Source organism: Staurois parvus, unplaced genomic scaffold (genome assembly GCF_062004578.1).
Source record: "Staurois parvus isolate SC_StPar_1 unplaced genomic scaffold, SC_StPar_1.0 ptg000525l, whole genome shotgun sequence".
Taxonomy (NCBI): Eukaryota; Metazoa; Chordata; class Amphibia; order Anura; family Ranidae; genus Staurois; species Staurois parvus.
Window position 1 is genome coordinate 4485103 of NW_028318321.1, and position 288358 is coordinate 4773460.

Consider the following 288358-nt stretch of genomic DNA (forward strand, 5'->3'; position numbering starts at 1 on the left):
TATCATGCTTGATGAAAATGTTACTAGACAATTGTACACTGCTGTATCCTCTGCAGCATCCTGATTCTTTTAGTAAAACTCCAGCCTGTGTTCTTTGTTGCTAATATATTTGGGCCTAGCCTTTTTCATTAAAATGTTCCATCTGCTGGACAATTTTAAACTGTTTTGTCATTTGTGGTTTTTTAATTTGAGTAGCAAAAACACCTGCCTGTATTCTTAGTCTCTAGTCTAGTACATTTCAGCCAATTCTTTTTCATTAAAAATGTTCTACTGCTGGCCAATTTACATTGCTGTATCATCTGTATCATTGTATCAAGTGAGTTTGATACAAATTGGCCAATGGCAGAACAGTTTGGCATCAGTGAGAACAGGGACAGCCTTTGTGAATTACTGGCCAATTTCTATCTACTGGTCAAAGTGGGCTTATTACTGTTTAATAAAAAAGCATGTGTTGCTTCTAAAATTACTGCAATGAATTAGATTTGTATGCTGCTGTTGTATGTCAGCAAAAGAAATTCTAAAAGAAAAAAATTTAATTCTGCAGCCAAATATGTATTGTCAGTTTATACTGTTGCTGAGACCGTAATGTTCTGTAACACCATGTACAGCTTTAAGGTATCAGGTACCTTAGACAGTTTAAGATGAGAAAAGGTATTTTTCAGTTCACATTTTCTAAAAGACTCGCATTACCATGTTCTGTGTACTGTGGGAGACCAGATAGAGTGAATGCTGGGTCCTGGGTTTAGTAACACTTTAAAATGTCTTGTAATGCACTTGTCAACACTCAAGTATGCCTAGAAATCATTATTTTATCACTTCTGGTCCTTTTGTGAACTTCTAGACAAGCAATTGTCACCAAATTGCTATTTGAAGCTTCCTACAGCTGTGAGGGACCTTGATAATTGTAAGGGAATTCCTGTAAGACGGCTGGCGAATAGAAATGTGCATGCGCACAGAAATATCCAGAGAAGAGTGACCAGACGTGCGCACAGAAATGCGCAATCGCGCACGCATGGCGAAGATTGGCACCAGACTGACTATTTAAAGGGTGCCTCTGCCTGTGCTTAGTGCTTACTGGTCTTCAGCTGTCCCTGTGTCCTGCTTGTTCCTGTGTGATTCCCTTGTTGCTGATCTGGATTATTGCTGACTTGACTCTTGTTTCCTCTCCTGCTTGATACTCGTTCCTGACCTCGGCTCTGCTCCTGACTTTGGCTTGCTTATGATTTGGTACCTTGCTGTCTGCCCATTGATGACCCTGGCTATTCCTTTGACATTGCTCCTGTCTCCCATTCCAGCTTCCTGCCTTGCTCTGGTACACGCCTGGCAATCTACCATCCCAGCTCTGCATATCATTACTGTGCCTGAATCGGAGGTTCATCAGTCTTTTAAGGACTCCAGCTGCAAGAGCTGCAAACAACATCTGCTGGCACTCTTGTCCCCCTGGTCCCTAGACACCCTCTGTTCCACTTCCAGTGGGGTCAGAGGTAGTGACACAAGTGAGGCCGACCTCGTCATTTCAGTCTCCAATCAGGTACATGACAATAATGCACATAAAAAAGGAGTACAGAGGGGTGAGTGGCTTTTTCAAACTGTATGATTTGTTGACAGGCTTCAACTTTGATAGTGTGGATTAGGCCCACTTTCATAATACAGTATGTGTCCTAAACAACAAGCACAGTATGTACTATACATGTCACCATGTGCAAAGGTGATTTTTTGGAAAGTGGTTCTAAAGGCATTCTATGCATGAAGGTAACAACAAACCTTCTGTGTGTTGCTCCCCCCACAGGCCCTCCTAATACTTACCTGAGCCCCCTCTCAATCCAGGGCTGTGCATGGGAGCCTCCATTTCTTCACGTCTCTCTCTCTCCTCATTGGCTGATACACAGCAGCGGGAGCCATTTGCTCCCACTGCTGTCATTCACAGCCTGCCAGGAGAGCACGGGGGCCGAGATGCGCTCTGTGTGTCTCATAGATAAACAAAGCTAGTTTGGGAGTGGGCATGTACCAGTGCCCCCAAAGCAAGCAGCTTGCTATGGGGGCACTGCACAGGGGGGAGGGGCCAGAAGTACTGTTGGGGAACCCAATAAGAGGCAGATTAGGGCAAGTATAACTTTTTTGTTATTTTTATTATCAAATGTGAGCCTTTAATATCACTTTAATCTACCACAAAAGACATTTAATACAGTTTATGGCAAGTTTATAGTTAGTGTCATGCACCATTCTGAAGGAGTGCTTGCTGCCAAAAAGTCTCTTGACTCTTTGCTGAGTGCTATTGTTAAACTGAAAATGACCATACAGCTTCTGCAGAGCATGGACAACAGTAAAAATGAACCTGTATATGAGGTAACACTCTGCTGAGAGTCACTGACTGCTGCTGGCCCCTGAATTTTACTAAGGGTAGGTGCTCTTAGACCACCTGAAAGTATCTGGATTCACTCAGCAAAACCTACAGTATATGGGAGCTGGAGGATTCCTCCAACCAACTGCCTTTAGGGCCCACTGTGCCATAAAGTAGCACTGCCAGGGTGTGTACTCGTGCTAGCTTATTTTGCCAAGCTCGGTGCAAAGAAACACACTGATTAGGCACACTATCCAGGAAAATCTGGGCTCAGAATGGCTATACCAAAGATGGGAATCAACAAGCTGATTTATAACTGAAGTGACAAAAAACTTGACCTGTTAAACCTTAAAGTGGAACTTTAGTCAGAAAATTAAGTCTTGCTAGATTACTTCAGGCTGGCCGCTTTTCAAGGTATAGCTATGTAAATCATTAAAAATAAGTGCCTATACAGTTCAAAATCCAGTAATACACTGTATCACCCTACTCTGCACATGCTCAGTTACTCTCCATTTTTAGGCACTGTGCCGAAATTGTAGAGGCTGATCTGCTGACAGTCTAAAGATTATAGCAGAACTAAACTTCTCGATTTAACAGTTTCAAAAGACAGCTACATTCCCAGGAAAGCTAACTGTCACATTTGCTCATGTTCTCAACCAAATTGTCAAACCATAAAATAAGGGCAGTTGCAGATCGCACAGATTGCATCTTCCTTGGCTGAAAAGGATAGGAGGCTTTAGTTCTACTTTAACTGCTGCTCTGGTCTTCAACAAAATGGCAGCCTCCTACAAGAAGAAACAGAAATAATGCTGGAGGCAATTTACAGCACCCACTAATTTTGGTTGCATGCTTATGGAACATGGAGCATACTTTGCTAGAGAACATTATTTTTTATCAATTGTTATGAGTAAAGTTCCACTTTAAGGACAGAGAAAATACTGAAAAGGTTTCCTATTTCAATGACTCCTTTTTCCTCAAGGCAACATTTGTAGTTAAGTATCCACGTGCACTTAGTAGTAGAGCATTGCGATCCTTCTTGTGTTACAAAACGTTCAAGTGCTATTGAGTTTACAGCCCAGGGGAAAACAATATGCTAATATAATATTCCATAACAGGCAGGGGTAAAGGAGGTTGTTAAGCTGCCTATAGATGTACAGAGCAGCCTTTCTCAACCTTTTTAACACAGTTGGAACCCTTGATATGACTTTCGGGTCTTAGGAAATCACTGGCAATAATTACTATATCTGCAGTTTAGGGCGTTGGTGAAGACCATTGTGAAGACGGTCCTTCAAGATAGCTGAACAGGTTACTGGTGTCAGTGATAACTTACATGAGAGGCAAAATTGATTGGTTCTCAACAAACCCCTAGTAAGCTCTGGAGGAACCTCAGGTTTCCATGTAACTTTGGATAAGAAAGGCTGTATTAGAGGCTGTTCAGAAGTGCAGGTATGATCCAACCACTAAAAAATACTGCATAAATGTCTAGCCAAAACAGATAGGACTGGGGAAAGATTACTAAACCCATTGATTTAACAGTTTCAGAAAACAGTTAAATTCCTGGCATGCTGGGAATGCTGTCACATCTGCTTGTGCTCTCAAACTGTCACACCATCAAATGGCTGGTGTCATAACTGATCACGTGTGCAAATTAAGTAGAGGCTAAGATGGCAGCTTCCATGAAAAGGATAGGAAGGTTTACTTCAGCTTTAATTTGTATTAAATTTCATCTCACCAAATCTTAGATGTGGTGGCTGCATTAAGTTTTCTTTTTAAGGATTTTTCCTTCATTTTTATGGGGAAGAAAGGAAATTTAAGTGACTTTGAATGTGGCATGGTTGTTGGCTGGTCTGAGTATTTCAAAAACTGCTGATCTATTGGGATTTTCATGCACAACCATCTCTAGGGTTTACAGAAAATGGTCCGAAGAAGAGCAAATATCCAGTAAGTGGGAGTTGTGTGGATGAAAATGCCTTGTTGATGTCAGAGGTTAGGGGAGAATGGGCATTTGATTTCAGCTGCAACATTCAGATGATAGAGTCAGAATTTTGGCATAAAAACATAAAAGCATGGATCCACCCTGCCTTGTATCAACAGTTCAGGCTGGTGGTGTAATAGTGTGGGGGATATTTTCTTGGCTCTAGCTAGGTGTACCTGTCATGTACCTGGTCGAGGCCAAGCTGATGGGAGGGCTGCCCTTACACTTCTTGTCCTGTTTCCCCTGGGAATGCTAACAGGGTATAACAGGGCTCAGAGTGGCACGGGTGCCTGAAGGGGATCTGGTTTAGGATGTCTTGATAGCAGATGCGGAGCTGAGGAAGACCAGCTGGCAGCAGACAGGTACAGGATCTCGGATGCTTGGTCAGATAGGCAGAGGTCAGCAACAACCAGACAGCAGGAGTACCAAAGTGGAAACCCGGAGCAGATTCAGAGCCAGGCCAAGATCAGTATCAGATGAGCAGAGAGGGTACCAGAACAGCAGGAATAAAACAAGGTTGGATCACAAGCCAAAGTCAGCAACAGGAGTTCAGAAACAAGCAGGATTCATCAAGCTGGGTCAGAATACAGGAGTACACAGGATCAGGTCACAAGCAAAGGGAGCTGACAACCACTCAGCAATGATCCTAACTCCAGTAGGGCTTTAAATAGGCCACTGGGCACCAGAACAAACACGCTCACGCTAATGCGCACGTGTATGCATACTTGCTTGTGTAGATACGCACAGGGTCCTAATTATTATTATTATTATACAGTATTTATAAAGCGCCAATAGTTCGCTCAGCGCTGTACATTACAGAGGGGGACAGAACATGTGACAGAACAATACCAATACAATGCAAAACATGAGGGGATTGAGGGCCCTACTCTTTCGAGCTTACAATCTAGGAGGGAGGGGATGGTGATTCTATGCACAGTTCTTGCACATACATTTCTTTGAGCGTTGTGCTTTGTGAATGGTCCTGCAGTCTTCTGGGGCCTATAAAATGTCCCAGAAGGCTGTTAGGAAAGGAGCCGGGGCCCGAACTTCCGGCTCAGATTGCCATGACGCATCTGACTGGAAGTGGGTACCTATCAAAACCAGGTATCTGCTCTCCCTTCCCCCCCAAAAAAGTGCCAAATGTGGCAGTGGGGGGGGGAGCAAACAAGTGGAGCTTCCCCTTTTGGGTGAAGTTCTGCTTTAAAAAACAAAGTTCCAGCAAATCACTTGGATTTCCCTAGCAGGAGATTTCCAGCATTTCTATGGCACAAAACTAAATGTACATTAGCCTTCTGGCTCACACTTGCAGGGCTGCTCTTGCCTTACACTCTCCTCCAGACAATCTTCTCATACAAAATCACAGAGTGTTGTGTATATAACAAACCAGAGACGTAGCTTGAAACTTGTGATCCCCGACACAAAAGTTGACCCGCCCCACCCCACCCCACTATCAGCTTTCCAAGACATTGCCCGACCAGGGGCAGACTGAAAACTCATGGGGCCCCCAGGCAATAGGGGATCATGGGGCCCCTGTGTCCTTGCCCAAGCTCAAAAAAGCCTATGAAAAAAGTACCAGGGGCATCTCCTGGGGCCCCCTACTGACCCCAGGCCCTCGTGCAGTGCCCGAGTTTCCAAATGGTCAGTCCGCCCCTGTGCCCGACACTATCTGCTGCCCATGAGCATTATCAGGGGATGGAGCTCTCCATTTTTTGGAATTTGTTTTTCATTTATTCTAAATAGTTTTTTTTACTAAGTTGCATTTACAAGTATTGATGTGTATTCATGTGCATTTGTGGTGCATTTGCGTACAATTGCAATTGCGTAGTAAATCTACCTAAATGTGCTAGTCCATTCAACACTAGCCTCTCCAGTGACTGACAGCATTAGTGTTCACTTTCTCTGAAAAGTGATCCGTGGTGGACCCCATTTCAAAAGAATTTGACTTCTGGCTCTGAGGTGATATGTCACCTCCTGAATATCTGTGTTAAGCAATGAAAGGCTTGGGCACTGCACCGCAGCCGTGTGCATTACATGTTACAGATAAGTGTGCATAGCCTATTGTATTAGAGTGTGCAACCTAAAGCTCAAACACCCCTGTGTCTGTCTACATATATTTGACCCCGGCCCATTGATCACTTCACTTCTGGCACAGCCAGTACAAGTTATCTTCCCACTTCATCTTCCCGCCACCACACAAAGCAGTCATGCTAATGCACATGGGGTGATTAGAGTGTGCCCAGGCACATCTGGCACACCCTGTGCGCACGCCTATGATTACTGTTGAAAAGCAGTTCCCTGCACATGAACAGGTCTTGTTTGGCGGAGACTCTGCATGTTTTTACTGATCCTTGATATAAATATATATAATAGTCAAAAATGCAGATTTTTATATGTGTACAAAAAAGGAAAACTGCTGAAGTGGTAAATGATAACAATGAATAACAATGAGCATCAGTCAGTAGCACACTGTGGGACTCTACATATCAAACATTGTGGCACAGTCCTATGGCCAGCAGGGGGCGCCGAGGTCAGTCTCCGGCTCCCGTTGAAGCTGGCAGCCACTGACGTCACGTTACCAGGTGACGGGAGAGACGCTGAGATTAGGGGAAATGCGGAAGAAGACGAGCACGGCGCATGCGCAGCGAGGACTGCTCCGAACATTTTCAAAGCGGCTGTAATAACCGCGGAGCTGGCCGGGCTGCCGGGCTCGTACCGGTGCTTGTGGCGTGTGCGGGAATGGAGGAGGCCGAGGTGCCTGAATATTACAGAGAAGAAGAAGAAGGAGAGGAGGAGGAGGGGGGAGAGGAAGATGGAGGAGGAGGAGGGAAAGAGTTCTATGAATTCCAGCCTCTGCCAACCCTTCTGGAGGATGAGGTGAGCAATGTACATACCTGATGGTGACCACTTCTCCGCCCTAAGCCCCGGGTACCCAACCCCCCCCCCCCAACCTCTACACCAGCCACAGCCAACCTGTGGCTCCCCAACACAGGCCCAGCCAATCAGAGGCTGACGGGTCATGCTGGGGTCTGTAGTTCCCCCAAAGCACAGGATGGGGCTGTAGGGTGACAGCCTGTCCCAGTGCAGAGGGGGGCCTATACGTGCCCCCCTAGATGATGTACCAAATTGGGTGACCATCGCAGAGTCTGGACACCTCCACACCACCACCATTCTTCATAATCGGGGGGATACCAAGCGGCCTAGCCAGATTGTCCCAGCCGGCAGGTAATTGGATCTCTCCATAGAGGAGAAGAGATGTCTGAACATTCATTTCTGGGTATGAAAAAGGGGGGTGCTTTGGATCATAAATGCAAAGTACCAGCCCAGGTGGACCTCGGTAGTTAGAAGCTGACCGGTCAGGCTGGGACCAGTGATCTAGAGGCTGGGCCAATAATATAGAGCAGGGGTCTCCAAATATTCTAGGCAATGGCCAGTTTACTTTCCTTCAGGCTTTAGGGAGGCCAAACTGTGGCCAGTGGGAGTGGAAAATGCACTAGCATTAGTGGAAGTAAATATCGCCTCATCATTGGTTGGTTTTATTGGGAGGAATAGTGCCCCATCATTGGTGTCAGCAGGAGGAATAGTGCCCCATCATTGGTGTGGGCGGGAGGAATAGTGCCCCATCATTGGTGTGGGCGGGAGGAATAGTGCCCCACCATTGGTGTGGGCGGGAGGAATAGTGCCCCACCATTGGTGTGGGCGGGAGGAATAGTGCCCCACCATTGGTGTGGGCGGGAGGAATAGTGCCCCACCATTGGTGTGGGCGGGAGGAATAGTGCCCCACCTTTGGTGTGGGCGGGAGGAATAGTGCCCCACCATTGGTGTGGGCGGGAGGAATAGTGCCCCACCATTGGTGTGGGCGGGAGGAATAGTGCCCCACCATTGGTGTGGGGGCGGGAGGAATAGTGCCCCACCATTGGTGTGGGGGCGGGAGGAATAGTGCCCCACCATTGGTGTGGGCGGGAGGAATAGTGCCATTGAAAGTTTCAGACATGTTCCTCTTTTCTTTCCCCATACACATTAAGCTCCTGAAGTCTCTCTTGATATGCTTTATACCTCAGACCTTTCACTATTTTTGTTTTCTGTCTCTGAACCTGTTCTATCTTATCAATATCTTTTTGTAAGCAAGGTCCTCAGAACTGGACAGTATTCTAAATCAGTGTTTCTCAACCTTTTTTCAGTCAAGGCACCCTTTAAAATTATGGACAGTCCTGAGACACCCTTTATAATTATGGATAGTCTTGAGGCACCCCATTCTAAAATTCTAAAATGGGGTGCCTCTAGATTGTCCATAATTTTAAAGGAGCACCCCTTTTTAAAATGTGAAAAGCTATTCTAATTGTTGTACATAATGCAGCAACATCTACACATGTAGGACACCCAACATTGGAGGTGATTTATTCTTCCAAAGCACATACATGTTTGCACACTGGTACTGAGTAGTATTCCAGTGTTTCTCTACTCCCTCAGTTTTTCTCCATCACTGAGCTAATGTGACCCCAGCACTGATGGAAAGGGACATAGGAGGGTCAAACTAGGATACTGTGCAGGCAGCTAACATCCTCCTGATCAACTGGTAATGTCATTGGTTGTCAGGACACCGGCAGCTAGAAGGTCGTAATCAGGGGCGGACTCACAACCCATGGGGCCCTCGGCCAATAGGGGATCATGGGCCCCCTGTGTCCTTGCCCAAACTCAAAGCCTATGAAAAAGGTTCCAGGGGCATCTCGTGGGGCCCGCTACTGACCCTGGGCCCTCAGGCAGTGCCTGAGTTTCCAAATGGTCAGTCTGCCCCTGGTCATAATGGTGCACAATAAAAACCTGTGGCTTTGTGTAACTAAAAGGCAGGCTTGTTCCACCTGCAGGCTTGTATACAAGTTTTTATACATTTTGCCAAAGGACCCCTGAAGAAACCTCAAGACACCCCAGGGTGCCTGGGCACCCTGGTTGAGACATCTAATGAAAGCTCTATTTAGTGGAATCAGGACTTCCTCCTGGTCATCCCTCTTTTGATGAATAAAAAGCTATATAGAGGAATCAGGACCTCCTTCCTCCTGCTGGTGATCCTTATAGTCATAACAAAAATTGTATATTGATGAATCAGGACCCCCCTTCCTCCTACTTTGAATCCCTCTAGGGATAACTAAAGTTCTATATAGAGGAATTCGTACCTCCTTCCTCCTACTGGGCATCCTTGTAGTGATACCTTAGGATCAATATATATAGGAATCGGGACCTCCTTCCCCCTGCTGGTAACCCCTCTAGCGATAACCGAAGGTCTGTTTGACGAAATTGGCACTACTTAATTCCTGCTGGTGATCCCTTTGTTGATAGCTAAAGATCTATATAGGGGATCAGGACCTCCCTCCTGCTGGAGAACGTATATTAGCACATTTTGAAAGACTTACCTGAAAATGAAGCCCTCCAGTGGAGTGCTCTCATGGCTCCCTGAGACTTCTGTCTTCCTTCTGGGTTTCTGGGCTGCGAGCATTTGACTTGCCGAGCTGCGGTGACGTCATGTGTGTGGGCGCTGAGGCCATGGCACAGCACTGTCAATGGATGGCACATCATGCGTCGGTGATACTGCTGAAGTAAATATGTACTAAATGGTGCAGGTTTAGGAGGTGTTTACAGTAGCAACAGGTATGCCTTATTAAAGGCTTACCTGTAGATGCAATGACTTTACTTCCACTTTAACCAAATATTTATGTAAGGGAAAGAAAATTGGACTACCTTCCTCCTGATGATTACTGTAGTGATAAGTAAAGATCTATAGAGGGTAATCAGGACCTCCTTACTTCTGCTAATGATACCTCTAGAGATAATGAAAAATCTGTATAGTGGAATCAGGACCCTCTTCCTCCTACCGGTAGTCCCTTTACTGAAAAGTAAACATTTATATAGGAGCATTACGACCTCCTTCCTCCTGTTGGGGATCCCTCTAATGATAACTAAATATCTATATAGAGGAATCAGGGTCTCCTTCTTCCAGCTTGTATTCTCTAATGATAATTGAAGATTTATATAGAGGAATCTGTACTCCCTTCCTCCTGCTCAGGATCTCTCTGATAACTCAATATCTGTATGGTGGAATTGGGGTCCCCTTCCTCCTGCTGGTAATCCCTCTAGTCATAACATTTTATATAGTTGAATGACAACCTCCCTTCTTCCTGTTCTTCACGGGCGGAAGACACAGCTGCAGGAATCAGCAGATTTCTACTGCTGTCATTTGCATCAAGGCTAGTTATCCGCACGAATGTAGCCTAATACTGAATAATGTTATATCTGACACTTCTAATACTGATCAATGTTATATCTGACACTTCTAATACTGATCGATGTTATATCTCACACTTCTAATACTGATCGATGTTATATCTCACACTTCTAATACTGATCGATGTTATATCTCACACTTCTAATGCTCATCAGTGTTATGTCTCACACTTCTAATGCTGATCAATGTTATATCTCACACTTCTAATACTGAATAATGTTATATCTCACACTTCTAATACTGATCGATGTTATATCTCACACTTCTAATGCTCATCAATGTTATATTTCACACTTCTAATGCTCATCAGTGTTATGTCTCACACTTCTAATGCTGATCAGTGTTATATCTCACACTTCTAATGCTCATCAGTGTTATGTCTCACACTTCTAATGCTGATCAATGTTATGTCTCACACTTCTAATGCTGATCAATGTTAAATATCTCACACTTCCAATGCTCATCAGTGTTATGTCTCACACTTCTAATGCTGATCAATGTTATATCTCACACTTCTAATGCTGATCAACGTTCTATCTCACACTTCTAATGCTGATCAATGTTATGTCTCACACTTCTAATGCTGATCAATGTTATGTCTCACACTTCTAATGCTGATCAATGTTATATCTCACACTTCTAATGCTGATCAATGTTATATCTCACACTTCTAAGGCTGATCAATGTTATATCTCACACTTCTAAGGCTGATCAATGTTATATTTCACACTTCTAATGCTGATCAGTGTTATGTCTCACACTTCTAATGCTGATCAATGTTATATCACACACGTCTAATGCTGATCAGTGTTATGTCTCACACTTCTAATGCCGATCAATGTTATATCTCACACTTCTAATGCTGATCAATGTTATATCTCACACTTCTAATGCCGATCAATGTTATGTCTCACACTTCTAATGCTGATCAATGTTATATCACACACTTCTAATGCTGATCAGTGTTATGTCTCACACTTCTAATGCTGATCAGTGTTATGTCTCACACTTCTAATGCTGATCAGTGTTATGTCTCACACTTCTAATGCTGATCAGTGTTATGTCTCACACTTCTAATGCTGATCAGTGTTATGTCTCACACTTCTAAGGCTGATCAATGTTATGTCTCACACTACTAATGCTGATCAATGTTATATCTCACACTACTAAGGCTGATCAATGTTATGTCTCACACTACTAATGCTGATCAATGTTATGTCTCACACTTCTAATGCTGATCAACGTTATATCTCACACTTCTAATGCTGATCAATGTTATGTCTCACACTTCTAATGCTGATCAATGTTATATTTCACACTTCTAAGGCTGATCAATGTTATATCTCACACTTCTAATGCTGATCAATGTTATATCTCACACACATGGAATGCTGATCAATGTTACATTTTCACACACATGAAACACATTGGAGTGATTTTTGACCATGTCACTTATAAGGTCATGCCAGTGATTTTTTTTTTTTTGGTGAGGATTTTGGGAATCATAAAAACTTGAAAGTTGGCAGACACAGAATCATTGGCAGGGATCCCTTTTATATTACATGGCCCTTTTATAGCTTTACAGTAGACATATCTATTGCATGAGACGGGTGGACGTATGGAATTCTAATAAAATCCATACGCATGGTTTCCTGTTTCATATTAGGTCTCCTTACAACTATATCAGAACAACATATTCATTGCAATGGATGGTGTTCTCACTTCTGCATTGTTTGAGCAGAACATAGGTTATGCTGAAATTGTGAACATCTGAACAACAATCTGTTCTCATGGCACTGATTTCCAGGAATAGTTGGGAAAACTCTGACAGTCCAGTTTGGAGAATGGATGACAGCTGTTTGGGTTGGGGCTGCAGTGCAGCTGACCACTGAAGGTTTTGTCCCCACTAGTGGCACATATTGAGCGCTTGCAAATGCACTTCATGTTTTCTAAGAGTCTGTGTGCAGTTTTTCAACGTGTGCTTACAATTAGGTTAGAATGTTCCACCCATTGCTATTCTTGAGCTTTTTTTTTTTCCTCTTTAAACTCCACAACACTTGAACTTCCACCTGTACTGTGCCATTCTGTAGCATTGCCACAGTTCTTGGAGGTGATTCAAGGGCAGAAAGAACATACAAAACCTGCCCTGATTGCCACCAATGTGGACATGCCCTTAGCGAATAGATAGATGTTGCATCTTTCAGGGCAGATGTTGCATATTTTGGGGTAGTATAGGTCAAGCCTTATACAAGTCTGCTAATTTAAAGTAGAATTGCAGGCTAACCACAACTTCTGTGTTCTGACCATGATGGCTAACCTGTGTAAGAAAGATGTACAGTACACTCATCTGCCACTTTATTAGGTACACCTGCTCAATTGCTTGGTAACACACATTGTTAATCAGCCAATCACATGGCAGCAACTCAATGCATTTAGGCATGTAGACTTGGTGAAGATGACTTGCTGAAGTTCAAACCGAGCATTAGAATGGGGAAGAAAAGGAATGTAAGTGGCTTTGAATGTGGCATGGTTGTTGGTGCCAGACAGGCTGGTCTGAGTATTTCAAAAACTGCTAATCCACTGGGATTTTCATGCACAACCATCTCTAGTGTTTACAGAGAATGGTCCGAAAAAGAGAAAATATCCAGTGCGTGGCAGTTGTGTGGACGAAAAATGCCTTGTTGATGTCAGAGGAGAATGGACAGACTGGTTGCTGCGACATTCAGATGGTAGGATCAGAATTTGGCATAAACAACATGAAAGCATGGATCCATCCTGTCTTGTATCAACGGTTCAGGCTGGTGGTGGTGTAATGGTGTGGGGGATATTTTCTTGGCACTAGCAAGGTGTGCCTAATAAAGTGGCCTGTGAGTGTATATACTTACCTTTTTTCACCCAGCTCTGGTCCAGTCCGGCTGCCTTGTGGCAGTCCGTAGCAGTTCTAAGGGAGAGGAGGAAGAGCCAACAATGGATTGGTCATAGGAGCCTATAGGTGACACCACCACTTGTTGTGCGCTCTCTTCTCTTCCCTGCAACCACTACTGGCTGATGAAGGGGATTGGGTGACCAGACCGGAGCTGGCTGAAAAAAGGTAAGTATATACATCTTTCTTACACCAGTTACTCAGCATAGGTGTAAGCAGGGAGCATTTTTAAGACTAGTTGGGTTTAACCTGGAATTCTAGTTCAATTCTTCCCCTTTACTTGGCTCACACAACTTGTGACATCACAGCAAAAATAGGTCTAATGTTTAATAAGTCTAAAAGGTCTCTCCGATTGATTTTCACTACTATGTCAATTTCCTTAGACTAGTTTTGCATGATTACAGCTGAACTCAAGGGAAACAGACGGTGAAGGAAAAGCAGCAGACTGAAGAGATTATCCCTCTATCACTCTGCTTTCTCCCCCTATTAGCATGTTCCTTGTTAGTACTTAGGAATTTCGACATGCAAGCAGTTTCATGATGTCTTAAAGTATAACTAAAGGTAAAACTTTTTTTTTTCTTCGTTTTGGATAGAGTGGTCATGTTTACCATTATCATTGAAAGTGAAAGAAAATCCCAAATTTTGGGTTGTCCCCAGAAAAGTAATAGAGGGGAAATCTTCCAATGGAGACCCTGGTTCTGGTGACTGGGGGATTCTCTGAATTTGCTGAGATTTCCTCTCACTTCCTGTTTGGCTATAGGACAGGAAGTGAAGAGAAAGAGAAATCTCCGCAATGGGACACGGATGACAAAAAAAAATAATCTGACAGGGGTTATAACCCTCCCTTGCTCTATCTAAAATGAAAAAAAAAGTTTTGCATATAGTTATACTTTAAAGGATAAGTTCACTTTTTGACCTAAAATAATAAAAAAGGCACTTTTTTTTTAGCAGGTACAAAAATGTGCATTTGTTATTTTGTGTCACTTTTGGTTGCAGGAGTCTGTAAGGCATTGCAGCCAATCGCTGGTGCCATGCAGGTCTCTTATGGGATGTATGGGGAAGCAGATACACGGATAGGAAGACTCCATAAACTACCACAGCATCATGGTAGTTCGCTGAGAACCACAAGCCGACAGCCACTAAGGCTGTCGGGGCTTGTAGTTCATTCATTCACAGAATACTTTGAATGAATGATGCAGCCGTGCTGTTTTTAAAAAGTGGCAGCTAGTACAGGGAACTTCTCCCCGTACTTCTTTCATGGAGGAGGTGGGGGGAGAAATCGGACAGCGGCTGCAGCATTGGAAACATGTTACATGTTCCCAAAGGTGAACTTACCATTTAATGAATACAGACCTGCATTATTTTTGTCTCTTATCTGTCCGGAGTTTTAAATCAAAGTAGTTGAATAGTTGGGAATTTTCAGTAGTCTTCAACCTAGGCGCATAGGGGTTGATTTACTAGAACTGAAGAGTGCAAAATCTGGGGCAGCTGTGCATGGTAGCCAACCAACTTCTAACGTCAGCCTTTCATTTGTGCTGCCTAATGCACCAAAAAAGTGCCTGTACTTGTTTTTGCAATGCAACCCTCTGCATAGTACATCTTTTGGCAAGATTAAGAATGAATGGCACCACAGTGCACCAAGGCTTGCATTACTGCAGTACTACAGTGTGAACTTGGCCTAAAGTACCATTATTCTCCAGTCTGTAGAGCGTTAAGAACAGCTGATAGTGAGCTGTTGGCTAACATTCTGCAAGTTTCAATGCTGCTTGAAGAATACTTAAAAAAAATGCTTTGTGTGTTGTTCCTGGAAGCTGCTCGCTCTCCCTCATGTTTGTATAATGAGAAGATTGACTCCAATCAATGTGTTATCAGTGCTGATGCAGCTTTGCAGGTATATAAAGTAGAATTACCACTTCATCCCTTTAAAATCTGACACCTATGAGAAACACAGGTTCTGTAGCTGATTAATTACAGGTAAAGCATTGCATGAATCTAAATATGTCTAGTGTTCTATATTTTGTATGTCATTTCTAGTATTATATAATTTATATATCTGTGTTGTGGCCAGAGGGCGATAAAATCAGGCAGTTGATCTGCAATTTTACTGCCCCCAGCTGCCTATCTAAGTGCCAGTTCACATATAAGCTCTTGGAATGCGGTTTGATCTATACAGCCAGGGGTGGCTGTTCTTCAGTTGCAGCTGTAATGCTAGGTGTTACATGCAGCTTGTAGAGTTAACAGGTTGTATCACCTATCAGACTTGCCCAGGGGCGGACTGACCATTTGGGCACTCAGGCACTGCCTGAGGACCAAGGGTCAGTAGGGGGCCCCATGAGATGCCCCTAGTAACTTTCAAATGCTTTTTTTTTGGTGTGGTTTGAGTGTGGGTGAGGACACAGGGGCCCCATGATCCCCTATAGCCCGGGGGCCCCATGAATTGGCTGTCCGCCCCTGGACTTGCCCCTTCAAGCCAATGGTGCCGCATCACAATCATGAGCCAAATGCTTGGCTCAATGGTAATGGCACATCTGTTGTATTAAAAATTGTAGTTTGGCAAAGAAAAAAGCATAAAAAAACCTGGCATTTAGGAGACGGCAGGATTGTCTTTCAAACGCCTAGAAGCTGCTGCTTAGCTACTGTCTTTTAAAGTGATTAAGGCAGATCACTTTTCAGAGACAACAAAAGTGTGAACATAGCCTAAGTGCTGCTTATAGAATTTTCCAAATGATATACAGAAACTCTGTTAAGGTTAATGTGCATTTGTTTTGTTTGTTTTTTTTTTGCGTCAGGTTGAATTGTAACACCTCTTTAAATACTTCTCTTGTCAGTACACACAGAAAAAAGAAACCTTGGATCTATAGCTGAATGGTCAGTTCAGGTAATAAAACTGAACTCAAAAGAATGGCATTGTCCATGTAAACATGAAGCTAAAACCAAGATCATGGGGAGGGGCCCTAGTAAAAGAAAAGACTAAAGTTTTAACCACTTCCAGACCGGACACTTTTACCCCCTTCCTGACCAGGGCAATTTTCAGCTTTTAACGCTATCACACTTTGAATGACAATTGCGCGGTCATGCAACACTGTACCCAAATGAATTTTTTACCATTTTTTTTAGATAGATAAAGCTTTATTTTGGTGGTATTTATTCACCGCTGGGATTTGTATTTTTTTTGCTATGTAAATGAAATGTCCAAAAATTTTTTTAAAAAAGTGTTTTTTTTTATAAAATTTTGCAAATAAATAATATTTCATCATAAATCTTAGCCAAAATTTATTCCGTTATCTTTTTAGTAAAAAAAAAAAAAATCCAAATTAGTTTATAAGCAAAAATTATAATTTTTAACATTTTTTTTACATTTTTATTTTATTTTTTTATATTATTATTTTTTATTTATTTTTTTTACATACTGTCACCCTAGCAGTACAGTGTCACCATGGTGACACTGTACTACTTGTGAGGGGTGATAAAGATTTTTTTTTTTTTTACACTGATTGCTTTTACACCCATATAGGATGTAAAAGCAATCATTTCTCTTTCTCTCTGTGTGCATTCCTGCACTCATTGAGAAATACAGAGTGAGCTGTGATTGGTCACAGCTTGTCACATGGTACAAGGCTTTTGTGAATAGCCTTGTACCATGTGACCTCTGTGATCATTCACAGATTTCACACATAGTAAGCAATGATGTCACAAGTGACATCTTGCTTACTACTTTGCATGTGATGACTGATTGGCCAATCAGTGATCACATGATCGGGACCTCGTACAGAGGTCCCGTCCGACGATCGGTGTTTCACTGTGTCCGGAGGACACAGCGGGCACCGGATCGCGGTGCTGCGCGCTCCCAGGGAGCGCGCACAAGCAGGGTGCGGGGAGGCCGTTTATAGACGGCCACCCGACCCTGCAGTGCCACCGTCCGGCCGTTTATATACAACGGCCGGTCGGGAAGTGGTTAAAGAAAAAAAAAGCCTTTAAAGAAAATATATATAAATAAAAGGAATGGATGAACCACTTAGCCCTTTCCAGCCATCGCTCTGTTTTATTTTTTTTAAATGAAGCTTGTAAAATAAGTGCTAAAGCCAGATCATTTCTGTACATTTCATACTTCTAATAATCAGAAGCTGTGCTGATAAGCTTTCTTCCAACTGCTTGACCTGTGTGGAGCTGGTGCTCCAGCTGCAGTGTTTTGGGTAGTCGGTGTGGAGGATAATGGGATGGCGGGGTGTATCCTGAACTGTAGTCCTTTGTGGTGGTCAATGTGGAGGAGGATGGGGTGGCGGGTTCTCTGTCAGACTGCTGACACTTGGGGCAGAGAGTGTGGAGGATGATGGAATGGTGGGGTGTCTTTCAGGCTTGTCTTTTGTGGTGGTCAATGTGGAGGATAATGGTGTGGCGGGCTCTCTGTCAGACTGCTGACACTTGGGGCAGGGAGTGTGGAGGATGATGGAATGGTGGGGTATCTTTCAGGCTTGTCTTATGGTGTAGTCAGTGTGGAGGACATGGGGTGGCGGGGTGTATCCTGAACTGTAGTCCTTTGTGGTGGTCAATGTGGAGGAGGATGGGGTGGCGGGTTCTCTGTCAGACTGCTGACACTTGGGGCAGAGAGTGTGGAGGATGATGGAATGGTGGGGTGTCTTTCAGGCTTGTCTTTTGTGGTGGTCAATGTGGAGGATAATGGTGTGGCGGGCTCTCTGTCAGACTGCTGACACTTGGGGCAGGGAGTGTGGAGGATGATGGAATGGTGGGGTGTCTTTCAGGCTTGTCTTATGGTGTAGTCAGTGTGGAGGACATGGGGTGGCGGGGTGTATCCTGAACTGTAGTCCTTTGTGGTGGTCAATGTGGAGGAGGATGGGGTGGTGGGTTCTCTGTCAGACTGCAGTCACGTTGGTGGGGTGGCTATCCAGTTGGAGTCTCTTGGAGTGGGTGGTGATGAGGAAAATGGGTTGACAATGGGCTACAATCTCTTGAGGCCTAACCTAAGTACTCTAAGAACATTTTAATTGTTAAGTAGGTTAATATCTTTTGTTAGAAGTCATCTCTTTTTAACATTTTTAAATACAGTCTATCACAAACCCAAGCAATTCAAACTGAGAAAATGCTTGTAAAATCAAAAGCAGGGTTTGGCCTTAGTGAAAATTGCATGTTACAATAATCAATAAACTCAGAAATACAGTAAGCTGATTTATATGCAATTCCACTTTTCTGTACAAGTCAATATTGGGCACTTCCTAACCCTTTGTGTGTTTGTGTTCTCTTTTATGAGATTGGTGGCCTAGGAAGATGCTTTAGAAGTGGGCACAAATTTCACTTTCCCAGGAAAAGTTAAGGTCTGTTTACAACAGTGGTTGTCAACTTTATGAGCTAAAGCGGGCATCAAACCTAGCCCCCGACATCAACGAGTCGCACAATAATGTTCCTTATATGTAATGCTTGAGAGGGTTGTCAAAAACTGCAGACTTGTTAGAGGAAATGAGGGTCAGAAAGCATGGACATGCTGCATTTTTGGCTGGAGATATGCTGCAGAAGACAATTCAAAACCGGGAACATGTTACATGAGGCTAATACAGATCAATGCTATTATCCTCTTCAATGTTCCCACTACAGACTGCTGAGGGTCGCACATCGTGTACCAAAGGGCCGCAAGTTGGGCACCAGGGGTTTGAAATTTCAGAAGCCGATACATCTGTATCTAATGGTTGTTTTGACTTGCATTTTGCATTTGTGCCACATTGTGTAATGACATGATATACAGGTGAAACTCGAAAAATTAGAATATCGTGCAAAAGTTCATTTATTTCAGTAATGCAACTTAAAAAGTGAAACTAATATATGAGATAAACTCATTACATGCAAAGCAAGATAGTTCAAGTTGTGATTTGTCATAGTTGTGATGATTATGGCTTACAGCTCATGAAAACCCCAAATCCACCATCTCAGAAAATTAGAATATTACATGCAATCAATAAAACAAGGATTGTACGTAGAACAATATCAGACCGCTGAAAAGTATAAGCATGCATATGTACCCAGTACTTGGTTTGGGCCCCTTTTGCAGCAATTACTGCCTCAATGCGGCGTGGCATGGAAGCTATCAGCCTGTGGCACTGCTGAGGTGTTATGGAAGACCAGGATGCTTCAATGGTGGCCTTCAGCTCTTCTGCATTGTTCGGTCTCATGTCTCTCATCTTTCTCTTAGCAATGCCCCATAGATTCTCTATGGGGTTCAGGTCAGGAGAGTTTGCTGGCCAATCAAGCACAGTAATCCCACAGTCATTGAACCAGGTTTTGGTGCTTTTGGCAGTGTGGGCAGGTGCCAAGTCCTGCTGGAAAATGAAGTCCGCATCCCCATAAAGCTCATCTGCGGAATGAAGCATGAAGTGCTCCAAAATCTTCTGGTAGACGGCTGCGTTGACCCTGGACTTAATGAATCACAGTAAACCAACACCAGCAGATGACATGGCTCCTTTAATCAACACAGACTGTGGAAACTTCAAAGTGGACTTCAAGCATCTTGTAGTGTGTGCCTCTCCATTCTTCCTCCATACTCTGGGTCCTTGGTTTCCAAATGAGATGTAAAAGTTGCTCTCATCAGAAAAGAGGACTTTGGACCACTGAGCAACAGACAAGGTCTGTTTTTCTTTAGCCCAGGTAAGACCCTTTTGACGTTGTTTTTTGTTCAGGAGCGGCTTGACAGGAGGAATACGACATTTGAAGCCCATGTCCAGGATCCGTCTGTGTGTGGTGGCTCTTGATGCACTGACTCCAGCCTCAGTCCACTCCTTGTGAAAGTCCCCAACACTTTTGAATGGCCTTTTCCTGACAATCCTCTCCAGGCTGCAGTCATCCCTGCTGCTTGTGCACCTTTTCCCTTCCACATAACTTTCTATTAATGTGCTTTGATACAGCACTTTTGGAACATCCAACTTCTTTTTCAATTACCTTTTGAGGATTTCCCTCCTTATGGAGGGTGTCAATGATGGTATTCTGCACAACTGTCAGGTCAGCAGTCTTTCCCATGATTGTGATTCCTACTGAACCAGACTGAGAGACCATTTAAAGGCTCAGGAACCCTTTGCAGGTGTTATAGCTTAATTATCTGATTAGAGTGGGACACTTTGAGCCAAGAATATTGCACCTTTTCACAATATTCTAATTTTCTGAGATTGTGGATTTGGGGTTTTCATGAGCTGTAAGCCATAATCATCACAGTTATGACAAATCATGGCTTGAACTATCTCATATATTAGTTTCACCTTTTAAGTTGCATTACTGAAATAAATGAACTTTTGCACGATATTCTAATTTTTCGAGTTTCACCTGTATATGCATTGTGTTGCAGTGCTATTGATTAACCGCTTCCCAACCGCCCTATAGCAGAACTACTGTGGCTGTGCAAAATCATATGATTTTGTATTTTAAGGTAGGGGGTCCGCACGTGCTCTGCCCACACTGCCATTGGTGGCTACAACTGTTGATCACCGGGTCCCTGCCAGAGATTCCCTGCCTGCACCCGGCGATCGCCGAGTATCACTGATGGGGGAGAGGTCTGTATGTAAACAATACAGATCTCTCCCCTGTCAGCTCCAGGATTGCTCTGCATAGCATTTTTGACGTTTTCTGTGTAATTCAGTCCATTTTTTTTTTTATTTTGACAGTTGAAAAATCTTTTTTTTTCATTGGGACAATGTGCATTCCGGTGCAGTTACATGCATTTTAGCATCATTGTATTCAGGTGATTGCACTGGTCTGTGACTTAACTGGACCAATTTAAAGCCTTGGAAGCAGAAAATGATGATACAAGTGAGGCACGTTAGTGGAGTTTTCAAAAAAAAAAAAAAGGCCATGATGATGTCATCAGTTTTGGTGGATTTGGAGTGTGTGTTATGTACACTATTTTTTGACTGGACACAACGCAGAAGCCAGGAGGTAACCTAAGCTAATATAAAGCTGCCTTCGATTCTTACATACTTTGAGTGTTTTATTACTGTTGTCCAAGTATTTCTGCTTACTGGCACTTCTCCAAAGAAGAGTGAATGGTCAGAGGTCACTTGGATGGGGATTTCAAACAAATTGGAAACTATTCTTGTGCAATAAGAAGCACCTTTGCCTGCTCTAACACACGACATTATATTTAGTGGTGCCCATTCACACCTGAGTGCTGTTTTGCTTTCAGATTGTCACTCACAAAAAGGGCATGAGCTTCTTTGGGCTATAGTTGCACATTTTGTCCCCAGTAGACTTCAATAGAAGCTCCTGAAAGATGCGTGTGTTTTTATTTTTATTTTTTTATTCTTGCCAAATGACTATAAGAAATGACAAAAAAAAAATCACTCAAGCCTGAAATGCATGCAGAAATGCCTGTGCAAACTTTAAAAAGTGACCACTCAGGTTTAAAAATGTTTACATAGAAAGCTGATTTCACTGCTGTATTCATCAAGTGAAACCAGCATCAGTCATTACTGCATGTTCCATGAATGGAAATCTCTGTGTTCTGATTTATGATCATGCCTTTGCATAACAATAGTTCATGTTGCTGAAGACGTCACAGCTCTGATCAGAGACTTGTGTGCTTGGGGAGTGGGTCGCTATGGGGCTATTTGTGCGTTTGGTATTCTAGCTTGGCCATTCAGCTGGAGGGATTGCTATAGGTCCAAATACAATGTGCTGATTATAGAGCCAGAGTCACTGATGCTTTCATTTCACTGGCCATCGCGCTGAAGGCTCTCAAGGACTTCTCATCTAACTTTCACCAAGGAATTCATAAACCAGACCATACATGTATACTCTATAGTCATCTATTGTTATAGTGCAAAAAATGGAAGAATGTATCAGTAAGGTATGTATGAATCTGTCACAAGTCTGATAGAACTGTCACAATCATCTCTTCTGGAGTGGCCGACAAAGCCCAACTCCAGGAATTGGACAAAATCTACCTCCTGCAATTCAAGGGGTAAATGCTCATTAACCAATAGGCCTACTGGGCACTTTTACCCCCTTCCTGGCCGGGCCAATTTTCAGCTTTCAGCGCTGTCGCACTTTGACAATTGCGTGGTCATGCAATACTGTACCCATACAAAATTTTTATCATTTTTTTCACACAAATAGAGCTTTCTTTTGGTGGTATTTCTTCATCACTGTTTTTTTTTTGCACTATGAACAAAAAAAAAGAGCAAACGGTTTGAAAAAAAAAAAAGTTTTTTCTTTGTTTCTGTTATAAAATTTAGCAAACAGGTAATTTTTCTCCTTCACTGATGTGCATTGATGGGGCGGCACGGATAGGCAGTAATGATGGGCACTAATAGGCTGCACTAATGAGATGGCACTGGTGGGCATTGATGAGGAGACACTGATGCTGCTGCACTGATAGTCGGCACTGATGGGAACTGATAGTCGGCACTGATGGACACTAATAGGTAGCACTGAAATGCGCTGACTACGTCACTGACGGGCTCAGATTGTTAGCACTGCTGGGCCGCACTGGTCTGCACTTTTAAGGCTGCACTGATAATCAGTGCCCTGATAATCATTGCAGATGTCTCCTTAGACCGTTGCCGGTTATCGGCAGTAATTTCCTCACGCTGTGACAGTGTGAGGAAAGTACTGCCAATAACCGGCAAGTGTATATACATGGTGGTTGGCTGTGATTGGACACAGCTGATCACGTGGTAAAAGATTGCTGTGGTTGGCCTTTTACCATGTTATATGATCAGCTGTGTCCAAAGCGTGGTAGAGAAGAGGTTAATTAAAGCTGGCCATACACTAGTAGAATTTTGGCCGTAAATCTTTATTTTTTTTTTCTTTAGAAAGCTTGTTTTAATTTTCTAATCATTAGTGGGGTCAAAATAACATTAGTTTTTGACTGCAGTGATGAGAAAATTTGAAGGAGTAGGATGGAAAATTTTTCTTGAACAAACACATTTTTACTCGTATATTTTATTTTCAGTCTGAAAAGTCCATTCTCTCCAAGGTCTGAAATTAAAAGCAAACAAAATTTGTAAATACTTTGGAACACCATGCATCAAGTTATTGGCTGTACTACTAACCTCTGTGTGCATTTTCATATGAATATATGTACATAAATCTACTGGCCAGCTTAAAGTAGTTGTAAACCTCAGGCTTGAATTCTGAACAAAGCATATCCTTCTATAGTGTGTACTTGTCTCAGTTAAAGTGTTACTGAACCCAGGACCCTGCATTCTCTATATCTGCCACAGTACACAGAACATGGAAATATTTTAGCAAATCTAAACTGCTAAATACGTTCTCTTATCAGCAGTAAGAGAGGTCTGTTATCGACTGTGTCCACTGGACACAACTGATGACTGATCACTACACTAGCCTGCTGCCCGTGTCATGTGATTGCTGTGACCAATCACAGCAGATCACATGACAATTGTATACAATGGATGGCTTCCTTTCATGCCATCCATTGTATACAATTGTGTTGTTAGCTGTGATTGGTCAAATAGTACAGACAGGGCCAATCACAGCCCATCTGTACCATATGATAAGCTTTGATCAACCACAGCTAATCACAACAAAAGACACTGAATTAATCAGTTTTATTCAGTAAAAAATGTTGCTAATAATTGGTATTGCATTGGTATAAAATTGGTATAAGCAATCATAATGTGTAATAACAAAATAAAACCTGATCCATTGCCCAGAGCAGTACAATCTTACTATTTATTTATTTCAGGTACTTATATAGCACTGTCAATTTTACGCAGCGCTTTGCATATATATTGTACATTCACATCAGTCCATAACCCTCAAGGGGCGTACAATCTAAGGTCCCTAACTCACATTCGTACATACACATACTAGGGCCAATTTAGACAGCTACCAGGTAACCTACCAGCATGTCTTTGGAGTGTGAGAGGAAACTGGGGTACCAGGAGGAAACCCACGCAGGCACAGGAAGAACATACAAACTCCAGGCAGGAGGTGGTGTGGCCGGGATTCGAACCAACGACCCTAGTACTGCCAGGTGGAAGTGCTAACCATTTAGCCACTGTGCTGCCCATACTATGATAACTTGGTATTGCTCTGGTCACGGTGAAAACATTTAAAAAAAAAAAAAATTATTTATTTTTTTACATACTGTCACCAGTCAGTGTCCCTGATCACCACCACACCAGTTATGACAACTCTGTACTGGACTAGTGACAATATGTTTTAAAAAAAATAATTTTTTTTTCTTTCTCTTTTTTTTTTAATTCATTTTCCAAAAAATTGTGGCAAAAAATTACAACTTCAAAAAACTTTGCCATGACTCTTACTAAATACCTTGGACTTTCTGTTTTCCAAAAATGGGTCTTTTTGTGGATATTTGTACTATCCTAGCATTTTTGGGCCTCAAAAACTGAAACTGGCTACCAGGACTGATCGATTGTCAGATATATATATACCATAGTTTTTGGACTCTATACCTTTCCTACAGACTAAATAATATACTCTAATTTTGGTATTTTACCCAAAGAAATGTAGCAGAATTTATTTTGACATAAATTTATGAAGAAAGGTTATTTATTTATTTTCAAATGTTTGTTTTATTTTGTTTAGCAACGAGTTTATGACCCCATCTGTGACTGTTGTCCCAGTCCACCCCCCCCCCCCCCCCACAGTCTTTGCTTTTGCTCTGTCTTGTCTCTACTGTCTAATCCTAGTTTTATAACCATTGCTGTGTTCATTTGTTTTGTTTTGTTTTTTTTTTTCCCCTCAGAGATTGTTTCTTTTAACATTCTGCTAAAACATTGTGAAGTAGTACTGCTTGGACCTTGAAGAAGGGGACATACCCTGAAAGCTTGTCCTGAAAATTGTATGTTAGTGCAAATTAAAAAAGTATCACGGACAGTACTCATTTTGTTTATCAAAAAATAAAAAACTCGGTGATTAACCTCCCTAGCGGTATTCCCGAGTGTAGCTCGGGGTAGAGTTTCAGTACCAAAAGCGGTAACCCCGAGCTACACTCGGGCTTAGCATGCGGTGTTGCTCAGGGATTCACTGCAGCGCTTACCTTGTCCTTCGCTCCCACGATGTCCCCCCTGCAGCGTCCCCGGCCATCTCCTCCGGCCGATGCCGGCATCCGGCTTCCGTGTTCTGGTCCCTGTGACGTCGGCGGCAAATTTGAAAATTTTAAAAAATTTTATTTTTTTAAAAACGATTATTACATAGTAAAACATTGCTGTTTCAAAGCATTTCACATACATTTTGTCCCAAGTGCTTTGTCCTGTGCCCTGTCTGCATTTTTACTGTTCTTTCTGCCTGGAAACTTAGAAATGTCCATGGCGTCCAAAAAGCGTCCCTTTAGGTCAAAAGCGGTTTTAGACCAGGTAGGGAACAGTGATTGTAAATCAGAATCACTTGCAGAATTGAGTGATAATGATTTGTGGGGAAATTCGTCATCAGACACTGAAAACTATTTTGCGACTTTGCTCAGCGATGTGCGAACTTGGCGCTATATTTCAAATGTCAGTGTTTTTGGTTTGATTATATTATTGAATTAAATTTATTATTATTATGTTGTTAATTTTTATGATTATTTATTAAATTATAATTTATAATTTCATGTTTCAAGTTTTATCCTACCCGGAATGTTTACTAGACTCTTGTTCGGACAGATTTCAGTGCGTTATTCCTAAAAATTACAGGCCTACAATAAAAAAAATACATATTTCCATGCAAAATAATGGTACCGCTTTCAGCACCGAAAATATGAAATAATCATACCGCCAGGGAGGTTAAATACCACCAAAAGAAAGCCCTATTTGTGTGAACAAATTGCTAAACGTTTTTTTATGGGTGCAGTGTTGCATGATCGCGCAATTGTCATTCAAAGTGTGACAATGCTGAAAGAAAAAAATTGGCCTGAGCAGGAAGGGGGTAAAAGTGCCCGGTATTGATGTGGGTAAAGCAGACCTTCAGTCCCACTCTGGCCAGGCTCTGCCCCCTCCCCCGGCACCGCCATTTTTGTGCAGGTGCTCCCATGGGGCTCTGATCAGCCTTTGGGTCCTGGCAGGGATCTTTTGTGCATCTACACGTACACAGGAGGTTTCCACAAAAAGACATGGTATGTTTCAGACTTCCCTGTTGCCTGGTTTGCCTGTACATGGCCAGGAAAACTTACACCTGTGAATATGTGCCATGTGGCTCTCTTCAGACCCGAGCCCTGCCGCACATCTGCATGCATGCACATCTCACCTAGGTGAGAAAGACAGATGTGCTGTTTTGCAGCACAAATAAAATGTATTCTAAAAAAAAAATTAAAAACAAAAAAATGCCCATTGGTAAGAGAGGGAAGGGGAGGAGGCAAGGCAGCACAAAAAAGGGTGAAAGTATTGTTTTAGTCTAGGGCAGTGTTTCTCAACTCCAGTCCTCATGGACCCCCAACAGGTCATGTTTTCAGGATTTCCATTATTTTGCACAGGTGATTTGATCAGTTTCACTGCCTTAGTAATTACCACAGCTGTTTCATCTGAGGGAAATCCTGAAAACATGACCTGTTGGGGGTCCATGAGGACTGGAGTTGAGAAACACTGGTCTAGGGAGACATGAAAAAGCTGTTCCACTTATCCTTCGAGTACTTTCACAATGCTCCATAGCAAAATCACAGTAAAAATGCATTTTGGGTTTTTGCCACGATTGTGCTGTGTTTCGAATGCATTTTCTGTGCATTTGTAGTGTGATTTTTGGTTACCCGCCCCTGTGAAAAATGGACATGTGACTCAAAAACTCAAAACACTGTGCGCTTTTGATGCATTTTGCAGTGTTTTCCATCCATTTTAATGGGGAGCTGTTTCTTTGTGGTTTTGAAAAACCATGCAGGATGTTTCAAAATGCACCACATCCGCAGCACAATGGTGTGAAGAGTCAAATAGGATTTAAAGGGCAACCTTTTTCTTGCAAGGTAAAAATGCAGGAAAAACGTATCAGTTTGATAGGCCCTAATTCCTGCTCCAGCACTTTGTTCCTCTTCCTCTGGAGCTCAGGGCTGTGAGCGGTCCCTCAGCATCATCACATACAGTGCAGGGCTATAAACCTGGCAATGTACGTGGAGGACATAGGAGTACAGCCACAGCTGGAAGGTGAGATGAGACATAGTAATTACATGTGCAACACAATCAACAATTTCCTGCAGTATGGAAGAGGTTTTATTTACCTGTAGTTTTCTTATCAACCATATTGTCAGTCATACAGTAAACCATTGCAAATAACAGCTACTTGACTTTGTTACATACATTGGTTCTAAATATGGGCTTTCATGAATTTGGTGCAAGGCTTCCGACAACATCCATACTGCCAGAGAATGTCACAAATGTCTTATTAAATGGCCTCCATAATGTTTTAAATGTAGAGCTCTTGAAAATCACTTGACATCAAGTAATGCTGTGTCCTCTTTTCTTTTGAATGAGAAAACCGTAAATATGTTGTCATAAGTCTCTGCCAACTCCTTCCACTACGTCATGGTGATTGACAGCACAGCTTGCATGAGGTGTAAAAGAGGGACACCCTGTTGCATCATGGTAGCTGAGATTTTTATTTCAGGTTGAGACCTGCTGACCTAAGGATTAGGAGTGGCCACATGCAGGAACAGTAATTTGGATTCATCATACTATTGGATTACATTGACATTATGCTGTGCTTTAACTTGCATTGTGTTAGGTGAAGCCCATTAATTTAAATGGGTTTTCTAATGCACCAAAACCCACCCAAAAATGGTGCACCTCAACATATATTGCCAAAAGTATTGGGACACCCCTCCAAATCATTGGATTCAGGCGTTCCAATCACCACCATGGCCGCAGGTGTATAAAATCAAGTACCTAGGCATGCAGACTGCTTCTACAAACATTTGTGAAAGAATGGGTCGCTCTCAGGAACTCACTGCATTCAAACGTGGTACTGTGATAGGTTTCCACCTGTGCAATAAGTCCATCCGTGAAATTTCCTTGCTACTAAATATTCCACGGTAAACTGTTAGTGGTATTATAACAAAGTGGAAGCAATTGGGAACAACAGCAACTAGGCCACATAAAATGACAGAGTGGGGTCAGGGCATGCTGAAGCGCACAGTGTGCAGAAGTTGCCAAATCTAAGTGCAGTATTAACAATTTATTAGTAGACAATGGAAAATTTGCACTTAGAAGATAAACGGTTAAAAAGACTCATTGTGTGGTAATTGGATCCAGGTGGGACATCCAGCCGTCCAGCAGCAAGCTATGCCTATAGGATCAGATAGTAGAGTCCAGGATGTGCCTGTGCATCAAAAATGAAGCTTGGAGAGCAGAGTCAGATGTAGCAGGTGAAAGGGGTGGTAATGCATTTCGGAGCATACTCTGGTCTGAAGAAGGAGCCTATTGAGCATGCTCCGAAATGCATTACCGAAATGCATGCACTTAGAGGCGCCTTCCTCTCTTTTTCTTGTTACTGCATTAGAGCCTTGCTTCTACTCTAAGAAGAGCTGCCTCAGTGTTACTGCTTCCATCCATCCATCCCTGATATCCATCTGGCACCTTTATATTACAGCTACAGAGGTTGGGCTCCAACAAGAGCGCCCTATATAATATACATTTTCTAGAAGTTGCCAACTGTCTGCAGAACCCATAGCTAAAGACCTCCAAACTTCATGTGGCCTACAGATTAGCACAACAACCGTGTGTAGAAAGCTTCATGGAGTGGGTTTCAATGTCTGAGTAGCTGCTTCCAAACCTTACTTCATCAAGTGCAGTGCAAAGCATTGGATGCAGTGGTGTAAAGCACGCTGCCACTGGACTTTAGAGAAGTAGAGACATGTTCTCTTGAGTGACCAATCATGCTTCTCTGTTTGGCAATCTGATGGATGTGTCTGGGTTTGGCGGGTTGCCGGGAGACCGGTACTTGCCTGACTGCATTGTGGCAGGTGTAAAGTTTGGTGAAGGGGGCATTCTGGTGTAGGGTTGTTTTTAAGGGTTTGAGATTGGCCCCTTAGTTCCAATAAAGGGAAGTCTTAAGGCGTTAGCATTCCAAGACATTTTGGACAATTTTATGCTCCCAACTTTGTGGGAACAGTTTGAGGATGGCCCCTTTTTTTCCAATATGACTGAGCACCAGTGCACAAAGCAAGGTCCATAAAGACATGGATGAGCGAGTTTGGGGTGGAGGAACTTGACTGTCCTGCACAGAGTCCTGACCTCAACCCAATAGAACACCTTTGGGATGAATTAGAGTGGAGACTGCGAGTCAGGCCTTCTCGTCCTACCTTTGTACCTGACCTTGCAAATGCATTTCTGGAAGAATGGTCAAACATTCCCATAGACTCACTCCTAAACCTTGTGGACAGCCTTCCCAGAAGAGTTGAAGCTGTTATAGCTGCAAAGGGTGGGCCAACTCAATATTGAACCCTATGGACTAGGAGTGGGATGCCATTAAAGTTCATGTGTGTGTAAAGACAGAAGTCCCAATACTTTTGACAATTTAGTGTATGTCCGTGTATTGTGATGCTTAGTGGTGAAAACGTCCGTTGGCACAGTGTGTTATGGTGTCATTCATTCTGAATGGCACTCCATTGTACTAAACCATAATGTGCATGGCTGTGTTGTGCTAATACGTGCATTACTGCAATGCAATAATGTGAATGGGCCCTGATTCGAAAATCTGCCTCTGGCAGAAGCACCAGTATACTGTAAAAGTTTTTGGGTTTTTTGTTTGTTTTTTTGAAAGACAGGGTTGCTATGTCTCTAAAACCATAATGTGGTCATTTTGCTGGGCTATTTCAGATATACATGATATGAGTAATGAAAATGTATGTGGCACCTGATGTATCATTGTCCTCAAATCTTTAGCGCTATATCCAACTAGTGATTCTGGTGTTGGCAATAACTGGCCAGTGGCAGGATGGCTATTCAAGGCCCAGGCAGCAAAATACTCACTTGCATACATTGCTCTGTTGCTAGATGGATGAGCTTGGTGTCACTCTTGCTGGCTAGTGACATTCTGCAGCATATTCATCAGCGCGGGAGCAATACTTCGCTCATCAAGCCAGCAAAGAAGGGACTCATGCAAGCAGGAGAGGGTTTTCAATGCACATTATAGCTATAAAGTTGTCAAGTTGGGGCTTTTAAAACTGTTTAATTTTTTTTTTTTTTTTGGTGGTGAACCCCTGTCAGATTTGTAATGCTGTCTGTTCCCATTTTCACTCTTTGTATTTGTCCCAGTGATCTTCATCACCTGGACTGAAAGTGAGGAAATATCCAAAACTTTGAGTTGTCACCAAAACAGAAACCGAGGTGAAATTGTCCAATGTGGATACTTGTTCTGGAGATAACTGTATGAGGGCATTTCTACACATAGGGAAACCTCTCTAAGGCCTGGTTCACAGCTCTGCAGTTTGCTTTTGATAATTTCTGCAGTGCTTTTTGCAGTGTGTTTTTGCACACATGTTTTTGATGTGTTTTTCATTTATTAAGCTTTTTTTTTTTTCTTGGACAATTTGTTGTTGACCAGATTAAAAACGCAGCTCCATTGAAGTCTATTGAACCAAAAATGCACAGTTATGCATTTAAAAAAAGTCCCTGGCCCCTTCCAAAAATAGCTAAAATCGTGGTTTTTAGGGCAGGGAGGCAGGATTCCGCGTGTGAACATGAGAAGTAAATTCAGAAGACAAGGGCTCTGATTTGTGGGGTTCCTAAGAAAATGATCCATGTGGTTCAGATGGCAATATATATATATATATATATCTATATATATCTATATATATATATATATATATATATATATATATATATATATATATATATATATATATATATATATATATATATATATATATATATATATCTGTCGTGGTGCAGGGCTACTGGTTCTTTCAAGTACAGCAGGACATCTTCTCCTGCCATTGTAGGAGAAGATCTTGATTTCCAATACCCATGGCTTTAGATGCTGCACACTTAAATGTCATTGGGGAATTTCATAAAGAGTGTCATGGACACCATTTAGATTTCCATTAGGCCGCTGCACTGAAATTGTCTGGTTGTACTATTAATGTACTCTGTTGTCAATCAAAAGTAAGGCAGACTTGATGGGCAACTAGAGTTGAAATTGTAGAGCCACACCACTGCTAAGAGGTCTAGATACAACTTTATTCCATTAATGGTCAGTGGTATCATTCAAAAAGTAGCCATTGCGTTTGGGGGGTCAGAGTGCTCCCTTCATCAGGGCTAGAAAGACTTAGACCCCCAAAACATGACGTGGGCTGTTAGACCTCCAAAATGCGTTGGCTACTTTTTAAACTTGACGGAATAAAGTTGTATCTGGACCTCTTGGCAGTGGTGTGGTGCTTCAATTTGAACTTTTGTTACATTACACTACAAGCAAAGGAGACTGTGTAGATCCTCTGGGGTGTAGAAGTCCCCTGTCCAGGAACCAGACTATTTGCACCAACATTGATACTGTAAAGCAGAGTTCCACCTGGAAAAAAAAGCCAGCAGCTACAAAAACTGTAGCTGCTGACTTTTAAAATACAGACCCTTACCTGTCCCTCAGTCCAGTGGTGTCTTAACCACGGCTGGTTTCACCGGCCGTTTTCTCTCCATGGCGTCGGCATCTACAATGTGGGCACCCGGCTGTGATAGCTTATGGCTTCACAGCTGGGTGCCCACTGCGCATGTTTGAAAAGTGCTGCGCTTTGTGAATTACACCATAGTCTTCTGGGACCAGTCACGTGTCCCAGAAGACTACGGGGATGGAGGAGGGGGGGAAAACTTCCGCTTCCGATCGCCTAGGCAATCGCAGCAAAAGTGGGAGCGGGTACCTGTCAAATTTGGGTACCCGCTCCCTCCCCCTAGTCTTAGTTCCCCATCAGGCTCTGCCCACCCACAGGCACTGTGGCTGTGGAGACTAGTTCCCCATTAGGTCCACCCCTGTAACTCATGTAATTTGCAAAATATTGGCACTGTCATATTTCGGCAATAACCTCTCCAGTATTGCCAGCTGGCAAATGAATAGGGCTGAGGATACAGTACTGTGCTGAAAGCTGTTGCATTAATGACAACTACATGCCCCACTCTGAGCACTAGCATACCTCTGTGAGCCAGCTCAGAGTTGGTCTTAATTGCCACCAGTTTCCTAAACTGTGAACTGGTGGTAATTCTTTAACCCCTTCATACTGCTTCCTGGTGGCCTTTTACGTAATCTTTAATGCAGGGAGGCAGAGCAGCTTCCCGATCACGTGACTCTTGTGATTGGTTCTCACAGTGGTCACAAGATCACACTGGCTCTATATCAGAAGCTGTGTTTTGCTTTAAGCGTCGTGACGTCAGAGCTCTGACGTCACAATGCTTAAAGCAACGTACAGCAAGTATTCAGCAATATTGGAAAACCTTACTGTGGATTTAAATTTTAACTTTTAAATGCGGTTTTAACTTGTAATACATGTGAGTGCACTACTTTATTTGAATAAATTAACTTTTAAAGAGGATAAGGCACTATATCTTTTATTACATTTCATGGCCAATAAACCAATGGAGAAAAATCCCTAAGGAAGCAAGGCGACCCCCTAGTAAGAAGAGGGATACTCCTGTCCATCCATTTGGCTCCAGGAAAATCCATAAGGAAGCGAGGGGACCCCCTGCTGGGAAAAGGGGAACACTCCGTCCATCCATCCCAGGGAAAGAAGGATAATCCTATCCATTTACCACTAAGTCCAAAAAAAGGGACACAAGCTTTTTATGACCTCATTTAACAGTTTGGTCATATACAGTGAAGGAAATAAGTATTTGATCCCCTGTTGATTTTGAGTTTGGTATCTGATTGTTTGATTGCTCCTGTGGAAAGGTGTCTTTTATACAGGTAACAAAATAAGATTAGCAGCACTCCCTTTAAGATACTGCTTCTAATCTCAGCTTGCTATCTGTATGAAAGATACCTGGTAGCCAGAAATCCTGCTGAATGAAAGGGGATCAAATACTTATTTCCCTCATGAACATGCAAATCAGTCCATAATTTGTTAGACGTGCATTTCTTTTGAATTTTTTGTTGCTATTCTGTCTCTCAGTGTTACAATACAACTACCATTCGATTTTTAGACTGTTCATTTCTTTGTGAGTGGCAAAACATTCAAAATCAGCAAGGGATCAAATACTTATTTCAATCAGCAAGGGATCAAATACTTTTTTTCCTTTACTGAATATCAGGTGAGAGCACAACTGGTGAAGGTGCACAATATATTTTTTAAGCTTTGTGAACTGCACGGTTATTATTTCGCATCACAGCAATAGAAGAAGTACCAAAGGCACTGACTCATTAAGGACAAGCTTGTAGTAGCAATATAATTGCAGTGATATTGTTACATATGCTTTTGATGCAGGACTTTTATTTATTTAACACTTATTCACTCATAATCTTTGCAATTGTCAGTGGAGCGCGACATTATTTTTGATTTTATGCTTTATGACACAATGGTATGAATATGTTTAGAGAGTAAGCGAACCACAGTTTCATACATTATGTAATTGAATTTCATTTGTATATCACAATTTTAGGATATTTTATTATTTATTAGCACTTTACATACACCATAGTAGCTCACAAGACCCCACACTTTGGTGCAAATGCTTGCCTGGATTAGGGGCAGGCAGTTCTAAGGGAAACTCCCCCCAGAAAACACTTGAAGGGCTGGTTATGTCTCTGCTGAAGGAGACGTACAGCACATAGAAAGTACTTCTGATTGTTTTATTTTGTGTTGCAATCAATTTTTGTGGTTCTAAAGCTGTTATTCACTGTAAGCAAACAGAAGATTAGTTCTGCAATAAAATATACCTACCTGCCTGCTCACAGCATTTCCTGGTATATAAACTGCACTTGTGCAGCTCGGCTTACAGCGGCTGCCACCGACCCCTGTGTGCCTGGACGACTAGCTCCTTTGCATGCACAGATGTGAGTTCAGCCTGCACCAGTCAATGAATATGGCTGAAGAAGATGCTGGTGAGGGAAAGGAAGGGTGAGTATTCTTCCCTTTAGTTCCACTTTAAGTGGTTTTGCAATAAGCACAGGTAGATCACATATACATAGGGATGGAGCGATTCAGTATGATAGTGCAACAAGTACTAATGATCTAGAGCAGCCTTTCTCAACCAGGGTGCCCAGTTGAGAAAAATTGCCCAAGACTTGTATACAAATCAGCAGGTGGAACAAGTTTGCCTTTTAGTTGCACAAAGCCACAGGTTTTCATTGTGCACCATTACGACCTTCCAGCCGCCGGCATTCTAACAACCAATGATATCATCAGTTGATAAGGAGGATGTCAGCTGCCTGGACAGCATCCTAGTTTGACCCTCCCCTGCCCCTCTCCATCAGTGCTGGGGTCACATTAGCTCAGTGATGGAGAAAAACTGAGGGAGAAGAGAAACACTGGAATACTAGTCAGCACCAGTGTGCAAAAGTGCATTTGCTTTGGAAGAATAAATCCCCTCTAATGTTGGGTGTCCTGCATGTGTGGATTTTGCTGCATTATATAAAACTATTAGAATAGTTTTTCACATTTTAGAATGGGGTGCCCTTTTAAATTATGGCCATAAAATGGGGTGCCTCGGGACTGTCCATAATTTTAAAGGGTGCCTTGACTGAAAAAAGATTGAGAAACACTGATCTAGAGAACATGATATGAATGGGACTTCCTGCACAGGGATGTATGGACAACCTGCACATCCCCATGCAGGTAAATGCTGCCCCCACATGAGTGTATGCTGTACTACACCCATATGAACAAGGCCTAAAGGTAGATCAATAGGGGTGGATTATCTGGATTTACCTGAATATTGCTTTTCATCAGAAACCACAGGTCCCTATCTACTGTTAATTTCCCATATTTTTGTTTACACTAGTACAGGCTTTTTTAAATCCATATTTTGCACAATGCCTTGGAGTTCTCTTTACCGCTGTGTGCACCTCATACACAGCTGACTATGGAATGTTCGCACAGACACATTGTTCCATTGTACTTACAATTTCTGCATGACAACGAGCAAGGTCTGAATGTTCCCCACTGAGCACAAAGCCTAGTTTACTGCATAAAGGAAAAACACTAAATATTGTAAATACTGCTTACAAAGATGACAGTATTGGTACTGATTTTTACTTTTGTATTATTTTACTAAACATTTGCCTCCCAATTATGCTCTACTTGTGCTTTATTAGTGAAGTGTGATTTTAAAAGCCAGGAAAATGTTTGCCACTAAATTTTAAAATGTAGAAGAAATAAATATTTCATCTTAATGTATGTGCAGTCAGCGCTTTGAATTGGTATGAAGGCGACTGTTTCCATTACAGTTCAGTACATGTGCGTTTCTTTCATTCATGCCAATTGATGTCTTGTTCATTACTATAATTATGACTTCCTTCATTTTGTGAATAGTTACTTTCTTCATCTTGCCAGTTTTTAAAAAGTGCCAGTGGCTTTGTGTAGAAAGAGGAGTTGTGCCAAGGTCAGTAACCCCTGCCATATGAAAAGTTCATGTCCTTTTTGCTTTCAATGAAGCCTGAGATTAATTGTCTTAAGAGATGTCTGTTAGATGGTGTTGGATGGAGCTGGGTGAGGCGATCCTGCTGTGATGTCTCAATTTTGTAATTTCATTGTGTAAGTTTAATAGACAACAGTACTAGACCAAGCACTTCTAGGTTGGTACCATTATCCTTCACTTTCCTATAGCTGGCCATCTGTGACCTCTTGTGTAGGAGGTCTAAAATGTGAAAGTGTTTGCCTTAGCAGCCTAGAAGACTAGAAAGTCAACTTTTTTTAATGCAGAGTCAAAATAATCGCAAGGAGCTGGTTTCTATTGGCAATCCAACCATTTTTCTTGAACCCAACCACTTTACTTGAACTCAAGTAATCATTTGAAAATTACATAGCGTATAATTTTGGAATAAAAAATGAAAATGGCAGTTTTACCCTCACTAATGTTTTATTTGCCATTGTCCAGCTCATATAAAAAAAATATATAACCAACCTTAGGCTGGGCTTTAGTTGAATTGATATATAAACCAAATATTTCCTAAGGGATTTGTGACTGCTCTTCTTTAAAGTGGAACTTCACTCTCTTAATCAACATGGACTATTTTTAATCCTTCTGCTGATAACATTTGTAAATAGATAGGAAAATATACCATATTTACTTTTTAAGTTTAACTAAGTTTTAAACTTTTTTTCTATCCATTTCTTCATTTACTTCCTGGTTTCTGTGCTTTTGGCAAATTATGTCATACATCCCAGAAATCTTCAGGAGGGGAGGAGGGGCTTTCTCAGCTAATTACACCATCCTGTCTGCATGCCTGAGCTAAGGTTAAATGGATTCCAGGAAGTAAATGCTACATGAATCATCTGCCCTTACTCAAGGGCCAGAAATGCTAGGGGATGTTGTTCTCTGAAAAATAAAGCATGGAGACATGGATGGATGGGGGAGTTTTCTTTGAATATAAACCACTTGGCAACTGCGCTATAGCTGAATGATGGCTGCAGCGCAGTTGTCCAGTCCTGGGAGGGCGTCAGATGACGTCCTCCCAGAACACACCCTCCCGCGTGCCCCCGGTGATCTCCACGATAGCTGTGTCCTACGGACACAGTTGATCACGTGATGTGATAAAAGGCCAATCACCGCGGCCTTTTACCACGTGATCAGCTGTGTCCAATGACACAGCAGATCACCGGGTAAATACAGTTGCCGTTTTGTTGGCTGCACTTTCCTCATGCTCTCACAGCGTGAGGTAAGTACTGCCGATAACCAGCAATTGTCAGAGAAGAGATTGCCTCTCAGTACCCAGCAGTGCCACCCACCTGTGCCTTGCAGTGCTGCCCAGCAGTGTCACCCACTTTTTCCCATCAGTGCCTAGCAGTGCTACCCATCAATGCCCTTCAGTGCTGTCAATCAGTGACACCTATCAGTGCTGCCTATCCCTGCCACCTCGTCAGTACCCATCGGTGCTGCAAAATTTTATAATAGAAACAAAGAAAAACTTTTTTTGCTTCTTTTTTTTTTATAGAGCAAAAAATAAGACACCTAGCAGCAATTAAATACCACCAAAAGAAAGCTCTATTTGTGTGAAAAAAAAAAAATGATAAAAACTTCATATGGGTACAGTGTTGCATGATCACGCAATCGTCATTCAAAGTGCGATGGCGCGAAAAGCTGAATATTGGCCTGGGCACGAAGGGAGTATAAGTGCCTGGTAGGCAAGTGGTTAAAAAAAATGAACTGAATAGTGTTTTTTGGTGCGCAGGTACAGTGTATTTCTGCTTTTAACTTTTAAACAGTGCCTATTAGCTACTTGCCAACTGCAGATAGCCGAATGACGGCTACACTGTGGCCTGCCAGTTCTGGGAGGGCATCATATGACATCCTCCCAGAACGCGCTCCCAGGGGCGCGCACCCGGCGATCTCCATGATCACAGTGTCCTATGGACACAGCTGATCACGTGATGTAGTAAAAGGCCAATCACCTCGGCCTTTTACCACGTGATCATACGTGTCCAATGACACGCTGATCACCGGGAAATGCAATTAACGGTTCTCGGCTGCACTTGCCTCACGCTGTCACAGCGTGTGGAAAGTACTGCCGAGAACCGGCAGTTGTCAGAGCAGGAATCGGCACCGATCATCAGGGCACTGATCATCAGTGCCCTGATGATCGGTGCCCAGCAGCGCCACCCACCAGTTCCTCCCACCTGTGCCCAGCAGTGCCCACCAGTGCTACCCAGCAGTGCTATTTACCTGTGTCCAGAAGTGCCACCTACCTGTGCCCAGCAGTGCCACCCACCAGTGCCCATCAATGCAGCCCAAGAGTGCTGCCAGTCAGTGCCCAACAGTTGCGCCAGTCAATGTCTAGCAGTCTTGCTAGTCAGTGCCACCTATCAATGCTGTCTATCAGTACCCATCAGTGCTGCCTATCAGTGCCCATCAGTGCTGCCTCATCAAGTCACATCAGTGAAGGAGAAAAATTACCTGTTTTGAAAAATTTTATAATAGAAATAAAGAAACGTTTTTTTTTTTCAAATTTTTTGTTTATAGTGCAAAAAAGTAAAGCGCACAGTGGCTATTAAATACCACCAAAAGAAAGCTCTATTTGTGAGGAAAAAAAATGATAAAAATTTCATATGGGTACAATCTTGCATGACCGCGCAATTGTCATTCAAAGTGCGAGAGCGCTGAAAGCTGAAAATTAGCCTGGTAAAGAAGGGGATATAAGTGCCCGGTAGGCAAGTGGTTAAAGTGCAATCAAATCCATTTGTAACATAGAGTGCATAATGCTGTAAATAGTCCAACCTTGTGAATTGACTGCAAAATTTGGTAAGTGAGCCTCCTCCACACCCACAGAGCACACACTCATCGGAACTTGCTGACCTCCTTGTTGCAAGAAGTAAAAAAAAACGCTTAACACAATGGCCACCAATGTAAGTGTCAGTCTTTCCATTCACCACCAGTGTAAGTAGCACGCTTACCACTGACTGCTAATTCAAGGATTGTTCTCCCTGATCTTTAATATAAGTAGCATCTTTTCCACTGACCATCAATGTGAGGAGCATTTTTACCACTGACTTACCAACGTAAGGATCATTCTTTTCATTGGCTACCAATGTAAAGAGCTTTCATCCCAATGATCTCCAATGTAGGCAGCATTTTTTCCACTGACCAATATAAGGAGCATCCTTACCACTGACTATCAATGTAAGTAGTTGTGACGAAAGTGGTGCTCGACCCCTGCCCTTCTCACCAACTTGTGACAAAAGACCAGCCAATCTCACACCGTGCTGTCACTTGCGTAACAATGCCACTCTCAGTTGGACCCTGCACAAAGATTTTCCAGCTTGTGGGACCACAATCTATGTGCCAGCAGCCTGAGAGCGATTGTCACTGGGTTAATTTAATTAAGCAATTAACTCTTTAAACTGCCACTACCTCCTTTTTACTGAGCAGGGGGGCTACATTTAGCAATAGCAACTATGAAAAATAACACACTGTCACCACAGATAGATATACTCAGAGATTTGTCCCATACAGTAGCACTCTTCAAGAGATGGGCATTCTTCAGTTTGCATTAAAAGCCTTAGAGATAGTTTGATCATTTTTCAAAATAGGATTTAATACTGAAAAGGTCAAAATGGTGCAAATAAAATATTTACAAGACATTACAATGAAATAAAGAGAACAATAATGCAACAGAGAAATTAAGAGGATGTGAAAATGGAGAAAACTTGCAAAGTTCTGGTTTTAGCTGAGTCCAGTTGTTCAAGCAAAAATGTTGCCATGGCTCTCTTGGGTGTTCCTTGGTTGATGTAAAATGAGAGGTTCCTGAACAGGTCCTGTCAGTCCTTTTTCTGAGATATCAAAGGGGTGTTGACAGTTTTATTAGGGTTTACAGACTGGAATGGGGGATTGAGCTAATGGAGAAGTCTGTGTGTCTGAACATAGGATTGATAAAGTCTTGGCATCAGTTAATAGTCGTTTATTGTGCCACATGGCTTCCTGTAGAATGTAAGAAGAAAACTAATGTTGCTATTCACCACCATGTGTGACAAACTGTTCTGGCTGCAATCTGACATTTATTTAAGGTCCTTTTATAGTGCTGTCAATTTGCGCAGCGCTTTTACATGTATATTGTACATTCACATCAGTCCCTAACCCTCAAGGGGCGTACGATCTAGGGTCCCTAACTCACATTCATACATACACAAACTAGGGCCAATTTAGACAGCATCCAATTCACCTACTAGCATGTCTTTGGAGTGTGGGAGGAAAATGGAGTACCCGGAGGAAACCCATGCAGGCAAAGGGAGAACATGCAAACTCCAGGCAGGTGGTACTGTGGCTGGGATGACATGACGTCCTTTCCGTTTCACCCAGCTTTGTGAGTACTTGGTTTGCATTACCATTACAGTAGTATTCCCACTGACCACAAGTGCAATGGAGACCTTCTCCAACTGACCACCAGCTTAAGGAGGTCTCACTTCCATTGATTACCAATGGAAAAGTAGTAAGTCTTGCACTGACCACCAATGTAAGGGGGTCTTTCTTTACAGACACCAGTATAAGGGAGTTCTTCAATGATCACCAATATTGGGGACATTTTGCCGAAGTCCACCAATGTAACACTACAGTTTTTTCGCAACATGTCTTTTCTGAAATGTCCATTAATATTATTTGTTGTGTTTCATTATTATTACTGAAAATAACAGTGTTCTATAGATAAGCCATGAGTGTTAAATACTAAATATGCCAGATTCGGTATTATTTTATCTCTGCTTACAATGTACCATGGGCTGTAAATATAGTATTTATTAGCAGGGGTTCACTAAGATCCAAAAGTTATTTCAAAGGTTCTTCCATGTTTAAAAAGTTGAGAGAATCGGTATTTAAAGGGTTGAAAGTAGATGATGCCAAGCCCAGTCAGGCTGTGGAATCGAGATCTCAAGAAGATCTTTTTTGAAAGAGGAGGAAGAAATGGAGTAGGTTATGAGGATTTTAAAGCTATCTCAAGCTGTTCTCAAGCTATTATTTACAGCTGGAAGAGCATGGTAAGAAGAGGAGAGAGCAAAATAACAGAGAAGAGCTCCATCAGTCTGTTGTTTCTACTTCATTGTCCTATCACAGGCTGGAGGCAGGCAAGTCCTATTTGTATCACTTAATTGTAGTAGAGAGAAGTTGGATCTCTAGGCTGGCTGTGCTGTTTAGCAGAGCTGTGCAAATCTCAGGAATGATTGAACAGGAATACAAATCCTTTGGTTGGTAAAACAGCTCTTATATATGTATATGATTTGTGTATTTAGCAGAATAGTGGTTTAAATGGAATGCTGTTAATATACTCAGAATGTGTATGTGTGTTCATTTGGTAATGACCTATTGTGCAGGCCAGCACATAGCATCCTGAAAAATCGTATGCGTATTTCTCGATCTCATCATCATGCTGACATCAAAGCTTTTATATGGTTTAAAGCTGAACTCCAGGCTGCATTTTAAACTGCAAAGGTATCTTTTTTCATATTTTAAAAATATTTTAAATGTATGTTTAGTATGCACTGTAATGCCCAATGTGGTCTCCGGACTAGGAGCGTGCTTAGGTGCACCTTCTTAGTTCTGATATGGAATGTAAGTTAACCTTTTCTACAGTGTTTCCGCATAGAACATTCGTCTACAGATTGCAATGATGAAGAGGTTAAACCCGTTTTCCGCACTGCTGTTAATTCAATTATAGACCTGTTAAATAGGAGATTGGCTAGATCTGTGGTTAAACGAGCATTCCCCTATGTGTATATTTTGTCTTTTACATTAATGCATTTCTTGCTCAGTGACAGATCAGTCGTCTTTGAAGCTTATTTGGAAATTATCATAAATGTTTTTATGTATGTACATCTGCAATGGCAGAAATGAACAATATGGAGAATATCTTTTCTTCGCACGTTTGAAATAATTTGTAGGTCAGCATAGAATGGGTTGTATGAGGATACATTACATTGAGGTTAATCCAGTATATTAATACAAAGCTCAGTGACTGCGTTTGACTTCTTTCTATAATAGCATATTAACACTCAGGAAAGAGAGGTCATTGTTAGCCATGGTAACCAAAGACACATTTTTGTTATTTCTTTATTTATTGATTTAAACCCAGGGTCCCATGTCTTCACATTCTCTGCCAGTCATCTGAATGGTGTGCATTCGTTCTCAGTTGTATGCAATTATTGCCTGCCCCAGTGCAATGGCTCTGCAGTTGCACCCTAATGACTACACCACAAGTCATACATATCACTGCTTACGTATAGCAGTCTTAGTCAAAAAGTTGGAGGGTTGTACTTTAACCACTTGCCCTCCTGAGGATTTACTCCCCCCCCCCCCTTCCTAATCGGGCCATTTTTTGCGTTATGGCGCTGCGTTGCTTTAACTGACAATTGCGCGGTCATGCAACACTGCACCCAAATGATATATACATCCTTTTTTTCCCACAAATTGAGCTTTCTTTCGGTGGTATTTGATCGCCTGTGCGTTTAAAAATGTAAAAAATATCATTTATAAATTTAGGCCAAAATGTATTCTGCTACATGTCTTTGCTAAAAAAAAAAAAATCCCAATACATGTAAATTTAATTGGTTAACATGAAAGTTATAGTGTTTACAAATGGTGGTATATATTCTGGGATATTTTTTTAAATTTTTACTAGTAATGGTGGCGATCAGCGTCTTATAGCGGGACTGCGGCATTGACACTGGAGGGAACTGACTTGCTGTCACTAACATCCCCAGTGACGCCAATACAGTAATCGGTGCTAAAAAAAAAAAGCACTGACACTGTACTAATGGCACTGGGCAGGAAAGGGTTAACATGAGGGGCGATCAAAGGATTAACTGTGTGCTGGGAGTGTAAGCACACTGATTTGGATGGTTGTGCCCGAGCTGACAGGGAGTAAACAAAACAGTTCTCCTTCCTGTCGGAGATCCTCGGAGATCACCGGGCGCCAACGAGTAATTCCCGGCTAGGATCCATGCAGAAGTTAAAATCCCCTGCTACAATAAATTTACCTTTCCTAAAATCCATCAATTTTCTTAAAGTCTCTGCTAGAAACATGATTGGGTTTTTACTTGTGCTATAAAAGTCGCCCATCTGGATCCACCAATCTATCTTCTATATTGAATTTCACATTTTTTTTGCCATTCCAATAGCTACCCCCTTCGCTCTTCTTATTGGTGAGTCAGCATAATACCAAACCCGGGTAGTTTTTAGATTGTAACCTAATTCTTGTATCGTGAGATAGATGTATCTCTTGTAGAAACACTACGTCCATTAAACGCTGATATATTACCCTTTTTAAGATCTCATGTCTTTTTACTGGGGAGTTGAATACCTTTACATTATAAGTTTTAAAATGAACTACCTTCCCATCCTCCATCCTTTTTTTATTTCTTCTTTTCTTCCATTCCACCTAAGTGTAAGTCTTAACATGGCACCTTTAACCCAGCAAGACACTACTAGACCAATTATTCTACCTTCTCCCCCTTTCCCTCCCATTCCTCATCCCATCTCCCACCCCCACATCCCATCTCCAGAGTCCTGCCCCCTTTGAACTATAGGCTGCAAGAATGAACTGACTGTATTTTGATTAGTCTATGGGCAGGCTGCTTGTACTGAAGTGAATCGATCAATCAACTTCAGTACAACCAGCCTGAAGGACTTCTTTTTTTTTTTTTTGTACAATTACTGCTGCTGGCTATAGACACCAGCAGTGATCATTGACGGCAGGGAAACCTCCTGCTGTCAGAATAGAATAAAGCATTGGGAGGGATTCCCCCATCCACACTGAATGTGTGGATGAGGGAACTGAGCAATTTTCTTTCTTTTCACTTGTAGTTGAAGGAAAGAAAATTATTTAATGTATGGTCAGCCTAAAGCTGGGTACACATGGGCCAAAGATTGGCCAAAAATGGTCGGTTGGGCAGGAACTGGCTGACTTTCAGCCTGTGTGCACAGCTCATCGTCCAACAAAAGCCAGTCTCCCGATTGCCTTCTGTTGAACGGGCATGCTGGAAAACAACCAATCGCCATCCGATCAGCGATCTGTAGGTTTTTAGTTTTTTTTCAGCTTGCTGTGTTGAACTTCCTGTGTGTACCCAGCATTACCCTAAGAATAGCCAAGCAAACAAATGAACAGAACTAAAGGGTTAAATCAAAGCAAACCTTACCACCTGATAACAGAACTTTCACTGCACACAGCTTTATATACTACCAGGCTGATTGTGAATTTCTAGTCTTTGCTAGAAGGTCCAACAAGCAGGCACGAATGATCACTGCAAACCCCAGCTCAGCTTGATTTACTGCCGGGCTGATAGTGTGCAGTGATTGTTCAGCAAGAGTGCACATCAGCCCGGCAGTAAACAAGGCTGTTTGCAGTGAAAATTCTCTTATCGGGAGGAGATTTACATCAATTCAACACTTTCTTGCTGTGCATTTGTTGTATTCTGACAGGAAGGGAGCTGTTGGAGCTCTCAGTGCTCCCCTATCCAGTGCACTGGCTCCAAAAGAAGAAATTCAGCAGCCGGGCACAGAGTCACAAGATGAAGGGGGCTGTTGGCTTTGGGGGGTGCAACTGGAATCTGGAGGGGGGGGCGTAGCCGTCCCCAGCACCCCTCTAGATCTGGCCATTCTCAATGCCTGTGTCTGATGATCTTCTCACTGCTGCACAGCTACTATTGCCTGATAAATATTTTGCATGTGACACTTCCAGGAGTGTCGGATGCCTAGTCTTCCCTGCATATTCTACTTTCTTTCACTGACTCTTTTGTTGCTATTGGACACAGTAGCGATGTAGGGTACAGATGTAAGGAACTACAGTGCTCAGGGAACGTGGTATCCAAAACTACAAGAAACAGTAGTGATGTGGAGGTTGTCAGGAGGAATGAGTACAACAGAGGACACAGGAGATTGACGTTCTTGTAAGTGTTGATTGTTCAGTGCATTTCAGAGGAAGATCTCTCCCTGGAATATCTTGGTTGTTTGACAGCTCATCTTAGCTCTCTTTGTCTGCCAAAAAATCTGGCATGTTGAATTATTCTTGGAAATTCTTTAGAAATGACAGTGTCACCTTAAAGTATATTATTATTATTATTATTATACAGTGTTTGTTTATATAGCGCCAAAAGGTTTGCTCAGCGCTGTACATTAAAGTGGGGGGACAGTACGAGACAATACAGTAACAATACAATACACGAGGGGTACGAGGGCCCTGCTCTTTCGAGCTTATAATCTAGAAGGGAGGGGGTAGAGGTACAGGAGGAAGTGGCTGTAGGGGATGGAGTGGTAGGAGGAGTGGAAGAGAACGGCTGTTAGGTGAGGGTGGGATAGGCTTCCCTGAAGAGATGGGTTTTCAGGGTGCGCCTGAAGGGGAGGAGGGTAGGTGACAGTCTGATGGATTGGGGTAGGGAGCTCCAGAGGATGGGGGAAGTCCTGGAGAAGTCCTGCAGTCAGGTGTGGGAGGAGGAGACCAGGGAGCTAGAGAGTAGGAGGTCTTGTGAGGAGCGAAGGGCACGGGTAGGGTGGTATTTGGGTATCAGATCAGTGAGGTAGTTTGGGGCAGCGTTATGAATGGCTTTGTATGTCAGAGTTAGTATTTTGAATTTAATGCGTTGGGCAATTGGGAGCCAGTGAAGGGATTGGCAGAGGGGGGTGGCAGAAGTGGAGCGGTTGGTGAGGTGGATGAGTCTAGCTGAGTTCAGGATAGACTGGAGCGGGGATAGTGTTTGTCGGGGTAGGCCGGTGAAAAGGGAGTTGCAGTAGGCTAGGCGTGAGATAATAAGGGAGTGTACGAGTTGTTTAGTGGTGTCTGGGGTGAGGAACTTGCGTATCTTGGAGATGTTGCGGAGGTGGAGCCTGCATGAATTTGATAGTGATTGGACATGAGGTTAGAAGGAAAGGTTTGAGTCCAGGGTGACACCTAGGACTTTGGCGTGTGGGGTGGGATTGATGGTGGCGTTGTTAGTCGTGATGGAGAGGATGGGGGGGGGGGCACGGGCTGGAGGGAAAACTAGGAGCTCGGTTTTGGAAAGGTTTAACTTGAGGAAATGGAGCGACATCCAGTCTGATATGTCGTTTAGGAGGTGGGTGATGCGGGCGGAGAGTGAGGGGGTGAGGGGAGGGGTGGAGAGGTAAATTTGTGTGTCATCGGCATAGAGGTAATAGTTGAAGCCGTGGGAGTGTATCAGTTTGCCAAGGGAGGAGGTGTAGATGGAGAAGAGAAGGGGTCCGAGGACAGAGCCTTGGGGGACCCCAACAGAGAGGGGGAGAGAGGGGGAGGTGGCAGCGTTATAGGTACCGCTGAAAGAGCGTTGGGATAGGTAAGAGGAGAACCAGGAGAGAGCAGAGTCCCTGATGCTAAGGGAGTGTAGTTTAGTAAGGAGGAGGGGGTGGTCGACTGTGTCGAAGGCCGCAGAGAGGTCGATGAGTAGGAGGACTGAGTAGTGGCCATTAGCTTTGTCAGTTAGCAGGTCGTTAGTGATTTTAAGTAGGGCGGTTTTGGTGGAGTGTAGGGGACGGAAGCCAGACTGTAGGGGATCAAGGAGGTTGTTGTCAGTGAGGTGGGCGCTTAGGCGATTGTAAACTAAGCGCTCAAGGAGCTTTGAAGTGAGTGGCAGCAGGGAGATGGTCTAAGGTTGTTCAGGTCAGTGGGGTCCAGGGAGGGTGTTTTGAGTAAGGGGGTGATGTGCGCGTGCTTTAGGGGGGAGGGGAATGCGCCAGTAGAGAGGAAGATGGGGGGGGGAGAGCAGGGAGTTGAAAGTGGAGAAGAGCCGGCGAGGACAGGTGGAAAGGGTGATAATGAGGGTTACGAAGTAGGCTTGCTTGGCGGCGTGGAGGGAGGAGGTGTAGGTGAGGAAGGCAGATTTGTAGAGGGAGAACGCTCGAGGGGATCTGGTTTTGTGCCATAATCGCTCCAGCGCGTGACTGCGTTGTTTGAGACGTTTTTTATGGTCATTCTGCCACGGTTGAAGCGGTCGGGGTCTGATGTTACGTGTGGTTAGGGGTGCCAGAGACTCTAGGGCAGCTGACAGTGAGTCGTTGTACGCAGTACTGGCCAGGTCAGGGCATGACAGTGGAAGGATACTGTCGTAGAAACGGTCAGCTGCTGAGTGGAGAGGGGCAGAGGTGGGAGAAAACGATGTCCAGGGTGTTCCCATCGGTGTGGGTGGAAGACTGTGTGCGCTGTGTGAGCGTGAAAGAGGAGGTTAGGAGGAGGAGTTGGGAAGTATCCGGATTGTTGAAGTTGAAGGGGATATTGAAGTCCCCAAAGATGATGGTCGGTAGCTCAGAGGAGAGGAAGAAGGGAAGCCAGGCGGCAAAGTCGTCCAGGAAGCGGGATACGGGTCCAGGAGGCTGATAGATTACTGCAATCCTCAGAGGGGTGGGAGAGAAGAGTCGAATGCAGTGGGCCTCGAGGGAGGAGAAGGATAGGGAGGGGGGTTAGGGAGAACCTGGAAGGTGCTCAGCGGTGACAGGAACATGCCGACCTCACCACCTCTGCGACCACTCGGTCTGGGTGAGTGGGTCCAGACCAGGCCTCCATAGGTGAGTGCTGCAGGGGAGGTGGAGTCAGTGGCTTTGATCCAGGTTTCGGTGACCGCTAGGAGGTTGAGGGAGTGGGAGAGAAAGAGGTCATGGATGGTGGTGAGCTTGTTGCAAACCGAACGGGCGTTCAGGAGTGCAACCGAGAGAGGAGGGGTAGATGCAGGGAGAAAGGGGACGGGTATAAGATTGAGGGGGTTGCAGCGGCTGGCGGGAGGAGGAGGGTGCCTAGAGGGGGAGTAAGGAGGTGGGGGGCCAGGGTTCGGGGAGATGTCCCCGGCGGTTAGGAGAAGAAGGGTGAGGAAGATGGCATGGGAACGGGATGTGCAGGAGCGTGTGGATCTGTTAGTGGTGGCGTGTGGGTCGGCGGGAGAGTGGAGTATCAGGAGGAGGTGGTGAGAGCCGTAGTGGGGAGAAGGAAGAAGTGAAGGAGCAATGTAGAGCTGTTTTGGGGGAGTAGGGGGGTAGAGGGAGGCGATTTTGGGAATGGAGGAGAGGAATACGAGGAGGAGGAGTGCAGGTAACATGTTAGGGTGAGCGGAGTGCTGGTCAAATCGGGGGAGGTGAAAGGTTTCACATCAGGGCGTGATGATGCGGAGAGTCTGTCACGCCGTGGCGGAGTTCATCTGTAGGAGGACATGTATATGTAAAAGCTAAAATGTTTTCATAGTTATAGATGGAAGATGGGGGTAGGGTTGATTACAACTCCTATCTAAACAGATTTTTTTGCCATCTGTGTATCATCAAGGAAAGTTCCCTTCAGTTCCTGTACGTGGTTGTAAACTGGAAGTTAGTAGAAATCTCCCAAAGGGAGGGGAAATCCCTCTATTAAACTGATGTCTGCGCAACAAGGGTTCCTCATTGGAAGATTTTCCCCTCCTGCTAGTTCTGGGGACATTTTGTGTTTCTCTTCACTTTTTCTTGATAATGATTAGTAGTAAAAAAAGAGCAGTGACTCCCCAATGGGGATGCAGATAGCAATACGAACTTGGCAGAGGTCCTTACCCAGTTTTTCTCAACCAGGGAATGTTCCATGGAACCTTAGATTCCATAAAAGGTTTTTAGAGATTCCTTGAACAGTTAACAATGTGTGCCTCTCGGATAAGTAACCATTGACACCATTCATCTTTTCAGCCATGTGTAAGAGCGACATTCTCACTGACCACAAATATAACAGAGCCGTTCTTCCATTTACCACCAATGTAAGAGGACCCTCTTTCCTCTTACCACCATTGTCAGAGGGTTCTTTTCCTATATACCACCAATGCAAGAGGGTTTTTCTCCTACCAACCTCCAGTATAACTAGGCAATCTTTCAGTGACCACCTATGTGAGGAAACACTAACTTTTTCACTGTCTCTGTCTATTTTCTAAGCATTATCATTTGTTCTTTTTTTTCATTTTAGAGTAAGGGAGGGGTATAATTCATGTCAGAATTTTTTTCTCCTGCCATTTGTGTCTCATTGGGCAGATTTACATTCGCTTCCTGTCCCATATCTACAACAGGAAGTGAGAGGAAATTCTTCCAAAGTGAGGGAATCCTTAGGTGTCACCAGTGTCAGCAAAACTAGTGATGCCATTGGAAGATATCCAGAGGAACATCTGGACACGCCACCAGTTGCTAGGCAATCTCTCACAGGTAGCCTGCAAAGGGAGAAGAAGCTGGACAAGATGGCAATGTTTCAGGCCATGCACCTTCTTCAGGACTCTGAAAAAGGGGCATGACCCTGCAACTTGACAGTGCTTAGTGGAGCTGTCACCAAGTTTACAACTTGCCCCCCCCCCCCCTTTCATACCAACTTGGGACGTCTTTGTATCCTGCTTCATTTTGGTTCTCCCAGGGACCACATCACCATTACTATCTTGCCTAGTGTCCTCCCTATTTGCTAGCTAACTAGTGAGGGATTTCCAGAATTGGTGGTGTATCTGGGTGTTCCAGGTGATATGCACTGATCAAGTAATTTCACCAATAGTGAAGTTTTATCTTTTTTATACTTGTTAAAATGGTTTAATCTGTACCAGTGTTCTCTGTTTTTATTTTTACCTCCCATACTCTATCCAAAATGAAAAAGAGCTTTTACCTAAAAGATAGACTTTGGTCTATATTTGGTTTCAATACAGAGAGGCATAATAATCTGCAAACAGTAGTAATCAAGCAAGAGTCCTCTTTGGTCAGTCTAGAGCATGGATCTCCAAACTTTTTAAACAAAAGGCCAGTTTACTGTCCTTCAGACTTTAGGAGGGCCAGACTGGCCAGTGGAAGTAGAAAATGTCCCAGCGCCAGTGGGAGTAAACTGTGCCCCAGGCTTTGTGGTTAGCGGAAAGATTAGTGCCCCATCATTGGTGTCGGTGAAATTGTGCCTCAGCATTGTTGTCAGTGGGAAGAATAGTGCCCCATCGTTGGTGTCAGTGGTAGGAATAGTACCCCATCGTTTTAATCAGTGAGGAGGAATCGTGCGCCATCGTTGGCATCAGTGATAGGAATAGTGCTCCATCAGTGGGTGTCCTTGGGAAGAATTATGTCCCACTGTTGGGGTCCATGGGAGGAAAAGTGACTCAAGGGTCGGATAAGCACAAGCAAAGGGTTGCAGTTCGGAGACCTCTGCCCTAAAGTACTAAGGCAGTGAAATCTTATTGTTTGTTTGTTATAGGTTACTATACTTCTGTATAATAAGCCACATTATACCTAAATGGAGAATAGCGATTGGCAGAGTTGTGTATTGTACACATTAATTTTAATTTGCATTGTTCCTTTGTAATAGAGTTTGGTAACAAATGAAGATGTGGTGTAGCACTTTGTTTATACCCTCACTGAATTACTGTGAAATCTCTTGGCAGGAAAACGTCTCCTTGGCTGATATTTTGTCACTACGGGATAACTGTCTCACTGAGCAGGACATTTGGGCAATCTGCCTGGAATGCTGCTATTCCATGAAGGACATCTCTCACGCAGCCATCTTCCAGACTCTGTGTATAACACCAGACACACTGGCCTTTAACACCAGCGGCAATGTCTGTTTTATGGAGCAGCTTAGTGGTAAGTCTCTCTCGCTGGGTCTATCCAAGTCCCACAGCAGTTTTTTCAATGACAAAAGTGCATCATTTATGAAATTTCTCATGAAATAAACACAATGCAATGGTGTTACCCTGTAAACTACACCGCTGCAAGCTGCATAACAACACGTCAAAGCAGTATATTAAATAAATGAAACTTGTCTTTTGAAATATTGAAAAATACAATGACGTGACAGTGTTTTCTTTCAGGGACCAGTAAAGATCAGTTTCCTTCATGTAAACAAGCTACTAATATGACAGCGTTGGCATATGTAAGAAGGGCCAGAGATGTGAGGTGTTCTTTTCCTGTGTGCATATTTTAGGCACAGATGTAAAGTGGCTCTAAAGCCAGTTCTTTAAATGAATGCATATAATACATTAAAGTGATTGTAAAGCTTGTGTGTGTTGTTTTGTTTTTAATTAATATGCATTAAGGTAAAAAACCTTCGGAGTGCAGCTCCTTATGCTTACCTGAGGTCCCATCTCAATCCAGCGACATGCATAAGAACCACAGCTCTCCAGGTCTCTCTCTCCTCTCTCTCTCCTCATTGGCTCATACAGCAGTCGGAGCAATTGCCTCCTGCTGCAGTCAATCACAGCCAGTGAACCAATGAGGAAAGAGCGGGAGTGAGTGTACAGTCACAGTGAGTGAACAATTTCCATTCACAGGAGTGCAGCTCGGAAGCGAGCTTGAGATATGATGTGTTCTTTACCTCCTGTGTGTATATTTAGGCTGCAGAGACGTGAAATGGTTCTTTACCTTAATGCATTCTAGTAACAGAATCAATCTTTCAGGCCTCATGTACACAGGGCATTTTCTTTTCCTTTCCTGGGTGCCTTCACTCCAGGGGAGGAAAAAGCAGCATTAAAAAGCTCTAAAGCCATATTTTGCAGACACAATTAGGCAGGTCAAGCGTCTAGGCGTTCATTGATTCCATTGGCCAGTTTGTTAATTTATTGTGGCCATTGGAATGAATGAATGCTCAAGCATATTTGTGGACATGTTTAGGCACGTCAAGCACAATGCTCCTCTCCTGAATGTGCCAGCGATGGGTTTTCTTTCTGCCTGTAAATGCCTGTGTGCTAGGACACATAAGCTAACGTAGAGGGTCGTATAGAGGCCTTAAAAGTGATGTTTTTATGCCCAGTGTGCATGAGGCCTGAAGATTAAAGTGATGCTAAAGTTTTGTTTTTTTTCTCGTAGCCTTCCTAGCGGTCTGATTATGTCAGTATTTCTGTGCTCAAAGCAGTACATTTTTTTGCATGGAAATATGTATTTTTTTTATTGTAGGCCTGTAATTTTTAGGAATAACTCACTGCAATCTGTCCGAACAAGAGTCTAGTAAACATCCCGAGTATGGTAAAATTTGAAACACGAAATCATAAATTATAATTTAATAATCATAAAAAATAATATAATAATAAATTTAATTCAACAATGTAATCAAACCAAAAACACTGAAATTTGAAATATAGCGCAAAATTCGCACATTGCTGAGCAAAGTCGCAAAATCGTTTTCAGTGTCTGATGACAAATTTCCCCACGAATCATTATCACTCAATTCTGCAAGTAGTTCTAATTTACTATCGCTGTTCTCTAGCTGGTCTAAAATCGCTTTTGACCGAAAGGGGCGCTTTTTGGACGCCATGGACATTTTTCAGTTTCCAGGCAGAAAGAGCGGTAAAAATGCAGGCAGGGCACAGGACAAAGCACTAGGGACAAAATGTATATGAAATGGTTTGATACAGTAATGTTTTACTATGTGATTTTAGTGTATTTAGTGAATGTCACTTTTTCACATGTTTTTAATTTCCTGCCTGTTCCGTCCGCGTACGTCCTGACGTCGCATGAAACGGAACCCAGAAGATAGATGCCGGCCTTGGCTGGAGGACGTTGCCGGGGACACTGCAGGAGGGACATCGCAGGAGCGCAGGACAAGGTAAGTGCAGAAGACATCCCGGAGCAACGCTGCAAGGTATTCCCGAGTGTAGCTCGGGGTTACCGCTTGTGCTGAAACTTTACCCCGAGCTACACTGAGGAATACCTCCAGGAAGGTTAAAAATAACAAACCTGTCATACTTACCTGCGCTGTGCAGTGGTTTTACACAAAGCAGTCCAGATTCTCCTCTTCTCGGGTCCCCCTCCAGCGCTCCAGGTCCCTCCTATTGGGTGTCCCTATAGCAAACAGCTTGTTATGGGGGCACTCAAGCAGGCACGCTCCCCAGCTGTGGCTCTGCATGTCCATTCACACACAGAGCTACAGCTTGGCCCCGCCTCTCCTGATTAGCTCACTGGCTCCAGCTGATGCCTAAGCCAATCAGGAACGAGTGTCCCCAGAGAACCGATGCTTTCGTGGACATCGCTAGATCAAGAGGGGACTCAGGCAAGTGTTAAGGAGGGCTGAGGGTGTTGCTACACACAGAAGGTTTTTTTACCTTCATGCATGAAAGTAAAAAACCTCAAGACTTTGGAACCACTGTAACTAAAGGCAAAACATTTTTTTTTTTTTAGGATAGAATTTTTAGAGGTATTAAAACACATAAGGTTTTTATTGCTGTCTGTGCCCCAATAGAGAGATCCACCCTCTCTATTTGTCATGTTTACTGTTATCATCAAAAGTGGAAGTAAAAGAAAATCCCAAATTTTGGGTTGTCCCCAGAACATTGAAAGAAGGGAATTCTTCCAATGGAGACACTATCTCTGGTACCCTGGAGACAACCAGGGATTGCCTCACCTTGAAGGGATTTCCACTCATTTCCTGTTTTAGCTATGGGACAGGACGCAAATTGAAATCTCCCCAATGGAACACAGATGGCAAAAAAACTGACAGTGGTTATAACACTCCTTTACTTTATCCAAAATTAGAAAAAAAAGTTTAGCTTTAGGCCTTCAGTGACCTCTGTATTTGCAAGCACTTTGGAGCTATTCATCCTCTTCAGAAGCACTGAATACATTGCTTTCTTCTCCTTCCCAGCACTAACGTGACAACTTTTCAGCCTCATCTTCAATGCAGCCATTCTCAGTCAGGTTTCTGTAAAAGCCCAGGGTATCTCCAGATATTGCCAGAGGTTTTCTTGAGCAGTAACTAAGTGATCTCACAGCTGCATAACACCAGTGATACTTTTAGCTGCCTGTAAAGATGGTTCAGACTACCACTGCAGGGGAGGCATTCTTTTCAGTGGCCACCAGTGTAAGGGGTATTCTCCCTGATCTCCAAAAAGTCGGTTTTAGCAGGGATTCCTGGAGGCCTGTACATATTTTCAAGAGTTCCTCTGGGGTAAAAGGTTGAGAAAGGCTGCTCTAATGAAAACACAGTGCAGGGGAGCTCAGCTGCTGAGAAAATTACTTGAACAGCTTATGTTTCTGCTGAAATTATGAGGATGAATTGCTCCACAGTGCCTGTGACTATAGAAGATGGTATGAAACTGTTTTGAAGCTCCTTTAGTACCATGTAAATGACTTGATTGTCCATTGTTCCACTTTACAGCAAACCAGACACAGCAGGACTTTGCAAGAATCTAAATGTTTTGTCTTTCTTTTCATTGCTGTATGGTCTGTAGTGTCAGATCTCACAGGCCAGTTGAAGTTTGACAGTTGCTTTTCTTTTACATTTTTCATATTTCCATGAGAATATTTCATGGACCAATTTGTGGATACAGTGGGGGAGATTTACTACAGCTGTGCATAATAACCAATTTGCTTCTAACATCAGCTTGTACAATTAAGCTTTGAAAAAAAAAAAAAACTAGAAGCTGATTGGTTACTATGCACAACTGCACTAGATTCTGTGTGCACCAGTTTTAATAAATCTCCCCCAGTATGTCATATATTATCTTTGGTGAGATAAAAAAAAAAACAATTGCAACATAGGCCATCCAGTGAGTTTGTTGTTCTCAGATAGTCTAAGTAGGTAGATGGACTTGCGTGGTAAAGCACAATAACTTGCACATATTGTATAGAAAAGAAAGTGCTTTTTAAGGGTTACAGGTTAATTTTATAGGCAAAAACAAATTGTAGCGGTCAAAGCAGATTATGCACTCTACTGCTGATATTTCATACTGTAGAGCTTTCACGTAACACATCCTATTGCACTGGAATGAGCCATGTTTACTAAACTTAAAGCAGCCTGTTGAGCAATGTCTATCAGGCCTGTTGCTGTCTGCACAAGACTTGAAATATTTGCCTTTGTATTTACTTTCCTTGTTAAGCCAAGTGTTGCCCACTGTTCCAAAGATGCTTAGCAGGAGGCCTGAAGAGCATACTCCCATTTAGTACTAACTTGGCAGCACTGCTGTCTAGAGAAGCAAGGGTTTTTTTTGTTTTTGTTTTTCGTTTAAAGTGGAAGACTCATCCTAGAACGACTTTATGAATATTAAAGAGACCTATATAGCACATACTGTATGCCTAAATGGCATATGTGTTACACAGTATGTGCACCATGTTTGACTGTCCGCCCTCCAGTTGTCCAGTAATCAGCATTAGAAACTGGCAGCCATCTACCAGCAACACCATGAAAATCATAGTTTTGCTCAGCTGTCTAATACTTTTACAGGGCTATGAGGAAGCGTTTCCCAGACAGGCTTTGCAATCACAAGACATGGGTAACATGGGGGAGGTGGATGGCTAAGCGACACCAAAAGTTGCATAGTGTCATTGGTAATTTCTGGCAGTTTCCGATGCTGATTGCTTGGCAACTAAAGCATGAACAGTCAAATATGCTGCTATGCATTTATTAGGATGCATGTATTATATTTCTGTTTAATGTTCATTGGGTAATTCTAGGATGAACTTCCACTGCTAGCACATATTTGGCATTACTTTAGAGGAGATTCACCATGGTTTCAGCTATATATAGGGTCTTATTATGTATCTTAGAAACCAATATCATTAATCCAGTGCAGGTTAATTGGTAATGAAGCTGAATGTTCTACTTCCTTATATGTTTTGTTAATACTGTGATTTAGAAGTAATAATGCATGGCTCTATAGTGGAACTGTTGGCTACATGCAAATATCCACACAGCCTAACTCATTAGCTATGATTCTGCTATTCTGTGTTGTAACAGCAGTTTTAGGCTTAAAGCTGAACTCCAGGAAGAAAAACTTTCATTTAACTATATCTCTGCATAGTCACAAAAGCTATTGTTTCCAAACCAAGATTTTGCCTTGTAAATGTTTCATCTTTAGGCTGCTTTCACGCTGATCCTCTGTGGTTTCTCCCGCAGCGTGGGTGCTGTGCAGTGGATCTGTAGTTTTCATGGTGGTTACCCGCACTTTACCATAGACTTCCATTAGATTGTGAGGTTCTGGAACATTTTCCGTAAGCACAGTAAAACCTCCCAATCCGATGGAAGTCTTTGGCAAAGCATGGTTAGCCCGCATGAAAACTGCATGCACACTGTGCTATGGAGTGAAGCAGTCTTACTGTTCCAGTGACAGTAGTCACCAGGACAATTAGCTTTTCTTACTCTATGCAAAAAATATGTACTTTGGCTTTAAATACAATTTAGGCCCCTTGTAACATAAATGTCATGCTTGTTCTGTGCAGGAGTTTTGCACAGAGCAGCCCCAATCATCATCTTCTTGGGTCACCCACTGGCACTCCTGGCTCCTCCCTGCTACAGGGACATCCAAGCAGACTCGCTTGTGTCCATTCACACACAGACCAGTAGCTCAGCCGCGCCCCACCCCCCTCTCTCCTCATTGGCTCACTGGCTGTGATTGACAGCATAGGGGGCCAATTATCAAAGTACAGGTAAAAATACAAATATAAGGCCCATGTAACTTAAAGTACAGAAAGGAAAGAAAGAAAGAAAGAGACTTTATCCCTCTAAATCAGAATCTTCAAGCTGGGAGGTACAGGTTGATTCAGTAGAGGACAGCCATGGAGACCACATTTTATGAAATTTCTAGGGACAACCCTTATGTTTATAAGTCATTTCTTCCCTTTTGAGATTGAAATTGACTGCATCCCACCATTGGGAAATGGAAGGGGGTGTGGGCAAGAGCCATTTCTATAGTATTACTTTATGGGCTGGAAACTAGGCCCTAGTCCAAAGCAAACTGACTTCGGCTGGAAGTGTATCTTCCAGGGAAATACCTAAAATAGCCAACTTTGGGTCTAGCAGTACCTGCATAGCGCAGATACTGTTAAGTATATAAAAAATGGATGTCTAATAACAGTGAAGTTTAGGGCATTGTTACAGCATATGAATAAGAGTACTTGTGATGTTCGTACATCTAGGGCAGTTAGGAGATGGAGCTTGCCCCAAATGTTTGTACCTTCTGTGGCATATAGTGCACCCTGTGGAGGATAAATAATTGAGTCAGTTTTTGTGAGGGAGACAGTGAGACCTGAGTAACAACTTCCAGAGCCTGGGTCCACTGATCATCATCTATAGACTCTAAATCCTACCGCCACAATTGACTACTGTTTACTTGTAATCGAGCTCTAGCTGCTGTCTGGAGTGTAAAGTACAGATTGCCTGTCAACCCCCGCTTGGAGCAAGTTGTAGATACAGCCATATTAAGAATCGAGTAAGGGTTATATTTAAAGGGAAAGATGCAGATTGATTCTGCAGGGCATGACGTAATTGAATGTATTGAAAAAATAATTTTTTTAGGAACCTGGTAGTGCTTTGCCAAAGTACTAAAAGGAATCAACATGTCTTTATCATACATCTGGTGAAGTAATAATATACCAGCTCATTTTCAATACTCAAACCCTTCAAGTTTTGCGAGTTTCAAGTGCCTGTGAATTATTCCAAATAGGCATGAATTGGGTATATCAAATGTAATGTCCCCAGTGGAGTCTCGTAATTTGTGAATTAATAAGAATGTAGGAAATTCACTTTTTTAAAATGGAAATGATTAGCCTCCACTAATGTTACTGGCGCAGCTGGGGAAAATTGAGATAGTATAATACAATGTATGGGGTCTTGAAGATATACATTATGCCAGCCATATAAGTACTGCAAATGGGAGGCCAGATAATACAGTCTAGCATCGGGTATTGCTAAGCCTCCTCCATTCTTGGGAAGCTGGAGTGTGGTAAGTCATATTCTAGGACGGCTGTTCCTCCATATGAGGTCTCTAAAGAGGGAATCAATTTTCCTACTGATACATTGAGGAAGCCATATGGGACAGTTGTGTAAGAGATATAATAGCTGTGGCATCCATGTCATTTTCACTAGGTTAGCTCTACCCATAACCACCAAGGGCAGTTTGCTCCATGTCTTACCAGTTTGTCTCAGCTTAGTAAGTAAGGGTTCCAGGTTTCTATCTAGATAATAAGACACCCGTAGTGTTACAGTGACCCCTAGATATATGAATGAGGAGACTATGGAGATTTGAGATGCAATGGAAGGCAGAGCTGCAGACAATGGGTCAAGCGGCATGAGAACTGATATGTCCCAGTTTATGGTAAAACCGGAGACGGAGCCATAAAATGTTATAAGGGACATTTCAGCCATCAACGAGGACGTCCCAGAAATAATAGGGTGTTGTCAGCATACAATGCTTATTGTCCTCCCATGTTTAACTATAGAAGCCAACTATGTTGGGGGACTGTCATACCTCTATAGCCAAGGGTTCTAGAGTTAAGGTAAAAAGAAGGGGGGACAGTGGGCACCCCTGCCTTGTTCCTCTGTGAAGTTTGCTATAGACTTTGACAGCCTACAGGCAGCTGAGCTGGGTGATGTACCTGTCCCTCCCAGGCTCACTAAAATGCCAGAAGGGATTCATCGCAGCTAGATGCACCTGTATGCAAAGGGACTTAAGCCTAGTACACACGATCAGAAAATTGTACGAAAAATACCGCTTTCGAATCGATAGCACACTAATCTGATCGTAAGAACACAGCTTTTCTCTGAAATTGATTGAAGGGACAAGCACAAAATTGTATGATTTTTGTTTAGTCAGTACAGTTTTCATCAGAAAATACAATACAAATACATTACATCACTTCCGAATTTTCTTTCAGTTATACAAGAATTTTCGTAACTTTAGTAACCTCTTCACTTACAATATGAAACTAGCATGCAATAAAAAACAAAAAACGGACGATTGTCCAATATTCTCATCATGTGTACGGGGCTTTAGATTTTACACCAAAACTAATACATTTGCAAATGTATAAAGGGAAATAAAAGACAGCGGTCTACTTTGTACCAAAATATAGGTGGTAGAGATGAAAACCCACATGTGAAGTGATGTGGTAGAGATGAAAACCCACATGTGAAGTGATGTGGTAGAGATGAAAACCCACATGTGAAGTGATGTCTTAATATCAGTTATTAAATTAAATATTCACTGTGATGTGTTTTATGCATATTTTAAATGTTATTTCCTCTGATCTGGTTTATGAATGGCATGCTTGCTGTCAGTTTGACACAAACTACAAAGTATTCAGTGATCTAGTTAATAAAACTGGGTTACATTTTCATTTTCAGATGATCCCGAAGGTGCTTTTGTACCTCCAGAATTTGATCTGACTGGTAACACTTTAGAGGTAAGTCACTTTGGAACAGTTTCTTATATAAAAAACAAAAATGAAAACAGTAACTCATAAAGCAACTATTCACATTCTAAATAGGTCTTTTATATTTTAATTGTAGGAAACATTAACACACTGTACGTAGGTACAAAGCTAATGGAAAAGAGAAAGTTCACCCAACAAATCTATTTCAGTTTTTCAAAGTGTGAACTAACTCACTAGGTCCTGTTGATGTCTTCCTATGGAGCAGGCTATACAAGTTGTATGTAGTCGCATCTTGTAGCAATCAATAAATATATAATATATATGTATATATAACAAATATATGAATGAGGCATTGTGTGATTATGTACTCTTGATTGCTACTAGATGCTACTCTTGTGTAGCCTGCTCTATAGGAAGCCATTTGTTTACTGATCATTTGCTACACCTAGAAATGCAAACATTTACATTGCAGCTTACCATTTCTTAGATGTGGTATATGAATTTGTTTTCTTTTTTTACGCTTTCTTTCCTTTATTTTCATCTGGTGGGCGTGCTAGTAAGTCTGTTGTTTTTCAACAGTACAAGCTGTCCTGCCAATGTAGCAGTTAGAGTGTTGAGACAAATCATTTGCCACTATGAGGAATGCTTACAATGATCAGCTTTTATTCATGTAAAAATAGATCCCAAAAGAAATAACAGCAGCTGTGTCTGCTTGTGTAACTGCAGTGTGAGCTGGGGTTTGGCTTTAATTTTCTAGCAAATCTAAATCTGCTGGTACATCTAACACTCCCCTCCCCCCAGGCTGAGAATGCTGCTGTACAAAGGTGCCCCCTGTAATCCTTTAGAGTGGAAGCATTCTAATACAGGAGTTGTGTTACTGGCCAAATCACCAGGTATAAACAGAGGGGAAAGCCTAATAAAAGGAAACTAATGCAGCCACCACATCTAATGATTGTTAAACTACGATATATTAAATTTTTTAGGTTTGGGTTTAATACCGCTTTAGCTCATTAGCAATTTTAGTAATAGGATTAAGCTACTAAAAATTGTATTAGCCTATTCAGTTGACTGCCAGCGAATGGTTAAAGTGACACTAAACGTTATACTTATTCTACAAACATAATCCATACACATCCGAAATTTGATCAGTGGGTGACCTTGTCGGCACACCCAACATTCTTCATTTGAAAATTGAAGGAGCTGTTGGAAAATGTTGGCCGAACAGTGCCTAGTTCCAATCAGATGTAGGAACTATTAGTTTATTCTGACAGGCGGCTGTTCCAACTGTTACAACACAAAAAAACCACAGTGGGAGATTCATCCATTCACGCTGTTTAGTGTGTTCAGCAGAAACCATCCGTCTATTAGCCTGTGTGTTTAGGGCTCTGTTTGACAGAAGGCGGCCTTATGCCCGTCTTCTATTGGATGGTCATGCTGGAAAACCAGCATCCGATCAATGCTCGCAGCCATTGGCTACAAGCGTTGATCTGTGTATTCTGTCGGGGGTGGGGGAGGGAGGAAACTGTTAGTGTTTACCCAGCTTTAGTCTCCCTCCTTCTGCTACTAAATGGATGTTCTTATTCTCCCAGTTGCATGGTAGGTGTGCTAGTATGGGAACTTTAGCCTGATGTCTCGTCAACAGACTTTGAGATACACAAAGAACTGTTAGACAATGGAAGTTTAAATCATCTATCAGAATAGAAAGTTTTATGCAGACTTACCCTTTAAAGGACCCTTGTGAGAAAAGCATGGTGGCTGCCATTTCGGACCTCTCTTTGGCTGTTGTACTGGCCCTCTTACCTCCGTACTTCCAGAGTTTCTGAATTTGATAAAGTGTATGGTATGCTACACCTATAGGAGCCGCTGGATAGGATGGATCTTCTGTTCTTTGCCTCATCCTTCTCAAGAACCTCAGCCCCTCCGACACACCAGGCTGAGTGTACAAACGTATCATGTTCCAGGAAATTACTGCAAGTAATACTTAGTACCCAGTAGTAGCGCTATGTAAAAGAACATAGGCATCAAACCTGGTAGTAAAGGAAAACTTAATATATTGATTCACAAAGTATGGTTGGTAACTAGGCAAGCAGAACATTTGAGATACAAAGTGATTAACAGTAGCAACTGGGAATAAGATGACACAGCGTCTAGATCAGCTTGAACAGTAGCAAGACCACCTCAAGTGTAGCAGTGAGTAGTCAGTTTACTGTGGAATGTTTATTTTATTGTGTTCAGTGTATAAACTAAAACACCCAAGGGCTTAATACTACTTTAATGTAATAACGGAAGGTTCATGTAAAGCAGTAAATCTAAGGCAGGCCATAGATGATGTGATTTTCTTTTCTGCAACCACAGGTTGCAGGAAATAAAATTGTTTGATTCCCCCATCAACACAGTGTTGTTGGGGGAATCTCTCCTGCGGTGCTATTGTGTTCTTCCAGCAGGGGGTGGCTTGATGCAGGGAGAACACAGTGAATACTTCTAGCAGCTGTAGCCCCTGGCAATATTTGCATGCTAAAAATTTGACATGCTGGTTGTACCCAAGTGGATCAGTAGATCCACTTGGGTACAATCAGCCTGCTTCTAGATGGATCGAATCTCAGACGGTCCCTGCTTAACTAGAATTATCTATGGCCAGGTTAAGAGTGGTCAACCAGCTAACAGGAAGATAGGTGCCAGTGCCGCACATGAGATTTAAGACCATTTTACACGAATGATGGCCTTTCAGCCAAACCCCCACCCACCATTGGTACCGATTGAGGCATCATATGACATCAGATTTTTAACTTGTTTTGATTTTGATGTGTCACCCTTCAGCTTTTTTTACATTGTTTCTTCATGCTAATTTAAAGGCTAAGTTTACCTTTTCAGGTAGAATTCCACCTTTTGTAATAAATAGAAGCATTTTCTAATGTAATTCCTGGCCCAGGCATCCCAAAGTGCTGATCTCTCACCTCATCTATAGCAGCTTTGGAATTTCATCTGTTTCAGTGTTTGAAAAATGCTTTTTGATTCCATCACTTCCTGTAGATTGTATCCCAGCATGCACTTCCTAGTTGCATCACAAGTGGATGTGTTAGGTCATGTTCACCACTCCTGACCCCACCTCCCTTATTACTATACCCACTTTTGTTTTATTGCCTCACATTTTCTGTGCAATCTGATTGTCCTTTAGATGTACCATCAGCTATCCTTTAGATTGTAAGCTCTACGAGTAGGGCTCTCCTATTCCTTCTGTACTGAAATGTATTGTAATTGTACTGTGTATAAAGGTGTATAAAGTCAGCTATATACTATACAGTCTAATTGTGCAATCTCTATACGATCTCCTTTAGATTAACCAAAACTATATAATAAAAGGACACAAAATCTATCCAATCATTCCTGTATCCAGTAAGGCAAGCCCTTTCGCTACATAGTTGATGATAGATCTAAAGGAGATTGTGTAATCACATTGTATAGTGCGTTTATGTGACTTCTGTTTTCAATACTAAAGCTTTGCTGCACATAGGCTGTGATTGCTCAGCTCCTGCACACTGTGCCAAATCAATGAGCTATGCAAGATGAGGTAAGGAAAAAAATTATGGATGTATATTTAGTGAGAAGAGTAATTACCTATTGCTTTGGAATGCATGAACTTGCAGAGGTGGGTGGGAGCCATCTCCTGAAGGAGGAGGGCAGGTGCAGGGTGTGTGTTAATGAGGTCAACTGCTGAACTAATTCCTTCTATTGGTTCTCCTGTCCTGAATACCAAATTCAGGACAGCTAATGGAGGAGTTTTCAAAAGGACACTGCTCTGTATCTGAAAATCCAATTTTCTTTATGCAGGCACATATATACTCTCTGGGTGCAACACTGAAAGCAGCAATAGAATATGTGGTGGACCCGGACTCGCAAACAGAATTCTTTCAGGACTTAAACTTATTGCTGGATTCTATGCAACAGGAAAACCCAGCAAACAGACCGGACATTGAGGTAAATGTGAGCGTTCTTTATTCCCATAGTTGAGTGAGTGCATATATTTGCCCAGATCTTGGTTGTTTATCTGGTAAACTTTCATGTATATTACTTTTGTACTTGTTTCAGTTTAAGCTAAGTTTAATCCTGCTTTTATTTTGCCTTTCCTGGTTCTTATTTCTCCTCCGATCAACATACTAATGGAATTCAAATTTTAAAAAAATGTCCATTTCATTGCATACCTTATTTTGGACCCAAAGATGTCATCACTGGTTCCCTGTTCTTATCTATGCAATGCAGACAGGTTATGGGTGGTGAGAGGGCTGGCAGAGTGCTGTACTTAGTTTCCTGAAAACATTACAGCATCCTGCCTTTGTACTCCTCTAAAGAGACCTTAGCTCTAATGCAATTGTTGGTACTTAAAAGAAGTTTCAGAAATATCAAAATGCCTTGAAGTAGGACTTCCCCCAGCCATGAAGTGAGGCGGGCTCTATCTGATTGGCTCTGGCTTCTAATGCACACTGAGGAGCCCATTGTATGCTGTGAAATCGGAATAAGCTATATCAGTATAGGAAGCCTGAAGAACTGTGCAATGCTAAATAGAAGGCACTTACCTTAAGTACATTAAAGCGATTCTAAAGGAAAGAATTACAAAAAAACTAAACAAAAAGGTTCTACTTTAGCAATGGTTTTGCACGGAGCAGTCCTGATCCTCCTCTTCTTGGGTCCCCTGCCGGCAGTCCTGGCTCCTCCCTCCCTTTTGCTACAGGGGCACTTGAGCAGGCTCGTTCCCGAGCTGCGCTCTGTGTATCTATTCATACACTGAGTGCGGCTTGGCCCCTTCCCCTGCTCTCTCCTTATTGGCTCACTGGCTGCATTTGACAGCAGTGGAAGCCAACGGCTCCCCCTGCTGTGTGAGCCAATGAGGAGAGAGACCCAGGAGAGCCGCTACTCTCATGCATATTGCTGGATTGAGATTGGGCTAAGGTAAGTATAGGGGGGCACTGGGGGGAGGGGAGCTGCACCCATGTTTATTTTTTACCTTTAATGCAAAGAATGCATTAAGTTAAAAAAAAATCATTGAGCCTTTAGAACCACTTTAAGGTAATGCTTGCTTTATGATTAATGTAAGCATCAAAACATAATCCTAAAGTGACTCTTTCAAAAGGGGAGAACAACTGCAAGGCAAGCAATTAATGTTCCCATATCCCGTTACTTGCCCTAGCAAACTCTCTCTTGTAGATCTTCAGCTGCTTGCCTTGGTTCCTTCTGCTGGTTCCTATGTCAATACTGCAAGCTATAGTGATGTGTGCCTGGTGGATGAAACCACAAAGCACTGTGGGGGATGCTAACATCTGACACTCACAAAGTTTTGAATGTAAAAGGTCTTTCCGCAAGAGTATTTCTTCAATGCAGTGAAGTTCGCCCTCAGTGATGTCTGATTTTAATGCTTATTCACTGCTTTTTAAAGGCTAAGTACACTTTTTATACTATGTTACATCCATATTTAGGGTGTAATACATAACATGACCCCAAACTTCCACTTACGGGGTCTGTTGGTTTTTCTCCACAGTGGCTCCTATCACTTTTTAACTTTGCATGGCTCAGACATGTCATTCCTTCCCAGCATTCTATGAATGAATAAACTACAAGTCTTGTCTGCCACTGCAGCAGACAAACTTGTAATTATCAGTGGAACATAAGTACAGTGATGACCCCAGCTCCATAGCTGAAAATAAGATCTGAAGCTGGACAAGGAGCCTGCAGGTGCCCATGCATTGCACTTGTTGCAGTTACAATGCTGTGCAAGCTTATATGCAAAAAATAAAAAATGCATAAAGGTGGACTTTTAAGAATATGTAAACTTCTAAGGAATAAGTTCACCTTTTCATGAAAAATAAGAAACCAGAACCAACTCCAGCTATCCTGGCCACCCCCTGGACCCCGCTAAACAGAGCAACCGTAATGCACTGTACACTGCTATACACAGCCCCGAAGTGAGTATCCATCATAATGCACTCATTGGCCAGTGCAGCCATGTGGACCAGGCTGACCAACAAGAAGTCGCTTCTTTGGGTAAAGTGTCCCAGAAGAAAGAAGCGCTTCTCTGTGGTCAGCTCAGTCACATAGACCAATGAGTGTTTTGATAGATACTCACTTCTGTATTGCAGTATATGGTGTACGGACTGATACACCAGCGGCACGGGGCATTATGGCTGCTACGTGCAGCAGGGTCTGGAGGAGTGGTCAGGGTATTTGGACGAAAAAGGTGAATTTACCCTTTAAATGTGCTACAGTTGCACATAATCTGCACCTCATTGAAATAAAACAGTGGTGTGAATGTAACCTTAAAGCAGTTCTTCAGTCAAACTAATGTGGGGGAGTAGGGAGATTATTTTATTCTGGGGAATTAATCTCATATACATTCCTTAAAGAGGAGCTCGAGTTTTCCCCAGAAAAATGAAAATTCAGTTGCAAAAACTGTAGCTGCCGACTTTTAATAATAGGACACCCACCTGTCCCAGGAACCAGCGGTGTCCTCACTCGGCCAGCTTCTTCACTGGGCTTCAGTCCACAGCGCCACCTACGTAACCGTAGACAGCCGGCTCTGACTGCTTGCAAATTTACAGCCGACTGCTCACTGTGCATGCGCAAGCCCCACCTCGCTATCTGGTCCCATAGCTTTCTGGGACCTGTGACATGTTCCAGAAGGCCATGGGGGAAGGAGGAGGGGGCTGAACTTCTGCTCAGATCGCTTCAACGATCTGACCGAAAGTGGGGGAGCAGGTTCGTGCCAAAACTAGGTACCTGCTCGGGGGGAGCAGGTACCTAGTTGCAGGTACCCCCCCCCCCAAAAAAAAAAAAAAAATAAAAAAATCAAGTGGCAGATGTGAAGGAGGAGGGAGGAAGAAGAAGAGTAGAACTTCCCCTTTTGGTTGACGTTCTGCTTTAAGGATACTGGTAAAAATTATTTATCTATTGTGGATGACTCTGGTACAGTTTAACAAGTTTAGTTAGAAATGTAAATATGTTTTTTCCTCTCTTGGGTGTGACATTTCTAGCAAAGTGCTGTCTTTGTATCTGTGCTTGTTATGGTAGAATTAAAAAAGAAAAATAAAGCTTTATTGATCTATAGATGTATGTGTGAAGCATGCAAAATTATCTTTATGGATCTCATATGAAATAAATCTTCTGTGCGTACAGAGCATTATATCCCAGTGTGAAGAAAAGCTTAACTGTTCCTCAGCTTCTGTATGTCGAAGCCTTTCATCCATCGGAAGAAGGGTCCTCTCCATAGAATCAGTCAGCGCTGTACAAGGTAAATCTTCTGTGCTGATGTATCTTGATCAATAGCTGCAGAAATAAAAATCTATGTAGTGATGTAAGAACTCTGGCGTAGTCAGATAATCTATGAATGTCTGTTCCTATGCTCCTCTCTAATTTAAAGATCTCATACCCCCACCACCATTCTCATGTATTGTTGTATTTGGAAAGTATAATGCGTATGGGATAACATAAACTCCTTTTTTTATAGAATTGTTCTTCTTTTTACCATGATTTAAAAATACCCAGAGACATTGGAAAAGGCATAACTGATGCTATTGACCTGCATTGTTAAACTGCTTAAGATAACTCCATTTTGTCGTAGACTTGTTCTATAGAAGGCTGTTCTTAATATTAAAGTGGGACTATAACAAGTAATTGGGTAAACAAGGTAACGTGTTTTTTTTTTTTTTTTTTTTTTTAAAGCAGTTAACAGAGCAGTAGGTGTTAGGCCTCAGGTCCCCTCTGACTCTCAAACTGAAGCGTAAGAATCAAAAGTAAATATAAATCATTAAGGGTAACAACATAAGTATTTGGCAAGCAATCTTGCACAATTATAATACCTTTTGCACTCAAACCAAATCTTACATTTTACTGTGTTTACAGAAACCCCTGCCAAATATGAACTTGGCAGTATTAAGACTCTTGCACAAGGCCCATAGTACGTTGCCGGGTACACATCTGGACACTGCAACATTTTATTCTGTTCAGCTATATGCCCTAATGTACATCTGTGTGCAAGAGCCCTTTATACACAACACTTGCCAGTTTATAAATGGTGAACAAAAACTCATCTCCAGTCTGGACCCACCAGAGACCCAGTTATTTCATCACAAGGTGCCACCATCTTGACTCACTTATATCCTAGCGAAGGAGAGGCTAAGCTGTGAGTTACAGCCCACTCATCAAAAACATTTCTGCTGCTCTTGTGGTAGCCACGTGTCATTGATTTCTGCAGAGTAGTAGGCATATATCAACAACCAAGGGGAGTAGAAAGAGGTGGGGGTGAAGGTCTAGATGCTGACATGTCAAAAAACTTAGAATGTCCATATCCGTTACAATGCTGTTTAGTCTGCCTAGACTGTCCATTTAAAAACAAAGAAAGAGAGAGGCAAACCGTTGTTTCAAGAGTCCGCGATTCTCAATTTTTAATTAAAGTGTTAAAGTCAATTAAAAAAGAAAAATAAACATGTCATACCGGCTCTGTGCAGTGGCACCCAAGCAGGCTCTCTCCCAAGTTGCTGCTCTGCATGTCCATTCACACACAGCCGTGGCTTGGCCCCCCCCCCCTCTCCTCATTGACTCACTGGCTGTGATTGACAGCCAATGTCTCAGCCAATGAGGAGGGAGAATCCCTGGAGAGTTCAGGCTCTTGTGCACAGAATGCATAAAGGTAAAAAATCTTGAGTCTTTACAACACCTTTAAACAGCAGGGCAAAAGAGACCCTTGCCTTTCAGGGGCCAAAGTCTTGTTCATCAGGGTTCTGACAAGGCAAAGAATTGAGGTGCAATTGTGCCCAACTACGACCAAGTGGTAGGGAGTGAATAGTCATAACTGGCCCACAGAGGCAGGCGCAATTTCACATTAATTCTTTCTCTTGTCAGAGTCCCAATGAAGGGGAATTTGTGTACCCCATAATGCATTTGCTATCTTTTACCATCCTGTTTACATGTGAAATCAACAATAAAGAGACTTTGAGAAATTTGTATGGGACCCCCCTTTTTTTTTTTTTTTTTTTAATTTTGGTTTTATGTACACTTCTCAGTTTGGGTGACCCCTATTTTTTTTTTGGGGGGGGGAGATGCTTTGCTGAGAGCTCTTGAATTCAAGGCATTGGGCATTACTAATTCCTTGTTATGAGTTGTGAATCCGCGTCCAGCACCTCATCCCCATTTTTCTTTTGTTCGCTTGATCTGTTTGTTTTTATGAATTATGAGGATCAGAATCTGTTTGCATGCTTAAAACGGAGTTCCACCTGAAAAAAAAAAATAAAAGTCCGCAGCTACAAAAACTGTAGCTGCCGACTTTAAAAATACAGACACTTACCTGTCCCTCGGTGCAGCGGTGTCCTCACCACCACTGGTTTCACCGGCCGTCTTCTCTCCCTGGTGCCGGCATCTTCAGTGTGGGCACCCAGCTGTGACAGCTTGTGGCTTCACAGCTGGGTGCCCACTGCACATGTCCGAGAAGCGCTGCGCTTTGTGAATGGCCCCGTAGTCTTCTGGGACTTGTCTTGTGTCCCAGAAGACTACGGGGAGGGAGGGGAGAGAGGACAACTTCCGCTTCCGATTGCCTAGGCGATCGCAGCAGAAGTGGGAGTGGGTACCTGCCAAATTCGGGTACCCGCTCCCCAAAGGTGCCAATTCTTAATGGGGAGCTGGGGACAAAGGCTTAAAACGGAACTTCCCTTTTTGGGTGGAGCACCACTTTAAGGTTCACGTAAATATTCATAATCTTGCATAGGCTTAATGGTTACTGGTTCCCTTATTGTCAGACCTTGCAGCATGGTGACATTTCAAAGAAAGATGCTAATTTGTCCATACAATTGCAGTTTCAGTTTATGGTGATTCATCCAAACACTAGGCAGAGCTACTTGTTGGCTCCTGTACTCTTTCTAACAACCTGCATCACTGGCCTATATAACCGGAATCTAGCCATGGGGATTCTGGGTCTTCGACTGGAAAAGCGGGTGAAAAGAATATTAATGAAGATAGCCCAGGAAATACAGGAAACTGATGTCACAAGCTAAAACAAGTACCCAGCATTCAGCCCTATTGGAAGGCACGGAGATATAATTATAACCTGCTTCTAACATTTTAATGAAAACAGATGTCTCTGTTGCATACACTTGGATGTATATGTGGAAGCCACATACCACATTAAGGTGTCTCTGCAAATTGTGGTCCGTACACTAATGTATGAGGATGCCAAGACTAGAACATATATAGAAATGATTAAATAGAGAACAGGTTACCCCAGACTTGTTTAAAGGCACAGGGTAAGTGTGTGTGTGTGTGTGTGTTTGTTTAAAACACATGCTGTAAAAAAAAAAAGAAAAGGAAAATTTACATGTGTTCCGAGTCTGAGTATGATCAAATAAAGCAGGCCTGGCCTGCACAGTTATGTTGATTAGGGACATATTATGTAATGGTGACAGGTTGTCTTAAAGTGGTTGTAAACCTCAGACCTGAAATATGAACAAAGCTTATCCCTCTATTGTGTGTACTTGTCTCAATTAAGAGCACTTAGTGTCATTTCTGTCTGCAGCTTCGTTTCTCTGCTATCAGCATGAGTCACTTCTGACAAGTTTTCCTGACACTAGGAGAAAATTGGTGACAGGGGAGGGACCTCCAGCTGATTGACAGCCTCAGCTCTGTTCCTGTGAGCTGTGTGAAGGGGGGGGGGTCCCTCCCCTCCCCTCCCCTCCCTTCCCTTCCCTACCCTCCCCTCCCTTCCCTAACCTCCAGTTAGCTCTCATAGCTCTTCTCACTGATCACTGTATAGTGTAACTCCAGCTTTCTACCCTCCTTTTTTCCTGATGGCTCTGACAAGCTTTATAAATTCTTGCCTTTGAACAGATGTAAAGAAGAGAAGACTGCAAATAAACAGGTACAACTTATGTAGGAGGATATGTTTAATCTCTGTGTATCACTTCAGGCCAGTCACTTTACTGGGTATATGTAAGGGTTTACAGCCACTTTAAGAGTGCACTACAGCTTATCATGATGTATAATTCAGTTGCAGTGTGGATCATTTACCCAATATTTTTCACATTTCTGCCCTGAACATCAATGCATGTTTTTAAGGTTTCAGAATCTTGATAGTAGTAGCAAGGTACTATGGTCTGTGGAAAAAAAAATGTGTGTCATCAGGAATAGGGGGTGGCTAAAATGTATGTGCTCTTAATATGCCAAAGTATAGAGCAAATCAATAAGACAAGCTAGCCACAATCCATGAATGTGCCTATAAACTATAGCAGGATAATGAAAACTATGAATGCCTTTAAGACATCAACCAGCAGTAGATACAATTACCAAGATATATTTCTAAAGTATATTTATTTCTTCCGGTACAGATGGCTGGGACAGTCTCTGGAAGGAGATCAACAAAAAGGACAATAGTTCTAAAGAACTTCCCAATGCAAAGGGAATGCCAAACCATATCTCTGTTAACGAAAGCTGCTTGTCTAACAGCTGCATAAATCATAATTCTACCTCATCACATGAAGGAGAAATTCAGAATGGATGGCGGGAAGTGGAATTAAAAATGGATAAGCCATGTTCCTCTCTAAATTCATTTGGCTACCACCTTAAGAAAAACAAACGGGAAAAGACAAAATTACCCTCATTTGAAAAGTTTGAAAACTTTGACAGGGTAAAGTTTGAAGATGAAATGGCAAAACTTTCTTTAAAAAGACAGCGCAAAAATAAAAACTCCACTGTGACTATCCAGGTTGACAAACATGCTTTGTCCCTGTCTCCACCAAGTGGAGAAATGGTCACCTTAAAAAGCTGGCCATCGGTTCCTAATTGTTTGTCTCCAATCGAAAGTATGGATGACCAAGAAATGTCTAGCAATGGCCAAGCAAATCAGTCAAAACATGTCACTTTTGATAATTCCTGCCTCCCTTTGCCATGCAATGCAAACTGTTTATCCCCTCTCGGACAATCTAAATGCCATTCTCAAGTTTCCTATGAAAATTTAGTTATGGCTCTTGAACAAGAAAACCAGCAAATGCTATGTATGGAAAATAAAAGCAGATCTCTAGAAAAATATGCAGATCCTGAGGAAATGGATTCAGAATTTGCACTGTTAAATAGAACACAACACAAAGTACATCAAACACTGATATCTCCACCACTTTATCGAGATGATGCTGGCTCTCTTTCAAGACATGTCAACAGTCCTGAGCTGGATGTAGACATCGATGGACATGAGTCAGATGCTTTACAAGATGAGCAGCAGGTAAAATTAAATTTTCCTCTAAAGTAAATCTATTTCTCATGCATATTTTAAAATGTTTACGGAGTTGTGTCTGACGTTTGACGTGTTCACTTAACTTATAAAATACCATTCTAAGAAGAAGTACATTGGTGTCTATGTTTTGTGTATGAAGATGGTTTTTTGTTGTATTTTATTTGCTTATAGTTCATTAGTCTGGTTTGGAGCATTCTGTGCTCTTAGTAAATGTTCACTGATAATCGTTCATTGATCATTATATAGTTTGTGTTGTTTCCTTCTCCCTTCTGTTCTGTGCTCATGAACTGACGCTTTACAAGCTTAGTAGGTTCAGTGAGCGTACTGATGTGCATTACTTTTATGTGGTTCTAGGTGTTAAGTTCCAGTGGGCTTCATTTGAGATCCAATTGCTGTAAAGTCAGGGCCTGCATGTCTTTTTGTTTTTTGTTTTTTTTCCGAATTGCCAGTTAACCCTGGCTAATGTTTACTAAACCTGGGATTAAGATTGATAATCGTCAACTTGATCAATGAGATACACTTGGCAAACTCACTGAAACATGAATGGTAGCTAACATAGCAAGAAATTAATCCTGATCAGAAATAACTTTTATTAAAGTAAATTAAAGTTGGGTACATGCAGATCAGTGCAGACACTCCAATCTGTAACATATTTGGCCACTCATGGGCAATAGCCAAATCTGCCTTACCTGGACAGTCCACATTTTGTGCACTGTCCCAAATTGTGTCATCTTTTCATATGCATTCCTCATCTTTTTTAATAACCTACTAAAGCTCCAGATTGAAGTGGGAGTTTAGTGAGACACTAATTATACTTATCTCTACTTCTAGCCCCATTGTATTCCTATTCTATCTGCCCTGTGAAATTAAAGATACTTACATAAAAGTTGCTCTGGTCTCCTCACATGATGAGGTCCCATTGTTGCCTTCAGTGTAGAGGAGGGACAGCCGACAACGGATGCTCCGTAGTAAGTCTATGGATGATGTCATTGTCCAGGCTCTACTCTAGAGCTCTCCTCTACACTGGAACTCTTGACTTCACTAGCTCCTGATCTCTGTAATACTGTATCCACCCCTGGCCACAGCTTTATGGGGAGTGATTATCATGAATCTGTATGTAGCACACATGTAATAATCAGAGTTGTGTTTGGGTGCTTCGTATTTTACAGTGGATTCCTCTCAAAGACATATTAATAAATTATGGCAAGCCTTTACAAGAAGATGAACTGTGGGCATTGTGTCATGAGTGTCTGTGTACACTGAAGACGTACATTGACTATCCAGGTAAAGTGTTACATTCTGCTCTTTTTCCAAAATGTTAAACTGTTTGATGTTCTTTGACTGCATTGTGGGCGATCACAACACACAGTACTGTATTATGCATGACATTAATTCTGAATGGCACCCCAATGCACTAAATTAATGCACCTGCACTACAGCATGTGATAGTAAATTGGGATCCTGAAAAAGGGTAAGATGGGGATTGTCACCCCCTTTGTGGTAGTAATATAGTTAAAGTGGAACTGCACTGCATCTGAGCACCACAAACCAAAAATGCTATTTGATTAATTGTTTATATTCAAAGTATTAAAAGAAAATCACCGATCCATCCATGTCTCCAAACTTTATTCTGCTGAGAATTCATTTTAATCCCCCCCCCCCATCCCTGGTATTTCTGGCAGTGGCCATCTTGAGTAAAGGTGGATGATTCATGTAACGTTTACTTCCTGTAATCCATCTGTCTTCAGATGGATTACCAAAAAACATAAAAAGCAAATGCTTGTGTCAGGTGCACTTGTATTTGAAAGTGATGATTGCATCACACATTATGTATCGCTGCACATACAGGAGTAAGAGCAATATTGCTAAGGATATCATTCACTGTTAACTCTAAAATGATGAGCTGTAAAGGCTTTTAAAGTGTCGCCTATGGACAGTTTTTGGTATTGTAGTTTTTTGTCATTTCATTGGTGTGCACAATTTTTGGGTTTAAAACATTTTGTATATATTTACTTGATGCAACCTCATCTTTTTAGTCCTCATGCACACTGGACATTTTTATAGCGGCTGGTTTTGGCTTTTGACATTTTTTTTTTTCTACAGCCAGTAAACCCCCCAGCATGTTATCCTATGTGTCCTGCACACAGACTGTAATCAGCGTTGTTTGGCAGGGGCGTTTTTTGGCTGGAAAAAACCCCCATAACTAGTGGGTTTATAGAGGAATTTTTTTAGCTGTAAAATCACTCTACTGCGTGGAAGATCACAGTAAATCGTGACAAACCAGTGTTTTTGGACTTTTTTTTTTGAGAAAAAAAAAAGCACAAAATGCAAACGCAGTAAAAACATTAAAAACTCAAGTTTTTTTTTTAACGTGACTTTACACAGCTAGCGTTACCAGCATTATTAAAACACCCAGTGGGCATGGAGCCTCATATTTGACCAAAAACAGTGCATTATATTGTGTTTGTGTCCACTAAAATTATTTTACATTTACTTTTTTTTTTCTACTGAAAATACAGATTTGATAATCAGCTGAATTATGTAAAAAATTGCACCTACCATCATTTTACTCTGGTCACTTAAATATACTGTATGTTTATTGCCTTGCTAATGAGTAATGATATACTTAACACTGTTAGCTGCATATGCTGTGTATTTATCTGAGCTATAAGTTTTATAGTGAGCTGACCATCAGCAACAATTTAATGTGTAGAATGGAAAACCTGCTTGTGTGTCTGCCGTCCTCCCAGCTTGAGAAGGGGGACCCTTATTATTTATGTCTCTGGCCAACACACTGACAGAAGGCATTTGTGCCACTTGGACAAAAGACTTTTATTGCTGGCAGATGATCAACTCATCTTGACGTAATGGCACTCATCGAAACCCAGGCCTGGTACTGGGTTGTGTGAAAGGATTGTATACTGCCTGGCGGATCCATTATACTGTATTGTGAGGCTGTGACCTCCTCTTTAGAAGCCCTGTCATTACTATCCTTTTAAATACTCAAGAAAAGCTTCTGCTCTTTCTTCTAAGGTAGCATACTTCCAAGAGTTGTCTTACTTTAAAAAAAATCTGTAGATAATCTGTGATCTGAGCGATTACGTCCGATCCTCCCTTATATGTTTTTTTTTTCGAAAACTCTGCTCCCAGCTGAAATTTCAGATTAGGCTAACTTGAGGTGACTTCTAAAATCAGAAAGAAGGGGAAGGTCAAGAATAAAGAAGGGAAAGGTCAAGAATAAGTGACACAGCCTCACAACTAAACTAAATGACACCTGACCTATGCTGACAAAAACGTGCATACCCCTCATGTGTTTCAAGCAAAGATCATTTCGACACAACAATTTGCATTTTTTTTTTTTTGGTGGCAATAGTTTGGGGAAGGTCCTTTTCTGTTCCAGCTTGAATGATGACTTTTCTCCTGTTCACAAAGCAAGCTCCATGAAGGCATGGTGTGGAGGAACTCCAATGACCTGCAGAGCCATCGCTTCAGCCCTGCTTAGACACCTTTTGGGATGAATTGGATCACTGACTGTGAGCCAAGTCTTTTCATCCAACATCAGTACCTGACCCCACAAATACTCTCTTGGCTGAACGTCCTTCCCAAAAGACTGGATGCTTTTGGGAATGCTCAGCCTTGAAATTTGGTCATGAGTCATGAGTTGGGTGGGCTGCATTTGCATGCCAAGCAGATCAAAGTAAGCAGCTCTAGTAAGGCCTTTATGTCTGTATGAACATAGCTGATTGGTTGCTATGGTTTACTGAACTTATCAAAGGAAGTACTGTGTTTAAAGATTGCTTTTAGTGATGTAGTAAAATAGAAAACAAGCTGATTTGTATCTCTTATTACTGATTTGCAGCCATTTTATGTCTGGAGTCAGTGCTGCTGAGTAACAGCGGAGAGGTCCTCTTTGTTACACATGAAAATGAAGGTAAATCATTAAGTCTGGTGGCTGTGGAATTCTTATTGCTGTCTTAGAAACCTAAAGCTTATGAGCAAAATTTTATAAGACCGTCAACCCCCTGTAATTAAATGCATTGTTATACACTGTTTTGAAATAGTTTTTTTGCAGCTTAAAGTTTTAAAGTATACCTGTGTGAGATATATGAACTACATTTACTAGCCACCTGCTGAAAATGCTAGTTGCCTTGCTTTTATGCAGATCATCTGGATTTTGAGTCACTCATTAAGATCAAGTATGCAGATCAAGAAAATTGGAGAAAAACCAGAAACCCTAATCTGCATGTTTGTTCCAGGAGATTGACTCAAAGTATTGAAGCTGGAAAATCATCATGACAGCCCAGCAGCTAACATTTTCAAAACACAAGGACAATAAAGACATTTTCTATGATTTTGCATGGTTGATTTTCTTTAACGGTCTTCAATGTTAAGCAGCTTGGGTGTTGAAGTGTATCTAAACCTGTTGGGCAAATAACAGCGTGTCTACCTGTGTAGGACTTTCTGTGCTGTTCTGGACCAGCTGAATAGCAGCTTTCAAAAAAAAGAAAAAAAAATAGCTGATGACATAATTGATAATAGACTATCATCAGAGCCTTCTCAGAGAGGTCGCTTTTAAGTGTTAAAGGAAGGCACTCCTGCACTGTACGGGACATCTTTTGTGAGATGTGAAATACTCTGCGTTCCCAGGATCTTGCTGGAAGGATCATAACATCTCCCTCCCCAGTGCAGAAGATAGGTTAAAGTAAGTATATTTTCTAACCTTTTCCACAGTTTTTTTTAATCTTTACAGCTGTAATGTTGGAATTTCTAAGGTCTGCTGTAATACGCAGACCTTACCTTTTTAGTGCAAAGTCCCTTTTTAAATAGAAACCAGAGAGGGAAATGGACAAGCAATACAAACCAGGCTTTGCTAACTGTGAGGGCAATCATTTTGAAATACAAACTGGCAATATAACGTCCTTCTTTTATAGTATACTAACTTATAATGAACATCCTTCTGAGAGATGATAAAATTAAGAAGTTCATTATCATGCTGTATAATCATTAAGCCTGCTACAGGCATGCTGTGGAAGGCCTGAGAAAATTTAAGGATGATGGAATGTGTACTTCTATTTTCAGATATGGAACTACTGAATTGATGATCTTATCCTCTCCGCAGAGCCTTCCGTTAAACTCTCTTTTTAAAAAATAAAAATCAGCCCATAGGAAGAGGGCATTCATATTTTCTGAACTGAAGCAGATAGAAATCTGCAATAACGTTTAGTAAAATTTTAGCAACGTAGCAGAACTGGGGATGCTGGTTTTATTTTGAATTAAAACGTCCTCTACATATATTCAGTTCAGTCTTGATTTTTATTACACAGCAAGTTTGTTCTGCCTTCCTTAAGGTGGTGTTTTTGCCCTTGAATATGACAGTTGTTGTCTGGGTGCAGCAGAGCAGAGAGCCCGGCAGAGCTTAGCTGTATCCCAGGGCCAAAAAATGAACATCTATCCCTGGTGTACATAAGAATTTATGTTTAAATCTACAGCAGGAAGGTAACATTCAGTAGAAAAACAAATCATAAATTGGAGCTATGCCCATGCAGCAATATATGTTTTTATGATTTTTGCTTGTTTGTGTGAGGGGTTCCACTGTACTTATTTTTCGCCTTATCCAAAATCATATGGGTGGGTTAACTGGAGTTGTACTCCTTTTTCCTTAGTTGTCTACACATTGAATGTTGTGTCTGGTTTTATTTTCAGAGCCATATGATGCATTTTGCGTTCCGCCGGAGTATGAACATGATTGCGATGAAACTGGAACAGAAAAGGTAGAACAAAATTCTTATGTGCTTAGTTTTAAGCTTAATTTAAAGCTGAATTTCAGGCAGTTAAAGGATAACTTCACCTTTTGGCAAAAAATAAAAAATGCACATTTTGTTGCAGGTAAAAATATATGCATTTATTATTTTTTGTTTTGGGAGCCTGTAAAGCATTGCACCAGCGATCAGCAGGTCACTGGTGCCATGCAGGTCTCCTGCTGACCTGTCTGTATATCTGCTTTCCCAGGTAAGCAGATATACTGACTGGAAGAATCAATGAACTACCACAGCACTCACAGCGCTGTGGTAGTTCACTGAGAACTACAAGCCGACGGCTGCTAAGGCTGCCAGGACATGTAGTTTTCTCATTCCCAGAGGGCTGTGAATGAGCGATGCGGTCAGGCAGGCGGAGCCCCGCATGGCCACTTTTTAAAAACATTTTAACAGCTAGCGGGGAGGGAAGATCCCCCGCTAGCTGTCAAAAACGTGGTAGCGGGGGGCCAGTCCATTCATAACATATTACACCATGAATATGGGTGTAACATGTTATGAAAGCTGAACGTATCCTTTACTCCACTTTTTTTTTTTTTTTTTTGGACAATATTTTAAGTTACACCTATATTTGGTCTACAGTCCGCCACCCCCAAACTGCCCCCCATTTACAGAATTAAGGGGTTCTCAGCCTGTCAAATTTAAATTAGCTACGGCTGTGTGTGGCTATACCTGCATTGCTGTGCCATTCATTCACAGAGTTGTGAATGAAAAAACTACAAGTCCCATTTATCACTGCAGTAGAAAGACTGTAGCTCTCAGTAAAGCACAGGTGTGGTGATGTCACTGTACTTGTAGTCCATTGATACTTCCTCCAGCTCTATAAATAATGCCTGTACCCCATTACGGACCTGAGCTGCAAGGAGTGTATGCATGAGCTTAGAGCACTGCACCTATGATCCACTGATTGCAATGCTTTGCAGGTGCAAATTCAAACAAATAATAAATACACATTTTTTTATTTTTGCAATATAAGTGCATTTATTTTGCAAAAGGTGGAATTCTCCTTCAAAATTCACTGTCTTACTTGCCAAAAGATTTTTATTCTTCTTCATCCCGTTCTGAGATTTACACAGTCTTATCACACAACCGAGCCAGTTTGGTGACAGCTTGCCCTCAGCTTGTGACTGGTCAGTAAAGGAACCGCAGTAGACTTGTTAGGTCAGCTTGATGTTCATTTCTTCTATCAGCATGTTCCCTGCCAGCACAAGTGAATGCTGCACACCTTTTTGTCCCAAAGTACTGTCCTTCCCTTTCCCGAGTGCTGCCGTACATTAGATAAAGGAATGCTGAAATCATATTCAATTCAGGTATTTTTACTATCTCCATATACAATAAATTAACAATTTTTTAAAATAAGTGCATATTTGCATTCCTTTTTGTAACTGTCTGGAATTTGACTTTAAATGCAATTTGTTTATCTCTATATATGTTTTATTATATATAGAAGTAAAAACATAATCCCTTTAAAATCATGAAAATAGTTCTGATTCTCCTGATGACATCCATGTCATTAATGAGTCTTGAAGTGGCATTGAGGTTAGCAGGAGGAACCAGCAAGAGCTATGGGGGGACCCAGGAGATTGGCACTCCTGGAAGTATTGGTTCCCAGAGGGCTTCATTGGACAATTCTCCAGATTGTAGCAATGTTTGATGGCATGGGCAGCTGGGAACGATATTCTTCTATTCTATTTATAATTCTCTTTTATAATCTTCTATTACAGATAAAAATGGCTTTAGCTTTTTATTTTTCGTGACAGGGTAATTTTAACGAAACTGAGCATATACTGTATATAGACTGTTCTGAAAGAAAATCGTTAGATATTGTATAATTGCTTATCAGAATGTTGCTGGGTTTCCTGGCTCTGATACTATGCAAATTAGCAGCACTTTTGCTCCACACATGCTGACAGATTAAGGCTTCATTAGCATCAGGCAGGGAGCTGTGTTTCCAGAGGCTGGTTATAACTCTGACCTCTTACTGCAGATAAAGGGGCTATAAAGCAGTAAAAAAGATATGACAGTCTCCATTGATTTCTATGGCTGAGCAGACTTGTCATTCATATATTTCAGAGGTTAATGTAGGCACAGATATCAGTAGTTGGAAAATACAAAGAAATGCATCTTGGTGTCTGTGCCTGCATGAACCCCTGAGGCGTCTAAAAGACTTTTCATTTCAACTATAAAGATTTTCTACCAGTTGTTGCCTCCCATGGGACTTTATGTGGCAAACAGACAAAATATGTAAAACACAATGTATTTTATTATATGCAATTTAAAATGAGTTCATATAAAAACCACAATCTTGGCAGAGTGACACATCTTTCATATAGTCACAATACCCATATACAACTGGTGGGGATTGATAAAATAAATATTACAATACACCCCATTTATTCACAGTATGCTCCCCAGCCAAGGAAATCCAGTGTGTTCCAGTTTGTTTTACAAATCAGCCAAAATTTAAACACAAATGCTTCAGCCTTGGACCAATGTACTCTCAACAGCCATCAAGGACAATGTGTGCACACACAAGGGACTGCCAATATGCTCAAAAGCAGTCCAATCAGACAAAATAAACAGTGCAGCGCTCCAAAGAATTAAATAAATAAATATAAATAATCAGTGATCACATGATATAATAAATCAGACTCAATATACTCTTATATAAAATAATCGTGTCATGCATATATGCCCTTAAAGGGAATAATTGGTGCAAAAAAGTGACAAATCAAGTCATAAACCATAAAGTGACAGAACACATACAGTGCCCAAAAAATAATAAATAAACCAATCTTCAATAATAAATAAAGTCCATATATTATATATAATGAAAATGATAGTGATGTAATGCTTAATGATGATCTTCACACTCCACTCCACTCGTCATGCGAAATAATGTGCAGTGTGCAGGATTCACGCGTCATAATCCTTACGGCCAAAGTGCCCCCTCACCTCCTTGATTAGACCCCAAAGGGCCAGCACGCTTTAAGGATCACACGATCCTAATAAACTGGATTCCTCTCTGGGGTATCGCCTTCCACCTCCAGCATCCACCAGATTTAGCAGCCAGCTCTATGGTCACCACGGCAACCACCTCCAGCGCCCATCCACAAGGGACCACAATCACCCAGCACTATCACCGGCAGCCGTAAGCTAGTAGGATGTTAGCCTACGGCTGCCGGTGATAGTGCTGGGTGATTGTGGTCCCTTGTGGATGGGTGCTGGAGGTGGTTGCCGTGGTGACCATAGAGCTGGCTGCTAAATCTGGTGGATGCTGGAGGTGGAAGGCGATACCCCAGAGAGGAATCCAGTTTATTAGGATCGTGTGATCCTTAAAACGTGCTTGCCCTTTGGGGTCTAATCAAGGAGGTGAGGGGGCACTTTGGCCATTAAGGATTATGATGCGTGAATCCTGCACACTATTTCGCATGACGAGTGGAGTGTGAAGATCATCATTAAGCATTACATCACTATCATTTTCATTATATATAATATATGGACTTTATTTATTATTGAAGATTGGTTTATTTATTATTTTTTGGGCACTGTATGTGTTCTGTCACTTTATGGTTTATGACTTGATTTGTCACTTTTTTGCACCAATTATTCCCTTTAAAGGCATATATGCATGACACGATTATTTTATATAAGAGTATATTGAGTCTGATTTATTATATCATGTGATCACTGATTATTTATATTTATTTATTTAATTCTTTGGAGCGCTGCACTGTTTATTTTATTCTGATTTTTCACTTATTTTGGGTATAAGTTTAGTGTCAGCAGCTTTCTTTCTTAGAGTAGGATTCCATATAAGCGCAGGAGGTTTTTTGAATTATTATTGTGGTCCAATCAGACAGACGTCTGAACAGCATCTGAAAGGCACCATCGGGTGAGAGGTCAATCAGCCAGAGCTTAAAGTGGTTCTAAAGGCTCAAGGTTTTTTACCTTCATGTATTTTATACATAGAGGTAAAAAACCTTCTGTGTGCAGCACCCCTCAATCTTTACCTGAGCCCCCTTCGATTCAAGGGACATTCTCCTCAGCCTCTGCTGTCTGGGGACTCTTGCTTCTCATTGGCTGAGACAGTTGTAGGAGCCCCTTTGCTGTCAATCACAGCCAGTGAGCCAATGAGGAGAGAGCGAGGGGGTGGGGTCGATCCGCAACTCTGTGTCTTATGGACGCATAGAGCAGCGGCTTGGGGACAAGCATGCAGCGGTGTCCCTAGGGCAAGCAGCTTTCCCTGCCGGCACTGCTCGAGGGGGAGGAGATGGGAACGCCGACCGGGACCCAAAAAGAGGAGGATCAGGGCTGCTCTGTGCAAAATCACTGCACATAGCAGGTACGTATACACATATTTGTTATTTAAAAAAAAACAAAGATTTAGTGTCTCTTTAAAGCAGTAGTAAAGTCTATGAACAAAACAAAAGGAACGTCCATCTGAAAATTAATGTTGTAATGTGCTAGTATGCACTGCATACTAGCACATTATGGCAAACTTACCTTAAAACAAAGCCCTCCAGCAGTGCGCTGTTCTCGCTGACAGGGCTTCCATCTTCACCTGGTCTTCCTTCCGGGTTTGCGGGCTCTGGCTGTATGAATGGCCGAGCCATGATTACGTCATGGCCATGGCACGGAGCTCTGAAGGGGTAGCATGAGTATGCTGTCCCTTCAGAGCGCATGCGCCAGTGACATCACTGGCTGCATCCCTTGTGAATATCTCCTGAACACTGCAAGTTTAGGAGGTATTCTCTGTACCTACAGGTAAGCCTTATTTTAGGCTTATCTGTAGGTACAAGTTAAACTGCGGACTTTACTACCACTTTAAGGACCTCCTAGCAACCATTGAAGGAACCCTAGGGTTACCCGGAACCCTGTTTGAGAATGCCTTAAAATGCATCTAAACCCAAAAATAAAAATATAAACTGTTGAAGCTCACTAGTCCTTAGATGTGGGTATTGTATTAGTTTTCTCACCTCTGTTATTGTGACAACACTCACTTCTCTACTGTTTCTATGGAAGGAACCATGATTGTCACACAGGCTGGACTTCAAACATTTCTGCCCTTGTTCATCTCCATTACATGTGGGGTTGGCAGGATTTGTAAGTACATGGAACTGACAGGAATACTCCTAGCACAGAAAATGCTGGACTTTATTGGCACATACATGAGACACTACATGTAGAGTGTAAATCAAATATTTTATTACAGAAATTTAAAATAGTATACAAGGCTTAAAATCAGTAAGGCAGTATCCTTATTAGAGAGGCCTAACTTGCATGGTACTCCATAGAGGATTAGAAACAGAAACACCATAGACAGATTTTTGCATACTTATACCAGTCAATAACACAATAAAGGTGTGCTTGTCCAAATCCAAAGGTCAACACATTTCACCTAGGGCATTGCTTATTCAAAACCATAGGGTGTCACCAGGGGTGTATTTACCACAAGGCAAACAAGGCATTTGCCTAGGGTGGCATTTTTCAGGGGGGTAGCAGCATTTTTCAGAGGGGCAGCGTGCCGTCCCACAAAAGAAGGGATGGAAGAAGGGACACAAGCAGCATGGGAACCAGGTGGGATCTGAGAGAGGCCGCGGGCTGCTTGATGGTGTATGCAGAGCCTGACTCTTGTTCCCAGGGATGGGCGGAGCTGTGAAGGTCAGCGTCTTCTCTCTCACTGGAGGTGGGTTGCCAGTGTATGGGGGGCGGTGGTAGTGGAAGGCTCTCTCGGGTGGGGGTGGTGGCTGGGGTGTTGTTGGTCAATGTCAGGCTCTCTTCATGGGGGAGGGGGGTGTCAGTCTGTGTCAGAGTCTCTCCGTGGGGGGGGTGCCAATTTTTGTGTTGCCTAGGGCAGCACGAAACCTAAATACACCACTGGGTGTCACTATATAGTGAACAAATGAAGAGCATTTAATTACCTATATTTCATCATATTAATAATATCACATATCCTATCAAACAAATAGATTGTGTGTGCTCACAACAAAATGGCTGAACAGCATGTTCAGTTTAGTTACAAGTTTTATTTACCCACCTCCCTATCAGTACATAAAATTATATTGTGGTTCCCTGTTTGTTTATTTTAAGGCATTGTGCCATTACCCCTTCATATATGTATGCCTCATCGGGGACTTCGGTTTGTCTGGGACCCCTGTGTCCCCCCCAAAATTTGTAAGTGCATGGCACATATTGATGTGAGCAAACAATCTATTTGATATGATATGTGATATTAATATGATGAAATATAGGTAATTTAACGTTCTTCATTTGTTCACTATATAGTGATACTCCACATCCTATGGTCCCTAGTAAGTTACTCTCTATGTGAAACACATTGTCCTTTGGATTTGGACAAGCTTATCTTGTCTGGTTATGTAAAAATATGTCTAAGGCTTCTCTCTTTCTAATTCTCTATGGGGTTCCATAGAAGATAGGTCTCTCTCCATTAAGGATACTGGCCTTTTGATTGTAAGTTTTGCATACTCTACATGTAGTGTCTCATGTATATGCCAATACAGGCCAGCATTTTCTGTACTAGGAGTATTCCTGTTGGTTCCATGTTTCTAAATGTATTTTGAAAGTGGCACAGTGGAAGTCTTGGAATATAAACAGGGCTTGTAAGTAGTTTCTTGCATAAGAAAGATGAGGATGTTTGTGCTTCTTTTCTAGTTCACATGAAGTAACAAGGATGCTGCATTTCTGGCAAGACCAATAGGTATTTTCTGTACTTGCTGAAAATGTTCAGAGCTTTAGAACACTATTGCAGCCACCACATTTAAGGTGATTAGTAGGCTGCAAGGTGATACATTTTTTATTTTGGGATTTTGATGTGCTTTAGTTAATGTATTAGTGCAAAAAGCAAAGTAAACTATAGAAACCAATACAAATTCTCTTTATTGGAGTCTAGCCACAACAATATGAATTCTGATTGGTTGCTAGGAGTACCGTAATATGCACAGAGCTCCTCACACAGTTTTCATTTCCTTCGTACTCCTTGTTGCTCTGCATTTATGATGAATTCTAAAATATAAAGGGAACCTGTACTTAGAAAAATACAGAGGCTGCACTGTAGACCGCCTCTTAAAAATTATTGTTGCATAGCTGTCTCTGGCTTCAATACTTTTAGACACTGACCTTGAACCAGCATTCAGATTAAAAAGTCAGCATAAAGCCATAATTTATGAGCTGCACCATTGCTTTTGGTCAGGTATTGAAGCAAGAACAGCAATGCTAGCCTTTACATATTTGCTTAGTGATCGTTTTCTTTAAATTATGCAGCCAGATGCAAATTATATTTGGTAGAGGCCTTTAAAGCCAGAATTTATGAGCTGCACCAATGTTCCTGGTCAGGTATTGAAGTAAGAACAGCAATGTCAGCCTTTACATATTCGCTTAGTGCTCCTTTTCTTTAAGTTATGCAGCCAGATGCAAATTCTATTTGGTAGAGGTCTTCTTTAATCCCTAATGGCATATAAAAGGTAGGTATCCTCCGTAGTAGCATTGTGCAGTGAAATATTAAATGGGGATAGTCTTATTCGTTTGCTAATTGGTCATTGAGCTTTTCAGTTTAGCTTTAGTTAATTCTGCATCTTGTGTGGTATCCTTTAAATCTTCTTGGCTTCTTGCTTTTTCTTTATTTTTCCACCCTCGTAATGTTTATTTTTTCATTTTTATCTCTTCTCTGTTTCAGCCCTCCACAGATTTAATATGTGCGCATTTTACTTTTACAGGCTTGTGTTTACGGGATAGCAGCTATTTTATGGTCAGCGGCGAAGTTCAATTTCCCTGCTAATCACAAGCTAGCGCTACCGAAAAAACTCAAACGGTTTCTACTGCAGATGGCAAAGAAAGACTCTGAAGAGAGACCAGGTTTAGATGAAGCCTTGCAGGTAATTGCACAAAGATATGTGTGCAGTCAATTACACGTTACAAAGGCTTGAAGGAGTAGATGCGGCATCCGCAGGGCAACTCGTGTCAAGTAAAGAAAACTGCTTTCCAGATGAAGATATAGAAAATCACAGTTTATTACCCTTGTTCTTGGAGTTTGAGGAAGTTATATGTTGGTCTGTTTTAAGGAGGACATGCTTTGCATTTCTCCAGCAGAATGCTTTTGCTTCCTTATGGCCAAGCTTCCTCCCTTACCCCTTTCTATTTCACCAACAGATTTCTTTGATCCCTCCTTTACGCTTGTAAATATAAATGTACCAATTGTTCTAGTGTTTAGGTTTTTGGGCCTTCCCTCAAAATAATTGTTTTTGTGTTTCTCTGCATATGGGGCATCTTAACGTAATTGTAAAGGCTTGTGTTTTTTTTTTTTTTTATAATTAACAAACATGTTATACTTGCCTTTTCCGTACAGTGGTTTTGCACATAGAGGCCCAGAACCTTCTCTTCTGGTGTCCCCCACCAGCAATCTTGGTTTCTCTTCTGTTTTTTTTTCCCCCATTGCAAGCACTTGCACTTGCTATGGGGACAGACATGCGGGCTTGATTCCGGGTTGGGCTGTGTGGGTCTGTTAACACAGACAATGCAGCTTGGCTCTACCCCCTGCTGCCTTGTCACAGAATTTGATTGACAGCAACAGAAGCCAGTGGCCTATGGGGAGAGGGACAGCAGCACTGCTGCTCTCGAGCACAGAGCTGGACCAATATTGAGCTTAGGTAAATATTTAGGGTGGGGCTGGGGGAAGCTGAATAACTATTTTAAGGATGAATTTACACATACTGCGGCTCTCTTAATCTGTTCTGAGAATGCAGTAGTACTTTTGCTCAAAGTTCTGGTCTGCATTCTTTCTACTTCAGCACCCACAATTTTTTTTCAGAATTAGTTGCACCAGTGGTCTATTGGGGTGCTGTTTGTACCAATCAACTTCATTTAAAGCTGAAGTGTGGTCAAAATAAAAAACACAAAATTCAGCACAGAGGACATGACTTGCTATTAATGCTCTGTGTCATTTGTGCTGATGGCTCTTGGTTTCCTTGAAATCCTCCTCAATTGCAACTCCCCCCTATGCTGTAATCTTCTGGTGCAGCAGGGGTTAATAGAGCTGAGGGAACTGAGAGAGCTTCCAGTTGCATTCATTAAGAGTGCTCAACTTTCTTCCCAGCTCCTTCATTGATAGAAGCCGTACTACAGTTTATATGAATGAAACCCAATCATATGAATGAAGGGGCAGGACTATTCAATCAGCCATCTGTCCTCCGTTCAGAGATCATATTTGATTCATAGGTAGTAAGTCATGTTCCTTTTGCTGATTTTTGCGTTTTTATTTTGATAAGCTTAGGCTTTAAAAATAGCAGGGAGCAAAAGTGCAAGGCACACACGTGGAAGTATTGAACTAAAGTTATTGCTCTGTTCCTAGCACAGATTTCTGGGAGCTTTTTCTTGGCAGGGAAGGCACAAAGTAAATGTAGTTGCTTTACACTTATCCATTTCTGAAGATATTTCTTGAAGCGCTTTTTTAATAGTGTCTTCTATTTTGGGGGTTTAGAAATATATTTTCTTTTTTAGGCTGCAGACTGTCAGAAACATATTACATATTTGCTTCCATTAGTTACTGGTCTGTGAACGTTCACAGACTGGCTATTAATTCATGGGAGTGATTTCTTATACAAAGTAACACGAGGCATGTGGACTTTATGCTTCAGGTTACCGGTATTGAGTAAGCTCAAGGATTCCAGGATTGCCAGCTTCAAAAATTTCGAAGAGCTTGAAAATTTGGATTTTTTTCTCCATACTTACCTGTAAAATCCGTTTCTTGGAGTACATCACGGACACAGAGCAGGCCATAATAATGACTGTGGGTTATATGTCACCTATAGGTGAATGGACACTGGAAACAGGAAGTCCTCCCCCATATAACACCTCCTACAATGAAAGTTTTTGTAGCAAGCAAGGAAAATCCCGAAGAGGGTAGGTACCTCTGTGTCCCATGATGTACTCCAAGAAATGGATTTTACAGGTAAGTATGTAGAAAAAAATCCAATTTTCTTTATCGTACATCACGGGACACAGAGCAGGCCAAAATAATGACCATGTGGGACATCCCAAAACAATAACCTTGAGGGGTGGGTGACATCACAATAACCACCACCAACATCCCAAAATGAGCTATTCAGCTGTTCGTAAAACACTGCAGCCAAAGACAGAATCCTCCATGGCTGTTGCGTCCACCTGGTAAAAGCTTGTGAATGTATGAATCAAAGACCATGTATCAGCCTCGGAAACATGAGCAACAGATGCCTGATGGCGGATAGCCCAAGATGCTCTCACACTCCTAGCAGAGTGTGCTTTCCCCGGAAAGGGTGGAACCTTGCTCTTCACACCTTAGGCTTGAATGATTAACTGATGAATCCACTTAGAAATAGTTGATTTGGATGCCGCCTGTCCTTTCCTGGGTCCTTCTGGCAAAATAAACGAGGAATCTGCCTTTAAAATTTGTGCCGTCATTCTCAAAAAGACCCTTATTACCCGAACCACATCCAGGGCATGGAAAGATCTTTCTTTAGCTGACTGAGGCCTAGGAAAGAATGAAGACAGAACAATGTCCTGATTGAGATGAAAACTAGAAACCCCATTTGGCAAAAAGGACAGATGAGGCCACAACACCACCTTATCCTGATGTAAAACCAAAAATGGTTCCCTACAAGAAATTGCTGCCAACTCCGATGCCCTTCTTGCAGAAGTGATTGCCACCAAAAACAGAACCTTTCGAGTTAGCAGAACTAACAGAATTTCCCTGATAGGTTTAAATGGTTGTTTCTGTAAAACTGCCAAGACCAATTTCAAGTGCTAAGGGGCTGTCTGACAGGAGGAACAGTACGCATCACTCCCTGTGGAAAAAAAAAAGGATGAACCAAAGAGTGAGAAGCAATAGGTCTTTGGAAGAAAACGGCCAAGGCTGAAACCTGAGCCTTAATAGTTCCAACATCCAATTTATTTTCTACTCTTGACTGGAGAAAAGACAAAATTCTCCCAATCAAATATTTTTGGGGGTGCCAATTTCGATCCTCACACCAAGAAATATATGCCTTCCAAGTTCTACAATAAATGTTCCTAGAAACCAGCTTCCTAGCATTCAACATTTTGTGTATAACTGAGCCTGACACTCCCCTGTCTTTCAAGATTTGGGTCTCAACAGCCATGCTATCAAATTCTGCGACCATAAAGCTTGGTACAGTATAAGTCCCTGATGCAGCAGGTCTGACCGATCTGGCAGAGGCTATGGATTGCCTACTGCTAGCCTGACAATGTCCACGTACCAACACCTGTAACAGGCTGGTGCCACTAATATCACCAGTATCACCTAGTCTCAAATCCTGCGTAATAGCCACGAGAGTAGCTGAATCGGGGTGAAAGGCATAGATTAGGGAAAACTGATCCCACTGTATCACCAAGGCATCTACCCCTATTGCAAGAGGGTCCTGCATTCTGGGCACAAACCTGTCCACCTTTCTGTTGAACCTGGATGCCAATAGATCTACGTCACAGCACCCCCAATGTTGGTAGATTGCCCAGACTTCCTCAGGATGCAGAGCCCATTCTCCTGGAAACAACCTCTGACGACTGAGGTAGTCCGCCTGTCAATTCTTTATCCCTGGAATTAATACTGCTAACAGAACTAGAACATGCCCATCTGCCCAATCCCGAGCGTGATTTACCTCCTCCTGAGCCCTCTAGCTCTTGGTACCACCTTGGTGATCGATGTATGCCACTGCTGTAGCAATGTCGGACTGGACCCTGACTGGCCAACCTTGAAGCCTGCCAGTCCAATATCGCAGGGCAAGCCGCACCGCGTAAAGCTCCAGAGATAGGATATTGACAGGAAGGATCTTTTCCTGTGGCGACCACATCCCCTGGACTGTGGTCCCTTTTAGAACAACCCCCAACCCGAGACATTGGCATTGCTGCTACTAGCTTCCAGTTCACTGTTAGCAAAGATCTTCCCTCTTCCAAATTCCGAGCTTCCACCCACCAATTAAAGCTTTGAAACACCCGGGGGGACAAAGAAATGCGGTAATCCAGCGCTGAAACCTTGTTGTTCCATGCCGAAAGAATATTCCTCTGCAAAGGCCTTGAATGGAACTGCGCATAGGGCACCATCTTCCCTATTAACCTCATGCAGAGACTAATGGAAGGATACTTCCTTTTCCTCAAACTCTGAACCTCAGGCCTTCTTGGAGGCAGAAACACCTTTGCCTGACCAATGTCTAGGACCAACCCCAAATACTCTAGACTCTGTACTGTCTCCAGGGCCAACTAATCAAAATTGAGCACCCAGCTCAAGTGTTCCAGAGTATGAATCGCAAGGGCCACATTTTTTCTCAGGCTTGGACCAGACTGACCCCTGAGCAGTAGTTCGCCAGATAGCCCAAAATCGCTATTCCTCAAAGTCTGAACAGTCCTAGAAATGGAGCCAGAATCTTTGTAAACACTTGAGGAGACGTGGCTAGCCCAAAAGGTAGTTCCACGAACTGAAAATGTTGAGTTTCTATCGCAAACCACAGAAACTTTGATGAGCTGTAAATATTGACACATGCAGGTGTGCGAAATTGATGTCTATGGATGGTAGAAAATCTCCCTCTTGTAAATATGCGACTACTGACCGGACTGACTCCATCCAAAATGGAAGAATCCTTAGGAACCGGTTCAGCCCCTTTAAGTCTAGAATAGGCCTTACATCCCCATTCGGTTTTGGAACTGCAAATAGGTTTGAATAAAATCCCTGGAACCGTTTGTCCACTGAAACCTCCACAATCATGCCCTGGGACAACAGCTGGTTGAGTGCCTGAAACAAAGATTTCCTTCTCAATAGATTCATGGATACGTTGGACCTTAACAACAGGGAGGAGGAATTCCCTGAAACTCCAGTCTGTACCCCTGAGCAACTGTATAAGTGACCCACTTGTCCGGGATTAGCTCTTTTCAGATCTCCAAAAAAAATAAGTCTTCCCCCTCCCACGAGTGGGGGCACCCCTTCATAATGAAGCGGACTTAGAATCTGACCTGGCGGGCTTCTGCACCCAGGGTTTCCTCTTGCCCTGGCCCTGAAATTTTCGCCTAGTTGCAGAGCTCTGTGTACTTTGAAATGCTTACCTAATGGAAGAAGCACCAACCACTGAAGTGCCTGGCCCCTTAAAGGTCAGGCATTTGGACCTTCTCTTAAAGGGTAAAAGCGTACTTTTTTCCCCCTGAGATCTTCTGGATATACTTGTCTAGGTCCTCCCCAAACAGATGCTCTCCTTGAAAGGAAAAACCCGCCAATAATCTTTTGCATGGTAGTTTTGCTGCCCAACTCTTTAACCGCTTCCCCGCCGCCCTATAGCAGAAATACTGCTACAGGGCGGCAGGGGTGTGCAAAATCACGCATATATACGTGATTTCGCATTTTCGGGTAGGGGTAGCGCGCCCTACCTGTGCCGCCATTTCCGGCCTCGGCTGTCAATCATTGGGTCTGGGCTAGTGATTACTCGCCGGCACCCGGTGATCACCGAGTATTACCGACAGGGGAGAGAACTATATGGAAACCATACAGTTCTCTCCCCTGTCAGCTCCTACACACTGCTTTGTGTGGCTCTGCATAGCAGAGCCTTACAAAGCAGTGTGCTTACAGTAGAAAGCACACACAAACCGCCTCATAATAAAACACACACACAGCAGATCCTTTGTTCGCCCCAGAGGTTAACCCCTTCCTACCCAGTGCCATTAGTACAGTGTCATTGCTTTTTATTAACACTGATCACTGTATATGTGTCACTGGGGATGTCAGTGACACCAAGTTAGTTCCCCCCAGTGTCAGAATGTCTGCCTCAGTCCCTCTATAAGTCGTTGATCACCGCCATTACTAGTAAAAATTTAAAAAAAAAATACCAGTATATATACCGCCACGTAAACCAATTAATAGACACATATTGGGATTTTTTTTTTTTTTCGCAAAGACATGTAGCAAAATACATTTTGCCCTAAATTTATGATATGATTTTTTTTTTCATTGTTTAATAGCCAAAAGTCAAAAATATTGTTTTTTTTTTTTCAAAATTGTTGGTCTTTATTTATAGTGCAAAAAATAAAAAACACACAGACGATCAAATACCACCAAAAGAAAGCTCTATCTGTGGGAAAAAAGACGTAAATTTCATTTGGGTGCAGCATTGCATGGCCATGCAATTGTCAGTTAAAGTTACGCAGTGCTGTAACGCAAAAAATGGCCTGGTAAGGAAGGGGGGTAAATCCTCTGGAGGGCAAGTGGTTAACCACAAGATCCTGTGCATGTGTACTGACAGAAGGGCCGTGCTAGAGATCTGCTGAATCGAATCCTTAAGGGCAGGGCTCAAAATTTCAAGTCTTGCTCTACTAGCCTGGCCTTAAGAGTTACTCGCCACCAGTTACTCCCCCCTGCCCCGCCCTGCCCCTAAATACGCCCTTGTAAATTATCTTATGAAATTACACTGTTAAATGTTACCCACATTACATCAGGGTCCCCAGAGTCCCCCCACATTGCATCAGGGCCTCCAATGTCCCCCTAAACACTCCATCATACTTAAACCATGCACTGCATTCAACCATAACCCCCCATATTCTTTCACTCACCTAACCATAACTCTACCAAGCATATTCCAACCCAGCAGTACCTTAAATGCCCCATACTCCACCACCTATAATAACCACATAATCCTTAACCTGACCAAACCACCCATACATGTATGTTTACACACAGACATATGTACATACACACACAGAGACACATGTACAGACACTCACACACACAGAAACGTACACACATGCGCACACACACATAGGCACATACACATGTACATACACACAGACATAGATACATGTACACAGACACATGTACATACACACACCCCTATAAAAAAGTTGCAGTACTTCGTTACCTTCACTCACAGAGCTGGGTACTGCACTCTAGGGGGAGGCAGAGAGCACAGCATGCACTTCCCCTTCCTTTGCTTTCACTTTGCTCAAATATTGAGCAGTCTGACGGCTTCCAGTTCGAGTGCCAGAGCTGGCACTGAGTTCTGAGCGTGCTCAGCAAGACGGCCCTGGGAGACACCCTCGCCCCACACCTTATTTCCACTCACCAATTCGAGCAGGCGAGTGGAAATTTCGATGCCTGCTTAAGGGAATCAACTGCAAAACACAAGGCCTGTGGTAAATCTGCCAAATCGACAGTCGTATCCTCCTCCAAAATAGATGGTCTTTTAACTACCCATTTACCATGGTCATTCAGACTCTGACAGATGCCGATAGCACCAACCGCTGGTTGTGCAGCAGCCCTGCCAGGGAAAAAGAAGCCTTGAGGAGAGATTCTAATTTTTTATCCGTCAGATCCCTAAACACCTGAGCATTATCCACAGGGCAAGTTAAATGCTTATTCAGGGAAGACACAGCTGCATCAACCCCTAGCATGTCCCACTTTCTAACAAATTTCTCCTCCATAGGATACAGAAGGGAGAATCTTTTAGGTGGAACAAAAACTGAGTGCTCCCAGTCTGCATACATAACTTGCAACAAAAGAGGGTGCACTGGAAACACCTGAGTTCTTTGAGGCAGCTTTAATGAGCCCAAAGAGGAATAAGAGACCTCAGATACCTCCACCGGGGGTAACTTGAAACCTGACTGGACCATATCAGTAAGGGTTTTAACTAAAAACCTCTGTGATTGGGAAGCAGAAACCCCCTTCTCATCAGTCTGTGACTCCGCTGACAGATATATCTCTGTCTAGAGGAACACTTGCCAATCCCACCACAGGTCCCTGAAATTTCAGTCAGGGACCAACCTTCACCCATTACATCGGGCCTTGTCCTAAAGACCTTCAAGGACTCAGTCCCCCTTTTTAAATGGGGGCCACTGCCTTGGACTTGTATAGCACCCTGCCGGAAGCGCCTTGGTCAGACCAAACGGCACAGTGTTTCCGAAAATGCAGGGTCCAGCTCCGTAAAGCCGCATTACAGGCAAAACCCAGAGGATTCTTCTCCTTATCCAGTGAGGCATTGACACCATCCATTTTGGCTAACAGTTTTTCGAATGGATACGATTGAGGTCCTTGACTTTCAGTAGAACTGTTCCAGACCTCCCTGTATGCTCACAGAGCACATGCAGCACATGTTCAGTGACCATCCATCTTACAGACACTGGCAAAAAAAACTGAGTACTTCCTGTGTAGGAGGGGTTATATGGGGGAGGCAAGTGTCCATTCACCTGTAGGTGGCATATAACCTGCATAGTCATTATTATGGCCTGCTCTGTGTTCCGTGATGTACAGTAAAGAAATATGTCTAATATGGTAGGTCAGCTGCAGGAAAAAAAGAAAAAGTTGACGAAAAAATAAAACAATTGCTGTTATTTTTGAAGAATAAACTTGGGGAAGAAACCAAATGATATATAAAGAAATAATAATGTTTTTTGAGTTGCCCTACCAGTGCTTTTCTGTTTTTAACATGTGCTTGGACTGTACAGCTAAGATTTCTATATGTGATACTAATCTCTATATGTGCTACTAACCTCAGCCTATTTCTCTTTCTATATGTGATACTAATCTCTTACAATCAATATAACCATAACTGCAACAGAAAAACACTGGTTAGGACATCTGAAAAAATATAATTTGGTTTCTTCCCCCAAGTTTGTCCTTCAAAAAAACCCAACACTCTTCCCTTATGGGATACATCCAATGCAGTACAGAATTCCAACTTTCAAGATGTTTTTTGGGTTCACAAAGCAATTCTATTTTGCGTGTAAACTTTCTTTGCTGGGTCCAGCAGCCCTTCCTCCAACATACTAAGAGCCTCACCTTTTATTTCCTGTGCAAAAGCCCAAAGTGGAGTGGTGGCCAGGCCAGTGAACTCTTTCCCTAGCCAGACTACAGAGCTTTAATGAGATAGAATCCCCTTTTCTACCTTAGACTGGTCATAGACGGCCTTTTTTTATCTGTTTGCTGCTGAATCAGCTACAATGTGAGCTTCATATGGCCCTGCAAGCACCACACATATTGACACTGGTCAATCTAAAAGTTGACTGAGCTGAGTGGAAAATAATTGGCCGAACAGTTACTACATCTTCTCAAATGCAGTCACTGTTCAGCAGTGCTGTCATGCTCCACAGCCGCAGCACCCACATCTACCTGAATACAGTAGAGCTACTGTACAGTGACTGCATCTGATTACTGTTCGGCTAATTGTTTTCCGCTCGACTTTTGTTGAGCTGGGTGATGCTTGCTTGTGCCATTCTCGGCTCAAATTTTGGCTGATTCAGCAGGAAACATGTGAAAGACTATATAGCTGCTAACAGTGAACATTCTGTTTTGCCTCCGGGGAAAGCTCCCCGCCGGCAGAACACAATTGCACTACGGGAGGTATTCCTGCATCAACACTGACTGTGGAATCATGCGATTTTCTTTCCTGCAAACTGTGGTTGCAGGAACGAAAAGTGAATTGGCTGTGACTTGCCTAAAGCAGGAAAGGAGATTCTATCCCATTAGAGCTCTGTAGTCTAAGCAGGGAAAGAGTGGGTGGGTTCTCTGGCCTCTACTCCAATTCGGGCTTTTGCACAGGTATCTGAATAAAGGTGCTTAAAGCAGAACTGTACCCATAACAACTTGGCAAATAATGATGTTCTTTAGAAAGGAACATACATTCCACATTAATAATCATGCTACCAAAATTGGTGTGTGCTGTAAATTGCCTCCAGCATTGTTCCTGGTTCTTCTTGCTGGAGGCTGCCATTTTGCTGATGCACTACAATTTTCACTAGCTGAAGTTGTGCTAATACCCAGGATAGTCTGTGTATGTGAATCCACAATCTCGGGATATAGTTTCTAAAAATTAATAATAACTGAAGGAATCTGAGTCCCAAAGAACTTTGCTGCTCTCACAAAGACTAGTGGGTACTGGAAGCTGAAAACAAGACAAAAGGAAAAGAGAGAGCACACAAGCTCATAGTGCAGTTACCTTTAATAAAGCATTAATAAAAACAAACATAAAAAGATTGCACTCACAAATAGAGGCTTGTAGTTGGCGTGATATTCATAATAATTGCTTGATAGCAGCTGTCTGAGCTAAAAACTTGAATGATCCAGCCCTCGGTGAACACTGCATGTGCACTTGTGCCAGCACAGAGCTCCCAGATGACCAGCGGGATGGATGGATCCTCACAGCCTCTGACAGGGCTGACATAGGGCTCAGTGTGATACACCTGTCCACAGCCAAAGGAGCAACAGCAAGATGGCACTTTGTGAGGGCTAGGTGCAGTTACCTTTTAATGTTCTATTAAAGGTAACTGCACTATGAGCTTCTCTGCTCTCTCTTCCTTTTGTTTTTTTTTTCCTTTGTGATTTTGCAGCAGCCCAGAGCCCCTGAGCAGCAGTAAATCTTCAGGCTGGCAGCAGACTGACCTATACATTTTCAGCACAGTACCAAACAATAGAGTGCAACTGAGCATGTGCAGAGTAGGGTGAGACAGTATATTATTGGATTTTAAACAGTATAAGCACATATTTATAATGTTTTGCATAGATATACCTTCAAAATGGGCCAGCCTGAAGTAATTTAGCAGGACTTAATTTCTAACTAAAGTTCCACTTTAAAACAAAGTTCCACCCAAAAGTGCAAAAGTGGAAGCTCCACTTATCTGCCTACTTGCTACCTTATTCCCCCCTCCTATCCCCGCTACCTTTCTGGTTTGGACAGCGGCCGCGGCAAACTGAGCCAGAAGTTCGCCCCTTCCCCCTGCAGCTCTCTGTGACATTTCACAAGTCCCAGGCTTCACTGCTGGCCTCCCTTAGTCAAGATGGTGCGAACAGCCAACTGAAGAATCGGCTCGGGGTGAGGACATCGCTGGATTCCTGGACAGGCAAGTGCCCTACTATTAAAAGTCAGCAGTTACAGTATTTGTAGCTGCTGACTTTTAATTTTTGGGAGAGGGGGCCGGAACTCCTCTTTAAAGAATATCTCTACTTTTGTTTCACCAGACCGATCGCATACTTATTCTGGATAGAATGGTCTGTTTCGTTATTAATCAGCTGATGCACTTTCTGTGTTCTAATGAGGAAAGCTGCAGTTTCAGCATACCTTTAGAAGGGATATTAACCATTGGAGATTATGTCACCAAATGTACATTTCTACTGCAAGGAGTGCCTAAATTCTGACTTTTATCTTAGGGTAGACTTCTATTAAAATCAGTGAGCCAGAAGTCAGAGTAAGAAATTATATTTTTGGAGGTTTAAAAAAAAAAAAAGATAATTTGTAAAAATTATTAAATTATGACATGGCTTGTGTAGCAAATGTATATGCTGTATTTTGATTTTTTTGTATTATCTATTTTTTTCATAGAAGTGGAGTTACTCTTTAAGTGTCTGTCTCCCTCTGGAGCCTTTTATCTGAAACACCACCACAGTCTGGGTGCAACATACACCTCATCCATGACTGCAGTTTGGGCCATCCAAGGCCATTTGACATGTAATATACGTGATGTACATTTAAAGTGTAACCTTAAGCAGTAGCCTTCTAATTTAAAAAAAAAAAAAATATTATATATATATATATATATATATATATATTCATGTGTCTAATAATGTAATTCACTCACACCCACATTTTGATAAAAAAAATTGTCTTGTTACTACTGCAGGTGATATACTGTACATAAAACTGTTACTGTTTTTATTTCACTTGAATTTAGTTTATGGACAGCTTTTTAAAAATTAAAAAATTTATGTTGGCTTTCAGATTTGCAGAAAATATCTACTCCACAAGAATATGGATAGTAAAGCAATGTGGTCACACTTACTTAGCCTTACAGAACAGGTAAGCGGTTCAGTGTAGATAAGCAAAGGTTTCCCCTACATGGTTGTCTGCCTGAACCATTTCATATCTTTGCAGCATTAAATGATCATAACCTTACTGCCTCTGAACAAGTGTACCACCCCTGGTGGTGTTTTGATATATTTAAGATAATTGTGTCTCTTGTAAGGATACCCAGGCATTGTCCTGCTCTCTCTTCTCATTTCCTTACACCCCCCCCCCCCTTTTTTTTTTCTTTACCTGCTTGAATGAAAACACTTTTTTCTGTTTTTTTGTCTTACATTTCCTATGGGCTACAGTACCTTTTTTGGCATGCTATCACAAGTCAGATCTTAGATTTCCCTCCACTAAGCCAAGGACTGCTCTCATTATAGTATACCACAAGATCTCAAAGATTTTCACTCCATATATATATATATCTGGTGGACTGGTTGCTTCCAGTTGACCATGTACATTATTTGGTCATTTTGTGTGTGAAAGCCAAAGAACTAGAGCTCTATTGTATTGAGCCTCTGAAAGTTTTGTGATTTAAAGCGGTATTAGATCCAGAACCAAAAATGTAATACAGTGGGGAAAGTTATTATCCCCTGCAGAGTTTGTAAATTTGCCCACTTACAAAGAAATGAATGGTCTATAATTTTTAAAATGTATTTTAAATGTATTTTAAATGATAGAGACAGAATATCAACCAAAAATCCAGAAAAAAACACGATACAAATGTGAGTAAAATAAGTATTTGATTCCCTACCAATCAACAATAATTCTGGCTCCCACAGACTGGCCATGTGCTCGTGTGGTACACAGATTAGTGCTGTCAATTTAAGAAGGTCCTCCAAACGACAATTTGTATAAAAGACACCTGTCCACAGAATATCTTTCTTCCATTCAAACGTCACCATGGGAAAGACAAAATAGCTGTCTAAGGACATCAGGGACAAGATTGTAGACCTGCACAAGGCTGGAATGGGCTACAAGGCTACCAGTAAGAAGCTTGGTGAGAATGAGACAACTGTTGGACCAATTATTTGAAAATGGAAGAAATACAAAACAACCATCAATTGCCCTTGGTCTGGAGCTTCATGCAAGATTTTGCCTCATGTGATAAGGATGATCATGAGAAAGGTGAGGGATCATGCCAGAACTACACGGGAGGAGCTTGTGAATGATCTCAAGGCAGTTGGGACCACAGTCGTCAAACAAACCATTGGTGACACAATATGCTACCATGGATTGAAATTCTGCAGCGCCCACAAGGTCCCCCTACTCAAAAAGGCACATGTACAGGCCCGCCTGAAGTTTGCCAGTGAACATCTAAATGATTCAGAGAAAGATTGGGAGGAATTGCTGTGGTCAGATGAGACCAAAATTGAGCTGTTTGGCATTAACTCGACTTACCGTGTTTGGAGGAAGAAAAATGCTGACTATGACCCCAAGAACACCATCCCTACAGTCAAGCACAGAGGTGGAAACATTGTGCTTTGGGGCTGTTCCTCTGCTAAAGTTACATGCTAACTTTGCTGCAGTGATGGGCCAATGGACAGGGCCATGTATTGTAGAATCTTTTATGAGAACCTTCTTCCCTCAGCCAGAACACTGAAGATGGGTCGTGGATGGGTCAGCATGACAATGACCAAAAACATACCACCAAGTCAACAAAGGAGTGGCTCAAGAAGAAGAGCATTCAGGTTATGGAGTGGCCTAGCCAGCTTCCAGACCTTAAACCTAATAAAAAATTTATAGAGGGAACTGAAACTTTGAGTTGCCAAGTGACAGCCAAGAAACCTTAAAGGTTTAGAGAAGATCTGTAAAGAAGAGTGGATCAAAATCCTTTCTGAGATGTGTGCAAACCTGGTAACCAACTACAAGAACCGTAACTGACTGTATGAATGTAACTGACGCTGATATCCAAGTTATTGGTATGTGAGGGACAGAAGTATTACACACAATTGCTTATTTGAAAATTCTTTCCTACCGTATAATCCATAGAAAAGCAAATGCTTGGACTGATACAATGTTTGTAGGAACTGCCAGCTGAATAACTTTCCACTTTTAAAATAAATTCTTATTTTGATCATTTGCAGGAAGCTGTTTAGAACTGTGAATACTTTAAAAATCTGTATTTGTTGAATACTGTGCAGATGACAAGTGACAAGATGAAAGTATCTAAAGAGTATCCAAACATCTGTACAAGATTTAGGGCTCTGTGGGACAAAATTTGTTTTGCGAATGTGTCAAACGTTCACATAATCAGGGCGAAAATGTCCATTTTTTTCTCTATTATGTTTGATTCCTATATTTTTAGCACCATCTAGTTGTCACAATACTTTTTTTTCCTAATTGAGGTATTTCTAGGAAAAAACACATTATGGCCACTAGGTGGTTTTGACAATGTAACATGTTCACTTTATGTCTATGACCTAACTTACTTAGTGTGCCAAATGCCTATTTATATATGGTACGTATATAGCGCCATTAATTTACGCAGCGCTTTACATATGTATTATACATTCGCTTCAGTCCCTGCCCTCAAGGAGCTTACACAATCTAAGGTCCCTAACTCACAGTCATATAGTCAGAGCCAAAAATATTGGCAGCCCTGCATTTCTGTCAGATAATGCACCACTTCACCCAGAATTCTCATGTTTATTTCTTTTGTTTGTATTGGTATGACACAAAACAGTGGAGAAATAAAAAGCCGAATCTGACACATTCCATGCAAAAGTCCAAAAATGGACTGGAAAAAATTATTGGCACCCTCAATGTAATATTTTGTAGCACACCACTTGGAAAAAATAAGTGAAATCAGTCGCTTCCTGTAACCATCAATGAGTTTCTTACACATCTTTACTGGAATTTTGAACCACTCTTCTTTCGCCAACTTCTCCAGGTCTCTCAGATTGGAAGGGTTCATTTTCCCAACTGTTGTTTTGAGATCTCTCCACAGGTGCTCTATAGGATTGAGATCTGGACTCATTGCAGGTCAGTTCAGTACTCTACAGCGATTTGTCTGAAACCATTTCTTGGTGCTTTTTGATGCTTGGGTCATTGTCCTGCTGTAAGACCCATGACCTCTGAAGGAGACCCAACTTTCTGACACTGGGCCCTACATTGCACCCCAGAATTCTTTGGTAGTCTTCAGATTTCGTAATGCCATGAACATGGTCAAGACATCCAGTGCCTGAAGCCTCAAAGCAACCCCAAAACATCGGTGAACCTCCACCAGGTTTGACTGTAGAGACTGTATTCTTTTATTTAAAGGCCTCATTTCTTTTTCTGAAAACAGTAGAATGATGGGCTCTACCAAAAAGCTGTAATTTTGTTTCGTCTGTCCACAGCACATTCTCCCAAAAGGATTTTGGCTTCTTCAGATAAGTTTTGGATAACTCCAATCTGTTTTCTGATGTTTCTGTGTCAGCAGTAGGGTCCTCTTGAGTCTCCTACCATAGTGTCCCTTTTTATTCAGATGGTGATTTATAGTCCAAACAGACACAGTTGTACCCTGTGCCTGAAGGTCAGCTGGAAATTGTCTGGAAGTTGATTGAAGTTCTTTAGCCACCATTTGAACAATCCTTTGTTGCAATCTTCGACCAATTTTTCTCTTTCGTCCTCATCCAGGGAGATTAGCTACAGTGCCATGGGCTGTAAACTTCTTGACAATGTTGCGCACAGTGGATACAGGAACATTAAGATTTCTGGAGATGGACTTGTAACCTTGAGATTGTTCATGCTTTTTGACAATTTTTGTTCTCAAATCCTCAGGCAATTATTTGCTGCTCCTACTCTTCTCTATGTGGCACCCAGAGAAACACAACAGAAAGGTTGAGTCAATATTTCACCATTTTAACTGGTTGCTGGTGTGGTTGCTGTATTGTAAGCACCTGCTAATTGATACAGGGGAGTTTAATGACAAATTATAGGAGCATCACAAACTTGGAATGCAATTATATCTTACAATTTTGAGAAGGTGCCAATTATTTTGTCCAGTCCATTTTTGGGGTTTTGCGTGGTGTGTGTGTTAGATTTGGCTTTTTGTTTCTTCACTTTTTTGCGTCATACCAATACAAACAAAAGAAATAAACATGAGTATACCTAGATATCTGTAATTGCAACAGTTTTCTGGGCAAAGTGGTGCATTATCTGACAGAAATGCAGGGGTGCCAATATTTGTCGCCATGGCTGTACATACACATACTAGAGCCAATTTAGACATGAGCCAGTTAGCTGACCAGAATGTCTTTGGAGTGTGAGAGGAAACTGGAATACCCAGAGGAAACCCATGGAGGCACAGGGAAAACATGCAAACTCCAGGCAGGTAGTGCCGTGGTTTGGATTTGAACCAACAATCCTATTGCTGCCAGGTGGAAATAATAATAAAGACATAAAGAAGAAAAAAAAAAGGAATGAACATATCCAAAAGTTGATAATTCAAAAATAACACTTCACAGTTTACACTATGTGTAAATCTCAAAATGGGTTCTTTTTATTATAAGCTGCTATAACCATGAGAATTAGGCCAAACGGCATATTTGAAAGTAATGAATGTGACATTCACCAAACGTTCACAGGTGTTAATCAGTCCTAGTAAATGAAAACATGAACCAGGATGATTCACCTGCAGTGAATGTCACACTAAGGGTTCTGTTTATAAAACAGTTGCTGGACAAATGACACAAGCATTTGTTCATGCAACATGAATTTTCCCTGTATTTTCTCTAATATTATGACTTTCTATGATCGTTGGTTTCCTCTAATGGCTAAAGTGTGGTATGTTTTTCTCATGCACCTCAGTCAGAAAATATATTGAATTTTGGGCACTAGATGGAGATGACAATCATAGGGAACAATAGTATTAGAGAAATACAATGAAAATTTGTGAAGCGTGCTTCTGACCTTCACCCAACAATTGTTTTATAAATAGACCCCTAAGTGGTATATGCTAATAAAGGTTGTATAAGTGAAACATAATAAAATGCATTATAGCTCAAATAATTGAATTGAGGAGTGAAATGAACTAAGGAAAATATAATAAGAGGTAAAGAAAAACTGAATAAAGCCTCATACACACAGGACGTTTTAAAAATGCTCTATCTCTTGGCAGCCACGTTTTGGCAGAAAAAGTGTTTAGGAGTGTTTAGAGGGTGCAAGCGCTTGGGCGTTAATGCATGTCATTGGCCAGAATAAGAATTTATTCTATCCATTGAAATGAATTAACGCTTAAGCACTAAACACAACTAAAAGCTTCTAAATGTCTGTATGCATTGACACATAGAATAATATGGAGGGGAATTGGGAAGCTGTATTTAAAAAAAAAACCCCAAAAAACACCTGACACCCCTAAAATGGCTGCAAAAATGCCCTGTGTGCATGAGCCTTAAAACTGAGGCCAGGAGCAGAGGACAACTCTTTGGCAGGAACCAGAGAGCAAAATAGGTTGCAATTGGAAAGTGGGGATCTGAAGGGGAGATGGCAGTGCCAGCCTCTGTGGGTTTATGTTAGGGCCAGTTCACACCACAGTTTCTGTGTTCCAGATGCATTTCTGTATGTGCATTTTGGTTTTATGTTCCGCTCTTTTTTTTTTTTTTTCTTCATCTCAATTCAGGACATTCCGATGCAAGTTTGATTCATTTTGCCATGCTCCAGATGCTTTCCATATATAAAAAATGCAGCATGCTCTACTTTTGTTGACTGTACTGAAACACACTGCTCTGGTATGAGCATGGACAATTAGAATACATGGAAAGCACTATTCAAGCGTTTTTGATGCAAATTAAAAATGCACTGGACTTCATCTGGTGTGAACCAGCCCTTACACTGGATACACTTGTTATAGCCTGATTTTGCCATAGGCCTCATGTATATAGGCCTCATATATATATATATATATATATATATATATATATAATATATATATATATATATATATATATAGCGTCTGTTTAGCCCCCCTGAATGCCTTTTCTCCTGGCTTAAAAAACGCAGTAAAAGCCGCGCATTGCACACATGTTTAGGTGCTTCATGCATGCATGTGAGCATTAATGGACTCCATTGGCCAGTATATGCAGCATAATGCATCCATTGGAATGCATTAACACCTAAATGTCAGAAATGTTAGCGCTTAGGTGCGTTTACATCCGTATAGGCATGCATTTGGTGAGGGTTTTTTGTTCCAGGCTGTAAATGCTCCCTTTCAATATACCTGTAAACCACTGTGTGTGCATGGACATATAGGGGTTGATTAAAGATAAATAGACTGTGCACTTTGCAAGTGCAGTTGCACTCATTTTCCTTAGTAAATGTAAATTTGATAAAGCTACACTTTGTAAAGAATACCCAATCAGGTGCAAGGAAATTTGAAATAAATAACAGCATTTTCTTGCACACGATTAGATGATGGAAATCAGCAGAGCTTTATCTCATGTACTAAGGTCTTTGGGAAAATGAGTGAAACTGCACTTGCAGAGCGCACAGTCTATTTGTCTTTAGTAAATGAACCCCATAAGCTTACATAGAGGTGATTTGACAGGCTGGAAAAAAATACCTGTAAAAGCTGCGTTTTTGTTTTTTTTTAAGCCCAATGCGTATGTGTCATCTTTTTTAAATTAAGTAGGTTATTATTATACAGGATGTATATAGCGCCAACAGTTTGCTCAGCGCTTTACAATATAATGGGAGACAATACAGCAACAATGCAGTTCAATACAAAAGGGTTAGGAGGGCCCTGCTCCTCGGAGCTTACAATCTAAGAGGGAGGGGCTAGTGGTGCAAAAGGTAATAACTGTGGGGGATAGACTGGTAGGAGGAATAGAAGATTCCAGTATTAGCTGAAGGCAGGATAGGCTTCCCTGAAGAGAGAGGTTTTCAGAGATCACCTAAAAGTAAGTAGAGTCGGCGATAGTCTGATAAATTGGGGTAGAGAGTTCCAGAGGATGGGGGAGGCTCTGGAGAAGTCTTGGAGATGATCATGGGAGGAGGAGACAAGGGAGCTAGAGAGCAGGAGGTCGTGCGAGAAGTGGAGAGTACGGTTTGGGTGATATTTGCAGACAAGATTGGTGATGTAATTTGGGGCAGAGTTATAAATGGCTTTATATGTTATTGTTAATGTTTTGAACTTTATCCGTTGGGCAATGGGAAGCCAGTGGAGGGATTGGCAGAGAGGGGTGGCAGATATGGAATGGTTAGTAAGGTAGATGAGTCTGGCAGCAGCATTCAAAATAGACTGAAGAGGGGATTGCCTGCGATGAGGTGGGCCAATGAGGAGGGAGTTAAAATAGTCAAGGCGAGAGATAACAAGGGAGTGAATAAGTTGCTTAGTGGTTTCCAAGGTTAAGAACGAGCGTATCTTGGAGATGTTGCGGAGGTGAAGTCTACAAGGTTTGGACAGTGATTGGATTTGGGGCTGGAAGGACAGATGGGAGTCTAGGGTTACACCTAGTACCCTGGCATGAGGGGAGGAACTGATGGTCGTATTATTGATCTTGATGGAGAAGTCAGGGGAGGGGACACGGGCTGGAGGGAATAGTATGAGCTCAGTTTTGCAAATATTGAGTTTGAGGAAGTGGAGTGACATCCATGCCAATATGTCACTTCGTAGGTTATTTATGTAGACTTTCAAATCTACAAGGTTGTTGGTAAATCTAGAGGAGATCAGTGCAATCAGATGTGTGCCCAAATTATGTATTTTTTTTCTAGACCAGGGGTGTCTAACTGGTGGCCCTCCAGCTGTTGCGGAACTACAAGTCCCATGAGGCATTGCAATGCTGACAGTTACAAAAATGACTCCCAAAGGCAGAGGCATGATGGGACTTGTACTTCCCCCAACAGCTGCAGGGCCTCAAGTTTGACACCCCTGTTCAGTCTAGAACACACTAAAACTGTCCATACATGGATTGTACAGTCATGTTTAATCTAACAGCCTTGTTTTGCAAAGGAATGCCTGATGAGATAAAAAGTGAATGTTTTTTTTTTTCTGGTAGACCTTGAAAATTACACATTTTTAGGAAACCTAAAGTGCTTTTTACATTTACGTTGTATAATTGCATTTTACCATGCATGATGAGTTCAAGGCTGTCTATAGATGGGTAGACCTCTCAGGGAGCAGCGAGAGATCCTTCCATTGTTTTTCTAAGGACAGAACAAGCTGCAGTATTCACCAGTCTTTGCTAATCAATAAAACTTTCTCTTCAATTCAAAAAATCAAAGATGCAGACCTAAAATGCCGGAGGTTATAACTCTGTTTTTGCTTTTAGATCATACAAGCTCGTCCAGTTTCTGAGATATCTGCCTCTCATGTGTCAGAGTCTTCATCATCAGGTATTGTGCAAAAAAGTATTTGTTGTTCATATTTTAAAGAGACCACAACTCAAGACAAGTCACCAGTAAACCTAATATCAGGTTGTATTTGTATTTCATATTTAAAGCCTAATTGAACTTTCAGTTCTAATCTGCAAAATACATTCCAGGTGCATCAAACCAGCCAGGAGGAAAGCCTTTTTCTGTCAGCATGCTGTGAAGAAGGATCTTTGCCCTCCTTGAGGTAGCAGTCGTTACTCTGCAGCAGTTCAGCAGGCCCTGTTTTGCTGAATCAGATGTATAGTTCTGTGATCAACAAGACTGTAGCTCTGATACAGCAAGGAGTGCATTGAACCTTTGCAGAGACCACTGCTTCTGCTGGCAGATGACAGGCTTTTCTACCACAGCAATTACTTCTTTCTAAAGCACATAAACACTAAGGGGTCCATTTATAAAAATAAAAAACAATAGGCTGTATGAATGTCTCAGCATTTACACAGCCTTCAATGTGTGAGATGTCATTTTCTGTTTTTACCTATGATCGTGGGCTCTATCTAGTAGCCATAATGCGTTATTTGATTGATATTTGAGGAACGGTAGCACTAATATCATGTGGCATAAAAAATTGCAGCTATGGCCATTTTATACTCCAGGGTCCCTACTTTCAGAAAATATACAAATGCTTTAGGGCAGGGGTGGGCAAACTGCGGCTCTCCAGCTGTTGCAGGACTACAAGTCCCATCATGCCTCTGCAAGTCATAGCTGTAACTGTCAGTTTTGTAATATCGCAATGCCTCATGGGAAATGTAGTTCCACAACAGCTGGAGAGCCGCAGTTTGCCCACCCCTGCTTTAGGGGTTATAACTAATCTTCCAGCCTAAAACGTGCATTTTAACATAGGCAGAAATGGCTCTGCCAGCAAAAGGGTTAAAATTGAAATGTAAACCCCAGAAACCCATATGCTGAAATGTACAATTTAACGTTTAGCAGTTGCAATTTCACTTTTGGCCTCGATCACACAGTCAGCAACAGTTTGTGTGGTCCTGAGTATACACAAAACCTTTGTTTAATGAGTCTCCATCTTTTCTACCATGCAGTGTTTTTGTTTTTCTTACAATGGTGCTCATTTCTTTCGTGAAAATCAAGGTTGTGTTCAATATTAAATTGTGTCCGAAATCCTTTGTCATAGGTTTTGTACCAGTTGCAACGAATAGTAAATTGATGGCGGTGAAAGGTCCGGTTCCACTGACTGATCTGCCAGCTGCCTTTACATCTCCAGCTACATACTTTAAACCTATTGTCCTCATGCAGAATACAGACGTCAACAGGTATTCATTTATTTTCTTGCCTCTGCTTGGTGCATACAGCCAGTTGCAGTACTGTGTCAACATAGCATAGTAGTGTACAGAAAAAGTCCTAAGCTGGCAATAAATGGTTTGTTTTTTTCGTTCAGCCAGTAGCCTGGACGAAAAAAAAACCAAACTGGTTCCTCTGTCCACAAAAACAAGGTAGATAAAGGAATCTCCCATGTGGGGAGGTTGTATTCTGACAGATGTACCCCACAGCTGTCAGAATACACTGATCTGCAGCTGATTGGCTGCATTCGCTGATCAGGTAACAATTTCCAACTTATTCCTTTGACAGAAGTCAATCAAATGATCACAGTGCTGAACTGAAACAAAGTTGAAACACAGTTTGTCTGAAATACTTTATTTTAATAATTCTCTCTGTGTTTAGTTCTAACGTCTCCAACATGCATTCCAGCAATGAAGATGCAAGTCAGAAATCATCCCCTAAGGAAAGCATTATAGTAAAAGATCCAGTAATTACAGAAAAGGATATTTATGTGCCTGACATGGATAACCATATGGAAGAGGATAAAGAAGGTCAAACTAGCAAATCTTCCAGCCGTGCTTCAAGGACTTCTCATAATCGGAATTCCAGTCTGACAGAGTACCCCTCCGATCGCAAAGAAAAGATTCCCTCTGCAGCTTCTTCTATCTCTTCCAACTCTTCAACCCTGACCAGCAGTCCGATTGTAAACAATTATCTCCTAAAACAAGACCCCAAAACTGGTAATCTCACCTTAGTACGAGTACATCTTAGTATTCCAGATCATATACCAAGTGTGTCTCTGGAGACTGACCCTGTATCCCAGAGCATTAAGACACATAATTCTCCTGCATCAGAACCTAACAAGAACGATAGCGAGGAGTATGAAAAATATGACAATGCTGTGTATACATTACCAACCTCTAATAGAACATTTAATGGAAATGACCAAGAAAATAAACAGGATAACCAGCCAACTAAATCATTGACTGTTGTAAATGGGGAGACCAGAAAAGCCACATCTACTCCACTGCAGAAGGTGATCCAACTCTTACATGATGAATTTGCATTTGATGGCTACTTAGAAAATGGCATTGAAGACACTGCAATGGGTATGTCATATAAATAATTCTGAATAAATTCTTAAATAAACTTTGGTGTTGGTCCACTTCACCATATACCCCTTTATACATTGTGAGAAAATAACATGGTAAATATACGTTGGAGTCTCAATGTGATAACGTCTTGGGTTAGTTGGCATTAAACTATCTCAGCACTGCTGATCTGCAGCCTCTTTGCAGCCACTTCCTGTTTACATTTTTGATTGAGTTTGCATATTCTTTAAGATAAAGAATATTTAATAAAGAATTCAGCTTCAGTACTAGGGCATTATTGTTTAAATACCAGTTCTGTTCCAGCAACATACCCATACGTCACTGGAGTTTGAGCCATTATACTGGAATGATGCCTGCAGCTGCATCCCGGTACCATTTTTTGGAGCCAATGATCTGCTCTCTTGTAATAGCAATCAGAACAGCTAACTAGCTGCACGATTGCTATTAGAAGCAAAGGGAGGGGATGTCCTTCTGTGGCTTTTCGAGGATCTTCCATCACACTGGGAGTACCAAACAGCCGGCTCTTCAGCCGGCTAATCATAGAGCCAAGCGAAGACCGGATCGGCTTTGCTCGGCTCCATGATTTAGTAATGTGGAAGCAATGACCTTACATTATTTCCGATTTACTCAGAAATAACCAGCGCCATTTTAAAAAAGAAAAGCATTTAATCACATCGATCTTGGTGTGATGAAATTCTTTTATGGGTAGAGGAGGGATTTGGGGTCTTATTGATCCCTGATCTCTCCATAAAGAGTTCCTGTCACATGCCTATTGCTGTCACAAGGGATGTTTACATTCCTTATGACAGCAATAAAATAAACTTTTAAAGTGACAGTGTAAGAAAACCAAAAAAAAAATAAAGTCCCTCCGTGCTTGCATTCAAAGGCGAACACATGCGTCAGTCCCACATGCATGCAAACAGCGAAAGTCCCACACATGTGAGGTATTGACACAAACGTCAGATCATGGGTAGTAATTCTAACACCAGGCCTCCTCTGTAAATCTAAAGTGATAACCTGTAAAGGCTTTTAAAGCGTTGTCTATGGATAGTAAAATGTACATAGTTTATCACCATTGCACATGCGTGCACAATTGTAGGGCATGACTTGTTTGGGATCTATTTACTTGGCATAACATCATCTTTTATTTTTTACAAAAAATTGGATTATGTATTGTGATTTTGCATCAAAATTCAAAAACGTGTATTTTCCCCAAAACATTTTAAAACCTGCTGTGCAAATACCATGTGAGATAAAAAAAATTGCAAAACCCACCAGTTTATTTATTCTCTATGGCCTCTGCTTAAAAAAATGTTTATACTTTTTGGGAGTTCGAAGAAATTGTTTGGCAAAAAATACTAATTGTTACATGTAAAAAAGAAGTGCCGGAAAAAGCTTGCTCTTCAAGTGGTTAAAGTATAATGTGCAAGTCTGATCAACACTGAACTATTCTTAAACCTACTCCCATACCCATTCTAAGCCCTATGCTAACTATCCTGTAAAGGAAAGCTGTGTATACTTACATAATCTAAGGGCACTCCGGTCTTGTCACATGTTCTCCCCAGCAGCCAGCTTCAGGGGAGAGGAGAGAGAGCAGTAACAATGGGCTGCAGAGCCTGGGCAGTGACAGAATCCATAGACTTACGATGTGACATCCACTGTCCCTCCTCTACACTGCAGCTGATGCTGGGACCGGATTACGTGACCAGGCCAGAGCACCTTTACATTAGAAAAGTATACACATTTTTCCATAGGTTAGTTGGCATGTGGCTTAGCATGTTTGTGGGAATGGGTTTAAACTTAGTTAGGTTTTGACTGGACTTCTACTTTTAAGCAGAGCATAGTAGCCATGGAAAAGGGGGGCAAACAAAAGCTGGGCATTCACTGTAAGATTTCTCTCTTGTTCAGCCCATGAACACCTTGGATTCCAGCAATGAACACCTTGGATGCGTAAACTGTTGGCGCTATATAAATCCTGTATAATAATCTCCCCTACTGGCTATTGTATTCTGACAACTGTGGGTACTGGCTGAACTTTCGGCTGACATTTTTCCACCCTGCATATTTGATTTTTAGATCAAAAGATGCCAGGTGGAGGGGTGCTGACAGGGTCAGTCATGGCTCAAACTTTGTCCTGTTCCTGATTAATTTGTACCAGGAGTGGCTAGCTTAAGGAACAGTAGTGGAAGACTACCATATTGTTGTCCCAGAAAGACGCACGAGCTGGTAGCTTGATAGTGCTGAGGTGAAATGACTGGTAAGTCTTGTGGGTGGTTGTCCAAATATGCCAAATCCAGGCCTGGTAGGTCAATGATAACCACAACATGTGGTTGCTGGAGTCAGGGTTATAGACTAAAAATGGGAACCCTTGCATTGAAAGTTGCAATATTTGCAGGATTTTTATGTATCTCTCTCTGGAGCTTTTATATACCAATATTGAAGAGGCTTTCTTAAATATATTCTTCTGAAGGGTTTGTGTTAAAGGATGAGAGCATCACAAATCAAGGATCTGTCCAGTAAAAGTTAATTGATCACAATATATCTTCTGACCTTTTGGATGCGATCAATATACTTTTCCCAGATTCATCCTTGATTTGTGGCCCTTTTATCATCTATACACTTCAGACTGCTCCAGGGATCCCCAGGAACATAACACATAACACATAACACAAGGGCGCACTAGTGCATTAACATAACTCCATTTTTATTGAAAGACTATAATAAGTGGATACTTACAAATGCATGTAAAGGTCTTCCTATGTATGGTGAATTTGAAGGCGGTCTCATGTGTATCTTTAAATATGCTTGTGCATTACATGCGTTTGTGAGTATCCACTTGTTATATATGTTTTTAATAAAAATTGAGTTATGGTAATCCACTAGGTCAGTGCGCCCTGCCTTATTGTTTTATAGTTTGCATAAGGATACCCACAGTCCTAAGAGGATAACAAGACGGGAGTCCATTCTTTCCTTAAGCACCACACCTAAGCGCAGGAGCTTATGTTCTGAAATACCCAGGAACACCCCAGTTGACAGAGGGCAGCCTTCAAAAATGAAACCTGTGCTGTTGAACATCTGGGTATTAATTGTCAAATAGATGTTTCTGACATGTTTATAAGATCTTGCTCCTGCTATAAAAAATATTATTTTTACCAAATTTTTTCCTAGATTATCCACTGACAAGTCCATGTTTTGTTGTCTCCCATCCAGGGGAATATATTTTTGCCTTGAAAGGTCTTCAGCATGCAACGTTCTGCAGTGCAGTATGTGAGAAGTTCTGTGACCTCTATTGGGAAGATCGTCTTCTGGAAAACCTGTACAGGATTATCAATGGGAAATCCCCCCCTCCTAACAGGTGCATGTTTGTATGCTTCCATATTGAACAGCAGACTCAGTCAAAACTCGTTATTTTGAGAACTTTCAGATTACAATCCAATTAGCGTAGACAGTAGAAGAATCGATCATTTAAATGAGTTGAAACTGTGTTTGGCAAAAAAAAAAAAAAAAACTACAAAGGCAGCTAATATAGGGTCACAAAGACCTGAGGAATAGAAAAGTTTAAACCTGTTTTACAAAATACTTATGCATAGAATGGGGCCATATGCTTCTTTCATTAGGCAAAGAAAATGAGAGGGAGTAGAAAACAAACCACTGAAAAGGAAATATTGCCTCTTCACTCATATAACATTCAGGAGAATTATGACCGTTGCTATTTGAGGAACTGAAAAAAAATATCCTGAATGTCCTTTTAGATGTGTACATCATCTGCAAATTGTTTAGAAAGTAGAGCTTCAAGAGCTGTGTAATTTTTTTGTTATTCTTTGCCTCTCTTTATTTATATCTGGTGCATTGACTGCTAATTGTCACTGCCGCTTAAGCAGTCCACAGAGGAGTTACTTTTTTTTTTTTTAGTCAGCCAGCAGGTTAAACAAAAAACCTCTCAATTCCCCAATCCGCACACTTGATGTGGATGGTGGATCCCTCCCTGTTGAGCCATTGTATTCTGTCAGTGGGGTGACTTCACCGCCGTCAGAATATAGTGACCAACGTTGCCGGCTATGGCCCGGCAGGGCTGATCAAACGACAAAAATCCAATAGGGTTGTTATATAAAAGTAGATTGGTAGATTGACTTCTATAAAACCAGCCTGTCCATACATGGATCAAAATTTTCCCTTCCAGTTCCTGCTGATCTGGCTGAATTTTGATCCCTGCTGGCTTTACTCAGTGCTGTTATTGTTTAGATTGGAATTGCAATGCTGCCATGTTTAAGAAGAAAAAAAAACGCTTCTTTCACCATGCACAAAATTGAATCTGATGAAAATCTATAAGGAGAGCGCTGTTTTTTTTTTGTTTTTTGGGGGTTTTTTTTCACGTGCAATTGACTTTTTGGCAGCAATGGACACTAACTTTTTAATTCCCTGTTTGTATAGGTGTCCTCCATTCATTATCCTTTGGGATTATGTGTGCACGATAATTGGACATTATCATTTTTTTTATTATTTCCTTTTATTTGGTTTAGCTTTAAATATTTACAGATTTAAAAAAAACGGGCAATAAACACATTTTTGTTGTGCAATTCCCAAAGCATGACAATGCTCAGATAAAAATTCCCATTATGCTCAATGGGCCAGGTCAAACCTGGGCATTGTGTATTTCTTGTCATGTGAAGCTCAAAAAAGCGCATTAGGTTCTTTTGGGCTGCATTGTGTGTTTTTGCCCCCATAGACTTAAACATGAGTGCCTGAAAAACGCTGTTTATGCGTTTTTTCAGGTGCTTCCATTTAAAAGTCTCTGGGATCAAAAACATGCCATTTTGCCCCTGTACTACAAGGCATGGGAAAAATGCATGTACAAATTGCCAAAAACAAAATCTCCAAATCGCCTGACTACACTCACGCTAATGGTAAATGGGGGCTTAGAGTAGCGAGAAATTAAATGGTTTACCATGTTCTGCATACAGTAAATAGACTTCTCTTGTTTCAAGTTCAGTTCTGTTAATATCAGACTTCTTTTAATGTTCTGTTCACAGTTCACTGTCTCTTTATCATTTCACAGAAAAGCCGTGATCGATTCTTCTCAGGACAATAGCCCCTCGCAACTTCTAAAAAGGATCCAGAAAAAAGGCAGAAAACACAGAAGACATGAAAAGTTGCCCACAAATGAGCAGAGCAACATATCAGATGGGGATGAAGACAAAACTAGAGCTACGCCAATGATTTTAGAACAAGAGGCCAAGCCACCACAGTCACTTCCTACAACAGATGAAAGGACTCCTATGATGAACAACTTGACAGGTAGGGAAAAATAAAATAGCATGGTATATTTAGCTGTAAAGCTGGCCATATACAGATCAAATTTAAGCTGGTTCATCAAGAATCTATGGGTAGTTCTATTAGCACCACTTCACTCGACATCTTGCAATTTAAAAGTTGGGAGGCAGACAGAAATTTGTTGGCCGAACAGTTACTGCAGCCAGTCAGACAGTGGGCATATCAAACCACTGGAGACTCTGACTGCTCTGTGTTCAGCATTGTGTCTGACCTCCAGGGTCAGACAATTGAAAAACAAACTGAAATCTTTTTGGGGGGGGGGGGGGGGAGTAAACATAAAAAACTAAAATAATGTGGTTGCATAAGTGTGCACACCCTGTTATAACTGGGACTGTAGCCGTTTTCAGAATTAAGCTATCACATTCAAAATCATGTTATCACATTCAAAATCATGTTAATAGGAGTCAGAACACACCTGCCATCATTTAAAGTGCCTCTGATTAACTCCAAAGTTCAACTGTTCTAGTAGGTCTTTCCTGACCGCAAAAGCCATGGTTCGCAGAGAGCTTCTAAAGCATCGGGAGAGATCGCATTGTTAAAAGGTATCACTCAGGAGAAGGGTACAAAAGATTTTCCAAGTCATTAGATATACCATCGAACACAGTGAAGACAGTCATCATCAAGTGGAGAAAATATGGCGTAACAGTGACATTATTATTATTATTATGCAGGATTTATATAGCGCCAACAGTTTGCTCAGCGCTTTACAATATAAGGGAGACAGTACAATTACAATACATTTCAGCACAGAAGAAATGTGAGGGCCTGCTCGTGGAGCTTACAATCTAAAGGAAGGGGGAGGTGATACAAAAGGTGATAGCTGGGGGGGATGATCTGGTGGAGGTGATTCAAGTACAGTTTTTAGGTGGAGGTGGGTAGGCTCCCTAAAGAAGTGAGTTTTCAAAGATCGCCTAAAGGCAGACAGGGTGGGGGCTGACCGGACATGCTGTGATAGGGAGTTCCAGAGGATTGGAGAGGCTTTGGTGAAGTCCTGGAGGCGAGCGTGGAAGGAGGTGATGAGGGAGCTAGAGAGGAAGATATCATGGGAGGAGTGGAGTGGGCGATTTGGGCGGTATCTGTGGATGAGGTTGGCGATGTAGCTAGGTGCAGTGTTGTGGATGGCTTTGTAAGCTGTGGTTAGTATTTTGAATTTTATACGTTTTAGTGGAAGCCAGTGAAGGGCTTGGCAGAGAGGGGCAGCAGTCGCTGATTGGTTGGTAAGGTGTACGTGTCATTCATAATAAACTGAAGGGGGGATAGCCTGTATAACAGTAGACCAGTGAGGAGGGAGTTGCAGTAATCAAGGCGGGATATAACCAAGGCGTGGATAAGTTGTTTTGTGGTGTCATTGGTCAGAAAGGGGCGAATTTTGGAAATGTTCTGGAGGTTGAGGTGGCAGGATTTAGCCAGTGAGTGGATGTAGGGCCCAAAGGAGAGGTCAGAGTCTAGGATTACGCCTAGCATCCTGGCATGAGGGGAAGGACCAATGGTTGTGCTGTTGATCTTAATGGTAAAGTCATGAGTGGGGGATCGGGGAGGAGGAAATATTACAAGCTTAGTTTTTGAAAGATTGAGTTTAAGGTAGTGACATCCATGCTGATATGTCGCTTAGTAGATTTGTGATACGTGAGGAGATTGAGGGGGTGAGCTGGGGAGTGAAGAGATAGATCTGGGTGTCATCAGCATAGAGGTGGTATTGGAAGCCATGGGAGGTTATCAGTTGGCCCAGGGAGGAGGTATAGAGCGAGAAAAGGAGGGGCACAAGGACAGAACCTTGGGGTACCCCAACAGAAAGAGGAAGAGGAGCGGAGGAGGAGGAGTTGTATGTGACACTGAAAGTGCGCTGAGAAAGGTAAGAGGAGAACCAGGAGAGAGCAGAGTCACGGAGGCCGATGGAGTGGAGTTTACTGAGGAGGAGCGGGTGGTTTACTGTGTCAAAGGCAGCAGAAAGGTCAATTAGTATGAGTATGGAATAATGGTCATTGGTTTTAGCAGTTAGTAGGTCATTAGTGAGTTTTAGTAGGGCAGTTTCTGTGGAATGTTGTGGGCGGAAGCCAGACTGTCGGGGATCAAGAAGGTTATTGTCGGTGAGGTAGCTGTTCATACAGTTGTGAACAAGGCGCTCGAGAAGCTTGGAGGCAAACAGGAGCAGGAAGATGGGTCTTAAGTTATTCAAACAGGTGGGGTCCAGTGAGGGTTTTTTGAGAATGGGGGTAACCAGTGCATGTTTGAATGGGGAGGGAAAGGTGCCCATTGAGAGTGAGCAGTTGAAGATGTGGGTTAGAGAGTTTAGGATAGATCAGGAAGGAGGCTGCAGCAGTCGTGAGGGGACAGGATCCAGGGGACAGGTGGTGAAGTGGGCCTTAGGAAGGAGTTTGGTAACTTCCTTGGTGATAACAGGGTCGAAGGAGGAGAGTGTTGAGTTTGGTGTTGGGCCTGGTATGTTGGTTAGAGGAGGAAGCTTGACACTGGAGATCTCATCACGAATTGTGTCGATCTTCTTCTTGAAGTGACTGGAAATCTCCTGTGCAGTAAGTAAGTTGGGTGGAGGCAGTGTGGGGTGGAGTAAGGAATTAAGGGTAGAGAAGAGTTGACGAGGATTGGATGAGAGGGTCTTGATGAAAGTGTTGTAGTAGGTTTGCTTAGCAGCGTGGAGGCTGGAGTTGTATTTGAGAAGAGCGGATTTGTAGAGGGTAAAGTCTTTCAGGGATTTAGTTTTACGCCATGCTCGCACAAGAGTGCGGCTGCGTCTCTTGAGACTTCTGGTGTCATCCGTTTGCCAGGGTTGTGACAGGCAAGGCCTGGTTCTGCGTGTAGAAAGAGGAGCAAGAGTGTCCAGGGAGGATGATAGATGGTTGTTGTAGACAGATGTGGCCAGCTCTGGGCAGGACAGGGGTGCAATTTCATCATAGAGGCGCTCAGTAGCGGAGTGAAGAAGGTCAGGGCTGAGGTGATGGAGGTTTCTACAGGTATCGGTTTGCTGGTTGGAGGCATGGGAGGTAGGAGGCAGGGAGAGTGTGAAGCTGATAAAGTTGTGATCAAAGAGAGGAAAAGGGGTGTTAGAGAGATTACAGGGAGTGCATAGGTGGGTGAATACAAGGTGAAGGGTGTTGTCATTGGAGTGGGTGGTGGATTGTGACTATTGTAAGGTTAAAAGCGGAAGTTAGGTTGAGTAGTTGAGAGGTGGCAGGGGTGTGAACATTGACTGGGATGTTAAAGTCACCGAAGATGATTTCAGGCACCTTCGGGGAGATTACCAAGAACCGGACGTCCCTCCAAAATTGATGAAACTGCCAGAAGAAAACTGGTCTGGGAAGCTGCCAAGAGGCCTACAGAAACATTAAAGGAGATGCAGGAATATCTGGCAAGTACTGGCTGTGTGGTACATGTGACAACAATCTCCCGTATTCTTCATATGGCTGGGTTATGGGGTAGAGTGGCAAGACGGAAGCCTTTTCTTACGAAGAAAAACACCCCAGCCCAGCTAAATTTTGCAAAAACACATCTGAAGTCTCCCAAAATCATGTGGGAAAATGTGTTATGGTTGAGCTTTTTGGCCATAATTCCAAGAGATATGTTTGGCGCAAAAACAACACTGCAGATCACCAAAAGAAAACCATACCCACAGTGAAGCATGGTGGTGGTAGCATCATGCTTTTGGGGCTGTTTTTCTTCAGCTGGAACTGGGGCCTTAGTAACGGTAGAGGGAATTATGAACAGTTCCAAATACCAGTCAATATTGGCACAAAACCTTCAGGCTTCTGCTAGAAATCGGAACATGAAGAGGAACTTCATCTTTCAGCATGACAACGACCCAAAGCATACATTCAAATCAATAAAGGAATGTCTTCACCAGACGATTAACCACTTGCCCTCCTGAGTATTTACCTCCCTTCCTGACCAGGCCATTTTTTGCGTTACGGCGCTGCATTACTTTAATTATTGCGCGTTCATGCAACACTACACCCAAATTAAATTTACGTCCTTTTTTCCCACGAATTGAGCTTTCTTTCAGTGGTATTTGATCGCTTGTGCATTTTTTAATATTTTACGCTATAAATAAAAAAACCAACAATTTTGAGAAAGAAAACAGTATTTTTTACTTTTTGCTATTAAACGTGGCCAGTAAAAAAATTTTAAAAAATCTAATTTCGTCATAAATTTAGGCCAAAATGTATTCTGCTACATGTCTTTTGCTAAAATAAAAATCCCAATATGTGTAAATTAATTGGTTTACGTGAAAGTTATAGCATTTACTAATGGTGGTGTAGATACTGGACTTTGTTTGTTTTTTTTTATACAAGTAATGGCGGCAGCGATCAGCAACCTATAGCGGGACTGCGGCGGACATTCTGACACTGGGGGGAACTGACTTGGTTCACTGACATCCCCAGTGACACCGACACAGTGATCAGTGCTAACAAAAAGCACTGACACTGTATTAATGGCACTGGGCAGGAAGGGGTTAACATGAGGAGCGATCAAAGGGTTAACTGTTTGCAAGGAGTGTTTTACTTCACTGTAAGCACACTGCTTTAGATGGTTGTGCTGTGCGGCTCGCATGCGCCCCCTACCCGGAAATGCAAAATCATGTGTATATATACATGATTTTGCGCACCCCTGCTGCCCTGTAGCAGTATATCTGCTATAGGGCGGCAGGAAAGTAGTTAAGTTTTGGAATGGCCCAGACCTGAATCCGATCAAAAATCTGTGGGGTGATCTGAAGAGGGCTGTGCACAGGAGATGCCCTCGCAATCTGACAGATATGGAGTGTTTTTGCAAGGAAGAGTGGGCAAATATTGCCAAGACAAGATGTGCCATGCTGATAGACTCATACCCAAAAAGGCTGATTGCTGTAATAAAATCAAAAGGTGCTTCAACAAAGTAGTTTAAAGGTGTGCACACTTATGCAACCATATTATTTTAGTTTTTTATTTTTACTTCCCTCCACCTAAAAGATTTCAGTTTGTTGTACAGTTTATAGGTCACATTAAAGGTGGAAAAAGTTCTTAAATTATTTATCTTTGTCTCATTTTTACATCACAGAAACCTGACATTTTAACAGGGGTGTGTAGACTTTTTATATCTACTGTACTTATTAATCATACATAGGTACAAAAGACTTTTTATATCCACTGCACTTATAAATCATACATAGGAACAAAAATTAAAGCAGGATGTTACTCTTCCTATCAGCTATAATTCTCACTAAATCCTTTTTTTTTGAGATAGGGGGATTTTTTTAACATAGAAACATAAAGTGATGGCAGAAAAAGACCGAGTGGTCCATCAAGTCTACCCGGTTTTGTGTGTGTGTGTGTTTTGTGGGGTTTTTTTGTTGTATGGGTTTTTTTTTTTTTTTTTATATGGTATGATCCCTTTATGCACTTCCTTTTTGCTGGCCTAGGCCAAAATGATGTGTATTATGTCCACAGCCTCCTGAGATATCCATCTCATCAGTCCCAGGAGGCTTCAGGGTACTCTAAGGCACATGAGTTGCAATGCATCTCCAGACTTGTGAGTAACAACTTAGCTTTACAAGTAAAAGAGAAGGGGAGGTTAAGTTCCTCTTTAACACATATTTACCAGATTTTTTACATAAAGGTGATCTTTTCCATTTATATCTAAAAACAATAAAACTATGCTTTCCCTTTTAAAAAGCTTGTTTCATATTCTGACATGTTGAGAATCTCAGTGACAAGTGTTTAATGTGTCATTTAGTGGCATTTTAGGCCTTTTAAGAATACGTAGTATGAAATCTCCTACACATGACCTTTCCGTCTTGCCCTCAAAGGTTCTGAGACGCAGGTGGCAGCTGGCACAGAGACTCACACTTCATTTGATGAGACAGATATGACTGATTTCCAACCACAGACCACTGAAAAGGATCAACAACCACAGAGCCTGCGGGCGGCAGCAGAGAATGAAGAGGAATTTATGTACAGAGTGTTCTCTGATTGTAACAGTTTGTGTGTGAGTCCTGATTTCACTGAGAACGAAGATGCCAATGAGTCGTCGTCGGTGAATCAGCGGGAGAACATGTCCATCTCTCCGTCCGAGGTGTACAAGTGTGGCTCAGGCTGGTCCATTGCTTTTTATGGGTCCGAGTTGTTTGATCCTGATGTCCAACACTATGTCAGCATACTTGGGAGGCAGAAAGATAAAAGTCCCAAGAGCATAGAACCCAAACGGCTGGTAAGAGATTGCAAATGCCAGATGTGTTCTTTATAATGCTAACAGTGCTGTTCATGCTTATATCATGCTTTGGCGTAAAAATAATAAATACTGTATTACGCCGTTTATCCAGTGAGGCTTATGAATCTTATTGCATTTTATAATTATTGCACTTTGTAGTATTTTAATTAATATTTTGTTCATGGCTTGGTCAATTTACCCATGGACATTTCATATTTCTGGGAAATACATTAAAACAATCTCTCTGTGGGAGCACTGCAAGGGTGTCTCACTCCTCCAGTTAATTCTTCTTGAATTGTATGTATGGGGATAGAACCCCTCTCAGATTCTTATTGCTGTCGGCATCTCCATTAGGGGGTTTCACCTCTCTTTTTTGTCTTGGTGACCATTGTACCAAGTTCTGAAAATGAAGGTAAATCTAAAATGATTAGATTTGGCACTAGAGAAAAAGGTGAAAGTGAATTCTTCAATGGGGGCACCTGTTCCTATGACAACTCTCTAAGATAATTTATAAATCAATTTATAGTGCCGCGCTCCTATTTGCAAAATCCTTAACTATAAATAATCTCACACTTATAAATACACTAAAAGTGCTTAAGTTGATACATAAATAATATTATATCAAATAAATATCTGTGACTTATAAATAAATAAAAATAAATTAGATAATATTATAAATTAATCAAAATCATAATCTGTGGGGATACATATCACGTGTGATCAATTAATCAATATTGTGCAAATTCATAAGTGGATGTACATAAATTAATAAAGTGCATAAATAAAGTCTTTTATAAATATGTGCAAATGTGCAGGTGAATTCCTTTTTCCTCCCTCCAGGTGCCGTGTGATCTCAATATGCGCTCACCTTAATATTTGCCCAAATATATTTAGGCAAATAGACTTTTAATCCTTCCAGGATTGATGGAATAGTGCTCATAAGCAAGATGTTCCAGGGATAATATAGATCTATTGGAATCCTCCTGTGCTCCCCTCTTTCTCCATATGCAGCTGCTCATGCATGAGTATTAACAAGCTCTATGAGTATCTCCCATTTCCCCTCCTGGGGACACCTCTTCCTCGTATGCTCCTTTCACCAGTATGGGGAATATATATCAAATAAAACAAACAAGAAAGACCATGGTGCCTTATCCTTGTATGAAAAAGTGATTTATTGCTACCAGGTGCGGTGATACACAGCAGTATATGGCACTATTGTGGTACAGGTCAGCAGTGGATACAAAATCAGCAGTAGATATATATTACTCTGCCTTTGCCTCTCTGTCTGCCTCTGCTTCTGCTGGAATCGCCGAACCTCTCCGATGCAACGTCGTGACGTCAGAGCCCCTCCCCTACGCGTATTGTCACAGGGTCACGTGACTTCATCAGAGAGAAAATGATGAGGAAAATGATCATTTTCCCCCTGATGAAGTCACGTGACCCTGTGACGATACGCGTAGGGGAGGGGCTCTGACGTCACGACGTTGCATCGGAGAGGTTCAGCGATTCCAGCAGAGGCAGACAGAAAGGCAAAGGCAGAGTAATATATATCTACTGCTGTTTTTGTATCCACTGCTGACCTGTACCACAATAGTGCCATATACTGTTGTGTATCACCGCACCTGGCAGCAATAAATCACTTTTTCATACAAGGATAAGGCACCATGGTCTTTCTTGTTTGTTTTATTTGATATATATTCCCCATACTGGTGAAAGGAGCATTCGAGGAAGAGGTGTCCCCAGGAGGGGAAATGGGAGATACTCATAGAGCTTGTTAATACTCATGCATGAGCAGCTGCATATGGAGAAAGAGGAGAGCACAGGAGGATTCCAATAGATCTATATTATCCCTGGAACATCTTGCTTATGAGCACTATTCCATCAATCCTGGAAGGATTAAAAGTCTATTTGCCTAAATATATTTGGGCAAATATTAAGGTGAGTGCATATTGAGGTCACACGGCACCTGGAGGGAGGAAAAAGGAATTCACCTGCACATTTGCACATATTTATAAAAGACTTTATTTATGCACTTTATTAATTTATGTACATCCACTTATGAATTTGCACAATATTGATTAATTGATCACACGTGATATATATCCCCACAGATTATGATTTTGATTAATTTATAATATTATCTAATTTATTTTTATTTATTTATAAGTCACAGATATTTATTTGATATAATATTATTTATGTATCAACTTAAGCACTTTTAGTGTATTTATAAGTGTGAGATTATTTATAGTTAAGGATTTTGCAAATAGGAGCGCGGCACTATAAATTGATTTATAAATTAATTTATACAATTGAACAATAGCAACACAATTAAGTGGGTTTGTGTAAGTGCCAGCGAACCTTAGTACACCATACTAGTAGACAAGAATTAATAGCTTACTGAATACCTCATTCATAATAGCTCACAAGTAGTCACTCTTTATAGTAACTCTCTAAGATAGTAATCTCCCTTTTTGGGATTTTGGGGAGATTTCCTCTCATTTTCTGTTGTGTCTCAAGGACAGGAAGTGAAGGGAATTCCCCACAACAGATAAGTCCGCAAAAAAGCTGAACTCCAGGAAAAACAAAATAATTTCCTTTGTAGAGGCGACTCTCCAGCACTGCAAGGGTTCAATGTAAATTTGTGATTAAGGTACCAGTTAATTGGACTTTTACTTGGCTAATCCCTCGTTCTCACAGGCCACATGTATGTTATAAGACAAGCTGTTGCAGCCTCTTTGCTAAAAGTTGCAGGTACTCTGACATCATCAAGTGCAATGCAAGGCCAATAGCCCTGCATTGTATGGGAGGACACAGAAGGACTGCCTATAATCTGGAGCATCAGGGAGTAAAGTTGAACATCAGCTGCCAGAAATGTAGGGATTAGTTAAGTAAAAATCCTTTCCTTCCTTTCCTGGTACTCTAGGCCTAAATGACCAATTAACCCTTGCAGTGCAAGAGTATTTTTTTGGATGTTTTTGCTTTTGGAGAAAACACACACACACACACACACACACACACACACACACACACACACACACACACACACACACACACACACACACACACACACACACACATATAGAACTAAGGTCAAAATATGGGGGAGCTGTGCCTTTGGTCTAGCCAATTTGATAAAGATAATTCTTATGCCCTAGTTGCTTTATTTACTTCATAATACCCCTATGGTTATAGCCCTTTTCCGCACGGTCAATTAGATTTATAGATCTCTACTTTGGAGGGACAGGTCACCTAGAATCAGTTACAAAAGCCTAAAGAGAATGGAGGCATTGCTTTACCTAACCTGTGGGTGTATTACCTCGCTGCCCAATTGCAGCACCTACGCATTGGTCTTCAGACCATTGCGGCGGACCCCTCTCCAGGTTAGGATCCGCCCTAGATATAGCCCTATTTTTTACTAAAGCCCGGGACTTACCAGAAGGACTGGAATCTTTATGCTTCCGCAAGTCTAACAGGCTATACCAACCTATGTGCTGATGCATAAAATTTGGAATAAAGTCAAACAGCTAGAAAGGGTTCAGGGCTTTGCAAGTTATGTGCCCATCGGGCACAATGAAACTGTCCCAGAGCTAGCCAAGCTCCAGTACACCCCTTTGTGGCAAGCACGGGGCCTTACGCACCTACACCATATTTTCCTTAATGGGGCCTTACTTTCTTTTCAGGAACTACAGTCTAGAGTTCACCTTTCCGAACTCTATGTTCTTTTATTATATGCAACTTAAACATGCTGTTTTATTCTGGGTTCTTCTTGAAATTGGCATATGTCCCCCACCCCTGTCTTTCATTTAATCCAGAACTCATCCTCTACGAAAGGCCTTGTATCTCAGTAATATAGGACACTCCTCCTAGGGTTCCTGGAGGGCTACCATTGTAATGCCTTGGAAAAATGGGAGAAAGACATATGTGCCTTTTGAGGAGCCCCAATGGGATAGTGTCCTTGAGTCTATCCATCTTAGCTCCTTGAATACGTCTCAAAGGCTCTCACAATTATACATTATTCTTCGGGCCCACTATACTCCTAGTAAATTACATGTTATGGGCTTGCTGGACTCGCCTACTCGTTGCAGAGACCGTGGCACTCTCATGCACATGCTATGGCGCTGTCAGAAATTACATAGGTACTGAGTCCAGGTAATGGAAACCATTAACAAGGTATTCCAAACTGCCTTACCCTTAGACCCCAAAGTATGCCTGTTGGGTGTCTTGGTTGACCCCCAGCTGACTGACCATTCTAGAGCTGCTTGTAACTGGGCTCTGTTCCAAGCCAGGAATCCATTGCTACAACACTGGAAGGCTGAACAACCACCTACACATAGAGAATGGATAGACCGCATGGGTTATACTCTGTGGTTGGAGAAACTTATCTATCAACATTGGGGATGTCCTGGTAAATTCAGTAAGTTGTGGGATGACAAGCAGGGCGCCACATCAGCGTGGGTTAAAACATAGAAACTTTATTACAAGAGCACTTACATGTAAAACTCCCTCGGTCAGCATCTGGGATGCATGCAATAGGCAGGAATAGTAGAGCCACAGGACACTGGGATAGTGGAGCCGATGATCCCTGCATAGCCTGGACTCCACGGCGTCTCTCCGTGCCTTCCCACCGAGTGATAGGGAAATGTGCAGGTGCAGTGAATGGTTAGTGGGTGGATCGCAACGCGTTTCAGAAGCCCCGCCTCCTTTGTCAAGCAGGCCCGCCCCTGGAGCAGAAGGGTATATAAGAGCTGTCAAGCCGTGGGAAGCCAGTGGGGAGAGGAGGGGGGGGGGGGGGGGGGAGTATGGAAGGGGAGAACACCTCAATGAAAGTGTATGGGATCTCTAGAAGTCATCAGAGGGCATGGACGGAACATTTATGACACACCAGATAAACATATCATAACGGTCCTTCCGACCGTGAAAGACATGGGTCAATGAACAGAGGGGGCGGGGGGTTTTAACCGGGGAGGGAAATGGGGGAGAGAAGACAAAAGATTAAAAACGGAGTAGATCGAGAGGCCATGCAGCTGGATGATCGGATCCACCTAACATAAAAATAACTACATAAGAGATAACAACAACATCTTTAAAAGCATGGATATAAGAAGAATGAGGAATGGTGATAAAACTATTAACATATTAAACAATAATGAGAACTTTTAATGTCAATGAGAACATGCACAAAAACATGAATGAATAAAAACATGAATGAATAAAAACATGAATGAATAAACATGGGGGGAGGGGAGGGGAGAGGAAACCATACATGGTATAATAATTATTGATTAAATGCACAGTATATCAAGTGAATGAATTCTGAGTTAAAGGGTTAACGCTGGAACCATGTTAGGCACTCCAGTGAAAGATAAATGAGTTAAAGGGTTAACACTGGAACCATGATAGGCATCTTGGTGATAACTATAATTAGATGGTGGTGTTAATTTCCAACTCTTCCTTAAGCCCTTTCAGTGACAGTGTATTGAGGGTGAAGATCCAAAATGTCTCTCTGATACATGGTCTGTGAAACCTGTCAGCCTGAGAATCACAAGGGGAATTGTTTCGACTACCCAAACCTTAAGACCATTGATGGACTTGTTATGCTGAGTAAGAAAGTGTCAAGGGACACTGTGGTCTTCGTTGCCATCCTCTATGACCCTCCTGTGTTCACCAAAACATGCCCTAGTCGTTGTAATGGTGCGGCCTACGTAAAGGAGTCCACAGCGGCAGGATAGGCAGTAGACAACACACTCAGTAGAACAAGTATAAATGTTTCTGATGGTGTGTTTCTTTCCTGTCGAATCATAGAAGTGTTTTTGCTATTGTGTAACAAACTTACACATTAAGCACCTCAAGTTTTTTACACTGATACATGCCAGTGAGGTAACAGAAAGTGTCCAGTGGGTGTGTTGTGGAAGGTGCAGGAGTGCCAGTTGTGCTGGAGGCAACTATGTTCTTGACAGTGTGTGCTTTTCTATAGATGATCCTATCTGCCAGTGTTTGATCTAGTTTAGGGTCCTGGAGTAAAATGCCCCAATGGCGTTTAATAATAATCTCCATTTGCCTGTGTTTGTAATGAAACTGAGTGATGAATTTGACATCTCTAGAACTATCAGTGGGTGTTTGGTCCTGGAGGATGGAAAACGGCATGCTTGATATGCCTTAGTCACCAGGCCTTAATCATAACCCTTATCCAGGAACCTGTCTGTTAAGACTAACCCCTGTTAAATGTAGTCCGTGTTCTGGGTGCAAGTCTTGTGTAATCTGCAAAATTGGCCCTTGGGGATATTTTCTATCCATTTAGGGTGATGGCAACTTTTAAAATGTAGATACGAATTTGTATTTTCGTAACGTAGAGCCGACATATTCAATGTCTTGTTATCTCCAAGTATATGTAAGTGTACTTTTTGTTTCTTTTATACTTGTATGTACTGGTTGTGCGCTATGGATGACTTGTTACTTAAACTTAAAGTTCTTCTTTGATTAAAAAATAAATAAATATATATATATATATACACATACATACGCGCTTTAATGTAAAACATTGGGTTCAGTTGTGAGTGTGAGATCTCAGCAAAATTTCCTTAAGAGGTGGGCAGGGCTGGGAACTCTTGCTGCACTGCTTTACGTTTAAAACTGAGCATATTTTATTTCTGTCTCTCCCCAGGAACTTGAACAGCAGCTTATGATTGAAACAAAGAATTACAGGAAAACTATTAAGCTCTACCAGAATCTGATGCAGAAGGGAAGGAGAAATAAAGGTAAAGGGGATATGTTGACTGTGGTAGTTCCTGGTATCTGCCAAGAAGGAAACTGAGAACTGAAGGTTACCCAGAACTAATATAGTTTTGTGCTTTACATTTTTATAGTTTCTGCTGCGTGTCACAGGGGAGGAGAGGGGGCTGGGCATGTGGTATACACAAGAATTTATAGGTATATGCTTGATGGTGACATGCAAGTGATGTGACAATCGGCTAATGTAGGAGTAAATTAAAGTGGGCCTGAATGTCAAATAGTGAATATTTACTATGTTCTAGGGAACATCTAGAAATCTGTCAAACTTCTTCTGTCAAACAGGGAAGGTACACATTCAGTGGGTATAGAAAAATAATCAAATTGTATTGCTTTGCAGTCTCAAATGAAGACAGACACAGTTTTTGTTTTCTCCAGCTGTATTTACTCAGTGCAATTTATAACAACCAAGTGAAAGATATAACAACAACATGTCAAAATTGACATGATCACTGAGTTGGAAAAAGGATCACCCCCTCCTAAAAATGAATTGAAAACTCTATCAGTTGAAGTTAATCACCATCTCAGTGGCACACAAAACTATTTGACTTTCAACTGTGATTAGCAGTGGTCGTTTTGATTAGCTCAGCATGAAAATAGCTCTCCTGGAGCATTTCAGTCCCTGATAGTGCAACTTAGCAAACAATCAATTATGGGTGGCAAGGCACTGTCAAAAGATCTCTGGGATAAAGTTGCGGACTGGCACAAGTCAGTATATGGATACATAAAAAATTCAAAGGGTTTATCAGGTCCTAGAAAAACAGTGAAGTCTATTATTAAGAAGTGGAAGGTATTTGGTATGACACAAACCCTCCCTGGATTTTGATGTTGCTCCAAACTTGATGAAAGCACCAGGAGGAAACGGGTCAAAGAGGCTACCAAGAGGCCTTCAGCAGTTGCAGGGATTTATGACAAAGAGTGGCCATTGTGTTTATGTGACAACAATATCACAAATTCTCCACAAATGTGGCTTGTATGGGAGGGGTGCAAGAAAAAAGCCACTCCTCAAGAAAGGTCACATGACTGAGCTTTGTCAAAAACCCACTTTGAAGATTCTGAGGCCAGATGGAAAAAGGTGTTATGATCAGATGAGACTAAAATTTAATTATTTGACCCCAACACTAAACAATATGTCCGACGGAAATCCAATACATCCACATAACACCACTCCTACAGTAAAGCATAGAGGTTGTAATATCCTGTTATGGGGATGTTTCTCTGCCGCAGGGACAGGAGCACTTGTCAGGATAGAAGGAAAAATGGATGGGGAAAAATACCCGCAAATTCTTGAGGAAAATCTGCTGCCCTCTGCCAGAAAGTTGTCAATGGGAAGAAGGTTTACCTTCCAACATGACAATGACCCAAAGCACACAGCAAGAATGACCACACAGTGGTTGAATGAGAAAAAGGTGAATGTCCTTGCATGGCATAGTCAAAGCCCAGACTTAACCCCCATTGAAAATCTCTGTAATGACTTGAAGACGCAGTCCACAAACGGTGACCATCACATTTAATTGAACGTAAGCAGTTCTGCAAAGAAGAGTGGACAAATATTGCGAAGTACTAGATGTGAAAAGTTTGTAGAAACCTATCCCAACAGACTAAAGGCTGAAATTAAAAGCAAAAGGTTCCAACAGAATACTGACACAAGGGGGTGATCCTTTTTTCCAACTCATTGATTCTGTTTTTAATTTTTTTTTTTCTCTGACATGTTGGTGTTATAACTTTCACTTGGATGTTATAAGCTGCACTGTGTAAACACAGCTGGATAAAACAAAAACTGTGTCTGTCTTCATTTCAGGCCGCAAAGCAGCAAAATGTGATTATTTTAAAGGGGGTGGTTCTTTTCTATACATACTGTAGATCAAATTTTGTTCTTTCCCTCCTGAAATTTTAATACCGTTTGTACTCAGCTTTACCCCAGCATTTGCAGTTTACAGCCTTTCAAAGCTGACAGCCCCTGCTCTCGCAGAGATACTTCCCCAACACCTGGTTTTCATAGGAAAGAGGTAACTGTGGATAATGTAGTCTCAAGCCTGTCTGTTGGCTTGAAGAAGGGAAAATCCAAGGAAGTGCCTTGTCATCCTATGCTATGGGGCTCTGTGGTTTGGTTAATGGACACAGTGTAGGAAGACACAACTCTAGTCTCTGCATGAAAGGGTAACTCCAAATGATGTTGTAGAAAAAGCAGCCACCCTGTAACAGAAAACCTGGGGCATGCAGCAACTTAAGCTAGGATATAAATTTAAAAGACAAAGAAACTGCATACTCCATACGTGAATGAATCAGTTAACAAAAATGCTTTAAAACATGAGGGCTTAATATCTTTTAAAGGCACTGCTAAAAAACTGGGGTAGGATGAAGTGATGTCACCTCATCACTTTGGTGCTCACTGTCTGTTTGCTGGAGATTCTGACATGAGGGAGCAAAGTCCTGCCTCTACGAAGATGGCCTCCTCCATACATGGGAAAGCAGGAAGATTGGCACTGGAACGTTAGGGTTATCCCATTGATATGGGAATTTAGAGTGATAGTTGGATACAGTGTTTGGATTCTTGGCTGACAGCCTTTCCTTACCAAAGGATTTCCACAGAATCCTTTGCTTGTGCCTGAATGGATCTGGAATCAAAGCACCACACAATGTAAATAATTGTCCAGTTATATATTGATCCAATATGAATTAGGACAAAGGATGGAGCCAACATGTTTTGGGGACTCAAAAATGGCCTACATGATAGCTCATAGGTAGAGAACGATGTACAGTTGTGTTCAAAATAATAGCAGTGTGTTGAAAAAAGTGAATAAAGCTCAAAATCCTTCTAATAGATTTTATTTCCATACACACCAATGCATTGGGAACACTACACATTCTATTCCAAATCAAAACATGAAGAAAAATATATCAGATTTGTGCTGTTCCTCTAAAAACAATTGAAGAAAAGTGAATATTAGACTGTTCAAAAAAATAGCAGTGTTTGTATTCTTTACAAACTCAAACATTCACTATATAAACTGAAAAATGAACCAGCAAACACAAATGCTCCTGCGCTTGGGGATGGACTCGATGCAGGCTACAACCACATTAAGAATGTCCTGGAACATGCACACCTTGCTGCCCTCAAATGGACCGGGGGAATCCAAATATACTGAATGGGGAAAGAACAAAAAGAGGGCGCACAGGCCTAGTGCATTACCATAAAAAATGTTTAATAAAAAATAAAGTAGGTGTTGTACTCACAAACGACAATATAGTCAAGGCACATCATAAAAGAACAGCTGGATCAACACCGCGCTGAGTAACAGTCCGCAATAGGGAGTTTAGACATCCAGAGCCCTAGGGCTCTGAGGAAGAGGCAAGTCCTCGAAACGCGTCAGCCTTTTGGATGTCTAAACTCCCTATTGCGGACTGTTACTCAGCGCGGTGTTGATCCAGCTGTTCTTTTATGATGTGCCTTGACTATATTGTTGTTTGTGAGTACAACACCTACTTTATTTTTTATTAAACATTTTTTATGGTAATAAACTGAAAAATGTTTGAAGATTTTGCTTTCCTTTGAATCATTTAATTAATATTTAGTTGTATAACCACTGTTTCTGAGAACTGCTGTACATCTGTGTTGCATGGAGTCAACCAACTTCTGGCACCTGTGAACAGGTATTCCAGCCCAGGATGATTGGACTACATTGCACAGTTCTTCTCTATTTCTTGGTTTTGCCTCAGAAACTGCATTTTTGATGTCACCCCACAAGTTTTCTATTGGATTAAGATCCGGAGATTGGGCTGGCCACTCCATAACGTCAATCTTGTTGGTCTGGAACCAAGATGTTGCACGTTTACTGGTGTGTTTGGGGTCGTTGTCTTGTTGGAACACCCATTTCAAGGGCATTTCCTCTTCAGCATAAGGCAGCATGACCTCTTCAAGTATTCTGATGTATTCAAACTGATCCATGATCCCTGGTATGTGATAAATAGGCCCAACACCGTAGTATGAGAAACATCCCCATATCATGATGCTTGCGCAACCATGCTTCACTGTCTTTACAGTGTACTGTGGCTTGAATTCAGTGTTTGGGGGTCATCTGACAAACTGTCTCCGGCCACTAGACCCAAAAAGAACAATCTTACTTTCATCAGTCCACAAAATGTTGCGCCATTTCTCTTTAGGCCAGTCAATGTGCTCTTTGGCAAATTGTAACCTCTTCAGCACGTCTTTTTTTCAACAGTGGGACTTTGCCGGGGCTTCTTGCAGATAGCTTGGCTTCACATAGGCCTCTTCTAATTGTAACAGTACTCAGAGGTAACTTTAGAGCTTCTTTGATCTTCCTGGAGCTGATTTTTGGCTGAGTCCTTGCCATTTTGGCTATTCTTCTATCCATTCAAATGGTAGTTTTTCGCTTTCTTCCACGTCTTTCAAGTTTTGGTTGCCATTTTAAAGCATTTGCGATCATTTTAGCTGAGCAAATGGAAAATGAAAGTGCAGCGCTAAGATGAATGGTGACAGTGTAATCAAAATCTTATGCAAGAATTACTAAAAGATAACGGCGGCGTGATATCAATGCGTGCAAGGGCTCCTCCTAGAGGCATCACCCCTACAGCAGACGTGTCTTTACATGAAACGCGTCTAGGAGGAGCCCTTGCATGCCTTGACGTCACGCCGCCGGATCAGGAGGTCCGGCGGCCACCTTATGGTTCACACTGGTCAGTGTATTCAACAATTCAGGCTACCACTACTCACAGTCATCTTGTGCGTTTATTTTATTCATTTATGCTTGTATTTGATACATTACTAATTCATGCTTAATAAATCTTGTGGAATACTACACTATGAGCACCTATATCTTTATTGCCTTGCACTGAGCTCCCACACCTCAGCCCAGGATTCCAGGTGACCTGTCCAGGCCTAGGAAGCAAGTCCTAAGGCCAGACCAGTATTCCCGTTACCTGCCACCCAAACTGAGGGACCACCTGAGGATCATCCTAGTACCAGGCAGTACCTGCATAGGATCTCTGGCCAGCTGAGGATCTCTATATGGGCATTAAGATTGCGCTTCCGGTGAGTGGGCAATCTTTCCATACTTTCACATTGGGATGCTGGAGCAGTGCTCATACTGATTTAAGTCTTCATATATCTTTTTGGACTGATCACCTATTTAGTTCACCACATTGGACTTCATATCTTTTAGTAATTCTTGCATAAGATTTTGATTTTACTGTCGCCATTCATCTTAGCGCTGCACTTTCATTTTCCATTTGCTCATTATAGAAAGGTTTTTGTGGTTCCTTTTTGTGCATTTAGCTGCTTTGAAGTGCGCTCGCTAGGCCACCATTTTAGCTGAGCAGTCTATCATTTTCTGCACTTCTTTATATGTTTTGCCCTCTTCAATCAACTTTTTAATCAAGGTACGCTGTTCTTCTGAACAATGTCTGGAACGACCCATTTTCCTCAGAATTTCAGAAAGAAATGCACTGTAACCAGCATGTACAACATTTGCTGCTTTCCTTCCTTAAATAAGGGCAATAATTGCCACATGTTTTTCAAAGAATGAATGCCCTCACTAATAGAACTCCACACTGCTATTATTTTGAACATGCCCCTTTCAATTAGTGATTCAATTACACAGAATCAGCAGCATGCATGTCATGACTGTTGGGTCTATTGTATTTCTATTACTCTACTACACCTGCTAGTAAATTATTTGCCATGTAGAAATATCATTTCTACCAAAAACAGTGATTGATCAGGTTAGTGATGTCTGACTGCTATTATTTTGAACACAACTGTATACTGGAAAAAGCAGTATATGTGAATTAAATAGTATTTTGACAGGAGGCGTGAAGTGTCTGTCAGCAGCTAGTTGCAGCTGCTACAACTATACTCTGCAGTTGCTGTCAAAATACTGTTAATGTGATCTAATCTCAGATCCTTACAGTGCAGAACAAGACATGATAAGTTTCTTACGAGAAAAGACCAGCTGCAGGGAGATCACAAGCAATACTGCTAACCAGTCTTTTGCCTTTTTCTGGGAATAGTTTCCAGAATTCCTGTCATCTTTTTAAACCAGTGATAAAGAATGCTTGACATTCTCATGTGTTTGTTATGCACACATCGATTTATAAAGAAACCTTTTACCTCATGTGCACTGAATCTGAGTATTGCAGATGTGGGCATGTCTCACAGATTGTCAACTTCCTTGAAAGATCTTCCTGTCTGTGCCCAAGCTTAGGCACAAGATAGAAGATTTAGGTGACCAGTAATGTTAAGGTGCTCAAAAAAAGTACTTGAGTTTTTTTATTAATAATAATAATAATAATAATAATAATCTATTTAGACAATTTTGGTCCCATAGACTTCAGTGGGAGCATCTGTGTTTCTGCTCATTTCTGTGTCTGAAGAACTCCTCTCTGCCTCTAGAACCGCTCTCCTCCCCTTGCCCAACCCAGGAAACAAAAACTCTTGAAGCTTGATACACATGCAAAATATCCCCCCTTCCCCCTCCAAAATTAAAAGTTTCAAAATGAGCAGGAATACGCTGGGCACATGTATGAATGCAGGCTTAGGGAATGTAAATTTGTTTTTCATTCGGCAGGTTCTGATGCAAAGGAATTGTTACTCAAGCTTAAAGGTCATTCGGAAGAAATGAAGTCAAAGGTGCAATTCTTGGAACTGGCCAAAAAATTACTCCAGGTAATCCAAGTTATGATATTTTTGTATAAAGTGTGTTTCATTCACCAGCCACTGGGCACTGTTTGATTTACACTCTGGGGAAATGCATTTAATTGAGCTCATATTCACATTTTGACTTAGTTCAGTGATATCCCCTAAAGTTTGCAATAATTACCTCTGCTTTGATGGTCTGAAATACCTCGTCTGCACGTTCTCCTTGGCTTCTTTCTAGAGCCTGTATTCAGACATCCTGATTGACCGGGGCATGATGACGTCACTCCTGCACATGCTCAGGAGTACAGTCATCCCAGCACACAGGTGCAGTGTCAGATTTAAACCGAGCTGCACATTCATAGCTTAGTGTTCAATCTAAAGAGGGCTGTGAACAGGCAGGTAAGTTTATTTTATTGCAGAAGAGACATTGCATGTGTCTTCTGCAAAGAAGTGCCTGCCTGCCCAATTGCAGTTTTTTGTTTTGTTTGTTTTTACTTAAGACTTTAGTTCCACTTTAATGGTTCAGTCCACCTAAGATTGATATTCCATATACAGGTGGAGTGTAGTAAAAGTAAGGAGGGGCATGTTAGATGCTTTTCTTGCAAAGGTTTTCCAGATGAATTAGTGAAGCAAATAAATTTGATGTTTGCATCACACAATATTTGTTTGAGTGTATTTATATTTATTTGTCAGCAGGAGAGTTTTCTGTAGGATTCAGGAACAAGATGGTGCAGCCTAGAAGCCAGCAATCCCTCATAGACCTGCTTTATTCGGGCAGAAGTTTTCCCTAAGATAGAGAGACAGTCTTTGATCACTCTTAGGCCTTTCACAAATTATCATGCATCTTGCCTATAAACAGCCCTTTCCCTCCTATGTGTCACATTGGGCAGTTGAATAGGACCTAAGCAAACAAGATTCATGTTTTACCATTGACAATATTAGAGCTCTAGGGTTTCCCCCTACCCTAGTATCCTACTATTTTAAAATATATTCTAAATAACTTTTTTGTTAAGTTTTCACAATGATTAATCCACCAAATTGTTCATGGAATGTTGGTGAATGTCTGACACTGAGATCCTTAATGTTGTATTATGGTTATCAATCATGGATCTAACCATCTTACTTTATATATGAAGGTTTCCTATGCAGAACAGTGGGGAATTGAGCCACGTGATCTTCCTACGGTGGCAGACCTTGCAAGTCAAAAGTCACTGAGCTCTTCAGAGGATGACGCCTTCCTTCTAATATATAATGACAGAGGTCATAGCCGGGACAACACATCCAAAAATTTACAAGCTGGAACACCTCTTGGATTGCTTGCCTACCTCTACTGCAGGTCTGCTTTAAGTTACAAATGAAATATGTTCCTTAATGGTTTCATTTATAAATACGAAAATCACTTAAGAGCCTTAACTTAAATGACCCCCCCTCTTCCCATGTAGCAAAACTAACATGGTTTATTAGCACGAATCTTTCAAAACGTAGCTCTATTTGGAAAACCCTTGATTGATGCTTATTCTGACAAAAATGCTTTGTTGCTTATCTAGCGTATTCAAATTTTGTTTCACTTATGCACGTATTGAATATTTCTAGGCACATTATGCTGCTGTATTTTTTACACATCTACTGTTATGTCCAAGTTTCTTCATTCAAGTTACTGACCCAGCTCCTGTCTCAGGTATCAGGGAACACTCTGTACCCAATTAACAAGTCTTTATGAATCTGGAGTGCAAATACAAAAACTGCATTTTCACAGCTCTAGAAGCATTGAAAGATAACTGAATTTAATTTACAGATAACAGGGACTTTTTTGTGCACTTGATAATTGCTGGAAACCAGGAAGGTTTTTGGACAGCAATTTCTGGGCCTGTACTAGCAAATCAGGTGTAGTTTGAAATGGGCATTTATATTGTTTTTTGGCTAAAGGAGTACGATCTTCTCCCTTACATAGGTTACTTTTGTACATTTCACAAAGACCAAGCCAGATGCATCTTATTTTGTTCCTAAATATAATAATAATGTAATATACATTTTATGTGTGTTTTGTGTTTTACACACATATTTACATACATATCAGGTACACACTTAAAGTGAATGTCAACCCTAAAAATGAACTTCTCTTATTTGCTTTCTTTTTGGTATGTTAAATATACAATTGAAAGAATTTTATTATATCTGTTCAGTAAGTGAATAAAAATACCAGTTGATCCTGCCAGGAATTGTGAACTTTCCTGGGCCCTATATAATCTAGCTATGTTGTCTCAAAGAGTCTAATCTGCCCCAGCTCCCCCTATGTTGTGAAGATAAGGAGAGGGTGAGGGATTCTTTAGTTTACCAAAAAGCATCTACTGTAAGCAGTGCTGGCACAATTCCTTTTTGACTTCAGAAAACAGACTGCATTGTTAGCCACTGAGTGTATTTCTGATTGTTCTCTCAACTTGCAGGGTCTTTAACCACTTGCCCTCCAGAGGATTTACCCCCTTCCTGACCAGGCTATTTTTTGCAATGCTGCGCTGCGTTACTTTTAGCTGAAAATTGCGTGGTCTCACATCGCTATACATAAATGAAATTTATGCCATTTTTTTCCACAAATAGAGCTTTCTTCTGGTGGTATTTGATTACCCCTGCATTTTATATTTTTTGCGCTATAAACAAAAACAATTTGACAATTTTGAAAAAAAAAAATATTTTTTACTTTTTCCTATAAAACATATCCAATAAAAAAATTCAAAAATCAAATTTCTTCATAAATTTAGGCCAAAATGTATTCTTCTACATGTCTTTGCTGAAAAAAATCCCAATAATTGTGTATTAATTTGTTTATGTGAAAGTTATAGCATCTACAACTGGAGTTATAAATACTGTAATTTTGTTTATACTAGTAATGGCGGCGACTTAGAGCGGGACTGCGGTGGGCATTCTGACACTGCGTGGGAACTGACGAACTGCCACTGACATCCCCAGTGACACTAATACAATGATCAGGGCTAATAAAAAGCACTGACACTGCACTAATGACACTGGGCAGGAAGGGAAATGCAAATCACGTACATATATACGTGATTTTGCGCAGCCGTGCCACCCTCTTGCAGTACTTCTGCTATAGGGCGGATGGCAAGTGGTTAAAGTGATAAACATGAACCAAGTATGTATTGCAGAGAATGCGCTGCATATAAATATATTTTTTTATTATTTTACCCTGACATTCATTTTATATACCCTTAGGACCCCAAAAGTAATATTGGGGTCCACGTTGAAGGATGGATGCAGAGCATTTAATTAGCCTTGTTCATGCAGCTTCATCAAATTGAGTAACAGAACAAATGTGTCTTACACAAATCTCCCTGATTGATTAATCACAGCCTGTGTCCTTTGTTTCCGACTTCTTTTCCTGCACAGGAATGCTCTTCTTTTTATGTTTGGAAAATGTGCATATGCATGCTAATGCAGTCATGTCTTCCCTACCCTTAGCACTTTAGTTGTGCTCTAAGCAGCTTCCTGCACTTAGCAAACATAAATGGAAGATGACTAAGAAGGTTGCAGGCTACAGTAAATTGAATATGCTGATACCTGCAAGAAGGGTAAGTGCTAATGCTAATAAAATGTTGGACACTATATAAATATAGTTATCATTAACCAGCTGTAGGCCTTTGGAATGCTATGTATGCCCCTAAAAATGTATTCAACGTTCATAGGGTGGACATAGCATGCACTTTCCCTCTCCCCTACTGCTCATACTAGCAATTTTCAGCTGTCAAATTGACAGCTGGAACCTCCTGCCAGAGGTTCTGTCAAAAATAAAGCTTTTTATATATCCTACACAGGGCCTACTGGCTAGGTATCGCCACTCTCATAGCCCACCGTGTCCCAGATGTTCTGACTCTAGAAGTACATATAGTCATTTGCTAAGCGCCTACCCAGCCCTCCAAGGCTTTTGGCTATACGTGGTGCAATCCTACATGAACAAATGGGTTCACCCCTGACTGTAGATCCTAAACTGTGTCTTCTGGGATAGCTCCCTAACCCAGATGCTGATAAATTTATGGCAATATTCCTGTCTAAAGTTCTATTTGTTGTAACATGGGTCAATGAAGTTAACCTAACCCTTCAGTACAAAAATCTTATTTATGTTCATAGGGGTTGCCCCACCAAATAAAACAAAATATGGGACTGCTGGCTGGAACTTCCTGCCACATCGGACAGAAAAGAGAGAATATTTGTAGCAGGTGGTTTCCTCTTAGGAGCAGTCGTCAGTCCAAAGACCTCCAAGCTCCCCAGCCATCCAACTACATACCATATAACAGTACCCTTCTCCCTCTCTTTTTTTTTTTTTCCCCATAAAGGGGGATAAAGAGTGTTTATTAGATTTTGATCGTGGGTGCTTGCTATTGAGGTCCAGGGCTGCAGTTAATATACATGTTTTTTCTGCAGGGATTGTCACAAGTGAGTTTTTGTGCACAAGTACAATTGTTGAACCTGCACAGTCTTTTATATTTGTATGTACCATACTTTTTTATTTGGTGGCTCGCTACATGGATCTATTTTTTTAATGTAAAAATGGAGCTTCTACATAGCGTTTTGTGAACCCTGTTCAGACGCTGAATGAGAAATACAATGTCACTTTATTGTTACTTTGTATTTATTATGTCATTCATATGAAGCTCAAAACGGTGACCTTTTTTCTGCATATGATTTCAGATAGAGCAACACTACAAAGGCATTTTTTTTTCTTTTTAACAAAATGTGTTCCTTTTTAATTCCCTATCAACACTTAGTTGAAAAAGAAGTATGGCTAAAGCTTTTTTTGGCCATGTTTCTCTTCCAGGTCACAGGAGTGCACTTATTTCTGCACTCCTGTGACCCAGATTCAGCAGACAGTGGGCTAAAGCCCGCTGTTGGCTGACATCACAAAGCCGGTCCAAACTCTGAAGGGATCCCAACAATAATGTTGGGATCCACCCAGATGCCTGTCAGGCAGCTGGCTCAGCCTCTCAGTACACTGCTGAGAGCCTGAGCCAGTCGCTCCCACCCCCTCCACAGCCCAGCACTCCAGTGTGGGTGGTTGTTTGCTCGCTAAAGGCCGAAAACTGAGAGATCAGCTGTCATGTGATCTCAGTCTTAGAATCCTCTCCTTTAACCCTAATCAGCCGTAATTAACTCCCACACCTACCCTTCTCTTAGCTATTGCTTTGCTACTGATTTTTATTTTATTTCTATATTTTTAACAAATTCAGTTTTTATTCATTTTTTTTGTTTCTTTAACACTTATCAAATTAGAATAAAAGTTTTTTTTTGTGTTATATGTCTTTTTTTGCTTATAGATTGCATAGTAAATAAAATAATATATGTATTCTTTTGTTATTTTAAGCAATGGCAATGTTATTGAAGAATAAACAGCCTATATCGGAAATTTAAAAACTTCTGTAGTCCATACGGGGTACCCAGGTGCTGAAGCAGTGAAAAGTGTAAACTCACCACAGATTATCCGTGTTGTATGTGCCTTAGTGTATAATTATTCAGTTGCTCTGCTGAGGGGAAAAAAAAAGTTGTGCCTTCTCCTCAACAATTTCTAAGATTCCACTCAGACAACCGTATTTCCAGATGTGGCTTTCATGTGGTATAACTAACTGCAAGGAAACCATTTCTGAAAGATTTTTTAATGTGATTCATGCCAGTCACCCCACAGCTGTACTGCAGTTTTGGGGGCTTCACAACAGGATGAAGGAACCACATAAAAACAAACTTGGATTCAACAAACAAATGGGGCTTCAAAACATACTATATCATGATTGGTTAGTGAAATACATATTTCCTGATTTATGTGAGAAGTGACAGCCATCTATAGACAATCCAGATATGACTAGGAATTGTTCACAGCAGGTCAGATGTGAAGACAGTTAAGCGTTAGGACAAGACCCTTAGGCTACTTAGCAATACGGCATAATTAAAGCATATTAAGACCAAAAAGCAAACGTAATTTATTGCAGCTCACTCAAATAATGTGGCTGCATTCATTTTCTTTTTCTGTGCATTTTTTCCGTTATTTTCACCTGGCAAGTCTGAGAAAAACACACTTTGTGTTCTAGGGTAGCTTCCATTACTCTGGCAGAACATGCTCTTAACCTGAAAAAAAGAAAAAAAATGCAGCCACCACCGTCTAAAGAATGATAAGCTGCAATATATTACATTTTTATTCTTAGGTTTAGTAATCCTTTAAAGGAGCTTCTGCGATTTGATGAAACTTTTGATCTCTGTGACCCTTAAGCTGGTCATACACTGATCAAAATTTGACCAGGTTAACATGTATGGACAGGCTGACTGTACCCAAGTTGATTCATCGATCGACTTGGGTACAACCAGCTCATCTAATTTTTTTGCATGTGATTCCTGCCAGCAGCTTTAACTGCTAGCATAAGTGATTGTATTCTGCTGACCAGAAGGCTCCCCATGTCCCCCAATGGCAGAATACAATACTGCCGTGGGAGAAATTCCCCCATCAACACGGACTGTGGTGGAAGGAAAGAAAATTGATTAATCTATGGCTTGCTTTAGTTTTTATGTCTATATTACTTATCACCCTCACCCTGCCCTCTCACTATTGCTGTACTGTACTTATCAGCTCTTGCAAATTCTGAAAATCTGCATGCTGACCAAAACTTCCAGGCCACTGGGGCATCTGCCTTCATATAAATCATACTTCCAAAGTACTTCGCTCACTTTTCTGCTTCTTCTAACTTCTCTCCTGGACTTGTATCAAGCTTTCTTGATGGTTACCCTTTCTTTCCTCTGAATTACCCACAAAGGCAACTTCTACATCACTGTTAATCTTAACATTCCAGTTACCTTTCAGCTTCTCAGCCTAAAACCCCCCATTTAACCCTAATATCAAACAATACACACTTCTACTCTCTCTGATGGCAACCTCCTTCACCTTGGAACTTCTTCCAAAACTTCTTTTCTTCCTTTTTCTGATCACAACTTGCTTATCTTCACATTCTCCCTGACTTCAACATCCTATCCCTCCAAATGACAGTTACCTTAGAAACCTTTGCTACATTAACACGTCTTTATTTAACAAAAGAGAGGAGAAAGGCACCTCTAAGTGTAAACTGTAAAACTTGATTTATTGCACATAAAGACAGCAACTTACAGGAGGGTAGGTTAAAAAAGGCACTTCAATGTCCATCAACGGGAATCCATTGAATGTCATGGTGTGCAGGTCTAGCTGATGAACTGTCATCTGTCAGTGTCCGGCATAGCGGCCAGCAAGATGGAGGAAGTCTGGCACCGAGGCTTGGAACGCACCGTGGAGCGCAGCGTGTGCGCGATGGTGTCACTGGGCATCGTAGCAACGCGTTTACTGAGCATGCTCTTTGCTGTTTCTCTTCTTGCCTATCTCAGCCAACCATCAGTGTCACGATACCTACTCTTTTGCAACGTCTCTTTCTGTAGGTGTCCTCAACGGTTTCATCCTTGGACCCCTTCTATTCTCTAGTTTCTCCTCCCTGGGTCAGCTCATGGCCTCTCTTGACTTCCAATACCATTTCTATGCTGACGACAACCCAAATCTATCTCTCTCCTCTGCTCAGCCCGCTAGTGTCCTTCTGCTTCACTAACTTACTTCCTCAGTGTTTCCAAAACTGAGCTCATAATATGTACACCCCACCTGTCTTCTCCTCTGACTTCACCATCACGATGAGTGCCCAATTAGCAGTACCTCAGGCCAGGGTGCTAGGTGTTATCCCAGACTCTGACCTCTCCCTTCAGTCCCACATCCAATCACTGTCCATAACTTTCCACCTTAACTCCCTTAACTTATCTACAAATTGCATCACTTCCTAATCATCGCCAACAAAAAGCTACTATTTCACTCCCTTATTATCTCTCAGCTTGAATATTGCAACATTCTCCTCTTTGGCTTACCTTTCCTTAGGCTATCCCTCCCTAAGGCTATCATAAATGCTACTGCCAGGCTCACCTTACCAACCATTCAGTGTGTGCTAGCCCTCTCTGCCAATCTGGCTTCCATTTCCCCAAAAAGTAAAAGTTATAATCTTAACAACATACAAAGCCATCCAAAACTCTGCTCTGAGCTACATAACCAACTTGGACTCAAAATATCACCCAAACCATCCTCTTCGCTCCTCCCAATAATACCTCCTGCTTTCTAGCCCTCTCATGCTCACCTCCAGTACTTCAGGGCCTCTACCATCTTTTGGAATTCCTTACCTCAATTGGTGTGGCTATCTCCTACTCTGTCCACCTTTTAGGTGACCCCTGAAAACTACTGTCTTTAGGGAGGCCTATCCCATCTCCACATAGTAAACTACTTTTACTTCTTCATCAGCTCATCCCATCAGCTATTACCTTTTGTACCACTTGACCCAACCTTTAAGATTTTAAGTTCTTACATGTAGGACCCTCCGAATCCTTTTCTATTGAATTGTATTGTGACTGTACTATCTCCCTTTATTTTTTAAAACAGTGTATAAGCTGTTGGTGCTATATAAATTGTGTAAAATAATATTGTGAGCAGAATTTGTAAATATGAATGTAAGTTAGGTCCCATTCACACTTTTTTGCTCTTCAAAATCATCCATAGTTCTTTAGAGGTATGTAAATCCTAACAATGAACTTCACTTCCTTGGTTCTTTAGCTCTTTCAAATGTACCAAAGAAAGTTTGTCATATCTATTCAAAAGAGGGCACAAATACCTGCTGATAACTAACTTCCTGTGCTCTCTGCCTATGCTGCATTCTTATCCGTTACATTGTTACCAGCTATGTCTCTGGAATAGAGGTACCTTATCTCCATTATGGAGGAGAAAGGGCTAAGTTGTTTTGTAGCCATGTCCAAGAGTCCCATACACCCAGTGTGGTGGGTGATTATGATCACCCTAGGAGAAGAAGTGTGCTATTGTCAGGATCACCAAATGAAATAAAGGGGATAACTAGAAAAAAAATTAGCAAACCCAATAGTAGTCTACAATATGTTAAATTATTGTTCCTGGATTTAGATGTTGGAAGGTGAGTTGTACATAGTCACAATAGATATGTATTTAGTGATTCAGCTTGCCATTGGTGTTGCCTTTGAAGGTTTGTATAAATCCCAGACATAATATGGTACACAGGTCACTGCAGAGTCTGCATGATCTGGGCAGAAAAGTAAAGACAGACTGGCATATACTTAGATGTGTGTGACTATCAACATCACCTGCCTGGTAAATGAGGCTGTAAAGAGACATATTTGGTCCATGTGCAAGAAGCCTAACACTGTTCTTCCTAAAGTGAAAAATGACCTTCCCTAACCACCTTCTGTATGCCTCCATACCAATGTGTCCAAGTGTTTTATTCTGTATTAAGCCTCACTGAGTAGAATGTCACTGCTGTCGTTGAAAATCAGTAGCATACCTGCTAACATTGTATCCAGCCAGACTGCAGAGTATATTGTATACATTTCTCAAAGTGCTGATGTGTATCATTTTATCACAGGAATGCTGTTTTGGATGGGTATGTGCAGCAGTTGCTCTACAGTTTCCGATATTTCTGTTCCCAAGAGGATTTGCTGCAGTTCCTTATTGACCGGATTATTAACACAGTGCCAAGGTACTAATTAAATATATGCCACACTACCTAATGCTGTTTTCTTGAAAACATAACTAATTTTTATTTTGAAATTCTGTAGCAGAATGGCAAAATCATAGTTTTGTACGTAGCAACGAGCTGGACAAATGCCAGGAGCAAAGTAACCAAAGATCCTTCAGAATTACAGCTGGATCCTAATTTTGAGGTTCACCCTAGTTTTTATTAGTAGAGCAGGCTCCTAAAAGTAAAAAACAAACAAACTTGTAGGCTCCTTGATTGGACAGACCAGCTTCTGAAGTCCATATTAATTTATCTAGTCCATTATAGCATTTGCTATCTTATACCAATGCACTCCTTTAAATGATGCAGTTTTGTACAGTTCTATATGGAAGACTGACACAACATCTTGTGTGTCTGCATTCCCCTACTAATGATGAGCAAAAGTGATCCAAACTACCGTAGATTTTTTTTTTATGATCAGATGAAGAATTCGGTCAAGTACTCTTTGTAAATGTAGTAGGTGATTTCAAATAGACAGCCTTCTTGTGCATATACATTTCAGTTTGCTTCTGAGATTTTGATGCCCTTAAAGGCTAAATTTACACCCATTATTAGGGCCAGTGCGATTAGTAGCGGCAGGAATCCTGCTGCAGCTTCAAGTGGGTAGGTGCGTCTGCCAGCCCCAATCATTATGACAGGTCGCTGGTGGCCGCAGCAATTCATGAGTCTCTACACAACCAGCGGTTACCTGCGGTGATCGGTAGTGGGAACACTCTGTGTGGGTCCAGCAGCGATCACCACAGTTAATTGCTGGCTATGCAGAGAGTCACAAATAAGTGTGGCCACCAGAAACGTGCCCTTATCAAGAACTGGTTTGGTGGCCGCACCTACCCACTGAGAGCCACAGCAGGAACTGCTGCTACAATTTGCATGAGCCCTAATTGCCAGTGTGAATGTAGCCCAACTCACATTTAGGTGGAAAAATTAAACAAAACTAAAAGCTGTACGTTGTCACTTCTCTTTAACTGACAGTGGTGGGGAAGGCAACAGGTATCACATAGCTCTAACTCATAAAAGGAGAACAGACTACAGATTATTGGGGTGTCTAGTATTACTGTCAAACCGATAGCCCTAAATACAAAATAATTTACAGGTTATGTTTAACAAAACAATCCCCTTTCACGCATAGAAGAAAAATATATTTCAAATATATTTTAAAAGTATTTTTCCCAAATATATTGACATATATTTGAAATACTACAATTTTGGCCATATTCTATATATATATATATATATATACTGCATGTTGAAATGCATTTTTTATATCTGAAAAATATTTTTAAAAATATATATTTTTTAAATGTATTCTTCAGATTTTTTTTAACATATTAAAGTAATTTTAACATATATTTTTACATATATTTGTAAATGCATTCCAAAAATGTAGATTTGTATTTTTAAAGACATACAGTATATTTGAAATGTATTTTTAAAAATATTTTTCATATACTTTGTAATAAAAACGCATCTCAACATACAGTGTATATATGTGTGTGTGTGTGTGTGTATATATATATACATATATATATACATTTCAAATTTATTTTTCTTCCATATGGTTGTCATTTTAATACTAAATAATATTTATATAATCCTTTTACATCCATTCTGCTTTTGCATCCCGTAAATAACAGGCTACATAATAATCATAATATCCATCCACTTGTGATTAAACCTTTACTACCTTACAGATATTTAATTTGAGTCAATTGTAATTAGTTGGATCTCTGTGACATCAACAGTTGTCATTGAAGTTGCACAGCTAAATTAGGTCTGTTTTATTATTGTTCTACAACAACCACTCTGTTTTGTATGTTCGTAGGGAAGACGCAGACCCATGCTGTTTGAATGCAAAAATCTACCATCGATCGCTCATCCTGTTACAAACTTGGATTGAGGACTGCTGGCACATTGACTTCTCTGTGAATGCGGACTTGTTAGACAGGCTTGAAGACTTGAGCAACTCTCAGGTGAGCTTATTTATTTGTAAAGATCTAAATTGCTGTATTCACAGTTTATGTATTTTTTCCTCTCATATAGGCTTAATCTCGTTTTCCTATGTTTTCTTTTTTTAAAGCATGTGTTGCGTGGTTTCAAAACTATGTGATTAAATCAATAAAGGAAACTATTATTGTCCTGTATTTTCTTTTTAACATGCAATACCGAAAAATAAAAACTTTAAAATGTACTTTCATTCTCCTCCATTAATGGGCACCGGAAATCCTAAACCTTGGGGTTATACTGCCATTGACCAGAGAATTAGACACTGGCTACCAAAAAACTGTAGACTGGCCCCAGCTTTAGTTGTTTGGATTTTTTTGCTAGTGTCCTAGGAGGATGGACATTTTTTTCTTCCGTTCTGTTTGAAAGACTAAACCTTGACTTTTTCTAGCATTTTTTTTCTTTCTTCAGTCAAGATTCTTCTACATCAATTGCTACTGGTTGTTTTTATCGACCAGCTTGCAGCTATCCAGCACAGTTGTCCCGAACCTGGCTTTTAAACAGTATTGCGCAGGGACCCTGCTGGACTGAAAGACTGTGTGACCAGCCTGGTATTGACCTTCAAATACTGGGCTTAGCATGAACCCTTTCCAGACTGATTCTGTTTAAGTTGCACTGCACTCTCCAAGTCCAAAGCAGCTGGCATTTCCTCTGTGCTTGCCCTGTCTCACATTGACTGCTGCTAGTCATGTGTATCTACCAGCTTGCAGCTATCCAGCACACTCCTCCTGAGTCTGACTTTTGGACTGTATTGTGGCTGACCCCACTGGACTGGAAGGTTGCAGGGTGAACCTGGAAGTGGCAAGCCTGTATGGTTGGTGTCAGAGCTTAACCAAAGAAATGATGTCACTGCCCCTTCTCGCATTATGGAGTTCAGGACTGGCAATTGACCACTGATGACTGAGCAAGGTCATGTGGGGAAGGGCACATACTCTCCCATAGCTGGCAAGGAAGTTCAAATGTGCAAGTATTTCTGGTTGTAAGCTGTCAGGAAGCACTGACACCCTGCCCTAAATTAAAGCCTAAGTTTAGTCCAAAAGGGGACATGACTTGGGATGTGTCCCTTGTGCTGCTGCTTTAGTTATAATCTTTCTATGCCGATCCCCCTCCCCATAGTATAGATTCTCTGAATAGAGAAGGTGGGTGGAAACGCTATAGTCCATATAACAGGTCCCTCAGCTCTTTTAACCCCCACCGCTTCAGTAGGAGGGACCTGTCATATACACTCAAGACTGCCAACTTTCCACCCACCTCCTCCATTCATTAGAAGCCATACTATAGCTTCTTTGAATGAAAACTGATCTATGAATGGAGGAGGTGGACGTTTCATTTATCCACCCTGCCCCTATTCATAGATCATTTTTCCTTCTTAGACGCTATATTACAGCTTCTGTGAATGGAGAAGGTGAGCAGTAAGGGCAGGCATAGTCGGCACTCTTGACAAGTGCATATGGCAGGTCTCTCAGTTTGTATTAACCCCCTCAGCAACCAGAAGATTACGGCTGCCAGGGGTGGGAGGGGATTGGAGGACTGAGGATTTCCAGTAAAACCGGTAACACAAGGGAAACATTGCATTAATATCAAGTAATGTATTGTAGCTTACCAATTATGCTGTGCGCTGACTGCATTAGTTTTAATTTTTTAAAGCTTTCCCCCCCCCCCTGTTTTCACCTGCTGATCTCGTCGGTAACACACCTCCTGTGTGCCTCCATTCTAGATGGAGCACAGGAGACACCTTTAGACAGTGTTTTCAGTCTGCAGGGAGGGGAGTATTAGATGTATTGGCAGATTTAAATAAACTGGCAAATTGAAGCCAAATTCCAGCTAATACTTTATAAGCAGTTGCAGCAAACAGTTGTTTTTTCCTTTTGGGATAAAGGTTTTACATAAATAAAAGCAGATCATTCTAAGCACCCCTGCTAGTGTTAATTGGTTTGTCTCATCTTTGTAACTGATACATTCTGCTGGAGTGCTTGTTCTTTTGAAAAAAAACAACAGACGTACTGGGAGGATCAAAACAGAAGAAAGAAAGCCTAAAAAGAAAATAAATGCAACCATCACATGTAAGAAATGGTAAGCTGCCATAATTATTATTATCATTATTATATATAGCGCCAACAGTTTGCACAGCGCTTTACAACCTGAGGTCAAACAATACAATTACATTATCACTGAATACAGGAGGAATCGGAGAGCTCTGCTTATTACAAATATGTTCGCTTTTAATATGGCTTTAACTCGCTTTACTCTGATAATTCTTCATAAATTCTTACTGTTTAGGATTCTAAATAGAGCATGTATGTCTGAGTATATTCTGTACTTGGGGAACACTGTCAGTTTGTTATGACATTTTCTTTTGATGTATCTTTTGTGCCATCTTGAAGTTATACCCTGCAGTCTTGTTACTTTTTTTAATTTAGCTCTTGTTAGATGATATGCTGTAATGATTTTATTCTTATTCAAAATTATGTAAAAATTGTTTAAGCATGAAATACTTTGCACTTGTGCTTTTACACAAAAAAAAAAAACGATGTAAAAAAATGATTTGGCATCCAGCCTCATTCTTGAACAGTGATTTGACAAATAATTTTACCTGCAGCACCACCTGCTGGTGAATTTGGGTATGTCAGCTTCTGCTGTTGGCAAATGTATTGGGATGCCTTCCTTTACACTCATATGAACTTTAACCACTTACCCTCCAGAGGATTTACCCCCCTTCCTGACCAGACCATTTTTTGCGTTCTAGTGCTGCGTTACTTTAACTGACAATTCCACGGTCATGCAACGCTGCACCCAAATGAAATTTTCATCCTTTTTTTCCCACTAATAGAGCTTTCTTTTGGTGGTATTTGATCACCTGTGTGTTTTTTAGTTTTTGCTCTATAAAAAAAAAAATCAGACGATTTTGAGAAAAAAAACTATTTTTTACTTTTTGCTATTAAACATGTCCAGTAAAAAAATTTTAAAAATAAAATTTTGTCATAAATTTAAGCCAAAATGTATTCTGCTACACATCTTTGTTACAAAAAATCCCAATACGTGTAAATTATTAGGATAACGTGAAGTTATAGCGTTTACAAATGGCGATATATATACTGGGATTTATTTATTTTTTTAATTTTTATCAGTAATGGCAGTAATCAGCGACTTATAGCGGGACTGCGGTGGGCATTCTGACACTGGGGGGAACTGACTTGGTGTCAATGACATCCTCAGTGACACCAATACAGTTATCAGTGCTAATAAAAAGCACTGACACTGTACTAATGGCACTGGGCAGGAAGGGGTTAACATGTGGGGCGATCAAAGGGTTAACTGTGTGCTGTGTTCTGTTTTACTGTGTGTGTGCTTTCAACTGTAATGCAGAGCCATGCAAAATGGTGTGCAGGAGATGACAGGGGAGAGAACTGTATTATTTACATACAGTTCTCTCCCTCCTCCTCGATCACCGGCCAGGACTCGGTGATCGACAGCCGAGGCCGCGAGCAGCGCGCACGACACTACCCTGTAATGCAAAATCACACATACACATATATATATACACATACATACAGTGGGGCAAAAAAGTATTTAGTCAGCCACCAATTGTGCAAGTTCTCCCACTTAAAAAGATGAGAGAGGCCTGTAATTGGCATCATAGGTAGACCTCAACTATGAGAGACGAAATGAGAAAAAAATCCAGACAACCATATTGGCTGATTTGGAAAGAATTTATTTGCAAATTATGGTGGAAAATAAGTATTTGGTCACCTACAAACAAGCAAGATTTCTGACTATCACAGACCTGTACCTTCTTTAAGAGGCTCCTCTGTCCTGCACTCATTACCTGTATCAATGGCACCTGTTTGAACTTGTTATCAGTATAAAAGACACCTGTCCACAACCTCAAACAGTCACACTCCAAACTCCACTAAGGTGAAGATCAAAGAGCTGTCGAAGCACCAGGCCGGGAAGACTGAATCTGCAATAGGCAAGCAGCTTGGTGTGAACAAACCAACTGTGGGAGCAATAATTAGAAAATGGAAGACATACAAGACCACTGATAATCTCCCTCGATCTGGGGCTCCACACAGGATCTCACCCCGTGGGGTCAAAATGATCACAAGAACGGTGAGCAAAACTCCCAGGACCACACGGGGGGACCTAGTGAATGACCTGCAGAGAGCTGGGACCAACGTAACAAAGGCTACCATCAGTAACACACGACGCCGCCAGGGACTCAGATCCTGCAGTGCCAGACGTGTCCCCCTGCTTAAGCCAGTACATGTCCCGGCCCGTCTGAAGTTTGCTAGAGAGCATTTGGATGATCCAGAAGAAGATTGGGAGAATGTCATATGGTCAGATGAAACCAAAATAGAACTGTTTGGTAGAAACACAACTCGTCGTGTTTGGAGGAGAGAGAATGCTGAGTTGCATCCAAAGAACACCATACCTACTGTAAAGCATGGGGATGGCAACATCATGCTTTGGGGCTGTTTCTCCGTAAAGGGACCAGGACGACTGATCCATGTACAGGACAGAATGAATGGGGCCATGTATCGTGAGATTTTGAGTGCAAACCTCCTTCCATCAGCAAGGGCATTGAAGATGAAACGTAGCTGGGTCTTCCAACATGACTATGATCCCAAAGTCCGTGTTGCCCAGCGACAGCCCCAAAACATCACTGCTCTAGAGGAGATCTGCATGGATGAATGGGCCAACATACCAGCAACAGTGTGTGCCAACCATGTGAAGACTTACAGGAAACGTTTGACCTCTGTCATTGCCAACAAAGGATATATAACAAAGTATTGAGACAAACTTTTGATATTGACCAAATACTTATTTTCCACCATAATTTGCAAATAAATTCTTTCCAAATCAGCCAATGTGATTGTCTGGATTTTTTTTCTCATTTTGTCTCTCATAGTTGAGGTCTACCTATGATGCAATTACAGGCCTCTCTCATCTTTTTAAGTGGGAGAACTTGCACAATTGGTGGCTGACTAAATACTTTTTTGCTCCACTGTATTAGTTTCACCTTTTAAGTTTCATTACTGAAATAAATGAACTTTTGCACGATATTCTAATTGTTCGAGTTTTACCTGTATATTTCTTTTAACAAGATAATCAAACAATGGTATGAGAGTTTGCTGTTTTTTAGGAGGGATTGTAGGGACATTCACTGCACAGGCATTCCTAAATAGATGAGAGAAGTTTTTAAAAGTTAAAAAGCTGGTTGGCACAGCAGATCATAATTTATACATTTCTTTTCAGAGTCTTCCAAAAGATGAACGTGGTGAACACTTGGTGTCATTGCTGCATGAAATGACTAATAGGAAATACACCATTTCTTCTCCTGGCTCTGAGAAAAAGGATGATACCAAATCGTTACATTCTCTCTGCAGCAAGTTTTCTGAGGATAATATATCCAGGAAGGTTTGTGTTTGAGAATCAGTGAGCTCTCTATTGTCATGGCAGTATTACCTATTGTATTGTTTAGTATACTGTATAATGCATAGGGAAACTTTGGGGGGGGCATTACTAAAACTGGATGGGTGTAAAGGGACTTGTGGTCTTTAGCTGTCCTGATTACTTTTACAAGATGTGGAATCGCCAGTTCTAAAACATGATCTCGCCTTCATCGCTGCAGCTGCAGTGATGACCGAGATATCTCTCTTCCCACTCAAGGAGGTTCAGGTATGTCCTATGGACGGAAATTGGTTTTACATACAATGCAAGAGTGCAGTTTTCACATTTTTAACTCTTTATTTGGACAGTGTTTGAATCTATTTACAGTACTTAACTAACAGCTGTAAACTAGAGTACAGACAGGATTAATTATAGTAAACATTACTCCGCAGCCTAAACATTACAAAGCAGGGAGAGCTGTGAGGATTTTTTAGTAAAAAGGTAACCAGCAATTTTAAATATTATTTTAAGTTAAGCAATGCTAATGGGAACATGTAACAAATTTGAAATGCATGATATCCCAGTTTGGCTTCAAAAGTGGAAATTCACTTTAAAGTATTTTTTTTTAATGAGTATTTTTTTTCACGTGAACATTTACATCTACCTGGCGGTCCTTCATGGCTTTTGTTATTTTGTTAATGTATAGATTTGTAGATAAGCCACAAGAATGAGCACACAAAAGCTCTTGTTTAATCTCTCTCTCAGTACACCTTTTATACTGTATTGCATCCATAGTACGCCCATATTTAGGGTATAACATGGTGCCAAACCAGAGATCTGCAAATTAAGAAACCTAAAGTCCTGCCTTTCACCACAGTAGGACTTGTAGTTATCAGCGGAAGAGAAGTGCGGTGATTGCTGCACTCATAGTGCATTGACTCTTCCTCCAGCTTGGTAACTGAAATTCCAAACCTCGGTACAGACATGGAGCTGGAGGAAGAGTCAACAGGAGCCTTTCAATTGATCATGGTTGCAGTGCTTTGCATGCCCATTTGAAGGAATATGTCTTTAGGCCCAATTTCAGGCTTCCCCTCCAAGTAATGGTCTAGTGGCGGAAAAAAATAGCTTCAGGGGAATGCATCAGAAAGAAGGCCGTAGCTATTTTTTTTTTAAATAGTTTTTTGGGAAGTTGCGCTTTACCAACATATAAGACATCAACTACCCAGGGAGTATATGATTTTCAGCGAACTGAGCGACTCATAGACTTAAAATGGTAGTAAACATTCTCTTTAAAAATTGCTGATAGACAGGATATTTATGCAGAAGAGACCCTATCGGTCCCTTCTGTCATAAATGCTTCCTCCTGCCTGTCAGCCGCCGTGTACACGGAGAGACGCATGCGCAGCTCAGTGAACATTTACGGCCCTGATCTGTGCCATCTTGATGTGAATCCTGTGCGCTTTCGCGGGAGTCAGATCATCGCGGCCCGGCCATTCAAGCGGTCGAACAATCATATAGAACTGCAAAGCAGGAAGCGGAGCCCACACATATAATAAACAAACATGGATGCCTCCATATACAGATATAATTTGAATTATTTATAGACATTTGTATTTTTTTTTTATAAAACATTAACACCTATAAATAAAATTTATTTCATCAAGCTAATGCCTTTTACGCATTTTTGAAAAAAACAAAGACTCTGCATTCCCTTAAAATGTGGTCTACTTAATGGGAAACAACTATTAGTATGTGGAAAAAATATACATGTATACATGCAGATGTTGGAGACTGGTGGTAACGTTCCCATCCTGGGGAGATATTTCCCTACACAATACAGATTTGTAGTAAATAATCTCATTGATGTGCAGATCATATAACGAATTGTATCCAAAAATGGCTGACAGCCAAGAGCAGTTGGTTTGACTAAGATTCATAGTATCAGAAAAGGTGATGATGCATAATAAATTTCAGTTTCAGATGCCTAGAGTCTCATCTCAGTGCAAGAAGCCTGACACTGATCTATTACAATGCTATTAGTAGTTTTTTCTTTTTCTTTTTCTTTTTTTAAACTTTACCAACTAGTTTGGTTTCACAAAAAAAGAAAATAAAGTTAAGCTTTGAATACTTCCCATGTACTAATATATTTTTAGATATGTAACTTACACTACAGTATATGACCAAGAATCTGTGGATACCATCACACCTGTATAAACTTTTTGGGCATCCTATTCCAAAACTATGGGCATTAATATGGATTTGCACCACCCCTATTCTGCCTTTGCAGCTGTAATAGCCTCCACTCTTCTGGGAAGGTTTTCCACAAATTGCTGGAGTGGGTCTGTTGTAATTTGTCACAGTCAGCCAAAAGAACATTTGAGATCTCGGGTACTGATGTTGGTTGAGAAGACGTGGCTCACATTTGGTATTTCAGTTCAACTGAAAGATATTTGATAGGGTTGAGACCAAGGCTCTGTGCAGGCCGCTCGATTTTCCCCATACTAAACTTAGACACGCTTTAACTTAAAAGAGAAGTATGACCAAAGTTTTTTTTGTTTTTTTGGGGGGGGGGGGTTTTTTGGCCAGACTTCTCTTATGGGTCACAGGATTACAATTACTTTTATCCTTCTGTGAGCCACAGCTAGATTATAGTGTGATGTCACCTGCTATCTGCTGCCAGAGCTCTGCCACTCTAAGATTGGGAGGCACCCTAGGAATATCATGGATATCCACCCTGCTGACTGATTGACAGATGGCTCCACCACTCAGTGCAGAGCTGAGAGCTGAAGCCAGCCATTTCTGCCCCTTCCAAATCCTAGGTCAGAAGGAGCAGAGTAGAGAGCTGTTACTGACAGACCTGTCCGCTTGGAGCAGACCAAGAACTGAGTGATCAGTGGCAGGGGCGAACTGACAACTCATGGGGCCCCTGTGTCCTTGCCAAAGCTCAAAAAAGCCTATGAAAAAGGTACCAGGGGCATCTCATGGGGCCCCCTACTGACCCCGGGCCCTCGGGCAGTTCCCGAGTTTCCAAATGGTCAGTCCGCCCCTGATCAGTGGTCATGTGACCACTGAGTTCTCAGTCATGGAGCCAACAGGGAACAGCTACAGCATCACACAGATGCTACAACATGAAGGTAAGTATGTATGCTTATTTTTTTAAATAACATATTTCTCATTTAATCATTTGTAGAGATGCCTAAATAATTTTGGCCTTATGGTGTATTTTAAATTGACCTCCAATATTCATCATTTGAATTCCTTATATGATTCCTTATGTACATTGGCTATGGTATTACAGAAGCAGAGTTTGTAGCAGAGTGTCCCTTTTTACTGTTTGCATAATAACTGACCATCTTCTATAATCTCACTAGTTTTAGAAATGCAACATTGCACATTAGCATACCTCTGTTTTGATCTCCAAGCCAAGAGGTCATGTTATGCTGGTTATGTGATGGCAGAAAACTTTTGTCTCCCAAGGACCTGACTGCAGTGAAGTCTCTTGTGATTTCAGAGGTTGTGAAGGAAGGAGAATGTAGTCTCTCTTTATACAATGTCAGTATTCTTCAATATGGCAACTACAGAATACCCTCCTCCCCAGAGAATGCAAGACGTGTGTGACTCTAGCCAATATGTAACTATATTAGGTTAAAACTGAGTATTATATTCAGTTTTTGATTGATTAGACAAGGTCCTTTTTAAAGCTAAAGATAAGAAAAAAAAAATCTTATAACTTTATTCACATCACTTACCTGTAATGAAGGATGTGCAGGCAGTTGGATCCTGAAGAGATCTCCATTGCAGGGATTCCTGTCTCTGAACTCCCAGCACTGCAGTGGTTAACAGCTTTGAGTCTTTAGGCAAAACAGCAGTACAGGTGATCCATTGAGGACCTCCTCTCCTTCCTCCTCCTCCTCATCCTTTGAAAAAAGTTTTTTTCATCAACTACACTATTTCTAAAACAATCTTTGAATGCAGAAGAGAGTCCTGTGACTTATCGGACTCTCCCCCATTCGCAGACCATGTTACAAGCAGTGTAACCAATGAAATATCTTTTTTAAATGGAAGAGGAAGGAGGAGCTGTGTCCCTGTCGGACCATCTGAAAACCTGAAGCTGTTAACCATTGCAGCCCTGGAGGTTCAGAGACAGGAAGAGGACCAACATCCCAGCAGTGAGGATTTCTTTAGGATCCAGCTGCTTGCACAGCATATTCATTATGTCAGTACATATGAGCAATGTAAAGAAGACTCTAGGGATTTTTTTTTTAGCTAAACTTCAGTTTTAAAGTCACATACTGTCTTGTTTCAATAAATCGACCTAATCATGCGAATAGTTATGTTTTATAATAGGGAGCACTGCCATAATTTGAAGTGATACTGAAGCTTTGTGGTTTTCCCCATTAAAGTACCAAACATGTTATTCTTACTTGCACTGTGCAATGATTTTGCACAGAGCAGGCCCGATCCTCCTCTACTCAGGTGCCGATGCTCCTGTCTCCTCCTCTGCTGAATGCCCACCATAGGAGGCCACTTCCTATGGGGGCACTTGTGCGGGCTCACTCCTGAGCAGGACTGTTTGCCTCTATTCAGACACGCAGCTTAGCCCCGCCCCCTGCTCTCTGTTCACAGATTTTGACTGACAGCAGCAGGAGCCAGTGGCTCCCACTGCTCTCAGACAAGCCTTTGAGAGCCGGCAGAGGGGAGAGGAGCTGCTGCAGAGTGCACAGCACTGGACCGAAATTGAGCTTAGATGAGTATTTAAGGGGGGGGGGCTTCAGGCTGCATGTAAAAGATTTTACCTTTATCTTTTACAACTCCTTTAATAAATACACGATGCTTATTGGAATACAAAATCTTTATTAGCTGCCTGGGTATTCGGTGCACTCATTTCATGTCAGCTGCTCGTGGAGGAAGGAGAGTGCGCGGGGGGGGGTAACATCTTGTATCAAAGTCTGATAACCATCATTGTGGTACATTAGCTGATCTGCATAATGAGAAAATGAACATATACCTGAACTGTGTTTGTTGCAGAGCTTTAACTGGAAACTCTCTAGAGGTAATGGACTCCATATAACCCATCACAGGGATAAGCAGTATACAATATCGGCAGCTTTACCTCGGCCATGTTACCCTGGCTATGTAGAAGATCTGTCCACATATTATGTGAAGGGAGAAGAGGCTGGACCATACTCTATACATGAGTGCAGTGTTCAGCAGATCTCTACTCAACTCACTTTACTCCAAGAGGTTAGTATGGATTGAAAATATTTGTACAACTATAGCCAACAGCAATTTCAATCTAAAATAGACTTGACAGTATTTTACAATGGCATTATGTAATGAGAAGGTAAATGCAGCGTTGCACCACTTGCCATAGACGCCAAGTATGTATTTCAGCAATTTTTTTTTTAACAGCCTTTATTTGATCTATACAGATAACACTTTCAGACCACACTAAACACCAAATGTGCATGTACTTGGATTCCTTCAATTATTTGCATTTAAATGCAAGTCTTCATATAGGCTGAAGACCACATTGAATTTTATATTCTTACCAGCTGAAAATCAGCAAGTAGCCCACAAATACACTTAATATTAGACAGGTAGTTACAGACCTTGTATTGATAGTAAGCTTGCAGCCAACTTACTTTAAAGCCCTTCTCTGGAGAAAGTAAAGCCCTTCCTTGCAGTGGGGCTGAAATGGGAAAAGCTGTTTTACTTACCTAATCCCCTGCTCCCTCAGCAGCTTGTGCACTCCTCTTCTCCGGCAGTGGACTGCCCCTTTCCATCCTCGCACCAATGCAAGGCAATGGGCTCTGCATTGTACTTGATAACTTGGGAGGACCTGTGACTGCTGAAGCTTAGGGGGGAAATGCTGTGAAGACCAGTTTAGTGGCACAGGGAAGCATGTGGGAATGGAGGACTGGATAAGTAAAACTGCTTTTTCTGGTACTCTAGACATACACAAAAATGTAACCCTTGCTGGGCAGAGGCAGTCCCACAGCTACGGAGGATTTTTACTTGCCCCAAAGCTCAACTTTTAAGTGATTGTAAATCTTTTTTTTTAAATAACAAACATATTATGCTTACCTGCACAGAACAGCTCCGATCTTCCCCTTCTCGGGTGCCCTGTCAGTGCTCCTGGTTCCTCCACTCCAACCAGCAACCCCCCACCCCACCCACTCTGGGTGCTATGGGGGCACTCTTGCATGCTCGCTCCTGAGACATTCTCTTTGTGCCCCCTACCACCTCCTCACTAGCTAATAGCTCCTGCTGTCGTCTCTGAGCCTGTAAAGAGAGAGAGAGAGCGCTGGAATGAGTTTGGGCTCAGGTAAGTATAAGGGGGTGCTGGGGGAAGGGAGTTGCATGCAGATTTTTTTTTACCTTAATGCAGAGAATGCATTAAGGTAAAACAACTTCAGCCTTTAGAACCAGTTTAACAAAAGTACAGTATATTCTTCAGGTATATTCTTCTTACAGGAAGCCCTAAAATCTCTTTGGAAGTCAGCACTTTCTTCCTTCAATTGATGCTTTGCTATTGGCTACTGATACTTGCCATCAATTACATACTATTACACTGAAATGTAATCCTTCCTGGTACAAGTTTTCAGTTTCTTTAACTATATTGCACCACTAGATGGCCAGGTGGATGACCGTACATGAAACCTGGATATTTTAATCTTAGATCTGGTTGTTATGAAATGTACTTTCATAAATGGTCTGTGTTCTGTGAACCCATGCAGACACCATGTAAAGATTCGTAAACGTGTGCTGCATTCTCATCAGTAAAATCAAAACAGAAAAAAAATAATCCTCCGAGGTCAGTAAGTTACACACACAGGCACATATAAATGCATGTAGACGCATATACATGCGTACACATGTAAAAGTTATGGAATGGAAGTGAAAATGTACACATCTAAAATATGTACAGATGTTAATGCTTGTATACATATTTAAACACAAGCACCATATGGATTTTTTTATGCAGGATTTTTCTGCCAGCAAGATCTTGCATAGATTAGTAATTTCATTATGGCTGTGTGCATGTACCCTTACACCTACTAGTTTGCCTGGAATTTCCGATCTATCAAGTAATTTGTGTGACTGTAGGTGTCCCTGTTGCTCTAGACTGCAGGATGTAACAGAAAAAACTTTAGTATTATCCCCGCCGGCATAAAACATTCTATTTATGGCTTTGTCATAGCTTTTAGTTGCTATGACGTTTATAGCATACACAATAAATATAATATAGAGAGCTGTGGATGGCAAGAACAAGCTGTATGGACAGACCTTCACCATGAATGAACAGTACAGCACCGATTTTTATTTATTTTTTAATACTATCCAGTGGCACTAGAGGGAGCCAAAGGCTATCTCTTTAACTGGCTGTAGTCATTAAAGAGTGAGCATACAGGCAGTGGACAGACCATTGTAGTCGGTCAAGGAACACATAATTATTACAGGTGAACACTGAGAAAATCTCACATGGTCAAGCAACCCTTTTATAAATTTTCCATTACATATGATATTAGTATGCAACAGTTATAGATAATGGATATATTCCTTTTTCTGCTACATTACCACTTACTGTGCTGTTCCTTCAATGATGGACATGAAAATTGCCAACACAACCAAGTGATTTTCTTCAGACAATTGCAGACTTATGTCTTTGTATATAGTTGTCCAATTATTGCCCAATCTGCACTGGATAACTATGTACATGTCTTACTTATAGCCAAAGTGCAGTCAAAAAACACAAAAATCAGCATAAAGGACATAACTTGCTGGCAGAAGGATGGATCCCTTGTACTGATGTCTCTTTTGTTGGCTGAAGTTCTTCTTTATCCAATTTCCCTGTACCCTAGCCGCCATAATCTTCTGGTGCACAATGGGTTAACAGAACAGTGGGAGATGTCATAGGCTGTCATTAAGAGTGCCTGACCATAATTCTTTTTGGCCAGCTCCTTCATGCATGGATGCTGTACTACAGCTTCTATGAATGAAAATGAAATCTGAAATGAAAAAAAATCTGTGAACGGAAGACAGAATCTGTGAATGGAAGACAGGTGGATGATTAAAAGGTTAGCTGATGGAATGGGATCATCACAAGGGACACATCCTACTGACTGTAAGCTATGTCTTCATAAGTAGAGTAACTGCAGTATAGAAGCTTTGCCCATCTTTTATTTTTATCAAAACCTAAAAACAAAAATGTTAAATATTTCAGTTTACCAATCCTTAGATGGCAAAATTTGTCTTCTTTTGTGGTATGTGTGTGTGTATATATATATATATATATATATATATATATGTATATATATATATATATTATAAAAAAATTTAACTTGCATGAAATACAAACTACCTGTCCTACAGAATTCTCAGGCACTGTGAAGTCTGTACGTCTCTGCTTCTTGGTAGTAAATGGTGTGGGAAGACATTTTTCTCATGTAATCATTGACATAAGACCTTGATCACCAGCATGAAGATAACATACCTGGCCTACAACCCCTTCACTATAAAGCTGGCCACACATGGTTTAGTTTATTTTTGTTCAGCTAGTGGGCTGAATGAAAAAAACTGAACCGATTTTCCCGTCCACACATTCAAGGTAGAATTCTTCCTGCTGCACTGTTGTACTCCAACAGTGGGGAAGACTTCACCATTGTCAAAATACACTGAGTAGCCCTGCAGCCATTGGCTGAAGTGTCTGATTAAGCGACTTTTATCTGACAGAGTGGTTGAACGGAAGTCGACTGATAGACTTCTGTTCAACTGCAGTGGCCACAGACGACTTGCAATTTGGCTGGTCCCTGCTGAACCAGATGAATTTCGATCCATCTTTGGCCACTCTAAGATTTGGTCATACATGGTTAGGTTTTTTTTTTTGTTTTATTTTTAGCCACCGAACTAAAAGATGAAAAAACTAATGGATTCCTCCATCCACACATTCTATGTGGATGGAGGCATCTCCCCTGCAAAAGCATTGTATTATGACAGCACCCGTCACAATACACTGATCAATATCTGTAGCTGATAGGCTTCAGCCACCGATTGTCCGAAAATTTTCTGACATACTGTAAAACGATCAAACAATCAATTTTTTTTACATGGGGGAGCCCTTGCACTGATCGAAATTCAGCTGCTCCCTTTTGGACTGGCTGAATTTTGAGAAGCATATAATCAGCTTAATGTTGTTCTAAAGGCAGAAAGGTTTTTTTACCTTCATTCATTATCTGCAGTAAGGTAAAAAAACTTTCTGTATGCAGCTCCCTGACCCCCACTATACTTACCTGAGCTTGATCCAGATTCAACGCTTTAAACGGCAGCAACAATGCTGCTCTCTCTCCCCTTGCTGGCTCAGAGGCAGCAACAGTAGCCATTGGCTCCTGCTGCTGTCAATCACAGCATCCATGCATAGATATTTTATCTGACAGAGTGGTTGAACGGAAGTCGACTGATAGACTTCTGTTCAACTGCAGTGGCCACAGACGACTTGCAATTTGGCTGGTCCCTGCTGAACCAGATGAATTTCGATCCATCTTTGGCCACTCTAAGATTTGGTCATACATGGTTAGGTTTTTTTTTTTGTTTTATTTTTAGCCACCGAACTAAAAGATGAAAAAACTAATGGATTCCTCCATCCACACATTCTATGTGGATGGAGGCATCTCCCCTGCAAAAGCATTGTATTATGACAGCACCCGTCACAATACACTGATCAATATCTGTAGCTGATAGGCTTCAGCCACCGATTGTCCGAAAATTTTCTGACATACTGTAAAACGATCAAACAATCAATTTTTTTTACATGGGGGAGCCCTTGCACTGATCGAAATTCAGCTGCTCCCTTTTGGACTGGCTGAATTTTGAGAAGCATATAATCAGCTTAATGTTGTTCTAAAGGCAGAAAGGTTTTTTTACCTTCATTCATTATCTGCAGTAAGGTAAAAAAACTTTCTGTATGCAGCTCCCTGACCCCCACTATACTTACCTGAGCTTGATCCAGATTCAACGCTTTAAACGGCAGCAACAATGCTGCTCTCTCTCCCCTTGCTGGCTCAGAGGCAGCAACAGTAGCCATTGGCTCCTGCTGCTGTCAATCACAGCCAGTGAGTAAGGGGCAGGAGCCGAGCTGCTCTTGGTGTGTCAGTGTGCACACATCGCAGCTCGGGATTAAGCCAGCACAAGTGCTCCCATAGCAAGCGCATGCTACGGGGGGAGGAGCTAGTAGTACCAACGGGGAACCCCAGAAGAGGAGGATCGGAGCTGCTCTGTGCAAAACCATTGCACTGAGCAGGTAAATATGTTATAAAAAAAAAAAAAAATCGGCTTACAATCACTTTAAGTAATAGCCTGGTGCAGGCAGGCATACCATACTAACACATAGCTCTACTATTTCTTGCATGGAAGGAATGTCCTTTCTGTATAATCTCCATGCATAGATATTTTCTGTGATGTCTCGGTTGTTTACTACGTATACATTTTATTCTTTAGGAAATGTTTCAGAAGTGCCATCCTGTACATTTCTTGAACTCTCGGGCACTAGGAGTTAAAGACAAATCCAGCAATGTGGCAAGGTAAGCAGAACAATAATAGATCAAGGTCAGCTGTGTATGTGTAAGGAGTGTACCAGGACCCTACTGTATCATTGTGGGCTGGAGGAGGTGCCCTGAATTCCTGGGCCAGATGTGCAGTGACGTCAGATGAACTATACAAGAGCTACTCACAACTGTACTTTGCCTAAAGGAGAAATGTTCTTTCTCCGTGTTTATGTACACATGTGGCAGATCAGCTTAAAGCTGAACTCTAGCCTTACCTTGAGTCTTACTTCATTGTGCAGGCTCATCTCCTTTACTGAAATTGCTTACAATGATTTCACTGTACAATGCTTATGTGTACATTAGAAGCGGCAGCTAGTCGAATACAACCTGCCTCATTGCCTGGCTTAAAGCGGAGCTGCAACCAAAAGGGGAAGCTCCGATTGCACCCTCTTCAGCTGCCTAGCCTGTACTATGCTCATTGCTGTGCTGATATCTCCAGGTATCTGAAGACTCCTACAATGAAGGGGAGAACAATTAGAGGGGACTGTGTTTTGCGGGTCATTTTGTATCCTAAAGGTGACCATACACTGTACAATCAGATTGTACAATCTCCTTTAGATCTGCCATCAACCATATAGTGAAAGGGCCTGTCTGATTGGATACAAATTGATTGCAATAGGAGGAGTGGACACACCTGAACAATCCAAAGTTTTGATAAATCTAGAGCTGGCCATGCTATACAGTGGGGCAAAAAAGTATTTAGTCAGCCACCAATTGTGCAAGTTCTCCCACTTAAAAAGATGAGAGAGGCCTGTAATTGGCATCATAGGTAGACCTCAACTATGAGAGACAAAATGAGAAAAAAAATCCAGACAATCACATTGGCTGATTTGGAAGGAATTTATTTGCAAATCGATCTGGGGCTCCACGCAAGATCTCACCCCGTGGGGTCAAAATGATCACAAGAACGGTGAGCAAAAATCCCAGGACCACACGGGGGGACCTAGTGAATGACCTGCAGAGAGCTGGGACCAACGTAACAAAGGCTACCATCAGTAACACACTACGCTGCCAGGGACTCAGACCCTGCAGTGCCAGACGTGACCCCCTGCTTAAGCCAGTACATGTCCGGGCCCGTCTGAAGTTTGCTACAGAGCATTTGGATGATCCAGAAGAGGATTGGGAGAATGTCATATGGTCAGATGAAACCAAAATAGAACTGTTTGGTAGAAACACAACTCGTCGTGTTTGGAGGAGAGAGAATGCTGAGTTGCATCCAAAGTACACCATACCTACTGTGAAGCATGGGGGTGGCAACATCATGCTTTGGGGCTGTTTCTCCGCAAAGGGACCAGGACGACTGATCCATGTACAGGACAGAATGAATGGGGCCATGTATCGTGAGATTTTGAGTGCAAACCTCCTTCCATCAGCAAGGGCATTGAAGATGAAACGTGGCTGGGTCTTCTAACGTGACAATGATCCCAAACATACCGCCCGGGCAACGAAGGAGTGGCTTCGTAAGAAGCATTTCAAGGTCCTGGAGTGGCCTAGCCAGTCTCCAGATCTCAACCCCATAGAAAACCTTTAGAGGGAGTTGAAAGTCCGTGTTGCCCAGCGACAGCCCCAAAACATCACTGCTCTAGAGGAGATCTGCATGGAGGAATGGGCCAACATACCAGCAACAGTGTGTGCCAACCTTGTGAAGACTTACAGGAAACGTTTGACCTCTGTCATTGCCAACAAAGAATATATAACAAAGTATTGAGATGAACTTTTGATATTGACCAAATACTTATTTTCCACCATAATTTGCAAATAAATTCTTTCCAAATCAGCCAATGTGATTGTCTGGATTTTTTTTCTCAGTTTGTCTCTCATAGTTGAGGTCTACCTATGATGCCAATTACAGGCCTCTCTCATCTTTTTAAGTGGGAGAACTTGCACAATTGGTGGCTGACTAAATACTTTTTTGCCCCACTGTACAATCTGATGGTACAATCTTTATCAATTTTTATCCAATCAGGCAGGCTCTTCCACTACATGCTTGGTAGATTTAAATGAGATTGTACAATCAGATTTGAATGTGTATGGTGAACCTAAGACACTTCCCTCTCCGCTCTGAGTACACTGCCCATGCTTTAGCATAATATGCAGTGCTGAAAAATGTCATCCCTCTACTGGTACGCATTTATACTTCTAATTTGTCAGTATATTGGGTGCAGGGGCGGACTGACCATTTGGAAACTTGGGCACTGCCCGAGGGCCCGGGGTCAGTAGGGGGCCCCATAAGATGCCCCTAGTACCTTTTTCATAGGCTTTTTTGAGTTTGGGCAAGGACACAGGGGCCCCATGATCCCCTATTGCCCGGGGGCCCCATGAGTTGTCAGTCCGCCCCTGATTGGGTGTCTAATGTAGCTATTCATTTTAGTCCTATTTATTTTTAGTTACTGTTTAACCAGCATTTTGCAGCATTTTCCTTAACTGGTAAAATGCTTCTACATGATAAAATGTCATGGCTCTGATCTGTCTCACATATTGCAAGCATTAAAAATGCTTGCAATATGTTCCCATTCAACACTGGAAAGGAAATGATCTATACAAGAGACAAATGTTACCAATGACTGGAGTACAATAGAGGATCGCTGTGATGGGCCCAACAAGAAAAATCCTTATAAAAGGCTTAGTAATATTGTCAGAAACCAGAGCCGTAAAGCCTTTAAATACAATTGTTAATGTGTGTTATGGCTTGTACATTAACCCCTTGAAGACCGGCATGTAAAGCCTCCTTCCTGTTTCAGTTTTCAGCACTGTGATAATTTGACTTACTCGGGGATGCATCACTGTATACAAATTAATTTTTGTCATTTTTTTGAGACAGATAGAGCTTTCTTTTGGTTACACTCAATCACCTCTGGGTTTTTTATATTTTACTATATAAAAAAAATTTGGTTAAAAAAAAAAAAATATATATATATATATATATAATTATTATTATACAGGATTTATATAGCGCCAACAGTTTGTGCAGCGCTTTACAATATAAGGGAGACAATACAATTACAATACACTTCAGTACAGAAGTAATAGGAGGGCCCTGCTTGTGGAGCTTACAATCTAATATATTTATATATATTTATTACAGGTACTTATATAGCACCAATAATGTACGCAGTGCTTTACATATATATTGTACCTTCACATCAGTCCCTGCCCTCAAGCAGTTCCAATCTAAGGTCCCTAACTCACATTCATAGATACACATACCAGGGCTAATTTAGACAGGAACCAGTTAACCTACCAGCATGTCTTTGGAGTGTGGAAGGCCACCAGAGTTCAATGAGGAAAGCCACGCAGGCACAGGGAGGACATGCAAACTCCACATAGATAAGTACATACTGTATTATTTAGTCATTGTGAAAGTTATAGAATCTACAGTCTATGGTGTGTGTGTGTGTATAAATATATATATATATGTATAAATATATATATATATATACACACAGTTGCAAGAAAAAGTATGTGAACCCATTGGGATTACGTGGAGTTTTGCATGAATTGGGCATAAAATGTGCTCTGAACATCATCTAAGTCACAACAATAGAAGAACACAGTCTGCTGAACATAATACTACACAAACATTAGATGTTGCCATGGTTTAATTGCACATAACATGTAAACATTCACAGTGCAGGGAGGAAAAAGTATGTGAACCTTTGGACTTAATAACTGGTTGACCCTCCTTTGGCAGCAATAACCTCAACCAAACATTTCCTGTAGTTGCAGATCAGACCTGCACAACGATCTGGAGTAATTTTGGACCACTCCTCTTAACAAAACTGTTTCAGTGTAGCAATATTCTTGGGATGTCTGGTGTGACTCGCTCTCTTAAGGTCATGCCACAGCATTTCAATCGGGTTGAGGTCAGGACTGGGCCACTCCAGAAGGGGTATTCTGTGCTGTTGCAGCCATTGTTTTGTTGAATTACTTGTATGCTTTGGGTCATTGTCTTGTTGCATCACCCATCCTCTGCGGAGCTTCAGTTGGCGGACAGATGGTCATACGTTTTCCTGCAAAATGTCTTGATAAACTCTGGAATTCATTTTCCCATCAATGACAACAATCCGTCCAGGCCCTGAGGCAGCAAAGCAGCCCCAAACCATGATGCTCCCTCCGCCATGTTTTACAGTGGGGATGAGGTTTTGATGTTGGTGTGCTGTGCCTTTTTTTCTCCACACATAGTGTTGTGTGTTCTTCCCAAACAACTCAATCTTGGTTTCATCTGTCCACAGTATATTTTGCCAGTAGTGCTGTGGAACATCCAGGTGCTCTTTTGCAAACTTCAAACGTGCTGCAATATTCTTTTTGGACAGCAATGGTTTCCTCCTTGGTGTCCTCCCATGTACTCCATTCTTGTTTAATGTTTTCCTTATTGTAGATGTGTCAACAAAACTGTTAGCATGTGCCAGAGATTTCTGTAGGTCTTTAGCTGACACTCTGGGATTCTTCTTTACCTCATGCAGCATTCTGCGCTGTGCTCTTGCAGTCATTTTTACAGGATGACCACGCCTAGGGAGAGTAGCAACAGTGCTAAACTTTCTCCATTTGTAGACAGTCTGTCTTACCGTGGACACATGAACATCAAGGCTTTTGGAGATACTTTTGTAACCCTTTCCAGCTTCATGCAAGTCAACAATTCTTGATCGTAGGTCTTCTGAGAGCTCTTTTCTGCGAGGCATGGTTCACATCAGACAGTGCTTCTTGAAACCAGTAAACCCAAAACAGGTGTGTGTTTTTTAAGGGCAGGACAGCTGTCAGCAACACATCCAATATCATCACACTGATTGGAGTCAAGGTTGGCTCACTCCTGGCTCCAATTAGCTCTGGGAGAAGTCATTAAGCTAGGGCCTCACATACTTTTTCCTCCCTGTACTGTGAATGTTTACATGGCATGGCAACATCTAATGTTTGTGTAGTATTATGTTCAGCAGACTGTGTTCTTCTATTGTTGTGACTTAGATGACGTTCAGAGCACATTTTATGCCCAATTCATGCAAAATTCCACGTAATCCCAAAGGGTTCACATACTTTTTCTTGCAACTGTGTGTGTGTGTGTGTATATATATATATATATATATATGTGGGTGTTTGTCTGTGTGTACATGTATAGAGATACACACGCGCATACATACAGACACACACACACTAATCAGGAACATTTTTGCTGACTTACACTGGTTTGATATGGCTATGATCTGGAACACTGTTCCTGGCTACACTGTATTGTTGTGGCAGTGCTCACTGATGCTGTGACTGGCTGCACAGGTCTGATGACACTGGGACTGGTGTGGCTAGTGATCAGGGACACTGGCTGGCTGGCATACATTGTCATCATTGCAGCCAGCCACTTTCCCTGATCACAGGCCATACCAGTCCCAGTGTTACTATAGTGACACTGTACTGGTCCAGGATTGTGATAATTTTTTCTTTTGTGTAGTGTCAATCACTTTAGAAAACATTAAGTTCCCTCTCACAACCAATCGCTGTGAGAGGAAATGCTGCACTTTCATGTACAACTCTGATTTCTGTGATTAGTCACAGTGATCACTTGGTTAATTTTCACCACAATCTTTGACCTGCTGTGTGTGATGGAAATAACGATCACAGTGTGCAAGTCTACATGCCCTAGAGGGCAAGGAGCGGAACAACTTTTTAATATTCCCTCTTGCCCCTAGGATTGAGCCGTCCAGGTGTTTACATGAAGCACCTAGACAGCAGGTTGTAAAAGGATAAGTTAACCTTTGAGAATATGTTACATGTTACACCCATATTTAGGCTGTAACATGTTCAGCATCTGCCTGCTCTCCCCTCTGATCTCCCTGCTCCCCCCCCCCCCACCCAATCCCATGACAGCGGGCCGGGGACCCTCTCCCCGAACCCGCTGTCACAATTCAAAAAGAGCATGGCCATGCAGGGCTCCACCCACATGGCTGCTTCATTCATTCAGAGAGTTCTGTGAATTAACGAACTAAAGTGCCATCAGACTTTGTGGCTGACAGCTTGTAGCTGTCAATGAAGTACCAGGGCACTGGTGAGTGCTCTAAGGGAGGGAGGATTAAAACCCCTGTGAGTTTTTTTTTTTGTTTGTTTTTTTTTACTTTTTTGCCATCTGTGTCCCTTTAGGGAGATCTGCCTTCACTTCCTGTCCCATAACTGGATTCCCTGGTTGTAAACATAACTAGTCTCCCCACTGGAAGATTTCCCCTCTGTTACCATTCTGATGACAACACAAGTAGTTTGGACAATCAGAGCCAAGTATTTTTGAGTGCTCAGAGGCACAAGTGCAGAATCCTGTGCGGCTTCCAGCAGACTGTCAAAATCTTTGTTAGGCCGGGATTCATGTGCCTGAAGTTTAATGCACTTATATTCTACTTTACCTAGTTCATCCTTCGTCCCCTACCTTTCTGTTTTCATTTCATACCTTATTTTAGACCCAGTGACAACATCACTGGGTCTCTGTACTTCTCTATGCAATGTAGGCAAATCATAGCTGATGGGAGGGGCTAGCAGAGTGCTGTACACTCCCTCCTAAACCATACCCCTACCCTGCGTGAGTATTCCCCTCAGAAGCTCTCAGCCCTGATGCACGCAGTACAATTTGCATACCATCCAAGGTAACATCCACATGTGAAACTGAGCTTACAAGATTGAAAGAACTGAAATCCAATGGATGAAAGGGACAGTCCAGGGAGAGTCAGGCTGGGAAGGAAGAACTGGATGATGCTGAATATTCTCCAGCCAGAAAATGAGTCTGGCTCTATCTGACTTGCTGCAGCTTCCAATGCATGCTAGGAAAAGCTCACAGTGTGCAGTAAAACCAAAGTAAGCAATTTCAGTACTACAGTGGAGCCTGTACAATTGTGCAAGACCAAAGGTGAGGCTGGAGCTTTGCTTTATGAATCAATACGTACTAATAAGAATTCTTTATTAAAAGGCGATTAACTTTAATCGGTAGACTGCACAATGCTGTCTTTGATGTGTGAATTTATTACAGACCTGTTTCCCCATTTCTAACCCTTTAGTCTGCATGCTCTGTGACCACATCTCCCCTCCACATTGTTCCTTCGCCTAGCCTTCCATGATTTGTAGGAGAGAAAAAAAGTAATGTAGCCATGTATGGCTTTAAGGTAGAAGACTGTCAAGCCCACCATAGATTAAATAAATCTTGACCGGTGCAGCAGGGACCATCAAGATTCGATCCATGCTTGGGCAGGCTGATTGTACCCAATATGATCCATCGATCGATTCAGATATTTATATTTCGATTATTGCCAGTGGCTATAGCTGTTAGCAGTAATCACTCTGCTCTTCTGGCAGGGATGGCTGTCCACGTCGTCCCCCCATCCCCGATGATAGAACACAATAGTTCTGCAGGAAGCATTGACTGTGTTGATGGGGGATTCAAGTGATTTTCTTTCCTCTAACCCGTGGTTGCCGGAATGAAATTGCATCATCTGTAGCTAGCTTTATCTGGAGTAGTTAAGTGACTGTAATGTTCAGCAATTGAATTATTGAAAATTGAGTGAAATGCCATGTCCTCCTGTAGATATTTATTGCTCTGACGGTACATTCGTACTTATTGAATCACAGACCGATTTGTCCGTTGTTTCTTTGTTCTAATATATCATATCTTTCTGTCTTCAGTTACTGGTTTGTTATAGTTGTAATGAGTGGAACTTTTTTTCTGTCCTAGAACGTTCTCCTCGGAGGCTCTGCCAGCTGAAGTTAGCAGTCTGTTCTCGCCAACTTCTACACACGATAAGTACCTGCTGCACTTGTTAAAGTTTGCAGACAATGTCAGTACGTGGGTGGCAGCGGAGATTGTTACATGTCACACATCCAAGGTTAGTTTTGATATTCAATATAAACATGTATTTAGATCTAGGCACTCCACTAAATATACAGTTGAAACATAAGCCAATCGGCCGTAATTTTATGACCACTGACAGGTTAAGTGAATAATATTGATTGCCTTGTTACAATGGCTTCTGAAAGTCGGTGGGATATATTAGGCAGCAAGTAAACATGTTGTCCTCAAAGTTGCTATGTTGAAAGTAGAAAAATGACCTCTGCAGTTATGTATGGGGCTGCGTAGTTGCAAACTGGTCAGGGTGCCCATGCTGAGCTGTGTCCACAGCCAAAAGTGCTTACAATAGGCATGTGAGCATCAGAACTGGACCATGGAGCAATGGAAGACGCATTCACTGCTTTACGATAAAAATGTCCCAGTAATTGAATCGCCCTCTCACTTCCCAGTATACTTACCTATCTTGATCCAATGCTGTGCCCATCTGCAGCAGTGCTTTTCTGCGTTGCTCTCCTTACAGAACACAGAGACAGTAGCGGGAGCCATTGGCTTCTGCTACATTCACTCAAATTCTGAGAGGAGGGAGCAGGGCTGAGCTACGCTTTGTGTGTCTCTGGATGCACACGGCCTGGCTCGGGAGTGAGCCCACAAGTCTACCCCCCGAGTCGCTCTGTGCAAATGCACAGAGTAGGTAAGTTATTTTGCAGTTTTGTTATTTTAATTACAAAAATATATATATATATATATATATATATATATATATATATATATATATATATATATATATATACACACACACATAGTTAGTCTGGCTGAAAAAAGACAAAAGTCCATCCAGTTCCACTATAGAAGAAAAAAAAAGTTATAATCCTATATCCACAGATGATCCAGAGGAAGGCAAAAAAACCCAGCAAAACACGATCCAATTTTTTCCTGCTGGGAACAAAAAATTCCTTCCTGATCCCCCGAGAGGCAATCCGATATTCCCTGGATCAACTTTACCTATAAATGTTATATCCAATTATATTCTGTGTATCTAGGAAATAATCCAGGCCTTTTTTGAAGCAATCCACTGAGCTGGCCAGAACCAACTCTTGAGTCTATTCCACATTTTCACAGCTCTCTGTGTGAAGAAACCTTTCCGTATTTGGAGATTACATTTCTTTTCCTCCATACATAAAGAGTGCCCACTTGTCCTCTGTGATGACCTCAGGGTGAATAACTCTACACCGAGTTCACTATATGAACCACTGATGTATTTATACATGTTGATCATATCCCCCCTTAATCTCCTCTTCTCAAGAGAGAATAAATTCAGTTTTTCTAATCTTTCCTCGTAGCTGAGCTCCTCCATGCCTCTTATCAGTTTGGTTGCCCTTCTCTGTACTTTCTCCAGTTCCCCAATGTTCTTTTTGTGAATTGGTGCCCAAAACCGAACTGCATATTCCAGATGAGGTATTACTAATGATTTGTACAGGGGTAATATGATATATATATATACACTTTGCAATGCTTTAAACACCTGAAAGTATGGATGTGTATGTAGGTATATGTTAAAAACAAAAAAAGTATTGGTTGAACATTGTCCTCATTGTTGATATAGAGAATATGTACACTTTATGTAAGGCTGATCATAGATGATATTTGTGTGATCTGATGAGTTTGTTTTTCATGCAAAAATTAACGCAAACAACGCATGAACCAACAGATATCAAACAGATTTTCTCTACATGGTGGAAATTTATTCTCTGCAAATAATCATTAGGGAGAGATGTAATCAGTATGAATAATGTCATTCTGTAGTTGACTGTGAATTGTTGTGACATCTGTGTAAAATCTAGCACAGATGATTAGAATGACAAATCATTTTTAGGAAAATGTATTTGATTTTTAGATGGCAAAATTATTTGCATGTTAGAGCTTGTATACATAGCTTTTGTTTTGCTGAATCTTTGGAAAAGCAGACAAAAAAAACTTTCTGTCTAAGGCCAGTCTGAGACCTTCATAAACATCTTTTCCCCATTTTCAACTACTATAACCAAGCCAAGCAAACCAAAGTCCTAGGTGTCACTCTAGACTCAAACCTGTCCTTCCAACCCCATGTCCAATCGCTGGCAAACTCATGCAGGCTCCACCTCCGCAACATCTCTAAAATACGCTCGTTCCTAACCCTAGACACTACTAAACAACTCATACACTCCCAGATTATCTCACGTCTCGACTATTGCAACTCCCTCCTCACCGGCCTACTCCAACACAGGCTATCCCCGCTTCAGTCTATCCTGAACTCAGTGGCCAGACTCATCCACCTTACCAACCTCTCCGCATCTGCCACCCCCCTCTGTCATTCCCTCTGCTGGCTTCCGATTGCCCATCGCATTAAATTCAAACTACTAACACTGATGTACAAAGCCATTCATAACACTGCCCCAAACTACCTCACCGACCTGATACCCAAATACCACCCAACCCGCACTCTTCGCTCCTCACGAGCACCTACTTTCTAGCTCCCTGGTCTCCTCCTCCCACGCCCGACTGCAGGACTTCTCCAGGACTTCCCTCATCCTCTGGAACTCACTACCCCAATCCATCAGACTGTCACCTACCCTTCTCACCTTTAGGCGCACCCTGAAAACCCATCTCTTCAGGGAAGCCTACCCCACCCTCACCTAACAGCCGATCATCTCCACTCCTCCTACCACTCCATCCCCCAGAGCCACTTCCTCCTGTGCCACTATCCCCTCCCTCCTAGATTGTAAGCTCGAAAGAGCAGGGCCCTCGAACCCTCGTATATGGTTTTGTTACTGTATTGTCTCATGTACTGTCCCCCCCTACTCTGTACAGCGCTGAGCAAACTTTTCAGCGCTATATAAATACTGTATAATAATAATATAACGCACTTATCTTATTGTCTGTAAATGCCAAGCATTGCTGCGCAACCCAAAGCCACCCCAGAGATCAGATGACTAAGCTATATTCCTCCTTTTGAGTATAGGGGTGCTTTAGGTGACTCTTTATTGCTCCCTCTCCAGCAATTGCTAGATAGCAGCTGTGAAAATTGAGCAAAAATCCACTTTATTTTTAAAAGTTGTTCCATATGCCTGGAAATAATGACAGTATTCCTACTTTCCCAATTGGCTGGATTTTTTTTTCCTGTTCAGTATATTTGTTTTTTTTAATTAAAAGTTGGGGAAAAAGGGGGCAGAGAGCTGAAGTTGCAGTATTCAGAGCTCAATGAGGTGAGTTCTGAAAACTGATTGAAGAGACACGACACAACCCAAAGGAACAGATCTCAGGCTTTCAATCTGCTGAAGGTCCCTCCCCTGTTACCATTTTCTCTTGGTGTCAGAAAAATTTGTTAGAAGTGACTCATGCTGATAGCAGGGGAACAAAGCAGCAGACAGAAATTACACTTAGACTTCTGGATTGAGACAAGTACACACTATAGAGGGATATGCTTTGTTCATATTTCATGTCCTAAGGTTTACAACCACTTTAAAGTAGAATTAGGGGGGAAGGGAATGTGTAGGGATGGGGAAAAGGAGGGGGGAACATATGGGTGGGGGAAGGGGGATATTAGAGGTCAGGGCACTGTCAAGGTGTGTGCAGGAAACAGTATAGTTATACATTTAGGAGGTTTGAGTCAAAGCCATGTGGATGGTAATTTTCATCTTACTGATGCTAGATTGTGAAGTATTTGGGCATGGTATCTGAAATTCTGCCATTTTTGTTTTCTCTTGAAGCATGACCTGGATAAAGCTGCCCATACATAGATCAAAATTCCTGTTGAACTGGCTAAATTTCGATCCATGTGCGGCCATTCCCATTCAAGAGAAGTCAAGCTATCAATTGACTTCTCATGAACAGGACCGCTGGAAAATTTCAGTTCGATCAGCCAATTGTCTGCTTTGTTGATCAGTGTATTCTAACACCAGAGAATCTCCCTGCTGTCAGAATACAAAGACACAGCGGAGAGGATTCCTGCATTCACACTGAATTTGTGGATGGGGGAATTGGATCAGTTTTTTTTTTTTTCGTGACTGAAGGAAAAAAACTGGCCCATGCAGCTTAACTCTAGACCTGGTTTCTGTAAAATGTAAAGTGCTGCTCCTCCAAGCTTTAGCTTTTGCTTGTTTGTAGTCATTAGAACATGTAGCAGTTAGTTAGGTTGGGTGGTCCTCAAGATGAGGAGAGCAATATTTTGCATAAATGGGTACTGTGGATCCCACTAGTTTAGTGAGCATGTCAAAGACATTGGACCAAAATTGTTTTACCATGGGACAGGACCACTGAATATGAACAAAGCTGCTGGTCTGCTCCGAATCACAAACGCATTCTGGAAAATAGCCCAGCACAGAAGTTGCTATCCTTGTGTGTACTAGCTGCCAACGAATAAAGACTTTAATTATTTATGCTGCCGTAGCATTGCATGAGCAAGACTTCATTGTCGACCATATCTGGATACAGTCCTTTTCCTTTAAGTCTTCTCAAGTCAAAGGTGCTTTTCTGGATATATTTTTTTTTTTCTGTGTAAAAGTCAAAGGAGGTAAAGTCTGTTTTTACCCAGTTGATTTCTCCTCAGCCAAAAATAATTCTTTTAAGAAAATATTTGTGCCCTGTACTGACATGGCATGTGCATACTACCTTTTGTAAATGCTGTTTTTCTTTCCAGTTACAGGCAAACATTTTGACAAAATTTCTCCTTGTTGCAAAATTATGCTACGAACAACGAGATTTTTCAACAGCCATGCAGATCCTTGGAGGGCTGGAGAACCTCATAGTCCGGCAACTCCCGGTTGGTTTTTATGTGTTTGTTCTGTCTAGCAGACTGGATTTCTGATTTGTACACAAATGCATTTCATTTTATTTATTTTGAAGGCATGGAAAAATTTACCGTCCAAAGTTTCTGAAATTCTGGAAGAACTGAAAGCTGTTGAGGTAACGAACGCAAATTTTGTTTTTGAAAAAAAAATAAATCGACCCCAGTTCACACCTGCCTGCACTGCGTGGAGTAATTGCGGGTGCAGGAATTGCAACTGTCCTGAAACCACCAACCACCCTCAGGCAAATCGCACTGCTGTTAAGAGACGCATGAGGCTGCCCTTCATTCTTACTGGCACCCCCACGCATCTCAACCTACAGCGTGTTTGCGGGTGCTAGAATCGCAGGGAAAACGCATGGTCAAAAACACTATTAAGCGTTGTGCAAATTGTCGGCACTTTGTAAATACCTGTAGTAAATAAATACATAAGTGTACTCCAGCATGGAGTGTGGACTTCCTGAGGAGGGCAACAGTGGACCATAACAAGGGTTTCTGATAGAAACTACAAGTAACCATTTAAGCCCGTGTAATAAGGTGACAATGCTGGAGCACCATTCAAGAGAAAGGCACAGTGTGTTGTCACCCTAACAATAAGCTGGCTATACACTAGTAGAATTTTATTAAACATTTTTTGCTTTAAGAATGTTTGTTTAATTTTTTTAATCATTAATGGGGTCAAATCAAAGTTAGTTTTTACCATAGTGACAAGAAAATTAGAAGAAATGAATGAACTTCTAATAGTGAATGTAGTTTTCATTTTTGGAAATTATTCATTTTGATGAAGTGTTTAAAGCAAACAAAATGTTAAAGTACTTTCAAACAACATTTGTACAGGCATCGAATGTACAAAGAAGTTTCATACAAATATTTGTATGAATGTTCATTCAAAAATCTACTAGGTTATAGTTGGCTTTTGTGCTTGAACAAGGACCTTCATGTCTGAATTACCAAATACAGATTTGAAGATATTGAGATGACATTAAAATGTTAACGGATATATGAGATTTAAGTGACTGAGTTTATTTATATTTCACTGTATACACAGATTGGCAATAACATTGACCACTGACAGGTAAAGTGCATAACATTGATTATCTTATTACAATGGCATCTGGGTGGGATATATCAGGTAGCAAGCAAACATGTTGTCTCTAAGTTTGATGTGCTGAAAGCAGAAGAAATGGAAAAGCATAAGGATTTGCGTGACCTTGACAAGAGCCAGAATGGCCTTACCATTGGGTCAGAGCAACTCCTAAACTGCGGTGACTTGTGTCCACCACCAAAAGTGCCTACAATGGGCACGTGAACATCAGAACTGGACCACAGAGCTATGGAGGTGGGTGTCTTCAAAGTGCTGACTTCAGATCAAATTCTTCAGATCTCAATCCAATCGAGCATATGTGGTATGTGCTAGAAAAACAAGTCTGATCCATGGAGGCTCCTCCTCGCAAAGTACAGGACTTAAAGGTTCTTAAAGGATCTGCTACTGATAGCTTGGTGCGAGATACCATACCTTCTGAGGTCTAGTGAAGTCCATGCCCCGATGGGTCAGAGCTGTTTTGGTGGCAAAAGAGGAACCTACTCAGTATTAGGTGGGTGGTCGGCCATAATATTATGGCTGATCAGTGTATGTACAAAGTGCAGAAAGAAGTTGAATTGGATGATAATTTTCCATAATTTAGCTTTTTTTCAACCTCTTAATGTCATCTCATTTACTTTGTATATTGCCTAATTAGGATTTAGGCCTAACAAAATGTCTAGTATGGTTGCTGATTACAGTGTGTCTGATGTATGTTGGCATTGGTATTAGTGCCATACCTACTGCCTGTGTATTCCCAAGACGGTGTCTTTGGTTTATCTTTTGGTGCCTGCATTCACATATATTTTCAACAGTTTTCTGATTTGGCTACTTACCAGGTGTTTTTGAAGAGTGACAGCTTATGTCTGATGAAAGGCGAAAGATTCAGAACATTGCCCACAATTCCTTCCGCTTACCTCTTAGCGATGCACATTCAGCAGCTTGAGATTGGCGGTTTCACCATGGCAAGTGGAGCATTTAAGTGGAATAAGCTAAGGTGAGGCTTGCATAGTTTGAACTATTCTTTATTTCAGAACAGTGGCTACATAAATAATAGTTTAGCCTGTTAGAGCAATACGGTCAGCTTCATACCTTGGTTTCACATATCATATAGTATTTCTGAACTAACCCAGTGGAGCAAATATCCTTGCTGTAGTCCATGTTAGAAAATGAAAGCTATTCTGATTGGTTGCTGAGAGCAACCCTTTTACCTTCCCTCTCCTTTATACACCAAACTAGAACTCTGATCCTAAGAGGAAATGGCTCCCTGTATGCATTTACTTTTCTCTTGGGATAAAAAATAAATAGGACAAGGAATAAATATGTGAATGAATGAGCCTGACAAGCCCAGACAAACTTCAGCACTCAGAAGTAGTCTGATAAACCAAACATAACATGGATGGTTATTGTAGTGAATCTACCAAATGGATGGATCTTACAAAATGGGTAAAAAACTAAAAGTACCAAAAGGGCAATAAGGAATAAAATGTGTTGAAAACAATAATTGGTGAAATTCAATACTAATGTTATATGCCATCCTTATTAAAAGGTTTGCGTAGGATAGTCCAGAGTTCTAAACGTGGCTAAAACTAGGAGCTGCAGGAAGAAGACCAGAGAGGGTACTCACTTTCCAACCACTAGAAGTAATCAAAAGAAACAACCGCTCAACCCCATAATGTAGCATTAAAAATAAATGACAATTTACTGAAAAATAAAAATGCACTTCCAAAAGTACGCATGTGTAGGGCATGGCATAAAGGTGACTTGGGAGCCTGACCGGCTTCGAAACTCGTCCCGTATATACAGTCTCCAGTCCTGGGTTGAACACCAATTGCAGTGGCTTCCTCCATCTTCAGCATGCTTCATCCCCAGCTAGTGGCGAAGGCTGGTGGTTCTCTGGCTGCCCCTTGGAAACCTCTAAGCCACTCCCTACACACATGTACTTTTGTGAATGCAATTGTATTTTTTAAAAAAACTGTTGTTTATTTTTTAATGCTACACTTTTGTTTTATTTTTGTCTTGGGGCCCATTCATGCTATTGTGTTTTCATGCTGGGAATATGACATGCTAAGACGTCATGGTTCCCTATGATAAACATAATGTCTGTTGCTATATCAGTGCTGCAGTACAGTGAGTTTGAAAAACATGTCTTGTTTTTTTCTTTGGGAAGCCCATAGAAGTCAATAATTTGTGAGTAACATTTCTTCAGCAGCAGCACAGACAGGAATAGTTTTAGTATCTTGCTCTATATATCATGCTGGGAATATGACATTGTAAGACGTCATGGTTCCCTATGATAAACATAATGTCTGTTGCTATATCAGTGCTGCAGTACAGTGAATTTGAAAAACATATCTTGTTTTTTTCTTTGGGGAGCCCATAGAAGTCAGTAATTTGTGAGTAACATTTCTTCAGCAGCAGCACAATCAGTAATAGATTTAGTATCTTGCTCTATATATCACACAGTTTTATTAACTTGTCCTGAATATCAAATTGTTTCACCCACTTGCCCTAAACAGTCATGGCCAAAAATGTTGGCACGCCTGCATTTCTGTCAGATAATGCACCACTTTGCCCAGAAAATTGTTGCAATTTGCAATTACAAATGTTTAGGCATTCTCATGTTTATTTCTTTTGTTTGTATTGGTATGACACGAAAATTGTGATGCTCCTGTAATTTGTAATTAAACTCACCGATATCAACAGGTGCTGACAATCTAGAAATCACACCAGCAACCAGTTAAAATGGTGAAAAATGTATTCAACCTTTTTGTTGTGTGTCTCTGTGTGCCACAAGGAGCATGGAGAAGAGAAAAAGCAGCAAATAATTGTCTGAGGATTTGAGATAAAAAATTGTGGGAAAGCATGGACAATCTCAAGGTTTCAATTCCATCTCCAGAGATCTTAATATTTCTGTGTCCACTGTGCGTAACATTGTCAAGATGTTTACAGCCCATGGCACTGTACCTAATCTCCCTGGATGTGGACGAAAGAGAAAAATTAATCAAAGATTGCAATGAAGGATTGTTTGGTGGAGAAAGAACTTTGATCAACTTCCAGACAAATTTAAGCTGATCTTCAGGCACAGGGTACAACTGTGTCAGCTCGCACTATATGTTGCCATCGGAATCAAAAGGGACACTATGGTAGGAGACCCAGGAGGACCCCACTGCTGACACAGAAACCTAAAAAAGCCAGATTGGAGTTTGCCAAAACTTGCCTGAGGAAGCCAAAATCCTTTTAAGAGAATGTGCTGTGGGCAGACGAAACAAATTACAGCTTTTTAGTAAAGCCCATCATTCCAAAGCAATAAGGCCTCTAAAGAAAAGGATACTGTCCCTACAGTTAAACCTGTTGGAGGTGCACTGATGTTTTGGGGTTTCTTTGCTGCTTCAGGCACTGGATGTCTTGACTGTGTTCATGGCATTATGAAATCTGAAGACTACCAGAGAATTATGGGGTGCAATGTAGGGCTCAGTGTTAGAAAGTGGGGTCTCCGTCAGAGTTCATGGGTCTTACAGTAGGACAATGACCCAAAGTACACATCAAAAAGCACCAAGAAATGGTTTAAGACAAAGCATGGAGAGTACTGAACTGACCAGCAATGAATCCAGATCTCAATCCCATAGGGCACTTGTGGAGAGATCTCTCAAAACCGCAGTTGGGAAAAGAAACTCTTCCGATCTGAGAGACCTGGAGCAGTTGGCAAAAGAAAAATAGTCCAAAATCCCAGTAGAGGTGTAAGAAACTCATTGATGGTTACAGGAAGCAATTTATTTCAGTTATTTTTTCCAAGGGGTGTGCTACCAAATATTAAATTGAGGTTTCCAATAATTTTGTCCAGTCAATTTTTGGAGCTTTGCATGGAATGTTTCAGATTTGGCTTTTTGTCTCTCCAATTTTTTGTGTCATACCAGTACAAACAAAAGAAATAAGCATGAGAACGCCTAAACAATTGTAATTGCAACATGCAAAGTGGTGCATTATCTGACAGAAATGCAGGGGTGTCAATATTTTTTGCCATGATGATATATCACACTGTTAACTTGTCTTGTAAATCACACTGTTTCAGTAGCTTGTCCTGTAGATCACACTCTTTCAGTATCCTGTAATGTATATCATAACTTTTCAGTAGCTTGTAATGTACATCACACAATTTCAGTATCCTATAATGTATATCACACTGTTTCAGTAGCTTGTACTATACATCACACAGTTTCAGTATCCTATAATGTATATCACACAGTTTCAGTATCCTATAATGTATATCACACAGTTTCAGTATCCTATAATGTATATCACACTGTTTCAGTAGCTTGTACTATACATCACACAGTTTCAGTATCCTATAATGTATATCACACAGTTTCAGTATCCTATAATGTATATCACACAGATTCAGTATCCTATAATGTATATCACACAGATTCAGTATCCAATAATGTATATCACACTGTTTCAGTAGCTTGTACTGTACATCACACAGATTCAGTATCCTATAATGTATATCACACTGTTTCAGTATCCTATAATGTATGTCACACTGTTTCAGTATCCCATAATGTATATCATAACGTTTCAGTAGCTTGTAATGTACATCACACAATTTCAGTATCCTATAATGTATATCACACTGTTTCAGTATCCCATAATGTATATCATAACGTTTCAGTAGCTTGTAATGTACATCACACAATTTCAGTATCCTATAATGTATATCACACTGTTTCAGTAGCTTGTACTATACATCACACAGTTTCAGTATCCTATAATGTATATCACACAGTTTCAGTATCCTATAATGTATATCACACTGTTTCAGTAGCTTGTACTGTACATCACACAGATTCAGTATCCTATAATGTATATCACACAGATTCAGTATCCTATAATGTATATCACACTGTTTCAGTAGCTTGTATTGTACATCACACAGATTCAGTATCCTATAATGTATATCACACTGTTTCAGTAGCTTGTACTGTACATCACACAGTTTCAGTATCCTATAATGTATATCACACTGTTTCAGTAGCTTGTACTGTACATCACACTGTTTCAGTATCCAATAATGTATATCACACTGTTTCAGTAGCTTGTACTGTACATCACACAGATTCAGTATCCAATAATGTATATCACACTGTTTCAGTAGCTTGTACTGTACATCACACAGATTCAGTATCCTATAATGTATATCACACAGATTCAGTATCCTATAATGTATATCACACAGATTCAGTATCCTATAATGTATATCACACAGATTCAGTATCCTATAATTTATATCACACTGTTTCAGCCACCATAAACAGTGATAATCCAGTATCAACTTAATGTCAATCTTGAAACAAACACCCATGTGCGAATCCGACACCAGATGAAATGAATACACTCACCAGAGCTATATGCTGATTAAATTATAAACCAGCATGATAGAATTTTGCTCCGGGAGCGATGATCTGCAGGATATCCCAGTAGAGGAACGGCAACCAATAGTGATCCAATCAGCACATATGGAACAGCTAGGCAGCACATATGGAACAGCTAAGCAGCAAATGGTCTTCCAATAACATGGGCAAAGCTCGAGGAATCAGAAGAGATATGTTGGTGCAGTACGTTTAAAACCAGTAAAATTTTATTAGTAAAGTATAACACTCACAAGGAAGGTGTCCAGCCGACACCAGCAATGACAGCCTCTATAATAACACATCCACGAGGGAAAAAACCAAGGGACGAACCTCCTGCACCGCGATCTCACAGCCGATAGCTGGGAGGACCGTCCCGACGTCACGTCCACTAGGCCACGCCCAACGCGTTTTGTCACTTGAGGTTCGTCCCTTGGTTTCTTCCCTCGTGGATGTGTTATTATAGAGGCTGTCATTGCTGGTGTCGGCTGGACACCTTCCTTGTGAGTGTTATACTTTACTAATAAAATTTTACTGGTTTTAAACGTACTGCACCAACATATCTCTTCTGATTCCTCGAGCTTTGCCCATGTTATTGGAAGACCGTTTGCTGCTTAGCTGTTCCATATGTGCTGATTGGATCACTATTGGTTGCTGTTCCTCTACTGGGATATCCTGCAGATCATTGCTCCCAGATCAAAATGCTATCATGCTGGTTTATAATTTAATCAGCATATAGCTCTGGTGAGTGTATTCATTTCATCTGGTGTCGGATTCACACATGGGTGTTTGTTTCAAGATTGACATTAAGTTGATATTGGATTATCACTGTTTATGGTGGCTGGACTTATAGTTATATTTATGTATTTTGTTTGTTATTTCTATTATTTATCCTTGCATTTTTTGTGAATAATTAGCGCACTCTTTATTTATACACAATTTCTCCTTTTTTGGTTAGAGGTGCTGCTTATTATTTTATTTATTTTGTTATTTTCTGTGGCGCTTCTTATATTTGATACATGTGTATCACATTGCCTCTGCAACCTGTGTTATACCCCATTTTCTTTTTTCCAATAGGAATATTGCAAAAGTCATAAGCCAAGTTCACGCATTTCAAGAAATCCCATACTCCTTTGCTTCAGATCAAGATTTTCAGTTTTACCTCCGCCAGCGCATTTTACATTTCAGCGAGGCAGATATCTCTGCCTTGGCAGCTGACAACAATGCCAATTTTCATCATGTAAACTCTGAGAAACATTCTCGTAAGATCCAGGACACGCTGCGCAGAATGAAGGCCACGTTTCAGTGAAAGCCATAGACAGCACTTTACATTTGTCTCCCTTCAAGAGAACCAAAGAGCAAGCTGTAGCTAAGGTTCCATGTTCTGATTGGTGGTCAGTGGTATGGTGATTGAAGGGACACAAACACTTACAAAGGGCTCATGCAGTAGAACAATATCTGTTCCCAGCGTTTGTTGTTGAGTAGATTTTGCCCCATTGCAGAGTGCAATAATTTCTAGAAGCTTGCCTCGTGTGCGCAGGTGATAAATGTCAGTGTGTCAGCCAAATCTTCTAGATTTCCCATTTTGTAATTCATAGCGGTCCCTTGAGAATGAAATGGTTTGCATACATTATCATTTTTACTACTGACTTTTATTGAATGGAAAAGTGAAATAATAGTTCTATAAGGGCAAAGGTAATTTTCAGGCAGCAACTTTAACAGCACCAGATATAGACCGCTACTGCAGCAAGAGGAAAGAATGGGGCTCCTATAAGACCAGAGGGATGAAGATGATGGAAGGAATTAGGAAAACATCAACTGAAACCTGACTGGCTTCTATGGACAACACCTCCGCCTTCCAGGGTTTATGATCTTGCTTGTTCAAACAAACTGCAGTCAATGGCAAGAATAGTGGCAGGATTATTGTTTCCTTGGACTCATTCCTCTAATATAAGTGTAAGGTAAATCACCTCTCTGCAGCATTTTAGAGCTAAACATGCCAGGTAATGTGATAGACATGAGACCCAGTGCAGTTCCCATGTTGCTGCCTTTGCTGTGCGGTTAACTGCGGTCCATTTATGGGGAAGAAGTAAAATCCTTGGAAGTGCTCTAAAGGTTTGTTCATCCTCGTTTGTCTGGGAACGCATGATTTCTATGTGCTTTTGATCATGCGTTAGTACATGCGGTTTTCGTTCAGTGTGCAGTTTGTGTATGTTTCTGCATGTGTTTTGTCTGGCATTTTGCAAACAACAAAAAAAGAAGACTTGTTATCTGTTCCTGTTATTACATGCACTTTTGTTGCAAAAAAAAGCTCTGCAATGTGTGGGATGCATTTTTTGTTTGTCAATACAAGGGAGTGAAGTGCATAAGAATACAGCAGGGAGGGATTGCTAAAATTCGCTGGGTTTCTGTGTCTTCATGTGAAGCATGACATTTAACACAGATTCCCATCCAATCCCAGCTGCAGATTCCCTGTAGTAAGATGGAGTGTACTACTTGGAAGCACACAAGATTGTGCTATTAACACTTTTTTTTTAAATAGGATTCTCCCCAAAAACTAAATACAAGTACTGTCTCCAGTATGGATGTGAGGAGCACTTGCCAGGTGTCCATACTGAAGAGAGAGTTGTGACCAGAATAGCCCTAGAGAAACGAGCACTTGGCATTTCATTGAATCAAACGGGCTTGCAGCATCTGACAGCAAACTGCAACCACTTTCAAAGGACCATGCTGTGTATTCAGAAGGTGTACATAAAAAAGCAACGATTATTGGACCACAAATTTTTATTTGTGTTTGATTGTTCTTCAGCAAAATTCCCACAAATACCCTCCTTCTGGCTTCAACACCATTATTTCCAATCAGACCCCTAACCAGCTTTCTACAATGCAGTGTGATCTGAACTAGTTTAGTCTGTTACATAGTTAGTCTGGTTGAACAAAAACACAAGTCCATCTAGTTCAATCAATTAAAGGGAAAAAATAGTCTGTACTGTAATAGCAATCCAAAATACAACCACATTTCATGTTAGTCAAGCATTCAGAAAATGTCATCAATCTAATGGCATAGACACCCTGCTAGACTCCTTAAACTGACGCATTTCGTTCTGTTGGAGGGCTCATTGTGGGTCTCCATGATTAAAGGCATAGTTCACCTTTGCCAAAAAGCTGCAGATAAGGGCTTCTGTAGTTAAAGACAAACCGTGCAGCTTTGACTAAAATTGAATAATGCCCTTACTATAGGTGTAGGTTATTTTCATAACTCATGAAGCCTGATTTGAAAACTCCCAGGATGTGTTACTGCTCACGTTAACAATTACAAGAGTGAGCTCCCCCACTCTGAGCTCAGAGCTACTGCATTGAGGGAGAGAAAGTACATGTGAGGGGGTTTGAATCAGAGAAAGAGCTCACTCCTGTGATGGTGAAAGTGAACAGTAGTGGCTGGGCATCATTTAGCAATGTCCTGGGTGTTTTCAGGTCAGGCTTCAGGAGGTAGGTAATTGGCCTACACCTATAGCAAGGAAGGGCACTATTCAATTTTGGTCAAAGCTGAACTTGTTTTCATCTACAGACATCCCTTAACTATGCCTTTTAAGCTTCTTGCATGCAAGGCATGTCAGGTCTTCAGGAGTAAGGTTGGGTGCCAATGCCATCTTGAATGATAAAGTTTTCTGAACACCTGACTAATGGGAATTATGACTGTACATACATTACTGTTGGAGAATGAGGGGGTGGGTGGGTGATGTCTTTGATTTGGGTATCTGTCATGGCTGGGGGTAGCAGCCACTGGGAGCCTTAAGTGGTGTTGAAGTATTGGATTTGTAGTAAATACACTATTGAATTACATATGTTTTAATTGTATTACCTTCCAAAAGATGTGTGATTCTGTCCAGTCAGTCATGTGATTCACACCCCTCTGCCAGGCACATGACTCCTCTGTTGCCTATTTTACCTTTGCAGGTTCCTGTGTCACCTGTCTAATCATTGGTCCACAAATCTCCAATGTGATTATGCTGTTACATTGTCCAGAGAGGAGGCAGGTAAGCATATAACTGCAAAGGTTGAAATAGGGATCACGAGTTGTGTGAATCACAAAACTGGTCTGGCATAGTTGCAAACCTTTTGGGCAATAAAACATTTTGACCATGGTATATAGAAATATGGTTGCTACAGATGACTGTACTTTATCAGCTGCTTGTTGCTGTTTGCACTTTCTTACTAAATAACGTATGTCATTGTGGTAGGTCATGTGTGATACTGACAAGTCACACTCTTACTATTCTATTCTAGTTCTATTTTTGCCAGAAGGCAGCAATAAAAATATTTAAGAGTGATTATAAACCATTTGGATGATCAGAAATTTAGATAACAAATTAAGTTCATTAATAAATATTTTGTAACTAATAATCATATTTCTGCAGATTTGGATATGTTTAGGACCCAGATCCATACACAGAGCAATAGGTTGGGTAGTAAAGCTCCACATTACACATTTATGTAGCTTTGCTGCACAGCCTATTGCATATATTTACCTCCATCAGACACAAAGCAAGTACCAAAATAACAGCTGGTAGTATCATCTGTAGAACTACTGCAAGGAAATGTGTTTACAGCATTACTTCCAATTCTGCCACCTTAAAGTGACCCTGTCACCATACCAATTATTTCAACAACAATCTTCCCATTAGACGTTACGTGCATTTAATATATTTTATGTATTTACCTGTTCAATTCTCCCTTTTCTCCTTTGTGTAGACATCCAAAAGCCCCAAGACTGCTGCTGGGCATTGCCACCTTGGATGAGATATTTGCAACCCAAGCAAATTCAGAGTTGTCACTTAGGTGACATTTTGTAGTTGCTCCTCCCCATGCTGTTATATGAAAAGCTACAGTTGTGTCCAAAATTATTCAACCCCCAATGCTGTAAAGGGGTTTAGGGACTATAGTGTACATTTGGAATTGTATTCAGAATCAAATCCTACAAGGACGTTGTAACTACCCAAATGCAACTAAAATGACATCAATTGTTTATGTAATACAGTAGTAAATGGTTCTTATGTGGTTTCTTCATTGCCACAATTATTCAACCCCTTAAAGACTACCACTCTGAAGAACAGAGGTTCATACAGGTGCTTTCCATCAGGTATTGAAAACACCTGTGGATGTCACCGAGCAGCAATCAAGCATAATAAGCACCAATTAGGCAGCTTTAAAATGACTGTGATACTCAGCTCCTTCTAGACATTTACTGGTGTGGTTACAAACATGGTGAAGGCAAGAGAATGGTCCAGGAAGACAAGAGAAGAGGTGATTTCTCTTCACAGGAAGGGCAATGGCTATAAGAAGATTGCAAAGATGTTAAACATACCAAGAGACACCTTAGGAAGCATCATTCGCAAATTCAAGGCAAAGGGCACTGTTGAAACGCTACCTGGTCGTGGCAGAAAGAAGATGCTGACTTCGACTGCTGTGCGCTACCTGAAGCGTAGAGTGGAGAGAAGTCCCCGTGTGACTGCTGAGGAACTGAGAAAAGATTTGTCAGATGTGGGTACAGAAGTTTCAGCCCAGACAATAAGACGCACACTGCGTAATGAAGGCCTCCGTGCCAGAACTCCCAGGCGTACCCCCTTGCTGTCTCCAAAGAATAAGAAGAGTCGACTGCAGTATGCCAAAAGCCATGTGGACAAACCACAAAAGTTGTGGGATAGTGTTCTGTGGACTGATGAAACAAAATTAGAACTGTTTGGGCCCATGGATCAACGCTATGTTTGGAGGAGGAAGAACAAGGCCTATGATGAAAAGAACACCTTGCCTACTGTGAAGCATGGTGGAGGGTCAATCATGCTTTGGGGCTGTTTTGCTTCTGCAGGTACAGGGAAGCTTCAGCGTGTGCAAGGTACCATGAATTCTCTTCAGTACCAGGAGATATTGGATGGAAACGTGATGCAGTCCGTCACACACCTGAGGCTTGGGAGACGTTGGACCTTTCAACAGGACAATGATCCCAAGCATACCTCCAAGTCCACTAGAGCATGGTTGCAGAGGAAAGGCTGGAACATTTTGGAGTGGCCATCGCAGTCACCAGACTTAAATCCGATTGAGAACCTCTGGTGGGACTTAAAGAAAGCAGTTGCAGTGCGCAAGCCTAAGAATGTGACTGAACTGGAGGCCTTTGCCCATGAAGAATGGGCGAAGATACCCGTAGATCGCTGCAAGACACTTGTGTCAAGCTATGCTTCACGTTTAAAAGCTGTTATAACTGTAAAAGGATGCTGTACTAAGTACTAAGATTGAATGTCACTTGGGGGTTGAATAAAACTGATAATGCTGTGAGCACAGAAAAGACATTTGTGGTTATTTCATTATAACTGTTATGTTATATTTGTCTGACCTACAAGTGCCTCTTTAATGTAAATGTAAGCAAGATGACTGAATGATCAAAAGCAATGTCAAACTGGCCAAAACACTCAATTTCAGTGGGGGTTGAATAATTTTGGACACAACTGTATGTAGTGAGGGAAGGAGCTGGGCCAGTACAGAGTAATTAGACATTCCCAATAGAGGAGAGGGCTATAATGTGCAAGTAGGGTGGGGGCTTTGCTAGGCAATTGACTCTTCCTAGGGTCCTTTCACATGGGCAGACCCATTTAGCGGATATCTCTGCTGATCCCTGCTGAGCAAGCTAATGACATGTCAGCTCACTCTCCTCAATGGGCGGTCTGATGGCAACACACCGCCTGTCCATTGCCATTCCGACCCAATCGGATGGACAGAAGGGGTATTGGATCCCCATCCGTCCCTTTTATGCGGGTCGGATCGGATTGGATGTCAGCGGGTGTACACAAACACATGTCCATTTACACCCGCCGCTCCATAGAAGAGAATGGAGGTTCCGATCGGGTCCACCTGAAAAACGGGCAGGCGGACCCAATCGGAACATCCATGTGAAAGAGGCCTAAAGTTTTCACATTTTTGTAGCAAGCGAATAAAAATAATTTATGTAAGGCAAAAAAAGTAAGCATTGAAAATGCTTAACGGTTCAGTGTTTTTACCTGCAGTTTTTCAAGAAGGTGACAAGGTTTCTTTAATGTCCCCCTTTTTGCTGAAAATTCTATATTTTCATCATTGTTGTCTACAGCATCTTTTTGTAAACCTTTTCACTAAAGAAGTGTAATTTTGTTTTTTTGTTTTTAAATCTCTAACGCATACTTCAACCTGATAGTTAAAGAGGCCATAGATGATGCACACTCTGTGTTGATGTGGAAATCCCTTCTGTGGAGCTATTGTATCCTGACAATAGGGAGAGTTCCATGCCACCAGAAAACAATCGGTGTTGCTGGCTATAGCTGGCGGCACTTATTGAGGGAACAACCTGTACAACCAACCTGCCTGTAGATGGATTAAATTTCATCTGGTCCCTGCTAAACCAGCCAAATTTTGATTCCTTTATGGCTGAACTTTGTAATTGCTGAGATTTAATATATAAAATCCAGTACTCTTTCTACTCTCATTGGGGTTGCCATGGTTGGTGAGCCTTTTAGTGCAGGCACAGACTTTTTTTTTAATCCAAGTGACATATTGGGTGGTAGAGGGGTAAAATTGGGTGGATTGGGTGATGAGGGATCAAATTGGGTGGAAGAGGGGTCAAATTGTTTTCTAATGTTTGTATCCCATTGAATGCAAACTAATGGAGTTCTTGGATATTTTACACCTCTAAATATTAAATTGTAAGCTTGTAAGGCTGTAGCTTAAAATCAAAAATTGGCTTTAGGCTTCCTACTCCTCCCTGCTGCTGTCATTGAAAAAATTAGATCCTTCCAATACTTGACCCTCCTGTCTCTTGAATTGTGGTCCAATTGGCTGCTATTCTCAGGACAAGTCTGCCCCATCAAGGGTGAAGAGGAGTACAAGTCACTGCATCACTGAAAAGAAATAAGTGGGCTTATCAGAGCTGGGCAACACAGTGGTTTAGGTCTTGTTCACATCATATGTTCAGGAAAAAACTGATGAAAAAAATGTGTAAATTTCACTTACAGAGACATATGTTTTCATGCACATTTCAAAGAGTTTTATACATGTTGCAGATTCCTGAGCAGAAAAAATCTGCACAATACTAGTGTTGAAGTATGAACAGGACACATAGAGAACAATTGTTTTCTTTGTGCCCTTTCAGAACGCATGTCTCTGCACACTGGGCTTCAATAAAACATCAGTTCCCTTGGCAGAAAAAAATGCTGATATAGAGCATTTTTGCACACAGTTTAGAAAAGTTTAGGAGCGTTTAGCGTTTTTTCTGCCTGAAAGCTCCAATCAAAAACGCAAACCAGAGGGGTTTTTTTTTCCTGCCTCTAAACATTGAGCTTAAAATATGCCTCTAATCGTCCTAATGTGCATGGACATAGGATAACACTGAGCTGCTTCTACAGCCAAAACCGAAAACTCTTGTAGAAACAGTGATTTTTAAGCCAGTGTGCATGGAGCATTAGTGTTTAGCACTTCTTTTCAGAGCAAAGGTTCTTGGTTCAAATCTCGGCCAGGACACTGACTACAAGTTTGCATGTTCAATCTTTGCTTGCATGGATTTCTTCCAACACTCCAAAGCTATGCTGGCAGGTTAATTGGCACCTGTCTAAATTGGCCCCAGTATGTGTATTCAAATTGGACATATACATGTGTATCAAATTCTGCATACCAGTCCCAACCCAGTGTAAATGGGAAGGGTTGAGGAAAGACCTGGCCACCTACTCCCATAATCTGATTACGACTGAATGGATATCACATACAACTGTGGGGGTTCCACACTTTATAGCTGTACTCAGCCCAAAGGCAATGCTGCAATACCTAAGTAAATGACAACCAAACTGAAACACATTCATTCCAATTGTATTTTCACACATTGGGACACCATTTTAATTTTTTCAACATTTTAAGCAAATTTAAAAACCCTTTATACCCTTGCACAGAGGGCAGGTTTGGTGTAAGCCAGAGGTACTGTTTACCCACAGCAGCAGCCAATCCATGCTTCTTCCTGGCACAAGACTTTGCTGTGGTTGAAGAACTGACCAGCTGGACTTTGAAGTTTCCCATTGCAGTAGAGTGGAAGTGTTTGTGGGCTCTACTACTACTTGGGGAGGTGGAGGGGGGGGGGGGGTTATGCTACAAAAATGGCAGCAGCAAGGGAAGTAGCTGACCTAATATCAGTTTTTGTCTAATGATCTGCTATACTGTCCTGTGCCATCAAGCTATAAGATCTAAGAATAATTTAATTGGCTTTGTGCATATGAATAATCGTCTTGTGAAGTTGAATGCTACACTGAAAGGCTGAATTTACAAGCTCAGTTAGGCAGATATTTTTGTGGGCCTGCCAAATACTATCTGCTTCATTAGTTCACATATCGGCAAATAGTACAGAAGACAAATGACTTAAATATGAAAAATGTAGCGGTGTAGCAGAATAAAATATATGTTCCAGAAGAAAATAATTTCAAATATGAAAAAATAGCTGTTAAAGGGTCAGTCCTGAATAGCTGAAACTTTGTCTGCTGATTTAGTAGTAATACCCTTCATCTCTACCCTTGAGACCTGAATAAGAGTACCATGATATTACAGTCTTATCTTTTATATATAATGATGTGCTATGAAAAATGCCAAGCTGCAGAGGGAAGGGGTAAACCAATATTACTTTGACCTTGCAAAGACCAATGTATAAAGCTGGACTCCAGGTGGTTATAACATGCACAAATTAATGCAGCTATTTTCATTAAAAATTATATTTATTTTAAGTACGACTGGTGCATGTTCCTAAATTCAACTTTTTTCATCTCCTGTAATACCCTATACAGCAGAGCTCAGAGCCAATCAGATGTAGTACATATAGTAAATGTGTTGAAAAGGAATGTGCTGATAAGAGGAGAGAACAGACTGAGCAGAAGGATGACCCCATCAGTCTGCTGCTGCTTCTTCAGTGTTCATTCAGTAGGCTGGACCCTGTTTTATTACTTAACTGTTGATATGTAGTTCTATAGATCAGATGAAACATCCCTTGGCAGGTAAAACAGCTCCCATATATTTATTTCATTTGTATATTTAGCTGTTTGCTCGAAGTTCAGCTTTAAAGGATAACTGCACTTTTTGTACATTATTTGGAAAACACCAACACCACAGCTTGCAGCTTCCCAGAGCCTGCTTACATGGCACTGTGTTGGCAGGGAAGCTACTGTTGGCCATCACTTGAGGTGGGGCTTTTTGCACATAGGCCAAAAGGGCCAGACTTAAGACTGTCCATGGAAATTTTAAAGCTTCCCATTTATTTTGCTGTCAGCCAGCAACAATGTTGGCAGTTAAACATCTGGACTTATAACCCAGTTACCCTTTTTAAGTATTTCAGTTTTAGATTTTATTAATTTATAAAGGGCTAGTGTTTTTGCAGCGCTGTACATTAATGACCTTAAGGCCTCTTTCACACGAGCAGACCGAATGGGTCCACCCATTAGTTTTTCCAGCAAACCTGATTGGACCCTTCATTCTCCTCTATGGAGCGGCGGGTGTAAACAGACATATGTCTGTTTACACCCGCCTACATCCAATCCGATGCGCTAAAAACATTGGGATCCGTTCCCCTTCCTGCTAGCGGATCGGATGGCAAGTCGGGTGTAAACAGACAGTTGGTCCATTTCCATCCAACTGCCCATAGGGGAGAGTGGATTGTGTATATGCCTGCTTTGCATAAGTGGAGTGGACATGAATCAGCCATCCTCCTGCTCAGTGGGGATCAGCGGACATATCTCCTGCTGAGCAAGCGGACTCCGTCTCATGTGGGTGGCCCAACTTTTTTGATTGCATAACTAACATTTGTAGAACAAAAAAAACACAGGCCTCCTGTTTACCTACAAAATGAAAGGTGTGATCTTATTGGAGGTTGCATGTAACACAATAGATTTCTTGCATAGTTTTGTCCATACCTGTTTGCAGGTTGTGATGTAGAATGATGTCTATGAATCTTTCCATGTTTTTGTGTAGCTTTTATTTTCTTCCAAATCAGGGCCTGAATATTTGCCAAGATTTTCTTTCAGGATTGAGTTTGATCCTTGATTATATCCCCTTGCAGGGGAGGATTATCAAGCTAGTTTATGACATAATGTGAAATGCTGATTCAGTACAACTAGGACATGAATACTGTACATTGTATACGTTCGATGTTTTACAAGACTTTAAACTGTTAATACAGTACAGTAAATATCCAGCAGAAAGAGAGTTACTGATGTAAAATGTCTCGCTACTTCGAGCCTTTTTTTTTACCTAACCCCTGGTTATTGCCAACAGATAGCTGGTACTGTGCCATTGTGGGGCACTAAACCCGTCTCACCCTCTTTCTCGGCCATACCAACTAATAATGTCTATGGGTTTCTTTACAGTATAACTGAACCCTGTAGATTTTAAATTAGCAGGGTGTACTGCTGGCAGATTTCAGGTATATTATCAAAATGCTAATTATTTTTTCAGTGATCAAGTGATACAGGACATTGCTCGACATGTAGAGCTAGGGCATGACTGAGGTGAATGCCAGTGATGTCACTGTGGGTCACTACCAGGATCCTGTGTGGCATTTCCCTGGGAGAGTTGGTGCCCCATGTTGCACACTCTAGCCAAGCCTTTCTCAGTCTTTTTACTCCATAGGTACACTTGAAATAACTTTCAGGTCCTGGGGGAACCCCAGCTAAAATGCATTGAGAAGAATGTCCTTACATTGGAGGTCAGTGGGAAGAATACTCTCCTTAGGGCTTGTTTACTCAAGTGTCGCCCTCTGAAGACCAACCTGTAGCATATCGTTTTTCAGAGGGCCTTTGACAGACAGTTGAGAGACATTATGTTGCCTGCCACTGCTTCCTCACTGCATTTCATGGGGTTGCAGGGCAGTTGTAGCGCAGCCGTATTCAGTTGAACTCATACAACGGGTCACACTCGGTGGCTGCCCACTGAACATGACAGGAAGATCATTTGAGCTATGCCATGTGTACACTCCCAGCTTCTGCCTTTACAGCTTGAAGGGGAGCAGTTGGGGGGGGGGGGGTTAAAATGCAGCCGAACAGCATGCTTTTTCCCACCCTACCCCCACCCCCTTTCCTTTCTATTACCCAACCACACTTTTAAATATAGCCATACACTGGAAAACCCCAAATGAGGATAGGTGTTCTAGCCACTAAAAAACTGCATTTATAGCATGGGGTTGCGGGTCAGTTACAGTGTGGTCCCATTCAACTGAATTCATGCAATGGTTCGCATTTGTCAGACAGTACTGAACATGATGGGGAGATCATTTGTGCTGTGTCGTGTAAATGCACTTCCTCTAACTTTACAGCTTAAGGGAGAGCAGTTGTCAGCAAGTGGTTTAAAATGCAGTGTGCTTTTATCACCTCTCTTCCCTTCCCCAACCTCATATGCAAATACAGCCATACAGTGGTGGTCAGAATGCCATCTTTACAGAGATCTAAACACATAATCTGGTGTCCTGTTACTGGCTCTGCCAAGTGGCATGGGGCCCCAAGTTATGTAGGCACCATACAGTGGGAGGTCAATCGGCCACAGCTCAAGTAACCCCTAGAAACCTCTGAAGAAACCCTAGTTGAGAATGGCTATTCCAGTCCTTAAAAAGCTGTGCTGCAACTGCATGGGGTTGCAGGGCAGTTTCAGTGCAGCCCCTTGGGTTGAACTCATGCAATGGGTTAAGTTCAAAGAGATTATTAGTACTGTGATGTGTACACCCCCATGCTTTACCTTTACAGCTTAAGGGAGAGCACTTAGTTCAACTTAACAGCATGCTTTTACCACTCTACCCCATCCCTCTTCCCTTCGTCAACCACATGTGTAAATGTAGCCATACAGTGCTGGTCAAAATGCTATCTTTACAGAGATTTGAAAAGATCATTTGGTATCATGTTACTGGCTCTGCCAAGTGGCGTTGAACCCCAAGTTATGTTGGCACCTTCAAGTGAGAGGTCAATCAGCCATAGCTCAAGGAACCCCTAGCAACCTCTGGAGAAATGCTAGTTGTGAATGGCTGTTCTAGCCATTCAATCAAAAGATTACTACAGAAACTGCAGGCACTGTGTGCTGTAGGTAAAAGCAGAAACTTGCATGGCGGGTTGATAATTCTATCACAGCATTAAGTAGACTGTGGTTGGCACTGTCACCCGTTCACATGAAGAAAAAAACTGAGGAACTTCACCTGGCTAGCAAAAACTAAGTCAGCAGCTAGAAATACTGTAGCTGCCAACTTTAAAAAAAATACCTACCAGCCCATGAAGTCCAGTAATGTCTTCCTCACACTCATGAAGCCTAATGCTGTCTTCCTTACACCCGAGATCTTTGCAGCATTTTTCTTCCTCGCCCCCCATCTTGGATTAGGCAGAAGGAAAAGTAGTAGCAATTACCTATGAATAAAGGTACTATCCTAAAAAAAATAGTGATTATTTAACAGGGAGGGGGAGGAAACAAATGAGAGGGAACTAATTTTTTGTGTAAAAGAAGACTTACAATATTTAACAGGCACAAAGGGAGCTATCTAAACAAACTACAATTTTTGGGTGTACAACACCTAATAGCACATTTCATAGAGCAGCGGCATGCAAATAAAAAACATAGTAATTGATTACTAATCCACCTAAATTAAAGTTCTTTGAATAACTATTCCTGGTTGGTTGCACTGGCTTTTGCTGCACTATGTATACAGCAATGTACTTTTGTTTTATTCCTTCTAATATCCCCAACCTAGATATCCAGCTAATAAAATGGCTGGATTAAAGAAGTACATGTTCATATTTAGAAAATTAACAAAAGTACCTTGTATTTTTCTAACAAATGATAACTAGTAGTTTTAAATGTTAATTTTTGGCCAGTTGCCCAAAGACCTGTGATAGGGCTAATATATATTTATTGCCCGTTGTAGTAATTAAGATGCAAGTCTAGTGCTTGTATGGATTCCTAACAAAGGGCCTTAACAGAACTTTTTACAGAAAGGCTCTCTACCCTTTTATATAACCAGATTATTATATTTCATAGCCTATTTATTTAAAGCATCAAAATATACAGTAAATAAATATATATTCATGTACAGCAAATGAAATTATTAATTTTCTTTTAGTGTGATCTATAGCATTTTGTTAGCCAAGGAAAAGGCACAGCAAAAACAATGAGATGTTATCTTTTCTATAGGGTCCTCTAGCCAAAATATAATGCCATGAAAAGTTATTGATTATATCACTAGTTGTTTAGTTTGTATTGTTTATAGTTTGTAAGGATGTTTTGTACTGCTTTGTCATCATTGTTGCTGGTGTTTTGTTTTTTTTTAATGTTTTCTAGCTTTATTAGCAAAGCACACAAAAGTAGCAACACTCGTATATCAAATACAACTAGTTAAAAGACCAGTGCTGGCCAGCCTGTGGTCTACAGGCCAAAAATTATCATTTTATATCTTTTTCAAGGTCCTCTGAATTCTAGCAAACCTCAGATGTCTTTTATGATGTAATTGATTACTGACCTGTCTTTTCTAAAATATGCGTAGTTCTGTTTTCAGGAAAAATTTTCACCTGAAAATGTGATGTTATGTGGGATCTGATGTGTAAAATCACTCACTGTGCTTTTATTTACCTTGATGGCTTCTGCATGGGAATCAGCTACCAATTTGCTCAGAGTGATGTTGTCAAAACCGCCGTTGTGAGAAACCTGTTTTGTCTTGGCAACACATATACAGTCTAACTGCCTTCTACAATGCATTGCTCAGCATCTGGGCAACCAGTCACAAGACCCAAGTTCTACCACTAGGTGAATCTGTCTAGCTGAATGTAATGACCTACTCTGAGATACTTTATTTTTCATTTTTGTCTTGAGATGCACTACATCACTACAATGGATTGTGGTCTGCAGATAGGACCAGGCGCTCTATGGTACGTTCGGTACACCTTCACCATTGCTTAGATTTGATTATGCTCAGAGGGTTGCCTTGAGGTAGTCTACAGCTACACAGAGACTTTTCTCTAACTGATATTTGCAATGACCATGTGTGATGTTCCACGATTTTTGTACAGACGAGACGAGTGTAGAGTTCAAAAGATTTTTCTGTTATAAAATCTCTTGTGATTGCACATGGTAGCGACTATGCATGATTTATCTCAGTTTAAGGGTCATTTCTATGATTGAGTAATTCATTTGGGACACTGAGCTATTATTTTGACCATCAGTATGTGAATAAATTTCTCCATACACATGAGACTAACATCACCTAATCTGTCAATTTACTGTCAGAATGATAAACAGTCTTTTGTCTGCAGCTTCTCCATACTTCCACTGGTCAAATTCTTATAATCACTGATATTATCATAGTGGGTTTTGCACGTTAAAGTGCAATGAGGCAATTTATTCATCTGTGCTGTGTGGTCCAATGCATTAAAATGGTTCTTATCTGCATGTTGTAGTGCTCTGAAACACACTTACGTTAAGGTGCCACTAAAGTGGCATTCAAAATCAATGACACCATAACAAATTGCACCATAGAGCCAGGGGTGTCAAACTGTTGCCAAACTACAAGTCCCATGAGGCATTGCAAGGCTGACAGTTACAAGCATGACTCCGAAAGGTAGAGGCATGATGGGACTTGTAGTTTGGCAACAGCTGGAGGGCTGCCAGTTTGACACCCCTGCCATAGAGCATTCCTAAAGCCTCGTACACACAATGAGAATGTTGGACAAATGATCATCCTTTTTTTTGTTTTTGCATGCTAGTCTCGTATTGAAAATTAAGTGGTTACTAAAGTTACGAAAATTCTTGTACAACAGAAATAAAATTCAGAAGTGATTTAATGTATTTTTATTGTATTTTTGGATGAAAACTATACTGATTAGATGAAAATTGTACGATCTGGTATCGTATGAGAAAATCTTCGTGCTTGTCCCTTCAAATAATTTTGCACGAAAGCTATGTAGTAACAATCAGATTATTGTACGATCACTTCGAAAGCAGTATTTTTCATACGATTTTCTGAGTGTGTATACTAGCCTTAATTCTGTATCGTATTAAAAAATGGTAAAATGCGCATAACCACATAGCAAAAAATTTGAAAGGGGCTCTAGGCTGACCACAGGCATGAAGTGATTGTCACTAGATGTGGCCATTAATGATCTGATTGGGATACAATTGTATGTCTCTGGACACAATGGGATTGATGATTCAAATAGATTTTTCCAGAATAAGCATTATTGGTTCCAGACTAATGCCTGGCATTTCTATGTCAAAACTCACTGCCCCTCATATCTGTCAGTCATATCTGTCCTTTATCTGACCGGTATCTGCAGAATGCAGCAGGATGGCTTTAAAACACTTTGTCTTGATAGACATACACAAAGAGTACCAGTTTCCTCCTGCAAAGGTAAGAGCATGCAGTCTTCTTTTACTCATCAAATCCCACTGAACTTTAGCGTTTTCAGTAATAAATTTATTGTGATGTTATAGGGAAATGGTTTATACTTTAATCTGCATGTTGTGAAATGTAATTATTCTAAAACACCTTTTTGCACTCTGACTAATATATTTGGACTTGAATGGTGCTTAAAATATATGCAAATGACTGCTGAACTGATTTTAAAATGTAGCAATATTTTGTATGTATGTATCCTATTTTGCCATTGTGAAGGTAGCATTTTTCGCGATAGAGTGAGCTTTGTATAATTATATTGTTTAAATGGCTATTATTGTGTAGAGAATATGAGCTGGCCATGCCTTATATATGACTGTTACCACTATGGATACCAGCTGTCACCAGCATTTATGTATGTAAGCCTGGGTAAGATTTGTGATTCTAAAGATAATTTTGGACTTGGCCAGACCATTAATCTTGATTGTTAAAAATAAAAACGGATCAGAGGTAAAAATAAAATTGTTGCCCATAGCAGCAAACGAGTGAACAGCAGATTTATCCAATCCTACATAAATTTAGTAGATAGAATAAAATGGCGCACTTTCTTGCAGGATTCAATTTTACCATTTACTTTAAAGTGAGGCAAGGACAAAACAAATGGTTCAGTTTAATGTCCCCCAATAGATTTGTCTTGTGCCACCAATAACAAGTCCACAATGGTAGCACCCATATGTCTATCTGAACAGGTTTACTTTAGGTGGTTCCCTCTTCATTATGTTTGGGTTTTACCTGCCAATATTGTTTGGACAGCTTAGTACATCATAATCATGCCATTTAGAGGTCTGCCGCATCCTATTTAGTAAGAACTTTTACAGCTGCTGTCTAACAAAACAGTTGTTACTAGTTTTTCAGCGCACATAGGCCAGTCATTTACCCATCACAGTAAACCTTCATAGTTTAAAACATTTTTGTTTTGCTGAGAAGAGAGCTTGACATAAGACAAAGCAGCCTGGAATTGAGTCCAAGATTGTAGGTAACAAGGCAGATCAGTTTTGGTACGTAATACAATGTATATCTTCAACCTGCACTCTCCGGCCACTTTACTAGGTACACCTTGCTAGTACTGGGTTGGACCCCCTTTTGCCTTCAGAACTGTCTTAATTCTTTGTGCCATAGATGCAACAAGGTGTTGGAAAACATACCTCAGAGATTTTGGTGCATATTGACATGAGTTACTGTTGCCTTTCTATCTTCTCAAACCAGTCTGCCCATTCTTCTCTGACATCAACAGGGCATTTTTGTCCACACAACTGCCACTCACTGGATATTTTCTCTTTTTCAGGCCATTTTCTGTAAACTCTAGAGATGATTGTGTGTGAAATTCCCAGTAGATCAGCAATTTTTTAAATACTCAGACCAGCCTATCTGGCACCAACAACCATGCCACGTTCAAAGTCACTTAAATCCCCTTTCTTCACCGTTCTGATGCTCAGTTTGAACTTCAGCAAGCCATCTTCACCCCATCTAGATGCCTAATCCATTACGTTGTTGCCATGTGATTGGCTGATTAGCAATTAGTGTTACTAAGCAATTGAACAGGTGTACCTAATAAAGTGGCCAGTGAATGAATATTTCCTTCATTTAGTTTACAACATATATCCTATATTTCTTTCATTTTAGTGACATAAATGTATATTATGGCTAAGGTTAGTACTTTTGTGTTGCTTCAAACAAAATGACATAAGCTGGATTTCAAGGCATCCTTTAGAATTGCGCACAACACTGGAGCACACCAGTCTGAGGTGCGTCCAAGCACCTTTTGTGCATGTTCTGCTTGTAAAACACACAAAAAAGGTGCTGGCATGATTTTTAAATTGAGCCCCACCAACATACATGGTACTGCGGTACCATGCGTTCAAGTGGGCGCAAACACACATGCAATCAGTGGATATGTGGGGGTGAATTGTTTTTGTGTGTTGTGAGAATGTTTTACTGCACTGCACCTGGTGTGGAAAAGCCGTAAAATTTAGTTGTATAAGGCAAAGTTAAGTGATCAGTAGGTTGTAAATCCCCCCCTTCTGACACAACCCCCTCTCTCCTAGCACAAATTTCCCCTGCTAGCCTTGTACAGTCCGACCATGAAAGGGTTGCTGTGTTAAGTTCTATATACAAAGCTGTATTTTTTCCGGCAAAAGTGAAATCTGTGTAAGCCACCTCACCTTTCCTTAGCAACTGATTATGTCTTCATTTCAGTTAGGACACAGTACAAGTCTTTGTGTCATTATTCTGCAGCACCCTTGGGGACTCTTTGCGGCATCCAGGGTGCCGCGGCATCTTGGTTGAAAAACCCTGTTATAGACAATGGCTTAACATAAAGAGTAAGGTCAGGTGCATTCAGCTTGGTTGTTGAATGCCCACATAAATGGCCATAGACATAGGTGAGCAAAGTAAGTAGCTACCCATACCTGGCCTCTGGAATCTGTGGGTGCCTTCAGTTGATGTAAGAGCCTAACGGAAGCATCTGGCTACTGCAAGGCTTCTCCGACTGTCACTGTGCTGTCCATTTTTCTTAAAACCCTATTGCTTTAGCTTCCATATTTATCCCACAATAAATTCTAACTTGTATCAGAAGAACATGAGCTTGAAAATGTTATTGATCAACAAAAGCTGCCTACAAACATTAAGCTGGCCATACACTGTTTTATTAGAAAGTGGGTGTTTTTGAAATGTTTGTCCAATTATCTAATGATTAATAGGAGTAATTCATCAATCATTTACAACTATAATGGCAAGAAAAAATGAAGGAATAGGTCTGGAAGTAGAACTATTGTTGTCTTTGTTGTCACATTCATTTTATTTATGGTATGTGGGTAGGGTCACAGGCATAAACAGGCACATCATTTCCATCTACAAATTGAATGGTAAAATCTGAACAATTGCCATGGCAATCGAACAACATTTTTATGGGCTTTCTAATGAAATTTGAGTCATTGATGGTATTATCACTTGCTCTGATAAATGATTTTTCAGAATCTATGTACAAACTTTTGAATAAAACTCTGATGTATGGCTAGCCTTAGGCTTTGATCAGCCAGAAACATTTACCCCAACCATTCAACTTTGCCCCATCAGCCTGAGCTAGGAAGTGTCAGGGTTACAGAAGAGCCTACAAACATTCAGATGTTTCAGGAGGACAGTGTGCTTATTGTCCAATATGTTAAGGCATTTGAACCTTTTTTCTTTCCTCCACTTTTTAAATATAGCCCCCACAAGACTTTTGGAAACAAGTGCAGCCAATGACGTCTTTGCTTATGTTTGTTTCTCATTTACCAAATAGTTTCAGTCTGCTAAGGGCAACACAATTTTAATTTGTTCATCGGTTACTACAAGTTATGTCGTTCTAAACTTTGACCCATGTACGCTTTTATTAGGCTTACAGCAGTTGTTGCATATCCTAGAGCGCCTTAAAAAGCAAAAGTCCACGCTTCCAGTCAAACGGATACCGATAACATTCACGTCAAGAGTATTAAAGCATGCTTCTTAATAAACGGGCACTGAAGCCAGTGTAAACTAGTTATTTGTTTGAGATCAGCATGAGTTGATGCCTGTTTTATAATCCATTTAGTGTTTTGCTGCCACTGAGGTTTGCAAGTTGTTGGTGAGTCTCATGTTAATCAGACGATGAGATTAAAAAAGCTGCTATCAGCACTTGATTTTTGTATTTGTAGTAGACCAAGTCCGCATCAAATTAAAAACTGAGGATATATTTAATAATGAACCACTTGGACAACTTTCATGATCATCTTTTGTATTATTTGTAGTGTATGTTTCATATGATGGCTGTAATGTAATTAGTTGTTTGGCCATATTACATAAGGTAATGCAAAGAGCAACAATGATGGGGATAATGCCATAACCCACAGCTACCTGTCACAAATTATCAACTGCATTATGGTGAAATTTTATTGGCTGCTGTGGATTACTGCACTGTGCACATCTTAATTGCTTGTTGGACTGCTTTATTGAACAAGCTTTACTTGTGCTGTACACCGCCTTTTCTTGAAAGGTCTGTCCAACCACTGCTAATATTATTGCTAAGGATAAATTCTCTACATTTTGGCCACTACCTCTGCCTCTGAGGATATGTCATCCAACTCCTTTTGTTGTACAGGAGGAATCTCAGTCTTCCTGCTGCAATCTCCTGAAAGACTTGGTTCACTTTAAATCTAAACTGTAGCTAGACATGCATAGCAGGTGCCTACACACACCTTGTAGAGATCCCTGGGATCTCTAATATGCAGACAGTGAATCAAGTTGATGATGCTGCATTGGCCCTGCCTCACAAGCCTTTGTATTGGTCCATCCTTGGTTAATTTCACTGACCAATAAGGAGATGGGGGTAAGGAAAAATTCAATGAAGCTGCTTTTTACTTAAGTCCATATTTTAGACCATGCCGTATGTTTACACTCATATTTAGGGTGTAACCTAAGGCATAGACCCATACACCAACCCCACAACCCAAAATGCCCCACCCGCCCTTACCTAAATTGCAGAGTGCTATTTGTGTCTGGAAGTCATAATTTTAATTTAGCTCGGCTCTACCCACTGAGCTATGTCATTCATATTTGGGATTGTTTCTATTACATTGATTCTAAAGGTTCAATTGTTTGGCACAGAGCAGCCCCGTTCATCCTCTTCTCAGGTCTTCTGCCGGGGCTCCTGGCCCTTCCCCCCCTGCTGAGTGCCCCAAGAGCAAGCGGCTTCTTGCGTGCTTGATCTCATACTGCGACTGTGTGTCTATGAGACACACAGAGCACAGCTCGGCCCATCCCTCTTTCCCTCCTCACTGGCTGTGATTGACAGCAGCGGGAGCTAATGAGGAGGCAGAGACCTGGGAGAGCTTCTGCTCTCGTGCACATTGCTAGATCGGGAATGGGTTCAGGTATTAGGGGGAGCTGCGGGAGGAGATGCACACTGAAGGTTTTTTTACCTTCATGCATAGAATGCATGAAGATGAAAAACCTTCAGCCTTTAGAACCACATTAAATTACTTTGTGTCCCATTTGATGGCTATCCTGGCTCCCTCTTTCTCCTATAGTCCTGCTGAGCTTTTACCAGCCCCATAACAGCAGGTATGTACTTACAGGCCAGACCCTGTGCTTGGGGAAGAGATTGAAGAAGCCTGTGCATTGCACCCGTGATGCACTGGTCACAGGTGCAAAAATTATATAGGCTTCAGTGCAAAAAAAAAACAAACAGTAAATGCCTAGTCATCACAAGATCAATGTTCCTGCATTTACTATTTCTTTTTAGAAAAGGTGGACTAAGTCTTTTGAAGTGCTCCCCAGTCTGTGGGGCTTCTGGGGAGGTCTGCAAGGTATGTAACCAATAACCATACATAAAGGTATCTTTAGATGCCTGGTATACATTTCTGCTTGAAGTTATTGAAATTGAAAGTGATCACAGGTTCATTGTAACAGTACATCTGTTTAAATCTACCCGTATGTAATGGCTATGGCAGATGGTTGGAATTGGGAAGCTTTTCCTGTAGCAAACTATGCTTTGGGTAGACTGACCTTTTGGGTTTTGCTTAGTTTCTCAGTGTCATTTGTGCCTTATGTTTGTGCTGCATTAAACACTAGATAAGCACAGTCCACTCTCCAAACAGCAACTGGATATAAAACAAGTCAACCACAAAAATAGTTTGAACCTCCAATCATCACGAAGACATGTACACTTTCAGTAACTCAAAGAAAAGTGCATATTCTGGTAAACATTTAAAATTGTCCAACATGCTGTGAAGACTTTTGTCACTAAATGGTAAGCATGCCAAGTCTGCTAGTGGGGATGAGTTAAATAATTTGAAACAATCAGCTTAAGTATGGAGACCAAGATCCTTCCCACCTAGATTTTAATCTGAAGAAATAGAAATAAACCATTGTCATACAACTTCACTTCTGTAGCTTGCACTGCCCATTTAAGGGTGATTTGGTATTACCTTTGACTAGATATTTTATGGAAAGGGCCATCCACTTAATCAGGTCACCTAAAGGCAGATTTCCCTACAAACTTTTGAAAGAAAACATTTTGTCCTTATATTTGATAATGCCGTCAGAGACTAGACGAATATTGTTTGAAAGTATTTCAAAATGTTTAATTTGTTCTTAATATTTGATTTTGGATATTTGGCACTACAGTCAAAAACAATCGATTTGACACCACTAACTATTAGCAAATTAAAAGCATGTTCTGATATACAGCATTTTTTCCACTACATTCTACTCCTGTGTGGCCAGTTACAGATAGGGCTGTTTTAAATGTACTTTTTAGGCATTAGATGCCAGTTGTCTGATGGCCATGATTTTAACAGATCTATCTGTAGAAAACAGTGGATGTTTCAGAACCCTCTACTGGTTGGGGGGGAAATATCAACTAGGTTAACTTTTTATTTAATAGCTTAATGTCTTTAGATTGAGCATGTTGTATATGATGGAACATAAAGATGTAGAATAAGAAATCTGGGTCCAAAAACATATTCTGATAGTCTGATCAGTTCTTCTGACCACCAACTAATCTTCAGAGAATGTGGCTATGTTTCCTGGTGTTCTTGTTTACTACAACTAGCTGGCATCTTTATCATACTTCCATGTAGCATTGGGACAACAAAGGAGCAACAAGAACTGTCCTTTCTTTACCATGATGGATGAGATATAGTGTAGAGCGAGTGTGAGCTGTGCTTAGCTACTGTACTCGGCTCAAACCAAGGGTGACATTGACACTGCACAGCATATCCTATATAAAGCGTTACGCTCTTGTCTATATGTCTCTATATGTATAATCATTTTGCTCAGTAATATGTTAAAGAAAAATGAATATATTTCCCAAATGGATGTTTTTTTTGTTAAAACTGTTTTCCTTCTATATTGCTAATTTGTTGCTTTCTGTATATGTATTTGTAAAATAAATATGCACCGACAATTTGATGTAAGAAAATTGTGTTTGTATTCTGTTTATTTAATGTTGCAATGTAACCACCTTACGACCATTATACACCTGCCTACTTTTCTTTTCAGGTCATTTTTCAGTCCTCATTTTTTTTTTTTTTTTTTTTTTTAATATACAGGTAAAAAAGCCCCAAAAACTGTTTCCATTGCATTCTGTTATAAACCTATCAAATACAATTTAACAAAATTTATTCCGGGGGGGGGGGTTGTCATACTCACAGAACTTCTGCATCTGATCTTTTTTAGTGCTCATTCACACCATCTGCATGTCTGGCTTTACTTGGACTGATCTGCATGTTTGTTTCAGGTTAGTATTGTAGTAAGACAGCCAGGAAACATGCATTTTTGGTTGGCAGTCTTTATGTTCCTTTAACCACTTGCCTTCCAGAAGTTTTACCTCCGTTCATGACCAGGCCATTTTCTGCTATATGGCGCTACATTTCTTAAAGTACTAAAATGCCAGGGCAGTACGAACAACCCCCCCCCCCCTCCCCGAATAACCCCTCTTCAGAAAGTAGACACCCTAAACTATTTTGCTGAGAGGCATGTTGAGTTCATGGAAAAAAACTTTCCACAAGTTTTTGGAAAAAGACAAATATATATATTTATTTATTTTGTACACAAAGTTGTCATTTAAATTATATATTGTTCACACATGCCATGGGTACAGTGCCTTGAAAAAGTATTCATACCCCTTGACATTTTCCACATTTTGTCCTGTTGCAACCAAAACTGTTGGAGTTTTATGTGATAGACCAACACAAAGTGGCACATAATTGTGAAGTGGAAGGAAAATGATAAATGCTTTTCAAAATTTTTTGCAAATATATGAAAAGTGTGGCGTGAATTTGTATTCAGCCTACTTTACTCTGATACCCCTAACTAAAATCTGGTGGAACCAATTGCCTTCAGAAGTCAACTAATTAGTAAATAAAGTCCACCTGTGTGTAATTTAATCTCAGTATAAATACAGCTTTTCTGTGAAGCCCTCAGAGGTTTGTTAGAAAACATTAGTGAACAAACAACATCATGAAGGCCAAGGAACACACCAGACAGGTCAGGGATAAAGTTGTGGAGAAGTTTAAAGCAGTGTTAGATTATAAAAAATATCCCAGGCTTTGAACATCTCAGGGAGCACTGTTCAATTCATCATCTGAAAATGGAAAGAGTATGGCACAACTGCAAACCTACCAAGACATGGCCGTCCACCTAAACTGACAGGCTTGGTAAAGGAAAGCATTAACCAGAGAAGCAGCCAATGGTAACTCTGGAGGAGCTGCAGTGATCCACAGCTCAGGTGGGAGAATCTGTCCACAAGACAACTATTAGTCATGCACTTCACAAATCTGGCCTTTATGAATCAGTGGCAAGAAGAAAGCCATTGTTGAAAGAAAGCTATAAGAAGTCCTATTTGCAGTTTACAATAAGTCATGTGGGGGACACCACAAACATGTAGAAAAAGGTGCTCTGGTCAGATGAGACCAAAATTGGACTTTTTGGTCTAAAAGCAAATCGCTATATGTGGCGAAAAACTAACACTGCACATCACCCTGAACACGCCATCCCCACTGTGAAACATGTGGCAGCATAATGTTGTGGGGTGCTTTTCTTCAGTAGGGACAGGGAAGCTGGTCAGAGTTGATGGGAAGATGGATGGAGCCAAATACAGGGCAATCTTAAGAGAAAACCTGTTATAGTCTGCAAAAGACTTGAGACTGGGGTGGAGGTTCACCTTCCTGCAGGACAATGACCCTAAACATACAGCCAGAGCTACAATGAAATGGTTTAGATCAAACCATATTCATGTGTTAGAATGGCGCAGTCAAGTCCAGTCCTAAATCTAATTGAGAATATATCAAGCCTTGCAAATTGCTGTTCACAGACGCTCTCCATCCAATCTGACAGAGCTTGAGCTATTTTGCAAAGAAGAATGGGCAAAAATGTCACACTCTAGATGTGCAAAGCTGTTTGAGATATACCGAAAAAGACTTGAAGCTGTAATTGCAGGGAAAGGTGGTTCTACAAAATATTGACTCAAAGGGGCTGAATACAAATGCACGCCACACATTTCAGATATTTATTTGTAAAAAATGTTGAAAACCATTTATCATTTTCCTTTCCATATATGCCAAAGCATAGGGGCGATCCACCCACTGACCACCCCAGGCCCCCATGCTTGGCCATATATGTTCTTTTCTTTTTTTTTTTTTAACTGCAGATAAGAAATCAACTTTAGAGCTGCAATCACTGACATATGTATTCTGAAAGGACACCCTGCTGCTGTCAAAATAAACAGATCAGTGCTGCAGTTGAATGGCGTTCCTGCAAAACAAACAATGGTTAACAATAAAACACAATAACAATAGAATATTAACTCAATAAAACAACTTTTTATTGAAATCTGTGCCCAGAAAAAAGAAAAATATAATTGCCGAAGTATATATGCCGAAGCATAGGAATGATCCGTCCACTGACCACCCCAGGCCCCCTTCCTTGGAGATATACACTATATTGCCAAAAGTATTGTTACACCCCTCCAAATCATTGGATTCAAGTGTTCCGATCACCTCCATGGCCAAAAATATATAAAATGAAGCACCTAGGCATGCAGTCCATCCGTGAAATTTCCTTGCTACTATATATTCTACGGTCAACGGTATAATAACAAAGTGGAAGCAACTTGGAATAACAGCAACTCTGTCATGAAGTGGTAGGCCATGTAAATTGACAGAGCGGAGTCAGCACTTGCTGAAGCACACAGTGCGCAGAAGTCGCCAATATACAGACATTTTTTTGTACCAGCTTCTGGCTTTACGGGAAACTAAGTATGGCTTCATCATTTGGTTTTTGAAGTCCACCCCTCCCATGTTAAATTTGTAGGGCTCTTTTTTTTCTATTTATACTTACCTAGGAGGATGCAGCATCAGCCCTCAGCCGGCTCTAAGGATGCCTCTCCACCACCTCTCCGCTCTGAGCAGAGAGCCGTACTGTCAGTCATCACTGTCTTAGTAGCCCCCCCCCCCAGCACTCACTGGAGTGGCTGAGTAACGTCAGCCAACAGTAGACTTCTGTCCCCTGTCAGCTGAAAATGGGTCACAGGAGTGCAGAACGAACTGCACTCCTGTGATCCATACAAGTACAGCTAACAAAAGCTTTGGCTGTACTTCTCCTTTTAAGGTTATAGTTGTGAACACAGAAGGGCTTCTCAACAAGACCGGGCAAAAACATTCTATATGTCCTTCCACTTCACTGCGAGCAATTCATCATTTCTCAAGTGGGCTTTCATTTACAAGACGTTGGGGGAAGCCTCGCAATTAGGTCACACGGTGCCACATGATCCAATTCCAAGATTGTACAAACGTCTAAATAGTGGCACACTAGTATAAAAATTGTCTACATATACAGTGGGGAAAATAATTATTTTATCCCCTGCAGATTTTATAAGTTTGCCCACTTACAAAGAAATGAAAGGTCTATCATTTTTATCATAGGTGTATTTTAAATGATAGAGACAGATTATTAACCAAAAATCCAGAAAAAAACACGATACAAATGTTATAAACTGAGTTGTAGTTCAGTGAGTAAAATAAGTATTTGATCCCTTACCAACCAACAATAATTCTGGCTCCCACAGACTTGTTATGTGCTCATGTTGTACACAGATTAGTCCATTCTATTTAAGAAGGTGCTCCTAACCACAACGTATGTGTTTAAAAGACACCTATCCACAGAATTTTTCTTGCATTCAAACCTCACTGCCATGGGCAAGACCAAAGAGCTGTCAAAGGATGTCAGGGACAAGATCGTAGACCTGCACAGGGCTGGAATGGGCTACAATCCGCAAGAAGCTTGGTGAGAAGTAATCAACTGTTGGAATGATTATTCACAAATGGAAGAAATACAAAATAACCATCAATCACCCTCAGTCTGAAGCTCCATGCAAAATTTTGCCTCGTGGGGTAAGGATGATCATGAGAAAAGTGAGGGATCAGCCCAGAACTACATGGAAGGAGCTTGTGAATTATCAAGGCAGTTGGGACCACAGTCACCAAACAAACCTGTGCTAACACAATAAGCTACCATGGATTAAAATCCTGCAGCACCCACAAGGTCCCCCTCCTCAAGAAGGCACATGTACAGGCCGTCTGAAGTTTGAAGTCTGAACATCTAAATAATTCAGAGAAGGATTGGGAGAAAGGGCTGTGGTCAGATGAGACCAAAATTGAGTTCTGTGGCATTAACTCAACTCGCCGTGTTTGGAGGAAGAAAAATGCTGACTATGACCCTAAGAACACCATTCCTACAGTCAAGCATTGAGGTAGAAACATTATGCTTTGGGCCTGTTTCTCTGCTACATGCCGACTTTGCCGCATGGAGGGGCTAATGGCCATGTATTGTAAAATCTTGGATGAGAACCGTCTTCCTTCAGCCAGAACACTGAAGGGTTGTGGATGTGTCTTCCAGCATGACAATGACCCAAAACATGCTGCCAGGCAACAAAGGAGTGGCTCAAGATGAAGCACTTTAAGCTCATGGAGTGGCCCAGACCTTAATCTTATAGAAAATTATGAAGGGAGCTGAAACGTCATGTTGCCAAGCAACAGCCAAGAAACCTTAAGGATTTAGAGAAGATCTGTAACGAAGAATGGACCAAAATCCCTCCTGAGATGTGTGCAAACCTGGTACCTAACTAGACCAAGGAACGTCTTACATCTGTGGTTGCCAACAAAGGTTTCTCCACTAAATACTAAGCCATGTTTTGCTTGGGGATCAAATACTAATTTTACTCCCTGAACTGAAACTCAATTTATAACATTTGTATCATGTATTTTTTCTGGATTTTTGGTTATTATTTAGAATACACCTATGATAAAAATGTTAGACCCTTAATTTCTTTGCAAGTGGGAAAACTTACAAAATCTGCAGGGGATCAGATAATTATTTTCCCCACTGGTAAATGGTACCCTTTACAGAACAAGGGTGACACAAAGTCCCAAACAATCTTGCCACTGCTTCCCATAATCTGGGCATCTGGAGGGCTCCACGTGACTATCTTTCCCCTTGTAAATCTGAAAAGTACAAGTATAGCCTGCTGCCCTTTCAGAGAACTTATACATTTTGACCCCAGATCTGAAATGGTTACTGGGGAAATATGAGAATGCAAGGTGGCCAGAAAAATTAACGAGGGACTTTGTTGGGGCATATACACAGCTGCAAATTTCTGGTTAAGGTGATTTACGAGGGGGCAAATTTTGTGGAGCCAATCATATTCAGGGTCACCTTGAGGACAACAGACTGTATTGTCGTTGAAATGCATAAATCACATTATATTCGCATATCTATGCCTGGCCATGGTAGCAGAGAACATGGGGATATGATGAATCAGGTCTGTGGACTTATATGCCTGCAACTCATTCTTTGTAGCAATGCCCATGCTGAGGGTTAGGCCCAGAAAAAAATTGTAAACTCGGAAACTGTGATCGGTTTCCATGCGAATGGCCTGGCAAGGTTTGAATTTGGGTTGGCTGTGATATACTGGTCAGCATGTAAATTGCTTTGGTCGACAATCCATCAATACACATCATTCGTGAAATATGGCTCAAAAAAGTCAAGGGGAGTTAAATTTGTTGTTTCCACCTTAATTCCGGGATGGGCAGTGAATGCGGGAAGTACGGGTGTTGCAGAATTTGTGGGCTGCCAATTAGGATTTGCAAGCATGTCCAGAAGGACAGTATGGGCTCTATGGGCCTGTGTTCAAATTCTTAGCAGCTGCGGGACACTACTTGTGCTAGCCACCTCATCAGTTTGTACTGCACTAATGGGACATGCCACATTACCAAGTGATATTACAGTGCTGGTATGTTAAAGACATCCTGTACTAAGCTGCTGGTTCTCGCTAGTTCACCAAAAGGTAGCATGGCACTCTGCTGCATATGAGATTCATTGTGCAATTCTAACACCTCAGCAACCTGGGCATGGGGTTGGGTACACCTCACCTTAGCAAGGACCTCTTCTCCATTGTCTGAGCTATCTATCAGGATGCCGCTGCTCTCTACAAGTTTGTATTCTGAGCCTGGTTCTGTCAGTAAGGCTTTCCCTTCGCTCTCATTTGACATACTCAGAATCCTGTAGGCCTCTTCACTAGAGTACCTTTCTTTGGACACTTTGGACACTAAATTTACAGGCACCTAGTGCGATTCATGGGAAAAAGAGCGCCTGGCTGTCAGTGACTGCTTGAACTGCTACAAAATAAAATTGATCTGCTAGTGCTTGGAAAGATCAGGCCTGATTTTGCTAACACTGTTGTTTTGTGTGCAGTGTATCAGAAGTGACAGCGATCTACTGAAACTGCACTTGTTGGGGGGGGGGGCCTAAACGCAGGTGCCGGGGCTGACCCTTCTAACGCTGCATTTTTGGGGACACTATTTTATTGGTATTGGCTAGTATAGTCCTGATCTGATCAAAGATATTGATCCGTTCAGACACTATACTAGTAATGGAGAATTATAGTGTGAGAGTGTTACTGGCAAATGGTTAAATGTGATAGTGTGGTGGGCAATCTGACGCTATCTGAGAGGGACGCTAACTGACACTGACTCTATCTGAAGTCGCACATGACACTAATGCAATGATCAGTAGAAAAATAATCTGTACATTGTACTAATGACTAGAGATGAGCGAATTTCTCAAAAATTCGATTCGGCTGATTCGGCGAATTCCAGTGTGAAATTCGATTCGATGCGAATTTCTTCGCTACGAAGATGACTTATAAAAAGGGTTTCTAGGCTTCAGAGAGCCTTTAAATTAGTGCAGAACACTGTACCTTTAATTTAAATGCCCTTGGAGATGAGGAAAGAGAAGGAGAAGGAGAAGGATGAGAAGAAGGAGAAGGATGAGAAGAAGGAGAAGGATAAGGATGAGAAGAAGGAGAAGGAGAAGGATGAGAAGAAGGAGAAGGAGAAGGATGAGAAGAAGGAGAAGGAGAAGGATGAGAAGAAGGAGAAGGAGAAGGATGAGAAGAAGGAGAAGGATGAGGAGAAGAAGGAGAAGGAGAAGGATGAGAAGAAGGAGAAGGATGAGAAGAAAGAGAAGGATGAGAAGGAGAAGGATGAGAAGAAGGAGAAGGATGAGAAGAAGGAGAAGGATGAGAAGAAGGAGAAGGAGAAGGATGAGAAGAAGGAGAAGGAGAAGGATGAGAAGAAGGAGAAGGATGAGAAGAAGGAGAAGGATGAGAAGAAGGAGAAGGATGAGAAGAAGGAGAAGGATGAGAAGAAGAAGGAGAAGGATGAGAAGAAGGAGAAGGATGAGAAGAAGGAGAAGGATGAGAAGAAGGAGAAGGAGAAGGATGAGAAGAAGGAGAAGGATGAGAAGAAGGAGAAGGATGAGAAGAAGGAGAAGGAGAAGGATGAGAAGAAGGAGAAGGAGAAGGATGAGGAGAAGGAGAAGGATGAGAAGAAGGAGAAGGATGAGAAGAAGGAGAAGGAGAAGGATGAGAAGAAGGAGAAGGAGAAGGATGAGGAGAAGGAGAAGGATGAGAAGAAGGAGAAGGATGAGAAGAAGGAGAAGGAGAAGGATGAGAAGAAGGAGAAGGATGAGAAGAAGGAGAAGGATGAGAAGAAGGAGAAGGAGAAGGATGAGAAGAAGGAGAAGGAGAAGGATGAGAAGAAGGAGAAGGAGAAGGATGAGAAGAAGGAGTAGGATGAGGAGAAGGAGAAGGATGAGAAGAAGGAGAAGGATGAGAAGAAGGAGAAGGATGAGAAGAAGGAGAAGGATGAGAAGAAGGAGAAGGATGAGAAGAAGGAGAAGGATGAGAAGAAGGAGAAGGATGAGAAGAAGGAGAAGGATGAGAAGAAGGAAAAGGAGAAGGATGAGAAGATGGAGAAGGAGAAGGATGAGAAGAAGGAGAAGGATAAGGATGAGAAGAAGGAGAAGGAGAAGGATGAGAAGATGGAGAAGGAGAAGGATGAGAAGAAGGAGAAGGAGAAGGATGAGAAGAAGGAGAAGGAGAAGGATGAGAAGAAGGAGAAGGAGAAGGATGAGAAGAAGGAGAAGGATGAGAAGAAGGAGAAGGATGAGAAGAAGGATGAGAAGAAGGAGAAGGATGAGAAGAAGGAGAAGGAGAAGGATGAGAAGAAGGAGAAGGATGAGAAGAAGGATGAGAAGAAGGATGAGAAGAAGGATGAGAAGAAGGATGAGAAGAAGGATGAGAAGGATGAGAAGAAGGATGAGAAGAAGGACAGTTCTGTGACAGTTTCTGTCTATTTCTGACAGTTCTGGGACATTCACTCCATACAGCTGTTTCAACCGCTGTATGGAGGGAATGTCATGGAACTGTCAGAAATAGACTATTAATGACAGTTCTGGGACTGTTCTTCCATGCAGCGGTTGAAACATTGTATGTATTTGTTTCCATAAATGGATCCATTTATGGAAACAAATACATACAATGTTTCAACCGCTGTATGGAAGGACAGTCCCAGAACTGTCATTAATAGTCTATTTCTGACAGTTCTATGACATTCCCTCCATACAGCGGTTGAAACAGCTGTATAGAGTGAATGTCCCAGAACTGTCAGAAATAGACTATTTATGACAGTTCTGGGACTGTCCTTCCATACAGCGGTTGAAACATTGTATCTATTTTTTTCCATAAATGACATTCTGCAAATACACTTAGAGGAGCGCTGCAGATACACTTTTTGCCGGCTTGGAATTAATCTTATTTTCATCCTACTTCTTCTTCATCCTCATCCTCATAAGAAGAAAAAGAAGAAGTAGGATGAAAATAAGAATAATTCCAAGCCGGCAAAAAGTGTATCTGCAGCGCTCCTCTAAGTGTATCTGCAGAATGTCATTTATGGAAAAAAATAGATACAATGTTTCAACCGCTGTATGGAAGGACAGTCCCAGAACTGTCATAAATAGTCTATTTCTGACAGTTCTGGGACATTCACTCCATACAGCTGTTTCAACCGCTGTATGGAGGGAATGTCATAGAACTGTCAGAAATAGACTATTAATGACAGTTCTGGGACTGTCCTTCCATACAGCGGTTGAAACATTGTATCTATTTGTTTCCATAAATGGATCCATTTATGGAAACAAATAGATACAATGTTTCAACCGCTGTATGGAAGGACAGTCCCAGAACTGTCATTAATAGTCTATTTCTGACAGTTCTATGACATTCCCTCCATACAGCGGTTGAAACAGCTGTATGGAGTGAATGTCCCAGAACTGTCAGAAATAGACTATTTATGACAGTTCTGGGACATTCACTCCATACAGCGGTTGAAACATTGTATCTATTTTTTTCCATAAATGTGGAAGTTTATTTGCAAGTGTATTTGCAGAATGTCATTTATGGAAAAAAATAGATACAATGTTTCAACCGCTGTATGGAAGGACAGTCCCAGAACTGTCATAAATAGTCTATTTCTGACAGTTCTGGGACATTCACTCCATACAGCTGTTTCAACCGCTGTATGGAGGGAATGTCATAGAACTGTCAGAAATAGACTATTAATGACAGTTCTGGGACTGTCCTTCCATACAGCGGTTGAAACATTGTATCTATTTGTTTCCATAAATGGATCCATTTATGGAAACAAATAGATACAATGTTTCAACCGCTGTATGGAAGGACAGTCCCAGAACTGTCATTAATAGTCTATTTCTGACAGTTCTATGACATTCCCTCCATACAGCGGTTGAAACAGCTGTATGGAGTGAATGTCCCAGAACTGTCAGAAATAGACTATTTATGACAGTTCTGGGACTGTCCTTCCATACAGCGGTTGAAACATTGTATCTATTTTTTTCCATAAATGACATTCTGCAAATACACTTAGAGGAGCGCTGCAGATACACTTTTTGCCGGCTTGTAATTAATCTTATTTTCATCCTACTTCTTCTTCTTCATCCTCATCCTCATAAGAAGAAAAAGAAGAAGTAGGATGAAAATAAGAATAATTCCAAGCCGGCAAAAAGTGTATCTGCAGCGCTCCTCTAAGTGTATCTGCAGAATGTCATTTATGGAAAAAAATAGATACAATGTTTCAACCGCTGTATGGAGTGAATGTCCCAGAACTGTCATAAATAGTCTATTTCTGACAGTTCTGGGACATTCACTCCATACAGCTGTTTCAACCGCTGTATGGAGGGAATGTCATAGAACTGTCAGAAATAGACTATTAATGACAGTTCTGGGACTGTCCTTCCATACAGCGGTTGAAACATTGTATCTATTTGTTTCCATAAATGGATCCATTTATGGAAACAAATAGATACAATGTTTCAACCGCTGTATGGAAGGACAGTCCCAGAACTGTCATTAATAGTCTATTTCTGACAGTTCTATGACATTCCCTCCATACAGCGGTTGAAACAGCTGTATGGAGTGAATGTCCCAGAACTGTCAGAAATAGACTATTTATGACAGTTCTGGGACATTCCCTCCATACAGCGGTTTCCGGCAAAAAGTGTATGTGCAGAGTTCCTCTATTCTGCAGATACACTTAGAGGAGCTCTGCAGATACACTTAGAGGAGCTCTGCACATACACTTTTTGCCGGCTTGGAATTATTCTTATTTTCATCCTACTTCTTCTTCTTCTTCTTCTTCATCCTCATCCTCATCCTCTTCTTCTTCTGAGGATGAGGATGAAGAAGAAGAAGAAGAAGTAGGATGAAAATAAGATTAATTCCAAGCCGGCAAAAAGTGTATGTGCAGAGCTCCTCTAAGTGTATCTGCAGAGCTCCTCTAAGTGTATCTGCAGAATAGAGGAACTCTGCACATACACTTTTTGCCGGCTTGCAATTATTCTTATTTTCTTCCTACTTCTTCTTCTTCTTCTTCTTCTTCATCCTCTTCTTCTGAGGATGAGGATAAAGAAGAAGAAGAAGAAGAAGAAGTAGGATGAAAATAAGATTAATTCCAAACAGGCAAAAAGTGTATGTGCAGAGCTCCTCTAAGTGTATCTGCAGAATAGAGGAACTCTGCACATACACTTTTTGCCGGCTTGGAATTATTCTTATTTTCATCCTACTGCTTCTTTTTCTTCTTCATCCTCATCCTCAGAAGAAGAGGATGAGGATGAAGAAGAAGAAGATGAAGAAGAAGTAGGATGAAAAGAAGAATAATTCCAAGCCGGCAAAAAGTGTATGTGCAGAGTTCCTCTATTTCTGACAGTTCTCTCACAGCTTCTTCACATGTACAGCGGTTGAAACATCTGTATCCTAAATGGAAACTAATAGATACAAATTGTATCTATTAGTTTCCATTTAGGATACAGATGTTTCAACCGCTGTACATGTGAAGAAGCTGTGAGAGAACTGTCAGAAATAGAGGAACTCTGCACATACACTTTTTGCCGGCTTGGAATTATTCTTCTTTTCATCCTACTTCTTCTTCTTCTTTTTCTTCTTCATCCTCATCCTCATCCTCTTCTTCTGAGGATGAAGATGAAGAAGAAGAAGAAGTAGGATGAAAAGAAGAATAATTCCAAGCCGGCAAAAAGTGTATGTGCAGAGTTCCTCTATTTCTGACAGTTCTCTGACAGCTTCTTCACATGTACAGCGGTTGAAACATCTGTATCCTAAATGTAAACTAATAGATACAATGTTTCAACCGCTAAACATGTGTTCCTTCTGTCAGAGAACTGTCAGAAATAGCGGAGCTCACTGCAGGGACACTTTTGCCGGCTGATCGGGAAATGTTCGATTCGCGCACCCGAAGTAGGCAAAATTTCGGTTTCGCCGCGAATCGAATATTTCCTGAAATTCGACTCGAATTCCGGTTCGCCTGGTTCGATTCGCTCATCTCTACTAATGACACTGGGGGGCACAGGGGGTTAAAATGTGCCTACCTGTGATTTTACTGTGATAGTGTAATGCATATCTGTTCTCTTCTCTTACTGGAACTGAAAAGGACAACAGGGGAGAAGATTGCATCATTTCCTGTGCCTGTGTTCTGTAAACACAGGTACAGAATGATCTCTGATTTGGTACAACCAATCAGCAGGTCCAGGCCAAAAATCATTGGCCTGAATCTGATTGGTACTGTACTGAAGCACAGCACTGCTGGGCTGGCGGATGCACGCCCCCGACCCGGGAACACGGCGGGAGCGCGGATCATGTGTGCGGATCAATACGTGATTTTGTGCAAGGAGGCTGCGCTGTAGCAGTAGAGCTACAAAAGGCGGTCACCATCTGTTTAACAGAATTTTCCATGCCAAAATATCACCCAAGTACTACAGAGCCTGTTGTGGTGATTAGGTGACATGATATTCTATTCTGCTTAAATGATATCTGAAGCCAACCATAGGCAAACTGAAATTCAGACGGTTCAGCAGGAACAGGAGCATCTATGGGCAGACTGGTTGTACTGAAGTCAATCTATTGATCAACTTCAGTACACCAGCCTGTCAGGGTTTTTTCATACGCAAGCAGGAGTTCATTGTATTCTATTGGTGAAACTTCCTACTGTCAGAATACAAAAGCGCAGTGGGAGGGATTCCCCCATCAACATTGACTGTATTAATGGCCTTCCTATTCAAAAAATCCACCAGTTATCAGCACAATAGGTTTTCAAAGTACAGCTTGTAGAATATGATTGAATATAGAAAATTGCAATGGAGAATCACTGAAAGTACCATAAAATAAAGCCATTAAAAAACACCCCTTTTAAAATATCCTGTAGGATTCAATCTAAAGCTGGACATACACACTACACATTTCAACCCTTTTGTGATAAACCGAAATTCACTTAGTGGTTGGCCCAGTTGGCCACCTTCTTCCTGACATCCTTCAATTATAAAAATTGCTGGAGCTGACAGAAGTAGTTGACAGAACTGCAGCTGAATCCATTTGATATTTTGACAGCTGCAGGGGCTAGTTGTCAAAATACAGTAGAATTAGTGGGTGATTCTTCCATCCACTCTGAATCTGTAAGCCCGTAGGCTAAACACAAAAAATGTGTGTAAGGCCAGCATTAATTTCAACCAATGAGATCAAGACCTTTTTAAATTGCCAAATACAGCTGAAATGCAGATTGCAAATACCCATGGACACAAGCTTTAGAAGATTCCAATGACCCAATGCTGGCTATAACCACATTATTTTTTTACACATGCAGATTAGTGCACAGGCTTGTTCTCTTGTAATGTGCAAATAGATAAATTCTTCTAGACACCCTTGATGCCAACTTTATCTCAGGGATACAGTAGCAGTCCATCAGGAAAATTCAACCTAGCGCTTGGGCTGGCCATGTCAGACCACATTTATGTATCAGTAGACATAGATGAAGCATCTATGCTGTAGACCCCTCCTGTATTGGCTTATCATGAAGCAAACAATAAAGCAGGTCATACATGTAAAGATTCTCTTATCCACACCAAACTGAGTTAATGGACGAATATCCTGCTACTGGCTATTGCATTTTGACAGCCAGCACCTGTGGCTGTCAGAATTCCCAAACAGTGACAGTCACTGTTCGGCCATCTTATTTTTCCAGCCTCTCACTTTTGACTTCTGATTGTTGAGCAAGGTGGTGTTGGAAGGGCCATCTGCAGTTCAAATGTTGACCAACTCACAGGAATCACTTAAAATCGACCCATGTCAACTTTAGGATCAAGCTAGGTTTTCTAATCTTTTGTTAGTCCCTCAGATGAGCCCTGATCTACAGGTAGTTCATAGACATAGACTGTACCAGCCTAAAAAGATTGAGAACCTGAAATCTGTTGTATATGGACATGGCTAGACTCCAAATCCGACCAGCCACCAGTGTCTGCAGAGACATGAATATGCTTAGAGATAAGACAAACAACCCACAGATTGGAATCCAACAACAAACATCTATGCATACAAGAGGCAAATGTATTCAAGCCATGTGTGGCCAGCCTAAGTATCAGCCTAGGTTTTCTAATATTCCTGTTCATTATTGTTTCAGATGAGCCTTGGTCTATAGGCTGGTCCATTGTCTGTATCAGCCTAAAAAGATCAGGAACCTGTAATCTATTGTCTATGAGCACTTCAAGACTCTTCTCAAAGACTGACCAGCCACCAGTGTCTGCAGGTGGCTTGTTGACAGTCAACAAGTTAGAATCAGAGAAGAAGCATCCATAACTGTGCTGAACAGCTGATATAAAGTGAAATAATATTTTGTTTTTCCAGGCAAGGTTTTCATCATGCTCTGGCACCAAGGTTCTGTATGGTGATTGTGCTGACCTGGGTCACCTCAGTAAAAGACTAAATGAATAATGTCATGTTCTTGTTTATGTAAGTCATGGTAAAATGGGAAGAATCTGTTCTTTTACATTTTGTCTCCAAACACATACGAGTCAAACCCAAATATAAAGCTTTCAATGAACATTTGTGTTGAAGTGCCACCAATCAAAACTTTTAATCTTAATCGTACAGTACAGGACATGAGATGTGTAGTCATAGATAGATCAGGTGGTTGGATGCTGGCAAACGTCTTGCTGGCATTGTCCCCCAGTGCACTCCATGGTACTCCAGTTTTGTGGTAGTGTCCTTAGGTGATGAACGTCTTCTACTCTGGAGAAGTTTTTTATACCAGTTATTTCTATTTTTCTTCTCAAAATTTTACCAATAAATTACTAAGCCTCTGCTGATGCAAGCTTCAGCCACAAGGTATTTCAAGCTGTTATCTGAGAATTGTAGGTCTGTTGTTTTCCTTGTGGGCATGTTTGTTGCTGTTTTCTATATTGTTCCCCACCCCTCAGTTTATTGCTTGGGAATGTCCCATAGTCTATGACTACACATCCTGTATTTTACGATTAAGATAATGGGAATTTTGAAATACCTGTAATTTACTTAACTTGGAGTACAGTACAGGACACACACAGGTCCCTCACCTCTGTTTTCTGTTTCTCTTTATTGCTTGCTACAAAACTGGAGTCCCAATGAGTGGGTGAGGTTATACGAGGGTGCATCTAGCAAGGCTTTTGCAATTGTCCAATCACTCAAATGTTTCGGCATATTATCTACAGGGAGAACAAGAGTGTCACACAGGAAAGTTGGAGTGTGAACGTCTTTACTCCATCTATGTCTTTAACAGTAAGGCCATGTTCACACCATACGTGCAGAAAAACTGATGGAAACTACGTGCAGATTTCACTTGCAGAGACACCATTTTACATCAGTTTTCGCACACACTTCAATTAGTTTTATACACGTTACAGATTCCTGCGCAAATTAATTTTGTTGTTCCCTTGTAGAACACGTGCAGAAAAACTGATGTCTCAGCACACTGGTGTGAACAAAGCCAAAATGATTTCAGCAAAATCTGTATGTACACCCAACTCACTTTGGGGGTACAAGAATAGCCCCTTCATTGGGGTTTGAAATGTGAGTGTAGAGCCAATTGGACCTGAATAATGGAGGAGTTTTGAAATGTATGTGAAACTGTTACTAAAGGCAGATTTTTTTTTTTTATTAAAATAACAAACATGTTATACTCACCTGCTCTGTGCAGTGGTATTGCAAAGAGTGGTCCCAATCTTCCTCTTCTCGGGTCCCATGCCAGTGATCCTTGCTCCTCCTCCTTTTTGTGTGTTCCCATAGCAAGCTGTTTGCTATGGAGACGCATACTGCATGCTCGGTCCCGACCTGTGTGTCTGCTGAACTCCATAGACACACACAGCAGGACTTAGCCTCGCCTCCCCACTTCCTCTTCACAGCATTTGATTGATAGCAGCAATGGCTCCTGTTGCTGTTAGAGTCCTTGTGTGAAGAGGAAGCCAGGGGAGAAGAGATGCAGCCGCGCACAGTGCTGATCTCTTCCCCTTCACACAGGGATGGGAGAGCATGGGGAAACTAAAAATGTTTTTTTGTTGTTTTTTTATTACTTAATGCAAGCAATGCATTAAGGTAAAAACATTTTAAGTTTAGTATCACTTTAACAGGCACACTGTGGTTGTTACAGGGCTACATCAACACAGTTTTTTTTTTGTTAGCCAGAGTGCAGCTTTTTTGATGATCTCCATACTGCATATGCAACTAAATAAAGGGTTGAACTGCCCACCGCTATCACATGGTACCTGGGCCAATCAAAGCACCCTGTACCATGTGATTAGCTGTAGCCAATCACAGATCACTAGTATTCTAAATTGTCATGAACTTAACCCATTCAGTTCAAGGCATTTGCTAATTCAATCAAGTTAAAAAAAAAATCCCTGGGCACCCCCCAGAGTAGTACAATGTTACTATACTAAAAAAAATATAGTAACAAAATAAAAAATATTGTTTTAAAAATTAAAAAAAATGTAAAATATTCAAGAAAACATTTATTGAATATTTAAAATATTCAATAAAACATTTATTATTTTTATTTTATTTTTTTGTTGTTACCAATCAGTGTCCTTGATCACTGCCACACCAGTGATATCATGACACTACACTGCGTTGGTGATATTATGTAAAAAAAAATGTGAAAAAAACATTTTATTTAATTTCTTCATTTTCCAAATAATTGTGACAAAAATGTAAAACTTCAAAAAACTTGACATGCCTCTTACTAAATACCTCAGACTGTCTACTTTCCAAAAAGGGGTAATTTGGGGGATATTTGTACTGTCCTGACATTTTAAGGGCCTCAAGAAATTAAATAGGTCGCCAGTATATCAGGATTGATCAATTTTCAAATACACTATATTGCCAAAAGTATTGGGACACCCCTCCACCTCATTGGATTCAGGTGTTCCAATCAACTCCATGGCCATAGGTGTATAAAATAAAGTACCTAGGCATGTAGACTGCTTCTACAAACATTTGTGAAAGAATGGGTCGCTCTCAGAAGCTCAATGAATTCAAGTGTGGTATCATGATAGGTTGCCACCTTTGCAATAAGTCCATCTAGGAAATGTCCTTGCTACTAAATATTCCACCCTCAACTGTTAGTGGTATTATAACAAAGTGGAATCAACTGGGAACAACAGCAATTTGGCCATGAAGTGGTAGGCCTCATAAAATGACAGAGCAGGATCAGCGCATGCTGAAGCGCACAGTGCGAAGAAGTGCATAGAGAGTTTAATGGAATGGGTTTCCATGGTCGAGCAGCTGCATCCAAGCCTTACATCACCAAGTGCAATGCAAAGCGGCAGATGAAGTGGTGTAAAGCATGCTGCCACTGGACTCTAGAGCAGTGGAGACGTGTTCTCTGGAGTGATGACTCGCGCTTCTCTGTCTGGCAATCCGATGGACGTGTCTGGGTTTGGCGGTTGCCAGGAGAACAATACTTGCCTGACTGCATTGTGCCAAGTGTAAAGTTTGGTGAAGGGGGATTATGGTGTGGAGTTGTTTTTTAGGGATTGGGCTTGGCCCCTTAGTTCCAGTGAAGGGAACTGTTAAGGCGTCAGCATACCAAGATGTTTTTCAACAATTTCAAGCTCCCAACTTTGTGGGAACAGTTTGGGGATGGCTCCTTCCTATCCCAACATGACTGTGCACCAGTGCACAAACCAAGGTCCATAAAGACATGGATACGTGAGTTTGGGGTGGAGGAACTTGACTGTCCTGCACAGAGTCCTGACCTTAACCTGATAGAACATCTTTTGGATGAATTAGAGCGGAGACTGTGAGCCAGGCCTTCTCATCCGACATCAGTGCCTGACCTCACAAATGAGCTTCTGGAAGAATCGTCAAACATTCCCATAGGCACACACCTAAACCTTGTGGACAGCCCTTCCGGAAGAGTTGAAGCTGCTATAGCTGCAAAGGGTGGGCCAACTCAATATTAAACCCTACAGGCTAAGACTGACATGCCATTAAAGTTCATGTGTGTGGAAAGGCAGGCATCCCAATACTTTTGGCAATAAAATGTATATATGAAATCCCAATCATTAAAAAATCCCGTGGCAAACTGAGCCTGATGTGGGAGCGGGTACTTGTCAAAACCAGGTACCCGTTCCCCCCTCCCCCCAAAAGGTGCCAAATATGACAGTGGAGGGGGGAGGAGGCAAATAAGCGGAGTGAAACTCTGCTTTAAGTTTGATTTCTAAGGACTACATATCCCATGGTCCCTTGCTGTCTGCAAGCAGTGAGTCCTGTACTGACTCCGCTTCTGAAACTCTTCCTCTCATCACCTCCATAGTATAGAAGACAGGCTCTGCGAAATGTTGCTGGTTTTCCAGCATGCCTGTTTGACAGGAGCCGGCAGACTGCGCAAAATCATGTATAAATACGTGATTTCGCATTTCCAGGTAGGGGTGCGCGTGCAACCTAACCGTGCCGCCATTGGCTGCTTCAGCTGTCGATCACTGGGTACCAGTCGGTGATTCCCCGCTGGCACCCGGTGATCGCCGAGTATCACTGATAGGGGAGAGGTCTGTATGTAAACAATACAGATCTCTTCCCTGTCAGCTCCAACACACTGCTTTGAGCACACACAATAGTAAAGCAGCACACAGTTAACCCTTTGATCACCCCTTCCTGTGTCATTAGTACAGTGTCAGTGCTTTTTATTACGCACTGATCACTGTATTCGTGTCACTGGGGATGTCAGTGACAGTTAGTCAGTTCCCCCCCCAGGGTTAGAATGCCTGCTGCAGTCTCGCAGTTCCGCTATAATTTGCTGATTGCTGGCATTACTAGTATAAAAGAAAAAAATTCCAGTATGTGTGTGTGTGTATATATGTGTATATATATATATATATATACCGCCATTTGTAGACATTATAACTGTCACGTAAACCAATTAATTTACTCGTATTGGGATTTTTTTTAGCAAAGACATGTCGCAGAATACATTTTGGCCTACATTTATGGTGAAATTTGATTTTTTTTTTATTTTTTTATACTGGACGTGTTTAATAGCAAAAAGTCAAAAATATATTTTTTATTTTTTTGTTTATAGCGCAAAAAATAAAAACAGTAGAGTTGATCAAATGCCACCAAAAGAAAGCTCCATTTGTGAGAAAAAAAAGGACATCAATTTCATTTGGGCACAGTGTTGCATGACCACGCAATTGTCAGTTAAAGTAATGCAGCACCATATCGCAAAAAATGGCCTGGTCAGGAAGGGGGGGGGGGGGTAAATCCTCTGGAGGGCAAGTGGTTAAGAGTGTTTTAACCCTAGGCTTGCCATGAATTATTTTTTTTTTTTTTTTTTTTTTAATAAACCAGGAAAAAAATGGGAGTGGGTCGTTACCACTGAGTTATTCTGTATTCTGACAGTAGGGAGACTTCGCTGCTGTCAGAATACACTGATCAGTGCTGCTGGCTATAGTCGGCTGTACTGATTGTACGGAAAAAACCTGGCAGGCTGGTTGCACAGAAGTCTGTCGGTAGATCCAACCTAATGAACCAGATGAATTTATATCTATATATGGCCACCTTTAACCAGGACCTGTCCGATACGACTATTTTCTATGGCCTTCTATCACCTAGTGTTGCTGTTTGAGTATTCTGATAGCTGTTGGCGCTGGCTGTCATAATACAATAGCCACGCTGTATTGTGTGTATGGAGAAATCTGTGGAATTGTTTTCATTCTGCTTGCAAAATCTATAGCGTTTGTTTACTAAAACTGGAGAGTGCAAAATCTGGTGCAACTCTGCATAGAAACCAATCAGCTTTCAGGTTTTATTGTCAAAGTTTAATTGAACAAGCTGGAAGATGATTGGCTACCATTCACAGCTGCACCAGATTTCGAGTGCACCAGATTTAGTAAATCTATTCCTAAGTGTACATGTCCAGCCATAAGCTGGCATACACTATACAACCTGACTGTGCCATCTCTATGCAACCTGTTTTACAGTTTCCAAAACTATGTAATAGGAGGACACACTTAAACAGCCCATTCAATTTATATCAAATGAAGGCAGGCCCTTGTACTACATAGTTGATGGTGGCTCTAAAGAAGATTGTACAATTACATTGTATAGTGTATGGTCTTGTTTATTCATCAGAGGAGGATCACCAATATTTAGCCATTCAATCATTGTGCGAGCAGCTTGTGCGGATTGGCTGCAGTGGCTTTCTCTCCATATGCATTTTCAGGAGTCATTCGGGTTCCTATTTGATTCCATTTGTATGTTTACTTACCCCTTCTGACTCTATTGCTTTTAGGCTTCTGTAAATTCCCCTTATCGGCCTGTGCTGCTTTCAGCCTTGAATTTAATGAATGCCAATAGATAAAACATAAAGGAAAAGAGATGATGAATTTCCATCAGTAAACTGCATTTCTGCTCATTATTTCTGCAGATGGCACCAGGAGCGTATGAAACCAGAAAGCATACACATATATATATATATATATATATATATATATACATACACAGTGAGGAACAGAAGTATTTGAACACCCCGTGATTTTGCAAGTTCTCCCACTTAGAAATCATGGAGGGGTCTGAAATTCACATTGTAGGTGCATTCCCAATCTGAGAGACAGAATTAAAAAAAAAAAATTCAGGAAATCACATTGTATGATTTTTAAGGAGTTTATTTGTCTTACACTGCTGAACATAAGTATTTGAACACCTAAGAAACAGCAAGAATTCTGGCTCTCAAAGACCTGTTACTGTGCCTTTAAAAAGTCCACCTCTACGCCACTCATTAATCTAACTTAGTAGCACCTGTCTGAGCTCTTTAAAGACACCTGTCCACCCCACAGTCAGTCAGACGCCAACTACTACCATGGGCAAGACCAAAGAGCTGTCAAAAGACACCAGAGACAAAATTGTGGACCTCCACAAGGCTGGAAAGGGTTACGGGACAATTGCCAAGCAGCTTGGTGAAAACAGATCAACTGTTGGAGCAATTGTTAGAAAATGGAAGAGGCTAAAGACGACTGTCAGTCTCCCTCAGACTGGGGCGCCATGCAAGATCTCACCTCGTGGGGTATCACTGATGATAGAAAGGTGAGGAATCAGCCCAGAACTACAAGGGAGGAGCTGGTCCATGACATGAAGAGAGCTGGGACCACAGTTTCAAAGGTCACTGTCGGTAGAACACTACGCTGTCATGGTTTCAAATCATGCATTGCACGGAAGGTTCCCCTGCTCAAGTCATCACATGTCCAGGCCCGTCTGAAGTTTGCCAATGACCATCTGGATGATCCAGAGGAGGCATGGGAGAAAGTCATGTGGTCAGATGAGACCAAAGTAGAACTTTTTGGTCTAAACTTCACTCGTCGTGTTTGTAGGAAAAAGAAGGATGAGTTGCATCCCAAGAACTTCATCCCTACTGTGAAGCATGGAGGTGGTAACATGCTTTGGGGGTGCTTTTCTGTGAAGGGGACAGGATGACCGAACTGTATTAAGGAGAGGATGAATGGGGCCATTTATTGTGAGATTTTGAGCAACAACCTCCTTCCTTCAGTCAGAGCATTGAAGATGGGTAGTGGCTGGGTCTTCCAGCATGACAACGGCCCGAAGCACACAGCCAGGATAACCAAGGAGTGGCTCCGTAAGAAGCATATCAAGGTTTTGGAGTGGTCTAGCCAGTCTCCAGACCTAAATCCAATAGAACATCTTTGGAGAGAGCTGAAAACTCCTTGTTGCTCAGCGACAGCCCCGAAACCTGACAGATCTAGAGGAGATCTGTGTGGAAGAGTGGGCCAAAATCCCTGTTGCAGTGTGTGCAAACCTGGTCAAGAACTACAGGAAACGTTTGACCTCTGTAATTGCAAACAAAGTCTTCTGTACCAAATATTAACACTGATTTTCTCAGGTGTTCAAATACTTATGTTCAGCAGTGCAAGACAAATAAATTCTTTACAAATCATACAATGTGATTTCCTGAATTTTTTTTTTAATTCGGTCTCTCACAGTGGGAATGCGCCTACAATGTGAATTTCAGACCCCTCCATGATTTCTAAGTGAGAGAACTTGCAAAATCGCAGGGTGTTCAAATACTTCAGTTCCTCACTGTATATATAATTACCCTCTAGTGCACTACTAGGATAGTCTGGTATGTTAGGTAAAATCATTGTTTATGACTCACGGTAGTTGAATCATGTGATTAAGGCCGGGTTATTGTAGGTCAGCTGGATGACTGTTGTGGCTCTATCGCCTCCTGAACCTTCTGCAAGTCAGTAAAAAGGAATGGAGGGAGGCCTAATCTGCATATTCATGGAAGTGCGACCAATACCAGGTTTGGAGGCTCTGTTGGAGTGGTGGATTGGTGTGTGTGTATATATGTGTGTATATATATATATATATACAGTATATATATGGGAGAGTCAGGTTGACAAGGGGGTCGGGTGGAAGATAGAGTTCTGAGGAGACTGTTGGTGCCTAGGAGGGGTCTCCTAGGTCTGGGGGGGGCAGCCTTTAGGCTCGGTTAGGGCTGGCACAGGAGGATACAATTGAGAGGCGCAAATGGGATCAAGGCCTGGAACTGTAGGGAGTGCAGAGGACAGTATGAGTACAGAAGCACACTCTGGGATCTAAAAGGGGAAAGACTACCACACATAACAAGCTTTATAAGGACAGCATTGACCTCAATCCTTTATCCTTGCCCCGGAAGATCTTCCAAGAAGCCAGGAGTGCTGGTAGTGCTTGCAGGCTGTGAAGCTGGGAACAGCTCTATAAGGGGAAAGGTGACGTCTCTGCATGGAGCTACAAGAAGTGAAGTGATTTATGAGGCGCTGCTAGTTCCTTGCCCGTAAAGGGCAGCTGCTACTGATCTGAAATGACTGAGGCCTTTCAGAAAAAGAATAGTCCAGGATCTGCTTTTGTACATAGGAAGGAAATGTCCCCCTTCCATTGACTGAAGCCAAGCTGGGCATCCCATAATCCCTATTTCCCTATCCACGTTGAATTTCCCTAATAAAACAACAAAACCAAGCCCATGCACTGGTCACTGTCTGTGTGAGAAATACCTGTTGCTTGGCTGTGCGGATGGAAGATTAGGGGTACCCACAACACAGCAGCCCTTACGAGGGTATATATATATATATATATATATATATATATATATATATATATATATATATATATATATATATATATATATACAGTATATTGCCAAAAGTATTGGGACACCCGTCCAAATTATTGGATTCGGATGTTCCAATCACCTCCATGGCCACAGGTGTATAAAATCAAGCACCTAGGCATGCAGACTTCTACAAACATTTGTGAAAGAATAGGTTGCTCTTAGGAGCTCAGTGAATTCAATGCTTGGTACCGTGATAGGTTGCCACCTGTGCAATAAGTCCATCCGTGAAATTTCCTTGCTACTAAATATTCCACGGTCAACTGTTAGTGGTCTTATAACAAAATGGAAGCAACTGGGAGCAACAGCAACTCTGCCACGAAGTTGTAAGACCCGTAAAATGACAGAGTGGGGTCATTGTATGCTGAAGCACACAGTGCACAGAAGTCGTCAATTGTCTGCAGAGTCAATAGCTAAAGACCTCCAAACTTCATGTGGCCTTCAGATTAGCACAATAACAGTGCATAGAGAGCGTCATGGAATGGGTTTCCATCTCTGAGCAGCTGCATCCAAGCCTTACATCAACATGCGCAAGGCAAAGCATCGGATGCAGTGGTGTAAAGCATGCTGCCACTGGACTCTAGAGCAGTGGAGACATGTTCTCTGGATTGATGACTCATGCTTCCCTGTCTAGCAATCCGATGGACGTGTCTGGGTTTGGTGGTTGCCAGGAGAACAGTACTTGCCTGACTGCATTGTGCCAAGTGTAAAGTTTGGTGGAGGGGGGATTATGGTGTGGGGTTGTTTTTCAGGGGTTAGGCTTGGCGCCTTAGTTCCAGTGAAGGGAACTCTTAAGGCATCAGCACACCAAGACATTTTGGACAATTTCAGGCCCCCAACTTTCAACAGTTTGGGGATGACCCCTTCCTGTTCCAACAGGACTGTGTACCAGCGCACAAAGCAAGGTCCATAACGACATGGATGAGCGAGTTTGGGGTGGAGGAACTTGACTGGCCTGCACCTTGAGTCCTGACCTCAACCCGATAGAACACCTTTGGGATGAATTAGAGTGGAGACTGCAGTTCAGGCCTTCTTGTCTGACATCAGCGCCTTACCTTACAAATGTGCTGGAAGAATGGTCAAACGTTCCCATAGACACACTCCTAAACCTTGTGGACAGCTTTTCCAGAAGAGCGGAAGCTGTTATAGCTGCAAAGGGTGGGCCAACTCATTATTGAACCCTACAGACTAAGACTGGGATGCCATTAAAGTTCATGTGCGTGTAAAGGCAGGAGTCCCAATAGTGTGTGTATGTGTCTATGTATACACAGTTGTGTTCAAAATAATAGCAGTGTGTTGAAAAAAGTGAATAAAGCTCAAAATCCTTCTAATAGCTTTTATTTCCATACACACAAATGCATTGGGAACACTACACATTCTATTCCACATCAAAACATGAAGAAAAATATATCAAATTTGTGTTGTTCCTCTAAAAAAATTGAAGAAAAGTGAATATTAGACTGTTAAAAAAAAAAAATAGCAGTGTTTGTATTCTTCTTTACAAACTCAAACATTCACTATATAAACTGAAAAATGTTTGAAGATTTTGCTTTCCTTTGAATCACTTAATATTTAGTTGTATAAGCACTGTTTCTGAGAACTGCTGTACATCTGTGTTGCATGGAGTCAACCAACTTCTGGCACCTGTATTCCAGCCCAGGATGATTGGACTACATTCCACAGTTCTTCTCTATTTCTTGGTTTTGCCTCAAACTGCATTTTTGATGTCACCCCACCACCTGTTTTTCAAAGAATGAATGACCTCACTAATAGAACTCCACACTGCTATTATTTTGAACATGCCCCTTTCAATTAGTGATTCAATTACACAGAATCAGCCGCATGCATGTCATGACTGTTGGGTCTGTTGGATTTCTATTACTCTACTACACCTGCTAGTAATTATTTGCCATGTAGAAATATCATTTTTACCAAAAACAGTGATTGATCAGGTTAGTGATGTCTGACTGCTATTATTTTGAACACAACTGTGCGTGTGTGTGTGTATGTATGTATATATATATATATATATACATATATATACATACAGTTGTATACCAGCCGCAACCTGAACCCGGCCCCTCTCCACTCGGCAGTTGACCGTCTGTACAACAGTATCCTTCCACTGTCATGCCCTGACCTAGCCACTACTGCGTACAACGACTCACTGTCAGCTGCCCTAGACTCTCTGGCACCCCTAACCACACGTAACATCAGACCCCGACCGCTTCAACCCTGGCAAAATGACCATACAAAATGTCTCAAACGACGCAGTTGCGCGCTGGAGCGATTATGGCGCAACACCAGATCCCCTCGTGCGTTCTCCCTCTACAAATCCGCCTTCCTCACCTACACCTCCTCCCTCCACGCCGCCAAGCAAGCCTACTTCTCAACCCTCATTAACACCCTCTCCACCTGTCCTCGCCGTCTCTTCTCCACTTTCAACTCCCTGCTCTCTCCCCCCCCACCTCCACTCAGTACCTCACTCACCGCCCATGAGATTGCCAATCATTTCCAAAACAAGATTGACGCAATCCGTAAGGACATTGTCATTTCACAATCTACCTCTCCACCTAGCCTCCCTTCTTCCATCACCCCCTCAACTCTCCCCTCCTCTGACCTCTCAACCGCACTGCCCCCCACCACAACTAATGTCCCGCACACTATAACCTCCCCAACACTCCGCTCCCTCAGCCCTGCTACCACTGAGGAGGTCACTAAGGTCTTCACTGAAGTCTGCCTCACCACTTGCCCCTGGACCCTATCCCCTCACAACTCCTCCGGTCACCCCCCTCCTCCATCATTCGCTCCCTCACCCACATCTTCAATCTCTCCCTCTCTACTGGCGCATTCCCCTCCCCCCTAAAGCACGCGCACATCACCCCCATACTCAAAAAACCCTCCCTGGACCCCACTGATCTGAACAACCTTAGACCCATCTCCCTGCTGCCACTCACTTCCAAGCTCCTTAAGCGCTTAGTCTATAATCGCCTAAGCGCCCACCTCACTGACAACAACCTCCTTGATCCACTACAGTCTGGCTTCCGTCGCCTACACTCCACCGAAACCGCCCTACTTAAAATCACTAACGACCTGCTAACCGCCAAAGCTAATGGCCACTACTCGGTCCTCCTACTCCTCGACCTCTCCGCGGCCTTCGACACAGTCGACCACCCCCTCCTCCTAACTAAACTACACTCCCTTGGCATCAGGGACTTTGCTGTCTCCTGGCTCTCCTCTTACCTATCCCAACGCTCCTTCGGCGTTACCTATAACGCTGCCACCTCCCCCTCTCTCCCCCTCTCTGTTAGGGTCCCCCAAGGCTCTGTCCTCGGACCCCTTCTCTTCTCCATCTACACCTCCTCCCTTGGCAAACTGATACACTCCCACGGCTTCAACTACCACCTCTATGCCGATGACACACAAATTTACCTCTCCACCCCCCACCTCACCCCCTCACTCTCCGCCCGCATCAGCCACCTCCTAAACGACATATCAGACTGGATGTTGCTCCATTTCCTCAAGTTAAACCTGTCCAAAACCAAGCTCATAGTTTTCCCTCCAGCCCGCGCCCCCCCCATCCTCTCCATCACGACTAACAATGCCACCATAAATCCCATCCCACACCCCAAAGTCCTAGATGTCACCCTGGACTCAAACCTTTCCTTCCAACCTCATGTCCAATCACTATCAAATTCATGCAGGCTCCACCTCCGCAACATCTCCAAGATACGTATGTTCCTCACCCCACACACTACTTAACAACTCGTACACTCCCTTATTATCTCACGCCTAGACTACTGCAACTCCCTTCTCACCGGCCTACCCCGACAAAAGCTATCCCCGCTCCAGTCTATCCTGAACTCAGCGGCTAGACTCGTCCACCTCACCAACCGCTCCACTTCGGCCACCCCCCTCTGCCAATCCCTTTACTGGCTCCCAATTGCCCAACGCATTAAATTCAAATTACTAACTCTGACATACAAGGCCATTCAAAACGCTGCCCCAAACTACCTCACTGACCTGATACCCAAATACCACCCTACCCGTCCCCTTCGCTCCACACAAGACCTCCTACTCTCTAGCTCCCTGGTCTCCTCCTCCCACGCCCGACTGTAGGACTTCTCCAGGACTTCCCCCATCCTCTGGAACTCCCTACCCCAATCCATCAGACTGTCACCTACCCTCCTCACCTTCAGGCGCACCCTGAAAACCCATCTCTTCAGGGAAGCCTACCCCACCCTCACCTAACAGCCGTTCTCCACTCCTCCTACCACTCCATCCCCCACAGCCACTTCCTCCTGTACCTCTACCTCCTCCCTTCTAGATTGTAAGCTCGAAAGAGCAGGGCCCTCGAACACCTTGTGTATTGTATTGTTACTGTATTGTCTCATGTACTGTCCCCCCACTTTAATGTACAGCGCTGAGCAAACCCTTTGGAGCTATATAAATACTGTATAATAATATATATAATATATATTTATACAGGGGCGGACTGACAACTCATGGGGCCCCCGGGCAATAAGGGATCATGGGGCCCCTGTGTCCTTGCCCAAAGTAAAAAAAAGCCTATGAAAAAGGTACCAGGGGCATCTCATGGGGCCCCCTACCGACCTCGGGCAGTGCCCGAGTTTCCAAATGGTCAGTCCGCCCCTGTGTGTATGTGTATGTGTGTATATATATATATATATATATATATATATATATATATATATATATATATATATGTGTGTGTGTATATATATATATATATATATATACACACAGTTTTGTGAACTTGCAGAAGGTTCTAGCTAAAAGGGAAACACTAATGTATGGTAAGCAAATACATATTATGAACTATTATTATAAGATTAGATAAAAGTGACTGCTGTGACTATCAAACTAAAAACTATATGCTGCGCACTAGTAAACAGGAGGTGTCCATGACTATAACAAGGTAAATGGGCAAAAGATAAATGGATCTTTCACCCATTTACTTATTGTTATAGTCATGAACACCTCCCATTTACCAGTGCTCAGTATGTAGTTTTTAGTTTGACCATTTCCATCTCTCCAGTAGACTGTTAGCAGCATGGTAGTGTGGGGCCATATATTTCATATATATTACATAAGTATTAGCCCAAGTGACTTAGCGCTTTTGGTCCTGTTGTGGTCGAATTGATGCAACTATCACATTTTACAAGCTTGCTTTGCTGTATTTTTATAATTATTAGACCCCATACGCACTGAGTATTTAACCCCGGTGCATGAGACTATGTTGTTTAGATGTGGCAGAAGGCCCAAATGCACCATCCAGCCCCTGGCCACACTCACCTAAAGGACACAAGCAAAGCAAATAAAAAAAGGAAACATTTAGAACATTTGATTTTTTTGTGTTTATGGATGCAATTTTTTAAGTTGACAACATGGTTTCTTTAATATTTGTGATGTAGAAGCGCTGGTATAATGCAGTGGGTAATTTACGGTCCTAGTGGCTGCACACCAGCAACTGTGGGGTCTTGGCGAACCCCCAAAGGCATTTATTGATGTTTATTGAAAAGATGGGAGTGCCACATCACCTTGTATAGGCCTTTTAAAAGATTTTTCTTTTCTAACAGCCAACGTGTTTTGGGGGTTCAGCATCCCCATCATCCGGGCTAAAACCAAGACAATAGAGAAAATACAAAGATTCCTTATATAAGTATATATACACACACACAAATACATTGATGCAACTGACAACTATAAAAAAAGAGAGAGAGAGAAAGAAAGAGAAAGAAAAGAAAAATAAACAGAGACTAAAAAAGTAAAGAAAAAATATGTTCTCATTCTCGTTAAAGCAACAAAACAAAAATTAACAAAACAACACCAAAAAGAAATAAAAAACGAACAACAAAAAGCAACATGAACCAAAAATGAGAATATGAAAAGTATAAAAACCAGTTAATGCAATCTATAAACAATATGGTATTCCGGAAAATGTTCTATTATTAACTATAGGGACCTAATATGTGAGTGGTCTGCTGTGGTGCTGAAAAGTGATCTCTTTCCTTCAAATCCCAGCTCAGTTTAGAGGTCATGTGGCTTACTGGTTGGCACTCTTGGGCCCCTTTCACACAGCTGGTTTGCTACGGCTGCCACATTCCTGTGGTAAGAACTTGTGGATTCTTACTACTGGAATGACCAGACTCAGGCTATTTAAATTAATCGTGGGCTGATAGTGGACACTGCTGTTAGCATAACACAGTCATTCCAGCACCAAGAATCTTTAGATTCTTTCTCCAGGAAGCCGATAGCCGCACCAACCCTGCTGTATGAAAGGGGCTGAAGAATGCCAACCAGTAAGCCACATGACCTCTAAATACAGGAAGGGATCTGGATAGGGACCAGGGGCGGACTGACAACTCATGGGGCCTCCGGGCAATAGGGGATCATGGGGCCCCTGTGTCCTTGCCCAAACTCAAAAAAGCCTATGAAAAAGGTACATGGGGCATCTCATGGGGCCCCTTACTGACCCCGGGCCCTCGGGCAGTGCCCGAGTTTCCAAATGGTTAGTCCGCTCCTGATAGGGACAGATGTCTGAGCCTGGATGCAGTCAGCTAGCTATAGGCTAACTATAGGCTCGGACATCTATCCCAAACTACAGCTAACCACTGTGTGCAGCTACATGCAAACAGCAGCGGCCGCTGTCAGCCCGCCATTAGTTTAAAAGGGCTGAGCAGCTGCTGCTGATCACATACCTCGGTCATTCCAGCAGCAAGAATCCGCAGATTGTTGCTGCAGGAACCTGGCAGCTGCACTGACCCGGTCCTGTAAAGGGGTCCTACCTCGCAGCACTAGCATCTTTTAAGCCCAACCAGGATACTACCTGCATGTTGTAGCATGTTCTCCCTGCGCTTGCGTGGATTTCTTCTTCTTTCCTACCACACTTCAAAGACATGCTGGTATGTTAATTGACTCCTTTCCAAATTGGCAGTAGTTGCACCTTAGATTCTAAGCTCTCAGGCCAAGGACTGACGTGATTGTACAATATGTAAAGTGCTGTGTAAAATGATGGCACTATGTAAACAGCTGTAATGAAGAATAATAAATAAGTGTGCCTCTGTGGGCACAAGTGACTCATGGTTCCCTTTAGTACAGGCATCACACTTTTCATCACCAAACGTTTTACATTTCATTATTATTATTGTGAAGTTTTAAACCACAATGTACTATTAGGGATCAGCACAATTTATATCTTTGTGTTTCAGTTTGTTGCAGATATCCTTATTTCTGCATCTTCTGTGAATTTCCATCAAAACAACCTTCCACAGAGACGAATGGCAAAACATGTAAAGAGTCTAATATGCGACATGTAAAATGTCTAATGCCTTGGACCTGAGCATTCCCCAGTATTATTTTAACCCCCCTCCCCACAGAACTATTTCCCTAAAGCCCTTTTTTGACACACAGTATGTGGGCAGGGTCTTGGTGGGCAAGGCATTGTTTTATGCCCATAGAGGACCACTGTTAGACATCCCATGTGAGAAAATCCAACCAATGCTTAGATTCTTACCTAAAGAAAAGGCATGTCAGGGGATGTTTGGAGAGGTCAGGGTATAAAGACAGTAAACATTTTATAATATCTGTAGATGCCTTCAAGGTGTCTACAACTGAGGACTGTGCAAGCATGGTCCAGTCCCAAAGGATTGTTCTGAAAGTTAGTTTAAAGGCATTTTTACAAAAAATAAAATAACTTGTAATGGTATTGCACAGAGCAGCCCAAAACCTCCTCTTCTGTGGTCCCCCACCAGTGATTTTGCCTCCTCCTCTTCTGCGTCTGCAAGACACACAGTGTGCCTTTAAAAGAACACAAGGGGGTATCAACCTAAGTGAAGTAGATTAAAATCATTTATAAAAAATTATAGCCAATAGCTACTCACAAAGGTAGGAGAATAACAGGCATAGAGAGCAAATCTGCAACTGGCATGTTGGGGGCCAACGGTTTCAGTATGAGCCCGGGTCTCAGGGATGGAGTGGAGAGAGAGCCGTCGGCTGTCAGCAGGGGACACTGGAAGACAGCGTCTTAATCAGCGTGAAGCGCATGGAAGTCTGGACCTAATGGGCGACCAATGGGATGGCGAGGATGGGTCAGGTGATGTGTCAGGTGATGCGTTTCAAAGGATCCGCTTCTTCTTCAGATTTGATTGGGTTCAGAGTTTGTAACCATTCAGTAATTTACTGTGTACTATGCAGGTGAAACACGAAAAATTTGAATATCGTGCAAAAGTTCATTTATTTCAGTAATGCAACTTTTAAGGTGAAACTAATATATGAGATAGACTCATTACATGCAAAGCAAGATAGTTCAAGCCATTATTTGTCATAATTGTGATGATTATGGCTTACAGCTCATGAAAACCCCAAATCCACAATCTCAGAAAATTAGAATATTGTAAAAAAAGGTGCAATATTCTAGGCTCAAAGTGTCCCACTCTAATCAGCTAATTAAGCCATAACACCTGCAAAGGGTTCCTGAGCCTTTAAATGGTCTCCCAGTCTGGTTCAGTAGGAATCACAATCATGGGAAAGACTGCTGACCTGACAGTTGTGCAGAAAACCATCATTGACACCCTCCATAAGGAGGGAAAGCCTCAAAAGGTAATTGCAAAAGAAGTTGGATGTTCCCAAAGTGCTGTATCAAAGCACATTAATAGAAAGTTATGTGGAAGGGAAAAGTGTGGAAGAAAAAGGTTCACAAGCAGCAGGGATGACCGCAGCCTGGAGAGGATTGTCAGGGAAAGGCCATTCAAAAGTGTTGGGGCCTTTCACAAGGAGTAGACTGAGGCTGGAGTCAGTGCATCAAGAGCCACCACACACAGACGGATCCTGAACATGGGCTTCAAATGTTGTATTCCTCTTGTCAAGCCGCTCCTGAACAACAAACAACGCCAGAAGCATCTTACCTGGGCTAAAGAAAAACAGACCTGGTCTGTTGCTCAGTGGTCCAAAGTTCTCTTTTCTGATGAGAGCAACTTTTGCATCTCATTTGGAAACCAAGGACCCAGAGTATGGAGGAAGAATGGAGAGGCACACGCTGCATGATGCTTGAAGTCCAGTGTGAAGTTTCCACAGTCTGTGTTGATTTGTAAAGCCATGTCATCTGCTGGTGTTGGTCCACTGTGCTTCATTAAGTCCAGGGTCAACGCAGCCATCTACCAGGAGATTTTGGAGCACTTCATGCTTCCTTCCACAGACGAGCTTTATGGGGATGCTGACTTCATTTTCCAGCAGGACTTGGCACCTGCCCACACTGCCAAAAGCACAAAAACCTGGTTCAATGACCGTGGGATTACTGTGCTTGATTGGCCAGCAAACCCGCCTGACCTGAACGCCATAGAGAATCTATGGAGTATTGCCAAGAGAAAGATGAGAGACATGAGACCGAACAATGCAGAAGAGCTGAAGGCCGCTATTGAAGCATCCTGGTCTTCCATAACACCTCAGCAGTGCCACAGATTGATAGCTTCCATGCCACGCCGCATTGAGGCAGTAATTGCTGCAAAAGGGGCCCAAACCAAATACTGAGTACATATGCATGCTTAGACTTTTCAGAGGTCCGATATTGTTCTATGTACAATCCTTGTTTTATTGATTGCATGTAATATTCTAATTTTCTGAGATTGTGGCTTTTCATGAGCTGTAAGACATAACCATCACAATTATGACAAATCACGGCTTGAACTATCTTGCTTTGCAAGTAATGAGTCTATCTCATATATTAGTTTCACCTTTTAAGTTGCATTACTGAAATAAATGAACTTTTGCACGATATTCTAATTTTTCGAGTTTCACCTGTATATACTGTTTTTCCACATTGTGTCCACCGATTTGTGCTGTTATCCTCATTTTTCAAGTACATTGCTGTCAATCTACTCAATTAAGCCCACCTTGTCCCTTTCTCCTCCTATAAGACATCCCAAACACCCAATCAGGTCTGAAGAAGAAGCGGATGCTTTGAAACGCGTCATCTGACACATCACCTGACCCATCCTTGTCATCCCATTGGTCGCCCATTCAGTCCAGACTTCCATGCGCTTCACCCTGGTTATGGTGCTGGCTTCCAGCATCCCCCACTGACAGCCGATGGCTCTCTCCACTCCATTCCTGGGACCCAAGCTCATACTGAAACCATCGGCCCCCCACATGCCAGTCGAGGTTTTGCTCTCTATGCCTATTATTCTCCTACCTTTTGTGAGTAGCTACTGGCTATAACTTTTTTTTAATAAATTATTTTAATCTACTGCGCTTAGGTTGGTGTCCCCTTGTGTTCTTTTATATTCTCTACAGAGTTTGCTTTGCTCTAAGGGGAGATGCCACTACTAGTGCCTATACTATGGACTTTATGTGTTATGTTTCATATGTTTTTTATAAGTTCTATTGTTACCTTATTTAGTGCACTTCCAGTGTCCCCTCTCAGCGCCAATCATCTTACTGTTTTCTGCACAGTGGGGTTTAACCCGCCCCACACACACACACACAGCGCTGGATCAATACAGGCCTAAGGTTAGTATTTGGGGGATTAGGAAGGCATAGCAAGTTGCAAAATGATTATTATCTTAATGCAGGGTTTTAGAACCACCTCAGCCTGGCCATACACTAGTAGAATGTGATATATATATTTTTTAAGAACATGTATTAAATTTTCGAATTGTTACTGGGGTCAAATCAAAGGAGCAGGATGGAACATTTTTCTCAAATGAAAAAATTTCTAAGTAATGCCATTTGAAAGTTATGCCATTTTAAATATAGTTAGAAAAGTAAAGATATTGATGGCCAAAACGCTTAAAAATGTATTTCTTTCTTTTTTTACCGGCTGATTGAGTCCAATTGGCCAAATGTAATGAATGATCCATAATGCCTGTAGTCTCCTTTAGAAAAATTTATATTTCAAAAAGCAGGTAGAAACTAAACTGGTAAATTATGTCTTTGATATAGTTTTTTTTCAGGATCAAATGTTTGAAATATTGATTTCTTGTCTGCCTTCAAGTGGTCATTGCAGAGACAGAGCTGGTGTGCTGTAGGGTGAACACCAGGCAGCCAGTCATTGAAGGTGCGGCCTCTTCAAAGCCTCACTAATTGAATACTAAACAGAGATCACAGACTTCTGCTTCACATCTCATCAACATCCTGTTGAGATGTTAAAAAACTCATTAACTACAGCAGATTATCTTGAATTGTAAGCACAGCTTCTCTTTCAAAGGAAGACTTCTGGAAAATGGAGTGACAATTAGCAAGTTCCTTTGTCCTCCAATGTAGCATATTATCAAGCTATTAGTAAAGAAACCTTAGCTAAATGACCCAAGTCCTAGTGTTATCTTGGCTTCAAAGCCCTCCCCACCATAGGGTGACATTTCACTTTTCCAACAGGGAACTGGGGCCTGTTCACAAGGCATTAGCAGCATTAATTACAGCTGGATTATTAGGGCAGGATTGCTCCGCCCACATCAAGCAGTTAAATAATAATAGTATTTTGATATAGTAGTTTTTCAAAGCTCCTTAAAAAAACATCACACAATGTGCTGAAACTGAACGCTGGTTATGATTACTGATTGGTATACAATAAACAAGAGTTCCAGAATATATGTCCTTTCAAGAGGATGAAACCACTTAAAACAGTCTAGATTAAAGATAGGAAAGAAAAGATGCTTTTTGGAGTCAAAAATATCTTATTGCCATGTGGTGTAAAATATATCTGGCAATAGACATAAGATAGACACTAGACCAGGGTTTCTCAGCCAGGGTTCCGTGGAAGTTCCAGAAGTTGTTAGGGGTCCCTTGAGCAATTTCTGCATCTCAGATAAGTTCCCATTGACACCATTGATCTTTTTAGCCATCTGTAAGGGTGTAATTCTTCCCAATGACTACAAGTGTAAGGAGCATTCTTCCCACTGACCATTAAACTAATGCATCATGAGCTGTAGTTAGTCATTTTTAGCAGGGGTTCCCTGAAATCCTAAAGTTATTTCAAGGGTTCCTCCATTATTTTGAAATGGTTGACAAAGGCTGCACTAGACAGTTAGATCTGTCCATTGACCAGCTAGCCTTTTACCAGATCAGTGCATAGACATGCAAGTTAATATTATAATATCCTGGAGGGTGATACCCTATAAACAGAAAGAAGGAGTAGCCAATTACACTGGCACTATTAAATTTATTAGGGTTGGGTGTCTTAAACTCACAAGGTACTCGCATATATCAGGATCATCAATCTGATAGTGATAAATTGGTATAAATAGATAATAGTCATCTAATGTCTAGGAGTCTCTTAAATTGCCTATGGAACGTCCAGTGTTTTCCCCAGTGCCCTTTCTTTACAATGCCATGGTATTTGTGAACTCTGTTATTCCATGCTATGGAACTGGTTGACTCCATTATAAAAACACTATATCATTACTTTTGTTGCAGAAATTAGACTTTAATTATGAAGCTGGTTGTTAAAAAAGTATTCCAAATACAAAATGCTCCTCTTTTAATAAGGCAAACTTATCCACGGCAACCAATTAGGAAATATCTTTCACTGATACTTCTGCTGTAGGCTGATGAAAGGTCACTTTTATCATTTACTCTGGGTTATATGTGGGTTTTACTGTCATCATTGTAGTCTTGCTGCATGAAGTTAGTTATTTATGGCTAGGTTGGTGCCAAGGTATTTATATAATACAGGAAGGGTTCCTAAATTTTTTTATTTGAGGAACCAAGTAAGAAAATTATTGCCTCACAGTGATCCAAAAAGGGAATTACGAATTGTAAAATGTCTACAAATCCATACAAAGAAAAATAAAACTAACCGCATTATAATAATAAAAATAATAATAATAATAAAAAAATAGTAAAGGTGTTTATTTCTATTTAAGTACAGCTCCCATACAAATATAATAAAACCGAAATGTAAAAAGCTAACCGCTAACATATTGGTAATAGGACAATAATTATAGTTCAAAACAGAACAGATTTCAACATGCATATTCTCTTAACATAAAAAACTGTTAAAATGTCAATGGTGGGTGAATTGTCATGTGCAGGAATATTTTTTATGTTTACGTCCTATAGATACAAACACTCTCTGTGATTCATTAACCACATTGTTTATTATCTGCACCATAGATCACGGTAGTATGTGATTTGAAACATAGCTGTCCTATATCACTCCCAACTGATTTCTCGAATATACAAACTAGGCTATGTTTCCCAAACAGTCATTAGATGACCCATTGCAAACAAATCCACAAGCCAGTTTGTGTCTTTACCCATGCTTTGAAAAACAATGTAATGGAGGCAATATTTTATTTAAGTGCTGTAGAGCCTCCAGAGCAATGAAGGCCTGCTGTCTACTACAGGGGATCCACAAAGAAATGCTTTCCTTTGATTTGCTGTTTGGATTCTAGGTGCTAAACACTTTGGCAATTCTAATCTAATGTATTTGATGTAAACTGTTTAGAATAGGAAGTTGTTACTGTCTCTCTCTTGCTATGGTAAAAATGCTGGCTCCAGCCTCCTGGGGAGAGACAGGTTGGTCTATTAAAGGGACATTTGCATAAACCACTGAGGGTAACACAGGGGCACAAATTGTCCCAGAATAAACACCTGTCACCACTTCTATAATCAGCAAATAAATTGTCACTTTACTTTAGCACACATATAATCTGTTTTTCTTTATCAACTATTTTGCTCTATTTCCATGTGACATAGAAAAATACTCTTGATATGTTGGGGGCCATTCACAGCTGAGCAGAGATTCCTGATTACGATCATTGAGAATAAACTTCAAAGAGGCTCTGCTGATGTGTCTGAGATGTTCTCTAATGTCACCTTAAGTTGGGGAAACTGATCCTTTATAGATAATGAGACCAGTAGTTCAAGTGTGATTTGGTATTCACATGCATGCACAGCCACTAAATTGCTATCCAATATGCTGCATGCGAATGGGGCTTTTTCCTTCCTGACATTACAATTGATGGAACCAAAAAGCATGCATGCACAGAAACATTGTTGCAGAACCTGAAAGGTTTTGATACAATCTTGTATCAAGTATGACATATGCTGGGGGTACTAATTTATAGAGTGACAAAGTTGAATTTTGGGGCTATGAGGCAGTTAAATGTTATATGTGATGGGAATGGCCTCTGCAACCAGGATCAGAAGGAGTACCTAAATGGATAGGTCTGTTGGTTTCTACACTGGTCAGGAATTGCACATATATCCGTTATCTATAGTCAGCTTAAAACACAAACTAAAAAAATCTCTCATCTTCAATATGTAAATGTAATTTTTATTCTATTTTATATATACAGTTTTCATTAAACTAATACCTGGTGATTCTTCTATGTAAGCCCTTGTATATGAACTTCCTGCTATGGAGCGACAATGCTCTGTCCATATTTTCAAGTGGCTTTCCTGCATTGGGACCCTGTCATTTGCACTTCCAATAAAGACTATAAGGGGTTCTGCTGCCACTCAGTATGCAAGCATGTTCTGCTGATGTCACTATCAGAATATCGACCCTGAGCAATGACAAGCAGCCACTGCTGGAGTAAATGTAGGTAGACCGGGAGTGGCTGCAAAGAGGCTGGAAGAGACCACCAGCACTATGATGCAGAAAACTATGAAGAAAGGCAAATTATTCACAAATTAACAGTATTTTCTATATGAACTAAATTTCATCCAGCTAGGATTTCCACGTATTTTAAATCTACTGAGGGCCATCTTTATCAAATTGATTTACTTATTATAGCTTCTTATATAGCGCCATCAATGTATGCATATATTGTACATTCAGTTCCTGCCTTCATGGAGCTTACAATCTAAGGTCCCTAACTCATATTCATACATACACATACTAGGGCCAATTTATACAGGAGCCAATTAACTACCAGCATTTCCTTGGTGTGGGAGGAAACCCACGCAGGCACAGGCAGAACATGCAAACTCCAGGCATGTAGTGGCATAGTTGAGATTCAAGCCAGTGGCCCTAGTGCTGCTAAGTGGAAGTGCTAACCACGTAGCCAAAATAGCAAACATCTTTGGAAGTTAACATACAAGATGTAAACTACAGAAAAATATACAGCTATAGAATATATTACAACTTTTTTTTAACTGAGATAAAGGTTTAAGAATACATACAGGTCATTGACATGTTTCACTACAACATTATATAAGCATTAGTGACCTACAGGATATTATGTAGCTTTAATGACCTATAGAATAATCTTAGACCTTATTCTTTGGATGTTCTGGACCTCGCTGAAGGCCATAAGACTTATGTATGTTGTATGCGGCCTATAATGCCCCATTCCAGCATACCAGATGTACAATGATATTACTCAGAGTGTGGATCGATGAGTGTAAGTTCCCAAAAACATAGGAGGCTGTCATTGATGTAGTCATGAGCCAACCACAAGTGAAAGCCAAGGCTATTTAATCATATTTATAAAAAGTACTTGGTCAATACCTTCTATTTACTTCTGATTATGACCCATTCACACTTGTGCGACTTGTCGTGCGCTTTTGGACATCAAAGTCGCATGACAAGTCGTACGCCATGTTTTCCAATGATAACCATTCATATATGTGCAATTTAAAATTACAGCGACTCCAAAGTAGTTCATGCACTACTTTGGTCCAACTTTCATGCAACTTGAGGACCGTAGACTTCAATGTTAACCCTTAAAAGCTGCATGAAAGTCATACCTAAATATTTTACTTGCACAGTGCATCCAGCTTAGCAGAGGAACAAGTCACATCCAAGTTGCACCCATCTAAAGTTGCATCAAAATTGAACAAAGGTTGCCTCGAAGTTGCACCTAAGGTGCAAGAAAGTTATGCTGACTGAGAGTTAGTTGACCCGGCTACCTCTGTTCTGCTCTGCGGGTTGCATTGGGAATCCCAGCTCTTCTGTCTAACATGCTGTAATTTAAGTTAATGCCCTCGTCCAATGGCCGAGTGATCTACTCCATTACTTCTGAGGCGGCATGTCTCTGACATCGGAGTTTTCCTGACTTGCTCTATGTACTCGTTCTGTGGACATCCCCATGACCTGTTGCCTATTATTGTTCAGCTAAATATGACTCTACGAGGTCTTTTTTTTGGGGGGGGGCAGGTTTTTTTTATGTTTTTTTTTTTCTTCACTATGTTGCAAGGTGCATTTGAATGTTTATGTCCTTTACTCTATGCAGGGTATTCAGCTATGCAGCCTGAATGGTTACAAATTGGTTCTCCAATATTTATCTTATGGCGCCTCCTGAGTTTAAATGTATCTCCTGGGCCTCAACTCCCCTGGTTAAGTGTTCTTTGGTTTTCCAATTTCTGAAATCCTATGCCCCACATAATTGTATTTTGCAAGAAACCCATTTGACAGGCTGTAGGATACTGGGTCTCCTTCATCTTAGGCTGGATCCCGAAGGTAAATATCTTAGAATCCATGCAATGATACACTGCTTTGAAATGGTAATCGTTGGGCTCTATTTTCCGCCTCCACGCGTTCGTTGGCTGCTTTTACCCAGCTTCTGGTTTCCTATCCAACATCCCAAGTTCTTCTTGCTGGTGATTTTAATCTTACCCCGGACACTAGTGTTGATAAATTATACCCAGACGCCAGCGGGGAGTCGGAGCTGGCCAGGTGGGCGAAGCTTTACCAGTGCAGGGATGTATGGAGGTGGAAAAATCCTGGGACAAGAGTATATACATATCACTCGGCATCACACAGAACTTTGTCTAGAATTGACTTTTGTTATGTTACATCTGAACTTTTGGCGAGAGTTCGGGAAATTTCCATCCTGCCACGATGGATTTCTGATCATGCTCCACTCCTTCTTACATTATCTATAGCTGATGTCCTGGAGGAAAAGTCTGGAGGTTATCTCGATATTGGATTACTGATCCTGATGTAGAACCCCCCCTATAGGGAAGGCTTTGGAGCATTATTGGGACTCTAACAAGAATACTGCTGTGCCTACTACTACCTGGCAGGCTTGTAAGACTATGCTTAGGGGCAATACTGGACCCTGATAGGTGGGCTACAGGTTAAACGGCGGGAGGAAATGGACTTGGTGGACCAGAGGGTGCAGGAAGCTGAATCCAATTACGTGCTCAATCCAGGTCCTGTTAGTCACCATAACTTATAGTTGGCTATTAGAGAGGCCCTGTTGCTTCACACTGCGGCCTCCAAGAAGGCCATGCTACATTAAAAACAACTCATTTTTAAACAGGGTGATAAAGCGGGCTGCCTCCTGGCCTAGTTGGCTAGGGAACAATCTGCCCTGTCCAATATTTTGCTTATACAGGCCAAAGTTCCAGGATCCTTGATCCAATTTCCATTAACCAGCGGTTTGCTGACTATTATGCCTGTTTGTATTTGTCCAGAGCTGCCTTCATGCCACAGGATTTGTCCCAATACCTGGATTCGATTGACCTGCCGTCTCTCTCTGCAATCCAGAGGGAGCTGTTGGAGGCACCTATTTCCTTGGAGGAGATCCAGCAGGTGATTGCCGCTCTTCAGTCAGGGAAAACACCGGGCCCAGGTGGCTTTCCAACTGAATTCTATAAAACATACATTGAGCAACTGGCTCCCCATTTTCAAACACTTTTTAACGCACTTCTTGAGACAGGAACTCTGCCCTCTGACATGCTTCAAGCGGTGATAGTGGTGATTTTGAAGCCCGGGAAGGACCCAACCCAGTGCTCCTTATACCTGCTAATCTCCCTCTTAAATACTGATGCGAAGGTACTCGCTAAGGTTCTGGCTGGGAGACTGGGTTCCATTATTTCTGCGGTGGTGCATCATGACCAGAAGGGTTTTATGCCAGGGAAGGTTACGGATATTAACATACGGAGACTGCTCACCCATATTTTGGGGGCTCCCAATAAGGATGACCCTGGAGTGGTGCTGTCCCTGGACGCCGAGAAGGCATTCGATTCGGTTGAGTGGGATTATCTATGTGCAACACTGCGGCGCTTTGGATTTGGCCCTCCTTTTGTTTCGTGGATTCAGTGCCTTTAAAGTACGCCACTTGCGAGAGTACGTACTAATACTATCCTTTCTCCATAGGGGCACTCGGCAGGGCTGTCTGCTTTCACTGGGCTTGTTTGCCCTGGAGATTGAGCCCTTGCCCTGCCTGATCCATTCTTCCAATTCTTTACATGGCCTACCTGTGGGCGACTGGTAGGATAGGGTTTCCCTGTACACGGACGATACTCTCTTATATCTGAGGGACTGTAATTCATCTCTTAGAGAGGCGCGGAGTCTTATCGATCACTTCAGCAGCTACTCCGGAATATGCATTAATTGGGAGAAGTCCATACTGTTTCCTCTTGCATCAGAGCCCTTACCTGATATTTCCTTCGCTCCTATTAGTTCAGTCTCTCGCTTTAGATACTTGAGTGTAACGGTGCAACGTGACTTGAGGCAGTATCTAGCGGACAATCTTCATCCCCAGTTGCAGACTAAATGTTCTGCTTGGTCTTCCCTCCCAATTAGCACCATTGCACAGGTTAACCTCTTTAAAATGATATTTTTCCTAAGTTTCACTATTTTTTTTTGGCATATGCCGATGCAGATCCTGCACTCGTTTTTCCGTTGTGTGGATGGAGTTGTCTCTTGGTTTATTTGGGCTGGAAGGGCCCCCAGACTTTCCCGCTCCACACTGCACTTACCTATTGATCGTGGTGGCCTGGCACTTCCTAAACTGCTTTTATACTACTGGGCGGCAGTTCTGATCACGGTGCAATGGTGGCTCTTCTGGCACAGGGATAATGCTGCGGTGATCCCGGAGCAGGAAATACTGGGTTCGTATGCTGAACTTCCTAACCTAATTCATAGAGGTCCAACTCAGCCATCACTATTCCTATGCTGACGACCCTGAGGGTGTGGAGTCAAGCTAGAGTTCAATTTCGGACAAATAACTCGCACTCCCCTCACACTCCACTCTGGGGCAACCCGGCCCTTTCCCATCTGCATATGATACTGGACCCAGTGGTGTGGGCTCGATATGGCATTACAACATTGCACCATATTATGCCTAGTGGTGTTCTTCTGTTTGATGAACTCAAGCATAATCATTGCCTGACTAACTGAATGTTCTTCTGGTTTTTACAACTGCGTCATGCGGTGACCGCTCAGTTTCCTTCTCCACCGACCATTCAGACGGATCCGTTATAAAACTTGTTGTCAATGGAGTCATTATCTGCTCTCCATTCCCTGTTGCTACCCCTCTCTACTCCTAGAATACAGGTGCTTTTTGATAAGTGGCATATGGATCTCCCTTCTCTTTTGGAGGATGATGGGGAGGATTGTCTTCTGCAGTTCCATCCTACCATGATCTCGGCCAGGGATCGCTTCATACAGCTTAAATTTATCCATACACTGTATTACATACCGCGGAGCTTAGCTGTGATATATCCTGATAGATCGGCCACATGCCCTCGCTGTGATATGGAGGTGGGCACGTTTGTTCATATGTTTTGGGACTGTTCCAAGCTTCTCCCCTTCTGGTTCGGAGTGCTAGATACTATTAAAGCTGTTAGTAAACTGTCTATTCCCATGGATCCTATGATTATGTTGCTAGGTCTTTTGAATCTCGTGGACACGTCTAAACATAATAGACTGTTTATCTTCAATGCTTTTTACTATGCTAGGAGAGAAATTTTGTTGAAATGGAATCAGTCAGCTCTGCCAACAGTCTCGGGATGGAAATCGGCAATCAATGGGGCGCTTCCTTTATACAAACTTACTTATATGAGCCGTAATTGTCCAGCTAAATTTGATAAAATATGGGCTGGGTGGGTGGAGGCTCAGGGCTTTATGGTATAACCCTTGGATTATCCTCTTGTGGGTATGTCCATTTTGTGTTGTTTATTTGCTTGGCTATTGTTTATGTTTCCGATTTGCCTTTCCTCTTTGCCCCTATTCTTTTTCTCCCCCCTTTCCTCTCCTCTCCCCCCCATGGTGTTTTCCTCCTCCTTCCCCCTTTTTCTCTTTTCTCTACCCCCCATTCACTCAGATTGACCAGTTGACTTAGTATGTTCCTTAGTGTTGGAATAACATGTATCTTGTATTTCTACTGCTTGCCATACGTTTGCCTGTTCTTATGTATCTTGCTTTGTTCTGCTTTTGTGTGCAGTATAATAGGACATCCAATTTAACTTTAAATCAACATTTTATTAATGTTCAACCTAGAAAATCACTTTTTCGGTCAGATGTGGCATTTCAAGCATGCCTGCTGTAGTAGTTTGTGGCTTATGTCTCTGGTTGGCTATATACAGGCCACACATCAATGCAAGGAACAATGCATTGTTTGCCATTTTCTGGGAATCTTTACTGCTAAGATATGGAGACCCACTGAATGGTAGATGATATGCAAATACAACCAGGCAAAGACTTCAGATTAGGATCAGTGTGAATAGACTTCAAAGAGGCTCCAGTGAAATGTCTGTGATGTGCTCTAATGAACCTGGGTAGATAATGAGACCAATAGTACAAGAATGACTGGCTATATGTGACCTTACAGTGTTGTAATGTGTAGCCAATTTTTAGATTTTTTTTTTATCATCAAAAAAAAAAAATGCAATCAGATCAATCGATAATCTATTTGTTAGTACACAGCCTTCAAGAGCTGATCATGACAGTTCACACAAAATTTTTTGAAAGGACATGCTGGATATGTTTTCATGTTAGTTAACCGAATTAATGATTTTTGTATAATTGGTATAGTCGTTGTCCATTATAAATTGAGTGAGCAAGAGTGCACATGATTGGAAACTAGAGAACAACCCAGAAGGAGAAAATGGCAACGAAAATAATTTTTTGAATACAATGAACAATGTTCTTTTTAAACACGAAAAAAATCATAGTTTTCAGGACAGATATATGTTTAATAGCAATAATGGAATGGAAATTACTAGTGTGCTTATTATCTTCAGATCTTCTAAAGATCTTCCAAGAACAGCAATTGGAATTGCATTTCATCCAATTTGAAAATCCGACAACGAACAAACTGACATGCAGACACAGAACAATGCATGAAAACACCTAGGCACTCCAAATGTGTATTGTTGTAGGTGTGGCAAGAAGAGGGGCAGACATACATTACATCATTTACGATTCCATGCTGATACATACAGTTGTGTTCAAAATAATAACAGTGTGTTGAAAAAAGTGAATAAAGCTCAAAATCCTTCTAATAGCTTTTATTTCCATACACACAAATGCATTGGGAACACTACACATTCTATTTCAAATCAAAACATGAAGAAAAATATATCAAATTTGTGTTGTTCCTCTAAACAAATGGAAGAATAGTGAATATTAGACTGTTCAAAAAAATAGCAGTGTTTGTATTCTTCTTTACAAACTCAAACATTCACTGTATAAACTGAAAAATGTTTGAAGATTTTGCTTTCCTTTGAATCAATTAATTAATATTTAGTTGTATAAGCACTGTTTCTGAGAACTGCTGTACATCTGTGTTGCATGGAGTAAACCAACTTCTGGCACCTGTGAACAGGTATTCCAGCCCAGGATGATTGGACTACATTCCACAGTTCTTCTCTATTTCTTGGTTTTGCCTCAGAAACTGAATTTTTGATGTCACCCCACAAATTTTCTATTGGATTAACATCCGGGGATTGGGCTGGCCACCCCATAACGTCAATCTTGTTGGTCTGGAACCAAGATGTTGCACATTTACTGGTGTGTTTGGGGTCGTTTTCTTGTTGGAACACCCATTTCAAGGGCATTTCCTCTTCAGCATAAGGCAGCATGACCTCTTCAAGTATTCTGATGTATTCAAACTGATCCATGATCCCTGGTATGCGATAAATGGGCCCAACACGTAGTATGAGAAACATCCCCATATCATGATGCTTGCGCAACCATGCTTCACTGTCTTCACAGTGTACTGTGGCTTGAATTCAGTGTTTGGGGGTCATCTGACAAACTGTCTCCGGCCACTAGACCCAAAAAGAACAATCTTACTTTCATCAGTCCACAAAATGTTGCTCCATTTCTCTTTAGGGCCAGTCAATGTGCTCTTTGGCAAATTCTAACCTCTTCAGCACGTCTTTTTTTTCAACAGTGGGACTTTGCGGCGGCTTCTTGCAGATAGCTTGGCTTCACATAGGCGTCTTCTAATTGTAACAGTACTCACAGGTAACTTTCGACCTTCTTTGATCTTCCTGGAGCTGATGGTTGGCTGAGTCCTTGCCATTTTGGCTATTCTTCTATCCATTCAAATGGTAGTTTTTCGCTTTCTTCCACATCTTTCAGATTTTTGTTGCCATTTTAAAGCATTTGCGATCATTTTAGCTGAGCAGCCTATCATTTTCTGCACTTCTTTATATGTTTTACCCTCTCCAATCAACTTTTTAATCAAGGTACGCTGTTCTTCTGAACAATGTCTGGAACGACCCATTTTCCTCAGAATTTCAGAGAGAAATGCACTGTAACCAGCATGTACAACATTTGCTGCCTTCCTTCCTTAAATAAGGGCAATAATTGCCACCTGTTTTTCAAAGAATGAATGACCTCACTAATAGAACTCCACACTGCTATTATTTTGAACATGCCCCTTTCAATTAGTGATTCAATTACACAGAATTAGCAGCATGCATGTCATGACTGTTGGGTCTGTTGGATTTCTATTACTCTACTACACCATGTAGAAATATCATTTCTACCAAATACAGTGATTGATCACGTTAGTGATGTCTGACTGCTATTATTTTGAACACAACTGTAGTACATGGTACGTGGGAGGTTGTATTATGATGTATGTAAATTTTCGTACATATAGTAGCACACTCGTTTATATATGAGACTAGCATGCAAAAAAAAAAAAAGATGATTGTTTGTCAGATTTTCTGATAGTGTGTACTAGGCATTAGGCTAAACTTTTTCTACCCATATAAAAATAAATAGGCTAACTTTTTCTACAAAAACAGAAATATGTATGAGATCTACTTTTTGTTTACTGAAAAGCCCAGACTTCGATGATTTATTTACTGTAAATACAGTTCTTTTTAATGCAGTCTATAAGTCTAAATTAAATAGTTTTTTAAAACAGAGATTTAGAGGGTAATTTTACTGTTCTTAGTCATCTGTCCCTTTGGCAGTGTCCTTAAACTAGATCATTAGGTCTTCTTGTTTACTTTTGTGGAGGGAAAGGCAGAGGCTCCTGTAGGCACTTCCCACAGCCATCTTTTTAGAAATAAATAGTGATTGGACTTGGGGATCATAGATATTGGATGATGGTCTACTGATCCACTGTTGGCCTAAACTCATCAGGACAAAAAGTGACTGGGAAGGTTGAAAAACCTTGCATGGTTGTTATTTTCCCAAAGGTGTCAACAGCACACCTTTCTCTCTGTGTTTAATGCTCTGCAAGATTAAACACAAATGGCTGTTGGATGCCACAACTCATCTGTAGTGAATTGCTGGTCGACACTGGCAGTGTTATAGTAACTGACTAGTTTAGTCTCTCTTTTGTGAAGGTCTGGGTGATGGTAGTATTTTTGGAAAAATTTAATTAGCGTGTATACTGGAATGCTGATCTGCTGATAAATTGGATGACTCCATTTGGAGTGGAAGACATAACTCTTAATGTTTCTTGGGAATCAGTTGAGAGCATTAGCTGTTTTAATTGACCTAATTCGCATACCTCTTCATGCATATGAATGATAGTTTCCTCAGACAGACAGCGTTTATTTACAGTATACAGACAGCTATTTTTCAATTAACCAAAGTCTGCAGAGCAGCATACACATAGCTTCTTGTTTATGTTAAAGTGTTAAGACTGTCATTTACTGGATCCCATTCCATTGTTCTAAATGTTATTCTAATTATGTTCAGCAATTCATATTCAGACTGGATTAATGTCATGATCCCCTAGAAGTCAATGGAGCTTAATGGGGGATCCATGGGCATTAGATGCCCATTTTTGGCTGGTTAAAGAGACAATCTTATACATATAAATAATATAAGTATGCTTCATAAGTATTAGACTGTCTCCAGCTGACAAAGACTGTTGGCTTAAACTGATCAGGAAAAATAGCAAGGTTGGAAAACCTTGCATGATTGCTATTTTCCCCCTGATAAGATGGCACCTAAGGTGCCAAAAGAACCCCTCACTGCACTATTTAGTTTAAATACAACCGGCTGCCTGAGGCCACTGCTCATCTGTAGAGTGTTACTGGTCAACCCTGATGCCTGGCCTGATGGTAATTGGATTGTGTCAGCACATCCAATCGCTCTCATGTCTGAGGCCTACTTGAAGAGGCTCATAGCCCCTGGACCACAACTATACTAAGTACAGTCACAGATCTTCTGTTGGACGCATGTACAGCTGGTTGTTGTCCATACAACTTTATTTTACAGCTGAAACCCAAATTTGATATTTCTCTTATGAGGAACATACTAAAAGATAATCAGGCAATTATTTGATTCCTCTTAGAAAAGATCAGAGCTAGAGTTTTCTGCTGAACGCATAAGCATACAGACTAAAGAGACTGGAGCAGACCCAATTTTTTTACTGGTGAAATGAAAAAAAAATTAGTGGTTGGATTGGGAAGACATCTTACTAATGATTAGGTTGTAAACATGCCAAAGATGTGCCTGTTTTGTCACTTCAAGTAAAACCAGTATGGTAAAACTATTCTGTTTAGGTCTCTACAAAGTGAATTTAAATATCTAAAGCACATATTTACAATATTGTTTTCTTCTGTAACTGAAAAGCTGTTTTACAAGACTTTCTGGTTTAGACTGTCCTTTCTGGAGGTCTGGGTGGTGGAACTATTTTTGATTATGTGATTTAGCCTGTATATTGGAGGGGACCACCTTATAGACTGGAAATGGCAGCCATAACACTCGTAACATAAACAAGAAACTATGTATATGCTGATCTGCAGACTTTGTGTGGTATTTGGGGGGGAGGGGGCAATGTCTGTCGTGTAAACAACCACAGTCCATGTGAGGATATATGCATTAATGGCTATGTGAATTGATTTGAACCTAAATGCATTGACCAGTTCTGCTGATGTCCAATTGCCCTTTTGATGCATGTTGACAGACAGACTTTTAGTGGTTAAAAGCTTTAACAGGTAAGCATTTCTGAATACTGAAATATATATATATATGCATAGGCCAGAGATAGATCAAAATGTTGCTCAACAGAAGAGGTATGCTGGAAAAATTCCCTCGATCGATCAGCGGCTACACCCAATTGGCTGAATGTCAGAACAAAATAGCAGAGTGGGCAGGATTTCTCCTCTGTGGATGTGGAAATCTGATCCTTTTTTTTTCAATCAGCACGCTGGCTGATCAAAAAAAAAAAGAACACAATCCAAGGCCAGCCTTATATTCAAACATTAATATTTAAACCCATGCAAAATCTAAAATATTTATAAATTTAATGTTTATAATGTAGGATAGTAAAATGCTTGCGACATAATACATTTACACCCTATCCAAAAAATTATATATTATTTCTGGCTATACAGGGTGAACATGTTAGATCAACTCTCTGATAAAGCAGCCCATAGTCAGTGTTAATGGGGGAATCCCTCCTGCAATGCTATTGTGTTCTGCCAGTGGGGAGCCTTCCCCACCAGCAGAATACAATGATCACTGTTGAACCGGACGAATTTCGATTTGTCTATTAGTCTCTCTTTTAGTGAAAGTCTGGGTGGTTGTACAATTTCTGAAAAATTAGATTAACCTGTATACTGGAAGAAGTCATCCGGAGGAATGGACCATTATTTATGAGTGTTCAGTTTACCAGAATGAATGGGCTGAATGCTGGTCTGCCTAAAAATGGATGCTCCATACTGTGTCTTGAGAATCAGCTGAGAGCACTAGCTGTAATTAATTTGCATATCTATTCAGCATGTGAATGATGGTTTCCTTAGACAGATGATGGTTATTTGCAGTATACAGACATCTATTTTTCAAGAGACCACATGAGGTCTGCAGATCAGCATACACATAGCTTCTTGTTTATGTTAGAGTGTTATGACCATTCCCTGGATAGCATTCCATTGTTTTAAATATTTTTCAATTTGTATTTAAACTGGATTCATGTTGTGACTTTAAAGAAGTCAGTGAAGCTTTCTAAGAGATCCTTGGACATTTGATGCTCTATTTTTGGCTGGATAAGGAGGCAATCTAATACCTATGACTAATATGAGTATGGCTCATAGGTATTAGACCAGTGGTCGCCAAACTGTGTCCCTGGGGCCAGACGTGGCCCTTTTCTTGCCTTTATCTGGCCCTTGAGGCATTATGACTTCCACTGACACCAACAATGGGACATAATTCCTTCCACTGACACCAACGGTGGGGCACAATTCCTCCCACTGACACCAATGGTGGGGCACAATTCCTCCCATTGACACCAACAGTGGGGCACAATTCCTCCCACTGACACCAACAGTGGGGCACTTCCTCTCAATGACACCAACAATGGGGCAGTATTCCTCCCCCTAATACCATAGATGGGACATTGGGCACTGGGCACGGTCAGGCCCCTTAAAGACGGAATGACTGCAAACTGGCCCTTTGTTTAGAAAGATTGGAAACCCCTGTATTAGACTGTCTCCAGCAGGCAAAGGCTGGCTGGGGAAGAAGCATTCAGATAGGTGGAAAATCCTTACCCGATTGCTGTTGTTTTTGCCAATAAGGCAGTGCAGCTCATTTCCAATGCAGCTCATTTCCTTGCCCTCAGTCGAATGTACAAATCTAACTACATTCAAAGGACTAAGCAGTAGAGCAAAATGCAACAGTGTATTGCTGATGAAATGACCACAAATCAACTTGTATATTTATCTTTACATATAACACTTTTTTAACTGTATATTTTTATCTACTGTATATCAATCCATATACTATCTGAACTTGTGTGGAACAGGCAGAGTATAGCTGACCAAGGACAAGACAATTTTATTTCCTAATCTGATGAGGATTACTAAGGTTCTACAAACTGTGTTGTGCAAGTGTGGAAAAAAATATTTTTGGAAATTTAATAAAAGCTCAATTAAAAAAAAATACAAAAATATCAGGGGAATTCATTTTCTACTATGATGGAAAATTATTTTCATTAGACAATCGTTAACTGCAGATGTTGTAGAAGAGGTGTTATGGTGTCACTAAGACATCTATGAAACATCAGCTACATTACATTAGCACCAATGGCCAGAATAACCTATACATTTCTGGAAAATGTTTTACATTCGAGTAAGGGTTGCTTCCTTGTTTTGAACATTTTATGTTCATCGTATAAGGTTGCTTGCTCCCAAACAATAATAGCACATAAAATCATCATCAAAGCTCATTATTGCGCCCCTATTGAACCTTATTGTCTAAGCAGCATACATTTCTCATTTGTCCCTCCAACTTCCTATAAAAATACCTAACGTACCATATAGTTGAAAAGTTTAAAGTCTGATTTTGTCTAAAATAAAGATTTGAGTGTCCCATATCACAACAAAGTTACTTATATTGTACACCCCTTGAGGGTTAGGGATTTATGTGAATGTACAATATATGTAAAGCGCTCTTAAATTGACAGCGCTATACAAGTACCTGAAATAAATAAATATTATTATTCAAGATCTATATGCGTAGCACCAACAGTTTGTGCCACGCTTCACAACATGAAGGCAGACAGTACAGTTGGGCTGGCCATAGACGGGGAGAAAACCGGCCGAAAATTCATCCAAAAAAAATCAGCCAATTTTCAGATCGTTAGTGGCTGAATTGGTCGGCCGGTTTTCTTGATTTTGACACATTTTTTTAATCGTTCATGTTGGGAAAAAAAACGGCGGATTTTCACGGCAATGATGGGCAAATCGGACGATCTTTTTCCTGATTAAAAAAATGCGCATGAGCCATGACCAAAGAAAAAGAAGAACATCCTTATGTATTTGTATCCATACAAATAGATACAATGTTTACAACCACAATGTCAAATCTATTAGCGGTGTCACTGCAGAAAGCTCCGCTATGATATTTGACATTTAAAAGTATAAGGGTTGCAACATTGTATCTATTTGTATCCGAATAGAAACATCTGTATCCGAAATGGATACAAATAGATACAATGTTGCAACTTTTTCTTCTTATTATTATTATTCATATTCTATTTCTTCTTCTTTTAAATGTCAAATATAGCGGAGCTCTTTGCAGGGACACCACTATCATATTAATTGCCAGCCGTAGACGGAACGAAAATCAGCTGAATTTTTTTTACCAATGGTGGTAACGTCAGCTGATTGAATGACCGATTTTTCATTTTTCTAAAAAGAAAACAGCCATTTTTCTCCCCGTCTATGGCCTGCATTAGGAGCTCAGTGAATTCAAGCGTGGTAACATCATAGGTTGCCACCTGTGCAATAGGGCCATCTGTGAAATTTCCTTGCTACCATTCCACTGTCAACTGTTAGTGGTATTATATCAAAGTGGAAGCAATTGGAACAACAGCAACTCAGCCACCAAGTGGTAGGACATGTAAAATGACAGAGCGGGGTCAGCGCATGCTGAAGCGCACAGTGCGCATAAGTCACCAACTGTCTGAAGAGTCAATAGCTAAAGACCTCCAAACTTTGTGTGGCCTTCAGATTAGCACAACAGTGATTAGAGAGCTTCATTTAAGCCTTACATCACCAAGTGCAATGCAAAGCTGCGGATTCAGTGGTGTAAAGCACACCGCCACTGGACTCTAGAGCAGTGGAGATCTGTTCTCTGGAGTGACCAATCACCCTTCTCTGTCTGACAATCCAATGGACGTGTCTGGGTTTGGCTTTGACCAGGAGAATGTTACCTGACTGCATTGTGCCAAGTGTAAAGTTTGGTGTAAAGGAGATTATGGTGTGGGGTTGTTTTTCAGGGGTTGGGCTTAGCTCCTTAGTTCCAGTGAAGGGAACTTTTAAGGCATGAGCATACCAAGACATTTTGGACAATTTTCGTGCTCCCAACTTTTTGGGAACATTTTGGGGATGGCCCCTTCCTGTCCCAACATGACTGTGTACCAGTGCACAAAGCAAGGTCCATAAAGACATGGATGAGCGAGTTTGGGTTGGAAGAATTGGACTAGCTTGAACAAAGTCCTAACCTCAACCCGATAAAACACCTTTGGGATGAATTAGAGTGGAGACTGCGAGCCAGGCCTTCTCGTCTGACATCAGTGCCTGACCTCACAAATGTGCTTCTGGAAGAATGGTCAAACATTCCCATAGACACACTCCTACACCTTGTGGACAGCCTTCCCAGAAGAGTTGAAGCTGTTATAGCTGCAAAGGGTGGGCCAAATCAATATTGAATCCTACGGACTAAGACTGGGATGCCTTTAAAGTTCATGTGCGTGTAAAGGCAGGCGTCCCAATACTTTTGGCAATATAGTGTATGTAGATGAATAATGCCCTTGTAACATGAAGCAGGCCTCAATGGGTGATCGGCAAGTCCACCTGTGGCAATGTGGGAGATGGAAGCCGGGTCAGAGTGGTAGCAGACCGCAGTAGACCACCGTTATGGAAGATCCTGACAGATGAGGAACAGGATGTGATGCTGGAGTTAGCGTGGAATGCACAACTGGATGTGACAACGGGAGAAGGAGAATCCAGGACCTGGGTTGCCAAGGTGACTCGTTTCCCAGCATCAATCAGCTCCTTTCTCAAACCTGATTGGCAGGGGGGGCTGTGTTCTAATTTATCAGTATAGGGGCAGGTGAAGGCATGGTAAAGAGACACTCCCGAATGTCATCAACAAGCCAGATGTGGAAAGACCCAGCCCATATTAAAGCAATATACATGAGGACTGTCCGAACATGAACAACGGCCCATACATTAATACAATGATAATAATAATAATAACATAATGATAAAAACTGATTACACAATGTTTGCTATTCATACCTATAGTAAGGTACAGTAATAAGAGTTATAAGGATTATAATTATAAGTAAATTAAAACCAAACAAATTTGTTTTTTTATAATGTTTTTTAAAAAAATGTTCTTATAATTATAATCCTTAAAACTCTCATCACTGTATGTTACTATCAGTATGCATAGCAAACATTGTGTAATCAGTTTTCATCATTATGTTATTATTATTGTATTATTATCATTGTATTAATGTATGGGTTGTTGTTCATGTGCGGATAGTCCTCATGTATATTGCTTTAATATGGGCTGGGTCTTCTGCCAGTGCCAGTCATTGTCCCTTTTTACCACCAATGTCCAGCTGGAGATTGGTGGTAAAAAGCTATAATATATATATATATATATACAGTATATACACACACAGGATTTATATAGTGACAACAGTCTATGCAGTTCTTTACACTATTATGAGAGACAGTACAGTTACAGTTTAAAAAAAGAAAAAAAATATTAGGCATTAACATTTAATACTATGGAAAATATAACATATTTGTATATTCTTATATTTCATTACTTTTATAGCTTAGGCGGCCCCATACAGTCATAATTGTTTTCCTTCAGCAAGTTGAATGAAAAAAATTTACATTATTTGCCCCATCCACACATTTGAGGTGGATGGGGGAATCTCTCCCACTGTACTATTGTGTTTTGACAGCTTTCTCAGCCATCAGAATACAATGATTAGTATTTCCAGCTATAGCTGGAGGCACTGATCCATCAGGAACAACAGGCTGGTTATACAGAAGTTAATTGGTAGATCGACTTCTGTGCAACCACGGTGTCCATACATGGATCAAAATATGGGCAATCCCTACTGAAGTGGATGAATTTCGATCCATGTATGACAGGCTATAGTTTTGTAAAATGCATTGGATATAAAACATTTACAGCCAATCCAATTAATGTATGATTTCTGGCTCTGGTAGTGTGAGAGTGTCAGGCCTGCCAGACTGCATACAAGAGAGGATGTAACAATAAATGTAAATAGGTGCAAGTGGGTAAGCCAAATGAAGTCAGACATTGCGGAGCCAGGCCTCAGTGTGGTGCTCAATGTGTGAATAGAGGGACACAATCTCTTTTCTTTGAGGTAATTGATGACAATTAGGTGGTGCTGATCTCTGCTTTGAAGTGTGTTTACACAAGCAGAGCCTTTCTCAAGGAATGGGGTATAAAGAGGGGAGGATCTCCTCCAGCAATCATTTCAAGACCTCCTCAGCCAGCAAGCACAAGGATTTAGAGGAAGATGGCCAACAATTTTGCTTCAGTGGAATGGCTTTCCCAAAGCAGCCTGAAAGAGAACAGCTCAGCTAGCTCTCCTGAGGTGTCAAGCGATGATAGAACTACTGCTTATTTTTGGAGCCATCCAATGAGATCATTTTCAAAAGATGCCCATGTGGCACCTTACCCAGAAACTCCGCATTTGACTTTGTCTCCAAGCCTGTGGGATTCAGATCTATCTAATCATTCCAGTGACAATGAAGTTTCTCCTTGTACTTTGGAGAGCTTAAGAAGGTCTCCAGTTTTGCCTTGTGCTGATCTACCACAGGGGGACCTGGAAGCCTCACAATCACCCATCTACAATGAACTGTACACCAAGTCAGATAACACTTTTATCAATGATGTCCAAAAATCCACCAGCTCTCAAGATATCCCTACACTTAGCCAAGAGATGTCTGAAGGACAAGCAGAGCAAGAAAGCTTAAATGAAGACTTAACCCATTCCGGTAAGTTGTGTTCCATATTTATAAATAATCTGTTCCTTTTTTTTTTTTATTTAATCGTAATGGATAATCGTTTAGAAAGAAATCTAATTCTACATTGCTACTAAAGAAAGTTTGTTTTAATAATATATTAATTCTCCAATATTTGTACAGCTGTAGTGTTTGTTTTTACCATTTTTAATTTTTTTAGTGTCTTTTTTTTTTTATTCATGCTAATCCTAAATTGTAAGCTCGAAAGATCAGGGCCCTCAATCCCCTCATGTTTTGCATTATATTGGTATTGTTCTGTCACATGTTCTGTCCCCCTTTGTAATGTACAGCGCTGAGTGAACTATTGGCGCTTTATAAATACTGTATTATAATAATAATAATCCTTTCTTCATTTTAATAGGCTGCACTTCTAGTGCTGAGTCTGGCTATGAGAGTGAAACCAGTCGATCTGGTTCTACAACCCCAGAAGCAGGCAGAACAGAGGAGTCCAGTGATGCATCTGATGAAGAGAGTAAAATGGGTCGCAGACTGAGAACAGCCTTTACCACTGAGCAGATTAGTACCCTTGAGACTACCTTCCAAAAACACAAATACTTGGGTGCATCAGAGAGACGAAAACTTGCAACTAAGCTCCAACTGTCTGAAGTTCAGGTATGTACTTGCTTTATTGCTTCTGTAATAGGTAATTTTTGAATTTTAGATAAAAGTTTATGCCTTGTAGCTTTTGTTTAGGTTCCCTGTCCTTGTAAAACAATTTTAACACCTTTCCTATTGACACTCTACTGACTCCCCTATTGTACAGATCCCCGGGACAGGTAATCCCAGATACTATGCATCCAACACAATAATAATAGCTCCCTGAATAGTTTAAATGACCTAATTATTTGTAGGATAGCAATGTAGCCTATGTGGTGTGCTGTACATATGACCAACACATTGATTCTTATCATTATTTTAGAATTTATAGGAAATTCTAAATTAATGATAAGAATCAATGGTGCAATATAGTAAGGTTGGCTACAATGGTGAAATAGCCCTTAGAATTTGTTTTTCATATGATGATAATTTGTATTTGTATATCCTATACAGAACAATATGTTAACCTAAATATTTATCTCTACAGATTAAAACCTGGTTCCAGAACAGAAGGATGAAGCACAAGCGTGAGGTGCAAGAAGGGAGACAAGGCCAATTTCACGCGGCTCACATTTATGGTGTGTATGGGTACCCATCAGCGCCTATGCCAGCCTATCGGTACACCCAGCCCATGAAACAACCATATACACCCAACTCTCTGCTAGATCTCATGTCTCTGAATTATGCTAACCAAGCACCTACCATGGAACCCCTTAACACCTTCAGCCATCCTCAAATGCCCATGATGTACCTACCCCATCATCCTGTCGTGCCAGCTTCCTTCCACTATGAAGAACAGTATGTGAGATATTAATATACCAAAGAACTTTATTTTTCTTTCAAGAAGCTGGGCAGTACTAAGACTTTTTTTTACAAAGCTCTCTTTTATCTTTAATTTTGGAAGAGGCTTTTTTGCACTGGGACTTTGTGTGTGTTGTGTTTACAAATGTGTGTCACATATTATATTTTACAAAAAGCATTATTCATATTGAATAATTTGTACATAAATCTTGTATTTTTATACTTGTGTCATATTAAGTGGAAATAATAAGTTAAATATTAAAATAATTATAAATAATAAATAATATTTAAAAGTACACTTGCGCTTTTTTTTTTCTATTTCAACCACTTGCAAGTTCAGACACTTTCACCCCCTTCCGGTCCAGGACAATTTTCAGCTTTCAGTGCTATCACACTTTGAATGACAATTGCACAGTCATGCAACACTGTACCCATATTAATTTTTTTAGCATTTTTTTGAGACTTAAAACTTTATTTTGGTGGTGTTTATTTACCACTGGGATTTTTATTTTTTTGCTATATAAATGAAAAAATTCAAACATTTTTCTTATAAAATTTAGCAAATAAATAATCTTTCTTCATAAATCTTGGCCAAAATGTATTCAGCTATATTTTTAGTAAAAAAAACGCAAATTCGTTTATAACCAAAAATTATAATTTTTCAAAAATTTTTTTACATTTTTATTTTTTTTTTTTATATTATTATTTGTTTAGTTTTTTAACATACCATCACCTGAGCAGTACAGTGTCACCATAGTGACACTGTACTACTTGTGGGGGTGATGAAAATATTTTTTTCTTTTTACACTGATTGCTTTTACACCCATAAAGGCTGTAAAAGCAATCATTCTCCTTCCCTCTGGCTGCATTCTTGCAGCCATTGAGAAATACTGTGTGAGCTGTGATTGGTCACAGCTTGTCACATGGTACAAGGCTGTTGTGAATAGCCTTGTACCATGTGATCTCTGATCATTCACAGATTTCACTAGTAGTAAGCCATGTCAGGAAGTTACAACTTGTTTACTACTATTCATGTGATCTCTGATTAGCCAATCAGGGATCACGTGTGTTGGGACCTCACAAAGAGGTGAAGTCCTCCGGTGTTCCGCTGTGTCCTCCGTGGTGCCGCACACTCCCAGGGACAGGCTGTTTATAAATGGCAAGCCATTTAGGCACTGTTACCATCCGGCCGTTGATGTACATGGGCCAGGCGGGGAGTTCTCACACTTAGAGCTGGCAGGGGACAGATGCAGCATTGGACTGTTGCTGCATCCACCTAGGTAAGTATAATTTGGGAAACAAATATTTCTCTTTTAAAGTGGTTGTAAAGGCTCAAAGTGTTTATCCATTCTTTGCATGAAGGTAAAAAAAACTGTGTGCAGCAGTGCCCTCAGCCCCCTCAGTACTTACCTGAGCTCCCTTGTCATCCAGTGATGTGTACGACAACCTCGGTTGTCCCAGGTCTCTGCCTCTTCATTCAAACACAGCAAATACTTCACTCCTGCGCTGGGAATGGACTCAGTAGCGGCAAGGATGACAATGTAAATGTTCTGAAATATGCACTGCTTGCTGCCCTCAACGGACCGGGGTAGTCCAAAGTCACTAAATGCAAAAGAAAAAACAAAAAGAGTGCGCATCAACCTTGTGCATTATCGTTTAAAATATTTATTGAATGAATAAATACCTACTTTTTTATTCATTCAATAAACATTTTAAATAATAAAAATAATATACTAGGCCGGTGCGCCCTCTTTTTGTTTTTTGTTTTGCATTCTCTGCCTCCTCATTGGCTGAGATAGCAAGTGAAAGCCATTGGCTCTGGCTGCTATCAAACACAACCAGTCAGCCAATGAGGAGAGAGAGGGGTCAGGACCAAGCCACGGCACCATATGTGAATGGACACACAGAGCCGCAGGTGTCCCCATAGCAAGCTGCATGCTATGGGGGCACCCGACAGAAAGGAGTAGCCAGGAGCACCAGTTGTGGACTCGAGAAGAGGAGGATGCGGGCTGCTCTGTACAAAACCACTACAAACAGCAGGTAGGTATGAAATGTTTATTATTTTATAGAAAAAAAAAACCTTTAGTATTGCTTTAACCTCTTGACGCCAACATAAAACAAATACCGTATTTTTCGCTCCATAAGACGCACTTTTCTCTCCAAAAAATATGGGGGAAAATGTCTCTGCGTCTTATGGAGCGAATACTGACCAGTCCTCCACCTGTCACCGCCGCCGTGTTAGTGCCAACGGCTGTCTCATCCCAGTGAAGCCTGTCCCATCCCACTGCAGGCTGTCACTGAAGTTCACCCTGTCCTCTCTCAGCGGGCTATCCCCGCAGCTCTTCATAGCAGGCAGTCCCCTCGCCGAACCCAGCCAGCTTGCTCTACAGTTCGGTCCGCCCTGCAGGCGTGGCCTGTCCTCGGAGCTCCTCCCCGCTCCTGGCATGTCTATGTACTGAGCTCCCAGCTCTGCAGTCTGGTCTGCGGGTGTGGCCTGTCCTTACAGCGCCTCCCCTTTCCTGGCATGTGTCCATAGTGTGCTCCCTGCTCTACAGTCCGGTCCTATCTGCTGGTGTGGCCTGTCCTCGGAGCTCAGTGCGCCCCCTGCCTTCTATAGCCTGCCTTCTGTAAGTTAAAATGACAGATGCTGGGAGTTGTAGTCCTTTTCCTTGATATATGGTGTCAGATCATTTGATATTCTGGGTGGAGGGGCCCTGTTGGGACTTTATATGATGTAGTATGTCCGCAGTCTCTGGTCATCCCCTGTACTGTGTCCGCAGTCTCTGGTCATCCCCTGTACTGTGTCCGCAGTCTCTGGTCATCCCCTGTACTGTGTCCGCAGTCTCTGGTCATCCCCTGTACTGTGTCCGCAGTCTCTGGTCATCCCCTGTACTGTGTCCGCAGTCTCTGGTCATCCCCTGTACTGTGTCCGCAGTCTCTGGTCATCCCCTGTACTGTGCCCGCAGTCTCTGGTCATCTCCTGTACTGTGTCCGCAGTCTCTGGTCATCCCCTGTACTATGTCCGCAGTCTCTGGTCATCCCCTGTACTGTGCCCGCAGTCTCTGGTCATCCCCTGTACTGTGTTCGCAGTCTCTGGTCATCTCCTGCACTGTGTCCGCAGTCTCTGGTCATCCCTGTACTGTGTCCGCAGTCTCTGGTCATCTCCTGCACTGTGTCCGCAGTCTCTGGTCATCTCCTGCACTGTGTCCGTAGTCTCTGGTCATCTCCTGCACTGTGTCCGCAGTCTCTGGTCATCTCCTGTACTGTGTCTTCAGTCTCTGGTCATTTTCTGCACTATGTCTGCACTCCATTGGTTCAGAATATTTTTTTTCCAGTTTTCTGCCTCTAAAACCTAGGTGCGTCTTATGGTCAGGTGCGTCTTATGGAGCAAAAAATACGGTATGTGGCCTCACAGAACTAGATTTGTTTTTCCATGGGGCCACATATTTGCGTACCTGTCTTTCTGCTGGGAGCACGCCGCACAGCGCACTCCAAGCACAAAGACCGCAGTGTCACTGAGAGCCCCAGGTCCCGTTCTAATGATCGGGACCCGGGACTCCCGATTCCAGGTCACATGATTGCTGTGATAGCCTCTGATTGGCTATCACAGTGATCAGTCACTATACAGCCCGGCCCCCTTGTGTTTTTTTTTCTGTCTATGAATGGAGGACAGAGATACATTATATTTCTCTAACTTCTGGCATAGAGGGGGAAAAAATGTTTGTAAAAATAAATAAATAAATAAATATTAAAAAATAAAAGAAAAAACATAAAGAAAAAATACCTAGATCAAGGTATGGTCTAGTTCAGTGCCAGGGTAAGTGGTTGGTTCAAGGTCAGGGTCAAAGGTCAAGTTCAAAAGGTCAGGGTCAATGGTCAGGATTTAAAAAAAAATGTAGTATTAGTGTCAGTGTGTTTTAGGTAAAAAATACAAAACAAAATGTGCACTATTATTTCTGGGCTGTACTATGGGTACAAACAACAAATAACATACACATATATGGTATCGCTGCGGTCGTTAAGAGTTGGAAATTTTATTTTTGGTTGTTCTTTGATGGTAGGTTATGGTAGTAACAAGAAACTAAATATAAAAAAAATTTTTTTTTTTTTTACTATTTTGGGCCACTTTTTCTTTGATAATGAAATAAAATCAGGAGATATCCATTACCATTTACTACCAAATGAAAGCCCAATTTGTCCTGAAAAAAAAATGCGCTATAATCCACCTGGATGTACAAAGTAGTTGTGATGATATGTACGGTTTTACTAACACATGTCAACGTTGCAAATTTGTGCTTAGGCATTTAGATTTGTTTTACTCTTAGGCATGAAGGGGTTAAGGGTGGTCACAATGTGTAGCTACATATTATACACATTTAGATTTTGTGTTGCAGCTCATTCATAATTACTGACATATGTATGTCATACAGGACCCATGGTTAATTGGATTCATTCACTGCCTTGCCTGCATTTAATCAGCCACAGAATCTAATTGGTGCCTTACAGAAATTATAGGGATGAGTTGTTAGCCCTGGTCATTATATTCTATATAACCAGCTGTAATAATAGTACAAAAAATGCCTAAATATAAAAATAGCCCACCCATGAATATATGTATTATCCAGTTACATTTTAAGGTTAGCTACATTGGTGAAATGTTTCTTAGGATTTGCTTTGATTATACAAGATATATCAACACAGTGCAGAGTTGTTGTTTTTTAGCTTGTGTCAATGGTCAGCTAATTATTAGAGGTTCAGTTCTCAAAGCTATACCCATCACTATTTGCTGTAAAACATTTTAGCAATGATACTCACCTGGCTTAAAATAAAGTTTGTTATGGCAAATAGCTATGTGCTGTAGCCTAAAGTTATAGCCACAAACCAAAAATGCTATTAAATTCATTGTTAAAGGATAGATAAGTTCACCTTCTGTAATATGTTACACTTACATTCAGGATGTAACATGTTATGAACAGATCGGCCCCTGCAAAACCCCTCCCTCTGATTCCCGTTGTGACAGCTAGGGGGGATCTTCTCCATATTTTGCATGGCCAGCCCAACTGTACTGTCTGCCTATATGTTCTTAGTATTCTGTGAATGGGAACACTACAAGTCCCAACAGCCTTTGCAGCTGCCAGCTTATAGTTTTCAATGAACTACCAGTGTTCCACAGCACCGAGGTAGTTCATCGAGCTTTCCTGTCAGTATCTGCTTGCCCGTACGAGATGTATGAGCATTAGATACACTGACAGGTCAGAGATAGACCTGCATGGCACCAGTGATCTGCTGTTTACTGGTGCAAAGCTTTAGAGGCTTCAAAATAATAAATGTACATTTTTTTTCGCTCCGCAAACGCTGCATGCGCAGTTTAGCGGCGGTTGCTTGGCGTTTGCAAAGCGTTAAAAACACCCCACAAATGCCTATAATGAAGTTTGAATGGTGTTAACACTCCGCAAACGCCCCGCAACCGCGTCGCAACTGCACCGCTAACGCCGGCCGGGTGTTTGCAGAGCGGCACCATAGACTTGAATATGAGGCTTCAACTCCTCCTGACTCGACCAGAGGCATCTGTTTTGCCGTGACGCAACATGATGCTCACGCTCCCGTGTGAACAGCACCATGTGCTGCAATGTGCAGAATTTTCGCAGGCGTTTGGGAAGCGGTAAAAACGCTTCCCAAACGCCTGTCTGCTGCTTGCAAACAAGGCTAGTGTGAACGTAGCCTAAGATACACAGAATATAACTGGATACTAACATTTATAGGTAAAGTTGATCCAGGGAATATCTGATTGCCTCTCGGGGGATCAGGAAGGAATTTTTTTCCCAGCAGGAGCAAATTGGATCATGCTTTGCTGGGGTTTTTTTGCCTTCTTCTGGATCAATTGTGGGTATGGGATTATAACTTTTTTTTTTTCTTTATGGTTGAACTGGATAGACTTTTGTCTTTGTTCAGCCAGACTAACTATGTAACTATATTGATTAAGGGCAGATGTAGCATTTACTTCCTGGAATCCATCTGCCCTTAGCTCAGACATAGGCTAAGCTGAGAACCCTCTCTCCCTTCCTGAAGACTGCAGGGATGTATTACATCATTTCCCTAGGCCTGAAAACCAGGAAGTAACTGAAGAAGTGTAAAAAAAGTTTAAAACAAGTAAATATGATATACTTTCCTATATATTTACTAATGCTAGCAGCATATTAAAAATATTCAATGTTGATTGAGAGCAGGGTGGATAAAAATCAATGATTTTTTAAAAAAAACAAAAAAATCTGATTTTTTTTAATTTAAATCGGATTTTTTAAAATAAAATGCTTTTTGAGGAAAATATATTATCATCCAAAGGTTATTCCATCATGAAATAAAGATTAGTTTTTTTAATTATGTAGAAGAAGGCTGTATTTGTTTATTTTTTTTGGTAAATAAATTCCATTAATCTATTCACAATGTCATGGTTTCATTGTAAGAGGTTTTTGTAAGATTATTGGGCAGTTTCTCTGCCTACAAGATATTATCACAGATGCTTGGTTTACTTTTGCAGTTCTCAAAACTGAATTTGACTCAGCGGAGATCACATGCCTCTTCTTCACAGCAAAAATGTTATAACATGAACAGAGTTAAGAAAAAGACCTTAATCCTAACTTCTACAAACCTATGAATACAGAATCAACCCCTTCAGTGCTAAATTTCAAGAAGTTCAGTAAATAGAATAGAAACAATATTTTTCTGATTGTTTGGAGTGGAATAGATCTGCACAAGAAGAAAGTGAAACGAAGTGTGAGGAGGAAGGGGCTGACAGTCTACGTTTCTTAAAATACATATATTTTGTTTAGCCAAATTAGTTAACAAACATGAATGTTTGTTTAAGCAAATAACATATGCTGGAATGTTATTGTTTCAGTTGAATAAATCTATTTAAATTGTTATTATTAAGGTAATGATTATTTTTCTCCTTCCTAAGAACAACAGAAAAGTTGTCCAAATATGAATGATTAACGTATTAAACTGGGGATAAAAAAACTAATATGAAAAGTTGTTATTCTAAAAATCTTCATCTACTTGCATATTAAAGTTATACCAGCAAGAATTAGTCTTTATGTAGAAAACTATGATTTAAATCAAGCCTTACTGACTAGTGATTTAAATCGTGATTTAAATCAGTTTGATTTAAATCAAATCCACCCTGATTGAGAGAGTGAATTTCCACCTGATTTAGTTTAAGTAACACATGCACCATAGCCTGCATTTTGCCCTATTCATTTCAAATGATACCCAACACAAAATTAATTTCTCCTGCTTTATTTTGCTTTACCACAGCACACCCCAGTGCACATTATGCATGTGGCGGGTAGTAGTGTAGCACAGGTATGCTCAGTTGATGTGTTGGACTGGCATTCAAAATGAAAGGCCCCATAACATTCTACAACCTGCTTGGTGCATTAATGTACATTGCAGCAATGCATGCTTTTTTTCAGCATGTTTCCGTAAGATGGTGGTGTAAATAGTGGTATATTCTGGTTTTGTGCTGCCCTAGGCAAGGCTAAAATCGCACCCCCCATCTCAATTTGTCCCACCGCTTCCTGTTAGGATCCACCCTTCCATCTGTAAACTCTGCTTTTTCTACCTCTTCCTATTAGAGCTCCACCCCAAGAGATGGTAAGAGATTGCGGACAGGATACAGGACACGGTCAGAGACTATGGACCAGATACAAGAGAGGGTCCCCACAACCCCTCCTCTTGCATCAGGGTCCCCAAAGTTCCCCCTCCTTAAATCAGGGTCCAAAAAGCCCCCCGAATAAATCAGGATCCCCCTTTAAATCATGGTATCCAGAGTCCCCCCACCTTATGTGCATTAGAGACCCCATAGCCCATCCCCTTATATCAGGGTCCCCCAGAGCCCCCTCCTTAAATTAGGTTTCCCAGAGCCCTCCCTCCTTACATCAGGATCGGAAAAGTCCCTCCCAATACATCAGAGTCAGTCCTTTACATCATGGTCTCCAGAGTCCCCACCACCTTACATCAGGGTCCCCATAGGCCCCCCTTTTACATCATGGTCCCCCAGAGCACCCCTCATTAAATCCGGGTCTCCCCATAGTCCCTACCACTTATATCAGGATCCAAAGAGTCCCCCCCAATACACCAGGGTCCACCTTTACATAATGGTCTCCAGAGTCCCCCCACCCATAGACCCTCCTCATACATCAGGGTCCCCCAGATCCCCCTCCTTAAATAAGGGTCCCCAGAGTTCCCCCTTCCCTTACATCAAGGTTCCAAAAGTCCCCCCAATACATAAGGGTCCCCTATACATCATGGTCTTCAGAGTCCCCCACCTTACATCAGGGTCCCTAGAGCCAATTCTCTTTAATCTGGGTCCCCAAAGCTTCCCCTGCCCTTACATCAGGATCCCTCTAACCCCCCTTACCTCAGGCTTCATTCCATCGCATTCCTCCAGGCAGCTGGAAGAAGGAAGTCCTGTCCTTGCCGCTCTCCTCTGAATGTCATGGCATAGGGGCGGGGCAAGCAGCTGATTGGTTGTTATGACCGCCGATATCCTAGCAACCATTCATGTGCTTTTCCTGCCCCTACTAGCGCTGACAGTGACAACACAGGGCAAAGGTGTTGGCTCCGATGCACAACCTGCCTGTTGGTAAGGCTGAGCCACGGAGCTCCAGGCAGGGTGCTCTGGGGGGAGTTCAGACCTCCCAAACCTCCCCTTATCTACGTCCCTGCACCCGAACACAGCTGAGCCAGCCTGCTCCCCACCCAGGCACACACAAGACCGCTCCCCCCACCCCAACACAGCCAAGCCGCCCCCCACTGCCTGTGCGCACTCCCTGGGAGCGTGCGGCACCGCGATTGCTGTACGGGACCTCTCTGTGAGGTCCCGGTTCATGTGATCACTCATTGGCCAATCAGCGATCACATGAACAGTAGTAAACAAGATGTCATGTCCTGACATCATTGCTTACTACTTGTGGAATCTGTGAATGATCACAGAGGTCACATGGTACAAGGCTATTCACAACAGCCTTGTACCATGTGACAAGCTATGACTTATCACAACTCTCACAGTATTTCTCAATGGCTGCAAGAAAGCAACTAGAGAGGAGAAATGATTGCTTTTGCAGCCTTTATGGGTGTAAAAGCAATCAGTGTAACAAAAGGAAAAAATCTTCATCACCCCCCACAGGTAGTACAGTGTCACTATGGTGCCACTGTACTGCTAGGGTGACAGTATGTTAAAAAAAAAAAACATAAATAATATTTTAAAAAAATTAAAAACATTTTTGAAAAATTATAATTTTTGGTTATAAACTAATTTGGGTTATTTGATTTTTTTTATTAAAAAGACAACTGAATACATTTTGGGCAAAATTTATGAAGAAAGATTATTTATTTGCAAAATTTTATAAGAAAACACTTTTTTTTTCAAAATGTTTGGACTTTTCATTTATATAGCAAAACAAAAAAAAACCCCAGTAGTGGATAAAAAATTTTATAAAAAAGTTTTATCTGTCTCAAAAAAAATCTAAAAAAATTCATATGGGTACAGTGTTGCATGACCATGCAATTGTCATTCAAAGTTTGATAGCGCTGAAAGCTGAAAATTGGCCTGGGCAGGAAGGGGGTGAAAGTGTCTGAACTTGAAGTGGTTAAGGAACACTGAAGTCTCCTTGATGTACCTCCTCAGACCCCAGATGATTCCTCCTCTTCACCCAGCTGCCTTGATGGTATCCCTGGGCAAGGGGTCCCAAGAGCTGATAATTAAGTAGTCTCGGATGAGAATTAATTGGGTATGACACCTGACCGCCCTCTCCCTTTATCTGGGCCAGGGGGTGTAGGTGTACTCACATTGTCCTTTCTTTACATAGTTATATAGTTTGGCTGAAAAAAGACAAAAGTCCATCCAGTTCAACCATTAAAAAAAAAAAAGTTATAATCCTATACCCACAGTTGATCCAGATGAAAGCAAGAAAACCCAGCAAAGCATGATCCAATTTGCTCTTTCAGGGGAAAAAAATAATTTCTGATCCCCCTGAGAGGCAATCGGATATTCCCTGGATCAACTTTACCTATAAATGTTAGTATCCAGTTATATTATGTGTATCTAGGAAAGAATCCACTGAGCTGGCCAGAACCAACTCTTAAGGGAATCTATTCCACATTTTCACAGCTCTCACTGTGAAGAAACCTTTCTGTATTTGGAGATTAAATTTCTTTTCCTCCAGATGTAAAGAGTGCCCCCTTGTCCTCTGTGATGACCTCAGGGTAAATAACTCTACACTGAGTTCACTATATGAACCTCTGATGTATTTATACATATTGATCATATCCCCCCTTAATCTCCTCTTCTCAAGAGAGAATAAATTCAGTTCCTCTAATCTTTCCTCATAGCTGATCTCCTCCATGCCTCGTATCAGTTTGGTTGCCCTTCTCTGTACTTTCTCCAGTTCTCCAATATTCTTTTTGTGAATTGGTGCCCAAAACTGAACTGCATATTCCAGATGAGGTATTACTAATGTTTTGTACAGGGGTAAAATGATATCTCTCTCTCTGGAGTCTATACCTCTTTTAAGAGAGGATTTTTGAAACCGCAGCTTGGCATTACATGACATTATTAACCAGAACTCCCAGATCCTTCTCCACCATTGATTCCCCCAGTTGTACCCCCCTAGTATGTATGATGCATGCATATTCTTATCCCCCATATGCAAAACTTTACATTTATTAACATTAAACCTCATTTTCCACATAGTTGCCCAATTAAACAGAGCATTGAGGTCGTCTTGTAAGTTGGAGACATCCTGTAAGGATGTTATTCCACTGCACAGCTTGGTGTCATCTGCAAAGACTTAAATGGGATTTTTAATCACAGACCCTATATTGTTTATAAATATAATAAAAAGTAAGGGTCTCAACGCTGAACCTCGGGGTACACCACTGACAACCCTAGACCATTCAGAGTATGAATCATTAACCACTACTCTCTGAATTCTGTCTTTTAGCCAGTTTTCTATCCATTTACATACTGATTTTTCCAAGCCTGTAGACTTTAACTTATACATTAGCCGTGTGTGGGGAACTGTGTCAAACACTTTTGCAAAATCCAAGTATACCACACAAGGCTGCTGTTAAAATCCACGGGGCCCCCTACAGCCAACTTGACAGGGCCCCCTTCAAACAAAAAACACAGTTTACTATACTTCAGTTATGAACGAACACAATGAGTGATCAGTGCCGATCACTCAATTGTGTTCATTCAGGAAAGGAAGAGGCTGGTTAATGTGATATATTTATCAGACCCTTCCCTCACTCTCCATCATGAAGTATCCTATTGTGTGCTTGCAGCTGCCGGTGGGAGGGAGAGAAGGGATGCTGGCATTGTGGGGGCCCAGGCAGCTGGGTGAATCTGATGTATACAGGAAGGGTGATCGGCGTGGTGGGTGGGAGCAATTACTGGAACCGATCCACTGTATGACTCTCTCTGCAGCAGCTGAAAACCAGCAGGAGAGAAAGGAGAAGAATCCAGCTTTCAGATGCTGCAGATAGAGCCATACAGGGCATTGGTTCCAGTAATTGCACCCATCCACACCATGACGATCACCCTCTCTTCCCACATCCAATTCAACCAACTGCCTGGGCCCCGTACAAGAGGATTGGTGGTACCCCCTTATCCACGGCCCTGATACCACATCCACAGCCACCCCTCTGTCCAAGGTTTTGCTCACCTCCTCATAAATAGAATTTAGATTTGTTTGACATCTTCTGTCTTTTATGAATCCATGCTGTCTGTTGCTTAAAATATTTTTTCCTAGCAAGAACTCATCTATGTGGTCTTTTATTAAAGTTTCCAGTATCTTCCCAATTGTAGAAGTTAAGCGAACAGGTCTATAATTACTTGGTAAAAATTTTTACCCCTTTTTAAATATAGGCACCACGTTGGCCTTACACCAATCCAATGGTACTATGCCAGTCATTAAAGGGTCCCTAAATATTAGAAAAAATGGCTTTGAAATGACAGAGCTGAATTCTTTAAGGACCCATGGGTGTATGCCATCTGGTCCAGGTTCTTTCCTGTTAGCATGTTGGGTTGGTGGCTGCCTTCACACCTTATACTGGGCTGGCTCCTTCCCTGATGTACAGGTTGTCCTCCTAAGGAGATGATGGGCCAGAGGAGATCCTCCCTTTCAGTGACCTGTCTGTACGTAGGCTCCCCTCCCTGGGGCCCCTTCCCAGGCTCCTCACTCCAGCCTTCCTCTCAATCCATTTTATGCCTGACACTGCACACTGCTCCCCAGGCTCTGTTGTATTTAATGGTTGTCCTTGGTCACCGTAGCCAGCCTACTGTCAGGGGATTGGTCAAGGTCCCTCAAACATGCAGATCTGGGCCTCCTCCCCTTCTCCGCCCCTCTTCCAGAAAGTTCTGCCAGTTTCTGGAAGGATGGGAGGGCTCCAGAAGCCCTAAGCTATAGAACCTCCCAGCCTGACCTGAAGCAAACTCCTGCCTCACTCCCAGGCTGACTCATCCCAGGCTGCTACTCAGCCTCTATCTAGCAAAAAAAACCCCACAAAGCCTACCTAGCTAAAACTGGAGAGTGTAACATGTATAATGTATGGCTAGCTTAAAGAATGGTACTTTGGGACCTATTGGGGACATTTTTCTTCTCTTGCTGTCTTGACGGTCCAACAGAAAGTAAGAGGAAACCTTCTCAAAAGTGTCCCTAATAGAAAATGTATTTTCTTTCTGTCAGCCCTAAATCATGGATTCCTGTTACCTTCTGTCTCAATAACAATGGTCACTAGCACAATTAAGGAGGGTGAGCCTAACTGGCAAGGGGCACAGTAACAAATAAAAGCCTAAAAGGGGTTTTACCATTCACCACTATATCCCCAACTAAAAACAAATTGATTTTAGATAGACGTTTAATAAGTATATTGCCAGTTCCTCTTCATTTTCAGAGACTGACTTAAATGTTGAGGATTTTTAGAACATTTTTGAATAGCACTGAACCATTTACATCAGCCCCTGGGTCACAATGTTATACCCAGATTTAAAGTAGTAGATAGTATCATATTGTATATTATATGGCAGTCCTACTGGTTTTGAAGGTAAATTCAGTCAATGCATTACCTGCATTTAATAAGCCACACAATCTATATAATTCATGGCTGGCTGACCACTTGAAAAATCACACACACATAAATACTAAGCTGCATCTCTGCTGCAAGGGAAAAGTCAAGACTTATGTATGATAACATGTACAATTAGTTTTAAAATGGAAATAAAGTAAAAAATACTTACCTCTGTTCCAAGGGTCCAACATTTGTGAGGTCCCTCGATGACATCTTCTCTCTGTCTTCTTCTGGGTGACCTGTCATATATTGATTCGCCAGAGCAGGATGATATCATTCTACAGGAAGTCATTCATTTTGGCCCACTGGCACCATGTTAGAAATGTAAACTGAGCTGCACATGGACTGTTCAGTGCACATTCTACAGGAGATTTCAAACAGGAATATATGTTCGTTTTATTGCATTTTATTTATTTTTTAATTCTACTTTAAAGCTGGCCATACATGGATCAAAATTTGTCCAGTTTGGCAGGGACCAAACTGTCGACAGGAAAGGCTCCTACATTGTTCACATATATTGCATGTATGCATCAGAGAAATTAAAGATATTCCAATAAAACCATTTGGTCTTATGTTCCTCAGTCTTGTCTTGCAGGGTTGAGGTCAGATCCTCCAGTTGTTCTATATCATTCACCCTTGCAATCCATTGGGCGACTGTTGAGGGGGGGGGGGATTTTTGTTTCCATAAACTAGGAATGCAGGCCCATGCCACATTCAACAGATGTTTTAGTAAAGATTTGTGATACCGCTTCTGCAATAAGGGAGTAAGATTGAACAAATTAAAGCAGGATTATCGCGCAAGGAATGTCCGTAAAGTTTTGAATAAGGTGGAGCACAGGTTTCCAAAAGGTATGAAGTTTAGGACATTCCCAAAAGATATATAAGAGAGTATCCGCAGACAAACCACATCTCCAACAGTAATCACTTTGTTGAGGGTACAGTTTTGTAAGGACCGACGGGTCCTATACCAACGAGTCACTATTTTGTAAGTGGTCTCTTGGTATTTGCTGCACAGAGACGACTTATGTGCAAAGAAGAGTATTTGTTCCTTTTGGGAGTCAGAGAAAGTGACCTATAAGTCTTGTTCCCATTTAGCCAAGTAGGGGTGGGGTCAGACTGAGCGTGACGTTCTAGAAGGTATTCGTAAGAAATAGAAAGGGAGCTTTGGATTGGGCCTTCTCCAAGGCACATCTCCTCGAATGCATGCAATTTTATAGGGAAAAGTGAATGTATAGGTAGAGAATACAGGAAATTAGATAGTTGGAGGGTCTTCTAACAATCCGTAATAGAGGTAGACAGATTGGGGAACAAAGTGCGTAGCATGACCCACTCATTAGGACGTAGAAAGTGAGATGCATGCAGTAGACCCTGAGACGACAGGGAGCGAAAGTTTGAGTCAGTAAGCCCGGGTAGAAATCCTGGGTGGCCTATTATTGGCTTCATAGGGGAGGAGAAGCTCTCGAAGGATGCCAATGTGAAAAATCTGTCCAATTCGGCCAGCACGGGACCTACAGTATTAGTAGGTGAGTGGTAAGTTGGGATCCATGTTGCCTTCCTGCCCATGGCCGCTTCCTGTTCCAATGTGACCCATAGTTTGTGCTTCTGGTGTCTACACCAGTCCACCACTCTGGTCATTTGAACTGCTGTATAGTATAACACTGCATCCAGGAAGCCCATGCCACCTTTCAGTTTGGGCCTACGTAACAAATTTCTATTTATGTGCGGGTATTTATCATGCCAGATAAACTGAGTGAAGGCAGAGCGCACAGAGTGGAAGAAAGCTTGTGGCAGTTTAAGTGGAAGGGCCTGTAATAGATATAACAACTGTAGCATAACATTAATTTTCAGTGCATTACAACGAGCAAACCACAATATGGCAAGGGAGTCCCATTTCTTTAGGTCAGCAAATATTACAGTCAGGAGAGGTTTGACGTTCAGGGGGTAAACTGTGTCTAGGTGCTCCAGGATTTTGGTCCCCAAGTATTGTATAAATTGCGTAGCCCATTTAAATGGAAAGTAAGGGTGAGGTCTAGTAATCGATAGGGCAGGAAGGGACACATTTAAAACTTCTGACAATGGTAATAACTGCTGGAAACCTTAAAATATAGAAGAGAGCCAGAGTTGTAGTCTCAGTGGAACTCTGAAGAACAGCTATGTCTGGGACCTTATCTTCATGATGTGTTTTGCTGACGATTCCATTGTTGTCCTCTGCAGGAGTCCCGGTTGGATCTTTCTCTTTGGGGTTTGCTCCTCTGGACTTTTGGTGGAGGATCAGGCGAGGCAACTACGGTCAGCCAATTTGGCACATGGATCAGGTCCATTTTTGCAACCGTGAAAAGATCAGGTAGCTCAGGAGGTTGACGTAGGAAAAATGTATAATTCGCCTTCCTCACGATCACATGGAATTGGTGGCCCCATTTGTAGGTCAGACCCAATTCACCAAGCTGTTCAAGTAAATGTTTGAGTCTTGCACATTAACAGAGTCCACTCGAAACATCTGGCAGGAGATGGATGGCTGCGTTGTCGAATTTTAAGACGCCTGCTTGCCAAACTCATTGTAATATTTCCTCCTTGAGGGTATAAGAATGTAAATGGCACAACACATCTCGTGGCCTGTCTGATAGGGGGGGGTTGAGTACCAAGGGTCCTGTGAACTCTGTAGATAATAATCTCTGTATCTTGTGGATAGTCTAAGTATCTGTTGAAAATGGCCATTACTGTAGATCGGATCTCCCCCTGAGGTGTTGACTCTGGGATCCCTCGAAGCCGGATTTTTTGTCGTCAGCTGCAATTCTCCAGGTCATCAAGTAATAGTTGGAGGTGAACAATTTGATCTGAGAGGTTCGTCTGTGAGGATTGCAGGGTATAGATAGAATGGGATGTAGTGCTACGTTTTTGTTCTACCACAGATAACCGAGAGTCAAGGGCAGATACCTCTTGTTTAAGTGCCTGTACCACACCCCTCAGGGCAAAGAAGGACCACAGTGTCTGTTCTGTGGGTGAAGCTGTCATGGGCTGCATGTCTAATATAGGGGGCATTAAGGTACCCACGGTGCCCTGAGGAGATAGTCCTGGATCCATCTGGACAGGTATCGAGGCCTGGCTGAATCTGTGGTCGCCTGGCACTACAGATCCATATAGGGCCGGGCTGTGTGTGCAGAGCTCCCTGTTAGCTGCCAGGGAGAGAGAGCCAGAGAGATGGGGAGAGATCCCTTGGTGGTGTGAAAAGAGGCATTAGATGTGTGTCCTCCTGCTGTGCAGCCCACTCTGCCATAACAGTGGCCGCAGCCGCCGCTGGTGTCAAATGGCTGGTTAGTGCTATCTTGGCTGGGCCCGGAGTGGATACCGCCAGTTGAGGTGGTCTTAAATAGCGTTCCATGCTGGTAAATTCGGCCCGGGGACACTCCACTTGCTTTCCGGGAGGCGCCGGGGAAGTCTCACAATGTGGGGTATCTGCTGCTGGTAGGCTGTGGAGAAGCCACCGGCTGGGAGCTCTGGTGAAGCACGTCTTCACACAGCCATGCCGAGACCATGCTCCCACCATTTTATATCTTGATTGATTTGCAATTTTTACAAAATATATTTTTTTAAATTATTGTAGATTTTTATTACCGGTACATGCCAATTATAAAAGTACAGAGATACAGCATTAACATATTTGTGGACATTATACGTAACAAAGACAACGTGAAACAGTAAAGAGTTAACAGACAGCATGATCAGACTGCATATTTTAACAACATATGATAACACATACTTGCAAAGGGACCATGTACAGTATAAAACAAGGTAGCAAATTAAGGCATGTCAGGGGTAGATGAGGGGACACTACCAAAGGGGGACTGATCCAACAGTTCCCAAGTTACCTTAAAATGGCCTTGATAATCACCAGTTAAAGCTGTAAGATATTCCATATCTCTAATTTCAGTAATCAGTTGCAATAAGTGGTTTAGCGTAGGAATATCTACTAATTTCCAAAATCTTGGTATCAGTTGCCTAGCGGCTGTCAGTATATGAACCCCCAGCTTTTTGGAATGTTTACAAATTCCCTTAAACGGGAGACCTAGAAGGTAGTGGAGCAGATTCAATGGCAAGCAACATTTAACCACCTCAATACCGGGCACTTTTACCCCCTTCCTGGCCAGGCAAATTTTCAGGTTTCAGCGCTCTCACACTTTGAATAACAATTGCGCGGTCATGTAACACTGTACCCAAACTAAATTTTTGTAATTTTGTTCACACAACTAGAGCTTTCTTTTGGTGGTATTTAATCACCACTGGGGTTTTTAATTTTTGCTAAATTAACAAAAAAAAGACCGAAAATTTGGAAACAAAAACATGTTTTTCTTTCTTTCTGTTATAAATGTTTGCAAATAAATAATTGTTCTTCATAAATTTAGGCCAAGATGTATTCTGCTACATTTCTTTGGTGAAAATAATCCAAATCAGTATTTATTATTTAGTCTGTAGGGAAATTAAAGAGTTCACAAACTGTCAGGGATGGGTGTCCCTGCCACGATACGCCGGGCGGCGCATGCGCAGGACACCGATGCATTCCAATCAGCGGGCAGAGGGACCCGGGCGATCGCGATGGCCTAGCATGCGCATGGACGCGCGCCTGGCACCAATGACAGCGCAGGGTGGGCTATTTAAACGGGGATAGAGGTATGTCAATTGCCGTTTGGTCTTTGTGCTCTGTTCCTGTTACCTGATCCTGTGTTACTCCGTTGCCGACCTCTGCATTGTACCTGACCCTGATTGTATCCTGCTTAACCCTTGGCTTGCCTGACCATCCTTCTGCCTGACCCCTTGGTACCGCGCTGTCCGCTAGTTACTGAACCTGGCTTGTGACCTCGACCATTCTTTGCCTGCTCCTCCGGTACCTCGCTGCCCGCACGTTGCTGACCTGGCCCGCCTGACTACGCTTCCAGTCACCCAGACGATCCATCCATCCATCCCGCACGGATCGCTACTAGTAAGTCTGCCTGCCTCTTCCCATCAGACTCCATTCCCGCAGTCCCCTGCCGGTGCTCTCTACCACAGCCGGACGCACTCGGGGGTCGTGACCTGGTTCCAGTCTGCACCAAGTCCATCCCCACCATCAGGGGCCCTGGTGAATAGCAGGCTGGGACTTAGACCCCGCGCCCTGAGGAAATCCATGCTGTGGGCTGCTAGAGACACTGCCAGGCGGTTCCTGACACAAACTATGGGATATATCTGAAAATTGATCAATCCTGAAGTACTGACAGCCAATCTAATTTCTTGAGGCCCAAAAATGTCAGAAAATACAGATATCACCCAAATGACCACTTTTTGAAAAATAGACAGTCCAAAGTATTTCATAAGAGGCATGGCGAGTTTTTTGAAGTTGTCATTTTTTTGTCATAATTTTTCGGAAAATAAAGAAATTAAAAAAATTATTTTCACAATGTTTTTTTTTTTACATACTGTAACCAGTGCAGTACAGCATCACCATATAAGTGGTGTGGCGGTGATCAGGGACACAGACTGGTGACAGTACAAAAAAAATTTATAATTTTTTTTCAAATTTTTTTCAAAATTTTTAGTGTTATTTAATTTTTTATTAAACTTTTTTCTCTTTTTTAAGTTTTTTTTTCATATTACACTATGACCAAAGTAGTATAATGATACCATAGTACCATTGTACTACTTTGGGGAAGTGATCAGTATTTTTTTTTTTACACAATTTCATTGCTTATAGCAAAGAATTTATTTGCTATAAGCAAGCAATTAACTGAGTGAAATCGATTCATTCAGGTTTTTTTGTTGTGATCACAAGACACAGATGGGCTGTGATTGGCCCAGTCTGTGCATGTGATCACTATGTCCATCCACAGCTAGACACATAGTATACACACAGTATACACTGGATGGAATGAAAGGAAGCCATCCATTGTTTACAACTGTGATGTGACCTGCTGTGATTGGTCACAGCAGGGCACATGGTACTGGCAACGGGGCCAGTGCACCGATCTTTCATCGGCCATGTCTGAGGTACACAGCCGGTGACAGCTCTCACCACAGCACGGCCCTGCGGGCACGCACAAGGCGTGATCCGGGAGATGGACGTCATATGACGCCCTCCCGGAGGGACGAGAGGCTCACCCTGCTGTCATTTTACTATAGGCCGGGCAGGAAGTAGTTAAGGCTCATTTCAAGACATCCTTGACCATAGCCCAAAAACTCTGGATCTGAGGGAATAGCCAAAAGATATGTATCATGGAACCCTTTTCACCCAGACATCTCCAACATCTCTCAGACATAGTCAGGTTTATAGCATGCAAAACTACTGGAGTTTTATACCAGAGCATCAATATTTTATATAAGTTCTCTCTATAGGTGACACATTGGGAAGTTTTAGTAGCTGACTCTCAAATCATCCTCCAGTATTTTAAAGATATTGGATGTCTAAGGGCTCCCTCCCAGTTACTCATATAACAATGGGGACATTTTTCTAGAGGATCACTACTGTGAAGCAATTTATACAGTGAAGATATAAGGTGCAGCTGGGAAGGACCTTGAATAGCTATTTGTTCAAAATCTGTACGAATAGTCTTGCGAGTAACTGAATTAGTTAGATGGCGTAGTTGAAACAACCCATTAATTGCCCACAGGTTCATTTGAGTATAGGATAAACTATTAGGGATTTCTGGGTTATATATAATATTGATCAGAGGAGAACATGTGGACAGCAATATATGAGATTTTATACAGGTTGACCAGACCTTAAGGGTAAAATTCATAGAGTTGACTAAAGGGGGGAGGGAGATTAGAAGCAACGCAGGGTTCAAAGGGCGTAGTAATGAGCAGGGATGGACTAGATATAAATGGTTTAATTCTATCTCTGACCATCTGCTATGGGGAATCTGGGAGAACCAGGCCAAGGTTTGTCGTAGATGAGCTGCCCAATAGTATTTAATTATGTCTGGAGCCCCCAAACTCCCTCTAATTTTTGGGGATAAAAGTACTACTTTTGCTATGCTAGGCTTTTTGGCTTGCCAAATAAATCTAAAGAATGAGCGTTATAGGGTCTGTAATTGAAACTGTGGGATTGCAGCTGGGAGCATCTCAAAGAGATAGAGCAGCTTTTGGTAGAATTGCAATCTTCAACACGTTTATCCTGCCCAGGGAGGAAATGTTATGCTTATCTCGCTGATTCAGAAGGGCAGGAATCTCCTTAAACAGGGAAAGAAAGTTAGCTTTATACAAAAGTGAATAGTTCGAAATTATATGAGTACCCAGATACTTAATAGAATTGGAACACCAGTGATTGTTAATAAAACACCATCTGCAAATAATGATAGCTTATAAGCTTTCTTCCTAACATTCACTCCTGATAAGTCTGGGTGCGTTCTAATCGCCATTGTTCAAGGCACAACACAAATAGCAATGGAGACAAGGGGCAGTCCTGTCTAGTACCATTAAACATAGGAAAAGTATCTGACATGGCATACGGGAGCTTGACTCGTGCAGGAGGTGAGGAATATAGTGCCGTAACAACTTTAAAAAAAGAGTATGCCTATATGTTGTAGCAACTCAAAGATATAGGGCTATCCCAGTCTGTCAAAAGCTTTCTGAGCATCTAGACTTAACAGGAAAGCAGGAGAACGTGAGGTATTAAGCATGTTGAATAAATTCACAATTGGTCTCGTATTATCTCCCGCCTATCTTGCCATGATAAACCCCACCTAATCCCTATGTATGAGTTTAGGCAGTAAGGGAGCTAGTTGATTCACTAAAATTTTTGTCAAAATTTTATAATCCATGTTAAGTAGTGCTATGGGTCTTTAATTGGCTGGGATAGCTGGATTTTTACCTGGTTTCAGAATGACTGTGATATAGGAATGTTGAAAGTGTGGATGTGGTGCTTCCCCATTCATCAGAGAAGAATATAAATCCAGTAGAGAGGAGCCTAATTCAGCAATAAACTGTTTGTAGTAAGCATAAGAAAAGCCATCAGGACCAAGCGATTTTGCTTTGGAAGATCCTTAACAACTTTACACAATACTTCCATGACAATAGGTGCATTTAAAGTAAGCCTATCCTCATGTTTAAGGTTAGGGAGGAATAGAGTGGACATTAAAGTATCAAATGATTCCTTATTAAACACCGGGTGTAAGTCTGGGGACAGACAGTTATAAAGCTTGTGGTAGAAATCACCAAATACCTTGGCTATCCTTTGAGGACAATATGTGGGAGTGCCTTCAGCTTGGAATAAGAATTCAGGAGAGGCACTAGGCAGTTAGCCTTCAGTTTGTTGACTAAAAGTCTGTGTGGTTTATTAGCATACTGATAGGGAGCTTTCTGTTATGAGATGACCTCTAATGAACGCCTTATGGGCTTCCCACAAAGTTGAGTAATTAGATACAGAACCAGCATTAAGGTAAAAAAACCACATGCAATGCAGCCAATGTAGAAGCTTTGATGTCTGCATGAGGCAGAAGAGTTCCATTCAAACACCAATGGCATGTGAAGGAGTTTGTTTGATTTATAAGTAAATCCAAAGCTACAAAAGAATGATCATACCAGGAACTGTTGATAATAGCAGAGTCGACCGTCTGTTTAAGCAGAGGATAGGATATAAAAAAATAATACAGTCTGGTATATATGTTATGTACAGGGGAGAAGAACGAAAATTGTTTGGTATCTGGGTGTTGCACTTGCCAAACATCAAACAAGCCGTGTCCTCTGATCCATTGCAGAAAGAGAGTGGATTGTTTAAGTACATATTTAGAAGGTAGGTGGCCCATAAGGGATCTCTGATCTCCAGTAGGAGATACCGTTAAGTTAAAATCCCCCCCATAATTGTAAAAGGATGAGATGTCGACAGCAAGGGGGAAACGGAATCTCTAAAAATTTCCATTTGGTTAGCATTTGGAGCATAAACATTCACAATTGTAATATGGGTGTTGCCGTATTGGCAATTTAGTAGTATGAATCTACCTTGGGCATCAAGTGTAGATGAGAGCACTCGGATAGGGAAATGTTTCTTTATAAAGATACCATACCTGTCTTACCAGTATGATCGATAACTGAATAGGTTGTGGGGTAATATTTGAGAGTAAAATTGAATGAGCTTCCTTTTTTAAAATGGGTTTTTTGAATAAGAATAATATTAGTAGCGAAATTCCCTCAGGGCCAACCACCTTTTCCTTTTCGAGTTCAATCCCTTAAAATTACATGAATATAAAAGTAAAGACATGATAACATATGTTTCATAATATGCTGGCATATGCAGGTCAGAAAAGAAAGCAGATCATGCTGTACTAACAGAATATAGAAAACAGAACACAGTATTGATAGAACATACTCAGTACTTTTCAAGAAATTATCAAAAAACAGAGTCAGTAGATCCAAACAGGATCTGTGAGTCCAAAAAAGAACCAAAACATGGTGAAGGTCCAAGTAACAGAAGAGACTCAGGCATCTACAGCAATGGCCATAGATTGCTGGGGGCAGCATAGGGAGAATGAAGTCTAGGCAGTGCCTTCCCGACTCACTTGCAAAATGAATAACAAGTGGTAATAAGGACTAACCCTTTAGAAAGTCCCATCTATCATGGACTAATCCCAAGGGGGTGTTGGTATATCCTACTAAGGACATAAAATGTGCGCTGAAAAGAAAAAGGGCATAAATGTCTGTATATGTCAGTGATCACCAACCATCAAAGGGCCAGACGTCTTCAGGTCACTGATGACATCCGCAGATTTGGAGAACGTTGTTATGTCGGTAGGCGTGTTATGGTTTTAGATTTTGCCAGGGTGCAGATCTTGCTAGGAGTGTTGGCAGATCTAGGTTTTGAAATAGGAATCATTAGGGCCTCATCCGGGAGAGGAGGTAAACCCAGGTTTTGCAAAAACACCTCTCCTTCTTGAAGATATCTGATGACATGTTGGGTCCCAAGTCGACGGATGCCATGTTGTGTAGAATTCAATAGGGATTCCTTACTGTCATAATAATGAAACCAAACAATAATGTCCCTCGGTCTCACTCCCAGTGGAGGTTTCGAGGCAAGGGAGCGATAAGATCTGTCCATACACCAGTCTATATCCAAGACTGCAGGAGCCAATGTGGCGAATAGGCCTCACAAGTAATCTTGCAAATCAATGTCTCCTTTTGATTCAGGGACACCTCGTATACGGAGGTTTTGTCCCCTGTTCCTATTTTCCAAATCCTCTTGCTGTGATTGCAGCTGAGAAACTTGTTGTTTTAGGGTATGGGTATTCTATTCTAACACGTGCACATATTGTACTTGATCATCAAATTTGGTTTCGAGATGGTCCGTTCATCAGTCCACCAGTACTATCTCCCCCCTAAGTTCTTGGCTATTTTCCCCACTGCTGCAGAGATAGTATGAGATATATTCTACAGTAGGGCATGTAACTTATCATCTAAAATATCAGCAGTGAGATAGGCAACATGGGGATGGGGAGATAGAACAGCATGGTGTGTTACCTCTGCCATGCGGCCCGCTGTCTCATCCGGTTCTGCCGTTGGGTGAGAGTTATCACTCGAGGCTGGGAATGCAGCGCGGTAGATGAATTTCTCCATGTGGGTAGGCCGCTGATGTTTGCCAGGCGATGGAGTGTACTTTAGACGCCCTAATTTTCCCATTGGGATCTGCAAGTGGTGCTGAGTCTTATGCCGATGCTCCTCTGTTGTTTACAGCTCATGTTCGCTTCGTAGGAGCAAGAAGAGAGAACGGTGAAGCGGAGCAGAGTTAGTGTGTGACCGCCATCTTCAGCCTCTGCGCATACACCTCTGACAAAATATTTAATGAGATCACTCTATTAAATTGTCAAATTTTTTTGTGATATTAAAGGCAATTTAAAAAAAAATAAATAAACGTCATATTTGACTGCTCTGCGCAATGGTCTTCCTCTTCTTGGGTTCCCTGCCGACACTCCTGTCTAATGTCCCCAGAGGAAGCATCTTGCTATGGGGAACCCAAACAGGCTCACTCCCGAGCCATTGCTCTGTGTGTCCACTCACACACAGAGCTTGGCCTTGCCCCCGTTCTCTACTCATTGATTCACTGGCTGTGACTGACAGAAGTGGGAGCCATTCGCTCCCATTGCTGTCTCAGCCACTGAAGAGGGAGAAATCCCCAAAGAGCTGAGGCTCTCGTGCACATCAATGGATCGTGATGAGGCTCAGGTAAGTATTAGGGGGGCTGGAGGGGGGGCTGCTGCATGCAGAAAGTTTTTTACCTTCATGCATAGAATGGTAAAAAAAACTTGAGCTTTTACAACCTCTTTAAGATAACCCAGAATTGAGTCTTACCATGAAGACAGTGATAGACACACACCCAAAGTTTGGTTTCCTTTTGATTGCCCTGATCTCTGTGTGTGGTCTGTTTATAAAATCTTTTTTTACAGAACATAAATTGGTAAGGAACTGATTTTATAACACTAAATTTGCCTCTGTAATTCTAGTTGTACCAGCCTGGTAATCCTGCAATGTTTTAGCATCTAAAGGCTGACGTAGATTGTTTGAATGTTCGGTGCTTTCCACTGAATCGTCCAAAATTCCAATCATGTGTGCCCCTGTCAGCACTGCCTGGCTTAACAAAAGTCAATTGTTCAACTAATTTTTGTGAAGGAGTTGGGTGGAAAATTATTGGCCAAAAAGTGACTGCGGTCAGATGCAACCAATCTATGGGTATTCTGACAGCCACGGGTGCCCTTTTTCAACATGCAATAGCTAGCAGAGGAGATTTATCCATCTGTGCTGTATAGGGTGGATGGAGGAATCTGTTGGAAATGTTTCATTCAGCCTATGCGTGTATGGCCAGTGCCTTTAGCTTACTTCCAGAAGTGGGTTGACACTGATAAATTTCTGCAGAAATTCAAGCACTTTTTGGCACTTTCTTGTGAGGCCCTCTGGGCCCCTGCAGACACTAATCTGTGTTTCCTTATTGACCTGATATAGCAGGGATACCTAGAAGTCTCATGTAATGTGTCTCCAGTTTATTGCTGTCTTATACAGCATGTTACCTGTCTCAGACAGTCAAAGTTTCTGAAAATCTACTGCAGTATGTCTGCAGTCTATGAGCATAACTTGTATCATGTCTGCAGTCTCTTTCACTATATCTGTTGTGCGTCTGCTGTCTCTGAGACTGAAAATTCATTGAATTTTATATGTGGCCTATTAGTGATGTCTGGGGCTGCACTTAAGGCCCCCCATATCAAGAAAGTTGACTATCACTGGTCTATACACAAGAGAACCAATCATCTTTTTAATTGTCTCTAAGTCAGTCTATGGCTGACATTACATTTTTGGCTATAGCTTCAAAGTTAAAGGTACTGAACAGCAGACATCAGGTGTTAAGAAACCCTTTGTTGCACATTAAATACAGTATACATGTTTTTAGTGTATTTGGCATTGATTGAAAATATTAAATATTTTCACAAATATCTGAACATATGACCAACAATTGTGAATGTTTATTAATATGTTAAATTGTGATATTTTTCTAGATTACTATTCTTAAAATACCAGATGTATTAGGATATTCAGGATCCTTCATAAATGGTAAATGCAGGATGTACAGCTAATGTCCATCACAGCTCATGAACTGTCACTTGGATTCACATCTGATTGTGGAAAAGTCCCAGCAGACAGAGTGGAGCCACTGAATAGTACATTTGCAAACCAAAGTGTTAACCTGCTAATCTAGTCACATATCACACATCTAAGACATTAGATCTTATTGCCCCACATTATCTCTCCCTTTGATGACCAATTAGATGGCAAACAGTCCTAAAAACAGCTAGTATTTACATCTCAAGCCTTTTGCTCATTGCCCTTGTACAGAACAGGGGAGCTGACATGTTTGGTTTGTCTAAAGAATGTCCTTGGAGACAAGGCTGTGATGAAAAGGCAAGACACCAAAGTAGGTTTCTACTATCTATATCACCTTATCAATTAAATTAATGACTTTGCCATTTGCAATTCTAAATGAAACAATACTGGAGCCACCATCCTGCTGTGTTTTAACAGCTGTTACAATGAATATGATTCTGACTTCTGATTCTTTAGAAAAACTTGTCTGTACTTGTGGTATATTACAGGTCTGTATCATCTGTAGCTTTCCTGGTAATTGGGTCATTCTGACCACAGATAAAGGAACCAAAAGGAGATGACAGCCAGTCTACCTGGCCAATGGCAGTCAGATCAGCTAAAAAGTTCATTTGAAAACTTCACCGAATCACTTTGCCATCTTTATGATACCAGTAAAACATGGTCTTCAATTGACCCATCAAGCTTGGGAAGTATATCTACCATCTATGATACGTTAATTTTTTTACACGAGATATATACTGTTAGCTTTCAGCACAGAGAGTTTGCCCTAACCCTTGGCCCCCCTCAGAGTAACAAATTCCTGTAACCCTAATATTGAAAAGAATAAGGGGATGCCATTGTTGATTTCCTTCTAAAGATTATAGTTGACTAAATGGGGTTTATTTACTAAAGCTGGAGAGTCCAAAATCAGACTCCCTTCTGCATAGAAACCAATGAGCTTCTAACCTCAGCTTGTTCAATGAAGCTTTGGCAATGAAACCTGGAAGCTAATTGGTTTCTATGCAGAAGTGAGTCTGATTTTGGACTCTCCAGCTTTAGTAAATAAACCCCAATGTGTCTTGCTTCCAAGCTTTTGGAGTCACAGGCCCTGAAAAAGCATGCTGTAAACAAGAGACCCAGAAAGCATTGAAGCCAATAAATGAGCAATGCAACCAGACAACTAACATTTCCCTATAGTTCTATTCTGACAGATTCAGTTTAACTTAATTTAACCCCTTGTCTGCTTACTCAACTCTCCTGTGCCAAGATTTTGTGCACTGAATACTAATTTATCCTTCACCAAAACAAACCGATAGGCTGTAGGTCATGGCAAATAAACTGTAAGGTTAGGTTGGTAGACGATAATGGAAATCACCCGATGATTTTCTTTGTGGCAGAAATTCACATCTGCATGATGACCTTTCTATGTCCATGCATTGTCAAAATGTTGTCTATTACATCAGTGTGTGGCCTCTGGGAGTCTCATATGTTCCGATTCCATCAAAGTTTGATGTGGGGTAAGATTTCATTGATGTCTACTCCAAACATGACTTTAGCATACTTTAGGAGGCTGTTTCATTAAATGGTGCATTCACAGATGCTATGTCTGGATGCTGGAGCCCAATGGAGATACTGTACCTTTTACTTCCGGGTATAAAGGAACATGTGACAATTTTAGGTTATTCTGCAATGTGGGACCTGATTGGCCAACTGACAGGTGATAGTGCTACCACATGGCAGGAGATGGTACACTGCACTGTGTAATGGTGGCCACATAGGTATCAATATGATCATTAAATTGATCCTTCAATACAAATAAAACCTGATCAACTAACTTGATTATTATACAAATCTATGACAGTTGAAAAGGAGGGTTGAACACTGCTGGTATCATCCACAAGAAACTATTGGAGACTGCTCAGACAGAACACCATGGCAAAACCATGATCTATCTGAGTAGTCTCCAATAAAGTTTCTTGTGGATGATTCCAGTGGTGTACAACCCTCATTTTCAGACATGCGTCATCTGCTGCAGGAATGTTAGTGGGTTCCGTGCTGGTCTGCACGTACCCTTCACTGCTTAATTCTTAAGTTATTACTAAAACCAGTAATAATGAAATGCAGATGCTTTTATTTAATATGATAAATAGTAGATACATTTATATAGTTGTACAGATACAGCTGGCCCTTTGAGGGCAATTATTCTGCTGATGAGTTTGCCACCCCTAATTAGCATTTATAAACTGATAGATTGCACAGGTGGACAAATCCCCCCGCTGGGTGGCTGGACTGTGGCAGCTGTCAGATAACCAACCAGAATCTGCATGTGGTTGGATGCAGCTGCTGTTCAGCCACCAATTGTCCACCTGGCTATTTTGATTTTTTGATTGAAGGATGTTGGGTGGATGGTGGTCGACAGGGCCACCCACTTAGGGAATTTTCAGCAAGTTCATAAGGAAGCATCAGTGTAGGCCAACTTAAAGTAGTATTTAACCCTCAGCATTTTTTAGAACTAATACATTTCACACAATAAAATAAACAAACCTCAGTAAACTCTTTGTTATAATTCTTTTCCTAGCACTTGCAGTTTGCAACTATCAATGCTGCTGGTTCCTGATTTCTCCTTGCCAATTTCCTGAACTTCCACACTTCACTGGAAAGAGTTAACAGTGGACAGTGCAGTCTGGCTTTAGACCAGGGGCGGACTGACCATTTGGAAACTCGGCACCGCCCGAGAGCCCGGGGTCAGTAGGGGGCCCCATGAGATGCCCCTGGTACCTTTTTCATAGACTTTTTTGAGTTTGGGCAAGGACACAGGGGCCCCATGATCCCCTATTGCCCGGGGGCCCCATGAGTTGTCAGTCCGCCCCTGCTTTAGACTGTTAGCTTGGAGAAGGGAGGGGGAGGAGGTAGGACCAGGAGAGGACCTTGCCATCTTAGGCTATGGAGCTGTGTGTTCCTATTGATGCACACAGTGTAAGGAGACAAAATTCTAGTTTCTAAATGCAAGGATGACTCCATAGGATACTGCAAGTGAAAGGAGCTACCCTGGAACCAGAAATCTGGGGCAGCAGTCATAGCACCATCTTAAACAGGGGCGTAGGCAAGGATGAAAGATAAAGATGCTGCATACCGAGTACATTATTAAATCAGCTGCTGAAGGTGCTTTAAAAAGCTGAGAGTTTAATATCACTTTCAAACCTCATTCACATTGGAATTCTGATCCACCTGGGCGAAGGGTCGTCTTCACCTATCTGGTTTGTACAGGTGTTTCGTGCAGGGGTGTGCAGGCAGGCTGATGAAATCAATGACAGGCAACTGGCTGCATGGATCTCCATATGTGACCAGAGATGATAATTTTGCTATATAAGCAAATACATGTGAGTGACCATGATTAGTTGTGGCAGCTGTCAGCCTCCCATTGCTTTTGATGGGGCTTCCATCCACAGCTAATTATGGTGAACCCCAATTGGGTCTCCCACACGTAATCGCTGCTGGCCCCATTCGCAAGTGTGAATGGGGCCTTACTTCTGTGCATTAGTGTGTTTCCTCTCTGAGCTCCAGCCAGCTTGTCCAGGACCTGTGCACTCCCAGTCTTTGATTCTTGCTTGTGTTTCTGTGAACTTCTGTGCACTATTGCTATCTCACCTGTGTTACCTGCTGTCTTTTGTGTCCAGTGCCCCAGCACTGCAAGGGAGTTTTCACTTGCTCTC

The 288358-nt window shown here is 41.5% G+C and overlaps 2 protein-coding genes across 2 annotated transcripts; both read left to right on the forward strand.

The window, feature by feature from the left end:
• Positions 1–6943: 6943 nt before the first annotated feature.
• KNDC1 (kinase non-catalytic C-lobe domain containing 1) lies at positions 6944–184351 on the forward strand. The gene is made up of 30 exons (XM_089690280.1): positions 6944–7190; positions 50418–50616; positions 59084–59142; positions 62941–63087; positions 66274–66388; positions 70470–71359; positions 72541–72655; positions 75231–75302; positions 77075–77142; positions 84921–85079; positions 96933–97010; positions 105254–105317; positions 106486–106624; positions 107061–107740; positions 110954–111098; positions 112800–113038; positions 118869–119269; positions 125934–126027; positions 132646–132743; positions 133853–134052; positions 142208–142321; positions 144183–144330; positions 149618–149779; positions 154781–154996; positions 160250–160332; positions 168050–168200; positions 172836–172958; positions 173042–173101; positions 174903–175060; positions 180549–184351. Exons 1-30 carry the CDS (start codon positions 6951–6953, stop codon positions 180778–180780), a joined length of 5649 nt encoding a protein of 1882 aa, XP_089546406.1. The 5' UTR covers positions 6944–6950; the 3' UTR covers positions 180781–184351.
• A 72590-nt stretch (positions 184352–256941) lies between these two features.
• LOC149451699 (uncharacterized) lies at positions 256942–258942 on the forward strand. Its single transcript, XM_089690235.1, is given in 4 exon segments — positions 256942–257013; positions 257015–257504; positions 257893–258143; positions 258616–258942. Coding segments are annotated over 4 exon segments (1140 nt in total).
• Positions 258943–288358: the final 29416 nt, after the last annotated feature.

Coding starts and splice junctions, on each gene's coding strand:
- KNDC1 (XM_089690280.1), top strand. CDS start 6,951: ATGCGCAGCGAGGACTGCTCCGAACATTTTCAAAGCGGCTGTAATAAC. Junction 59,143..62,940: donor TGACTGGTAACACTTTAGAG/GTAAGTCACTTT, acceptor TTCTTTATGCAG/GCACATATATACTCTCTGGG. Junction 75,303..77,074: donor TGTTACACATGAAAATGAAG/GTAAATCATTAA, acceptor TTTTATTTTCAG/AGCCATATGATGCATTTTGC.